At 39.3% G+C, this 284,143-nt stretch overlaps 5 protein-coding genes across 24 annotated transcripts; 2 read left to right on the top strand and 3 right to left on the bottom strand.

The window, feature by feature from the left end:
* Positions 1-40,029: 40,029 nt before the first annotated feature.
* On the bottom strand, positions 40,030-45,490 carry HHEX (hematopoietically expressed homeobox). Its single transcript, XM_071563478.1, has 4 exons — positions 44,939-45,490; positions 43,185-43,363; positions 42,882-42,932; positions 40,030-41,268 (listed from the first exon to the last, which is right to left on the bottom strand). Exons 1-4 carry the CDS (start codon positions 45,312-45,314, stop codon positions 41,035-41,037), a joined length of 840 nt encoding a protein of 279 aa, XP_071419579.1. The 5' UTR covers positions 45,315-45,490; the 3' UTR covers positions 40,030-41,034.
* Positions 45,491-57,441: 11,951 nt separating this feature from the next.
* Positions 57,442-90,784, bottom strand: KIF11 (kinesin family member 11). Of its 11 annotated transcripts, none has more exons than XM_071564305.1 (25): positions 90,591-90,784; positions 86,972-89,473; positions 85,830-85,995; positions 84,988-85,079; positions 79,138-79,270; positions 78,904-79,001; positions 78,744-78,822; positions 78,243-78,428; positions 78,035-78,159; positions 76,549-76,639; positions 76,048-76,290; positions 75,840-75,935; positions 75,056-75,144; positions 74,464-74,551; positions 73,670-73,858; positions 72,294-72,501; positions 71,836-72,008; positions 71,449-71,571; positions 70,309-70,467; positions 69,763-69,902; positions 68,884-69,163; positions 67,542-67,764; positions 67,133-67,287; positions 66,714-66,830; positions 61,590-66,086 (listed from the first exon to the last, which is right to left on the bottom strand). In XM_071564305.1, the coding sequence occupies exons 4-25, from the start codon at positions 85,050-85,052 to the stop codon at positions 65,964-65,966; spliced, it is 3,183 nt and encodes a 1,060-aa protein (XP_071420406.1). In that variant the 5' UTR covers positions 85,053-85,079; positions 85,830-85,995; positions 86,972-89,473; positions 90,591-90,784; the 3' UTR covers positions 61,590-65,963. The 11 variants fall into 11 exon arrangements, with proteins under 11 accessions (XP_071420414.1, XP_071420413.1, XP_071420412.1 ...); XM_071564308.1 differs by having other exon boundaries at positions 86,972-87,046; XM_071564306.1 differs by lacking the exon at positions 90,591-90,784 and having other exon boundaries at positions 86,972-87,046; positions 88,831-90,581.
* A 22-nt stretch (positions 90,785-90,806) lies between these two features.
* Positions 90,807-143,755, top strand: IDE (insulin degrading enzyme). 4 transcript variants are annotated; one of them, XM_071564318.1, is made up of 25 exons: positions 90,807-90,903; positions 100,813-100,997; positions 102,338-102,545; positions 103,360-103,529; positions 105,554-105,676; positions 107,081-107,193; positions 107,605-107,767; positions 108,382-108,474; positions 109,018-109,109; positions 110,680-110,760; positions 112,770-112,873; positions 118,452-118,554; positions 119,499-119,621; positions 119,809-119,891; positions 123,996-124,140; positions 126,776-126,886; positions 128,150-128,270; positions 129,768-129,859; positions 130,574-130,685; positions 131,768-131,935; positions 134,607-134,879; positions 136,779-136,840; positions 137,907-137,979; positions 139,919-139,986; positions 141,126-143,755. In XM_071564318.1, the coding sequence occupies exons 2-25, from the start codon at positions 100,838-100,840 to the stop codon at positions 141,219-141,221; spliced, it is 2,937 nt and encodes a 978-aa protein (XP_071420419.1). In that variant the 5' UTR covers positions 90,807-90,903; positions 100,813-100,837; the 3' UTR covers positions 141,222-143,755. The 4 variants fall into 4 exon arrangements, with proteins under 4 accessions (XP_071420419.1, XP_071420416.1, XP_071420418.1 ...); XM_071564315.1 differs by lacking the exon at positions 90,807-90,903 and adding an exon at positions 90,917-91,205; XM_071564317.1 differs by lacking the exon at positions 90,807-90,903 and adding an exon at positions 91,964-91,984.
* Positions 143,756-161,111: 17,356 nt separating this feature from the next.
* On the bottom strand, positions 161,112-186,163 carry MARCHF5 (membrane associated ring-CH-type finger 5). 2 transcript variants are annotated; one of them, XM_071564105.1, is made up of 6 exons: positions 186,029-186,163; positions 170,812-171,014; positions 168,017-168,147; positions 165,076-165,259; positions 164,481-164,647; positions 161,112-163,338 (listed from the first exon to the last, which is right to left on the bottom strand). In XM_071564105.1, exons 1-6 carry the CDS (start codon positions 186,070-186,072, stop codon positions 163,222-163,224), a joined length of 846 nt encoding a protein of 281 aa, XP_071420206.1. In that variant the 5' UTR covers positions 186,073-186,163; the 3' UTR covers positions 161,112-163,221. The 2 variants fall into 2 exon arrangements, with proteins under 2 accessions (XP_071420206.1, XP_071420207.1); XM_071564106.1 differs by lacking the exon at positions 186,029-186,163 and adding an exon at positions 185,824-186,018.
* Positions 186,164-191,716: 5,553 nt separating this feature from the next.
* CPEB3 (cytoplasmic polyadenylation element binding protein 3) lies at positions 191,717-267,419 on the top strand. Of its 6 annotated transcripts, none has more exons than XM_071564100.1 (11): positions 191,717-191,789; positions 194,527-195,431; positions 215,412-215,571; positions 223,912-223,968; positions 233,470-233,493; positions 238,283-238,450; positions 240,231-240,320; positions 254,495-254,613; positions 255,871-255,985; positions 258,670-258,851; positions 261,749-267,419. In XM_071564100.1, exons 2-11 carry the CDS (start codon positions 194,538-194,540, stop codon positions 261,974-261,976), a joined length of 2,037 nt encoding a protein of 678 aa, XP_071420201.1. In that variant the 5' UTR covers positions 191,717-191,789; positions 194,527-194,537; the 3' UTR covers positions 261,977-267,419. The 6 variants fall into 6 exon arrangements, with proteins under 6 accessions (XP_071420201.1, XP_071420199.1, XP_071420200.1 ...); XM_071564098.1 differs by lacking the exon at positions 191,717-191,789 and adding an exon at positions 194,118-194,185; XM_071564099.1 differs by lacking the exon at positions 191,717-191,789 and adding an exon at positions 194,154-194,300.
* Positions 267,420-284,143: the final 16,724 nt, after the last annotated feature.

Below are 284,143 nucleotides of genomic sequence, written 5' to 3'. Positions count from 1 at the left end.
TTCCCATGTCTTTAAATCAGACACTTAGTGATTTTTTTCTATGTAGGGTTTGAGTTTGAATAGTACTTTAAGCACTAAACTGTCTCCTTAATGTTTGGAGGGGATTAAGTTCAGAGTTCATTGTGTTGTCTGTCATTTTAAAAAGATTAGATAGTTCAGTTTGGCTCCTACTGGGTATGTAAAAGTCTCTGTATTTATTGACTGTCTGGAGTCATTATCAAAGCTTCTAAAACCAATCGACACCTTGTAAACAAAAGTCCCATTATTTTAGTGATCCTGATAAGATTTACATGATACCCACATTTTTGTTATGATCGATTGAACTGTTAGATATTCATACAGTAACAGGTTATGTGATAACTGATTTCAACTTCAATTAACAAATTAAGCTTTATATTGGTTTGGAAAATATTAATTAATGTAACCCATTCTAATCTGTGTCAGATATAATATGTAGTTTTGGGTTTGGATCAGGAAAATTCTGAAAGGTTTCAAATATTCTTCCAGGAAAAAAAATCCTTTGAAAGGGAGAAAATTATACTTTAAACTTGGGGACTTTCTGGTGACTATTAGTAAACAGAGAAACAATATCACATGGAGGAGTCTGACATACTAAAATAGTAGTAGGAAAGCTGTACACCACTAGAACACTCCTATATAATTGTAAATTGTATGAATTATTTATTTTTCAAATAACCACAAAAACCCCAAGTTGAATTAAAGCCCCAAACTTCAAAGAATCATTCTCAAGAAATGGCTGAAAGGGTTTGGCTGGTTTATAAAGTGGCAAAGCTAAATTACAGGGCTGTCAATTGAACAATCACATTGTAAATATCACTGACATAATCAGTCTCATTTCTGATGCCCCAGGACTTGCATTTGTATGTCAGATGCTATAAATACAGCAATGCATTGCAGTGTATTTCTGAAATAGAATTTTGTATTTCACTGTAATTATTTAGAAGATGGGTTATAAAATCATAAAGTATAACTGACAGACTAAGCAAGTTCAATTTGATTTAAAAACTTTGGCATGATTTTTCCAACTCTTCTTTCACGGCAATGTTTTTTTTCACCATGATCATGTAAGGAGGTAAGTTAAGGTACTCCAGGGAGGTAAGAGCTTTACTCAGACCTGATGGTATAGCTGGTAAAAAAATTTTTCTGAATACCCAACTTCTGCTGAGCATATCACATAGGGCTCTGACATAAACTGGTTTTACAGAAAGCCTGTTCCCACTGAACTTCAGCTCACATTGTGCAACAAGTCATTTTTTGTGGTGATCCTTCTGCTGAACTTTTGTTTGCTGACATTTGATAAATACTTGCTACTGCAGATGTTAATCAAATGGTGTTAATAAATCAAATCAGTTTGTTAAAACCTGGTATGTTGACAGTGCCAAGGTATCCTGTAATCTATGACAAAAGGATCAATAGAAGCTCATGAAAACATTACAACTGTGGAACAATATTGATTTTTGTCTTAGAAATACTTACTTAGCTCCTGATCCAAATCATTAAAATCAATGGAAAGTTCTCCATTGACTTCACTGGGCTTTGGGTCAGGTATTCAGGCTGACAATTTTTGATACAGGTACTGTTTTTAAGCCTGCAGGTAGAGCAGAATGGAGTCCTGATCCTTAATGGCAAGTTCCAGGCATGTGTGTGATGCAATAACAAGAAGTAGCTCCGGGAACATTTTCATTGCATGGTTTTTCAGGAAATACAAATTTAGAAGGTTTGCATGATAGGCAAAAATTTAATCTCCCTCCATAATTACTGCTTTGGTTAGCGTGACTTGGTTTTTCAAACTTAATTCATCCCCTTTTTTGTCATGTTTAAACACAATGTTTAAGTAATGCCCCTTCCCATTAGAATAATTTCTCAAAGAATTTATAGCCTTCAAGGTAAAGGTCTGTGTAATGGGATTGCAACCATAACAACTACACAATAGCATCATTAAAGGTACTTCAGTTGCATTTACTTTCCCAGTGCTTGAATTTATTGCTATACTGTAAAGTCTCTATTTAGAAAAAAGCATGTTTAGTTCCATTTATAGAGATGACTTAGCCTAGAGAGTCTGAGAGAGATTAGAAGTAAAATTATTTGAGATAGAATCAAAGAATTCCATCTTTTTAATTAGTCTGTTAAAGGCAGGACCACCTAAAACAAATATTTAACTCTGTTGTTGAACACTACTGCCAAAGTCATGAAGAGGAAATTTATAGGGAGCTCTAAAGTCACTTGACAATTATTTCCTTGGGTTATGACTCCTCAAATTGCTGTTTATTGCCAATAGCACTACATTTCAACAGAAATAGGATTCATAGGATTAGTGCACTGTCCCGGTAAAGATGTTTAATCTTCACTTTAAATGAAATATGGTAATTGAACCCCTGTCTTGTTGAGAAAGAAGTGCCTTTAAACAAGGTTGGCTATTTTTATACACACTAATGAATCTCTAGCTAAAATACCTTTTTGGTCAGAAGCCAGGCTTGCCTTGTTACCTGATGGTCTCCGTAAATATAAAGCATGACATGAAGAGAGGAAAGATGAAGGGAAATGTACTAATACAAAAGAATTAACCAATACTGCTTAAAATATTTCATCATCAATAGGATTAAAAATGAGAGAGAAAAAAAACCGTGACCACTAAAGAGTTAGTTGTTTAAAAAAAAAGTCCTATGAGCATTTTAGGGTTGGTTATGAGTTTTTTAATAGGCTTGGCAAACTCCTCCCCCCCCCCCCCCCTTTTCTATTTGTTTGTTTGTTTGTTTGTGGTTTTTTGGTGGCAGGACTGAAAGCACAGCATACTTTAGCAGAGAGCTATACTCTGCTACAGGATTACCACTCTGTTTTAGGATGAGCACTTTCAAGCAGAGGTAAACAATGCTTATTATTCACAAGGGGATTTGCTTTGTCAGAGAAAAAAAAATCCCAAAAGTCCAGAAAAATAAGGGACCCAGTCTTGTTACTTCATGATTTCTACAGGTTGCAAGATAGCAAGCATTTTAGGATCACTTTAAATAGCTGAGTACATCACTGAGCTGCTTAGTGTTGGAGTCTTTTAAAGTCCCCTGCCAAGTCAGTGTCTTTGAGAGAGTCTCAGAAGCACTTTTGACTGAGCCTTTCAATTCTCCTTCCTTAGCTACAGGGGTCATTGCAGCACCATTTGCAGGATGAACATACCATACCTAGCCATCCCCAGCACAAACTTTTCACCCAGGTAAGTAGGCACTTGGGGGGGTGGGAGGGAGGGACACATGGTGCTGTTTTAACATTTGCTGGGTTCAGCTAGTGAATTATGGAACCCTACTTTTGCATCTTTGGCTTCCCTCACTGTCAGGGTACAGTTGACTTGTATTTCTGTTAGTCATCAGAGGCTGCACATACTCTTGGAAACTAATGGGGTATCAATCACCTTTTCAGTGGCTCTCTGGGCAAATGGCATAACACAGCTCCAATTCACACATACAGACAATCTGCTGCTGTACTGGATAACCTCATTCTTTCTGACCACTGGGACCAAGCAGTGGCTTCTGCCATGTCCTGAGACATGCTCAGGCATTGCAGTGAGGAAGGCTGGTTGTTACAGGTGACAACTGCCAATAAAACAAAACAGACATTACAAGCCTGTGCCCTGTCCCGGTGCCCACCCCACAAGGATACACCCAGGCAGATCACCATGAGCTCTGCTCCCTGTATGCTCCTCTGTCAGAAGCCCAACTATATTAGGCTGTAGCTGTAATCTTCTCTGCCAAAATGATGTCGTGACATTTCTGAAAACTGGTAAATTATTGTTAAAATTCATCCAGGGCATTTTGAAAACATGGAAATACTTTCAGGATAAAATATTCAGATTGCAAGTAATATAACTGGTATCAAATACCATTCTTCATCTATTTTAACTGCTTTTAAAAAAAAATTAGAAATAGTTCTACCTAGTATTATGACACCTGAATCAGTGATGTCCTAGCAAAAATTAATTCAACAATGAAGTCTTGCCAACATATTCCATATTTTTCAGGATTCAGCAAATCATTCTTTCTGCACATGGAGCTTTCATCATTCTTGCTCCCGTATAAACCACAGTGTATGGAATCACTAGTCACAAACAAAAAATGCATAATTTCAAATGTATTAAAGCACCTGTCATTAAAATTAAGATGTTCAACTCTCTTCAGATTAGAAGGCAGTAGCATTTACCAAACAGGCTATGTACATAATAGGGCTGACATCTTTTAGACAAGATCAGAACTCTTCCCCTATGCTAAAATCCCTTACAGGTAGCATATGAGCATATTTTAATTAGATCGTTTTGATGTCATAGTTGAGCACAGTTGTTCAAGGGGACACTGATGGTATCTCATAGCTGGAGGGAAAAAAGAAAGCCCTACTCTTAATATAATGAAGTATAGCAAAAGGGGTCTGGGGGTCCTGGTCGATGGCAAGTTGAATCTGAGTCAGCAGTGCCCTGGCAGCCAGGAGGACCACCCATGTCCTGGGGGCATCAGGCACAGCATTGCCAGACAGTGGAGGGAGGGAATTGTCCCACTCTGCTCTGCACTGGGGAAGCCTCACCTGGAATACTGTGTGCAGTTTTGGGCACTGCAATATAAGAAATATATAAGTGTATTAGAGAGTGTCCAAAAGAGGGCAACAAAGATGGGGAAGGGCCTGGAGGGAAAACCATATGAGGAGTGGCTGAGGTCACTTTGTCTGTTGAGCCTAGAGGAGTCTGAGGGGAGACCTCATTGCAGTTAAAACTTCCTTGTGAGGGGAAGAGGAGGAGCAGGCACTGATCTCTTCTCTGTGGTGACCAGTGACAGGACCCGAGGGAATGGCCTGAAGTTGTGTCAGGGCAGGTTTAGGTTGGATATCACAAAAAGGTTCTCCCAAAGGTTGGTTGGGCACTGGAACAGGCTCCCCAGGAGGTGGCCACAGCACCAAGCCTGACAGAGTGCAAGAAGTGTTGGACAATGCTCTCAGGCACCTGGTGTGATTCTCGGGGTTGTCCTGTGCAGGGCCAGGAGCTGGACTTTGATGATCCATGTGGGTCCCTTCCAACTCAGGATATTCTGTGATTCTATGATGATTCTGACTGGTGGACTTGTTATTTACCTTTTCCTAATGGCACAGTACAGCAGACCGGTGAGATATTCCTCATTGCACTTGCTGCTTAATTTAAGAGTCGGTCATTCAGTGAGTGTACCAAGAATCCAGAGTTGAGGACTGTGAGTTGTCTCTTCATATGTGCAGTTAACCAAAGGCTATACCCACACACTCAGCCACCAGTTGTTAAAGTGCAAGACACTCCCAACTTCTAGAGGTCTAGACAGGCTGTAAAAAGGGGAGGGTTTAGCAGAGTCCTGGCTTTCATAGGCTCAGGAGCATCCTACTCACAAGCTGGAAGTAGAGAGATCTACTAGGTGAACCCTCAAAAACCAAACTAACCTCCCATCCCAGTACTTCAGAACAGCTTTACAAGAAGATTTTGGAACAATGATTTTGTGAAGAATGTTTGTATGCTACCCACAAAAACTCTTGTCTGGCATAAACCTCCACATTTTCCTAAATGAGATTGTACATAACCATACAGATACAGGCATTCTGTACCCATGTGAACTTACTCAGATAAGGACTACTGTCAAGCTCTTTAAAACTGTGGAACCAACTTTGAACTCCTTAATTTTGGTTTCTATTTAATATTGAATCCTATCTTAGGACCTCATCCACTAGTTCATTAATTCAACACAACTGTTCAGAGCCTGTGTCTGTGTAATATAACCAACCACAACTCAAACCAGCTTGCCTATGTCTTCAAAGGTCTTATATCGAGTATATACAATATCACAACACTGCAGTAACGAATAGCCATACCTGCCTTTGGCAAACATTCATTTAAGAGTGATAAATGTGCCAAGCACTGAAAGCTACATCATCTTATTCCAGGTTACTCAGCTTCTGGTTTTCTTGGTGCTTCTGCAGCAGCTAGCAACAATTCTAGTTTTCAGGGTTTCCATCTAAAACAAAAATACTTAATTTTAGATGTCAAACTGCCTTCAAGTTGTCCTAGTTCAGCTGGAGGGACCAGCTAACCCTGTGTGGTGGTGATCAAACCTGTGTATTCCACCCCCTCTATTCATTCCCCAAGGACAATGGGCCATTAGCAGCAGCTGCCCAGGGAGCCATTATCACCTTCACACCCAGCCTGAGGGGGGCGGAGCTGCTAATGGGCCATCAACAGCTCAACAACCCCTGGCTCCCAGAGTTAATCACCCATTGTGTGAGTCCCCGCCCAGGGGGAGGGACTGAGTGCTCCCTGAGGGTACATAAGTGGTGGGTAAGAAGACCTCAGCCCCTTCTCGTCGGATCCAGAGCAGCAGCAGGACCTCGACAGCAGGAGATCACCGCTCTCGCCCAGACCACAGCCCTCGCCTGCACCAACAGGTTTTTCTTTTCCTTTTGCTCTGGACTTGGGGGAGCCACAGGGGTCTCAGCACAAGGGCAAACAAACCCCCTTGGGTTTGTGCCCCAGGACACTGGGTTATACTGCTGGGGTATTGTGAGTTGAAAGCAATTTCCCTTGTGTATCAGTGTTGTTATTGTAATATTATTATTAAATTTTAGCTCTGACTTATAATCTCTCTCGTGGTGAGTTCATTTCCCCTGCTGGTTCACCTTCAAACCAGCACATCTTTTGGCGCCCAACGTGGGGCACGAGAGAGAAGTCAGAACTACAATTTCATTTTGTGTATTTGGGTACAGAAACTCCCTGACTACCATGTTGCTTGATGTATTCATGTGGATCGTGTATCTGGGCCTGTTCATATTTCGACACATGGGGAACCATGTGCCTGTTTTGATGCTCTCTTTAGTACCAGGGAGAAGAATCAAAATTGCTTTATTAATATACTATGTTTATGTTGTCATAACATCAGAAGCAATGAATTTCATTGTGAATGTATATTCAGTCTGGTCTGCCTGTCCTGGTTTGGGTTGTTACCTCTGGGGTCTCATTAAAAATAGCACCCAGACTGTGGGGAAAACAGGCGGAGATGGTTACTTCCACCTTTTCACCTCTGCTACAACAATCATTGAAAATATTGAGCTTCCTTTTGATGTTAGGGACAGCATAATCCTGCTGTTAGTGTTGCTTTGTCTCCTCTGTACTGTATACACCATGTTTAGGGTCAGAACTGGGCTCTCTAAGGAGACTTGCTGGAGGCCTGCCCTGGGAGCGGATGATGTTGAGTGGCACGGGAAGTGGGAAGATATGGGCCAGTATTTGGAGACCTTCTCTCCTCAAATGATCTGGAAATTCACCCCGGAACAACTGCAGGACCCTGCCAAAATGCTAAGCTATGTCAAAGGAAGATGCTCTGGTAGTCCCAGAGATATGCAGCTCACAGCAACCTGCTGGGCCCTGGCCACTGCCTACCGCACACTGCTTGGTGTGGTACAGCATCATCAGGAGGAGGAGAAAAGGAGCAAATCCACAGGCACCATGTCCACCCAGACCATGACTGAGCCAGAGAGGAGGAGAGATACATCAACTAGCGCCATGTCCACCCAGACCATGACTGAGCCAGAGAGGAAGAGAGATACATCAACTAGCGCCATGTCCACCCAGACCATGACTGAGCCAGAGAGGAAGAGAGATACATCAACTAGCGCCATGTCCACCCAGACCATGACTGAGCCAGAGAGGAAGAGAGATACATCAACCAGCGCCATGTCCACCCAGACCATGACTGAGCCAGAGAGGAAGAGAGATACATCAACCAGCGCCATGTCCACCCAGACCATGGAGGAGCCAGAGAGGAAGAGAGATACATCAACCAGCACCATGTCCACCCAGACCATGGAGGAGCCAGAAGGACAACAGAAACCGATAGCAGTTGCCCCTGTCCAGAAAAGAAAATCAAAGACCAAATCAGTTCGTATAGTGCATGACGAGGAAGAGTCAGGACCTTCATCTCAAGCAGAAGAAATGGAGCCAGAAATAATCACCCGGTCCCTATCCCTGGGAGAGCTGCGTGAGCTCCGGAGAGAGTTCACACGACAGGCAAATGAGTCCATCTTGACCTGGCTACTTCGAATCTGGGATGCTGCAGCCAATGATACAATTCTAGATGGGAGTGAGGCAAGGCAGCTGGGATCCCTGTCTCGAGATGTTGTCATTGATCAGGGCATTGGAAAGAGACAGGAAACTCTCAGCCTCTGGCGGCGACTGTTGTCAAGCGTGAGGGAGAGATAAAGTTCAAAGTAATCTTTCATTCATCCTTAGTGCATACGGCAATGAAAATGCCTTTGAGCTCAACTTCACCCTTTTTATCTAAACTCACACTGCATAAAAATGTTCTGATTGTAGACGGTTTATCAAAGATCACAATATAAAAGCAGACAATAATGTGAAAATTTAAAAATAGAATATTATAGTACCTGTATCATGGTAATATATTTGCACAGGTACATAGCTATGATTCAAAGCTTAGCCATTGTCTAATGGTGAAGACAAATGACTATCAGTGAGCACAGCAGCTACCTAATAAAGAGCTTAGCCATTTGCTTGAGAATAAATTTTAAAAGTCTGGGATCCTATTAAGCACAATGGAGAAGACGATATTTAAGCCATTCCTTAGCAATGTTGTAATAAACTTCGATACTTGTCTTTTTTGAACTGGCATCTGACAGCTGCTGAGGCAGCTGTGATGAAATTTTTTTCTGGGAATCTAATTACTTGCAAGGCTTTCTTTTGCAATGTGTTCTGCTGAGTAGCTTGCTGCAAATAGTTTTGTTTGTATGGTTTGCATCTCTAATTAAGGGCACATATGCCAAATCCAGGATTAAATATTTTAATTTTTGTACTTATTTAGTCCTTTCAAAAATTTGACTCATGAAATCTTGCAGCATGTTCAACGTGTCAAATTGTGAAAAGAGGTAATATGTAAATAATTGGCTGTTCATACCTACCAGCCATAATGATATGATAAGCTACATCATGCCTCCTAATATTTTTTGACTGAAGAAGGACCATGGAACTTGAAGTGGTCTTAATGTAATAGCTGAAGATTTCTGTAGTGCTGAAAAATCCTTTCCAACACCTGGCTCTGTGCTACACTTATTCTATTCATTTATAGAAACAGAGGTTCTAGAGAGCAAAAGTCCTTCATTAAAACTGGCAAGTGAATTGATTCACCACTCCCCAGCCTAACAAGCATAATCTTCAGATCATTAACTGCAGCCAAGGTTAGTTAGACCTGCAGCTACCCTTCAGACAGTCAGTTATGTCTCATCTTTCAAGTGCACCATTCTCTTGTGCATCTGGGAATACAGCCCTGTATGTGCAGAGTCACAGGGGGTCATCAGAAACTGGTTATGTGAAATGATAAGTTGATCTATGGAGCCAGGATCTCTAAGCTTAGGGTCATATCCTTCCTCCCCACCTCAGCTTGGAGCCAGACATACAGCATGCACATGCACTGCCCAGTAACTCACACTGCTGGATAAAAGCAATAGTATCCTTGTTGTTCAAGATTTGCAAACCTTAGGTCTTACAGAAAAAACCCAACCAAACAAACAACACTTTATGAATGTCTTACTGAAAACAATACATCTTCAGGGAATCCCTGTGTGAACCCCACTGAAGGTGGGCTGTCTGGCACATCCTGTCCCAGTTTAGCTGGCCAGGAGTGACACTGCCACAACACAGACACACACACACACACACAGAGCTGCTTAGGACTGAGATCCATCTCCAGAAACAAACACAACAGCTTGTTCTCCAGCAGGTTAAAACAAGATAAAGATAATAACTTGGGGAAACAAAACCAAATTCTATGCTTAAAAAGTGTTATCATTTTGGTTTCTTTCTTAAAGAGTCCCTCTGTGCTCACAAACAGCCCCAGTCACCACAGCGTTGGAGCACTGCAGAACCACAAATTAACTACTGGGAATCACAGAATATTCTGAGTTGGAAGAGATCCACAAGGATCATTGAGTCCAACTCTTTAGTGAATGGTCTATATGGGGATCAAACCTTGGCAGTATTAGCACCATGCTCTAACCAACTTACTGCTCCTTTGAGGTGTGGAGGCGCCAGCTGTTCCACAGATGGGAGCCTGAAGCAGAGGCTGATTTTACTAAATAAATTACCCAATATTAAATTGGAAATGAGAGGCAAAAAAGAAAATTGAACCCAGATTTCCCACGTCCCATCCCATGATTCACCGCTTGAGAAGACCCATGGCTTTGCAAAAGTAGGTGCCTCTGATTTATTTCTGGTACTCCCAGGTTCTGAGGACACTGGAAATATTCCAGCAAAAGAAGGAAGTGGACATGAGTGTAAAAAATGAAACAAATACAAATGTAACCAAACTTTTTTTGCAACCTCAAACTTGGTTTAAGTTAAGGACAAATCTTAGAAGGTTTTTTTTCCAAAGCAAATTAATCTCTAAATAAACGTCCATGACTTCTGAACTGAATTTCCTTTTTAAAGCAGGTTAATAACTGTACCTAAAAATAAGAAAGAGAATAAAGCAATATAGGAAGTCAGACATTCAAGGTTCAATCTTAAGTTACTGTTGAGCACAGTCTTACAGAGTACTGTTGCCCAAAATCTTGGACCAGCTGCCTAGGACACAAATCTCCTGATCTCTTCACAAACTGGATCAAGGGATGAGAAAGGCAAAAAATAATTTAGCTTTCTTGATAGAACTGTTTTTTTTCTTGTTTGTCTCTCAATTAACTGGTTGACTGCTTGGTCAGCCAACCATTGCTTCTGGTGCAAGAAAAGCGGCAGAAAACTGTGGCACAAGATTGAAGGGGGACTGTGCTTTGCCGCAACATGTAGCTGCCACAAGTAGTTAATCTAAAACCAAACCCCATTAAGTGAGGAAAATTTGGTCACAGATTAAGGTACCCATTTCTTTTGGACTGAGATGAAGAAGGGCTTGTCCCTTTGCGCTTACTCATCTGAAATATTTTTTCCAGACTGGTACCACCGAGACTGTGCAAATGTTGTTCTCTTCTGATCAGCTACTACTTCTGTGGGGTAGAGAAATCCATCTTTGACAGAGTCATTGACTCAAAACAGACTTAGACTGAGGTTGTAGATCCAACATTAGACTGTCTTGTAGGATAAGTTCAGACCTGACCAGGCATGAAAATCATGATCACATACATCTTGGCTAATCAGTTATGTTTAAACATTTTAAAAAATCAAATAAAAAAAACATTTACAGCAAGACTGTGTGCTGTGTTTTATGTCATGGAGCCCTACGTTTCTAATCAGGTACAAGGCTCCCTAAAACCAAATTTATTATCTATTAGAACCACAGACAAGAATTTACACACATTGTATAGAAGCTCCTCTGCATATTCCACTGTAATTGCTTCAGCTTCCGGAAGGCAACAAATTGCTAAAATAGGTGGCTTTTGGTTTAGCACCAGGCTCCCAACAAGATGAAAACAGCTTGTGGTAAATATAATAGCTAGCAGCCTGAACAATAGCAATTAGGACAACAGCCTAAATCCTGTGGTGTCTCTGGAAGACGTGTGAACAGTCTTGCTAGTGTAGTGATAAGTTTAAATTAACATGCATTAGCATCTCTGGGAGTCCTGCAGCAGCCCCAAGCCAAGAAATCATTAAGCTGATGCTTCTTCCTTCTGTTTGACCTTGGCTGGATGTAAGCAGAGCTTTAAAGTTGACATGCTTTTCCGAGCAGAGATGTGTGGCTTTGAATCAGGACCAAAAAAACCCCAAATCAGACCACACCACCGCCACTGCCCCTCAAAAAAGAAAGAAAAGGACAACCCTACTAAAAAAACACAAAACTACCTAATTAATTAATGAATGAAGCAAAAACCCACAAAAGGAATTCTATTTAAAGACATCTTAATTGGAAAGATTAATCTAGTAATGTCGTTGATTAGACTTTTCATTCTCACTTAAGTCAAGGAGTCCATAAGCCATAGACTGTCCAGAGGTGAACCCACTGGACATCCTCAGTGACACATAAAGTAACATCACCTACTTAAACATTTAAGACTTTATAAATAAAAAAAAATATTTAAAAGGGCACTTGAGTTGTAGAGTTCAGTTTTAGGGTAGTGTGAGGTTCCACAAAGCAGAACTACACAAAACTTCCAGTTTTCGCTGTGCAAATGTGTGCATGTGAGAAACTATATAGCTAATTAGTAGCTGCAAACTTTTTTTCACAGCACTGATTATCCATATTGACTAACAAAGGAGGATTCACCCTCCCTTCAGTGAAAATGGACATGTTCTTCATGAGGCATCAACTGCATTTGCTTCCTGCAAAGTACTGTTATTTTCAAAGTAAAACTTTTGGAGCAGCAGAACAGTCTTTGGGGTGGGCTCCTGACTTTCACTTTTGCTATATAATCAAACTGAAAGAAAACGGGAGGCAAGTTCAACTTCTTACAAAAAAATTCTTGGTTTTATGCGCTTTCCTGTTTTCCAGCCAACAGTGAGAATTCATTCCTCACAAAGGACTGACAGTGCTCAAAATTACAGGACACAGCACCATGTCCTACATTTTTCAACCATTTCCTTAGCTGAACTGAATGCCAGGCCCCACACCAGCCCTTCTGTGGAAAAAGCAGTGGGAGGCAACAACAGAAGGCAGGAAGACAAAGTGCCTCTCAGGGTTTCCTTGGCATAGCAAAGCAGAGTGGAAAACTGGATTATTTCCCAACTTGCACTCAAAGATTGTCAAGAGTCTGCCAAGGTGTGTCAGATGATTGAGTCATCCCTACAGGTCTGGGCTTCGGGGCCTGTTCCTTCAGGTGGGATGGCTCTGCTCAGGTCACTTGCTGACTGGTTCCCCCAGCAGTTGCTTGATGGGATTTGGAGTAATCTCTTGATCATGTTCATCAATTTATACAGCAGTCAAAATAATGGGGAAAAACCAGCTTCTGTGCCAATCTTCTAATAATATTTTTTTCTTTGCAAAGAAGAAAAGAGACATGAAGAAAAGAGATATTTTTGTCTTTTACTATTGAGTAATTTAAACATTTTCCCCCTTGTACAGTACTACCAGATTTTACTAATCAGAGCATGTTACTTCATGGATCTGAGAGTGGATACCAGCTTAACTTCATATTCTCAGTTTTGCATCTATCACGTGGTTCAAACACACACCAGAAGTGTGTGGGAAGGAGCAGAAATGGACCTGAAGCTGCAGCTCCACAGACTGGCAAGCGGGTATCAGGCTCTGCAACGCCCAAAACTTATCAGCCAACATGAAGCCAACTGGTGTTGAGCAAAAAAGCCAATACAGTTAAGTAAGATACTGCAAGGGGTGTGGGAGAGAGTAGTATTAAAGACCAGAGTCAGCGCAGAGGAGCTGTTGCTTAGAGCAGAAATATTGCTACACAGTTTGAATAGACTTCCTGTGGCTGCCTCAGAGACAACATCTGGCAGTGCAGCCTGGTGTACAGGAGAGGGAACTCCTCTGGCAAGGCCACAGAAAATAGAAACATAACCACAAAGGTGGGAGAGCAGGTTCACAACCTGCGCCCAACCTCCTGCAGTAACTGTTGTTATTTGTTACAGTCTCATTAAGCTTATTTGACACATAGTTGCCTAGATAACAATCTACCATTTCAGATTCGCAAGAACAATAGCCAGCTGGAAACACAGGGATTCAAAATTTTAGAGTGCCTTTTTGGAACGTAAGCAGGCACTACAGCAGTGTACACCAAGGGAATCCCATTTAGGTCTGGTGTTTTTCAGTGTTTTTGTAGAAGTAATATTTTTGGTTTTTTCATAGCTTATATAGTAAAAACAGGCAAACCATGTCACTTTTTAAAAAGTGATAAATTTAAAAACAAGAAGTGAAACAGTGCAGATACCTGAAACTACACCAATTCTGCTAGCTTTGCTACACTACCAACAGAAATAATCCTGTCCTGTTTAGATAGACTTTGTTTTGCTACATGACTGCATATGCAGTGAAGTGATATCAAGTCCTGAGGGTCTACTCCTTTGATGAGTTAAGCACACAAAGGCCCACATTTTGATGCAATCTGATATCATATATTTAAGTCCTAGACAAACTGCAACTGTGAGGAAGTGATAAACAGAACTTCCTGCACAAAGCTGCCTGAGATAACACTTTCCATGGACTGGAAAAAAAGAGACATGATTGCTACAGAACTAAAAGGGAACTGTTCTGCTCTTAATAAATAACCCTTTCTTTTTCACGTGGCTATTGCAAAAGCCAAAGAACAAGTGACTAAGATTTGTAAAGCTGCAAAGTACTTCTACTCACACATTTCTGAAATGATTCTTTTGAGGAACCACATTTAATTCTTAGTTACAGATTCACGATCTCCCACAGGCTCCTGTGCTGCAGCTCAAGCTCTGCAACTCAGAAACCTCCCAGCTAATGTTTTTACTTACATTTTAAAGAAAGTTTTAAGGAAAACTAAACAAAAAAGTTTAGTCAAATGGAGAAATAAGAAGGGATTGTTTAAAAAATAAGGGTAGATTTTCTTCAGCAAGAGAAAAATCCTGTAGGAAACATGATTAATTCCTTCTCATGGAATTTTGCATCAATGTCACCTCAAACTCCAAGACATTTATTATATTTATAATTACTTTGAGTTTACTTTGTGATTGTTTGAACCGCCAAGTTTTCCTCAAACTGAAAGTTGTGGGGGAAATGACCTTCAAATATGAGTACTTAATATACACCAGAAGGTGGAGTTTTTTTCATTAGAATTTAGAAAATGTTGGAATTAAGAAGGTATTTCTTCAGAAACAAATTACTAAAGCACAAAAGAAAAATCCATGGAAGTTAAAGGTCCAAAGCACATGCAATTTCTACAACAAATCATCAAGAATTCATAATAAACTGTTCACCAATTGTTAAGAGGAGAGGTGTGAAACAACACTTGCAAGATAGACTTTGCATCAAAAGCATAGACAAATCACTCAAGTTGCAGACATCTACTCTCACCTCTCATGGTGATATCCTAGAACCACCCTTGATGCCAAGGCCTCCTTCCGAGATACCAGAAGGCTCCAGACTCAGGACATTACAACCTGTACTGCATGAAGAAAGGATCTTTGTTAATATTTGCCACTTCTGTGCATTTCTTTTTGCACTTTATGTTTATGCTATTTTTTTGAGAAGCTCAGAACTGTCTTACAAGTCAGGAGAAAAGCAACTGTAGTATATTAAAAATCAATCAAGGACTACCCATTGTTGAAGAGTTCTAAAAAACTTCTGCTCCTCTTGCAAATTTGTGAAGGAATAAGGGAAGCATGATGATTGATTAAATTAAAGTGACAGCTCTGTAGTGATATTCTCAAAGATTTCCCCTGTACAGTGTTTCTTGACACATAAAGAGCTGTAATATCATCATTTCTTCTGGCCCCTTTTGTACCTCACACATTCGTGGTCAGAGCTAACCCTTACCACGGTCCATGCAGTGAGTACCATCAGAGCAGTGTTGAAGATGCCAATAGCACAACCCTGCTGAGCCCAGGCAAAGCAAGGCAAAGCAATGCGGAGCTTTCAGTCTGTGAAATACCAATTTAGTAATAGAAAACACCTTTCCAGTGGCCTTTTTACTTGGATCATTTCAGGAGGCTGGGTTAGAGCAGGGCCACACCAACAGGGCAGCAGCCCCAGCAGTAATCTGTGCATCAGGCAGGAAGAAGGAGAGCACAATCAGCTTGGACTCTTGAAGAAATGGTAACCGGAAGCACAGTCCAGTGGTCACTGATAACTCTGCTGTCAGAGTAAGTGGCTGCAGAGAATATCAGGCCTAACCATTATTTTTCTGACAGCATTTTAGCCATGCACTCAAAGAACCAAACATATGGATGACTATTGGCTTCCTATGATCTACGAGACAGTAACTGCCATGGCAGCAGCAACAGGTAAAATGTTTTAAAATAATGATAAAACACACAAGTGCTTGTCAATTAGGGCTTGTTTCCATGGTTTCTACAATATATTACGAATATGGAAACTCACTTATTTGCAATCTAATACAAAATTGATTGTTTTCCCTTTAATCTTACACACTTGCTAATTTTATTCTGAGTTCTTGTACATTCACTCCCCTAGAGGGATTTCTCTTGCAGATAAATTAATCTAATCAGTTAAATGATTTGTATTTTTCAGGTGCAAATTGTTTTTGAATAAAAAATAATTAAATTACTTTTCTTCATGAGGTCAAAGGCTGCTTGTTCACTTGGGAATTATAGTAAAAATTATTAAATAAACATTTTTATCATTGTCAAAACAAGTTTCATTTTCATTATACTAAGTTATCTTGAAACCAATATTTAGTATAACATTTGAGTGACTGGCTTATTGTTACTTAGATAGCCTAGTGATAGGCACCCTAGAAAAAACAAAAATAGCTAGTAGACCAAAGTATAAGTAGCAAACATTCTCAGTCTCCACCTCCTTTACTATGAATACAACTGAGAATCTCCACATTGTTGGTAAATCTCATAATGGGCTTGAGTTCTTTATCTTGACTATGAATTAATTATTGATTTTCAACTGCAAAAACAAGCCTGCCAAGCAGGCACTTGTGACTACAGAAAGAGTGCTCATCTGATGTGAATCAGTGGACAGAGAAATATTGTGCGTCAGCAACTGATCCTTAAAACAAATAAAATGTCACTTAAATATTGTAAAAACAGCAAACAAAAACCCATTTGATTTTTAGTGTTGCAAGTGGAACACTGTGCCAACTTTGCTCTGCATAACAAGTCTCAAAAAGCTCTCCTGGGAATGTTTATATTGCGTTTCTATCCAGGCCTCATATTTGCTTTGAAATGTGACAACAGTTTGACCGTTTTCATGTTAAAAGTTTCCTGCCTTTGTCATGAAATGAGCTTTTCATCAATATCTGTGACAATGGTCATAACAGAAATTCAGGAATACTGATGCAAACTTTATAAGCACCTACCTGGAAGTGCTTGAGCCCCAGTACCATCCCCACATCACCCCTCACTGCATGTCTTCAGCAAGTGCAGCTACCCTAAACCCTGCTGAGAGAAGGCAGAGGGCAGCTGGCCCCAAACTCAACTGCTGCTGCCAGTCTGAGAGGAGGCAAGAGCTGGGCAGGAGGTGCCAGGAGAGTCTGCAAGTGGAAGGACAAAGAGAGATGGGGAGGAGAGGAGAACATGGAGGGGGCATCTGGGTACAAGGACAGCAGGAGAAGAGCTCTGCTAAGATGCCTGTCTCACAACCCAGCCTGTCTTGGTCAGCACTTACAGTTATGAAGGTTCTTCTTTCAAACATAATCTGACAGAGGATTTCAGAATGGACTGTAAGATCTATCCTGCTAATCCTAATTGCACATTTCAGAGCCCCTGGGAATGCAGGAGAAATGCTGATAATATAAAGTCAGCTATGCTATCAGTTACAAACTATATGTATGCATTTAAAACTTTTGTGAAAATATTACTCATTTTCTGTTCCAGCATGATAGAATAAGAATTTTGACAAGCTTGCTCAGATCCTACTGCAGTGTGAAAAGCAACTAGTATGAAACATTATAAAGAGGTTTATGTTTTTATGTACCTACATACAAAAACACCTGTAAACATACACAGAAAAATTTGGATATGAAAAATTCACACACATATTCACATATCAGTTGGTGGTTTGATTTTTTTTATATTGAGCACTGTAGAGAAGCTTACTGTTTCCACTACCCCCAAGTCAAGTAAACTATTCACATCCCAGTACCTTGGAATATATTGACTTCCACTTACAGAAAATTCGACTCAAAAGACAAGACGATGCACAAGACTAAAATAATAACATTGATCAAGGAGAAGTCACAGTGACTTTGCCTAGAAGAATTAGTTAGCTCAAAACTTCATTGCAATAAACAGAAATTGCAAAGTATTATTTGCCTTTTAGGTTGTTTTAGTTGAGTAACAAATAAACTGAACCTCCTTTTTTTCAAAGTGTAGTCAAATAGTGATTATGCAAATTGTACAATACTAAACAGCTAATTAAGCAGCAATCTCAAATCTTTACAGCTGAATAAGCTGCTCAAAAAAAAAAAAAGCCAGAAAACTTATGCCTTGTATACATGTTAAGAAAAAGAAGTAAAAAATCAAACCCCATCAGTTACTTTAACAATTCATCTCCTCCCACATTTTTATCTGTGCAAAAAACTACCATCTACAGGATTCAGTGTATTTTTCTGTCAGAGCACTTTCTGTCTGAAGCTCCCATGGGAGACACTCCATTTCCTAATCAAGAAAGTAAACTGAATAACGTGAACTACTGTGATACAACACAGCTCTCCAGTATCTTCCTTCAGGACTAAAACCTATTTACTGAAGAAACAAGAGCACCTCAAAGTCTTCCAAAGATGGCCTTTGAGTTGTGTGTACTTTCTTCCCATCAGATATGTACAGAAAATGGAACAAAATATTATGGAAGTAATTTTGCCATGGGAGACATGGCAGGATCTCCTAATAACTACAAAGTAAAAGACAATTTTTGAACTTTTTCCTTGAAATAGGCTAGACATCTAGACCCATGTAATTCCAGTGGGTTTAGGGAACTATTCAGCACAGTGGAAAAGCATTCTCCAAAACTGATGTGTTTGCCTGAGCTTCCTAAGCAGTGAGTTTGACAATGTTACCACAGACTTACTCTGGTAAACCTGAATAGTGGCAGGGTTTGTTTCTAATGCCTACTTGAAAAGTTCCAGGATTCTCCAGACATTGATCAGTTAAGTGTAATTTCTTTAAACTTCAATGAAAAGCTACAAGCTGTCATCTTCTAGTACTTTTTTCATCTTTTTTGGAAACCTGAAGAGAACCTGAAGTAAATCAGTTCTTGGTCAAGCACTACATTAGTCCGTCACAGAAGGTTAGGCTCTCAACAATGTAATTGAATGCGTTTAGCTGTTCATTATACAGTAATGGACACACTTAACTATGAGAAAAACAGCCATCTCTACTCAGGACCTGTTTCAGCAGAAACAGCATCTGCAGCAATTTTTTTTAAATCAGAGATGGGACTGTTTCTTTCCAGCTCCCATTATTGTAGGTAGTTGTGTTCAGAGCTGCATGCTGAACAAAAGCTACTGAGCATCACACAAACAGGCACCTAAAGGGTACATGATTCTTCCAAATAAAAACCTCTTACCACTCTCTCTTGCTTTACAAGTGAACACTCATTAACCTCTTGTCTGGATTAGGACACTTAGTTATTAAACCCATTTTATTGATTTCACTTTCAGAAACCTCTTAGCATTTGTTTAAACCTTTTCTCTGCATTTATATGTGTTTAATGGTGCATTCCTTTATGATGCAGGTCATCCATTGCTATTGGGATATACACTATATAGACTTTTGAACAAACAAAAATAAATCAGAAAAAATGCTTCAGTAATAAAAAAGACAAATAATGCTTTCCCTATCTTTTATGATAGAAATATCACTTTGTATAAAGGACACTATTGCTAGACTTTTGCTTCAACAGCCAGGAATGCTGACTCAAATACTTAGCTTATATTATCCTGTTATCTGGGAGTGGGATCCTCAACAGTACAGAAAACTATGTGAGACATTCTTGATACTCTATTTAACTTACTTTACTATGTCTCCAAGGTGTTAAGTGAAGTCTGTCACTGCCCCAGAAAAGTTCCTTAAGTCTGTGGCTTTTACAAACTTATATAACCCATTTATCTTCCAATTCACCTGAGGATTACAGAGGACCTCAGCTGAGTCCGAGCTTTTAATGAGCTTACCCAGAGCACAGGACTGAGATACCAAGCTTGCTCCTCCTCTGGAAGGCCATGACTCAGGCAGGGATACTAAGACAACTGTGTCAGAGCTAAACGTGTTTCCCTTCTACCTCTAGTCAGACAGACAGCAAAAGGCTTACTATATGATTTCTGTAAATCATTGTTTCCTAAACATGGTGGGTCCGTGCTCAGATGAGTCTTCTTAAGGAGTGCCCCTTCTGAGCACGAGCAGTCATGAAACTATTTAGCCAGTTAGATCAGGGAACTTCTGCTGAAAAAAATACAGATAAAGTGGTTAGTTTTCACTAACGTGAGTGTTCACAAAGTGTGGGGGAACAATGACTGCCTAGAGAAGGGCCAGAAAGACTATTTTGGTTGCAAGTTCTGAAAGCGATCATGGTACCGTGGGGAGGAGACTGAGAGGTATGGCCAGACTAGAAGGAGACGTTTGCAATGACTTTAAACTAGGTTGTTTTGAAATAGTATGTTTGCCATATGTTTCTATGCTGCCTCCTGCTGAGGATGCTAAAGAGCTCAGCAAAGCTCACAAACAGCTCCTTGGCAAGTATTATCACTCCTGTTTTACAAGATTGAGGATGTGGACAAATCGTTTGCCTGAAGCAAAAAACAAGTTAGTGGAAGAGAGACAGAAAAACAAAGCCACTGATCCTTGATTCACACCCCTATGTTAATTAATGAATCAATTGTAACCAACATGCAGAACATTAAGAAATGCCCCCTGAGCATTTACTAGCAAGTTAGGCAAATGAGCAGCTGCGTAGCCACAGCAGTGCTTGGTCGGCTGCACAGGCAGAGAACAGCAGAGCACACGGGACAGCACCCGTGGGGTGCTGTACCCTGCAAGCCTGGTGAGAACAAACAGGGGTAGGCAGCCCCGGAAAGGCAAAGGTAGGATTTAGACATGGATACAAACCCAGCAGATTTTAACATCATGTTAACATCTTGAGGGTGAAGGGTGTCGACTGGTCTTGACCCTGTCCTGTCCATGGTGAGCCTCTCCACCCTGCACAGGATCTTGCTGGTCATGAGATACAGGAGGGATCCCCTGTTTGGTCACCTCTGCCAAGTCAAGAAGGGTGTGCATAGTCCCAATACACCTGTTGTTAAGTTATACCCAGCTGGGAAAAAAACTACTACTATTATGCTATTGAAGGAGGACGAAGTATTCTAATTTATTCTGGTTTACAAACATATAGTACATGAGGACACAAAAAACTTTGTCATGGCTTCAAAAAAATATAAATTGCAACCTCCAGTGTTCCTTTGGGCCTTGGAGAAAGCAATGTTTTACTGCTCTGTACAGAGTGGTAAATATCAGATTAACACTCACTTTAGCATAGTTTCTGACCCTATGCTTCTCACTTTCCTTCACACCACTTTGTATTGACATGAAGGGTGGCACACACTGTGGAGTAATGGATATTCAGATCTCACTGTTCAAAAGGCAGTTGATAGCTGGCTGTTAAGTAATTTTATCTTGTGGTTTTATGGCCTCCACTACAAACCAACAAGATGCTTCTGCCCCTGAAACCATGAAGATTGCATAGTTAACATGGGCCTTTGAGGTGGCATCAGAGAGGTCCCAAGAGCCGATGAGCACAAAGCAACTGTGTCCACCAAGTAAGCATTGGTGTACACTGATTCATTTTCACCTGTCTTAAGTGTCAGCAGTGCTGCTCATAAGAATTTTTTTCTTTTTGCAGAAGTCATCTTAACAACTTAATTTACTGAATTCTGTTTTCACCTCTCAAAAAAAAATCCAGCCAAGAACCCAGTTATTTATAACATATACTTAATTTAACATAAAAAGTACAAACTCTTCCTTCAGCAATCTTCAAATAAGCCAGTTTTTATTCATCCAGACTTTGGGCTATATCTACTGTTCATTTTTTAAAAAAATATCAAGTACAGAAAGATTTGGGCAGAACAGAGGCATTTAAACTTAAAAGTGTGTAATCGAGCTTCTTCCCCAACACTGGGGGCACATTTAATTTCCCTGGCAACGACCCTTTGCTGCATGTATGAGCAGCCAGGCCTTCCCCAATGTGACCACTCTTGCCTGCCTCAATGTATCTTAATTATCTGGTCCCACTATTTGTCTAGCTGATGCTATGCAAGGACTTACTTTTTTATTTTAGTCTCTATAAGCATTACTAAGCATTAATAGAAATGCTGTTTTATTGACCCAGAAACCTCACTCCTCAGAACGAGGTATTTCTGTGAGGGCAATACAGCAGAACAGCGACAGCAGCCGTGGAGGACAGGGACACCACCACACAACAAACCCGTGGGTGACTCACTGCATCAGGGTTTGTGTTCAGCTCATTCACAGGGGCTCACAGTGGACACATATCTCTGCAGTCGTTCTTGTTCTGCCTTGGCAGGAGCCCTGACATGGGAGCAGTGGCAAGGATGGGACAGAAGTTCCTCAGAGGAGAAGGGTTACCTGCAGCCTCACAGACATCAGTTCAGTTCTTCATCCCTTCCCAGATTCCAAGGGAATACCAGTCTGGACATCCTAATTGAGGAAGCATCTGGATGTCCAGTTTTAATACTAGACAACCTTTCCCCACCAGCTGCCACGCCAAATGCTTCCTCTCAGTTCCTATACCAGGACACGTGGGAAACTGACCTGTGACACTTAGACAAAATAAGGTCATAAAAGGGACCTGAGCAATGTTTGAAACCATTCACTGGCCATGGATTTCCAAGTGATGTATGTTAGGAGGGTTTTTTCCAGACAGGAACAGGAGCTGGAAATGTAGGCTCCAGCCTCTCAGTGCTACAGGATTTGGCAGCTCCTCCTTCTTTAAGCTTCCCGCTGCATACACCCCAGGCACAGGCACAGGCACGGGCACAAGCAAACATCATGACAGCAGTCACAATAACAAATAATCTATAATAATCATGGAACTTTATAAAGTAAAATATAAAATAAACACTGTAAGAGTAATAATTACCTATGTGATTTTCTCCTCTGAACTTTCTGGAGTTGATTGAACTGGTCTTTTTATAGATATTTGCTACAGCTTGATTTCAGATGCATCAGCACAAATTCAGAATAAACAATCTAGGAACAGTGGAGGAGGTTTGCACTTCCACTACCACAACAAGAGCAGAATAGAACCCCACTGAAGGACATCCTGAGGCCAGACTTGGGAAATGCTTAGAAGATCCAGCACAACCAAATTCTTTCAGGCAGGAGTACCTCCTCCATACCATAAACAATATATTAAAGGCAACTTCCTAAAACCTTTCCTGGAAAGAAATTTATGTCATAGTTACAGGCGTTTCCCCAACATTTTCATCTTTGTTCTTTCAATCTTTGATAGTGTGGGAAGGAAATCGGACAGCTTGTGGATATTGCTGCTGCCCTTCAATTCTACTGATAATAGTTGTGGAAACATACACATAAGAATAACTTCCTGAATGAAACAATATTTAGTGCATATAGATGCCTTTGTTCTTGCTGCCTAGAGAATATACAGTTATACACAAGTATAGTGACTTTCACACGAGCACTGGGATGTGTGAGTGCTTTCTGACAAAAGCAGACAAATCAGGTGGGTTTTTTGCAGACAGGACAAACAGATACATGCTAGCTCCATTTTTCTTAAACCAGGTGTATCATAACAGGACGTACTACTCATTTTAAATTTGATGCCAAATTATTTTACAAAAAAACTGGGATGAACAGTGGACAGAACTTGCCCCTTTAATGATAGCTTTTTCAGGAGAAGAAGCCAGTGTCACCAGCTGAAACACATTCAGTCAACAGCACTGAGGACATGGGGCTTTGATGTTCCTGCCCCCAAAATTGTAGAGAATCTACCTGATTTTGTTTGACTTGGGCATAAAAAGAGAAATTCATGAAGAATATATCTGTCACAGCAAGATGATGAAAAATACAAAGCAGTTGAATTTCCCCAAGTCTTCAGACTTTATAATTTTGTAGTACAGTAATAACCTGAGAATAGAAAAATGGCCATATTGGGTCAGACTAAAAGTCCACAAAAGCAAGTATCCTTCAGCAGTTACCATCTGGGTGGATAATTAAGAAAGAGAGCAAGAATAAAACAATGCTGGGGATGAGGAGAAACCAAAACAGAGTAAAGTGAAACAACCTCTTAGAACTGTAAACACTTACCTACTCATTTCATCAGAAAAGCTAAAAGACAAGAAAGACCTAACCACTGCTCCTCATAGAAAGTCTCCAGAAGGAATACAAGGGATCAAACTGGGCCAGAGGAAGTAAATTAAGAACAAAGAGACAACAGGTGTTTCTTATTTTTATTCATGGTAGGTGAGTACTAGGATTGTCATTTTGTGAGGTGGAATTCAGACTGTGATTTATATGAAATAGCTTTTCCCTCCTCTGTTCTGGAACATGAAGACATTATATTATGCTTGTATTTCACCTGTAGTGTACATTAAGTAATTTTATTTTCTAGGCTACATGATTTTGACCTTGCACATGTTAATGCACAGTGCTGTTGTCATGCCTCTCTAATTTCAAATCAATACAAAATTGGCAGTTCTAATGTTACATTGTCCAACACATATGAACAGGATTATTTGAGTCTGACATTGAATGGGAAAAAAACATGCTTTTGTTTATTATATGTTTTGTTTTATTTAAAATAAGCTGCCTTTTTTTAAACTTTACTAGAACATTTCTTTGCTTCAAATATCAATTTCCTTCACTTTATTTCTCCTCTGGCTGGGAACAGTAAGAGAAGTCTTTGGTTTCCTATATCAGACATGACAAATTTCAAGTATGGAGATTCTAATTCCCATCACTCTGCACACCTTGGATAGTTATTCACCCTAATCCTACATCTGAATAAGTAGCATCTTATATTTAAAAAAAGTTAAGTACAGTTGAAATTAGACCTGCAGATTTAAGTGTACAGTGTCTTGAGGTACGATATGCTGTATCAGAGAACCATATTAGAGTTCCCCACATAACAAAACCAACATGTTTTACTTCATGTATTTCGGCCTCAGATGGCAAGGACATAATAATACCTGTTTCTTCATCCTTCCAGGTGCCTGGGTAAACAGCAAGCATTTACAAGATTAAGGCATGTGGCGAACATTTTCTCTCAGTGTTTAATTAAAAAAGCAAAGTAAAAAATAACCCTTATGCATTGAACACATTGGCTTTAAAATCTGAATAAATCTGAATGTTTCTTTAAATTGAAATCTGTAAAACAGCTTGATGATTGATCCTTTACTCTTTCTTGGTATGCTTGAGATTATAACCATAATCTATGCTTATCATTTTGTTCTAAGTCATAGTCTAAATGTGTCTCTTCCTTTGATTTCCTGACCAAAAGACTGAATTGTGTTACAGCAGGAATGACACATCACTGACAGTCAAACCATCAGCAGTAGCCAGGATGACTTTGTCCACTACACAGGCAGGGAAGGGTTTTATTCTGCAATTCAGTGGATGCAGTTAGGCCAACACCAAATGCTTTTGAAAATTTCATCCTAGTCAGGGTATTTCATCTTCTGTTTTGCTCTATTAGGTGAGTACATGAAGGTTTGGGGTTTGATGCTGCACTTTCCCATCTAACTGGGGGCTACAAAGATAATACACTCTGTAGCCACCACACTTGCCCATCAGCTACTAAGTATGGCACCACTAGCAGGGATTGTGTGGGAAATGAAAGGGGACAAAAAGGTCAAAAAAGAAGCTGTGTAAGTTGAGTGCAGTTTCTTTTACCCCTCCAGTGATATATACATATATATATAAGAGTATCATGATGCTTGAGAGAACAGAAGACTAAATTTCTTGAGTTAGTAGAGCTCTTCCTGCCTTTGGTTTGTGTTTTTAAGTGTCTCCACCCACACCATTGTCCCATTAAAGCTGTGGCCAGGGCAACCCTGAGAACTGTGCATGCGAACAGGAGCATCTTCAGCATATTAGTGGACTTTAAAGCACAACACTCACTATTTCCATTAACAACTTTAAAACTGTGAGTTCCTCTGTCCCAGAAAAGTCAGAAAATTGACAAAAGTATATTTGTGTTACAAATCACATAGGTTCTTATTTGCATTCTGATTCTTTTAGCCCTTTAGCTGCACATTTTCTAATTTCTCTTTGATAATGTTAGAGGGGCTTTGATTTTTTTTTTAAAGAAAGACCAGATTATGACACAATCAAGAGCTGAGGCTGAAAACGAACTCTTAAAACTTGGTGCAATAAATAGTGCATTGCAAAGAGTTGGCGACACTTCTGTTGTGCGACCCTGGGCAAGTCTGTGCCTTTTTGTTCCCTTTCCACTGAGTAAATAGATGCCAGACAAGCAACTCTCTGTGTACCAATCTCACACGTGAAAGCTGCTGAGACAGTGAGATCACAGAGACCTTTGCTTTGGTGTCATCATCCTGGAAAGACAGAAGTACTGAATCAAAGGCATCAGGTCTTTCATGTGAATAAAGTGCTGATCCCACAAGCTCTGAGGCCTCTGCTGACTGGCACTGCTGAGCACAGAAGAGCTGCCTTTGCACCAGGTCAGCAAACAAAAGGTGCTGTTCCACTGGTCTCAGAGGCTGATGCCACCCATCTCTGCAGGTTCCCATGAGAATGCCAATCTCTACACTAGCACAAGTGTAGCACTTCAACCCACTATAAAGGTAATTTTGCCTTGATAATGACACAAAAATATGAGTTCTATTAGAGTATTTGTAGCTGCAATTGTTGGGCATGCAGCACAAGAGCAAGGCAGCTCCCGAAGCTTGTCAGACACGTACCACACAAGCTGGCACTGGTAGGAGGGAAACTCTTTCTATCACTTTGAGCTAAACAGACGACTCCATTTCCCAGCTGGAGGAGGACTGAAGGACTGCTCCCGGCCCACAGGGCATCTCTGCCCCTCCTCCTAGGCCATGCAGAGAGGACAGACTCTCTGATACCCCCAGTGCTGCCACAGCATCCAGCTAGGGCAGAGACTCTGTGCCCCTGGGGACAGTGCGGAGGGCGGAAGGGTAGGCCCAGGGAAGGAAGGAGTGGGTGGACTGCAACTATGCACAAATATGCATGACTCTCCTCCCACCTTCTAGTGGGTCTTTCTGGGCAAATTGTTTTAATTCCCCATCTTCTGCTTTTTTCAAAGTAAAGAGAGAAACTAAAGTGCTGAAACCACTGCTGGTCGCAGGGATGGATTATCTTACCCTTGGGCTGGTGGTGGCTGAACATTGTCAAAAAGGACAGGGCTGACACCTGAATTTCTTGAAACAGATTGTGTCCTCAGGTTCTGACATCTCCATAGAGTGTAAGATTTCAGAGCTGGAACCATTTTTCCTTCTGCTTTGGTGGAGGAAAAATTAACGTATGCCTGTAAATTGAAAAGCATTGTTTTCAACATCCTGAGCAGCTGATTTTCCACATACTTTCTCTACCAAAAGCCAGTCACCAAAGCTAAATGCTCATTTAGCTCATGCAGATGCTGACATCTGCGTTGATCAATGGGATCAACAGGAAGAAAAAGGAAAGAAAACAGGCAGGATGAGTTATCCACTTTACAAGTCAGTGACTTGATTGTCCTTGCACTTTTGGAGACAGGGCAAAGTTCAGGTTTGACCTGAAATTCTGCAATTCATTTTGTTTAGATAATTGTAAAAATGTGCCAGTCTTCCTAAACAGACACACAATTCATATTTCTAATGAAGTTACTACACTGAACACGGAGGCTGTTGTGCAACTAACTCACTAATTATCCAAGAGAGCTTCAGCCAGTCCTTCAGGAAGCCATTCAAACACTGCATGTTTGAATAGCTCCTCTTGCTGGTGTTGCATTTGTCTTTTCATTACCGTTTTTCTAATTTTGATAAAACTAGGAAAGCTCTCATTCTGTAAGCAGAAACTGATAAAATGGAAGGTACCATGGGAGAAATAGGACTCCCTGTTTCATTTTTAATTCCTCAGGCTGTCCCAGCTGTCCCAGCAGCGCTGTGGCCCAGCCAGCAGAACAGTGACAAAGTGTCTGCTTCTGAAACCAAAAAGAAGGATGGAGGTGCATTAGAAACTAATGGTAAATAGATAAATTGATAACAAGACATGACATAATTTGAACTTTACAAGAGAAGTGTAGTGTAGCATTTGTATAACTTGAGAATCTGCCCTGTGCTGGAGGAATGGTTGGAGCCATTTTGTACCTGGGCTTCCACCATCTCAGGCAATGTAGGTGGCTCTAATGCTCTGATCACCTCAAACACATCTATAGTTGGGCCTGTGAGTATATCAGCTGTTCCCAGTGCAAATGGCAAGTAATAAAACAGAAGTCAGTAGAAATAGTGACATTTCCAATGCAGATCATTTGAGCATGGGGTACTTGGCACTGGCACACCCACATTATATGTAAGAGATGGGGTGCAGGGTAAAATATTGCCCATTCTGACAACCCATCTGGGTAAAAGCACGTGTCTGGAGATGGTTTTAGAGCTAGAAAATCCTCTGGAATCATTTTATCTAGTCACCAAAGACCGTATATTTCAGTTTTGATGATTTTTGTGTAAAACCATTTTTCTTGTCTTGTGCACAAAAGGATTATTTTTTTAATGTTCCTATGAAGAAGAAACTCAAAATAAGGGAAGAGATAGAAGTCCAGTGGTAGTTTTAACTCCAGGTTCAGCTATCTTGACAGAAAGAATGTAGTACTTAGATAATTTTTGGCCACTCAGTCAATTTGAGCTATTTTTGTACCATCAAAACCTGATTTATAGCCTAAAACTTATCTACTTTAATACAGCCAAATAAACTTTAAAGATCAACCTGTTATAAAATGACCAACCTCAAAGGTTTTAAGGAAAAGACAGCTGACCCCTCTCCATAGCAGCACAAGTGCTACAAGAGGCAGCTGTAATGGCACAAATGGACAGTTTATCAGCTTTCTGCCGGGGAGTGACAAAATCATGTCAAATGAGGCATTAAAGCCCTAGTTTTGAAAACTGTGATAAATACCAGCTAATCTGCTGACATAATATACTGTGAGTCAAATATTTGGTTTTGCATTAAATCTAAATCCAACATTAGAGCATTTCCTCTTGATTAAAAAGGATAAAATGTAGATGTTATTTTATGCTCCAGTTCCCACATCTAATTAATGCTCAACATTTGGAGCTCTTTCTGACATTACAAATGTGTTAGTAAACATATCAAGGAAAGGGGGGAGGCACAAGGGAAACAAGTGCAAAATCTATATGCTTAATTCATATTCCTCCATTTGCAGTGGCTAATATGTTATTGCAGAGACTATTTGCAGACACTTGCCCTGCCAGTGAGCAGCTAACTTCCCTGATTGCTTGTATAAACAGTCTTCCAGATCAGGAGACAGACGCTGTAAGAGAGTGCATAGCTAATTTAATTTTAGTATCATTAGGAATTAAAAGCAGGGCATTAATAGAGTCACAGTAAATGTTAGCTAGGTAATATAAGCATAGGACAATATGATCATGAAAAGCCTTAATATTTGTGAGTGATCATATGAAAAGGTTTTTCACAAAGTTTATTATCTTGGGAATAAGATGTACCTAAGTAGAGAAAAGATTACTGCTGAGATAAAATAAAACACTTCATAGTTTTTGTATCATATATTACTGATCTTAGTGGACAAAAGGAAATTCTTCTTTTAAATGTATACATATTTATGGGTTAGTTAATGGCCTACTCATATCTAAAAACAGAATGAGAAAAATCTTCATGAACCACTGTAATATCTTCATTCATTATGCATTATATTCCCAGCATTATGTTTTAGCTGATTCTTGTAAGACAGAAGTTTGAGAAATTTGTTTTATTGTCAAATTCTATGACTTCAGATTCGTGTAGTTTCAAAATGCACTGCACTGTAATTGCTTCTTTTCTAGAGAACTTATTCTAGAAAACTTAAATGCAGTCCAGTGCGAATAAGATGGCATGAGCTCAACTCAACTGAAAAAGCAATTAAAGACACAAAATAAGTAACTGCCTGCAACCTTGATTTTAGGACATGTGTTGATTAATTTGTTAGGAAAAGAATCTCTCTAGTCTGACACTTCTAGCTAAGTCTGACACATAACTCAACATTAAGTGCAATCTTCAGGATTTGGTATAGCTGATGCTACCAGAAAAATAGTTCATACTCTGAAGAACATGAAAAATCACTGAAAATAAGCACAGAAGAAAAAACAAGAATAAACCCCACAACAACAAACAAAAATCCAAATAAAGAGACCTTAAAAAGGTGGACATCTGAATTAAATACTTATTATATTCAAGAAAAGTACACCCTGATTCTCCTATTTTGTTTTGAAAAGGATTCTATTAAATGGATAGCCACGTATATCTTCATGCTGCAGGTCACAAGTTATTTGGCATCTAAGAAGCTGCATGAACTTTAATGTCAGTCAGACACCTCAACAGTTGTTTACCAACAGCATGGAGACAACCTCTGCCAGTGCAGGGCCTGCAAGGGGGAGGAGGCAGCACACAGCTGTGGTATTCTTATACAACTCACTCTTTTGGTGGATCGTTGCTTTTACTCAGTTTCCTCATTTTCTTATCTCAAAACCACAAAGACCGTAAGCAGAGTGATAGTTCAGAACAGTTCTGCAAATATTTGGCCCTGGGCACTCTCCTGAGCTGGCTATTCCCAGAGCTTCCCTCTGCCGGACCTCCTGTCATACAGGGCTCTGATCAGAAGAGAGCCTCCCAGGCTCTCATTTCCACCAGGATGGGTCTTCTGGCCCACTTACCAAGTAGGAAGTCAACCCACTGTTGAGAGCAGCTATCACCAAGAAATGCCTTTGAATCAGTGTTTAAAATGGTTTCACTGTTCCTGTAAACAAATCACAGCTGAATTTGCTATCATTTCAGAAACTGCAATGGTAAGCCAGGTTACGTAGGCTCTACCCCTTCCAAAACTCGGTTTGTGCTGTTTAAGACATGGTTGCAGCACCATTTTAGACAGACAGTTGATCACAATGACACTGGCACAACAAACTTGCCTGGCTGGACAGTATGAGTGAGTTATGGGGTAGCTACACAGCTCTTACTCTTTCTGCCCAATTCCACAGTCCATATAGAACACTGCAGGGCCAAAATACACCCCTCCTCACATCCCTAAAGGACAACTGCCAGTCAAAAAAACCAAAACCAAACAAACCCAAATGCCAGACCCTGAGTAGTTGTGCAGTCTGAAAGACCTAAACCAATGTTGCCTTACTGAAGAGTGTTTTTCATCTTTTTCATTCCACTGTTTGTATTACAACATGAAACACCTTCTGACACTTACTGTAAGATTATGAAAGACTCTCTGCAAATGCCCTGCAGTTTGGGTTGATCTCACAATTTACATCAATGCCTTGTGCAGAATCCAGTTGCCAATTTACACAACATCAAAATGCAACACCAGCAGTTCCATTTGCTTTACACTTTGCACTTCAAGCAGGTACCTAAAAACCTAAGCAGCAAGCATACAGGTACTTTGGGAACTGCTGATGTATTGGAACTTCAAGTAATAGTAGATTAATTATTGGAAGATAAAAATTTTTCTGAGAAGTTTAAAGTCATGTACTCTAAGGCTGGGGATCTGGCATGTTTCTTTCTCAGTGTGATGTCTTTTTGTCCCTTCTTTGTATTTTGACAGTAATTTTTGACTCCAAAGGGATTGCAAGTGGCACATGGACTGGGGATTGGCACAGAACCAAAAAAAGACATCAGTGGAAATAAACTAAAAATAAACTGGGAACACTTGATGTTGCTGAATTTCTTCTAAATTATTTCTCAATTACTAATATCTATCACTAACCCTTTGTGAAGGGAAAAAAACAAACCAAAACAAAATAAAATAATCCTGTTCTTCCTTCATCTGTCATCCTGGAACTTGTTCATAACCTCTTGCTACATTTTTACAATGAGAGGAAAACACTTCTAGCTCCTTTTTGAGAGTTCATCAAGTTCCTGTGACTGAAGTCATATTGCTTGCAAGAATGAAGAAATTCACCCCAGACTCCTTCTTCTGCATGGAAAGCAGCTATCTTTGCACGAACTGATCTTAAAACCAAACAAAGCATGCAGGGAAGCAGAACTCTTGGAAAGGGCTTCTTACATTACTGTATAAATGCTGACTGATCACCTACCTTGGACAGTCATCCTGCAAAATGAAAATGGGTTAACCTGAAAGAATGTGTTCCTATGATGTTTGAAAATACATAAAATGCCACTGATTACTAGCAGTGCTTGTGTCAGTGCCACACACACTATGGCATATAGAATCCGGAAGCCATGCAAAGTCCTCTATAATCACCTTCCAAAGGAACAACATGAGGCACAGGACAAGCTGTCCTTGCTACTCTCGAGCCTTCAGAGCACCATTACCTTGTGCTGCTATGTTGGCTTCTTCAGCATCTTCACAGCATCGTACTTCTACCTCCACAGGGATGCCAAATGCTGTCTTAGTTCACATTTATCCTTAAAACAACCTCAGTTCTGTGCCAGGCACAGAATAACTTCTTATATTTATATTTGAAACAGCTTTAATGTCTAAAAGTAGTGATTTTCTTCCATTTTCCACTCTGTTGATAAGGTTTGAATATTTAGACAAAACCTTAAAATACTCAGAAGTTAGAGGTTAATTTAAGCAAACATAAAAACACATTTCATATCCATCTTTGCCTTTACATATCTGGTGCATGACAGTCATTCAAGATCTCTCACATGGAGAAAGCTTATTTGGATGCTAAATATATCACATGTTTACCCTTCTAAATCACCATTAGCAAATGATTTTCCTAATGCTTTAGACAATATAGTAGCAAAGTGCAGCTGCTTCAACCAGAATGGTATTTTAGTGATTTTTAAGAACTTAATGAGATCAGGTAATTGACTAGTGAAGCTAAAAATTTTACCTTCAATTAAACAATCAACAGCTCAGTACATCAACATAATCATCTTCGCCCCTCCACCTCTCTGTTATTAAATCAATATGTGGGTAGCAGTTGTCTAAGAAACCATTTCCTCTGTGCTACTAAACCAGTGTTCAGGACCCATTTTAAAGCATTTATTCAATCTGTCTGGTGTAATTTGCAAATAATGGAAAGTATGTAGTAATGCAGATTCCGTAAGCAACTAAGGAAAAATAAGGCTTTAATCCATTTGTTATTTAATGGCCTTATTTATCCTACATTTCTTCTGGTGCAACCAACAAATAACTTAATACTCTACATACATTTTAAAGTATCATTTTGTGTGTTTCAGTTGGCATTGCTAGATGCTGGATCCCTCTATATGTAGGAAATAAGATCGTACAGGTCATGTTAATGAATCATGCAATTGATGGATCAGGAGACAGTAATGAGGCAGAAATATCATCTTTGAACAAAACCACAAAATAACACACAATAATATTGTCAGGAAAACCCTTCCAAGCACTATATTATAAAACAGCCCTCTCATTTTTGAGTAGTTGATAACAGATCAATATAAACTACTCTCCCCAATCACAACTGTGAGTGTAAGATGTTTATTACCTGAAGTACGGGGAACTTCTGCTGTCTTGAAGAAATTCTGAAGCCAGACAGTTGCATCCCCACCACCTGCTACATTCAGAGGGGTTTTAGTGTTGTTTCATTCACAGGCATCTATAGCATAATTCTCTTTTCTAGAAAAAAAACCACTTGTTTCCATCTGCAGACAGTATATATTTTGTTACAGCAAAAATATCAGGCAACGGTTAAAAAGGGAGGAAAAACCATAGTGCAATGCAGAGATGTTAACAGGTAAATCAGTGACTTTCCAGTGTAAGTTTTTTTAATAAGGCAGAAATATATTCTTATATATGCTGATGTTCACCGCCTGCACTTTCTGCCAGTACACTCTCACTGCCCAAACACTCTCAAAGGTTGGGGGGTTGGGGTAGCTGGTGGAGCAAACCAGCATCAAGCATGAACAATATTCATTATGAGAGTAGCACTGGCAGAAAATGTGTGTCTTTGATCCAGCTATTGCAGCATCAGCATTCTCTTCTCATCCCACAGTATGGGAAACTGTGAACAACATGAACACTACCTGCATGTAGTGCTGACTGAGATTTTCAAAAGCAACTAGTGATCTGATGGATTCAACCCTTCCCAAAAAGAGTGACCATAAAGAGGTATGATTGTGGGGAAGTGCTGTACATCTCCTGCCTGCTCACAGAGGTGAGATCAGGTGGCAAAGTCTGCCAAGGGCTGCCATCTCTGCTGCCACCAATATCACTGCTACTCCACTAAATCAAATTAGGATGCTTCACTTGGGGTAAAATGCTCATAAAATTGAAGGGGTATTGTACCAAGGCGAAAATATTGTACCAGGCACATTACCAGTGCCCAAGCCAATGGTGTGTGTGAGCCTCCAGGGCTAAAGTCAGAAAAAACAGCTTAGCTCAGCAGCACAGACCTCATTCATCTCCTAGGGGGTGAGCCGGGCACTAGGTTATCCCAAAATCTTACTTGGGTGGAAAGCTTTAGTCTGGTCCCTGCCAAACAGCTGGAGCAATCTCTGCCCTTTACCCAAAACAATCATCTGCCAGATCTGTCTCTGTCATTTGACAAACTTCAGAAGAAATTCCTGGTTTGCCCCACTGCCTGCATGAGGATGCCATGGGGCTGCAGAGACACTGTCCCCTCTGAGCCCCTGAAGCCTCCTCTACTACAGCAGAGCTTCCTTGGCTGTTCTCACCCTGAGTTATAGAGCTCTGTTCTCAGCCAAAAGAGCAACTCATTCGCAGTTCCTGCCCACATTTAACTGGCACTGACATGCTCAGAGCCAAATTTAATCTGATGTCTTACTAGCCATGGAGCCCAGAACCAAACAAATAAATTTCCTTAATGAGTAAAACTTTCTCTGATGTCCTGGCAGAGCTTCAACGCCCACCAGCCAAAATAAACCAAATTAGTGCAGACCATTTCTTCAAAAGGTTACCATTACTAAACTGCTTACAGTAACTTGAATTATTTTCATTCGAGGTAGGTTTAGAAAGAGCTCCCCTGGCAGAACCAAAGGTGACAAGTGGGAGAACAAGTCCCTGGAAAGTAACCTCACTCAACCACTGGTCCACCCTTTTGCAGAACTGGGTCCTTCTATGTCTTAGGACTACAGCAGGCCTGAGCTGCTCTCTGATTGACTCTGTGTGCTAGATTAGGTTTTTGGCTGGCTAAGAGGGTTCCTTATTACTTAGAGCAGGAAGTGGAAGAACTGATGTGTATAAAACAAAGTTAATTCTTCCCCTTTTAACCTGTAATTTTTATCCTGATAGCTGCAGTAAGTCATTGAGATGCAATTGCGGGGCAGCAGACAGTCCTGACTCATTTTTAAACGGCTGTGCCCTCATGTGGGTGTATCCCAGGACAAGTACTCTATTTCAGTACATCCAGACTAAGCAAAAAGTTGTGATTTTAAAGATGCTAGCTGGCATGGTTTGACTAACGTGTCTTGAAACCTTGCATAGATAGAGCAACTCAAATGTTAAAAGGTGTTAGAAAGCGTTTGCTAAGTCATTCTAAAAATACAACTTTTATGCCCGTCTAGACAATGACAGAATACTTCGTCAAACGGCACATCATGCTCGTGGAAGTCCCACTGCAACAGCCAAAGAGAATAACATACGACAAGATCGATAAGAAGTTTCTCTACACAGGTCTTCAAAGCAATGGCACAGACTGACATGCAGGGAAATCCTGACAGCAAGAGAAACAATTATTCTTTTCAGCAGATTTAGTTCAGTCAGGCACTTTTTTCAAAAGCAAGACCTACTACGAGTCTACTGAGATAATCTGCTAAATTTTAGCAGATTATAGTCTGGACTCCTGGTTGACTGCAACTCACTCTGCTAAAATCATGTTAAAAGTGTTGAGGTCTATGTGTCTGTCAGACGGGATTTTTACTCCTTAAATAAGCTTGATTGAATTAGGTCTTCTGGAAATGGCGCCTTCCCTAAGGCTGATGAGATGGCACCTCATTTTCCATGCCCATTCAACCTTTTATCCCGAACCATTCACCTAAACTGCATCAACAAATTGAAAGTTCAATTTGTCTTTAGAATTAGTATTTCTAGCTGACTGTGAGAGTCGATCCATTTCCCACAGGCCACCACAGCAAATAGTTTTGACTTTGACTTCGTTTTCACTGAGATGTACCCAGACAGAACCCTTGATCTAATCTGCGCCTTTGAACAGCTACTTGAAAATGTCTAGCTCACATGGCATGCAAATATGCCCATTTTAACAACAGTCTTCTACAAAGTCAGCAGATATATTCTTACTCATTAATACATATCTGTATACTGGTTTGCTTCTACCAAGATGACGGGAGAGTGAACAGCTTAGAGTATCTGTTTCCCAGAATTGTACTAGCATCTTTGACATCTTAAACAACACTTTCAGGAAAGAAAAAAAAAAAGAAAGAAAGTAAAAGTCACTATCACAATTGTAGAACAAGCAGAAGCCCAGCCACTCTGACCATTTAATGTCAGTGTCTTTTTTAGTATGTGAAAAAAATGCAACAACAACCAACTAAACAGAAGCAAAAAAACCCACCAAACAACAACAACAACAAAAACCCAAATCCAAACAAAACTATTAGTTCTATTTATTATTAAGGCTTAATGAAATAGGTGGGTACCTAGTAGGAAAAAAATCTACATTAGAGTTTATATCTTTATGACATGGGCTGGTACCTAACATTCAAGGGAAAATTCACAAGTCACCAACTCAGTTGAAAACTCCACCACATAATAATTTGCTGGTGTGACTCCAAGTGACCAAAGTAGCACAGTCTGGATGTGGTTGGGACTCCCTGGGATTAGTTGTCAATTGTCAATAGCCCTCAAACAATGGAGTTGTGAAATGGAGCCACTTAAATTAACATGATGAGGCTTTTTCATGATTGTGTCAAGGGTTTTTTGGCCTTGGTGTGCACCACCCGAAATACTGAAGAGATACACACTGACTTCTTGTTTTGGAAAAATAGGAAGATAGCAAACCTCCTATGCTCAGGAGGCCTGCAGCCAATAAGTCCATGATTCAGAATAAGACAGAGACTCCACAGTCGACAAAGGCTCTTTGGTAAGCAGTTGTCACCCACAGACCTGGACAAAATCTTTCTGACCTTGCTGAGCACAAACCACCACTAGGCATTAATGGGAAAGTCAATCTGAACCAGATCAGCACGCTCTGACCTGCTGTTCATGCTTCTTTCAGGTTTTCAGCTGTCTTGAAACTTTATCATGTGTTAAAACAATGTCTTTAAAAGCTAACCTTTTATATGCATATACGTAGCTGAAATACAGTAATACCCATGCAGAGATTTTGTCTAATTTTTTTGTCCTGCGACAAGACTTCTAATAGCAGATTTCTTCGAGGCCTAATACCATTTCGTGTTGTCCACTAAACTGAGTGGGAAACACTTCATTTATCCGACATGACCTCAGGAAGGTCCTTTTCAGCGAAAGCAAACAATTAGGAGCCCTGAGTTATTATTTCCTATTATTGTGCAATAAAAGAGGCTCTGAACATTTCAATGGGAAGGATTAAAGTGACCTGCACCGCAAACATCGTGTATCCACTTTCCTCCTCCCCGCTCCCCCCCACTCTGCAGGAGCACTCGAGGCGAGCGCGGACACGCAGCCCCACGCGTGACTCGTCCCACACCGCGCGTGGGCGGCCTGCGCGGGCCGAGGCGGGTCCCGCCACTCTCACGGGTGGCCCTGACCGTCTCCTCGGGGGCGGGCCCCACCCGGCCGGGCATCCCGCGGGGCCGCCGGCTGTGCCCGCCGCGGGCCGGGACCGCGCTGCGCAAGGAGGCAAAGTACACGGCGGCTGGGTCGATAGCCTATTAGGCTAGAAACAGTTCTGCATATCAAAGGCCGACGAACCTAATGACTAAAAATATAAGTACCTGACCCGGTGGATTAATCACACACTGTCAAGCTGAAATTGGTGCAATTCTTCCAATCATTAACGTTTTGCTTACAAAAATGTGCTTTTCTGTTTGTTTTTCTGCTAAATGATAACCATTTTTAAGTTGAATCGGCTGATAAAAAACGTCGAAAACAAGACGCGAGTTGTGCTGGAAAGGTCATACGTGCCAGTTCGGCATGGAATAGCCAACGGGCAAACAAACAGCACAGAGCAGGGTGGCACGGAAGGGGCTCGAAAGTTTTCCGAACGGTGTAAAGTGCTTTGGCTGTTTTTCTCCTGCCGAGAAGCAGAGACTGCCCGTGGAGAGCCTCTCGTCCGCCCCGCCGTGGGCATCCCCACATCGGTCTCTTCCGCTGTGGAAACGGACTGAGGGAATTAGGGACAGCTCAGCCGGCCCCCGCAGATGTGTTTTGCCTCCTCGAGTTCCCCCTCCCCGGGTGGGGGATGAGTAAGGCATATCGACAGGGGTTACAGCGCTGTTTGTCACCTGTCGCGACACCCTGGAAATCCACATCCCTGGCCAGGCAGCTGCAGACGGCACATCTGCGCTCCCCACCTGCAGGGAGCCGCCAAACCCCTGCCACCGGGGCGACAGCGCCTGTGTTTGTCGAGCACGGCTTCCCTGGACCCCGTTACATCGCCAGGGCCACGACCACGCGCAGGGCTTCGGGCAGAGCCCCCTCCCCTGCCATCGTGTCGGGCAAGCCTTTGATCGCGGCTGGCTCCTGGCTTTTCCCGGCCGGGGAAAAGCATGGCCACGCATGGATTTGGGGTTTGCCGGAGCTCACCCCACTGCCCACTCTCACGGGCCGCCGCCGGCTGCATACCCGTCGAGGCGGCTGTGTCTCATCCTCACGCATGTTCCCATCCCCACGCGAAAGCACAGCCGTAACACGAAGTCACATTGAAGAGGTACGATCAATTTCGTGCTCCCTGATTTCCATCGGGACAGACAGACAGAACAAGATAAAAGGTACGGAGAGGGCCGAGACGCCCTTTCCCGAGCAGTCGCTGCTTCCGGCCCTCCCACCCCATCACCCTCCCATCCACAGCTCCCGGACTCACGCTGAGCTGTTCCCGTCTCCTTCGAGACCCGGGTTTAGACCCTTGATGGAAACCCTGAGCGAGAGAAACGCTGAAGGATGAAGAAGCGATCGCCTCCTCAGCGGAACCCTGCAGCGAGCTGTCTGTGCCTGACGACGATTTCCTCGCGTGGCGCGCACCTCGCTGGGGCTCCATCCCGGCGCAAGGGTGGAGAATTGCCCCAGGGAAGCCCTGGCGAGTGCCGAGGCTCCCTTTGCCACGCGTGGCGTTAAGGCAGAGGCCGGTGCCCAGGTTCCCGGGACCGCAGTGCGAGCGGCGGGCGCCCGGCCCTGGCGCGGCCGCGGCTGGAGCGGCCCGAGGGGGCGGCCAGAGCCTGCTCCTTTGCCCAGCGTGCACGGCACGGGGAACGAGCCCCACCAGCACTTCGTCTTTTCAGGCCCCGTTCATGAACACGGTTTTAAAATAAGTCAAAGCTAAAGCTAAAATAAGTCAATCACCAGCTGAGAAAACTCAGCTGATGTTTCTCGAAGTACTGACCTACTTCAGCTACAACAGCCCAGGTGCTCTAAGGGCCATCCCCTCTAACCAGTCACAATAGTCACCTGCTGCTCTCTAAAAGTCTGGTTTGGCACTAAAAGTCTCTATGGCACTTGGTCGGGTCCCTGTTCCCTGAGTGCTCGTTGTGATGCCTGGCAGGGAGCTGAATACCCGCGCGGGTGCATACCCGGGGTACCGCTCCTGGGAGCACTTCCCATACAGGGGTTCCGTGCTCCTCTGGGGGTCGGCATGATTTCGGAGAAAGGCCGGTGAATAACCATTGTTGACTCAGGTGGGTCAGCACCTGCCCTGGCTGGGGTCAGTACCCGGCCCCAGACAGACACGGCCAGCTCTGCTCCTTCTGCAGCCCGCGCCCCCCTGGCCCCCCAGGATTGGGGCGACTTGAGGGTAAACACCTACACTTCAGCCTGGGCTCACCAGCCAGGGTTCCTCCTCCCGCTGCGGAGCCTGTTCCCGTCTGGGCACGGGTACAGGCGAAACCGACAGGCAGGGTGGCAGGCTGAAAAACAGCAAAAAAAACCAACCAAACAAACAGTGGGCCTACATGAAATCCCCACAATCGAGGGCGCCCAGAAGGCTGTGGGGTAGCCAGCACTGTGCTGAGGGGCAGTGCTGACACCTGGGGCAGTACTGGCAGAGGGCAGGTTTGGGTTTTCTCCTGCCAGTAACTCGATAGCCAGTGTGGCAGGTGGTGCAGAGTTTAGGTTTATTTCAGGGACATGTCCATCAAAAATTAAATACCAGGTTTTGCCTTTTTTTTTAACATTGAACAAATATGTACAAAATATGAACAATGTGAGGTACAAAACCACAAGACTATTAAAGAAAAGTAGTATATACAGAAGCAAATATGTATATGATAGACATTATCTTCCCACTTAACCCCCACAGCTCATGCCAGTTTCTCTCCTGCAGCAGGGTCCTATCACTCCCTGCATTTTCTTCTCAAATATGAAATACATAAAAAACAGTGCTAAAGATTTTAAAGGAGAAAAATAGGTTTGTTTGGGTGGGGGTTTCTTCTGCAAATGAAACCATCCAAACTGTGAGGCAAAGTTCTCAAAAATCTGAGAAGGTACAGTTCTTCTCACATGTGAGGAAAAATGAATCTGTCCAAAGACTCTACCTGATGAATGGAGGGATGTCTCAGTAGAGAGCACCACAGCACATAAAAGGGTGTGAGCATAAGGCACTTCTTGGGATTGTCAAATCCCTCCCTATTTCACAGAACATGTTCCTCTGCTTGCAAAGGGCATTTAAATAAACCTATTTAAACGACATTTGATTACACACAAAAAGGGTTTAGTCCTGCAATCCATACTCACTTCCACACTAGTTAGAGAGTTTTGCCTGATCACCAACAGCAGCTGATTCAGACCCACCCCTGCCACTGTGAGTAAAGACAGGATGCGGGATTATGTTCCAGTTAGAATATCAATTATTGTACAAATATATCTTACAAATAATTAAATACAAACCATGTTCCTTTAACCAAACTAGAGATCTTCCAAAACTGGATTGTTTGCAGAAAATACTACCTTCTTTCTCTGCTTATTATAAAATGAGTCTATTTGGTGTTGCTTTTCTCCTTTCAGTGTAACAATGAAAGTTTCCTCCTGTAGCATAATATTCTTTCAAACCAGCCCCGGTAAAGTGCAAGCCAAGTTAGCGTCCACTCTCTGCATGGGGCTGTTAGTGGGTAGGCTTGTAATAGCCTTTATCGCCTTCAATGTCCACTTCTTGATCAGAGTTGTCGGAGACGTCTGACTCCAGGTCCTCCTGTGAGGCTGGTGAGGGGGTGTACTGAGAGCCATCCAGAGAGACCTCCTTACCCTTCTGCTCCGGGGTCTGGCAGCTCTCCGGCCTTGGGTCACCATGACTGTCAGCACCTTCCACTTCTTCTTTTTTGGTGGCCTGGGGGTTCTCCTGCAATGAAAGAAGCCTGCTTGATGCAGAAATATGGGGCACAGAGACAGAAGGCCTTGGGAATTCCAGCTGTGCTGTGTGGGAAAACGACCTTGGGTTTCTTGCAGGAAAAGGCAGGTGTCCCACCACCTCCCTGGGCCTTCTGCCTATGAACCTGCCTGAGCGAGACAGGGCCGGGACAGGGCTCTCATTGCAGTCCCCACAGCCACAGGGGCTACTGCCGTGAATAAGGTTCCTTGCCGATGGTTATCGCAGTCACTTCAAAAGAGTCAGGAGCTGCTGGAGCCCAGGAACCTCTGAACTTTTGTCTTTAGCAAAGCAAATGTTTATTATGAGTCTACAAACACCGACACAGAGCTTCCTCCTGCACTGATCTTTCTTTAATTACACCCAACAGCCAAAGAAAGGAGGTTGAATCCATCAGTGGCCCAAAACCAAACGGGAAAAAATTACTAATTAAGCTAAACCTCAACATTAAAACACTCACCACTAAAACCAAACCTAACCAAAACCTCATTTCTGAAGGCAAGAGTAGCCTTGTGTCGGCAGCCGTCTGGAGAGCCCAGTCCCCTAAGGGGGCATGAAATGATATTCTTAAGAGAAAGCAGGCAGAGACATGTACCCATGATATAACCGTGCACACTCAGAGAAATGGATGTGACTGAATGAAAAGGAGGAAATTACTTAAAATGGCTGAGATCCCAAGCAAGCTGTCCCGACACTGAGGCATGGGTCAGGCCCCACCAGGGACCCAGCCTGCCCCTTGCCAGTGTAATGTGACTTTATTAAAAAATCAACCAAAGAACAGGTTAAATTCAGGTGAAGGTCACAGAACAAAACCATCTAGAGCATGGTACTATGATTCATTTTCTTATTACTTTTATATTAAAGGCTGATTTGCCAGCCAAACTCGGCCATCCACATCACACTTACCTGAAGTCACATTCAGGCCACAATAATGGGTTTTTGCAAAAGTATTTAAGTGAAGGGACCTTGATTTTGCTGAGCCAGACAGGATTAGGCCCTATGTGCCATAAAAAAAATTAAGTAATTATCTGCTTGAGCACAGTTTCTAAGGGAAGGGAAACTCCTCTAACTTCTCAGTGCCATACACTGTAACTATTTGTGAATGAAAATAAAAGCTACTCAGTTTTCCGTGTGGCTCCTCAAAACAAACAAGGTGTTTGTACCTGCCTCTCCCAATGCATGCAAAATAAATCAACTTGTGTTTATTAAGAGAGGGAGATTTGAAACACTAGTAAATACTGTTCTCAAAAAAACCTGTCTAAGTAATTTACTGACAATTACTTATCTTCTCCTCGTAATTGGCTAAACAACATATGGGTTTACAAAATAATTAGTGTGGAGTTTCAATAGGCAGTGTGTGAAAGATGAGCATAATTGATATAGCAACTACATTAGAAGCTTTTAACATTAGTGCTGCCTGAACAAGCCCTCATGGATTTCAGCATGACTATTTGTCTTTTTAATCAAGGTGAAGAGGTTAAACAGCCTTTCAGATGACTTCTGCATACAACCTGGAATAGGCGAGCACGGCGTAAGATAAGACAATTAAAATACTTATTTCTATAGAAACAGAAACATCCACGTACCTGCTTTAGGCGCCTCCATTTGGCTCTGCGATTCTGAAACCACGTTTTGACCTGAGCAACGACAACGAGAGAAGGCGCAGGGTTGTCTTAGAGCCGCTAAGTGCCGGGAGCCCTACCCTAACCACGAGCAGAAAGCAAGAGTCTGCCACCCCCTCCTCCCCGCCGCCCCCGAGCCGGCCGTGTTCCCGGGAGCAGAGCGCCGACAGCAGCCACATGGTAGGGGCCAGAGTGGGGCCGGTGCCGCCGGTCCGGGGGCTGCCCGGGGATGGGGTTCTGTTCCTCAGGGCATGGGTGCAGCCTCACCTGCCTCTCGCTGAGCTGCAGCATTTTGGCCAGGCGCTTCCTCTCCGGCGGGGACAGGTATTTCTGTGTCTCGAACTTCTTCTCCAGCTCAATGGTCTGGTCGTTGGAGAAGCGGACCTGCCCCCCTTTCCTCTTGTGCAGCGGTCGCTGGATGAAGGGGCTCCATAGCAGTGGCTTCCCTACAAAGAGAGGCACAACGCCGAGGGTCACTGGCTGGCCGTGGACACGCGTGACTGCAGAACCCTGGCCCCTGCCCGAGCCCAGACCTGGAGGCGCGCCGGGTCCAGGGCTCGCTAATTTCCCTCGCCTGATTTTATTTCCCCCAGTTCCTACTCTGGTCTTTCCCCTCTCTGATTTTTCCCCTCCGCTGAGCAGTGAGACCAGTTAAAGTCACTCTACGGGCTTTGGCAACATTTCCGTCAATGTGTTTCCTGTTGGTCTATCTCGCAAAGAAAAGAGGAAAAAAAAAGACCTTTGCTTCCTTCTGCTCTTTTAGTGTAATGCCCCAAAGAAAACGTGTCCCTTCTCTAAGCCAGTGCCCCGTGGAGAGCGGGAACATCGCGGGGCTTGGGGGGGGAAGCGTCAACACGGGGACACAGCTTCTGGGAAGAAGTGTCCCCAGTTTCTCTACCCCCGGCTGGGGGATTTGCCCGCCCGAGGCCGTGCGGTGCCCGCCAGGCTCAGCCTCGGGCCCGAGGCAGCGGTGAGGGGCGAGCCGGGGCAGCCAGTCCCGCTGCGCAGCGGCGGCCGCGTCCCGGGGCAGGAGGCTCTGGCCAGTGCCACTGAGTCACACTGTTTGTCTTTCTGTCTTGCTGCCTGCACCCTTTGAAATTCGCTGCATTGTTTTTCAAGATTTTGCTTGCGTCAGGCTTTAGTAATTCTGGTGCAAAACAGACTCAAAAAATAGGAAGCAACTGGTTATTTTAGCTGTCATAAAGTCACATCCCACACAGAGGAAATGAACAATATCAGAAAAACGGATCCCGGCTATCAGAAGTCGAGTGTTTCCTGAATTTGTCTGTATTGAGGATGTCGATAAAGTAATCAGCAATGTGCACGACTCCCGGGGAAGAGCCTGCTTCAGGCAGGCAGGAAAACACTTAACAGCTTCTGAAACCAGATTTACTCCTATCGAGAGCTCAAGGTTTCCTGTATGAACGGAAAGGGTCAGCCTCTTTCACTGCACAAATGTGGTGAGTCAGGTCCAGTTTTGCAATCACTAAGAACAAGTGCTGCAGCCCTGGCGCAGGGCTCGGTCCCCGTTGCGGGGTCGCTTCCCTCGGCCATGGGCGAGAAGGGGCCGCCGTGGCCCCGACCCGACCCGGCCCGGCCCGCGCAGGAACCGCGGGGGCCCCAGCGAGCGGAGCCGGCCTCGCGGCTGTTTTTCAAGTCATCCGCAGGAAAAGGCTGAGATCTGCCATGCGATCTCCCAGCACAATTAAAACTCCCCACCAAAACCACACGCGACATTACTAAGGACACTCTCAGAGTCACTTGGTTGAAGGAAAACAAATCTGAGTCACCGCGGCCGCGCACTGTGGTCTCGCTGCCAGGCTCGGAGTGCGGCACGTCTTTAATTTACTGTAAATCTGACGGGAGCTGGAGGGGAGCGCAGAGAGGCGGTGGGGCGGGCGGAGAAGAGGGCAGCTTTCAGGTACTTCCCATTCACCCCCAGCCCCGACGGCGGGACGGGCACGGGATGGGAGCAGGGCGGTGGCAGCCAGGGAGGGCGGAGGGGAGGGCACATGTCTTACCCAGAGGGTCCTGCCGGATCAGGGCGTGCGCGTAGTCGCCGACGGCGCGGGGGAAAGAGTAGAGGGGCCCGGCGTAGGCGCCGGTGCCGTAGGTGGCGGCGAGGTGGTGGGAGAAGGCCGGGTGGACGGGGGTCGGCTCGTAGACGGGGGTCCGGTACGGGGACACCAGGCTGGTGAAGGAGGAATTGGGCGACGGCAGCGTCGGCGGCGGCGGGGCGGGCAGGGAGTGGGGGGCCGCTGCGGCGGGGCCGCGGCCCAGGATGTCCTCGATGTAGAAGGGCGTGGGGTGCGCGGGCTGGAGCAGCGGCGTGGGCGCGTACAGCGGGACGCCGACGCCCAGGGCCGCCGGCGCCGCGCCCGGCGGCTGGTACTGCATGGCGCGGTCGCCGCCCGCGCACCCCCGCGCCCCCGGCCGCCCCAGCGGAAAGCCGGCCCCGACCGCGGCTCTGGGTGTTGGCACCGCTGCCGCGGGTTTCTCTGGGCTCGGGTTACCCTTCGATAGGTTTCTATTGGCGCGGGGCGGAGCTCGCGTGGTCTCTGTCCCCTTCCTGCCACGGCGCCGTCTGGCCAATGAGCCCGGCCAGGGAAGGGGGAAACCACCCCCCGCCGGCAAACACTCCCTCCGCCTCCCCGAGCGAACTCCCCGCGGCGCCAATCAACCACGGCCGCAGTCCGGGGGATCCGGGGCACTGGGGCGCAATGAGACGCTCGTTCGAGCCCCGACGGCGCAGGGACGCTTCCCACATCGGCTCCCGTTCGTCTGCCTGCGCTTGGCGCAGCGCCACACGGTTTTCGGGCTTCCCTATGGGGGAGCGCGGTGACTCCCCGCAGCGTGACCCGGGCGCGGACCGAGGGAGGAGGCAGAGGAGGGGATGGGCACCCCACACTCGGCCCGCACCTCGGTTTTGGAAAGGTCCCCGCGGGCGCTCCGCCTCGCTGCGCGGACCGGGAAAGCGGGGGCGAGCGAGTGTGTGGGCGGCGGGGCTGGACCGGCTCTTGCCCCGTCCCCCAGGACAGGGGCGCGGTGCGAAGCAGGAAGTGGCTCCGCGCTGCTCCGCGCGCGGCCGGCACCGACGGCAGGCACCGGGCAGTAAACTGGGCGGCAGTGGGGGCGGACGGGCATGGAGACCCGCTCCCCGACAGCCCGGGGAGGCGAAGGCGGCGTGGCAGCCCGAGTAGCGCCACCTGGGCACCATCGATTTAATTTTTAAAATCCCGCGGGGTAATTGCTCCTGCCCCCTCCCTGCTCCCCCAGGGAGGTCCGTGCGCTCCGTCCGGGCTCCCGCTCCGAGGCTGCCCCTCGCCCAGCACCAGACTATCCGCCGGACTTGGGCGGGGTTCGGGACTGCGACCCCCGCTCTACCCACGCCCCGGCAATCACCTGGGGACTCGCTCCGACGGCAGCGGGTGACACCGCCTTCCCCTCCGGGGGGAGCGGAGCAGGCAGGTGCACCCTAAGTGTCCGCGGACGTCACCGGCTCCCCCGTCCCCCGTCTCCGTCACACGCCCCCCCGTACTGAAAGCGAGTGCGGAAAGCTGTTAAGGAATAGCAGGTGCTGGTTTAACTTTCCTTAAAAAAAAAAAAAAGAAAAAAAGAAAAGGAAAAGGAAAAAAAAAGAAAAAGAAAAAAAAAGGTCTCCGGTTCAAACCCACGAAGATCTTAATAACTAAGAGGCTCAGAGCAAGACGAAAGGGTGTTGGTGAAATGGAAATATACATATATTTAATAATATAGGGATGTTGGGTTTTCTTTTTCTTTACATTGTTAGCAAATGCCAAAACTCACCTTTAAAGCGTGATCTTGTGTCTTGTAAATATCAGGTACACGTAAAGCGAGCTGACAGTTTTGATTATTTTTTCTCTGTGTACTCAGTCTCCCAGGCATTGCTCTTTCCAAGGGTTTTAGTTAATGTTTTCATCTGGAAGTGTTGGATTTGCAGCTTGATTTACTTAATAAATGTACAGTAAACCGATGACCCGTTGCCCTCTGGAATAACGACGTGCGCGATACGAGGCAGCAGAATGGAAGGCCCCCACAATATTTTATAAGCTGTCGACTCAAAATCTTGAGAACAAGTTTATGCAAAAAGAAAAAAAGTTTTGCTGTATTATTGGAAAACAAATAAATAGAGGAAGAGATTATTCTTTTCTGACTTTTATACAAGCAATAGGCCTTGTTAAAAGGAAGTTTTAATGGCACGGTTATTACATTCCACTACCACTGCATAATCCCTAACAAGAAAAATGAAGCACTTAATTTTGCAGTTCTAGAGGACCGCCCCTTTCAAATTCAATTGTTAGACCTCAGCCTTCCTCTTTCCACGGGTTGGAGACTATTAAATCCGCATTCATGAAATGTCACATTTATTGAACTACATAATTTTTTAATATCACTAGTGCAGCTTTTATAGTTGATTTTATTGTTTTTATGGCCATTCGGGGCTCTAAAACCCGGATTTTTTCAATGTTGTCCTTATAATTTTTTTCACACAGTCAGAACTAATAAAATAGAACAGTTGTGACTTTTTAATGCAAGGGGTCTCGGAGTTTCAATATTTTCACTCTGCTGGATACTAAAACCAATAAAAATACATGAGATTTTAATTATTTTCTGGATTAAATAAAACCTTTTCCCTTTCGCTTGGAATATACGTTTTGTTTATAGTTTCGGTCGTGAGGAAGATAATGCAATTTCGAATAAAATACATTATTACCAATATTGTTGTGATGAATGTAGTTTTGACCGGATTTTACAGTATAATGGGCATTTAAAGCAAGGTGCTGTAGATCAGGACAACCAAGATAGTACTTTAATATTTCTGTTCTTTCTTCTCCGGGTTCCCTTTGAAAAGCTCTACAATTTATCTGAAAAACCTCGGGAGAGACAGAAAACACACTCTTTTCCCGAATAAACAAAAACGCCAAAAAAATCTTTGACATTAATTTTCTTGGTATGCATTTGAAACACCCCCAAGTTTTCCGGCTAATCTGGGGATTTCTGGAGCGCGGTGGGGCGGGATGTGAGCATCCCCACACTGGCACGGGCTCAGCCCAAAGGGATCGGCTGGAAAACTCATTATTTTGTGCAATAACTTCGGGGCCCTGTCTTCCCCTTCACTTTCCGTGAAATTCCCCGCCTTCGAGGAGTTCTGAGCTCAAGGAAAAAATAATAATAAAAATCAGGGCCCCCGCTCGCTCCAGGCGGCCCCGCTGCCAGCCCCGACGGCAGTGCCGAGGGAACGCTGAGCTCCCCCGCTGCCGCCCGGCCGCGCTCCCCGCGGGGTGGTCAGACAGCGCAGTCCGGGCTGGGGCAAATCAGTGCGAATACGCCGCTTCGTGCGGACCCCAAGCCGGGGCCTGGCGGGGACGGGGTCGAGACGGGCTCCCCGGGGGTAAGCAGCGGGGACTTGGCTGCCACCGGCCGCTGCTGCCCGCCCCATATGCGTGATGTTGCCACGGCGGCCTCGCAGGACGGTGCCCCGTGGCTGCCCAGCCACGCTCATAGGCTGCTTTGAACCTATTTCCCTCCGCTTCCAGCCCTTGTCCTGCGTGGAGCCGGGAGCAGTTTTCCCCAAGGCGCTCCACAGGTGCCTCGAAGGGCACTGGGGAAAGCCCTTCGCGGAGGACGCGACACCGCATGGGCTCCGGAACCTCCCGCCGGCCGGGGCTGCGGGGAGCGGCGGGACCCGGCCCCACTCCGCGGCCCGGCTGCGGGTGGTCGGGTCTTCATCTCCCTCAGCCCCGGGGCGGGGGCGCAGTGCCGCTTTAGTTTAGCGTTTGTGTGTCACTGTGTTCGTGATCGGTTTTTACAGGGCGGTGGTAACGCGAAACACCTGGACGGCGGCACCGTGGGCGCGCACGGCGGGGGGGGGCGGCTGGTGGCTCAAGGTGCTGGACTGCGATGACCTGTCCTCAGGCCCGTGCGATAAAATAAAATAAGAAAAAAAATCAAACACACACCCCCAATACCCACCCCCAGCGTCGGAAAACAATGAAATTAACGCTTCCAAAACCAGTGACACATGCCAGGCAGTATTTCCACCAAACCCCTGTTTACCTGTGGCAAATACCTCAAAAACCAGAAGATTCCTGATTGCTGGAATGGTGGTTATTTCAGGCAATACATAAACCAATCCACGATTTATTAGTGATACTTGTCTCGAAGCACAGAACACTTTGTCCCATGGCTTCTGTTATCACTGATGTGTACCTGCCCAGTTTTTGTTCTCCAAACTAGGAGTCTCACCCATAATAGCACATTTTCTGACACTGTGACTTCAGGAGAGTTGCCCAGAGGTGGATCATTCCTCGCTGCAATAACTGCGTTTGGCTGTACAGTCAGTGAGCAATCCAGCAATGTCCATCTTTTAACAGCTGGAGTGGGCTACCGGCAGCATCATTCCCTAACGCTACAGGGCACTTTCCAAGAGGATACAGCCCGCAGCCATTCCATCCCTTCCCATTACTGAAAATATTTCAAGACTCTTCCAAGAGAGGTGAGGCCACAGCCTTGAACACCTTCCAAGGAGGAAATAGGAGGGAATTTACCTCCCTGATTTTCCTAGCACTGTGAAAGCCAGACTGCTCCAGACAGAGGCACTGCACGTTGCCGGGTGATGTCAGTTGGTGCTGCCTTCTTCCAGATAACTCATCTGTTAGATATTTGCTTCTTTACATCCTCCTCCTCCTCCTCCTGCTTTGATTTAATAAATGAGTTACAACTGTAATAAATATTAAAGCAAGTCAGTCTTAAAGGCATTCATTAGATATAACAGAACAAGACAAATCTTGGTCTAAAAAGGAGTGGACAGCCTGCGAACTATTATTCTAGGGAAAGCTACATCTCTGTGATTTTGCCAAATTTAAATCACCCAGGCAAAAAAAAAATCTGTTTTAAGGGAATCTGCATCACGCTGAGTATGTTTGAAGTTTCAGCAAAACTCATTCAGCTGTTTCTGAGCAGTGGGTTAGAGGAAAGCAGATTTGTTTTTTTTTGCTGGCATTTAGACATCCTTGCTTTGCACTGAAAACCTGTGATGCCCCAACACAAGGAAAACTTCAGGAGATGAAAGCAACCATCAAAGAGTCAGCCAAGGGTTGCCTCTTCAGTTCTTCCTTTGGTCTTCTGCTCAAGGTTGTGGCTTACATTCGGGCAAAATAAGGATCCCAAACCTCTGCAGAGGTACACAGACACGTCAGGAATGTCTAAGTCACCTATAGGCTTGACTTAGCTCTCTGATAATTTGAAAAGCTCTTCTTTCCTGGCACTGAATATTTATGTGTATGAGATGTGTGCCGCCACCAACAAGTGCCCTTTTCCTATATGCTGTCACCAGAGCTCTGAGGGGTAAAAAACCCACACAAAACCCACAAAAACTACAGAGAAGCTTTAATGGTGCTTTTGAGTCTTGTCAAGGATTTTCAAGCCAGCACATGCCAGACCCTCAGGGGAACATATTGTTAAGGTGCTTCCATTTCCTGTAGCCCCCAATATCATGAATATCTCTTCTGGGATACCTTGACTTGCAACGCGGGATAGGCAATATTTATGGGTCTGTGGTAAAAGAAAGGAACACATGGCCCTGCATTATAAACATACTGTAATACCACTTTCTCTCTGGACTGAGCTGTCTCTGTGATTATTGTGATACCAGTATCTCTAACTCAGTTTAATTCAGCTGAAGTGTGACATAATTCACCAGAGTTTTCTTATGAATTGCAAAGAGGCATCCTATTAAACTACATAGACTGTAGTGTTTTTTTGGAATGAACTTTTCTAACCCTTCCTTGGTCTGAATACTTGCTTATCTGACCATTATGAGAATGTGGTGAACAATGCTATGAAAAACAAATCAGTGTGTTGCTCCTTACAGACTTCTGTTTTCTGTCTATCTGTCACCAAAGTGAGCTGCTGTGGATCCTGCCTAGAACTGTGACTGAAAGCTGCTTGGTTAATTATATTTGTTTGGGATGATGGTAACAGTAACATGTTAAAACTTCTCTATATTCTTACGTGTTGGCTACACACATAAAGATTACACCCAAAACCATATATAATTCCCAGGGGCTAGGTTGTCTCTCACATCTTGCACAATCATTTACGTAAGTGCAAACTCAATATAAAATGCTGCTAACACAGACTGCTGGCTACTGTACACCCACTCTGTGTTGATATAAATGACTGTAACAAGATACCAGACAATGGAGAATCTGCCTAAACTACAGTGATGACAAAACATCCTCTCTTTTTTACAGGGTAATCAGAATACAAAATATTGCTTGTTTTAAAGAACACTCTTGCAGCAAGATTTTTCACGGTAACAGTTCCACTGGGTCCAAAGTACACACAACTAAATTTGATGTCAGTAGGAATTAGGTATGAATAGGGAGTGTTACTTAGTTATTTTTGTTAATGTTTTCCAGAGCTTACACATTCACTCTACATTTTTTAGCAAACTTTATCATTTTGACATCATAAAATCAATCCCTGGATAGGTTTGTTTTATCCGGAGCAGATACACACATGCAGTTGCTGTTAATAGTCAAATATAGAAGCTTACAATAACCATCTAGCTAACTATTAGTGGTTGTTTAACAGTGGGGTTAGAAGGATGGATGTCCTCATCTGAAAAAAAAAAAGATTGCTAGACTCTCAGGTGCAGAAACTCTTCAAAGGCTTTATTTTCATGGGTAGAAGCCAAAGCACTTGGGTAGAATTGGCTCTAGAAGGTTAGAGGGGGAATTGCCTTGGAGACAAATTCAGAACTCATGTAATGGGTTTGGAGTCCATTGAAGCTGATGATTTCCATAGGCAAATCATGTAATTTTCTTAACAGAATGACAGAATATGCCTTGATGTTTGCACATGGAAATATCTCATAAAATACAGTATTACATGGCAGAAATGAAAGGAAGAATAGTTTTTCCCTAAGGCAGACATCTCCCCTTCTCACTCCTGCCCTTGAGCTAAGGGCTCCCTATAGTGGAAACTGTGTAGCCCAGAATCAATTGACAAAACAGCAGCATCAGTCACCAGTACCCAGCCTCGACTCTCTGACTCCAGAGGACTTCGTTGTTTCAATTACACTCTGTTAATTCACACCAGGCGTGTTGGGAGAGTTACTGCTGGGTCTGATTGCACTGCAGAGTTTCTTTATAGTGGTGGAATCTGTGTCCCAGAGCACTAGTGACACTTTCAACTGTGCAGAGAATATTTGTCACCTGCTGCTGAGGACTTCTGCTTTGTGTCAGGGACTCAGGAGAATGCTATATCCTCTGGAAGTGAAGCTAAACTGGCCTTTGCACAATGTGCCCTACTCCTGGGGCAGAATTGAGAAGGAATGACTTCTGAATTGTTCAGGTTTGTGCCCTGAAAATGCTATTATGGAGTGGAGAGGAAACATCTTATTTGGGAGGTAAGCAAACCAGGATACTTTCCCCAGTCTAAGTGAAGGATAAGGGCTTCCATTCAATTTGTGGGATATAGGAGCAATTACCATCCAACCTGGAAAGTTATTTTATTTGTACTGTTCTGAAAGCACTGTATTCACTGGTGGCTGTCTAAAATGATTTGAGCTCAAGCTGGCTCAGAGGAAGGTAGAGGTGAGCATTCTGAGTTAGCCTCTGCTGTATTTGGTTTCATTCACCCTCTCCAGCAATAATCGCCTGTCAGGCAAGTCACTATTCAAGTCCTTTCACAGTCTGGAAATAAGGGGAATGCTTTTGCAAAGCTTCAGGCTTTCTCATGCTCTATGAGATTACTCCATAACCTTTTGGGGCTTTTTATTTTTCTTCCCTGGAGTCTGGTTGGGAAATTTGTCTTGGTTGAGCTATTGTGTATGTAGCAAAGCTATATGCTTTGCTCCTCTGTGTCAGCAGTGCTGGTTGTGGAAACCTGTTAAAATGCTTGTGAGGCTGAGAGTATGGTTCTCTTGATGGGCATGAAGTCAGGCCCATAGCAAAGTGCCTTGTGCCAAATATAATTAGTCCTGAATAGAAACTGGGACTATATATGCTGGGATGGCAGTCGTGCTCATTATACTACTCCTGGTAAAAGCAAAACAAAAAATAAATCATGGCTGACATGAAATAAATATGCCGGTGTAAAATCTGTATGTATCTAAAATCTGTATTCAAAACACTGCAGTTTTTTCTTGTTTCAAGAACCAGGTTTGACTAACCTTTAGAATAGCTTTTTCTCAATCCTGCCTTGAGTTTGACCATCTCATAAACTCGTGTCATTCCAGTAATGGGGTCTGAAACTGTAGGCGTAGACATAGAAGTTTTAGTGTTGCAGAATCTAAACCATAGCCCAGATACTTCCTTCAAGTCAAACCATGGTATCAGAGCCCAAACTGATACAGATGCTAATCCAAATCTTGATCTCTAACCATACTTTGTTTATTTTAAAATGCTTACTCTAAAACATTACAGCAAAATTAATATAAAAAGATGTAAATAGGTGCCTGAATAGCATCCTCAGCAGACAAACAGGTGATATACAGCTGCTAAGAAGAGGCAGCTGGACTGCCACCTAGAGCTTAGTGCTGCATCCTTGTAGATGGACAGCTTGTATCTGTGCTTAGCTGCTGAATTAGCACAGTAATCCAGAGGGAGATCTACAGCCCACACTTCTGCACCTCCATCTGCTGGAGCAGACATATGCACAAAAAGCCTGGAGAAGGATCCTGCACCACACTGGGGCTCCCCTTCCCCAGCACTGTCGGTGAATCCCCACCATTCTAAAGTGTGCCTGCTTCCAAGGACCCCAAGGCAGCAACAGGCAGTGTAATTTGTGGAGGTCATTCATACAAAGAGCAATGAGAAATGTTATGCATATCAGTCACATGCCAATCCACATGGTTCTTCACATATCAAGGTACAGCCAAAGAGATAATCAGTATGTGAACAAAAATGGGCTTTTTAATATCTGTTCAGACTTGCTGGATATGTATAATACTTGGGAAGAAGATGCAGAAAGCAGACTGCTCACCAGCATAGACTTCAGAGATACTGTAGATAGTGGGATACCCATTAATTACAGAATCATAATTGACCAAAATTGTTCTTTGTATAATACTACCAACATGTACTGGAAATTAACTGGAGAAATACATTCCATTAGAAGAATGGATTCTATGCTGCTCTCTGTGTAGTTGTGTTTCAAATTTATGTAATCTGATTTTGGGAAATACATACATTTCCATTAGTTTTCTTAAAATGTAACACAAATTAAAGTTTTGGGATTAATATAATATGATCAATTCAAACTGAATCTCACATTTATCCTTTGAAGAACATCTGACAATCTGGGAGGAACTGTGTGAACCCTTCTTGACTTTTGCAATTACACAACTTTCTAGGAGATTTGTCCTTGAAGAAAGGAGGTCTCCTACAGTCTCAGATTCACTGAAAATCTGACCATGAGTAAAGGTAGGTTTACTTAGACTGTGATTACAGAGTCAAGTTAGAGCACTCTACTTTTGAAGATAAATAAGCAATTTAATACTAAGTTTTGCCTAAACTGAGCCCTCACAGCATCAGTTTCTGTGCTTCCCAAGCTGTTTTTCTGTTGGTTTTGTCTCTTTCACATTTTGTTGCATTTCCCCTCAGGACTGAATCTATTGGTAGACATGACATTGCTCTTTAAGCAGCCTTCATAGCACCCATTTGACACTTGTAAAATATTAAACTGTAAGAATGTGTGTTAAAGTCAGTTAGCCAGGATAAGTGTGTTCTATAGATAAATGGGTTTGTTTGGAAGAGGGCACCACAGCCTGCCAAAGCCTCTGTCTGTATCACTCAAGGGTAAATTCCTAAAGAGTCAGGATGCTGTAGATAACCATAAAATCACAGAAAGCTGCCAGGACTGCCACACAGTGCACACTCCTCAAACTCTGCTACAGTTGAGTCTGTTGCAATCCAATGCATTTTTAATGTTGCATTTTCTTCATATTTAGTTCACGTATGGGCTCTGAACATGACAGTTTCACTGTGGGTTTCATGACATGAATAGTTTCTTAGGAATACGCAAAGACTATGGATAAAGTCCAAACAGGATCAGTCTTTGCATATCTGCCTACACCTTCACTTAGGCCCAGGGATGTGCTTTCTTCAGAGAACGCTTGAATCAGAGTCCTGACAACATTGCCACAGACAGTAGTGCAAATGGGACATGAACAGTTCTGTTGCTTTTGGAACATACAAGCAATAACTTCAATGGCACTGACTGTGCCTTTTTCCTGTGCCATTAGTAGGTGGTTCAAGCCCCTCTTCACAGTGCAGGCAATAGCACTGACATTTTTGTGCCCACGTTTCTCTCTGCTGGGTGAGAACATCATAACTTGTGTGTGCCTGGCAAACATTATGTGTTGAGACCTGGAACGCCCAGGTCAAACCCAGACGTGGGGCAAAACTGGGTATGACAAAGTATTGTTATTACGTTTTCTTTCTGTTAAGCCTGTCATTACTTATGCTACTCTCTTGTCCCACAATAAGCTAGTTCCTCTCATTCCTGCAGTTTACACTTTAAATATTAGTTGTCTCTTATTATGTCATCTTACTCCCTAGGTATTGGTTAGTAAACTGTATGCTGTCAGCTCTTTGTACTTTTTCTCATTAGCCAGTTCTTCCAAGCATATACCTACAGTTGGCTCTTCTTCTCTGAACTTCCTCCAGCTTGAGTTCCTGGTAACGAGTTGCAGAGAACTGTGCTCACCTTTTCCAGATGCTATCGCACATCAGTTCCAAGAAGAGAGACTCACTTGCTCTTTCCCTGTGGTGTGTCTCCATGAGAGCCCCAAATCATATTGACATTTTTAACTGTCACACCACCTAGAAAATTCAAATTCAGAGGTCCTCCTTGCTCGGCAGAGCAGTCAGCACATGTTTTCCACCCTAAGAGAAAAGGAAGATGTTGGACCTGATCTTTCTGACAAACTGTCATTTCTGTAGGGAGCTCAAATTGTTTTCTAACTCTTTGCACTAATCAGGTAAATTGGCTTATTTATAACAGGGAGAAGAGCGATAGGAAGTACTAACTAACCCTGTACTGGTGGTCAGAGTAGAGCAAAAACAAAGCCAGTTTCCAGTTCTCTGCGCTGAAACTGATTTTCCATTGTTTCGCATTATCTTCCCATTTAAGTCTGCCCATGCAATTCTGTTGTGCATCCTGTAATTCTGTTCTAGTAAGTTTAAAACAAACAGAAGGAAGTACTTTTTCACACAGCGCATAATTAAATTGTGGAACTTGTGGCCATGGGAAGCTCTGGATGCCAAAAGTACAAATGGGTTCAGAAAAAGAAAAGACTAATGGAGGATAGGTACATTGATGACTATTAAACATAGTAGCTTGCTCCACAGCATTTGGCTCAGGAAGCCCTAACAGGGCTGTTTGATGAAGGCAGGAAAGGATTTCTCTCCCAGTGCCTGTTTCTCACACGGTTCCCCTCAGTAGCCTCTTCTGGTCACTGGCAGGAAGAAGACATTGGAGTTAATGGTCTGTCCTAGTAAAGTAGCTCTAATGCTCCTTTTATAATGAGATGCACAGATGTCAACAGGTGCCTTTAAGGTTAAAAAATATAATCTTTAAGCCAAAACTTGACTCCAACACTTCTGAATTCCTTTTTGGACATTTTTATCAGATCTGATCTAGCTGACATTTTTACATGTTGTTTACAGCAAAGTATACCACTAAACAGGGTATTTAAGGTTTCAGCATGGCTAGGTTTATTGGCCCAGCCAAAAGTTTGATTTTGCAGATATTACAGGTTGGATCAACTTTGTTGCGGACTGATGTCAAGAGGAAACCTGTTATCTGTGCTGTGAAAGTTGTATCTGTTCCTGGAGCTCTCACTGAACAAACGCTCCCACTGGCCAACATGGTGCCATCTCTTCTTGTTGACTTTGCTCTGTAATTGCTGGTTTATCAGTCTCTCCTCAGACCTCTCAATTTATCCTGAGTGACAAGCAAAATGAGCAGAGCCGTAGAGGTACACACAGAAGAGAAAGGATGGCAGGCTGGTGAGAAATGAGATGAGGGCAGGCTGGTGAGGAAGGAGAGGAGGGCAGGCTGGTGAGAAATGAGTGAGCCCTAGCCCTGTGGCTGCCACTGTTGTCTGGGCAGACAGCCTCACCCCACAGGCTGCACAAGTTGCTCCAGTTCATGAGGGAGGGAAAACTGGCCCGTAATTTTGATAGTATCATGAGTTGCTTTCATTTCTTGTTCTGTGTGTTTGGCGGCAAAACATGTAATCTGATTTCATCTGTATTGCTTTGTCATTGAGGTTTCTTTCTTTCATCGTTTAGATTGACAATATCTCATTTTGGTCACAGCTTTGTTTCCAAATGTCTCCTGCATTAGCTCAGACTGTGTGTAACTGCCTTAGTTACTGCAGAAAAATTCACTCAGGCATGGTAATGAATAGACTGAAGTGATTTATTTCTATTGTTGAGAAAGTTGTATATGTTTATCTACATTATAATATCAAAAGCCAGAAAACAGTCTGTTGGCTGAGGGCCTGCCTCACTTGGAAAGTAATGACAATGCAAGATCAAATTCAGTTCTCATTTTCTCTTTGTCACCAGAAGCCCCAAAGTACTGAACATTTTCTTGGAAGAATATTTCAGATACTTTGTTTTATAGAAAGGAGGTCAGACTGAACAATCTGACAAACTAGCCCCCTGCCATTCCAGCCCTATCACACAGTACTTCAACTTAAGCATCTCAATGTTACTGACTCAATTTTCATAAACTTTACTATAGTTCATAATCTTGTATGGCAGTAGAGTCTGTGGAAGGAAAGCTAACATTCAAGCAAAGTGTTAGGAGCAGCACTCGTTCTGTTTTTCTGGGTGCTACTGGGATGGAGAGCAAGCTCCCAGCGAGGGATGCAGCAGTGACTACAGTAGCACTGTGCTGCCAGATGGAAGGGCAAATATTGTGGTTCAGTACCTCTGGACTGGAAACTGGGGGGCCTGGACACCTACCTTTGCCACAGTGTGCTGCTGCTGCACTTCATGTAACACATCCATGCCTGTTTGTGCCTGTGCGCTTGCTCCATGACCAGTCTTTTAGATTAAATTTTTCTACAGGTATGATTCGCATACTGCCCTGTTCAGTATGTATTTATGGGGCACTCTTGGAATGTCCATAACCTAAGCATGAATTATAATGCAAAAGCAGAGGAACAGATAGTCAAGCCAGAGTCTTGAAAAGAGCTATAAAAGGCCACTTTTTTATTAACTCTGTTTTACTAACAAGTTAAGGTGTTCCCATGAAAAACTACGATCAAGCTTTTTTTCTGTCAATCAGTTATTAAAATACCACTTCTCAGTTTTTCCAGTGCTAATTATTCTGGTATCTGCCGACTGGGGTGCACTACCCAGGATGAATATTCCCTAGAAATAATAGGTTAAAATAAACAGCTAACCTAAGCCCAAAAGCAAAGAGGTAGTTCTGGACAACAGGCAAGATAATTAGGGAATAACTAACACAGATAATCAGCAAATCATTCAAATGAATTGATTTGGCTCTGGCTGGCGTCCCCATTTCTGCCTGAAAGCTTCAGCGAAATCCAAGTAAGTGGCAGTTATCTTACTGTCTCTTCCTGTTATCTGACTCTAATGACAGAAGAGGAGAGAGGGGAAATCACGTCTTTGAACAGGATCATGGCCTTTCATTTAAAGTAAATACTACATCAAAATGGAAACTGCCTGAAGAATGATTCTGCCTTGGCTTAGTCCTGAGCAGATTAAGTAATGTATTAAAACCAGGCATTATCAGGTTCTTGCAATGGCTTCAGCACCTCCACTAGAAATGCTCAAACAGAGAACCAGAAAGTGCTATTTATGATGACTTGAAGGTGGCTAACAGGACAGCGTGAGGTAGCTGTGAAGAATCAAAATTCAGCCAAGGCATCTGTATTTTATGTTTCAATAAATGTCTTTAATGTTAAAAAAAATCACAATAGGAAAATTTAAAGGGAGTGATGCTTATCCCAGATTCAGCTATGCGCTTGTAGCATCCAAGTTAAAATCACTGCCTCCTTAAGTTCTCATGTAGTGGATGGAGAGAAACACACAGGGCACCTAGCAACAAATCAGCCTATGAGGTTCCTGTCTGTCCCCCTAATGTTGGAGAGAGCAGGGTATGACAAGGTTCTGATTTAGGTACCTCCATATGGGTGCCTGAACAAACACAAGTAGGCTGAATTTGGGCCATGTGTTGCTTTGGGAGGAAAACTGGGGGCCAAGAGGTGGCTTGATAACAAGATGACAATGTCCACCAAAGCTTCACCTGGACTTCTGAGCTCCATCAAAATCAGCCATGGCTGTTGAAGAGGTGGTGAGGCTTAAACTCCATCTTGTGTCACACAGAACTATATATGGGTTTAAGACTGAGCCCCTTAGCACAGAAGTGGAATAACACAAGTGGAAATAATTGCAGCTCCAAACTGTGGTGGCATAGGAAGAGTGCCATAGGCTGTGCATTGACAGCAGCTTTTGTTGGCAGGCCAGGTAGGCAGCCATGAAAGCATGGCAGCGTGAATTGCCAGAACTCATGTGCTCACATCCTTCTTGCTTCCCCTCAGAGTGGGTACTCACTTTTGTCTGGATTTCTGTGGCAGTTACAAAAAAATTCAGTGTTTTTTGCTCTAGGCACTAAGCCAATTTGCAATGTTATAAACTGAAAATAACAGACACACTGGGTCAGCAGCTATGTTGCAGCCCAGCAACCAGCAGCCTGACATCTCTGGTAAACTGTACTTCTGGTGATGTGCTGTTCACTTCATCCATACTCTTGACATCTAGCTAATGCTTCTTTCCACAAGCTGCAAAGCCATCAAAGAACTAACCACAATTAGCTCTAATAATACAAAGATCCTACTGCCAACTGTATTTCGTTAAAAAACATTTCAACTCCTCAAAAACTCAGTCTCCACAGTTTAAAACATCTTCCTCAAGTACTCCATCTTTACTTTCATTACAGGTCCAAAACGCCACAGGAGCAATAACAAGTTACAAGCCTGTAACATTGTGGCCAATTAGAACTAGAAACCAAAGATTAATATCACATATACTGTGAGCATACTGATAGAACCACATTTGCAGTGCACAGTTCCCACATTGTCAAAGCTCAGGAATGTACTGTCACTAGGTTTAAAGATATTACTTCAGGTGCTTTTCCAAGGTCAGTAACATTTGCTGTATTCTTCCACATATTCAAAAGATTGCACCTAGATGGATAGAGGGTATTAAGGGATGGAGAGACACATATCATAAAAACAATACAATTAAAAAAGATTAAATATGTTCCAAGTGATCTCATTTTCTCAAGGTCCAAATTAACTTCCTTAATAATTACTCTTTTTAATTATTAAAACTCCCTAGGGGTCAGATTTTATTGTATATCCAACATCATCTTCAACATAGTCTGAATGAGAAATGACAGGACAAAACTCCATTGCATAATACATTTGCATTTAATGCATTACTTTGTTTTGTTTTTCTTCTACAGCATTAAAAATGTTTTGATCCTTTTTATTTTAAAGAAAATAAACTGAAAGTGAGGCTTCCACTCAAACAGTTTTCCACAGCAGTAGGTGTAAACTGTGGAAAATAAAATGAAGGCTTAAAATGTTCCAGGACTATTAACTGTAATAGAAAGAACATACCTATCACTTAACTGAATTTTTGCTGCTAAGGCAATTTTGTTTGCTATTCACAGGTACTAACATTTATTATAGTAACCTTTATAAAGTCAATTTAATTATCTTTATCTTTTTCCAAATAATAAATTTAGTTGTCCTATAATGAAAATCAATTGTCAACATAAGCTATGGTGAACATCTAATAAAACAGCCCTCTGTAAATCCATGATTAATAAGATTGGCTTCTATATTAACTAACAGACATCATAAAATTTCCTTCCTTGCATTAATCTGTATATTCAAGGTTCATCATGCTGGACTGAGTTTCCTAAAATAAACTGTTAGAGCGAATGAACAAAATTTTGGTGCCTATCATTATTGAATTATTACAACTTATATATGTATCTGCAGCTGAATGGTTTTGAAATTAATTAAGTCATAGAAGATGGTGGCCATAACAAATGATAAGTGATTCACTTCTGTGTTTCCTTTACCTTCTGAACACAATGACAACGCCACTTAGGTTTTAGTTTGAGTGTTAGGGGAATCTAACTGAAATGTGAAAAACCAAGTTCCCCAATCTATATATGACGGATTTTTTTTCTGTTGAAAAAAAAGAAGCCCAAACAAACAAAAACACCACAACAACTTCCCCCCCAACACCCAACCCCCCCAAACTGGAATTTACTCCATTAGAAACATGTTTACAAGTTTTACTTCCAAAGTGGGAGCAGTGGTGGTCAGATTCATCATGAAGTTATGTAGTAGAAGTCAGGGGATATCTGTGTCATCCACTGGTCTTCCCTCCTGTGATACACATTATGCCTGAGGACACTGGCACAATACAGGAGCCACTGCAATCAGTGCCAGCTTCAGCTGACATTGGGTCTAGCCTCTCAACAGCAAAACAGTAACATCTTACCTATTCTGAAAGAGCCCAAAGTCATTTTACAAGGCAGGGGAAGCAGGTATGCTGGACGTACCTGTGAAAGAACACACAGGACTGGGGATGAAAACAACTTTCAGGCTTGCCTAGACAAAGCCTCCCAAATACCGTGAAATCTTTAGGCCATAGAGACTGAATAGGGCCTTAAATTGGTTTTTTGGCTTTTAAGCATCATTATCAACTCAGTGTGTACTTTGAAAATGGAGATTCTGATCCTTCATCTTACTACTTTACTATAAATCAAGTGACTAGCAGAATTAGCAAGACTGGAACGGCTGAGAAGGAAGAGAATTGTCTTACCACATACTTGATTTGTTTTAAAAGTACTAAAAGAACATATTCTTTCCTGCTAATTGTTATTTTTCACTTTATACAACTTTAATGTTAATTAGGAAAAAAAAGAAATTAACTTATGATGAAAATACAATTTTTTATCACATAAAATATCTTCACATAGTAGCTTCAGTGCTCTGGACATTGTCAGAAAAAATTATAGTAAAACTATATATATGTTAACATGAATGGAAAACTCTGGAAAAATCTAATGTACTTTCATGCAATATTTCTGCTTATTTCATCCCTTTATTTGATAATTTTTAAGAAAGGAAATGCATTAGTCAAGTTCAAAGTTTTAGTCACTGTGCCTCATTCTTGGAATTACAATGTTTATGTTATGAACAGACCAAGAGTCATAAAAGCATTTCAATACAACTAAGGAAGTCAAAGGAATATTTATATGGGTTTACTATTTTGGAGAAAAAGAAAGCAATCCAGTTAATCTCCATATCTCCATTATTTGACAAAATTTAACTCTGTGCCACCGGAAAACTGAATCATGTCATAGTTTTAGAAAGCTGGAAATACAGAACCATTCTCAGACCTCATATAAAAATGGCAGCTTGATTCTAACTTCTTCCCTGGCAGGAGACTGCTAGACCAAGCACTTGCTCCTTTTATCTGTCCGAAGAGCACTTGGGTAACTATAACATGTTTGGTAGCTAGGCCCTCCCTTTTCTAGGGAGACAATGATTTTAGAAGTGTTCTAACATAGAGATTTAAATGTTCACTCTGCTGCACTCACTGTGCTTGTACTCTAATATTTTCAGGGCTGAGCTACATAGCAACGCTGCTGTGGATGAAGTTTGTGTTCAACCTACTAGAACAGCCTACTTTGCTAGGTGGTCTGTATCTCACCTATAGTACCTATATCACTTAAAGCCTACTAATGCAAGGCCTAGCATGATTTATTCCTCTTCAACTTTATAAAGTAACTGCATGGGTGGGCATGCAGTTTACAGAGTATTGCCTTCTGCCATAGTCATTAGCAACAGGGAAAGTTAAAAAAGACTGGTCAAATAGCTGTAAATACTTGCTTAAAATGTAAATATTTTAAAATACATAGTTAGTATGTATACTTATTTTTCTGTTTTTAATGCTTTCAAACATTAGAACTCTTCCTTTTTTCCCCCCTTCAATCTCTTTTTTATGGAAAAGGAATGTTAACCCTGACTTTTCCAGCTCTTCCTAGCTTTAATTTTTAATTTTATCACACTGAAGAGTTAAAGGTTTCCTCTTGTTTCCTCTGCCCATTTAAGAGCTAATTGCAACAGTGACTGCCACCTAACAGAAAAAAGAAAAGCAGTCTAGCAACTATGCCCTTCTCCTCACTCTTCTGTAGCCTCATGCAATTGTTTGATACCCAAAATAAAGGCAGCCATCAATAGCAGACAGTGAGCTTAGTTTTCTCTCTCTTCAAATAAACATTGCATTCCCCAAAAACTCTGATGCAGCAAGTGTTCCAGCTCCTCAGTTTCCATGAGGAAGCAGGAAGTTTCTTTCCTCCATTTCCTCCTGACTGCTCATTTTTCCACTTGAAAAGCAAGCTGGTGACTCTAATCTGTGCTTCTTGTGGCCCTCTTATTGCTCTCTCTGCATTTCCCTTTATACGCAGCTCAGCACATTTTTCCTTATTTCATTTCCCCACATTGCATTCATTCTAAGTGTTTGGTCAAATCAAAAGCTGTCTCACTTAGCTACTAATCTAATCCAAAAAACACTCATCAGGTTAATTAGAACATGGCCATAATGCTACAGCCTGTCACTACAACTCTTCTTCATGCTCAGCAAGATTAAGTTAGTCAGGATATGACCTTGCTAATTACTCTATGCCAATGGCTTCATACCCTACTTGTAAAGGATGCCTTATACCAGGATAAAGTCAAACTCCCGTGTAAACTAGCCTGGACCATGCCACTTTCTCCCCTCTGGATTAGACCCACAATTCCACTGACTGCATACAAGAAACAGTTCCTGCTTTATTTTTCCTACCCTCCTTTTCTCCTTGTATCATAATCATACAATATACCAAAATAAGTAAGCATTGCTTTCTGCTTTGGGCAATGACAAACGTGGTGGGAACCTGGAGAGCAGGCCAGGAGAAGAATTGGGCTACCAAGCGTCTATTGGCGCTGCCAAAGCTCAAGGCATACATTGGATCATCTTTTTCACAAGCACGGGTCTTCATAAAACCCTTTACCAAAGCTTGAATATGGATTTCTCTGTATGAAAGCATAAATTCGAGATTAGTCTTTGAAACATGTTCTTTCAACAGATGCTTGACAAAAAGCTTGGCAATAACCCATATTTTGAAGCCCTGGTTAGCAGTCAGTGCCTGAGCTCAGACCAACCTTTAGTATTAGGGCCATCTAGTGGGAGAGGAGGCACAGACAGAGGCCAGGACACAGTTCTGCATCTGGATTTTTCATCAAACTCAGCTTTCTGGTGTGACCTCTGGATTCCTGGGCCAAAGAAACAATGATCGGCAGATCGTTGCCAGTATTGCAAACAGAAGACAACAGGACTCTGGGGGCAGCTTTAGAAGAAGAGAAAGCAAGTAGGCAGCACCTGACAGACAGCTGTTAAGGAGAGCAGCCTGTGCCTGGACCCTGTGGAACCACACAGCCAAAGGAGACACATTCACGGAGCATAAAGACAGGAAGCACAGACTCTGGCATGAGTCTGTGTAAGGCAACCCTGCTTAGGTACTGGCTATGCCAGTTCACACCAATCCTGTGAACTCCACAGGAAAATGTGGTAGGTTGAAAGGCTTGCATAAGCCTCTCCCCTCTGGTTTAGGCCATTCCATCATGGCCAGTCTTCACAAACAAGGCAGACACAACTCAATACTAGTGTGACTCATGTTAAGTTCAGAGAATCAGTGGAAGGGCATACTTGAAATGATGTCTTTCTGTTTTTAACAGCAGGACTGCAGTGTGCTGTATGAATGGTGTCCAAGGTGTACTTGCTCACAGACAAATACATGGACCACCTGTTTGAAGTAACTTAAGCCTGCCATCAACTTCAGCCTGCAAGCTGGGTACAGAAAAGTGAACAATCTCTTAAATCGTGTGGATCATTATCTAAGAACTATGCTTCAATGTAAGTAACAGTTTCCTTCCAGCATCTCTCCCTACTCCCACCATAATCCTATTCATCTACTTCTTTAGCACATTGTAACTTGAAGTTTTCTTCAAATTTCCATGTAAGAAGCATGAAGAGAGCAGCTGGTCAAGTGCTACTGGCAATTACTAGAAATTCCCTATTATTATACAACATAGAAGCAGCATTTGTAACCAAGTTTGCATGTTTTAATGTTAAAGTATCTAGATCTCACAAATAAAAAAGCTGCCAGTTTATGATACATAAGCTCTGGTAGACATTGTATCCCAGCCACCATCTGATAGTGGCAGATTAAGAGAAGGATAAGAACAGCAGGGTTCAAACAAAAAAAAAACCAAACCCAAGACTCAGCAATGTAATTAGCTCTCATAGAGTGAAGAGGCACTGAAATAAAGGTATTGTCTACTATGAAACAAAGAAGAGAACAATCCTTTTCTGACAGGACAATATTTAAGATAGAGTTGCTAATGTTTTAGCTAAATTAAACCTGGCCATATAAGAAAGTCAGGTTTGTTTCACTGACTGAGGTGTTTATGTTTGTTTTCCACATATAAAAATTTATTTGAAGTATCACAGTTAAAAGAGGAACTGGATTAAAAAGCAGGTACAAAACCAGAACACTTACTTACAGTTAACTCCTGTATGAAATGGTAGTGGATAATGCTGACAAAGCATATTTCCACATCCCTTTTTGGTGTTTTAAATCTACTGAGAAAATGATATCTTACTTGACAACATAGAATTATATTTAACACAACAGCACCATAATCTGCAGGGTTTTTTCCTTAATACTTTGCAAGCTACAGCATATAAAAGTGGGACAAAGGTATGGCATCTAGCAGGCCAATCTTTTGATTCAATTTTGCATCAATAGACCACTACAGAGAGAGACAGAATAACCAAAAAGTTATGGGCTCAGTAAGACAATGAGACAGAAATATTTAAAAACAGGGATCTGCAGTAGATTATCTTAGTTCAGCAATCTTAAAGGATGCTTAGATTTGTAAAGAATCTCTTCAGTCGTATCCTCCATTTTGTTCTCCACTGTAGCTGCAGATTTGTTCTCTTTACCCTTTTTATGACTTCTTCTTTGCTGGGATTTAAAGAGAATATCCGGTGTTAAGAGAACACAAAGAAATTAAAGACTTCTTGCTCATGGACAATGCAGTACATAGTGTTCTGAGAAAAAAAAGAGTTGGTAGAACTCCTGAAGAAGATTCCTAACATACTGCATTAACTAAAGAGATTTACTGTAGATATGCAGCAGCTCAGCAGCTACTTTTATATGATCCACAAGAAAACACAATCCCTCCAGAAAGCAAACCCCTAAACAAATATATTAAGGAGTTTATACTGATACACTGATAGAACAAAAGGGTCAAAAGCAAGTAAAAAAAGCAAACACACACCCCCCTCGCTCCCACACTTCAACTTTTCCATTAACACACTTTTGTCTAGCAAGTTATGACAATTTTTTCATGTAGGAGTATTTACTGAGTTTTCACCTGTCTGTCCAGCTTGTCAGAATCTGCATTATTTTATCCACTATTAACTGTTATCAGAATCTTCTGTTTAGCAAAGCACAGTCTACAGGACTTAAAGAACCTGTGAGACTACACTAAATTACAAAGAAGTGACTTGAAACTACAGCACCATTATGGAACAATAATTTTTCTTCACTCTTAAATAGATAGCTGTTATGAGCATCTGTGGAAATTACCTGGAAAAAAGGAATGCCACCATTTGTGTGGCAGTATACATTTGTATCCACTAAGCAGTTGTCGCTAGCAAGGCTTTCACTGGATTCTTGCAACCCTTGTTCCTCTTCCAACAAGTCCTAAAACATAAGTTTTTCAGAAAAGTGTATTTAATGTTTGAATTTCCTTGCTGAATGTGCTAAGCATGATCAGATCTATAGAAGACATAGAACTTCCATTTTTTAAAAACTGAAATAAAAATCTAAATTAATATCATTGCTTATTTTTCAAGAGAATGTTTTTGTTGAAAGCTCAGCATACTTGACTCCAAGGACACTGTAAAACAAATGCTGAAACAGCTCTAGGGTTCTAGTCAACTTTCCACAATGGCATTAAAAACCTCAAAAGATGTGAAATCCTCATTTGGCATTCATATACATACCTGACCTGCATTGTTCTCTACCTCCTTTGTCACCCTGCTTAGCATTGCATCAAGCTTGGGTTGCTTCTGCCTTAATTGCTCCAGTAGAAGTTCCCGGGGCTCTGTTCTCACAAGTGTGACTGGATACAAGTAGTCTCTTCTCTCTGGAGTTGTGCCTTTAATGAAGATTGTACACTGATGAAAGGCACTATTAAACGCTTTCAGCATTTGTTTAAATTTCAGATCCTCAGTTTTACAGTAACTCAATACAGAAACCATGCTTTGTTCTGTCACCCTTTTTTACATGTATTTTTTTAAAAAAGGAGTAAGGTTGTTACTTCTATTATGTCCCCAGTTAACATTCACTTACAAATTCTGGAACTCAAATTGCTTTCTGCAAGACCTTCTGTCCCTGACCTACTTTAAATACCTGTTGGAATATCCACTTTCAGATCCTCTTGCAGGAAACCATTAACCTGTGTTAGTCCATACTGCACTTCCTCATTAAGTGCCAGCTTCTGCTCCAGAAGCATCTCCTTATCCATCTTGATCTGATCAAGAAGGTCATTTAGCACCTTCCCGTCAGCAGCCATTTGTCTACCAATACGGTCAGCAATTTCAGCAATTGCTTTATCGCAGTATTCTTCATTTTTCTGAAAACGAAACAAAAACCCAGCTAAAAACACCACGTTAACAGGAAAGGTAAGGTTATGGCTTCTTTTCTAAGATGTGGTGTGTGATTAGTGACATGACATGAAACGAAACAACTGAGAGACTTCTAATTGTGAAGTTTCAGTGCCAGTTTTACCCTCTCATTCTGAGAACTATCTTCAGAAGACAGTCAGTTTCTTAGAAAGTATGACCGTTTTAGAAAGCTACTCATAAAGATAATACTGACTAGTTCATCAGACTGCTCATCTCATGCTTCTATGCACAACCCTGCACAGAATTAGGATATTCAATTGAAAGGGAACATACTACAAGCACTAGAAGCTTTATGCATTTGTAGGAGGAAGAGGAAAACATGCATTTTTAGCCACTCCCATTGAAATGAAACTTCTGAAGTGTTCAGCAGGTACAACAGATAGAAAGTGTCTTGAGACTGCAGGAGTTGGACTCAATGATCCTTATGGGTCCCTCCCAACTCGGAATACTCTCTGCGATTCTGTGCAAGGAATTTCCAGTTCGGTTTTTGTTTATGAAAGTAAGCATAATGTTGGATTTGCCTGTTTCATTACCTATCACAACAATAAAACAAGAAGAGTGGGAAGTAAAGTTTGTGATGGAAATGAAAAAAACCCACCAAAAACAACAAACCCAAACCTAAACCTGAGACAGAAATTCTCAGATAAGAGGCCAGAACTTGTAGATTCCAAAAAGGAATACTTTCTCCCATGTTAATCCAATCTGACCAATACAGTCACTTGCATCCTCCAGAATACAGTCTGTGCAGATGTCCCAGGGACATTACTGGTAGATAAGGCTTTAGAATCAAAGATATATACTACCAAGATGATAAAAACTAAAAGTTAGCTGCATGGCATTAATCATGATACCATTTTTGATGCTATTTGCACTTTTAATCCAAAGTAGTCTTCTTAATTTAGGCTTTTCATTTCCTCTAACTGCATCTAAGTTCAGTAACGAGTCTGCTGTGATTGAATAAAACCATAATTTTGTTCTGACTATAACTGAGAACTTTACTCCATACAAATTCTACAGTAAAAGTTTGTCTCGGAACATTACATTAGACTACAAATTACTATATTTACCTTTTGTAAACACTGAAACTGCTGTTTCTCATCACTGAGCAACAATAGCTGCTGATCAGTAAAGCTGACCATCTGAGCAGTTGCAAATTCACCCCAGGTTTTGGTATCCTGAGGAATATCTCTGAGATTGCTGAAAAGATGTTGACAGTGGTCATGGGATTCTTCCAGCATAATCTTGCTTTCAGCATTTATGCTCCTGAGCTCTTGAGAGAAATTATCCAGAGATGCAATAAATTTGTTGTGATTGGAATTTGTACTGCTAACGAGGTCTGTAGTTTTCCTGCAACAACGTATTTGTAAGAGTTCAGAGACTTTGAAAGGTACATTTTTATCACAATCTACATTTAGAAATATTTGAGACTGGCGAGTGAAATAAAAATTCTATCAAAGCAGTTAATTATAATGTTGTCACTATTTAGTAAATTTTCAAATTGCAGTACTTGGATCAGTAGGCTTGTCAAGAAAACAAACACAAAACCCCCACCACAAACTAAAACCAACAACTGGCTAGCCCTTAGTCTACAACTGACTGAAGCATGCTGCCACAGATATGTTATTATACTTCAAGCCTTTATGATATGAAGTTCTGAAGTTGAGACACTGAAAAACGTTCATCAGCATATTACTCCCAAAATGACAGTCTCATCTGCAACACACTCGAGAGACAAGTTGGAGGAAAAGCCTTAAAGAACTACTGTTTACTCTTACTCTGGAAAGATGATCCCAGAGAAAACTATGATCTACACTCCATGGCAGAACTCAGCTCTAACATACAGAAGACCTCATAAGCATATAAATATGAAGAGCATCTAATGCTGAAATTCTCTTCATATAGTTCTATCTTGCATCTGTGTACAGCAAAAATAATCTGCTCCTTACAAGTGAACATTTTCTTGCATAGCAGTGATGGCAGTCTTCAAGCTTCCATTTTTTGTGAGTACATTAGTTAAGTTCTTCTGAGTCTCCTGAGCAAACAGGTCAAGCTGGCTTTGCAGTGAAGACATGAATTCGGCTGCACTCTATTAAGAAAAATGCCATAAATTTTACTGTTATTCTGCACTTTTAAACATTTTTTTACATTCTTAAAGGCTACTTGAATGCCTGTAGCAGATAAGAGTTGCGCAATTCTAAAGCAGAAGGTACAATTCCTGTGTAATGAAGAGTGACACTTGGCTTTAGCAGACATGTAAACACAAATAACCGGACATGCTCACAGCAAGGGCAAGGGTTTTTTTGTTACCTTCCTACATAAACTACTTAAAACAGCCTAATAAAAACTAAGAATAAGTTCCTGTTAGACAACATCAAGTTATTGTCCTAACATTTCTTCTGAGGCAAGTATAGTGGTTTACTACTACGGAGTTTAAATCAAAGCAAGCAATCACACTTGGTGTTAGGATTTCTTCTTACTCTAAAAGGATATACCTTTGTATGGGCCAACCTCATCATTTCCACTTCTTCTTTTAAATTATCACAATTATGCTGAAGCTGAGCAAAACCACTGGCTGTTTCTTCATGTATTTTTTTTAGAGTCAGAAAAAGATCTCCAAAGAAGGTATCCACTTCCTTTTTATGGTCCTCCATCTTGGAAAAAAATTATTTACAGTTAGATATTTATCCTTATTTAAGAAATAGATACTTCTCCCCAGAGTAATTTATATATAAACAAACTCAACCCCACAGAAGCTGTCAAAAGGCATTAATAAGGTATTGTGCATAAAAGGTGGAAAATGACACTTGGAGCAATCTAAAGTTTGAGATAGGAACTTGCTGTGGGCTATTTCAAACACAAAATCCGGCATGCAAGGTAGACAAAATAGAAAAGCAGACAAGGTACAGCAAGAGCTGCTAAGCCATAGACCATTTGCTGCCTAAGTCTGAAAACCAAAAACCTTCTAGACAAGGTGATTTGTTTTCAGATGAGCTGTAAGTGACAGAAGGAGAAAGTTTTTCAGTCAGAACAAGTCACCAGAAACAATGACTTGTTTTTGACAAAATATTAAAAAAAGAAATGAAAGATTAAAGCTGCAGTTCTACACAAACACCATGAAATAAACTAGAACTAAAATTGAAGCAAAGGACTTCAGTAAGTACAGTGTTGTTTGTACTTAGGGCTGTTAAGATAAAGCATCACATTCCTCAGGAACCAAAGTGATTACAAGCAAAGGTTGGTATGACAGCAGAAAAAATTTGGAGTGATGAGACTTGTCTGAGTTGTTCATGTTGGTTGTTTTGTTTTTTTTTAAAGATTGGTAAAATATAGTGGGGAGCATATTACATTACCAAATATTTGTTACATATAGATTGAAACATCCAGGTTTTACCACTCTTCTGAAGCATTAGGGAGAGCAGTTGTGCCAATATAGGTAACAAGCAGATTTACTACACTCAGAAATAGAAAAAGAAGTCTGAAAGATTCAAAAGGTAGAACTAATGGGATGACATAAAGAAGAAAAGGCCAAACCAAAAGTGGAAACACCATGACACACTGCAGAAATATAAAGAGCATGTTACCTGTAAATTAAATAAAATAGAATAATACAAGAGAGAAGTTATATGCTTTACCTGGTCAGCCACAGCAGAATATTTCTTCATATTACTCTGAAACTGACAGTTTAACCCCAAGACAAGTTCTACCATCGGTGTCAAGCTATTTATTGCTCTTCCTAATCCAGTTTCATGTTCCTTCTAAGAACAGCAGTTAAAAAAAAAAAAGGTAAGCTATCCATATATGTAATTATGCACTGTTATGACAGTATTTGCTATACAGCACATTACAGTTTGTGGTAGTAACATGGGAGGGAAAGTGGGGAGGGACATAATCATAGTCAGGTGTTCAAGCAGATACAGGTAAAGAGCATCAGAAAAAAGCTATATAATATTTACAAAACTCCTTTTGATCAAGAATAGTTTCATATATTTAAGTGAATAAGACTATATAAGTGTACTAACAATAATTCTTAGCAGCTCAGCTTTACAGTCAAGTGATAGATTCTCATGCTGTGTTATTTTTTCAGACACGTGAGAAACTTCAGTAAAGACCAACTCTTTAACAGAGGCAAACGATGCTGATGTAACTGACGCAAGAATATCAGCTGTCAAAGAACTCATAGACAGGAGGTCACCTAGGAAAAAAAACCACAAGAACAGTTACAAATTTATTCTAAAATTTTTCAAAGTTCCTCTGTAAGATAGGAGCTCTTTTCATTGCTCATCACCTTTTTGCCTCTTATAGCACAGGAAGGCTGTTGATCATCCCAGATACATTATTATTTGTGCAACTGTAATATTTACATTGCTTAAAATAAAGCCTCTTCCCCTTTCCTAAAACAGATACATTTTAGGAAGAGGTCTTTGAGACTACTACTGCAAAAATTTGGGATGACTACTCATGCAGGTATTACACTTACCTATAAAATTTGTGTAAGATGTCAACATCTGTTGCTGCTTCAAACTCTTTTCACTAACTGAATCCTGTATTTTGTTGAACAAAGCATTCATTTGTTCTGCAAATGTATTTTGGACAACAGCATTGTGCTGATCAACAGCTTTCTTACGGTCCAGTTTCGCATGGAGCCCAGAGACGTCTTTGGTAGTTTCTTCCACAGTACTAAGTAACTATAAATTTTTAAGTTATTTTAGTCAGTGTTTAAACAAGAAGTCAAGCATATATTATATAAGGAAAAGCAACAAAAGTTATGAGCTAAAGAAGTTCTCTCTCTAGAAAGATATTTCCCTTCATGTTATCAAATTACAACTGTTCTTAATCTTGGTGCTCTGTAATTTATAGTCTTAGACCATGGGAAAGTTACCTACTAGAGACCATTTGTTATGGCTTTGAAACCAAAGCATTAATAAATTACTTCATCAGTATTTAAGGAATTAAGGTATAATTTATCTCAAAATAGTAACTAAAAATTCCTGACCACTTCAACTTTTTCTGAACAATTTGACAGTAAATATATTCTTTAATATAGCAAGCAGTTTGTAGTACTAGTTCTGTGATAAATAATCTAGAATTCATAAAAATAGCAGTGTCTTGGCTTTGTAGTCAGCATAAATTATTTCTCCACCCATTTGTCTCACATAAACATTCCACAATCCACATGCAAAAACCAGGCATTCCCTTCCAAAATGACAGGAATCCAAGCAGAAAGAAATGTTCTTTCTGTCTTCATGTTGTCTAAAAATACCAATTTCATCACTTGGCAGTTTAAATAGCAGGACAGTCTCTCTCCCGCCATCAAGAGTGTTTTAATAATTATGACCAATCTACGAACACATCAAAGCCATACCCTAAAATATAGAGGTGACAGGGCAATGTTATTCAAAGCTTTTTGCTCTTTTTCTACTCCAGTTCACAGAATGATTAGGGGTGGAAGGGACCTTCAAAGATCATCTAGTTCCAAACCTTCTCCATGGGCAGGGACATCTTTCACTAGACCAGATTCCTCATTTATAATAACTTTTACTGTTTTGTAGAAGTAGTCCTAAGTTTCTAAATGAAAACTACTTATTCTGTAAAACAACTCATGACAATAGATAACTGCAGAGCACTGGTGCTCCCAGGACAAACTGGCCTGAAGGAAAGTTAACTCCAGACCAACCAGCATGTTTAGCAGTCAACTGTCAATATTAGCACAAAGAAAGGTCCTGCAATCCAATCCCAGTTTTCCCTCTTAAGTTCAGCTTGTCTCATTTGCATCACAACTGATTTCCTTGAACAGCCCATGAAATTCCTAAACACAAGAAACTGGTTTACAGTAGGTGCAAGAACTGCGACAACCTTGCTAGCTGTGCCATGAAGTTCTTGTTCATTGTTTTCCAAAACAGAAACCACATATTCCTCTTCAGCCAGATGAACCTTGGTTTCTTGCAGATCTTTTTGTATTTCTTCTAGCTCTTTCTCCTTGATTTGCAGATCTGTTTTACACTGTTCAAGTTCATTTTTACTAACGGTGAATAGTTCAGTGATCTAAAGAGGAAGATAAACATCAATAGGGCAACAGCACTTCTAAAAATTCAACAGTCTCGCTCAACAGCTCTCAAATTATTTTAAAATGTCAGAAGGCAAACTGCCACCTAGCAATGTAATTTCAGCTGTAATGTCTTAACCCTACACTACAGTTTTGTAAAGTCTTTGTATTCACTGACAATATCAACCCAACACCATTCTCATTGTGATAATCCCTTGCTTCCCCACTGAAAACACAAGAACAAACTACTGTTACAGGACAAGGAAAAAATCCCACTGAGCAAACATAAGCAGATAGACAGAGAGTCAGTAAAGCTGATTACATAGAGTAAGTTACACATTCCAGAAAGTTAATACCTAGACTTCTCTTAAGCAAGAAGCTCCTAACCAGATATTTGTCAACTGACATGATACCATTTTACAAGCAGATTTTTTGCTTAAAAACCAGCAAACAAATTCAAGTATCAGACATGAAAACTGCTTTAAAAATAAATATTGCACCCTGCACACTGTTCTTTGCTCCAACTTTTTTCCTCCTTTTGAAGAGGAAAAAATTTCTTCCATTTTTCAACAGATTTAAGCAACAGTTGAAAAGCATCACTTACTTTTTTCACTTCTTCCTCCATCACACCAATTTTTTCAATATATTCTGCAATTTGTTCTTCCTGAACAGTCAGCTTTCCATTAAGGGCTCTCAAGCAAGGATTCAAACAAACAATTAGTCAAGTAGGAGGCAATTTCAAGATTATCTACAGGTTTTTACACTATATTTTCAAGAATCTAAAAAAATAAGAATTGCTAACTTCTAGATGAAAAGCAGGTAATGCAGAAAAGATTTAAGACCATTTCCATTGTAAGCTTTCTGTGTAAATTGGCCCTCTTAAAAGTGAAGTAGACTTTACTGAGTTCACTTTCCTGTATGAACTTCCACTGAAAAAAAGGCTTCATGGTATAAATCTGCATCCTGCCTATGCTTATGGTAATTATTTCACATATAAATAAATTTCTCAGGGCAAGCCTATTAGGCTTTATCTGTGTAATAATAACTTCTAAAGAACAGGTTGACCAGTCAGTTAAGTTTTCCTGACTTGCCTTCAACTTTCTGGTGTGAAAATAGATCTGAAAGCACTTCTGCATGATAGGTACCAGTATCTGAGATTTGTTGCTTGTAATTTTATAGAAATTTTGAAGACATACTCATAATTTTCAAGAGAGATATAGACTCCACTTTTTTCTCGTGCAGCAACAAGGTCTCGTTTCAGACGCTCAATCTCTTCAGTGTATTCCTGTACAAAGAAACAATCATATGTAAACCTGAACATTTTTATTTCGGTTTTGATATTTAGCTTAAGGGATATTTCACAAAGGTAGTGCTCTACAGAAGTTTTGCACAAGCATGAGAGCAAAGCACTTCACTTCTAAGTTCAATACAGCACCATTTAAATTCATATAATTGGATGTATATTGGATATATGTAAAGCATTGGAAACTTCCATTTGAATCATACTTTGTTGCATCTAGCAGATTACAGTGGAAATCACACCTTCCTTAGTGGCAGGGAACTACTTTACATTGCCTCTTCACTTGTACTTACTGACAAGTACACTTTAATTCAGGCACTTTCTAGGGAACAAACCTGCAAATACGACTCCTCCAGAAAAAAAAAAAAGGCGTCATTTAGTGGTTCTCCACTAATATGTAAACATGTAATCCACACACAGAGCCACAGCTAGTAGGAACAGCCCTCTCTGTTCAACTTTAGTCTTAGGAACAGTTTCAGTATGTGCAAAGTGACTAATTCTGTGCCAGTAGAGCAGCTCTAGTTTAAAAGCATCAGTTCAGCAATTAAAATCAGTTCAGAAAAGCACTGCTACTAAGTTACAGCTTCTCCACACCCGCATAATTCCTGCATGGCAAAGACTTCATTAACAAAATCAAACCTAACCTGTAACTTCATTTGTTAAGATACATGCCTAATTACCTTAATAAGAGCTTTTCTTGTTAGCTTCTGATTAACTTCAGGCTTGTTCATTATGTTCTTTGCTCTGTGGGCATATTCCAGTGTACTCAGTGTTTCCTGCAAAAATCAGATGTAAGACTAGGTCAGGCTGAGGAATTGCCTCATCTTTTTCATCATTAGCAAAATAAACTATTTATTTTAGGAATAGATTTTCAGACTTAAAATTTACCTCCAGATTTATAGATGCAGGAGAAACTGTGGCAATTATTGATGTTTTTGTCCGTCCTCCAAGAGAGTCTTGAAGAATTCTTGTGAGCTTAGATTCCCGGTATGGAATATGTGGGGCTCTTTCTACCAGAGCAGTAATAACTCTTCCTAGTGTCAGGAGAGACTGGTTGATATTTCCAGCTTCACGAGCTCTTTTGTCAACTGCCCCAGATCGACCAATGTTTTCACTTCCTGCAAGATCAACCTGAAAAGAAGGTTATGCTTCTGTCTCAAAACACCTTGAAGAATGCTTGCCCTGTAGTGTTACAGAACACATAAAAAGGCTTAAGAGTTGCTCAAGAGACACAGTGATAACAGATGGGACTGTCATTCTTCAGAGTGACAGACACAGTTCGTATCACTTTATGAAAACCATTTCCCCCCCCTTATCAGAAAAAAAACTAACGAACTCTAGTTCATGACTTCAAGAGTGCTACCAACAACATTTATTTCAAACACTTACCAAGTTTAGCTTTCCAATTTTAACAAGTTCTTCTCCTTCTATTGTTGTTTCTTTCATATGGATGGTAATTGAAAACACAGAGTGGGAACGGCTGCAAAAGAAACCAGACATTTCAACAGTCAAATTATCTATTTGCTACATGACACTTCTGCAAGTTATGTATCCATGCTCTTTTTATGGAATACATTTAGCCCCTGAATAGCATATTTCACATTTTCAATGAAGTTATTCTACCAAGTATATCTTTATGAGTATACATAGAAATATGGTATTTTAAACCAGTGATGAAGCAACTTGATGACATTTGACTCATTCCATCTTGAAAAATTTTATCTCGTTTCAAGCAAAACCAAGAGAAAAGCTTTGGCTGTTTAGATTTGTGTATTCTCAACTCACAGGCATCTCGTAAAAACTGACTTACAGATTCATTTCTTTTTAGTCAATCTGCTGAGAAAAGTTTCACAAAATATGAGCTTACAGAAAAGTTTTCTTCATTCACCATAAGAAAACCATCAAGAAGCTGAACTCAATATTAAAAATGTAGAAGTTCAAATAATTTTAAAATTTAAAATAGTAATACAGTTTAAGAGCATACAATCATTGAATGGTTTCACCCAGCTTCAACACCCCTGTCGTGGGCAAGGACACCTTTCACTAGACCAGGCTGCTCAAAGCCCCATCCAACCTGGCTTCTGATACTTCTGGGGATGGGGCATGCACAACCTCTCTGGTAACCTGTTCCAGTGTTTCACCATCCTCACGGTAGAGATGATTTTAAATTGAGTTTATTCCTTTATTAAGGTTTTACAATAGGAATCTAACATATATAGAAAGCCAGCTATCAAATTACACCAGTCTGACCATACATAAAACAGTTCAGGCAGAAAGAATTCCCTGTAATTCATGGGAGGCTGGGAGGAGACACAGCCAGGACAAGTAACCCCAACTGACCAAAGGGATATTCCAAATAATTTGACATCATGCTCAGTATATACAATGGGAGGAAGGAGTAAGGGGGGATGTTTGGAGTGATGGCATTTGTGTTTTCAAATAAGCACTACACATGGTGGGCTCTGCGCTCCTGGAGATGGCTGAACACCTAGCTGCCCTGGGAAGGAGTGAATTCATTCCTTGTTTTGCTTGGGTGTGCAGCTTTTGTTTTCCCTCTTAAACTTTATCTCAACCCATCAGTTTGCCAACTTTTACCCTTGCGATTCTCTGTCCCATCCTGCAGGTGCAGACAGCTGCATGGTGCTTGGCTGCTGGCTGGGGTCAAACTATGACACTTCTTCATACATCATCCCACAGGACACCATAAGAGGAAGATTTAACACTGGCTTTCTAACCTACATTTGGCAGTCTGAACTGTGATACACAATCTCAAGATCATTCCAGGTTTGGACTAGCTTTAATCACCTTTTACTTCTTCAGTAAGATCCTCTTTAATAAAGAGCAAAACAGTTTCTGAAACAGGGAAGATCTGTACCTGGAATATGCATTCATGTAAGTTGCTGCGGTTGTTCTTTTTGCTGCACCCCTTTCCAGGATTTGGTAGACTTGATTTTTGTTGTGTACAGTTACTTCTTCCAAGCCTTTAATAATTACACCCCTCTGTCAGAAAGTAATACATGTTTATTATACATCTCTCAAGAATTCTTGAAAGCCTTAAGACAATGAATTTTGTAAGCACTAACCCTGTTTCGTGGGTCATCAAACATCTGCAGTCTTTCTCCAACATCAGGAGTAGGATTCAGAAGATCAAAAAGCTCCTCATTATAGATTTCCAAAAGAGAGACTTTCACTGAAAATTCAGTACCATTCTCTGTGAGTTTTTCAAATATTTGATGCAACGTACGAGGTATTATACCCGCTAGTGGATCCTAAAAATGAAAAAAGTATTTAATTTGTAAATGTACTTGGAGTTATGGGGTGGAGTTTCAGCCTCATTAGATATCAGCAAGAATACTTTGGACAAAGATGATCTATATAAAGACTCGAAGAGTTGTATGCAACACATTAAAGATGTGAAGTTTTGCTTTTCATTTGAATGAATGAGACCATGAGACCTACAAACTATTAAGGAAAGGCAGCTTCAGGATCTAAAAGACACAAACTTTCAGTTTTCTTTAGTCCTCTGCAGTTTCCAACTTTAAACTATAGTACAGACAGGAGAAATTTCAGGAGTGAAAATATACCTCTTCCCAAGTGTATGCCTCGTTGGGTGACCTCTCCCCTTCCATTGTGAAGGTCTTACCAGTACCAGTTTGGCCATAACTGTGAGGAAAAAAAAAGAAATGTAAACAAGAAACTTAAATTCAAATAAAATTCCCTAATAATCATTACTGGTTTACTTACGCAAACACTGTACAGTTGTAGCCCATAATGACTTCATCCAAAATGGGACACACAACACTCCGGTAGACATCAATCTGCTTTGCCTGAGCTCCAAAAACCTATGGACACAAAAAACCCACACCCCATTTATGTGCACAATAATGTACAGCATCACACTGTACAGGAATTAGACCATATTAGAGAAATGTATGAGCTTTTTTGTGGAAGTTCCCAGCTTGACAAGCAGTTACCAACCATATCAAATGTGTAAGTCTTCCTTGATGTCTTATCTGTCACTCCTCCAGTGCGAACACTAACTTCCTTTCTTGCTTGATCACAGTCTACAACAGGATGGGAGCTTGCTTTAAGTTCTGAGGCATTAAAAGGCCTAAAAAGACAGGAGTTAAGAATATCAGATTGATATAATTGCTAATGAGAACATAAACTGATGAAGCAGTCGTATCACTCAGGTTTGGATCCAGAATAGCCGAACAAGGTAAAAGGAAGAGTTTTTAACTTAGTTTGTTTCATAACTGTTTAAAAAGAAAATGCCACCATTTGGCAGTCTATAAAAATCTGGATTTCCTTCTATTGCCATGGGACAAATCAAGTGTCAATAGATTTTTGTTTGTTACATATTTTTTTTAAGACACCCATAACTACCTTTAAGATCACTGAGACACACACGTGGCTAATATGCATTAGAACATGTTGTTCAAATGCAGAGGTAGAAGATTTAACATACCCAATAGTTGTATAAATAAGAGCATTTAAAAAAGGAAAACACTTGTACATCCAAGTTAGTTTGATTCACTACCGCACTAACTTAAAAGATTGCCTTTTTTATTTTTCACTTACACAAGCAATAATGCCTACATCTCGGGCCGATGACACGGGGCTCTATATTACCAGAAACACCAACAGACCTTATTAATTGTAGAACAGTAAACAGCAATACCAGAACCTTTATAATGCTCATACATTTGAGTAGAATTTAATGAGACAGACAAAATACCAGATTTGTGGGGGGAAAGTCCTGATTAATTAAAACTCAATCATAGTAAACTGGTTTAATAGAGGTGCAATAAAATTCTGGGAACTTTATGGTGCACATTTTGTTTTACCACTAAGTTAATTCAAACCTGGTGGACACCATTTTCTTTGAAGGGACATTTGCAACAGTTTCTCCTACAAAGTAGGGAGATGAGCGTGGGCTGAAAACTAATAGCTTGGTTATTAGCACTGCTGCACTGAATGTCTATGCTACCTGTACAGATGATCTGAACAGTTAACTGGAAAATGTAACTTCTACAACCTTGTTAGTCTTTAAATGTTTACCTAAACCAGAGGAGTCCTCCTCAATAACCACATCACACCTCATCAAATTTAAGAAAAAAAGGAACTTTAATTAGAAAATGAATATAAGAAGGGTAACTGTTCTTGGCCTCTCTCTCCCTCTCTCTCTGTGTATATGTATATATAAATGTAGATATAGATATAACTATAAACAGACCAGAGCAAACTTCTTCCCCACCACAAAAAAAAAACACCTGTCCCTCCCCAGGTGCTGGGGTGCTGTTTCTCGTCTACATCCCACCATTCAGTTGGAATCTGAAAGTCATCAACTATCTTTTGTCCTCTGTCCGGGCACTCCAACGGCTCTTTGTGTTGGTAGAGTAAGAAAAATTATCTGAGGGACTCCTCCCAACACCACCTTCCTGTGTTTGAATCTTTAACACCCTATTAACACCTAGTATTTCTTGCTCAACATAGCACTGAGGCTGAAGTGTCAGATTCTAAACAGATCACGGGATGCTTTGGTGACAACAGATGATCACTAAAATCTTTTCCACAGAAGCAAGTTACAGCTTCAGTTTCGTGACTTTTAAAATAATAGAAGGCTGAGCAATATTTTGCTATGTAATAATATAACAGCGAACCAGTCCAACGCAGGAAGTACGACAGCCCATAACTGCGACCGGAGCCAACAATTTAGCAAGGCTGAAGCACAGGTACAGATCCTGCAGGTTGTCACCATGACCACTGGCCAAGCTGCAGCCTGGTATGCCTTGGTGACATGTGATCACAGGTTCATCCCCTTAGGTACAAGCACATTATCATACATATTAACAATGCTAATGAATGCATTTTGAGTTTCCAAATTCACGTTTTACCGAAGCACAGTAAATGTGGTGTTTGAAAAGGTTTTTGATATACTCAGATTGCTTTTGGGGAGCAAATGAGGAAACAAATGAACACAACTACCTATATATCTGTAAGATACGGAGAACTTGATGTAGAAGAGAAAGGAAAGGTGAAAAAAAATTTACTACTTCAAATAGACTGAAGCTATTTAAAAAAACAAAAGCTCTACAAGGAGCAAGAGCAAGGGTGGGCATGAAAGTTTTTAGGGGTTAGTAACTCAATCTTGACATAAGAATTAGACTATGAGTTGCAAGGAAAAGAGAACACCACACCATGGACAGCCCTGATGCTACTGTCAGTCTGAGCATTGTACTTAATTAAAAAATACACTGATACTTACTGAGGCTATTCCAGAACAATTAAGACTGATAAGATGAAACAGAAAATGATTGCTCTTGACTGTTTCAAACTCAATTGCTTCAATGAATTTATAGTTTTGCAACAGCCTTGACTCACACATCAACACTTGCACCAATTCAATGACATTTGTTTCAAAGCTTTTTAGTTGTCTCGCAAAAGTAAAGGAAAAGTGCTTTTAATCTGTTTTCATTAAGCATCTGTAAAAGTAGAACTCAAGCTTGAAAATATGGTCGCAAAAGGCATTAAAACATATGTAAGCTAACATTTGCAGCTTTGACTCAACCCCCCCAACTTCTAATGGTATTTCAAACATTACTCTTATCACATTACCAAGCAATGATTTAACACCCAATGATTTAAGATTATTTAAGATCTAATATCAGTGAGCAACTCTTTAAAGTTACCTCAAAATTACAACGAGAAACTAATTCTATGGTACGTGAACTTCATCACTTCATATAAAAAAAAATTTATATCAGAAAGGCAGTTGGTCACTATTACTTAAGCAGTTCACCCTTATCCCATAGTTTTTCCACTGGAGAGTCAGCATCGGTGAAATTATGTGAGAGATATGAGGAAGTGGTGCAGCAACACCGCCATGGGCTGTTAGAGCTTAGTGGCTTCCCCAGGAAGGTAAAAATCCAGGCTGGGGTTCTGTGCATCTTAAATGTCAGTCATACTAACTCTGATCTACCTCCTTTTAATCTTCCTATCCAGCTTTTCACTGGGTGTGCGAGGAATGCAGATAGGAAACTGCAACTTTTCTCCCTTTTCAGCTGCAAGAGATGGCTTAGAGCAGCGTTCCCGCGGGCACCCGGGGCCGCCTCCCGCGCTGACCAGCCCCGGGACGGGCAGGTCGGTGTCCACAGCCAGAGTGCGGCCCACCCGCCCCTGTCCCGGGCAGCGGCCTCGGCATAGCGCCGCTCCCGGCCCGGGCCCTCCCCCAGCGCCGGCCCCCAACGCTCACCCAGCGGAGCGGCCGCACCCACCTGCATCGCACCACCACCTGGATGTTCTTGCCCTTCTCCTCCCTCTTGGAGCCGCCGCCCTGGGTGCCGAAGGAAGCCATGCCGGGCCGGGAGCGGGAACAGAGGCGCTGCCGGAGCTCGGACCGCCGCGCGCGCCGCCACCGCTTTGAACCGCGCAGCGCCCGGGGCGGCCAATCAACGCCGGCCCCGCGGCACCACGGGACGGCCGTTCAAATCCCGCCGTGGCGCCGCCCCCGCGGGGCGGGCACGGGACACGGGGCGGGGCGGGGCACAGAGCGCGGGGCGGGCATTGGCAAACAGGGCGGGGCAGGACGCGCGCCGTGATGCTCTGCCTGGTGCTGAACTCACATCGGCCGTTCGCAGCTTCCGCGATGGGCCAGCAGGGCCGCAGCTGCCGCTAACACCCCTGGCCTTAGGTAAGCTGAACTCCTCGCCACAGACATCAGCGTTCAACAGCCACATCATACACGTAACCCTCCCGCCCAGGTCAGGCTCTCCAGCCATCCATTCTGCTGTCCCCACTAGCTCACTTCTTCCAACATCACAACGCTTCAGAAGCACACCTAGACAGTGTCCGGTGGACGGGAAGCATTACGTGGCTTGTTTAAAAAAATCACATTTCTATTTACATGGTGGAGTACAGCGTTCACTGCTCCCGGCAGGGCACCCGCTGTCCCCTCAGTCGGTGGTGCCCCGGTTTAGGCTGCCACGTGTTTGCAGCAAACCCAGCGGCCAGGCAGACCCCATGCCCAGCTAGGCACTGCCGGCCCCGCCTGCACAGCTCCACTCTGCTCCCTGGGCACGCCCCAACTTTCCCTGGTCTCCAGTACAACTCATCAGTTTTACTCCTAACTCTCTGCATGTTTACAGGCTGGCGTTGCCTGATCGATTCGTGGGAAAATTTTGTATCAGAAGGAAAATAAGTAGGTAAAGGCTTAGAAAAAAGCACTAAGGGTGCATCACATCCATCCTTTTGCTTTGAAACTAGATCACGTGAGCCACTCGGCATGTGCAAGGTTGTATCCTCTCACTAGCAGTTTATGTCACCCTGGCTTCCCTGCGACGGCTTCCTCTGAAGCAATAGTAAAAGCTTTGCTAGGTAGAGATCTATGACAGGACAACAGGTCTTCTGGGTAGAGGGGAAGAAAGCAGATGTTATAGAAGATTCAACTGGTCTGACACACCTTTCAGCAAATCTGTACTGGCTCCTACAGACTGCCATACTGTCATCTACCTGTTACGGCCTGTAGTGCTACAGTGTTTTACTGTTGTTCTAGGGCATTCCCAGTTCCTGAAATTCAGATCACCCATCTATAATTTTGCAAGTGCCCACAGTCTTTTTCCCCCCCTAAGTTGGCTGCTTTGAAACCTCATCTTCCTCCTCCATTAATTGTTAAAATTAATAACAAAACCTGTTAAGGCTTGCAGTAATTTTTCTAACAGAGACATGAAGCAGCATCACCTTACGCTTCTCTACCATTTATCTGAAGAGTTAGAACGATGTCAGAGCCAATCAACCTCATACTAGGCACCAAGAACAAGATCAGAGAAACATTACTTCCACAGAAAAGGACATGAAGCGTTGGATTCCTATTCAACAGAAACTGATCAGAAAGCACTAACATTCAAGAATGAAACACGGAAAAAGCTATGAAAATTTAATAACAGGATTAGTAACAATTTTCATTTCTAGCCTTTCCAAGCAAGGATTTTGTTTACTCCATAAAAGATTTTACTGCTTGCATGCCACTGACAGCAATTAAACCTGAAAGTGTATCTAATATGTAAATACATTACATGAAAACTAGTTTGCAAGGACAGACATTGTTGTAGTTTGGGATTATTATGTAAATTCTCTCCCCTGTCACTAACTGCCCATGCCAGCAGTTAACAAAAAGAAGTAGTTAACTGCGGATCACTTAGGTGGGGGCAGGTTGTCTCTTTTGTTTTTGGGGACATTTTTTCCATTCTTAGCTCGGTGGAACGCAGGGGCGGTGTGTGTGCTGCCGAGGAGGGAAGCTGCTCCAAAAATATGTCTTGGTTAGAGGGGAAAAACCAAAATGTTTACCCATAAGTGGGGGAAGGTTTAAGTCACCCACAAGAGGAAGAAAAGGAATAAAGGAAGAGAGATTAAGAGAATAAAGAGAAAAAGAAGGGAGAAAGGACGTTGTTACCACTCAGGTCACACGTTGAAAGCTTCACAGAAAACAGGCCATGGCCCACCACAAGGGAGACTTCCATGCCTTTATGCGCTCTGGTCTCTGTAGCCAAACCCTCCAGGCAGGGCCTTTGATCCACTGGTCACTCTGGGGTTCCAGGCCAGGGTGAGGCGCAGTGTTCCCACTGTCCCTGCCAATCTGAGCCTGGGTTAGGGGCTCCAGGTGTAGGTGGACCTTATTGACTGACAGGTGCCCCATGCCATGTGGCAGAGAATCTCAGCAGCCATCTTGGCTGACCATGTGGACACTGTGCTGGAGGCGTGGTCCCCTCTCCCCAACACACACACACACACACACACACACACTGTGGTTCTGACACAACAATAACTGACCTGGTGTGTAACAAGAGGTTTTGTTGTTGCTGAGCAGGGATTGCACAGAGCCAAGGCCTTTCCATGCTGCCACGCTGGTGAGGAGGCTGGGGCTGTGGGGGGGTTGGGAGGAGACACAGCTGGGACAGGTGGCCCCAGCTGACTAAAGGGATATTCCACACCCTATGGCATCATGCTCAGTACATAAAGTGGGAGGAAGAAGGAGCAAGGGGGGAATGTTTGGAGTGATGGTGTTTGTCTTCCGAAGTAACTGCTACACCTGAAGGGCCCTGCTCTCCTGGAGATGGCTGAACACCTGCCTGCTGGTGTGGTGAATTAATTCCACCTGCCCATGGGAAGTGGTGAATTAATTCCTTGCTTTGCTTGTGTGAGCAGCTTTTGCCTTCCTGATTAAACTCATATCTCAACCCAGGACTTTTCCAGCTTTTACCCTTCCGGTTCTCTCCCCTATCCTGCAGGTGGGGGAGTGAGTGAGGAGCTGTGTGGTGCTTGGCTGCTGGCTGTGGTTAAACCATGGCAACAAACAGTCTTCAAGCTTAACTTTCAAACCACAATGAGTTAGTGGGTTCGTATTTCGAAGACTTGCTGCTTTTTTCCCTGTAATGAAACACTAAAAATCTCAATAATACATTTTGCTTTGGCTAAGTAAAGATTTAACCAAGCAGGAAAATAAATATAAGAGCAATATCCATGGCAAATACAGTGAGACCACCTTTATTCTTACTTGCTTTTTTGTATTCCATCTACGCTAAGAGCAAACAATATTCAAGCAGACGATTGTGTAGTAGCTACTGCTAGACTGAAAATTCAAATGCAGGTGTGCTAATAATCTAAATTTTTACCTTTTGCTCTACACGTCTTCATATGGGTCACACAAAAGAAGGCAGCACTGGAACACAAGAAATCATTTCTTCCAACTTCTGCTTTTTTGTTCTTTTCTAGTATGAATGTCAGATTTTTTCCTCAAAATATAACATGTCTCTCACTAACAGACGAGATCATTCAAACCTGTATTTAAACAAGAAGAATCTAATTGTTGCGAGTTGGATTTGGTCTATTGCTACCTTTGCCATAGCTGTGGTTAAGTGGAAAACGTGTATTTCTGGTAATCAAGTTAGCTTCAAAAAAGCACACAGTTTAATAGCTGCAGGTCTGTTTTACAAGGTCAATTTATAGCACAGGTTGTACATATTCTTAGACTAGGTAGAGCCTAAAGATACTAAGACACTATAAAGAAACTGAGTAATAGCATTTCACAAGCAATAAATATGAGCAAAGGAAACAAAAATACTTTGACTTGTCCCAACAGTGGTTGGGAAAATGACCTTTAAAAAGGCACGTACATCATCTGTGATAAATCTGTGGGTTTTGGTTTTTAAGGAAGAGTAACAAAAACATTACAGAAAAGTAAATTAAGTAATAATACACACAAGAACCAATGTAGCAACTTCAGTAAAGGTTACAAATCTCCACATATGGATCAAAAAGGACAGATTTTAACTAAGGCTCACCAACAAAAAGCCCTTGAATTATGGTGATATTAACAGACAAAACAAGTTTTGTTTTCCTAAGATTTGTATCACATCACCTGGGTAATTATAGATACAGAGGCCTGACAAATAGTTAAACTGTTGACACAAAACATGATTAACTAAGAACGTATAATAATGGAGTGATATAATTAACAGAAATTATAAGGGTGGGTGAGACTTCTTCAAGGCTTAGTAACACCTGTTTTGATTACCAACACACTACACAGTGTATCAACTGCATTAAACACGTGGAGGGTTTAATAATGTTTAATGCTATCAGTGACATAGTAAAAATTTGCTGATAAATTGCATATTCACATTAAAGGGGAATTGACCTGCACTTCAGATAAAAATAAAGCAATTTCTAGTCTTTGAACAGCCTGTTCAGTTGGCCAGTTATACTCTAAACCCTCAATTGACCACATAAAGAAAATTAAACAATAAGGACTTACACACACACCATACTGGTATATTTTCAGCTGAGGACAGTGTTTTCCTTAAGTAGAAGTAACAGGATAATTATGTCACTGTTAAAAACAAAAGATACAAAGCAATAAAATAGCTACCTTATGGTTAAAATTAAGGACTCAATGCATACATAACATGATTAAAACCAGAACAGGTTTCAACTAACCAGGGAAAATAAACAGAATAAAAGATCTTCTTTTTTTTCAGGCATGTGGGCCAGATCACTGTCCGACACAGACACAGATGGAAGCCCTTTTACATCTTTCTATAGTTGCCATAATCAAAGTTTACCAGCATACGTAGGGGGAGGTCTGTACTTGTGTAATTAGCTCAGGGTAAAGCTTGTCATTTGCCATACACTTACTTATTTTCACTTAAGGTGTGCAGCTGGATGACACCCTTTATGCAACAACAAAAGAAACAATTAATAGGAAAATTGGAAACATACAGACTTGACAGAACTGTTGACAGAAATGTTTCCTAGGCCTCAATATGTTTGGACTTTAATATCTTAAAATTTCTATAATTTAGTATTTTTATACTGAGACCAGTCAATAGACTTTTTTCTAAATATATGCCTTGTTATGAAATTGCTATTTATTTTGGAGTGGAAATAACAATCATAAGCTATGGGTTTTTTTCAGCCTGAGGCCAGTTTGCTACAAAGCCCTATTATATACAATTACAATTTGAATTTAGTCCAGAATTTTATCTAGGTGGCAAAAACCATGGTTCCATTAGAAGCCTATCAAGACTGTACTTAAAGAGTTTTACACTTCCTCTTAGCTTTCAAGACAAGTATAAAATAATGGGTTTATTCTAAATTATTTGTAACCTGCCTACTTTGAAGATTACTTTCCCTGCACTTTACATTTATGTCATATATCCTGAGGCGGGATCTCCACACTGCTACTTTGTAAGGCTTCTTCATGGCAATATTTGAATAATTTGCATACTTACTCTAAATTATACTTAGGCTCATTTGGTCTTTTAGACAACTTGTTTTTTCCACCAGGGCAGAGATGAAGAAGGGAGAACCAAAAGCACCAACAGTCTGAGCAATTAGAGTTTTATGGGCAAGAAATCTTAAATGCTGGACTAGACTGAGAAAAGAATTTTACTGGAAGTCTTTACTTTTGCTGATGATGTCCTATTAAAAATATATTTAAAACATGGAAAGTATATCCAAAATAGTGGATAATAGTAATTTTGGCTAGTGTAAACTGAAATAGAAAGAGGTCAGATTATGAAAACCCAATCTACTCTGAATAAACATCAGTGTGTCCTGGTTTTAGCTGGAATAGAGTTAACTTTTTCTCAGCAGCTGGTGCAGTGCTGTGTTTTGGATTCAGTATGAGAATAATGTGGATAACACACTCATGTCTTCATTGTTGCTAAGTCATGTTTATCCTAAGACTTTCTTGTGTCTCATGCTCTGCCAGTGAGGAGGTGCACGAAAAGCTGTGAGGGAGCATATCCAGGACAGGTGATCTGAACTGGCTAAAGAGATATTACACAACACAGAACATCATGCCTAGTATATAAATTGAAGGAGTTAACCAGAAGGCACTGACGAGAGGTTGGGGACAGGGTTGGGCACTGGTCCGCAGGTAGTAAGCAATTGTATTGTGCATCACTAGTCTTTTTATTATCATTATAATTAAGTTTCAAATATTAAACTGTTTTTATCTCAACCTACAAGTCTTACTTTTGATTCTCCTCCCCTTTCCACTGGGTTTGGAGGTGGGGAGGGAGGAGAGCAAGCAGCTGTGTGGTGCTTGGCTGCCAGCTGGGTTAAACCATGACACACCAGTGCCATTGAATAGCCAGTAAATAAGCTTACACTGGATAAAACAGGTGCCCTGTGCCGTAGGTGTGACCTCTGTTGCAGATCTCTGCTGCAATAGTTATGTCAGAAGTGTGAGGAGGTGCAGTATTTCATCATCGCAACTACAGAAACGCTTGTTTTAGATCCAGCTATCCAGAGCACCAGGATTTTGCAGGTGCAGTCTTTGTTGCTTTCCCAGGATTGTCCCTGTGTACATACCAGGCAAGACTTAGAGGAGAAGGTAGGATTTATCAGAGCAGCTAAATATACACCAGGCCAGCATTAGCTAAATATATGCAGTTGGCTATGTTAGGTTAGCAAACTCTCTGTCAGGACTGGAAAAAAAGAATAAATTGCCTGAAACTGTCTACTTCTATAGTTTTCACCCCTACATGGAAACTGATACAACAAGGCTATAGCATGTGCTAACAACAAAGGCAGAAGCATTTCTACCATAATCCCCCAGTTGCTTCAGAAAGGGAGGAGACAGATCCTGAAGAGGCACTCACCTGGCAATGTGCCTTCTGCTGCACACCACGGGATGAGCCTTTCTGATGCGCTGGCAATGGCAATAGGGCAGAAGCCAGATTTAAGAGCTCACCCCTTATCCTGTCCTCTTTCCATCTGGCTTGGTCTTCACTTTTTTATATACTAGGAACTGGAAAAAAACCCCGACTGCCTCAAACTAGAATCCTACAAGGACATTTTCACAGTATTTAACATACTGTGTTAAAATTAGGCACCCACACAGTTCTAAATCCAACCACTTGATTTAGGTGAAAACTACCAAATGCCTTGCTCCAACCAGGATGAGTTGAGAGACAGTTCTCTGTCTAAACTGAGGCCATAAATGTGGGTGTACTTGATGTAGACAAGTATTTTCACTGGGTAGCTCAGGTATGGGTAAGAGCAACTCTATAGAAGCACAGACCTCTCTGGAAACCAGCAGAGGAGTGTCTGCCCAAATTCCCTGACAGATTTTGTTGACCATAAGTAGTGTGCTGCCACTTCTGAACAGCAAATTTAACCAAAGCTGACTAGTTAAAGCAACTTCTGCTGCATCTTCAATTCCATCTTTGGGTGCAGAAATACCCTTAGGTAACTCGTCTGGCCCTATCTTTCTACCTTTTTATGACAGGAAGGTTCTATCAATTTCCAGCTGAGATACCACCTTTAATAAAAGGGAAGCAGTGGGGAAGCTAAAGTCAGGCATTAAGAGTAGTGCATGTTTCTGTCTTTTTTTTTTGGTCCCCCTCAGCTTTAAAAAGTAAGACATAGTAAAACAAATACACCTGAAGAAAGCATATTACCAGAACTTCAAACAGGGGGGTTTGGGCGGGGGGGCAGGGTTTTTTTTGCTTGGATTTTGTGGGGGTCTTTTGGTTGGTTTGTATTTGGTTTTTGGTTGGGTGGGGTTTTTTTTCCTATAAAGGGATGAAAGCAACCAGCCCCATGCATGACTTTCCCACACGCAAACCTACCTCGCCGTCCTCTGCTCTAAAACACCCTCCCCATAAAATCAAATATATGGCGTTATAACAAAGTCCAACCTTACCCAGCATTTACACTCCGAGCCCAGGCTGCGAGGCGAGCGCTGTGCTCGGCGGGACCGCAGGAGAGAGAGCGGCGGCCCGCGGGGTCCGGGGGCTTCCGAGGGCTCGGAGATGCTGCAGGGTGAGCTGCGCCCGAGGGAGGGAGCATTCCGACACCCGAAATCTCTGCCGCTCAGGACGGCACTGCACCCGCTGTGCTCAAATTACGAGGCGCCTAATTACCTTTTGTCTTGGCTCTTGCCGGCAGGGCCGCGCAGCGCGGACCCGGTGAGCAGGCGGGCGGGCACAGCCCGGACCTCCCCGCTGCCCTTCTCGCCGCTCGGGGCACAGCCCGGGCCGCCCCGCTGCCCTTCCCGCCGCAGCCCGGTCCACCCCCGCCGGGCGCGGCCCCCCCGCCGCGGAGAGTATCGCCCCGGCTCCCCGCCCAGCCACCCACCCCCTCCGCCGCCTCCGCCTCCTCCCAGAGGCCCCCGGCCCCCTCCCAAGCCGCAGCCCTGGCCCTCCCGGCGGCAGAGGCAGCTCCCGGCACTTCCAGGTACGGGTCCCGCCAGGCCCGGGCGCGGAGGGCGGACGGGACCCCGCGGGCGCCGGGAGGGATTGGCCGTGCGGCGGGGGAGGCGGGCGGAGAAGATGGCGCCGGGGAGCGGCGCGTGCTGAGCCGGCGGGGCCGGGCTGTGCCGGGCGGTGGGGCCGGGCCGGTGCTGGCGGCGGGGCCGCCGGGGTTATGCGGCAGCTGCTGCTCCCTGTGCTCCGCCGGGCTCTGCCGGGCCGGGTGCGCCCCTGCGTCTCCCCAGCCCCGCGCTTCTTCCCTCCGTGCCGGCGGCGCAGCTCTTTCGGGTACGGTGCGAGTGCGGCGGGGCCGGGGCAGGGCCGCGGGGCCGCAGAGCACCCGCCGGGCTGTGTCAGAGGTGGCGGCCGGGCGGGGTCACCTGGTGCGGCCCCGGGCGGGGAGCCGGAGAGCCGGGGAGGCGAGCTGGGGCCGGACAAGCCGGCTGTGCTGCGGGGGCCGCGGCCCTGCCGGGGTCCTGCCCTGCCGCCCGGGAGAGCCCGGGCTCGCTGCTCCGCTGGTTGTGCGGCTGCACCGCCCTCGACAAAGCGCGCTTGGTCATCATCAGCCGCGCGGCTTTCGTTGCCCGGGGGCTTGTTTTGTTGGTTCTTCCCCCTCTCAAAAAACCGCCATGAATTTCCGTGTTACTTGCCACGATTTCATAAGCCTTGATTATGACAAAAAAAAGTTTACATTCTTTAAGAAGAAACTGCTTTCAGCTACCCAGAGTTGATGGGAGCGGCCTCCCCGGTTTCTGCCGCGCTATCTGTCAGGGTTATTATGGGGGGCTCTGTGTGTGTTTGTATGTGTGTGTGTGTGTTCTCTGCTCCGGGGTACAGCAGGAACCCCGATGGAGCAGGAGCGGGCGGGAGTCTGGGCATGTCTCGCCTTTAGGGGCAAATTAAACTGCGTAACCTCTCGGCAAAGTTTTTCCAGGAAGGGAGCTGAATAAGGGACAAAGGCTAAGTTGTTTTCTTTCTTTCATTAATACTTTACCTTAGTAGCCAATTCTATTTTTAACAGTGCACCAGTAAGAGACGTCAAAAGTACCATCTTGCCGGGGAAAAAAGTGAGTTATGATGACTCATAGTGTCGGTGCTGGTGTGTCAAAATTGGGATGCACCGTTATTGTTCATTATTGCTAGTTATGCTTCAGAATTGTAAAGGTAATCCACAGTGCATCTTCGGGGCCAATGCTTTTCTCAGATGGTAGTTTCTTCTGCTAGATTACTTCTTAAGCATGTGAATATATGCAGTCTTTGGACTTAACTTTATACACGTGAGTAGGCCTGTTATGTTTTCATACTGCCTACAAGCATGATTTAATCATCTGTTTAATTTTAATTGTGAATTAGGTTTTACGTAAATGATAATGAAATGAGAGCAAGCATAGTGCTTTTATGTGATGATTTTTTTAAGATGTGAAAAATAAGAATCTTTTTTCTTTCAATGACATGTTCCCTGTTTCCATTTCTGTATTTTGTTCATGCTTTCACCTTTTTTCTGCTTTAACGTCTCATAAAAATTTTAACCTTCATCTGCATGTCAAGTAGCAAGATAATTGCATAGAATTTCTTATCTCCTTTTTGTCTTATGTACAACATTGAAATTATCTATTCCAATTGGGAAGTTCCTAGAAGGATTCATATATCCATGTTCGCATGGTTTTTTGCTCTCTTTCTCCTTTCTGTCTTCAGTTGGTGTGTGTCTTAATCCCTTGGATGAAATGGTACTTTTGGGAATTGATCAAAGTGTCAAGCATGTAACTTATTTTGCACATGAATACAGAAGGATTCCCCTATCCTGTCAGGTCCAGAAGAAAGACGAAAGGGACAAGTTGTTCAATACCTCTGATGTTCCACTGAACTGGAAGGTATTAGGACCCCAGCTGGGTGTCATTGCAGGTTATTTTAGAAGTCATTTACTAAAATACTGTCAGACCTTTTGAGAGATTGCATATTGAGTTGATATTTTATATATTGTATTAAATGCTTTGATAATGATTTTGGTATATTGATCCTTTAACAAGATAGAAATCAAAAAGTTTGTAATAAAAATCTAGAGAAATTGGTTTAATCGGTTTTGTGTCTGGTTATGTAGTTACATGTGCAGGGTCTGTCAATGAGCATCTTTGTTTTCAGTTTTTCTGGTGTCCATAAGTTGATAAAATATGCTTATGAGGTAGCACTGTATGGATGTGTATTGAGGTGATTTTTGATGGAGCTTGTTTGAAAGTTGCTTTCTTTTAAGATCTGATCTTTTGCAACTTGTTTTTAGAATGAGTAGAACTACAGCTTGTCTGAACCATTGAGACAGAAGAAAAATGCTGTAGAGTCGAGAGTTTACTTACACGGTTTACAGTAGAACTAGAATTGAATTGTCCAAAATTGTAAAAACTAAACCACAAAATAGGTGAACAGCCCGGACTTCCTTTGTTAAAACACACCGCTGACTCCTGTAAACTGCCCGTTGTTACGGGTTTGTTGGTTATGTCAGAGCTCTAGGGTTAGATAAGGAGTTGCTTTTAATGATTCAGAATTCTGAAGTTCTCTGTTTTTGTTGCTAGATCATATTTTTTTGCCAGTTCTGTCATCTTTCTGTGTATTTCTTGTTATGCAGTATAACTAAAGTTTTAGTCTCATCTTGGTATTCAGACCTCACAAGTTTTTCTTTCTGAGGGTTTAAGACAGATGGTAGCATAAAGCATGAAGTGAGTTGGCTTTACAAAGAGTTTTGCACAATCTGATGTGCTACTTGCAGACAAAATCTATGAAATACACATGAAAATACTGTGTGAGTGACACACAGGGATCTCTCCTGCAGCGTTCCCATCGTGTGTGCTGGATCACAGACCAGACACCACCACGGGCCTGGGATGCAGACCGAGCCCTGCCACTGTAGGGGATGGAGGGAAAATGTCAGGCGGGGAGAGACTGAGAGCTCACTGCTTTGTAAGTGTTCAAGGCATAAAACAATTAACTGAATTAATGAGTACATTTCTGAAACAAATCTGTAATACACATTTTCAAGCAGCTGGTCATGTAGCAGGGAACTTGTCTGATCAGTCTTGTTTGTGACACTCAGTTTGAGACTGATGAAAATAATGATACGAGCCAAAATGAAAGTTCCAAATATCCTATATTATGATGATGTCTAAGAATTAAAACCAGATAGTTTTACTTACATTTAAAAAACCCTCCAGTCTTTCAAATAATCAAAGGCTTCTAAACCCTTTCAGAATTCCCCTAATTTTTAGCAATCTTGTAAAAAGTTGAAGGAAAGAATTGCTAGGAAAAGATTAATTTTAATGATTTTATTTCCAGTGAATGGGCTTGAAGCTTTTTTCCCTTAGAGGCTGTGTTTGGATGAGTTGTTTGGGGCAATTTTTCAGGAGATAGGAAAAGTAAGCTCAAGTGATTTAGAGATTTTTAAAAACTTATCTTTTATTGCTATGTGTAAAATCAGATTGTATAAAATCCTGCCTTTTTTGTTTGGCTCTTTCACCCAGTGCTTTGGAAACTGGAGCGGCCAAGTTAAGGAACATGGATTTAGGGCAATAAATTACCTTTGTAGTGCCCTTATTGTATATTGCATCTCATGTGACTAACACAAAATTGTTGAAAGCACACATCGTTCTTCTTCTTGGGCCAGTTGCCTCATCTTACATGTGAAGGCACCAGGGCCCTTGTTTTTGCCAGGCTCACACGTGGTATTGCCTCGTTAATGCTACTGGTAATTCCTGTCTGCACACCAGTGTTTCTGCTGTCACGTTGGAGATGAAGCCTGTGGCAGACCAAGTTTTACTGCTGTGATCTAGAAGTTGTAGAAGCTGAATTCTTTTGGGAACAAGAGCAAGCCAAGTGTCTGCCCTGTCCACCATCATTAGGAGGGAATTTTCTGAGTCAATTATAGACTTGGCAAAAAGCTGCAGACTGAGGTTCTGAAAATGCTTTCATTGTAGTGAGACTTCAGAATTTCTTCAAAATAAACGACATAACAAAACCTTATAAATATTCATCATCTTCCAACTTGCCTGATTTGGCATGATTAGTTGCTCTTAATGACTTGGTAGCACTGGTTAAATCATTGTGGGTCTTTGTAATTGGAGCTTTTGTGTATGAAGTGGTGTGCTGAACTCTTGATGAGTTTAAAAGTGATAAAACATGTTAACATTTTAAGCAGTTTATCTACTTATGCAGTCTGTCTGTGCATGCAATCAGAATTATTTAGATCAGTATCAGGAATGTGTTGGGATCTCATGCATTCTTCAGCTTCATGACAAGTAAATTCATAGAATATTGATGCTTCATGGGCATTGAATAGTGTGAAGTATTTTAATCTCTAAATGTGTGAAAGAAGGATCGCTGGGTTTGTCTGCTGAAGAACCTGTAACTTGAAAGAGTTATGGAGGGTCTCCTGTAGAATCCCTTTTGGTAATATTCTCCTGAATTGATTAAATTTGTTGATTTGGAGTTTGTTTTTCTGTTGGTAGTTTAGTGTTTGGGTTTTTTTCCCTAGGTTTTGTTTTGTTTTATTTAGGAGGGATGTTTTTGATGTTTTTTTTTTTTTTTGAGATTACCCTTTCTCTGGTTCATTTTTTATTACATTGTTGGTAACAGAACTTATAACATATGTGTGATTTTAGGAAAAAACCTTTACTGCCTACCATTTAGACTAAAAAAATACTTTTTTAATTATACAAGTGAATGGAGAAGTTACGAGAGGAGGTAGATTGCTGATGGTCTTACTGGCAACATTACTGTCACAAGGATATCACAATGCCATCAAATCCTGCTGCTGTCATGAGCACAAGTAGATGCACGAGACAGAGAGCAGGAGGGGTGAAGGCCTGTGCAAGAGTGCAGATTTGCTTGGTTGTCGCAGAGCCCTGAACACCTGCAGAAGTTGTTCCTGGACTCCTCCAGAGTGCTCAGTGCAGTGCTGAGGTGGGGAAACTCTTGGCTGGTGGTTCTGCAGCGCTGGGCCCCTGCCAAAGCACACAGCAGTGCTTTCACTCCACGCTTTGGCAGCTGGAGAAATCTTGTAACCAACATGGATTAGTAAATAACACAGAGAACATGTTACCAGTGGTAGCTCCCTTGCAGGACAGAATAGAGAGGTTCTCACTCAACCAAGGTTTCACTTCACTCTGGTAAATGGTAAGCAATTGAGTTATGTAAAAACTTCAAGTAAACCCAAATTTTAAGGCAACTGATATAAATGGAAAGCAAACATCAAAATCTGGTGAGTTGGTAACTGTTTGCTGCCATCCATCTGGTTCAGACCCAGGTACCAGCATTTGACTTCAGTATGTTCCAACTGTCACGTAAAAAAATTCTTGAAAAGCACTTTGGAAATTGTGCTTTGGGGGTCATATTTTTATTAGCTAGACAAATTCTTGCGTTGAAGCAACCCTGAGGAGTTTCTGTTAATTGGTTTTCAAATATGGTCCTTTAATTGTTCAAACATTGAACTTAGATTTGACTACACTGGCTAAATGTTAATTAAAGTAAGTTTACCAAAATAACTTGATAGTGAGGCAGAATCATGTATCACTTAATCCCACTCTGTAATGCTCTGTTTGCAGGTGAAACCTGGCATCCCTAGAGAGCCTTGCTGGTTCCGAGGGACTGCCTGCCTGGAAATGATGACAAAAATGAAACCTCAAAGAACAGAATATAATTTCACTTCCTAGTGCTATAATTGAAAATTCAGCATTGGTTTTAACTGATACTTTTCTTATACAAGTGAAGTGGTTTTGATGAGGAGAAAGAATATTTCCTATTAATTGACTAGGGGCACTGCTCTCAGTTCAGACATCCCTGTTCCTTTTTTCTTGCATTTGTCATTGTGTCAAATGTAATTTTTGAGCCAGTGGAAGAATTTCCAGGGCCACAGTAATGTTTTGTGTAAGTTCCTGCTATCTTTGCTTTATTGGGTCTTTTTCTGTCGCTTTTGTTTTGTGAAAGTAGTATGACAATATTTCATCTAACGTTTTTGTTAGGACATTATCTCTGCAATAGACGTGGCATCTCCTCTGTGGATGATTTGCTTTGCTACTGACCAGCAGCATCGGGTGCTCCCTGTAGTGACAGCAGAGCAAGTAATACAACACTTGTACTCTAGGACAGTGTCTGAACATGACCTTAGAACTTAGGCTACTCAAAAAATAACAACAAATACAGAATTCTTTCTGGTTTTATCACTTTTTTGCATGTTGTTAAAAGCAACTCTATTGTCAAAAACTGGTTAGTGGAGTTTCAGTATTCTGGTGTGAAGGAGTGGAATGTGGTGTTCTTATAAAAGCAATTTCACTTAGAAAACTTAAAAGCTGCACAGGAAAACAGTCATATGAGGGAATGTTTAGTATTAGGTATTACAGTTTACTCCCTAAGAAAAATTAATGGTACAAAATTCATGGTACAACTCTCTCTTAAGTGAACTTTTTTCACTTCTATATTGTAATGACAAAGCACCAGGAAGAATTAAGCAGGAAGGTGTTGGTCTTGTTGTTTTGACATGTTGCCTTCAGGAGTATTGCACAGTTGATCTGCTCTTGCTTTTATACACGTCGTCTGGTACAATTAATTCAGTTTGCAGCAAAATAATTGCAGGTTAATCATGCAAACTGATTTGAACTTAGAGAATGTTGTCTTCACAATGCACATCGAAATAACAATGAAGACGGAGATGGAAGTTTGTCTTTGGTTTGGAGGCTTAATTACTGATTTTGTCCTTTTGAAAATTGTAGTTTTTTCCTGTACTGAAATTTGACTACCAAGCTGGAGGTAGCCTATGAAGGAGGCAGGAGTAGGGAGTGATAATCAAATGAAGTGAAGGTGTCAGCTTCACACGACATCAATTGAAGTCTCAGAAGGTTTCATAGAAGCTGCGTAATTTGATGAATCACATTGGAAAGATGAGTCATCTGAACAAACAGTAAAGTTCTGTGACTTAATGATACGGTGTAGAAATAACAAGGAGATATCAGGTGACATGGACTTGTATAACATTAAAAAAAACCCCACAACTCAAACAGCTTGTAGTGTATATGCATCTTAAGATAAGTAACTAGTATCTTAATGAGACAGAATATTCTATTGGGAAACCAAATTATGGCTCTTCCTAAGTAGATGTGAAATCAGATTTAGAGACCTCCTTGTTCTCTAGATACTTTTATTTGTGAGTCCAACTTGTGTGCAAATCACTTGTATGTAAGTGAAAAACAATTAGAAACAGTTTAGGTACTGATTTTCATGTATGAAAAGTGGTATCTATTCTCACTTCATAAATTTTATACAATAACTTTAGTATTTTTACTGAAGTTTCTAGACTTGCAACACGGAGACATTTTTTAATCATTATCATGGTTTGTATCAGTGCTACTGATGCAGAGAGAGATGTGTCAGTATTAGGAGTAATCTTTGTATTTCAGTGTATCAGCATTGTTTCAGAGGAAGGAGGCCCATAGATGTTCCAAGCAGGATTAACCCAAGTATAGGGTTAAACTAATGGATAAATGATAGATTTAAATGAGAATGTAGACATAAATTCATCATTTCAGTTACTGTTTATTGATTACTTTTGGCTGCACCCTTTTTTTTTAAGTAATTCATAGTGTAAGAACAGTGTTTTACTAGTGGAACTGTTTCCTTCTAAAATGAATTGAACTGCCCATTTTAAAATGTTACTTCATATTCTTTATGTATTTTGCTTAGAAGCATTCAGATTCTTATTATTGATCGATGCTTTCTCTGCTCAGTGCTTTTATTTTTGGCTTGGATTATAATATCCTGTTTGTCATTTTGCTTTCTTTCATATAAGGACGTGTTATAACTTAAGCATACTTAAAAGTTCCAAAGTAATACTGTTACTTCTTTCAAAAGTATTCAGAGATCTAATGTTTACTGTTTGATTTGTTGTTCTTTTTTTACAATAACGTCTTCTGCATGTGTGTGTGTCTATATATATATGTACACATCTGTCCGTCCCTCCCTCCCTCCCTCCCTCCCTCCCTCCCTCCCTCCCTCCCTCCCTCCCTCCCTCCCTCCCTCCCTCCCTCCCTCCCTCCCTCCCTCCCTCCATCTCCTTCCACAAACATAGATCCAGTCTTAAGCAAAGTTTCACTCTGCTGCAGGTAAAAACTTGATTTTCTGTTTATGAGAAACCGGTCTTCATTGATTCTACTGTAGACATTATGTTCACAAACTTTCTATCCTTGAAATCATGCTAATAATGACCTCTTTATTAGCCTCATTGTAATATCTAACACCAACTCTTATGACTCTGCATCTGCTGGCTTCAAGTTGGCTTTTGTTTTTTTACCATAGAACCACATGAATAAATGTGAAGGAGATGATCCAGAGTGACAGTAGCTCTCAGAACTGTTTCCCCTTTTAAGAATGATAACAGTGTTTTAAGAAGGATATTTTATTAGCTGCATCCCTTTCATATGTAATTTTAAACTGTAAGTAAAATATATAATCAAAGTTTCATCTTCAGAGTTTTTTGTCATGTATCTGTAAACATTGAGGATGCAGCTGGTTTGCTGACTAGAGAGTTGGTTCAAGTGTCATGACTGAATACCTTTGAAAAAGAAGTATGTTGAGAACTTTGCAGTCCTTCACAGTACACATCCTCTGTGGTCCTAAAGCTTGTATGTAGTCTTAAAACTTGGAGGAAGTTCCTTGGATTGTACAACCTGAAAATGAAAAGTAAATACCATGAAACTCCTTGTTATCTCTGTGATATGAACACAACTGTACAGTTTCTCATGCCTATGTGTCTGTATTGTGGTGGGGAGCTGGACTTGGAGCTGCTTTTTTAACTGAAATGAATTGACTGACCATTAATGCAGCCCATGCAGTAAATTAGTCAGCAATGTGGCAAGCAGTGTTTGACCACAGGAAAAGATAAAGTTGTGTTTCTACTATATATTTGTAGCAGGCCGTATTCTAAAGCTCTTCCTGTGAAACAGAATTCAGTGGCTGTCACATTATGTACAGGAATCTGCCACACCATCATCTCAGAGCACAGTTTTCTGGTTCCCCATGTTTGGGGTCTGTCTGTGTGGTTGGTTTGTGGATTTAGTTTTGGTTTTGTGTTGCTGGTTTTTTTATTTGTGTGTCAGTTTTGTTTTGTTTTATTTTTAGCACACACTCAAGGGGTTCTTACTCTACCTCCACAAATACCCAAGTGTGAATGTCTCACCTTCTCACTTGGCATTTAAAAAAACGCATCACCACAGTTTATGATTTCAGAATCACACTTAGTTTCTTGGCATTTCAAAATTCTGCCATTAAAGAGGCATGTCTCGTAGCATCTGTTAAACTAATAGAAGTTGAAATGTGTGAGACAGTCTATTCCTGTTTATCATGACAGTTCTGCAGTGTGTTGGTATTTTTATGACACTATTGCAAACAGTGTTACCATTTCTTGAGTGTACAGATCCAGTGATCTGTTAGTAAAATTTTGTCTAACAATCACAAAGTTAAAGCATTCATACTATAACCACCAATTCAGACACATGAATTGCTTTCCTGAAGTTTTGAAAGTATATTTGAGCTAGCAGTGTGTGCTTCATTTAATTTTAATTTAATTTTATTGTAATCGTATAAGGGGATGCCATGTATTGTATGGATTTTTTAAAATTACCATTAGTATGATGCTTGAAGCATTCAGTTACAGAATCTACATTTTTATTGTGGGTTCAGGGTTTTTTTGTTTTAACAGCAATATCTCTCAGGATCTGAACTATACTTTTAGGCAAATTAGAAGAGTTTGTGCGAAATAGAACTTCTCACTGTCAGTATTGCCAAGTATTGTCTAACATAATACTAAATTAGTAGCAAGACTTAAGAAGAAATAATAAGTGAAATTTCTTTTGTTTTCTTCAAGGTTTCAGAAGGAGACAAACAACAAAATGAACAATCCAGCTATTAAGAGAATAACAAATGAAATTATCAAATCACCTGAGGATAAACGAGAATATCGTGGACTAGAACTGGCAAATGGCATTAAAGCACTTCTGATTAGTGACCCCACCACAGATAAGTCTTCAGCAGCTCTTGATGTGCACATAGGTATTTAATTCATGTTGTGTTCATTATGTCATTAATAAAAATGCTTAAAGTTTTGGTATCTTTATATAAACTGACAGGAGTGGTATGCAGTTGGCCACCCATTCTTTTATTGTAATTTAGAGTTTGTTTAATTCTTTGACGCATCAAGTTGAAAATTATTAGAGCTAACTGAGTGCTCTTACTGTGCCCTGTGTTTACTCAAGTGTAGCTCAGTCAGTGGAGAGACTGCTTTTAACCATTAAGTTTCATGTAAGGTCTTTTGTAAGCAGGAAAGGGGCAGGCGTGAGCCCAGTTATTTCAGACAGCTCCATCTGTCATGTCAGCCTTTTTTTTTCATGTTAAATTGTTGATGTGTAGAGTGAGAAAATGCTGGAGAAGTTGAAGAGGCATTCCCTAACTCCAGTGATGCTCAAGTGTGCAAACAGAATTACTGGAAATAGAAGAGGAAGGCAGTAACTTTGACTTTTTGGAATAAAGGAAGCCTTTTCTTATAATCTGAGACACTTCTCAAGTTTCTGTAGTTTTTCAGTTGCTTGGAAAGTATGATGTACCCACACATAACTTACTGCTCTTACTGCTGTTGGTATTAAGGCAGAAGTAACAGAGTCACTTAGAAAACTTCTGCCCTTTTTTGTTGTGGAGATGGCGGTCCCAAATCATCATTATCTAGTTCAGAGGATCCTGAATGTGGTCTTGTTTAGGTAAATGGCAGTGGTGGCCAATTGCAGCATCCAGTTCCCGTGTGTGTAGTGGAGGAGATGGATCTGCTACCTTCATCTCTAGTCTCCCATTGCACATCACAGCACTCTCCAAAACAGGACTGCCACACTCAAACTTCCATGTGTTTGGCTTCCATTCTTCCAAATCATTATTGTCTTTTAATCTGTTTGCCTTCACACCTCCTAGCTGGTCATCCACAGCTGCCTGTGTTCAGGCAATTGCAGGTTGGCCTATAAACACAGGGTAAATACCTCCTTAATTACGGTTGGCAATTGCTGCCTTTCAGCACAGTACAGTCAAGGTGTAGAATTCAGAACAAGGTGATCTGCCAGGTCTTTAAAGATTATGAGTCATGAACTCAGTTGAAAAATTGTCTGTATAAGGAAGTGCCAGTTGACTTGGAGAGGCAATTTGGGACGCTAATTGGTTGTTACTAATTCTAATTTTTTAACTGCTTTTTAAAGATTTAGTTGACCATAGTTGCACAGGTGTCTGCTTACAGCTACAAAACTGATACATAGTTGCCTAAAGCAACATACTGTAATATAGAGGACCTTACAAAGCTTAATGTTTCAGTATTAATTTTTATGAATGGTTACATGAAATTTTTCCTCTTGCAGGATCCTTGTCTGATCCCCCCAACATCGCTGGGCTTAGTCATTTTTGTGAGCATATGTTGTTCCTGGGAACCAAGAAATACCCAAAAGAGAATGAATATAGCCAGTTTCTAAGTGAGCATGCTGGGAGCTCCAATGCTTTCACCAGTGGTGAACATACCAACTATTACTTTGATGTATCACATGAACATCTAGAAGGTGCACTAGACAGGTAAGCACATCTTTTAATATTTGAATTTTTGTTCCATAGGTTCTACTTGAATTAGTGTAAATGTTTTTTACTAGTTCTATTGTTATGATATTAAAAAAAAAAAGGTTGAGAGCATAATCTTTTGTTAAAACTAATAACCAGATATTTTTCAGTTTAAAAGTCTTGCTCAGATTTGTTTTCAGCTAGCAGAGCTCTTCACTGAGGCAGAATTTTTGAAATTTAAACATTGTGTTTACACTGAGTATTTTTTGAAATTTGGGGCACAGAATATAATGATGGATTTGCATGTTGTGTAAAAACAGTGACTGTATAACAAATACTGTTCTTCCTATGGGATCCTTATTTCACTGATAGCAACAGAAGAGTGAAGTCTAGAAATCTGTTAGGATGCTTTTACTGAAGGGAACTTGTTGAAATCTCTGTGTTTTGGGAAAGGAAGAGAAACTGAAAAGTGTGTAGTCAGTGAGGTAGAGTGAGTTTTCTCTTGGGCTTCTCCCTGGATGTCTGACAAGACTCACTTGATTTGTGAGATTAAAAGCTTCTTGCAGCTAAACCTCAAAACAGTAGAAATTTTCAGTGAGGACTGTGATGCAGGGTCCTTGTTCTTGTAGTACCTTGTATCATGAATGTGTTGTCTGCATTTATACATAATTGAGAAATAAAGATACTGAATCAGTGTCAAAACTGTTTTAGAATGTGTAAGTTCTACATTAAAAATAATGTATCCAGCTGTTTCCAGGAGGTACCGAGATTCTTACTTTTCTTTACTATTTATGTACAGTACTCCTGATCAAATTAAGTTTTGTCTCTTTAGATTTGCCCAGTTTTTCCTGTGCCCTCTGTTTGATGAAAGCTGCAAAGACAGGGAAGTGAATGCTGTTGATTCTGAGCATGAGAAGAATCTGATGAATGATGCCTGGAGGTTGTTTCAATTGGAGAAGGCTACTGGAAACCCCAATCACCCCTTCAGTAAATTTGGAACAGGTTTGTGGGAATATAATTATCTTTCTGTTGGAGTTCTGTGTAACATACATAATATTATTGTTTATGTAAAATTGCTAAAGACAGACTGAAACAATTCCTTTTTTTCCTTCTCCATACATGTTTGTTATGGTGCTTTATCACATTTTCCAGGTCGCATACCAAACAGAGCTAAACAAAAGCAGAGGAAATAGAGTGATCCAAGACTTGGAGCACAGTGATGAAGGAACCTTTATGGTTCTGATAATTACTGTATGAATGCTGCTTTCCAATTACTGCATTTGTCATAATTTAGTACTGTTAAGTCTTTGTGCATAACAAAGTGAATGATTTGTGTTTAAGTTGTTGTTAGCCACATGCTGGTTTTGTTAACTAGTGTTGCATTTAGACTAAATGACAGTGACTAGGTCAAATCAGAAAGATCAGCAAAGTAAAGTGAAAATTACTGAGCAGGAATGTAGAAACAAAATCTTAACCATGGAGCACAACAGTAGGAGATGGATAGATAAAATGATCCTGGACAAATTTCAATCTTAGGGCTGTATTTTTTTTATTCAGACTTAATTATTCACAGAACACTTAGTAAGAATTTAAAATAAACACCCCAAAACCTCAATTTATAAAGCATTGAAGTGAGATACCATAGGTATGGTCAAAATCACAAATGTTTGATGCTTTGGTAGAAGTTTAGGTGTTATTTTCAACATGAATTTATTTTTGAAGCTGTCCACGTAGCAGGGCTGCACTGTTCAATCATGAGCATGAGGCGTTTTGGGGCTGGGTTAGTTGGCACTTAGAACACTTGACTGAAATACTGGGTACAGTTGAGATGACAGGGAGAGCAGATAATGAGCTTCAAGGGACTGGTTCCTTCCTCTGACTCCAGAAAGGCAGGTTACACCTGCAGATGGAGGGCACAGTTACGGGTCTGGTACCCACCTGCTACAGGAGCATGTATTGCTCTGTTGACCAGTAAAGAGAGACTGTCTGTAAAAGGGAAACTATAAATGTATTCTCCAAACAGATAGATTTGAAAAAAAGGTCTTGGGAACTACTCATTAATAAACAAGTGTTCAAAGTACATTCATTAATCTCTGCTGCTGAAGATATTATTAAATTTTTGTGTAGCACTCAGAAAACGTACATGGAATTTGCATAAATCCTTTTTTCCATTTTTAAGAAGGTTGTCTAGCTGACACAAAGGAAATGTTGTCATGGGGAGAATACCCAATATGTGCTGAAATTGAACTGGAGGAGTCATATTCACCTTTCCTTAGATTAGGCTCTGATTCCAAAATTAAATGATAGCACATAACCTTTGATGGTTTTTATTTACCCATAGAGGTGACATCTGTGATATGGTTTTCATGACAGTTGCATTTGGCATCCTTGTGGTTTCCCTTTGACCAGCTAAGATGTTGTCAGTGTAGCAGAGTACAGGAATGACTCCATTTGATGCTTTAGGTCATTCCTCATTGCTGTGCAGCTTATTTTGTCAGCAAATCTTCTATTTATCCACAGAAACAAATGCACCTTAGTCTTCCAGTGTTGTTCTTAGGGTGTGCATTTTGTCCCCAAATACCCATCACTGGTGTCCCTTAATTAATGCCTGTGATGGTAATTCTTTTGCATCAGACCCTCAACAGTATCAAGTAATTTCCCCAGCACTTCTGCACTGTCTGTGTCTGTTTTCCTACATCTACAAGGTGTCTTCACACTGTTGCTTCATAATGTGTTCCAATACTGCAACATCACAGTTACTGAGATGTTTTATTTTAACCTATATATTGATGCTGTGGGAATAAACACTGTAGGGTATCTAGAACTTCACCATTTAATTTGTCTGCAGGTATTTGGACAAAATATTTAAAATATAATGGTATACTGAACCAGTTTTCTTATTATGCATATAGATATGTTTAAAATTTATATCCATCCAAAGGAAAGCAGGGTAAGGAATTTATATATTTCTTTTTGATCTGTGTATTTGTAGACATCAAATATTGTTAACTGTTTTTATGTTACAGGGAACAAACTCACTCTGGAAACTAGACCAACCAAAGAAGGAATAGATGTAAGGCAAGAGCTATTGAAGTTCCATTCTACTTATTATTCATCAAATTTAATGGCTATTTGTGTCTTAGGAAGAGGTGAGTTTTGTTGGTTAACACTTGACATATGTATTTGAGGAAGGTGGAGATACCAACTGCTTAAAACCTTGTGCACAAGATGATATTTTGCATATATTTCTTAAGAGCTTAATAACAGTGTGTGAAAACCGTTTGCTTTTTTAAAATATGCTGGTATTTGTATGGTGTTTTACAGTAGTGCTTGGATGATGAGTGTGAGTGAAATAAAAGTAATTTTTTATCTAATCAAAAGCAAAATTCACCAAGGAATTTTAAATTCAACTTGCTCAGTAAGAATTACACTAGCAACTGGAAATCTGTACTAAAGAAAACCATCACTTAGAGTTTAAAAGCTCAGATGAGTGTGTATTTTGTTGATGTGAATAAAAAATAGTGGTTTGTAGTAGAATTCCATGCAGTTGACAAACTTTGTTACACAGTGAACCATCTTGGGTTTGCATTGTTTTGTAGTCTTTTTTTCCCCTGCAGAATTCTCTTAGTGTAAGAGCACATGTATGTTGGTCAAGAAAGATTCTACTTTCTCAATCTAACTGGATTTGTTTTGATAACCAGATGGCTGCTTTTTGAAATCTTTCAAGGATTAAGGCTAAGACATCCTTTGAGATTCTTTACTTTGAGAAATTCAAGAAACGCACGTTGTTTCTATTTCCAACGCCTACTCTTAAAAGGCTTGTGCTAAAAAATTGACAGATGAGTCTTTTTTATCTTATTCACAGTTTGAGAAGTGCTCCAAAATGCATTTCCTCAAGCAGATAGCAGTTTTTAAGACAGCATTTCAACAGAAATGGTATAGGTCAGTTTAGGTGAATTAATGCACAGCATCAAATTCTTTCTGTGAAAGGTCTGCTCAGGTTTGCAGAGTGCTGCAGTCACAGAGTGAAACTAGAATGGATGTAAAAGAGGTACTTACACAGGTCACAGAAGTGCGTGTTCTCGGTCCTGAGGACAGATGACCTGACTCAGTGTACCCAAAGTACTAGACATGAGCTAAAGCGGAAGAAAATTCAAGTTTTGGCAAAGATGTTTGTACTCTAGAAAAGTTGCAGCTGTAATTCCATGTCCCTTAAGCTTTTTGTGGAATGTTTATTTTTGTAAATGTTCAATATCTGATGTGTCTTTTCTTCAGTTCCATCTTAGATTCTTCAGTAAAATGTAAAGATTTATTTTTGGTTGCAGGATTTATTTTAATAATGATTGAAGCCCTCCTTTAATAAGCATGGTGGTTCTAGCATGTTATACTTCGAAATTCAAGTATGACTATAGATTTCCTTTTTGAAATTAAGTATCATAACACCATTAAAACGTCTGTATAATTCATGTCTCTCCCCCAAAACATTCAAACCCCAAGTTTGCCAGAGTCTTCAGATAATGACTGTGTTTTTCTCTAATGTTTCTTTATTCTAGAATCCTTGGATGAGCTGACTAGCTTAGTTGTAAAGTTATTTTCAGAAGTGGAGAATAAAAATGTCCCTATACCAGAGTTTCCTGAACATCCTTTCCAGGAAGAGCATCTCCGGGTATGTATGGAGATACATCTTTCACCAGGAGTGTGTACCTTAAATGATACTCTGTAATGTTTCTGTAAACATTATGGGCTTCACTGCTTTTTTATCTATGTCACTGTCAAGTTCCAGGTTTCTTGATTCATTTTCTACCTGCTTTTCCATTCTGACTGTAGTTTTGTGTAGTTTATAGAAAAGGTTGTACATTTGGTTGCAGCTGTAAGCAACTGAGAGATAATTAGTTTTCTTTTGGTTTGCATTATGAAGGGCTAAACATTGCCCAAAGTTTTAGATACTTTTACTTATGAGATTTTGAAGATATGTTCGTAATATGTGTATGAAGGGAACACAGTATGTGCTCCTGAGAGGAGTAAAATAAATGAGTTTCCCTTTGTTTATGGGTCTCCTTGTTTGTTTTCCCCTCAGCAACTTTACAAAGTGGTACCCATCAAGGACATTAGAAATCTTTATGTCACATTTCCTATACCAGATCTTCAGAAGTACTATAAATCAAACCCTGGCCATTACCTTGGTCATCTGATTGGACATGAAGGCCCTGGGAGTCTTTTATCAGAGCTTAAAGCCAAAGGTAAGTCCTTTGAAGTTAAAGAATTAAAAAAATATTTGATCACACAATTTTTAAAAGTTTAGTTATGTTTCACTTGGAATTGATCTCTGTATGTTAAAGCCTTCAACTACTTGAGTAATTCAAATTGTAATTGATTTTTCACTTTATTTCTGTGGCAGGTAAAAATAAATGGTTACCAGGCACTCAGACTGCTGGAGCTATGATTCCTTGCAGTACCCTTTATCTGCCCTGTTCAGAGAGTTATGTGAACTTTGACATAATGATCTTGTCTCTATTCTTTCACTGACTTTGAGAATACTGTCAAGGTCCCTTAATGTCTGTAAGACTTGGAAGTATCTTTTGCTATTTTTCTTTATATCACTCTGTTCCAAGCAGAAATTAATTGCCCAGTAATCGAATGGTCTTGAGTTTGTTATACCACTCAGGTACAAAATCACATAGACTTGTGTTTGTATTTAACTCTCACTGTTGCTGCAGGCATTAAGGAAGAGAGGAAGAACACGTCAGTGAATTAAAATATGTTAAAAAAAAGGTGATGTTGCTGAAGCATACAAAAAGTTGCATAAATTGCTGCTGATTTATTAATGTGATAAAGTTTCTTTTTTATGCCATAGGTTGGGTAAATACTCTTGTTGGAGGCCAGAAGGAAGGTGCTCGAGGTTTCATGTTCTTCATCATTAATGTGGACTTGACAGAGGAAGGACTTTGTAAGTGCAGCACTGTGCCTTCATTCTTGTTATTCCTGATGTGATGAGGTTGTGTTTGTATCTGAAGAGACTAATTGTGATTATAGCTTGAAAGCAAAGTTATTTTAACTGGTTATTCTTCTGTTTTGAGATCCTCTCACTATTCTTAACACAGTATTCTAACACAGGTCACCTGAGAAATCAACTTACTTGAGGTTATATGAAGTTAATTAAATACTCTATATAAATTTCTTTGAAAGAAAAGCTGTTAATGCCTTCGTGTGCTACTTATTCATACTAGTTAGACACATGTTAAATGGTATTGTAATCAATATCTTCAGTAAAGACATGTTCAGTGCAGTTCTCAGAATTAGCTGGAGACATAAACACCTTCAATTCATGTCTGAGCAAAGCAATTTTAACTTTGCCAGTGGGATTGTGGATGTCCTTAAATACCCTAATGTATCAGGGTGGAATGAAAAATAAACCATACATGTTTGTGTTCATCAGAATTTCTTCTTAATGAAGAACTGAGGGGATTTTTAAGCATTTTTTTCTTTCCAGTGCATGTTGAAGATATTATTTTGCACATGTTTCAATATATTCAAAAACTGCGTATAGAAGGACCTCAAGAATGGGTTTTCCAAGAGTGCAAGGTAAGTAATTGGGACTTAAAATATGCAGTTGGTTGTATTTTTACATTTTTTTTTATTATAAGTAGAAGCAGATTCCTTGGCTGTGTAACTAGCTTTTAATTATCACATGATAATTAGGTTTATTAATTTCGAAGGTGCAACATGACACAAAATGGCAAGTACACTCAGAGTATAATGTCTTAACATAGGTGTGAATTGGTTTTGTAGAGCTGGGAGTTAGAGTAGGATAATGGAGGTGAAGGAAGAAGTGTCTTGTTCTTAGTCCTTCCTTAGTCTTCACTGAAGAAGGAGGGAGGGGAGATTTTTCTATGAGGGGTGACACTGAATTGGAAATTGAAATGGCTGTTACTCTACCCCTCTCTTCTTACATGTGTCAAATTGTATAGATAAGATTGTAAAGGTAATAGGACATTTTAATCTGCTGTTTGTTCCCTCATCTTTTTGAAAAGTGAACTAAAGGCATGGAGTACTTTGGCTGTGCACTTCAGTCTTTGCTGAACTGTTCATGCTTCTTACAAGTCTGAATGGTTCTGTGTGCACAGGGCAAAAATGTGAAGTATCCTATTAGAATTAGGGAGCACTGCACTTCTCAGTGTCAGTGTGAAATAAACCCAGTTTTATTTATATAGTCTCGTTGGCTCAGCACATATGATTGGGTAAAGATTTCTTGTTTCATCTTAGCTTTATTTGATGAAAACTGTTGAGTCTCTTCTGAGAGCAGAAATTCTGCAGCTGGGTTAAGCTTTGTTTCTTAACACTTTGACACTGTATACCTGTAAAAGTAGTCTCAAGTCTCGTTATCCTCTGCTAAAAGTCCCAATGGATTTGTTTCACTTTACAGAGTAAGCAAATAGAAGATTTGAAAGAGTAGTTCCATCCTTCTATCTCATCCCTGTGTCTTTCCCTTGCTCCTCTTGTATCAGCCCCAGCACTCCTGAGACTGTGGGGTGAGTCAGAGAGCTGGCAAACTAGTATGAAAAGAATTTTTAGAGTTTATTTTCAGCTGAATTGTTGAATTAATCAGACTCTCTGCATGGTGTCATGGAAGGATGGACTGTCCTTTTCATTGGCTTAGATCTCTTTAATTCACCCTTGCCATTGTATCCTAAGAATTATGTATTCCGTTTCTGTGGCTAAGACAGCATAAAGAAACACACTCTGTCTCTAAACTTACCTATTGTCTGGCTGAACGAAAGGAGGAAAGAAGGAAGAGGGAAAGGCTTCAGTTTGTTAACATATGACAGACATTGCACTGGAACGCTGTGCACTGATTGTATCAGAGTCAGTGTGTTTTCAAGTTACTTATAGGAAATTGAAATATATGAGATGTGGGACAGATCTCTTACTATGAACAGTCTTGATATTGTGAAACTATCCCAAATTGCTTGTGAGTTTTATGCAACTTGAATATTACTGAAAACTTGTATTAGACACCTGTCTAACTGCTATAACGTGATACAACAAAAGTACTTCCTTTTCTTTCATTATAAAAAGGAATTCAGTAGCCAGTAATTATTCTTAAAATAGGCTTTAATTTATGCTCTTCAGTCATTCATACATTGTTTTCTAGGATCTAAATGCTGTGGCATTCAGATTTAAAGATAAAGAACGACCACGAGGTTATACATCGAAGCTTGGAGGAATGTTGCATGTAAGTGGAGGGGGGGCATTTTTGTTTGGTTGTTGGTTTTTTTTAATAATCATTTAGCGTGTGTTTGACTATACTGTCAGTAAATACAGGTATCTGCAAAGGCCCTCTGCACTTCTTGTGCTTAGGAGCCTGTATCCTGCTGCATATGTAGTAGTTTTGGCAGTCAATAACTTGCATTCTGTTCACTGTACCATTTCACATTTCTATACTTTGTAGAACTGATTATACAATAACTGGAGTTGCTATTTGATCTGTTTCAGTGTTTTTTTAAGACTTATGTACCTTGTCATTCTGTGTTTACCTGAAACTAAATGTTCTCTAGGAAAATATTAGAAAAATAATACCATTAATGCAAGCAATGTGTTTCATAGTTAACAATGTTGAAATACTGCAGTAAGCAAAAATATTTGTATTAAGATTGCTAATTACAAATGTTTAACTGTACTGATGGAATTACGTATTGGTACTGAAAAAAAATCATGCAGCTTTTTCTTGGTCTTTGTACTTTTTGCAAAATTCACTTCCCTCATTTTGCACTAATGGAACATTTAGGTGGGTTTTTGGGTTCTTTTGGTCTACTGAAATTATGTAACTTTTATACATTGCAGCCATTATTCATTGCATAGCTAATGTCTGCATCTGTTCAGAGAAACTTTTGGTTTCTTTTCAGGAACTCCTGTTAATGGTCCTAGACCTTTAATTTGTAAAGTCTTTAGTTTGTAACTTTAGAATTTTCTTTGTTTACTAAAAGCATTAGACTTAACTGAACGCACTTAAATGGATATTTCAAGAGCCCCTGTTTGGGATGCTGCCACTTGCTTTTGTTTTGTCAAATGCCTAAAATCTATCTAAAAAATGGACTTCTGACTTCTGGAGCAGTCTTTCAGTGGTTTGTGGTTGTTGGATCATTTCCAATTACAATTGCTGTCTTCAAAAACCAGGCCAGGAAGTTGCCAGCAGTGTTCCAAGGAGCAGGGTATTGATTCAGGAATTTTTTTTTCACTGCTTTTCTTTTGCTGTGCTTTGCAGTATGAATGGTAATTCTCATTCTGCTCTTAGTTAAATGAGCATCAAATTCTGCATCTTTAGCATTTATATTTGAAGTTTTTGTAGCACAGGTTTGGTTCGTTGTCCTTGGTCTCTACCCGCCAGCTCTTTTTCTTTTCCATCATTCTTTTTGTGACTTCCTTTGTGTTCTCGAAGTCATTCCACTGTAGTTTTTTGTATAATGTTTGTAATTCAGAAAGCCATTTTGTAATAATTCTGGTCAAAAAAAGTACACATGTATGCCAAACTGCAAGTGCTTGATGTCAGCTGGTATTCCTATCAACCACACTTACCATTTTCAGATGAGTTTTAACTTTGTTTTTTTTCTTAAATTTCTGTGTACCTTACGAGATTTTCAGCTTGTTTCTAGATAAAATATGTTAGAATTATAAAAGTGTTTAAATCTGTATTATGGTTTTAGGTATTGAAATATTCTTTCCTTTAAATTACTGTAAATAAGAATTGGATTGTTAGTGAATCCTAAAAAAACTTACTTGTTTTTTGTGGTTTTTTTCTGTTTGTTTTTTGCTTGGTTGGTTTTACTTGTTATGTTTTTTTTTCCCAAAGCACTCAAATATAAGAGTACTTGGTATTCTTTTATCTTTAAAAATATCCTGCAGGGGTCAGCATTTACCATGTTATTTTTTACTTTAGTCAAAATACTATTTAAAGGTGGGTGACTTTGTATATTGAGGTATAAAATATTTCAAGAGAAAAGAATGGTAACTGTGCAGTTATAGAATTGCCTAATACATGAGAAATATGATTGCATAGTTAGAATGCTACTCCCTCTTGTTAAGAGAAAGGTTTTAAAACATCTGCCCACTTCTAATTTGAAATTACAGAGGTAATACAGATTTAGTGACCAAAAGTATACGCTTTTGTTTTGTTTACTGAACTGTAGTTTTTTCATGCTTAATTTTGTTCAATTCATTTGCATATTTCTGGGCATTGTTTTTTAGTATTATCCAATAGAAGAAGTATTGGCTGCTGAATATTTGCTTGAAGAATTCAGGCCTGATTTAATAGAGATGGTACTGGATAAATTGCGACCAGAAAATGTTCGGTAAGTTAAACACAAACATTGTAAGAAAGCAGAGGGTCCTGGTGTTTCTAGGGTTATGTATGTAATCATAGAATAAATGGAGTTGCCTGTGTCAGTGACAGTAGTTGCCATAGCAATTAATGCCCTTTAAAGAAGGGCCTATATCTCTGTGTGTGGGTGTGCATCTGTGTGTAATGTGTGTGGGCTACTTCAACTGAAGCTTGACTATTTCAGATCATATTTTGAACAAACAATACTTGAATGAAAATTTCCAGGTTCTCTTTCCTATTGTATTTATTACACCTATTTTGAATGTATTTTCATGCTAATCTAAAACTTGATACTGTTAACATAAAGACTGTTTTTAGTAATTAAAAGAGAGGATGTGTAATTACTTGTTCTCTGAAGAAAGGTTCATCAAATTCCACACCAATGTGAACTTTCACCTTGTTTTAGAATTGCTTACAAGCAATAGGTAAACCTGAGTTACTACTGATTTACTAAAGAGGCTACAGGTGCTTAATCAGATCTGATGTTTATTAGAGCATGTAGCTTTAAAACGTGGCTCCTAACATTGCAAGAAAAGGGTCAGTGTTACCCTACTCACAGTGTAAATTGTGTCTTTGTTATTAGCCAGACAACTTCCAAAGCATCTTCTTAAACACTCAAAAATGGCTGGAGAAAATAATATATGTAGGATACATTTATAGACTCTTTAAGCTTGTCAGATGCTGCTGGACACTCCAGACTACTTGTGAGGTGTCTGTGTTACCCTTGTTGCTGACTGTGCCAGTCTCGTTTAACACCCTTTTCAGCTGATGGTACTTCAGCATAAAATAGCCAAAATGAACCTTGTTCACAAGTTGGTAGTGTGAGAAAGGAAAGTGTAGAGAATACTGTTAGATGGAGAAAATTCAAGTCTGTAGCTTGTTGCTATAAGCACATCAATAATGGTGACAGTTTTTAAAAGGATGTGGTGTGCTTTTTTCAAGGACATGGTAAACATCCATTTCACAATGCTTTGGGTAACATAAGCCCACCTGCACTTGCAGTTGCAATTCTGCATTCATTTTTGTCCACGATTAAAATAAAGGGAGGTGGGGCAAGAAAAGAGCAAGATGAGCAAGAATCTTACTAGAAAAAGAGGAAAAAGTAATTCTTAAAAAATAAAGGAATTAGCTGTAACACATTGGGTACTTTAGTAACCAAAGAAAACAATAGTTTACTGTCATACGTGTCTTTCTGTAGTAGTTTTGTAGGATTACATCATCTCCTTCCATTTGACAAAATGATATGCTGGAGGTGGGAATTGTGGGTTAATTTTTAATAAAAGCTAGGATTTTTCCGAGGTGGAACACATCTGGAAACAATAACAACTGGAATGATCAACTTTAGTGTATTAAACAGCTCAGAAGCGTTGACCCTTCAGAAGATGGTGATGAGTGTGTCAGACTTCAAATTCAGTCTGTGTGGAATGGTGTCTGTGTGACTCTGCAAGCAGCAAAGTGAAGTACATTTAGACTGGGAGGCACAGAGGTGGAGGTCTCTCAGCAGTGAAGGTGGACAGACTGGGTATATTTTTCTGTATAGGAAGGGTTCAAAGTTTTGCATAATGGCAGAGTGATGGTGGTGTGATGACTGACCCAAGAAAGGCTGTAATCACAGAGGGAATGGCCATTGGTAATTTCTGTGGGTCTCCATGTAATCTTGGGCTTTAAATGACCTGTGTGTCACCCTGCTTTCTTCTGGCTTGTGCTTTTTGGATGCTGGCAAAAATATGTTGCATTTAAGACTAATGATCTTGTCTCTTCACCTTACCTGCCTTAAGGAATAGATATAATTTAATAGATGAAGAAATGCGTAACTTTAAACATTCGGATAAAAGAAATACCAATAAAATGTTTGGAGAAAAAAAGATTTTTAGAACTGGAATATACCAGTTTTATGGCCTCTGCAGTTAATTGTTAAATAAATTACATATTCTCTTTGTTGCAGAGATTTTAGTAGGGTTTAAAGATAGTAAATACAAGTGGGTTAGTTTTCTGAAGCTTAAGTGCCCACAGTTATGACGACAGCTGTCCTGTTAGGGCTAAAATATAAATATGTGCAAACTAGAGAGTGACCAAGGACTGATTAAATGCAGTTCTAACAGCTAGATTCAGCTGTTATTCTAACATGGATCAAACAAGGCCTGCAGGAGGTCTGTAATGATGTAACAGCAGGCATGCTTTGAGTTTGAATGGTGTATGTTCAGAGTGATGATAATGCATGGCTTATTATGTGTAGACTGAAGTCATACTGGTGTTTGCAATTGCCACAGCAACTGTACACTCACATGTTTTTCTCCTTATGTTCAGACTATTTGTCTTCTCCAAAAGTGTAACTTATCAAAAGAAACTAAAAACAGCAAACCAAATTTAAGATTCCCGAGTGCCATATTGCTTTTTCCTGCTGCCCTAAATGATACATTATTTTCAGTGTAGACTCAAAAGTTACACTGCTTCCATTTTGCTTCTCTGATAATACAGGAAGCTGATTTTTCTCAGATTTAAAAGTATAAGTCAATTTTAGCAGGAATTAAATTTTTTATTTGGTGCATCAGGTGTTTTCAGATGTAGGCTAATCAGGCTTTCCTATTTTTATTTGACTGAAAAAATTTACATAGCACTTATGTAGTACTATATTCCTTTTAGATACTGTAAGGGCTTACTCTGAAAATAAAAGTAGAATGAAATGGACTGCAGGTTTTTCTAAATTATCATTTTAATGTATAGTATAAAGTAACAGAATACAATTTTATAGTATCTTTCATTTTAAATTACTGGCAAGATAAATTATCTTGGGAGGGGGAAGCTTACTTAAGTCTTACTAAAAGTGATTCCATGGTGCATTACAAAGACTCAAGAAAGCCACTGTGGATTTGTATTTTTAGTGAGCTCTCCTGAAAGAATGAGTAGAAGTTACAGGTGTTAATAAAAGGACCTCCTTCTGTTGTACTTTATTGCACCTGTATCTTTATTAATGCAGTGAATTACCATCAATCCAGTAACCTGTTTCCTTCTTTTGTCTTTTCTTGAGCAAATTTTATATACTAATAAAAAGAACCAGTGAACATGTGCTTTATATATATCTGGTTTGGTTATCCACCATTTACTGATATGCATGGTCATGTTTACCTTTTTATTTTCCCTTTTTATGCAGGAGTTAGTATGTGCTATATCCTAAATGTGCCTGTTGTTTTCCTGGTTCACATAATTTTTTTTTAAATTTTTATGCCTTGTATTCATTCAGTCTTGAGGTGCTTTAATTTCCCTTGATTTGAGTTTTTCCTTTGCATTGTGGTTTTACTTATAATTTCTTTTTCATAACTGTGTTGGAATTTGCCTACACTAAGGACTTTTCTTGGAATATCTGTATTGGAGTAACTGCATTCACAGTTTTAAACTACTGTCAGTGTCTTTTTTTAAAAAGTATAGATTTCTGACGCTTGTTTTCTTAACAAACTTTGTGTTTAAGAAGTATGAAAAAATCCATACAGATGGTAGCAAGTATCCATATGTGCTTCTGTTTGACTGAACCATAGCAGGAAGTTTTCATATTCTCCTCCTGCCCCCACACACTACTTGTTGCATTTAGTGCCTTAATTTCTCTTAGAGAGAAACATTTTAAAATGTAAGTATCATTTTTACTTCTTCAAACTGTATTGGGTTTTGCCAGCCATCTGTGAAGATAAGGGAATAGACTTGGCATGTGTTGCAATCTTAGCTGAAAATGTAATTTTCCTATCACTTCCAATACATTTTTTCCCCTCATCGTCTGCAGAATAAATGTTCATATTAAAATTTAAGAAGATAGTGACTCACCAGATTAAACAGCTAAAGAATATTTTCCCTTGGATAGTAAGTGAGCTTTTTTCCTCTTGTGATATCAGAAGTGCAAGATTAGTACTATCCTGGAGGGAAGAAAAATAATGCCTAAAATGTTGGTACAGAAACGTCTTAACTGCTGGAATTACAGACCCTGAGCATTTATCACTGGGCAGTTGGTGATGCTCATCCCTGATGATAAACACACAAGAAATACAGAATGTATGTGTTTACTTTTAGTTGCATTGTGTCTGAGTAACAATTTTGAAAAATACAATTTGTTCACTTACTTCCCCCCACAAATCATTGTGTCTGTAGCAACGTAGTTTTGCTGAACCCTAACAAATCACTTGTTAGCCATGTCTGTGCCTTTTGCAATGAATTGAAATAATGTGTCTTCTACAAATAAGTATTCTCATTCTGGTTTGGATATTGCGTAACTTCTGCAGAGGAGCAAAGGTTTTGTGTGTGCCTGTTCATGCTAATCATGCAGTTCTTAAAGCTGGGGAGTAAAAATTTCTCCCTTTCTCACCCCAGAGGAAATCTACATCCCTAAAATATTATGTAGTGTGTGTGATTTAAAATATTGTCTCAAAATTACAGCCTGTAGGGCAAGTTCTGCTTCAGTTTTTTAAGCTGTTGTTAGAGAGTGTGCCTTCACAGTTCCCTGTGACTCTGGCATGTACTTAAGTGTGTCTAATGCTGACTGTTTGCCTCAGTGTTCTGCTACTCATGCTGCAATGCACAGATTAAATCATTAATAATTTGAAAATCTTCATAGTAGGAGCATCTGCAACTAAATGCAGAGGAATCCTATTTTCTTCATCCTTCTTGGATCATTTAGTCATTTATATTTAACCATGGGGTGAAATAGCAGGGGTGAGGACAAGGCCATTTACAGTACATACTTAAACTTTCCATTGTATTGCAAAATTCATCCCAAGGGTATTGTCAAAAAGGGTATTATAAAATAAAAAACTATAGCTTGAGGCACATCCGCATTTGCTTGTTTTGGTTTGTGCCTCACTTTGCTGTGCCTTAGAAATAAACAAGAGAATGTTCCTGGTCTGAAGATACTGTGATAAAAAAAGAACACTTACATTGCATGAACTTTGGTGTCGTAATAGGCATTTTAGTCATCTGCACAAGACTTGACAAAGTTTGTTATGGTGCTATTCATCATTTAGGGATTGTTGAATATATGTAGGAGGTAATTGTGCTACCTTTTTTTGACCATTTCAAAATCCTTAGAAACATCTGTTTACTCTTGTAGCCAGCCAGTTATTTCCATTGACTGCTCTTTTGTGTTGTAGATTGTTCAAAAGAATTAAAGGAGTTTGCTTGCTGCCTGTCATGTAGACTACTGAAAAAACACTAAGTTTGTAATTTTCTTTATTCTGGATACTCCTCTTATTTACATGTGTTCTTTAGTTCAGGAAGCATCTGGATCATGCTTCTAGTCACATATTTTATTTTATGTAGTCCTGCAAGGAGGAGGGAGTTGAACCTCATCATCCTTATGGTAATATTAAATGATACTGATAACCTGATGAGGTTAACGTGTGTAGTTTAGTAACAGGCATTTGCTATCCAAGGTACCATGTGGTTGTCCAGGGACTCTTTGCTCCATCACCAGGATCCATTTATTTCTGCAAAAACAGCGCTCGGAGTAATTTTTCACGGTCTTTTCTCAGACACATTTGTGCCAAAGTGCTTTGTCTCTTTGTTTTCAGAGTTGCAATAGTTTCCAAGTCTTTTGAAGGAAAAACTGATCGAACGGAAGACTGGTATGGAACACAGTACAAGCAAGAAGCAATTTCTGATGAAGTTATTAAGGTATGTTAAAACTTTAATATATTCTAATACCTGCAAATGAAAGTCAGTGACAAATTCTTGTTCTTATTTTCCATTTAGTTGGAGGGGGAAGTTTAAATCTGCTGCTCTGCATACTATGAAAATCATGCAATGAGTGTGTTTAATGTTATGAAAAGTAAGGATCTTGCATTAGTCTTTACTTCTCAAGTATTTATTACATAGGACAGAAATATTTTAATGGTTTTAAACCATGTTAAGTACAGGCAATATTAAGATATTTTTGCTATAAAAGATCTGTAATATACAGTGGCTACTTAAAAACATAAGTATAAACTTTTAAACATGTAATAGTGTCTATTATATGTTAATGAACTAATCTGTACCTAAGAATCTTTTTACAACAGTGATATGTAACTATGTTTTTAAAATTCATTTTTGCAATGTAGAAAACAAGTATATATTGCCAGTTGAATGAGATTCTAAATATGAAAAGTCCAGTAAAGGAGGTGGGCAAATCCATATTGAAACTTGTTATTGTTCTAATCTTTTAAGAAGAGATGGCTGCAGAATATACCTTTGAGCTGAACTGGAGCTTCCAAGTGTGTCCTGAGCAGATACTACATAGAAGTGCCTCCTTTAGCTTGACCACACCTATGTTCTGGATGAGAATTCTTGTTGAAGTATTCAGTTTAATACCTTCACTCACAGCTCATGGTAGCAGAAAACATGAGACACAAACCCCCTTTTCTCTGTACCTCCTTCTCAGAGCTCTTCGTCCTGCTGATAGTCTACTCCAACTTGTTTTCCCAACTATTTCTCTCTTTCCTTGTTACCTTAATTGTATTTACACATAAGGTAGTGGAATACATTTTTAAATCTTTTGTTTCAGCATGAAGTAAATAAGTATATATCCATTAGTTAAGCAGAAACTCTGCTTAGATTCTTTGTTTCTCCTGTTTATCCAGAAATGGCAAAATGCTGACCTGAATGGGAAATTCAAGCTTCCAATGAAGAATGAGTTCATTCCTACAAACTTTGAGATTTTGCCATTGGAAAAAGATGCAACACAGTACCCTGCCCTTGTCAAGGTAAACTGTCTGTAATTGTCCTGTTTGCTGCCTAACCTTCTGGGAAGCTAAAGTTAAGTCCTCTGCATTTTTAAAATACAGATCTTGTCATATGCCAAAATATAATAAAAAAGTATAAAACTTCAAGATACTGCTAGAAAGGCAGTTAAAAATCAAGTGACTTAACAAAACTTTTTCTCTTGCACAGGACACTGCTATGAGCAAGCTATGGTTCAAGCAAGATGACAAATTTTTTTTGCCAAAAGCTTGTCTCAACTTTGAATTTTTCAGGTATGCAATGTTGAGTATATCACATAAATTGCTTTACAGACGTGAATCTTGTTTGTTGGGAGTCTGCAGCAAAAACTTTCTTGCATATATTGACATTTTGAAATGTTTGTCCTTACTTTGAATAGCAGTATGGTATAGATAGCAGGAAGGCTTATCTAAGTTATGCAGTAATTGAATAGCAAACAGTTTGAGTTGCTCCATCTATATTAACAGGAAAAGTTTATCTAAAAATATTCATAAACCTAATTTTCTTTGATGTTTTATTTGCTATACCTGAAATAGGCGTGCCTATAGGAGCTGCTACATGTTGCAATATACCCTTTAAAATATGTGTATTTTTACATTAATTACTAAATGGCAACTATTTTAAGATATGTATTTTCGTTGTGAGATGCTATTCTGATAATGACTTTAGGTTCAAATTGTAGTTTCATTTGTGTAATGCAAGCCAGTGTAAAAAGTGCTTAAAATGTTGGGATTTTACATAACTGGCACCCACAATTTTTTTTTTTTGAGAGCAGCATCATCTGTATTATCAATGAATGTGTAATTTTCACCCTAAGACTCATGATAAAAAACTGTAGTGTTAATTCTGCTCTTACATTATTTTCATCCCAGGAATGTTACCTTTCACTTTTAAGTAAGCATGGCAATGCTGGACCTTCTTAATGTTCCTTTCAAGTAATAAATTTCTAACTTTTGAATTTAAAAAAATGCTGGTGTGTTTAGAGTGCAGCTGTTTCTGTGTTGGGCTACTGAAAGGCAAAAAAACCCTCAGGGACTCTCCTTTTGCTTAATTAAATGATTCAGTGATTGGTGTAAAGGCTATTTATTATGAGGGCTCTCATAGATGCTTGTAGGTGTACTGTTTGAGTCCTAGTTTTGAGGGACCACTTAATATTTTTCTTGCAGAGTTTTATAGATAAGAGACTTTTTTCCAGTGTGTGTCATACCTTACTACTGGTGTTGGTGAATTACTTGGGGAAACTAGTTTCCTGGGAATTTCCTCTTTCTTTTTGCTTTTCAAAACCACAGGACAAATGTTACAACTGTTTCAACTTGGATGTGTCCAGAAATAGAGATTAAAATGGTAACTGCCCTTCTCTCATTCAAAGAACAACAACTGCAATTCTTTGCCTTTGTTCATACTTGGTGGCTTTTCTTGTACTATGTTTGACCAAAATCCAAAACAGGATTTTATCAATGGACACTGAGTTTGTTATACAGTTGTGGTGTTTTTTAAATCAAATTCAAATGAACTATGAGTAAACCAGGCTCTGTATCAGTTTGTGAAAGATTAAAAAATAATAATTGATTTTTTTGTGGAGCACACAGAAGTGCAGAAGTATGTGCAATGTTTACACAATATCATGGAATCATTTATGGTGGAAGGGACCTTTAAAAGTCATCTAGTTCAACTGTCCTGCACTGAGCAGGGGCATCTTCAGCTGGGTCAGTGGTGATGGGCTTTCCCAGTTAGATTTGTACTTCAGTGTCAGTGAGCCCTTTTAAAAACCAGGAGTATTTGAGCTTTGATGGCCTCTTTCCTCCTAGGAATGGTTACAAGTGGAAAGTTGGTTTTTCGTAGGGTTGGGAGTAAGGATTCCTTTCTTTATTGTAATTGCATGTGAACAGAAATGAGGAGATTTTGCCAATATTGGATATGTCATCTCCAAAAGAAGTTGTAAGCAGGTTTGTCTATTTTTGATACTTGGAGAGATTCCCCAAGAATCTTTTTTATCTCCCTTTGGTCATGCTGATGGTCATTGAAGGAAATGGTAAAATGTATAGTGTTTATGATGAGAGTCATTAAAATGACCTGTATCTCTTGTGGCCAAGTGAACTGGTGAATAAAGCCATCCTAAGGACATGGGTTTTCATAAAAAGTTTTAGCCTCAATTCTAGATCAGAATATGAAGGCTGTGCTGCCTTGTAGCAGATGACAAGTTTGTTCATACTACTGAATGCTTCAGTAAGATAGAAAAAAGTGGGATTTCTGCCTGCAGCTCTGATCATCATGAATTATAGAAAGAATTCCTGACCTGATGTTATAGCAGCAATTGCAATGTAGGTGAATTAAGAGGAAGTTGATGGTGGTGATTTCTCCTTCAGATACACAAATGCTGTAGGAACAATGAGTGTATGAATCTCTTGAAATCACGTTGTTCCAAAACTGAAAATCCTGACGGAGATTCTTGTCTTAAAGAAACACCACAGTAAAAAACATCTGACATGGGACTTATCACCCAGCCTAAAAGAAGATGATAAGCTTTTGGTTTTTTTATGAATTGCAGCTTAACAACTCAACAAGTATCCCTTTTTCAAAAGGAAGCAAAATAACCATGTAATGTGCTCATATCGCGAAAACTCTCTAAAGGTGGTTTCAACTCAGCACTGCAGTGTTGATTCCAGCTCTGTCACTTACAGCACGTACAGCTCTGTTTGAAAGGGGAAAAGACTGGACTGGACAATTTTTTTAATACACTATCACTGAGTGAGTTGTTCTGCTTGAGTCTGGGGGGGGGAAAAGCGAACTACAATAGAAGGCAACTCCAATAACAATGTTGTAATAATTGTTTTCTGTTATTTTTCACTTGAGCATCAGTGATACAGTAGTCATGATTATTTTCAAAACTCCCTGTTGACCTTTGCCAACGAAATGAGTATACAGAATCTGTAACTGATACAGACGTAGTAATCATGCAAACTGATTAAGTCTCTATTGTAGTATCAAAATGGAAAAAAATTGGAGTTTGGAGGAAGGCTCATGGTAACATAGGATTGACCTACATCTTGCTTTGAATTCAATCTTAATTAAAAAGTTCAGTAGTAATTGGACTTGTATCATTGGGCATATTGAAATTACTCAGTTTTGGGGAATTCTCAATGTAGGGAGAAATGCAAATAGTAGCCCTTTTGGTTTGTTTTTTTTTTTTACTGACCTGTTTGTTTAATCTGTGCTAAAATTTCAGACTATGGGAGGCCCTGCTTCTCTGATAGCTTTTTTAAATACTTTTTTTATTTTAAATCTCTTCCTCTGCTTCCTTTTCTTAATCTGAAAGGAAGAAGTCAAGGCCTTACTAAAAGGAACCAGGAACCTACCTTTGCAATGTATTTTAAGTTTATCAACTTGTGTATTGTGGTCATGTGATCTTTGTTTTACTATATTAAAGCTTGTATACACTGCAAAATACCATTCTGTATAGGTGTGACCATATGATGGCACGTCTGAATATCACCACTAGATTGCTCAGAGAAAATAAATGCAAATGGTGTGGGTTTCAGTTGTAAGCCATATCCTGACAGCAAATTGTTTCAGATACTGCTGATTGTTTCTGTGAAATTGATAATGAATTTACATGCAATCCAGAAGCTTTAGAAATCAGTACTCGGTCATAGTACAAATAACCTGACTTTGCAAATCTTTAAAGTACACAGGTATGTAACAATTAGCACAGTTGAAACATAGTTTGAGTCTTTGAGTTGCTTTTCTCTTTTAAAGAAATTTGTGGCAATATTGTATGTGATCAGATGCTTCTAGTGGAAGACAGTAGGTTTTGTACAGTTGTTGCCAGTGAAAAGATAACACAAAAAAAATTATAGTGCTGTGACAGTGGATATGCCAGACTTCTTTCCAGAGGAGAACTTGGCATGGGCTACATATTTTCATACCACAAATTGCTGATCTCTTAATTTTATAATAGAAACTACTTTGTTTTCTGATAATGTATGAGTATGTATTAAATTAATGTTCAGTATGTGGGATTTCATGTCACTCTCTTAAATTATATTGCTATATTTAGCTTATTGTACTCCTGGTGAATTCTGACTGTGCAGCCAAGTAAATATGTGTCTTGATTTATGAGCACAAATAGAGTATCTTTGGAATCTTCAATATATTTTGGCATTCCTCAAACCATAAGCAAGCTAAGTAACTATTTTCAGGTATGTTCATATTTGGCTTCAAAATAGGAATCCTTCATAATGGGATCCATCAGCATAAAATCTCAGAAAATATTGTTTCCTTCAGATCAAACTTCAAGGCCAAAAGAAACAGAGAAATAATTTTAAACTGCATATTTTACTTTCAACATTTTCTTCCAGCCCATTTGCTTACGTGGATCCCTTGCATTGTAACATGGCCTATTTGTACCTTGAACTACTCAAGGACTCCCTCAACGAGTATGCATATGCAGCAGAACTAGCTGGCTTGAACTATGATCTCCAAAATACCATCTATGGGATGTATGTAAGTACCCAAATCCACGAAGAGCTTAGAGCCTTAAAACTACTTCCACTCATCAACATTTTTATATTGATTTGATGGAAGGACTTTTAAATAAAAAATAAAGGCTGTTAGTCCTTTTGATCTTGGTCATTAACCATTCTTTCTTTGATTTGAATTTTAAGTTGAATTTTGTTCAAAGTCTTCAACAGTCTTTCAGTTCATGTTAAGCAAATTTTCTTCTTCATTTTTGTATCATTCATGAAATTAATTAGTTGTGAGATTTCTTCCTCCATTTAAAAATAAAAACAACCCTAATCCAAGCTTACATATTTATATGTTTGTCAGATATCTACTAAAACATTCTGACTGATGGGGTAAAAGACCCTTTTTCCATGCTATTAAATAAATGGTATACATCAACTATCCTGTTCAAGAACTATTGATCATGAGGCTGCATATACATACTCTTCAGTCATATTTCTTCATCCATTACTTTGTCACTGCTTGAGGTATCAAAGCATTTCTTTTGTTTTTCTTTTTGTTAGTCGCTACATTTATGCTGATCCTCTCCATTGCAACATGACATACCTGTTTATCAGGTTATTGAAGGATGATTTAAAAGAGTATACATATGCAGCACGCCTCTCAGGTTTGAGCTATGGCATTGCATCAGGAATGAATGCAATACTTGTAAGTAAGACAAAAACGCAGGAGGAAATGAAACAGCTTGGGAGTTGTTGAGCTTGGAGAAAACATTTGACTTCTGCATTTCTAAATGAGATGGTTAATGTTTTTTCCCTTGCATATATCTCATGTATTAAAGGCAATGCAAAGCTGTATTTTGTACTGAGTGACCTGTTCAGGATTGCAGTGTCTTGTGACCATGTGTGCAGTGCAATTTTTGCGTTCTGGTTCACATTTTTACTTGCTTGCATGGTAGTCTGGAAAGTACTATTGCTGGTTTCTGTATAAAAAGGTTTAAGTTTTCTGTTGAATGAGTCTCAGCCTTACAGGTTTTGTTATGATTCTCTTAATTCTGCTGTAGTGAGCTGTGGAAATGGATTGTGCATGTGTTCATTAGAATGCAATGCTGGATATTTATGGCTTTTCCTTAGTGTTTGTCTTTATTATGTGTTTTATAACCTCTTTTAAAGTGCTGACAATACTTGATAAATACTGCTATTATGATAAATGGTTATTTCTTACTAATATTCTCCTAAGAGACTTATGATGGGAGATTTTAGTAGTCTGTCTCAAAGTTCTACTAAAAGCTTTTCTTAGCCATCATTATATACAAGAATGTGTTTTAAAATTTTTCCTGTAGAAGTATTATTTTTTGGAGCAACCTTAGTAAAAGAATATGATCTTTACACTTTTGGTATGAGAGAGTGCTGCAATTTCTTTTTTTATCCAACACTAATCTCATTTCCTTGTATCTTTCACTTGACTTACTGCTAACATGGTTATCTATTCTCAGTTAAAAACTTGCTTCAGTGGTCAGGGTTAATTCCTTTGAAAAATAAGTGTGTGCAATTTTCTTTGGTTTTAGTCACAGTTTAAAAGTTTAGAGTTATTTTAAATATCTGAAAATGTGTAATCTTCTGGATTGTGAGAAATTTTATAATTAATAAGTGTACAGTGTTGGTGCTTTAAGCAAGGGCAGATGCTACACTGAAAACAGTCACCCATGGTGATTGTTGGACTCTTTGGGTTCCTATGGTAATTTAGAATGCCAGTCTTTGCCATAAATCCATTTATGATAGCCTTTTCTTCAAATTCGTGGTTCAACTATGTTTCAGGAACCATAGAAGAAAAAATCTTCCTACTGGAAAGCAGGAATTCACATATACGTTGATTTGTGTTCTAAAGTTTAGTTTTATTCTTAATGATTAAACTGCACAAATCCAATCAAATTCCTGCTTTGGGATACTAAATGCTGAAGATTTTCCCCACCAAAAAAGGGCCTTTTAATGTCTTTTTTTTGCAAGAGGAATTTTCTGTAGCTTGATGGAATGATAGTAATTTTTACCTTATTTTTTAAATGACCAAGTTTATTTCATGTATACTTTCAGGAAAAAAAAGTATGAGATCAATATCTCATTATGATTGTAGATTACTCTGGTGTTTCACCCAGCACCATCCTGGGTGTAAGTTGTGCTGCTGTTCATAGCACCCCTTTTCTTGTAGCACTGCTTATGTCCACTTAGGTAAAATATTTTTTGATCAACAACATAAACATGAAAAAAGGTTGAAAGTAATTTGGAGAGAACATTTTAGAAAGTTGTGAGTCCAGACTTTGTTACTAAAGTGAGAAACACAGAGTGACATCATTTCAGTACTCAAAATAAGTGATATACTGACTGGGCTCGATATTGTAATCATTTAAATTTTGTATTCTTAGTTCAATTTGATTAAATCTACATGACATTACATTCATTCATCTATAACTCCTGAGCAAATGTGCAGTATTATATTCATCAGTAAGTTACCTTTTGATGAGTAAAGGGATTTAATTTAAGAATAAGTTAATGTTCAGTAATGGTGAATTTAGAGTAAGTATTGAAAATTGTATTGCTCATTAAATTATACAAGACTTGATAATTGTTTTATTCTTTTATCTTCCATATTTAAAGCAAATTATGCACTTTTTCCATAGCTCTCTGTAAAAGGTTATAATGACAAGCAACATATCTTGCTCAAGAAGATCATTGAGAAAATGGCTACTTTTGAGATTGATGAAAAACGATTTGAAATTATCAAGGAAGCGGTAAGCTGTGTGAGAAATCTGAATTTTGGAGTAATTTAAGATTGAGTACATTGACTTTATAAGAAATCTGAGGGCTGGTTATCCATGGAAATAGAGAGTGACATTCTGCCTTAGTGGGGCTTCAAAAGCTTTTTTCTCATTTTTTTGTGGCCATGAGTTCTTCAGTGTTTATATTACATTCTTTGGTTGAAAACAACTGGCTCTGTAATCTTCTTTCAGTCAGTCTTTGTTAAGATGTGTCAAGGGATTGCAGCTTGCTTTGATAGGAGTGGAAATCTAAATTGGAGTGGTGGGGTACAAAACTTTTATATCCTGTTTTACAACTTGGGTGTTTTCAGTGGGACCCACCCATAAAAGAAGGGGGAAGTGGATAAAGGGGGAAAGGAGGTGTTGAAAAGATTTGCAGCGTTTCTTCTCCCCAGATGCATCTTGGCTCCTGGGCCAAGATCACTTGGTGCAAAGGTAACCAGCTGGTTAACACATGCTGACTTCCAGAACTCAGGTCTGATGGGGAGACTGCAGTTTTCTTCCCACCAAAGAGATAAGGGAGATACCAGCTTGTGGCTTCTGTTTGGAACAGACAGAAGATACCTCCTCAGCGACTTCAGGCTCACTGTTTGTCACTCATGGGCCCTGAAATTAATTATTTTGTCCTATACTGGCAACCCTTCCAACTTGCTGAAAGTATTAGTTTGCACTTCCCAGTTCTCTGGTGGAGGAAAGAGGTTTTCCTTACTCTGTAAAGGTGCAGCTGATGTAGAAAAGAGTATTTTTGGAGAAGCTCACTAATTTTTCTCTCATACCTCATTTTTCCATGCAAAGCCTTTTCCAGATGCTCTTGTTTTTGTCTAACCAAGTCAGCTGAAGGAAGCAATTGGGAGAAGAATACATTTTCTATTAGTAGTATTCCTCCACCCCTGGTCAGTCATCAGGGAATGTGTATTTCCTGGGCAGAGCAGCTTGATCTAAATATTTGTTTAGGTCTAACTGCAGTAATTAAATTTTCAGTCATTAATTTAATGGAAAAGTTTGACTTCATGCTCATTTCAACTGTCTTAATGGTTGCTGCTGAATGGGAAGGCTCAGAAGCCTGGATTGTTACTGAGGTCACTTAACGCAATTATTAACAAGGCTAATAAGCAATGTTCTCAATATCTGAAATGTACCTTTTTGATGGTACCCAGAGTTGAGAGTGCAATGTTAATATTTTATGTTTAGAACTCTATTTCTAAATTTATAATCTGCTTAATGGTTTTGTTTTAGTACATGAGATCACTTAACAACTTCAGGGCTGAACAGCCTCACCAGCATGCAATGTATTATCTCCGACTCCTGATGACAGAAGTTGCTTGGACCAAAGATGAATTGAAAGAAGCTCTAGATGGTAATGTTACGTCACTTTTAAACTTTATTATTTTTAATTCTTTTCTTATGGAAAATGTCTTACTAAACTAATGAAGGTACCTGTTCACCTATTGCAAGCTCTGCTCGCTGTTCAAGTGAAGCCCCTGCAGTGCCAGACCTGAACTTGCTGCAATTGTCCTCCAGTTTCAACAAAGTGTAGTTTACTTCAGACTAAAAGGCCTCAAATGGCAAAACTTGCAGGTCAAAGTTCAGACAAAAGTTGGAACAGCCTTGTGGGTATGAGCCTGCATTGTTGAATCCAGTGCTCAGTCAGCATTGATAAAATCATATTTCTCTAGCTGACATCTTGCAGACATGTTGGAGTGTATCTGCATTGTTCTTCCCAGTGCGCAAACTATTTTGTTTTTTCCATTAACAGGGAAACATAACTCATGTTCCTGTAAATAATGAAGAACAGTAGCTAATAAAAATATATAATTTCTGTAGATAATGATAATAAAGAATAAAGAAAATTGTGGATCTTATTGAACAGCAGGCACCCTAATGTGTTTGAATGGAGGAGAAATTTCAAATTAAGAGATTTAATTGATTTTAAAGGCCAGGTGGAGTAGGACTCTGAGCAACCAGGTCTAGTGGAAGATGTCGATTCCCATGGCAGGGAGCTTGGAACTAAATGATATTTAGGGTCTTTGTGATTGTAGTAATAGCTGAAGAACCGGTCCCCACCTGTATTTTACTGTGTTGTAACAAAAGGCTCTTACTGGGACAGCTTGCAAAAATACCTTGTAATACCTTCTTGAAATACACCAGGACCTTTTCAAGAAGAATATGTGGCTTTTGTATTCGTTTGAGGGGATGGATTCAGAATACATACCCATGAATGTCCCATCCATTCAACCATCCTTTGTGTTTTATTCCATTGATTCTGTATGTTAAACTATAGTTTGCATTATATATGAGAACTGCTTTCCAAGGACAGGCTACCACAGAATGTCTGTGTGTGATTTGTGCATGTGTGTGTGCTGGAATATATTGCAAGGATATTTTTCTGTGTATTGTTTGTTGCAAAGATACTATCAAAACACTATATTTGGAGTTAGGATCTTTTTTTAGTCTAGATGGTAAATGCGCAGGGTGTTGCTTGAGTGTTACAAACTGCATGCTGCTTGTTTAGTTAATAAGTAAGGCTTTTCCTTGAAGCACCACCTGAATGATTGCAGCTGTTTTCTCTGGAGAAAGGAATGTTTGTTCGGCATGATTGGAAAGAAGGGGTTTTTTTTCTTTTTTTGGAATCTGGGTCAGACAGCATGTGAATTCTAAGTGAAATAAACTATATGATGAGAGCTGCTATTTAGAGCTGCAAGTATTCCAGTGTTGCATTTTTAAGGAGAGATTCACTTTTTCACGATGATGGGTTTCTCCTCCTCTAAAAAATGCACTGTATCTAATGATGACTTAGATACTTGTTAATTTAAAATACATGTGAGTGATTTAACTGTCTAAATATCTATTCTAGATGTCACCCTTCCCCGTCTCAAAGCCTTTATAGCACAACTGTTGTCACGGTTACACATTGAAGCTCTTCTCCATGGCAATATAACAAAACAGGTTGGTGTGATTCTTTCTTTAATAAAGCAATTTTTATTGAAAAGCAGCATAAAAAATGGAAGACTAGTTTAATCTTCTCAGATCTTCAAAGAAGTTTTGCCAAATGTGATTCCATAATTCAACTTTGTACGTTTTTTATCTTTGTGGAGGTATCAAAGTGTCATTTTCTTTCCACTTATTTGGCTAAGTGCTGCCCTTATATTACTCTTGGAAACTGAATTAAAAACCAGCTTCAGATAAAAGTATTTGAAAGTCTGTGTTGCTTGTCATTACTGATCAAGCTGCAGAAGGAATGATGTGCTGCAGATTCGACTTGTTTCCATTTAAAACTTTCAGACTACTGGCACAGATTTAAGAATCCAGTATCCTTCCACATTCAGTACTTCACACATAACTAAACAGGAACGGTGGGAAAGGGAAAAATAAAAGCCAATCGAGCTCTTATTTCTGAAGCATTAGAAAGAAGTAAAAAGAGTTAAACATGTAGACAAGTTAAACTTAGAGAAAACACAAAAAAACCCTTTCCTCCCAAGCTGCCACTTTCATCTACTTAACTTCTGTTGTATTTGTATTAAATTACAATAGCTCTATTTTCTATTCTGGATGTTTTTTCTTTTCTCTCACAGCACCATCAACAATTGGAAAGTCTCGCACTGCTGTTAGGTACAGAATGACTAATGATCACTGAAATTCCTCTTACATTTTCTGTTCCAGGCTGCATTAGGAATTATGCAGATGGTTGAGGACACTCTTATTGAGCATGCTCATACAAAGCCACTCCTTCCCAGTCAGCTAGTGAGATACAGGGAAGTTCAACTTCCTGACAGTAAGTTAAATGATTTATTTATGACTTTTTAACACTCATTAAATTGAGATTCTCCTTGCTAATGACATTTTAAAATACATGTTACTCTGTCGCTAGGAGTGTGTTTTGAAATCAGACTTACTTCAGATTATTTTAAACTTACAATTCAAAAATTAACTAGGATGTGGTTTTGTTAATAAAATTACATACTAATACATGACCTTTCTGTTTTACTTGAAAATTAGTTTGATTTAATTTTTAATTTTTGTATGTAAATTTGGCTTCCTGGGAGCTGTACCTGGGCGATCTTTAAAGTCCCTTCCATCCAGGCCCTTCTGTGATTCAGTCCTGGTTCACTCATTATGATTTATGGAAATAAGAGCCCTGTCCCACTCTCTGCTTCACATCGTATACACATTTGAATAAACACCATTCTTAGAACATTTTTAGCATTGACCATTCAGTGAAGGACTGTTCTGAATGAGCCTTGCTATTTTGAGAAAACTAAAAGCTCTTACACAACTTTTTTTTTATACAAATTCTTTTGTTGTTGTAGTGTTTGTATGATCTTACTTCTATGGTTAAAAAAAAATCATATATATAAAAGAAAGGAGGTTCAAGGTGTTGCTGGGAGCAATGATATACGTAGCTGTACGGCCAAAGCAAGTTACCCATAGCTGGTCATCTGTCTGTGGAAACTATCATAACATTCTTTACAAGAAGTTATTGGTATTAAATGTGGAATTATTTTTAATGCTTATAATAGTTTCTGACAGATTGTCTTAGACACTGTTTACATAGTAAAGGCAATATAGAATTTCACCCCAATACCAAAAATATTTGCTTGAGGAGAAGCAGCCAGTTTCAGTTTAGTTGCTGGTATGCTCAAGCTGTGACATTTTAATGTATTAAAAATAATTCATTCTTTTCTTGTTTCATGAAAAGTATGCTGTTAGTGGAAAGTCTTTAACAATCCTAAACCATTTATTATAATCCTAAACAATCCTAAACCATTCCACAAGCAATAGACCATTATCATTTTAATTGTGGACAATGACAACATAGGTTTTTATGAACTTAAATATTTTAACTTTGTCTTTTAGGAGGTTGGTTTGTATATCAACAGAGAAATGAAGTTCATAACAATTGTGGCATTGAAATCTATTACCAAACAGACATGCAGAGCACTTCTGAGAATATGTTTCTGGAGCTCTTTTGTCAGATTATCTCAGAGCCATGTTTCAACACTCTGCGCACCAAGGAGCAGTTAGGTGAGTTCTCCTGGGGGACTGTGTGTGTATCACATGTGGATGCACTCACACACTCACACGCGAGATGTGATGAGGTGTTCCTTCCTTGCTTACTGAATGCCATTTAAAAGGCACTTGGTAAATGTAATTTATCTTAACTGCTGATGACTCAAAGAAATGTTACTGTGCATGGAGTCTAAAATGAGAACAAGCATGCATAATTTTTAAGATAAGTCTGAAATATCTGAAACCAACTCTGACTAAAAAACATTTGATCACTGCGCAGAAAACTTCGTATTAGAACTTTTACCAATAGGAGTTTATTGGATCAGTTTCCTAAATGTCTAGATCTTCTTAAAGAATGAGTAGCAGTTTGATCTTTTTTGCTTGTGATCCTACTTCCAGGTGCACTTGATGATTCACAGAATCATAGAATTGTTTAGGTTGTAAAAGACCTCTAAGATCTTCAAGTCCATCTGTTAAACCCTAAGCCCTGTCTTAGGAATATGAGTGTATGGTAATAGTGAGCCACCATGTTGGTGGAGATGTAAATACATTTCTGACCTTTTAAGAGTACAGCTGTTCACTGATAAGTACAGGTAGTTGTAACTTGAACCAGTAAGACAGAACTGATAAGATTGTTCCAGAGTAACAAGTTGAGAGAGAGACTTTACATGACAGTTCACATGATTGAAATACTGGTGAGGAGTAGAGGTTTTCCAGAAAGGTGAGAAGCAGGCAAGTGTCTCAGTGTGATGACTGTGAACCACCAGGGATGTCAGGGAAGATTAGACTTCTTGTGGGCAACGAGCAGAATCAGCCATAAAATATTCATCATAGGAGTTTTAACTGTCCATATATCTGCTGAAAATAGAATAGAATCCAGGTTATTTAACAGATTTTTGAAATTGTGCTGGTGACAGGTTTTGTAGAAAAGGTGGAAGGAGCACGTAAAGAGTAGTTGGGGGAAACAGGAAGAACTGTTTGTGTTCAGCACTGCATAACTGCAGAGGGAAAGACAGTAGAAGTACCGGCAAAATTCAGTAAACTTCATGGAATTTAATAAGATCTCTTGAGAAAGCTTAGGGAAAAAGGAGTTAGCAGTTTGCTAAACAGCAGAAGTAGTGACAATTCTTTCAATAAATGCTTTAGCAGTATGAGAAAGTAAAAGAGAAAAGTTGGCAATGGTGGAAAAAAATGAAAATGTTTTAGGCTGGCTTTGTTAGTTTTCATTTAAAATGTCGGCTGTGACCAGATGGTTTCCAAAATAAATACTGGTGATCAAAGTCCAAGGCTTACCTTTGAACAGGAAAATTATAGATGTATTGGGTAAATTAAATTTTAAAGAATTCAGCTCTGATGAACTCTACATTCTGTTATAAGGAACAAAATTACAAAACTCCTGGAATTAGAAGTCTTAAAATGATGATAGATGAGGTATTGGAAAAAATAAACGCAAGTAAATGCTGCATGTTTCCTTAAAGGAAAGATAAGAGTGGGGAAATGAGTCAGATTAGTCAGTTTAATTCTAATTGCTTGAAAATATGGAATAAGTTATCAAACTAGTTCTAAATTCATAGAAGGTAACTGAGAGACTGTTACTGGAGTGTGTGGGTGGAAGTGCTACACGTTTGGATGCAGCATTTTGGGAAGTCATGACTGGAAAATAAAGAAGAGTTGATTTGAAAAAGAGTTGTTCTACAGAGCTCTGTTGTGATCAAATTGTTATTTGGTATTTTCATCAAAACTAGATGATTGAAGAGTGAGTATACTTACTAAATCTTCAGATAATACTAAGTTGAGAGAAGCTGCAAGTGTATGGGAAGATAGAATTAGAATTTCAAATTAGTTTGACATTTTGGAAACATGACTGGTATGAAGCTAAGATGCAGTTTGTTAGGAAGAGTTTGGCAGGAACAGCCAGTGGCACAGATACAGGCTGGGAAGCAACTGGCTAGGGAGCAGTTATTTAGCAAACTGTACAGGGTAGAGGGGACCAGAGGTAGGACATAAATCAGCAGTGTTGTCCTGCTGTGTAAAATGCTGGGATATATAAATGGAAGCTTTCAAGATGCACTCACATCACAGTAATACTCCTAAATTGTTCAGGTAAGAACTTGGAAATACTGTATCTGGTTTGGATGTGAGCATTAGGGAATGATGAGAAAGCTATAAAACAACATTTAAAAGAAATGTGACAGATTTGTTATTAAAAGAGGAGAAGATTGAAGAAGAGATTAGTTGTTCAGATTAGCAAATGCTACAACAAAAAGGAAGGGATAATACTTTCTTTTTATCTAATTGATGAGAAGTAGTGGTCTTACATTGTGGCAAAGAGAATTCAGATTAGATGTTATGAAAAAATAGCAAGTTTCTAGTGTTGAGCCTAATGAAGCACTAGAGTACAGTTTAATTTCCAGAAACCTGATTCTGGTGGCAGTTGGTTTTGTTTTGTCTTGGTCTGCCTCATCTCCTCCTTACCCATCCCTTGAACTGACATTTACCTCGGTGAAATAAGAATGTGTTTTTAAAAAAGCGTATGTGGCATATTTTGTAAACATGCACTATTTTATTTATAATACAGAGTTAAATTAGCATAACATTCCGTTCTTGTCAAACATGCCGTGTTTGTCAAACTTTATGGTGCAGCAAGGGATTTCTTTTGATTTCTGGCTGTTCCTGTTTCGCCAAGGGTACATTGTGTTCAGTGGTCCACGGCGGGCAAATGGGATACAAGGACTGCGATTTATTATCCAATCTGAAAAGCCCCCACACTATTTAGAAAGCAGAGTCGAAGCATTCTTGAAAACCATGGAGAAATGCATAGAAGATATGACAGAGGAGGCCTTCCAAAAACATATCCAAGCTTTAGCAATTCGCCGTCTAGACAAACCAAAGAAGCTGTCTGCAGAATGTGCTAAATACTGGGGAGAAATCATTTCCCAGCAGTATAACTTTGACAGAGGTAAGACAAATGATAATTCCTTGGGAACTGGATGCTGTAATTTGACTACTCTTGTGACTGTTGAGTGTTACAGGCGTTTGGGAACAACTTAAACTTTGACATAGCCTGTACATAATTTAATATATACTTGACAGATGCATTCAAATACACTGTGACATTTCTGACAGTATACACATTCATGTTAACCCTATTCCTCTTCCCACTGTGCAGTTCTTTTGAAGGAGTGGTGGGAGAGGCACAGCAGTTATCTTAACTAACATGTCACCTGTCTCAGAGTAGATCTGAAGAAACATTAATTTTGGGTTTGTTTTTTAATTCACGATACTTTAAAGATGATAAACTTGTGGAAGACCAAATGAGATCCAACTTCTTGTGCTTTTACTGAAAATGGACTGACAGTTATCTACGATGTGATCCTACATAATATTTAAGTTCTGTCTTTCCTTTTTCATCATTGTTTGAAGGTTTGTAATCCATAATACTGAGATATGTTAGAAACTGCATTACTAGTGTAAAACAAAAAATCAGTTTAGATACAGTCAGCTTTTCCTCACATTTTCGTGTCTCAGCTCTTATTCACAACTGTAATTTTCTGTCTTCATGCACAATATGCTTCCTCCATAAAACTCAGCGCTGTATTCTGTGACTTGTCTTCTGCTCCACATGCACCACGTGGGCTTTCCGCAATAGCAAATACAGTTCTTTTTGCTTGTCAGTGACTCACTGAACTGTTTTAATAATGAATTTTGACTTGTCATCTAGCTTGGTCTGGAGAGAATGAGAGCTACTGACAAGGTTTCATGCCTGAACATAAGGAGTGGTGTGGAAACTTATCCCCTCAAGTACTTTTTTGTGTCTGATGAAATAGTTTGATTTTTCTCTGCCTTAAGGTTTCTGGGTTTACCATATTTGCGTTAATATTATCTCTGTGGAATTCTTCCTGCTAACTATAGCCATAGATTTCACGTCTAAATCCAACCAACCTTACTATTTCCCTTAACTTTTATATCTTTAATTTGCCTCTGCTCACTAGTGGTTTTATTTAATTAATGATTACTATATTAATAGAGCTGTCAAAATCAGCAATTCATATTCCAGCCTTAAGAAGTGGAAGGTTTTTTTTTCTTCACATTTTTATGGTTTTGTTTTTACTGCTTTTAATGTTGTCTCCCAAATGTTATCTGATTTTCCAGACTGTATTGTTGGTTTTTTAAATTTTCTTTATGTAGAATTTTCTATTAATTACAGCCTGCCTTAGAGAGTTGTTAACTGCCTGTTTGTTCTCGTGCACTCATTTCTTCCTTGCTCTTCCTGCTCATCTTAAGAAAAGCAAGCATGCCTGCAACAAAAACCATTTCTGCTTATGCAGCAATACTATTAGATGATTAATTCATGACAATTTAATTTATGTGAAGTAATGTAGCAACTAAGACACATTGTCCTCAGATCTCTTAAAGATGATTACTCTGTAACAGGTATGATGTGGGCACCATTCCTTACATTTATTTAAAAGTCCATCCTGCCCAAGGACATCCTTCCATCCTGTTTCCTACCTGTGAATAAAAGCCATTGGCATTAGAAATGTGTAACACTGATGTGAAGATAATATACAAAAGTAGGCATATCTCTTTTAGCTACTGAATATCCTACAGCGCAATCAATATTCTTCAAACATGCATTTTTTTCTAAGTCCAGTCAGACTTACTGAAGCATAATTTGTGCCAAGGTTCCAGTGACACTTTTAGTGAAGCAAGTATTAACTTGAAAGGTAACAATGAAAACCGTATCATTTGCAGTCAATTACAGCGTCTGCGTTTGAAAGAAATGTACTTCGAATAAAGTGTGCTAATAGCCAGCTGTGATCTGCAGACTTATTCTGATTTTACTGTTGTTGTGCAGATAACATTGAAGTGGCTTATCTAAAGACCCTGACCAAGGATGATATTATACAGTTCTACAAGGTAAATTAATCATATAGTTAAAATGTTACTTGAAAAGAGATGTATGTGCAACTGAATCTTACTTGTGCAAGCTGTGAAAGGATATACTGATGCCTGTTTTAGGTACATGATATAATTGATGCAGATACCGTAATTTTATTTCCTGACTATTACTTCGTTTAATGGGAACTATAAAAATTGTGGAGAAGGATTTGGTTTTGTTGTGGTTTTTATTTTTTTCTTGCCAGCTTTTATTTTCCTCTTGTTTCATTTATCCTTTCTTTATGGATATAAAATGTGCTACTCTGTGACCAAGCCTGGCCAGAACTGCACATTTGTTCTTTTATTTTGTTCTTCAACCATTAAATGATTTGTCTTTTGGACTCTGCATTATCGTTTTCTCTGTCCAAGGTATTTTTTACATTCCTATGAGAGTTAGTTCTTTATGCTTAGAACTGGTTATAATTTACGTGGCACAGTGAACACTGACATCTTTGGGTGGGTTTTTTGGTGTTAGGTTTTTTTAACAGTATGATGGCATGGGTGAAGATATGCAGCAAATACAAACGGACTAAGTGGAATTTCAGTACCTGTTGTTTCATAAATGATAACTTGAATGAGTATGCATGTCCTGGCTTTGTAGGAATCTATATTATTTTGCTTACACCAGTGCTCAGTACATGATTATGCAGCATTCCAGAGAAGAATTAACCAGCTGGATTGGTGAGCTAGTCCAGCTGAGTTTAATAATTGTGTTCAGGGTGATGTGCTTCCAGAAGGCTGCTAGGGATAGAAAATTCTGCAGAGAGTTTAGGTTGCATTCCTGATGCTATCATAGTTAATGGCTAAATTTCTATTATTTACACTTTTTCTGAGTTCCAAAGAGTATATGAATTTCTTAACTTGATTGTAAAACGATTCAGAGTATTATATGGATGGCTTTTAATAATATTTGAAGGGACATCACAGAATTCATCCCTCATTTTAAAGCTTAAATGAAAATTTAAGCATTCTCATTCTTTTTACTGTTTTATAATATCTCATGGATACTTTGCACACTTGAAGAAATTGATGTTTTATACTGCAGGTGCTGTTGGCAATAGATGCTCCCAGAAGACACAAGGTATCAGTACACGTCCTTGCAAGGGAAATGGATTCCTGTAAGTATTATGCTGGATACAGTATTTATTCTATTCCTGTTCAAGTAAGTTGTAGTTAGAGATAGCCATGTTATATGAAACAAATGCACTATAAGAAAAACTGGTTTAGAGGTTATATACTTTTCAGAGGCAAAAGTATTTCTTTTTATAGGTTTTTTTCACATGAGTGCTTCAGATTTTTCTGGCTGATATCTGTGACCAAGTTCTTCAGCTGTTCTGAACTATATTGATATTTAAACATTATGTCCTAAAATAGCACTTCTGTTTTCAACAGGATATTTTAAAATAGACACAAAACTCTGTAATACTCCTATAGGGAAAAGAAAACAACCCAAAATTAGAATTTGCAGTTTTCAATCTGGTGTGGGGGGTTTTTCTGACAGGCGGTGAATATCCACAATATTATTCAAACACCTGGATGGTCCCATGGTGTAAAGGAGAGCACTCTGGACTCTGGACCTGAGTTCGAGTCTCAGTGGGGACCGTCCCCTCGCAGTTAAAGCCTCCCTGCCATCTGATCCTGTCAGATCTCGAATGCTGATCTCGAGTCAGCCCTGGTTAGTACCAGGCAGCGCTGAGGATTCACTGTCCAAGCTCGCTCGGCTGTGGCAGATGGACCCTCAGGAGTTAAACGGTGGGGCCAGTTCTGCGCAGCGGTGCCTCACCTAAAACATCCAGTGCACGGGCTCAAAGGGCAGGTCCCCACCCAGAGCCCTTCCCAAACCTTTCTTTGGGAAGTCTGACCATACACACACATTCAAACACCCTCAAAGGGGAAAACAAACCCTGAAACAAACGAAAGGCAAAACCTCTGGGAGTATCAAACATTTTATTTAAACCTAAGAAGGTCAATGTTTATTTAGGTTTTATTTTGAAATAATACAGATTAGCTCTGCCTTGTAAACTGTATTGTTCCATTTTAGAATTCAGGAAGGAGAAGGTTAAAAGTGTTTCTGGTTAATATGAATAAACTGAAAGGAAGCACTTCCAAGTTGTTTTTTTGCAGACGTTTCACCAGTTTATACTGGACTTAAATTCCAACATGCATGTGGTTGCAAAATCAAGGATATTAAAGGCTTGTCTGTAGTACAGGGAGAGGCAGATAGCTGCATGCATGTCATGAAACTCCTTACAGCCTTAGAGGGATTGACTTTTATGGTCCTGTAGAAATTGTAACTCTACAGCTGAGTAAGGAAGACTTGCTTCAAGGATCTTTCCAGTTTTTATGACTAGTAATTGCTTAATATAAATAGCTCTAAAACTTTTCCTATCTAGAGAAAACACTTTAGAGTGTAGTAACTGTATTGGCAGAATGGTTTATTATTTGCTTGGAGTGGTAGTGGTTACTCTTACAGAGATTTTATTAAGTTTGTCTCTCAACATACTCCCCATTTAATATGACATTTGGACTCTGCCATGAAAGAAATTCACGATGGAAATACAGGAAGAACTTTTGGGGGAACTGGAGGAGAGCATGCATGGAGACAGGCAGGGAAGACTTCAGTTGCTATCCAGAATTTTGGTACCTGGAGTAACCTCTACATCTCCATAGCCATGTCCTTATCAAAAGATATACTGTTGTTGCACTGCTCTTGTATGTACCACTGGCATTTGCTACTTTTTTATAATTTGTACTGAGAAAGGGTTTAAGTATTCATTGATCCGTAGATTAGCAATTTTTATTTCTACATTCTTTTTATGTGTAAGCAAAATGAATAAAAGATTGTGTTCTCAACTCCAGTTATGAATTAATTTCTGTATTTCTAAAGACATCCATGGAGTATAAAAGCAAAATGTTTAGAAAATGTTAGTTAGCAATACTTTAAAATTAAAATACTGTGCTTTATATAGATACTTGTCTTGTAAGAGAAAACTGTTTATTATATAAAAGATACTGATTACATTATGGCCCTGAATTAATTTTGATGATATTAAATAGGCCCTGTTGTTGGAGAATTTCCATGCCAAAATGATGTGAACCTGGCACCAGCACCACCACTACCACAGGTAACAAGAAACAGCACACAAAGAAATCCCAGGCTGCATTTTTAATCTAGAGGTTTAGTATCATTAAGTATAAGTTTATAGGGAGAAACAAACTCATTGAAATTCATGCTGTTGTGGGGCTGACATTTCATCTCTTTTCTATGTGCACTGTCATCTTCCCTATCAACAGGGAATTTTCCTGATTTATTTTGTTTTTTAGCAATCTGTCCAGTTACCTTTGTTCCTTCTAGTCCACTGAAGTGCAAGGTAATAGTAGTAGTAAACCCTACTGAGTATCTGCACTGTGGAGTAAATACAGGTGATTAGTGTCTGAAAATATTGGTTGTATATGATCACATTTATCAAGTGTCAAGAGAAAGAGGCATATGCATGAAAAAAATTATCATATTTGTTTAAAAAAACCCAGACAACCAATCCCCCAGCCCCATAGCAACAGCCAACCATTTGGTCATTTTCTTAAAGCCTAAATATTAATGCACATTCCTGTCAATATGCAAGCTATGGTGGAAACAGTTTGACAAATTGTATTCATGCAGGTATTACAGGTATTAGATGTGACAGTGCTGGGTCCTCACTGGACTGTCAGTGAATTTTCTTGAAGGATGGCAGTGTTTGTCCCAGCAGATGACAAATGGTGACATAGGTCTCTGTTCTTTGTCAAACCTTAGAGGTGAAATCATTGCCATGGGTGGAAATCTGTGGATGACTTGTATGTGGATATATTAACCATTATGGCTGAAATATGAGCAAGTTACTTTGTTACTGCATCTAAAAATAGTGCATTGAATAGCTATTGTGGTTGTGGTCTTACCTGTGATACTCAAAGGACAGGTGGGTTGTTCTGAAGTAGAACTTATAAATGAAGAGGTAAGCCCTGCATTTATTTGAGATCCTGCATTATCATTAATGCAGTTACTCCATCATAGCTATTTTAGGTTACATAAATATGAAACCATTTATTTCATAATAAATAACATTATCTTTTGGGGGATCCTGTAATAACAAAATATGAATCACTAATACTGTAGAAAAGAGCAAGAAAGGTATGTTTATATGTAGCTGTAGCAACAGTTACAATGAAGAGCAAGGAATTTTTCCTTTTTCTGATTGAAGATATTGAGCAGCCTTTTTCTTTGCAGCCAAGTGTGATTGAAAATATGACAGAATTCAAGCGCAGTCTCCCGCTCTTCCCACTCGTGAAACCACATATCAATTTCATGGCTGCAAAACTGTGAAGAACCCCAGTGGATGAAGAATGCAAATGATCAGTACTGACATGGTTTTAGGGGACTTCGTGATGAACAAAATTATTAAAGATCGTTAGGATAAATGGTTCTGTTCTTTATGAAAGTCCCAAATTCCTTCTTGGTTCATTTGACATTAGCTGTGTGTTAGGGATAGAGAGTATATAAAAATCAGTTGTGGTCATGTGTCATTTATATTGCAGACAACCTGCTGAAAAACAAAATCAACTGAAACAATAAAAAACTTGTAGTGCAGTATATTTTTAAAATAGCATATCCGTTCAGATTTTCATTTTGACAAAATTACCCTCCAAAGCAAACAAAATTGCTTGCAATGTGCTTGTTACTCTTGAAAAACACCATTTAGTATCCCAATAATTATCTTATTGGGAGCTGGAGGGAGTGAGAAAAGTAAGTCCTTTTTGGGATGGAGTCAACAATTTTTCTTAAAAATAGAGACTTTCACATTTTTTTTAAGTGACGTGTTGAATGATACTTTTTTAATTGATCCTTAATGCAACCAACATATTTTCTATTTAAGTTTTATGAAGACCAGTGAGGGGAAGAAAAAAAAGGAAATTTGACAACACAGTAGTAAGTGAGAGAATTGTCTTAATGAGAATAACTGAAGATAAGGGCATGATTTTAATCTTTCTATACAAATTTGGGGACATTTTATATTAAAACTTGTAAAATGCTGGAAACACTTTAATAGTGCAACTTATTTTCATTCTCAAAATTGTTGTCCCAGTCTCTTCATACTGTCAACATCCTGTTCAGTCTTTCAGTATTACTGTGAATTGTGTCCATTTACTATATCAGATACTTTATTTGGTGTAATTTTTTGTTTTCAGTTGCACATGTACTGATGGAGAACTCAGTCTATTTTTCCTCTTTTGTTATGTTAGGCCTCAGCCCAGCAAAGCACGCCCTGGTGCAAGTAACTTCAAACACACACAAGTTCTTCATTCAAGAACAGGTGAATGTCAAATATGGGCCCTGTAATGAATCAGATGTATCATTATCCTGATTCATGTGTGGGTTCTTTGTGTCCTTCAGGAAGGCATTTGGGACAGTGCAGTGCTGGATTAGCAGTACTGCTGCAGCACAGTGTGTGCTCCAGGTCACATCACAAAAGGTTTGCTCCTCTCTCTTGTAACAAGGCTGCTCAAAACTCAGAAGGATCAAGAATTATCCTGAACACTCTGTGTGTGTGTGTGTATATATGTTCCATAGTTTAGTAAAATGACAAAACAATACATTTTGTCTAGTGTTCACCAGGTTTACTGACTTCTGCAGAATGGTTTTATGCCTGGGACATCCCCCAAAGAGAAAAAGATAAGGAGCATTAAGTCCTATCTGTGTATAACAATAGATAAAACAGATGGTAATTATTCAGACAGGAAAGAGTATGCAAAGCACTGAAGATGTAAAATCTGCTCATTGGGGGTGTTAAAAGAACCTGAAACTACCTTGATGTGACACTCATGTTTGTGACACATCATAATCCTGCTATAGTCACAGTACTGTTCCTGTCATTGCATCAATGTTCACTCTGGCTCTGAAGCCAAATTAAACAACAGGATAAGGGCCTTAAGTTGAGTCTCTTCTAACTGAATAAATATGGTGCTTTTAAAAGTTGTTTTAAGGGTTAACAGTACATGTTTCAACATCATTCTAATAAATTTGGTGATAATTTGTGATGTAACCTGTTGCCAAGGAAGGCCATTAGCAATTTTTTAGCCTGAGGAGAAAAAAAATTAAACATAGTCCAAGCCAAACCAGTAAAGATGTCTGTTCACCACATTTTTCATGGATCTTTCACATGAGATGGGCTTTTTGCCCTCTTGCATTTCACTTTTGTTTATAGTTTTCCTTTAGTAGAAGTATTTGTATTATATATATATTAAAAGTTTTGGCAACATATTATAAAAAAATATATATTTTGGAATTTAGTATTTAAACATACCACTCTTGTGCTGAATAAAATGAAATGGCTTCTATTGTGTGTAAAAATAAATAGATATATATATTCGTGGAAGTACTATCAACTCTAATTTTAACAAATTATATAAATAAATTGGAGTAGCAGTGTATTTAACACAATCTCACAAATCATGTTTCCAGAGTCAAAACCCTAGAACTTCAAAGTTCTGTGACTGGATGTGGAAACCCATATAGTTTCCCAACAACTCTTAATGGCTTTTAAGTGTTCTCCAGCATTTTACAGTTTCTGAGTTTGATATAGCAGTAAATTTTGATAAACTCAGGCATACTAATGGGTTCATTTTAATGGATCCAAAGCTGCAGTGTCTACAAGCAATAAAGAACTACCTAGAATACACTGTAATTCAATTTTAGTGCTTGTTAATTAGTTTATGTAAGAAACCATAAATTATTATTACATAACTGTAATTTTTGCAAGTGCTATTTTAAGCAGTTGATGTGGAATTGGGTGCATGTGACACAGCCAGTATGACAGAGTGCTAGAGTTATTCTGTTTACAATAAACAATCTGAATTTAATGTTTGGAGTTCTTAATTTGTTTCATTTTAATTTTTTGCATACTGGTCATGTTACATCTATCAGTCTGTGCATGTTTTCTATTACACGTTATCTGTGATTTTCTGCTGTCCAGTTGGACTAGTTAGGCTGAGTAGCTTTGCTGCCGAAGTGCTTCCAGACACTTCCAGGGAAGTTTCAGAGGACTTCCCCATGGGATATCCCACACCTTCTAGCTAGATCCACCTCTATTGCTCTCTCTCGCTGTAGGAAAACTTAATAATATAAAGGTAGAAATACTTGCACAAGACAGAATTTTAATTATCAAATCTGAAATTGTAAATTTTAAGGCATCACTGAGGCCAGACTGAATCGTGCCTAGTGCAGCTTCACGGTGTTTCTTTTGAGAAATTACTTTCCCTGGTCATTTTCTTTGTTCTGTGCACAACACAAGATTGTTTCAAAAGGTTATGAGTGTGTGGTTGTTAGAGTAGTAAAAAGTGTCAATTCTGGCAGCACAAAGAGACAAGTCAGCATGGTCTTCTGCTGTTCTGAGGGGGCTCCTTGAAATAATACATCACAGGTAGTTCTATTAAAAGAGATTTTGTCTGGCATTGGAAAGAGTGGTTGGTACTTGGCAGAGAAATAAAATGCCAACAACCCACCTGCAAAATTATTTGTCCCCACGATCAGGGCTCTCCACTCCCAGTCGTTAGGGGTTGGTATAAATCTTGACACATTGACTTTACTGTCTCTTGCAAAAAATCAGACTCTCCAAGTCTCCATCAAGTATTACTGTTAGCCATAAAAAATGCTTGAGCTTTTTCAGATTATTTAAGTACTTGGATGTGAGCAGTCCTTATTCATAATGTGTTCCACAGTGTAATCATTGCACACCTCTTTATCTTCATTTATTATTATCTAGCTCTTTAAAACAAGGTCAGGAGAATTTTGGTTTACCTTTTTTCTCCTACTGAACTGGTTAGTATGTTTTTGCTGTAGGTCTGCTGTAAAGTGAAAAATCATTATCTTCTACACCTTCATGTGTTTTTTCCATATTTTTTTCGTATGTAACCATTGAACTGATATGGCCATCCACAGTGACACCTGCAGCCTTCACTTGAGCTGATGCCTGATGTGATATTCAAATCCAGCTCTGCAGTACTTTGCCTTCAAGTCAGTTTTTAATATTGTTGCTAATACAAGGCACCTCTGGGCTGTTTTAAAGAAGAGATGACAAAGTCAGGCACCTTTCATATGCTTTGTGACGTTTCAGAAGAAGCCTGGCCTATGTAGGTTCTGCTGAAAGGCTTTTATCTGAAACATTTTTATTTACTGTTCAAAGAATATTCTTAAAAGTTACAGTTTGTGCTGTGGGGGGAATATAAAAGTGGTCGAAATCCTAATTGCAGTTCAAAGGAACAAAGTGTGTAAGGCCAAAGGCCCCGCAGAATGTCACAATTAAATCAACTTACTTGAACTCAAGCATCTAAACAGAATTTAATACTGGAAATATTTATGGCTTCTTAAATTAATATTTCTAAGCCACCCCAAGGCTATTAACTAAAAGTGCAGCACTAAAGGATGTAGGCAGCACACTGCTGAGCATTTGCCACTGTTAAGACTCTCTCTTTACTGGTACAGTGCAAAGTCCTGAACTAAATTCCTTGACCGTGCAATGGATGGGGGGAAGATGCACAGCTCCAAGTGCAAGGAAGTGACCAGGCGAAGCCAGTGGGAAACCCCAGTGAGAGCCACCCAAGTTTAAATCCTACATCTTCCTGAGGATTTCCCACTACTTTACTGTGTCTCAGATGTGTTTCCTTCTGCTTCAGATTTCTGTTATGGATTTTCACTGTCCCTTCAGCTTCCCTTTCAAGAAGGGGAGCAAGGAATTGTGGTACTTACCTAGTGACTGCCAAAGACATGTAAAATTTCACTGGAGTAGCAGCTGGAACTCAGGACCCCCTTCCAGTCCTCCCCTCCACAGAACTGCATGTCCTGTGGCAGGTGTGGGCTCAGACACGCACACACCCTGGTGGGGAACGCTTGCAAAATTAGAACAGTTCCACAGAAGGGAATGAGGAGATCCTCAGCCTACATTAGTAACCTCCTGGGAAGCAGGAAAAACAGGCTAGGGAAAATTCTAACAGAAGATGGAAATGAGGTTGATGTTTTGGTAACGTGAACTAAGCACTGTGTTGTGGCATAGAAGAGTTTGTTTTTTATATGAAGTCTGTTGTAAAGGATGGAATCCTGTAATGGGAGAGATAGAAGAAGAGCTGCTTGTGAATTCCAGGGAGATGTAGGAGACCAGTTGATGTGATGCATTTTACACTGTTAAGGCTGAGTCATTTCAAAGCATGTGCAAAAATGGTATTCTGGGCTACTGAACATAGAAAATGTGGGTATGTACAAACATCAGTGAAAACTGAGACTGGACTTTGGAGATGCAGATTTTGGATGTAATGCCTTTTAGTGGACAGAGGTTTTACAGATTTCCTGAATAGCATTAAAGTGGTGCACCTGGCAAGGCAATGTTGAAACTAGTTTAAAACACTAGAAATATGTAAACATTTCACAGTAATAGCACTCAAAAAATGGTTCACTTGATATTTTTCAAACTTTCCATCTGGCTTTGGCATGAAGTAAGTTTAGCAGGACAGGTTTCTACCCAAATGATTATTTGTGCATGTGTGTAAAAGCCAGAGAAGTTCACAAGACCAGTGCCCATCAGCTGTCAAACAGTTCAACATCTCACTTTGTCCTGTTGTCATTACAGTAAATTTGAGCCTACTAATACTTGTGCATTCTAAGCCTGCTGCTGTGCCAGGGGAGAAAGAGTTTCTTATGACCAGTTTCTTAAAACCACTTGGTGCAAGTGAAGTTGTTTGTTTTGACTGTGAGATACCAGTGCCATTCACTGGCACATGACTGTTACGGGTGAAGCTTCAGGAGCCTGAAAAAAAATCTATGCAGATAATTCAGTTGGCATATTTGATTAATACTGATTTACAACAAAGAGAAAGTAATTGTGGCAATTCTGCAGCATTAAATGTATTTTACGAACACAGGAATCTGTATATATAACTGGATCTGTCATCTCCACAAGTTGATTGTTTAGTCCTGGTACTCTTGTGTGTCACCTTCAAAGAGACACCACTGTTCACCTCACATTGTGTCATGTCTCTGACGTACGTGAGGTGACCAGATAGTCCCATTGCCACACCAGCCAAGTGTCACTGGTGTCCCTTTAGCACTGCCATGCACCATGTGTGGGCTGCATGCATGTGCTCTAGGATATTTTTTCTGTGTTTACAGCATATCTTCTAATCATAGCAAGCTGTAGTCATAAAATTATAAAAGATGGAACCTGCAGCATGTCCATGTCTGGAGAGCCACACTGGACTGCTGCTGGAGCTCAGCAAAGGGTGAGATGGAAGCAAGTAAAACCATTGCAGAAATAATTTGAAAATAGGTGCTACTCAACTGCAGCAGAACACTGATCTGCTGATGTATGCACAAAATTATTCTATTGATGTGAATAATTAATAAAAATGTACCTTATGCAAGCTTTTCCTGGAAGCAGGAAGAGTGGAATACTTCAGAGTGGAATAGCTTGTAAGCTCTGTGTAACTTGAAGAGTGCATATATAAAGAATGCTTGTAGTTTGGATTGTCCACTTGAATTTAAGTGTCAGTAATTGTTAAAGATGTTATGAATGTGAAAATGCAAAAGATTGTATTAAGCTCAATGTATACAGAATGTAAGTGTGAGTTTGGGGTGCTGGCCCACACTGAGCCATAAAGATAATGTTGAAATGAAAGATAATGCATATGAGTTGAAAGCAGCTGGTTGCATGCCATTTTGCACTTCTTGTCTAATAATTATGTCTGTCATGTCATTGTGTATAAATTACAAATTCCTGTGAAAAGGGTTGTGTTATGTGTGTGATGTACCAATGCACAACTGTGGCACTGTATAGCTAATAAATATGTATTAGGCTTTTTTAAATGTTGAGTAATTTAGAGTGAAGACCTCAATTTCAGGGCAGCTTGTAGTGTCTGAACAGCCTAAGTTTCTTTGAGCTTTGAAGGCAACAGAATTAAATTAGCAGAATCTCTCATTGACTTTATTAGCGCTACATTCTCTACCAAACAGATACTAAAAAAATAAAGGTACTTGAGATAATTGATAACTAAACACTTAAATTGGCCTGGCAACTGGAGTAAACGTGTTGCCTCATAGTATATTGATAGCCCTAGGTTATAAAATATGTATATCTTAACAATGGTTTTGGCATAAACTCTGACTAATCATTTAAAATATAAACTCAAAATACTCTTGGAATACCTTAATAGTCCTGGAAGTCTTGTGACAGTCATGTTTTTGCTTTAATTTGAGATCCACATATAGGGTCAGTCTTGGATAGAAATAACCAGAGTCCCATTGCTTGTTGAATTGAGCTTTAATTTGGCAGTGACAGAGATCTGTCACGAAGATGTCTGAGGAGTTGCCCTGCTAATCCCCAGGAGCTGCCATACACCATGCAAGCAAAAAGATAATGTGTACATTTGTGAAGTACTCATTTGTAGTGTAACTGATCTGTAACTTTGCTTAAGCTGAAGTAAATAATACACCTTCTCAAAACTGTGGAAAGATTAAATAAATTTTTGGTTTTCCAGCAGCTCAGAAGAGGTAATTGTTCAGGAAATGATCTGCAACTCAAAATCAAAACTGAATGTAGATACATGATAAGTAAAACTTATTTTACTTATGCTGGTGGTAATTTCTGCCTCACTGCACATGCTGAGGTGCCCTCATAAGCGATGCCAGGAATGTACTGGCAGCAACATGCCCAGTCCTGGTGAACTGGTATTACAGGAAAGAGAGTGCACAATGTGGAGAGGTGTAATGAGAATAGATAGCACTGCAGTATCCACAGGCTAACAGCTTGTTGATATTTGTTCCTTCCTGGTCCTGGAAGTACAAGTGGCTAAAGGTACCAGTAGAGGAGAGTGATCCTGCTTGTATTGGCCCCTTCTAATCTTGGATTCCTTGGGCAAACTATTACAGAGTTCTATTCTCAAGCAGCAACCACATCCAACCACATCTTCTTACTCAACTGGTCTTATCCTTTGTGTTGATTTAATATTAAATGTTAGTACCTTTTCCTTGACTAAAAGGAAGGTTAATTAATCTCCACTTTGCAGTATTTATAGTGCACTAATTAGTGCTCTTTCAACCCAGTTACCTGTGCCTGCAGGTGACAGCCCTGCATATGTGTTTGAAATTGCCTGGCACATCTAGTTCTTCATCTTTGAAATGAGCAACGGGTTGGGGTGTTTTATTTATGGTGATGGAAGAGTGAAAAATCCTGAAGTATGAATTTTTGGGTTGCTTGTTGAGTCTTTAGAACTGGCACATCAAAATATTTTCAGAAGTCAAGTAGAAGTGACTTGACAATAAATTTTGAACTCTTTAGTGCCATTTTTACAGTAGTAAATTAAGGAGCAGAACTGTATACTTAATTTTCAGAGGAATGTTCAATTTCATGATGTAGTCATGTTTATGGAAAAATTCCTGCTATTTGACCAGATTGAGCTAAGGGAAAGCCAGGAAAGGAAGAGTTAATTTTTTGCGGGGTTGTTTTTGGTGTGTGTTTGTATTTTTGTTTTGGGTTTTTTGGGGGGAGGGGGTTCATTGGTTCGTGTGTTTTGGGGGGGGGGGTTGTGACTTTTGTTTGTGGTTTGGGGGTTTTGTTAGGTTTTCTTGTTTCAAAGTTTAAAGAAAATTTGCTATGCAAGAAAACATGTAACATTTAATATCTTAATTTTTAGAAAGTGTAAAAGTTTTTGGACAGGTATATTTTAATTTTTAATGCAAAATTTAATTTTCATTTCTTGGAAAACAGCATATACTTCAGAGTAAAAACGTCACCTTAAACGATTCACCATGAAAGAAGCTTTCATGGTACCCTTCCTTCACACTGTAATTAAAATTCTTCTTGGTGCTATACGATAAAAGGTTTGGTGTTCTTCCCTGTAACAATGTGAAGAGTTGTGCATCTCACCTTTATGCATGAAAACTATTTTCTTCATTCCGCTGAGGGAAATCGTGTTTGTACGATTCTACAGACAAAAACATAAACAGAACTTTAAATGCTTAATCAGAGGAAATAAATCACTTTTAAATGGCAGAACAAGTCCTGGTGTGTATTTTACAAGAAGCGACTGCGTGACATCCTTATCTTCACCAGTGCAGCACCTCGTTCGCTACACCCCGGTGCTTTCCGAGGGATTTCCAGGCCGGCGCCGCCTGCAGGGTTGGCGCCGGGGCTCCCTCTGCCTTTCCACCGCCTTTCCTTCCCCTGGACCCGGGTCCCTCCGGCGGGAGCGCGGCCGGGCCGGCTCGGGGCGCTGCGGGGCCGCCGCTGCGCTTGTCACAGCCCTGCGCCGCATCCTGGGAACGGACAGGGTTCATGGGGATGGACACTCGGGACGGACGGGGTTCCTGGGGACGGACGCGGTTCCCAAGCGGCAGCAGCGCCGGCCGCGGCGCCGGCGGAACGCGCCTTTCTCTGGGGTGATGATCTAAATCCTGCCGCTTCCCCCCAGCCCCGGGCAGGCCTTGCTGGGCACTGCTCGGCCCTGGAGCAGCGGGCACCGCGGGCACACTCCCGGGAACAGCAGGACTGCGCCTTCGGGGCGGGTTTCAGAAGGTGCGGCGCGGGGGGAACAGTGAGGGCTCCGGTGTGTCCCAGTCTGCATAATGGGGCTTGATGGTAAAGCGCTCATAGCAGACGTGGAGGTGTAATTGCCAAGTGTTCAAGCAAAGAAAGGGAAAGCGAAGGGGTGGAGGCGGCACTGTCTTCGCTCAGTGTTACCCCCGTGACATGGACACGGTTCTCTCGGCAGGGACAGTCACGGGATCGGCACGGGCGGGATGTGCGCGGTGGGGACGCCTGTGCGGGTGCGATAAGCGCCAGCACTGCCATTGCCAGGTGCTGGGGAGCAGCAGGGACTCGGGCACGCACTCTGCTCCCGCCTCTGATGGTGACAGACATACGTGTCTTCTTCCTGACCATCCTCTCCCGGCTCTGGATCCATGTCCTCCTCTGGCCAGACTCGGTCCTTATCTCCCCACCCATGTGTCACCTGCCTCCTTCACCCACTCTGTGATCAACAGCCCTCTACACCCCAAGCCCTGCTGCAGCTCCAGGGCTCTGTCACAGATTAATGTCCACCACCTCCTACGCATTTTTCTTAATGACTGCTCAGTCCCCGACCTCTTTGTCCTTCATTCACTGCACCTGTTGCTGAAGCCACATTTTATCTTCTGCTTTGGAGTAGGATGGGCTGAACAGGGAAGTCACCGGGAGGACAGCCTTTCTGCTTTCAGATCCAGTTATACTGCACTGCAGATGGCGATAAGGTGCTAAGATCCATTTCTTCTCTTAATACGGCCCTTGCACAAATAGAAAATACAGTTCAGTTTTATCAAATCCCGAGCAGCTTCAACCTTCAAATTTTCAAGGTTTTTTGGAAGCTTCTTCGTACAAGTCACAAAAGCCACCACCTCAACTACTAATCTGAAGTCCTCCCCACCTCCTAAATTTCAATTCCCTGCTTTAAACTATGAGACTGTCAGAGATCCACCACCATTTCCCATTAAGTGTCCAAATCATCACAGATTTAACCTTCCATAGTTACTCACTGGGGCCACACAGCACAGTGTTTAAAGTTTGATAAGATCTTTAGCAACTGGAAACAGGGTCTTATTAAAGGAAGTACCAGGTGACCTGGTAGTGGGAGCAGCCTTTGTGTGCCAGGTGGAAGTGGAGGAGGAGGGAACATTTCCATGCAGAGCTTTGTAATTTAAAGGCTGACATATATTGGATGGGAGGGATCCTGCATATTAGCCTTTCAAACCCCTCCCCCTGGCTCTAGACTTAAAAGTGGGGGGGAACTGTGTGTCTGTGTAGGTATGTGCAGGCACCTGAGTGCTGTGGAAAGAGGAACAGTATGCGCCTTCGGTGCAGAGCCCAAGAGGAGAGATTGGCAGCAGCAGGTATCTCATTAACTGCATCCTTGGCACAGTGTACAAAGCACAGAGCCATACACACCTCTTTTCTGTGCTTTCCATGCAGCAGAACCATCAGGCTTTCTGCTGGGTGTGAGCATCCCTGGGCTGCACCTGCCTGTGGTGACTCGCTAACACAACTGCTTGGAAGAGATGCCTGGTTTGCACATTGAAAAGATAAACTGCTTATCCTGTTTTCTGTAATTCTGTCACAGAGAGCAAAGGCTCCTCTGGCTGGTTTAACTTTAGGGTAAATACAAGGCAATGTGGCTGAAGGAGATAGAAAATGGAGAAGGGACCTGAATCAGCTGATTTGTATTTAAAGCCTTTGCTCTGCTTGCTCTCTTTTTCTAAAAATATTTTTTCTGGTTTGGAGAAATAATACATAAATGATAGCCTGGCAAGGAGTGCATAAAATCTGACAGATGAATAAATTGCACTCTCCAGAGCTCTAAGCTTGAAAAGAACATTGCAGAGATAATGCATGTTCTTGGCTTGAGAGAAATCCTGTCCATTAGAAATATACTTCTCTGAAGATTGATCTGAACTTTTGAGCTTTCAATTGAAAAATTGCTCTATGAGATTTGAAAAAAAATTGAATTATTTAATTTCCCATTCACCAAAATTGAATAACATTGCAGTTGGTGATTTAAAATGTTGTTGAATTAATTATGACATTTTGTTAAATTCCCTTTTGTCTTTCCTTTGTCAGTTTATTTCAAAGGTCTCGTTAATGTGAAAAGTGTATCACCCCAGTAGAGGGGAGATGAGTCAGAGATTTGTCAGCTTTAATGGCCTCAGACCCACACTTATCCCTCCTGACCACCCTGATGCAAGTCTGGAGCGATGCTACTTGCATATTAAAGTGCAAGACTGGGAAAGCTAAAGTTCCTTGCTCGGCTCTGTTCTTCTGACCCCTCTGCTACAGCCTGTCATGGAGAACAGGCCAGATTCACACACTGAGAGCTGTAATAAATAACCAGCTCTGGCAGCAAAGAAAATGTGAGTTCATGTAGGCAAAGGGGGGTGCGTCTGAAGGCTGGTTTCATGAGATGACTGCACCAGTCTCATGGCTGTATCGGAAGGATCAGGTGGATATTTTCATCCTCCTTCACAGCCACCCACTTCACGTGCTGTTGGGCCACAGCCAGGAGTTGGGAATGGGTAAATGAAACAGCTCCTGCCAGGAAGGACAGGACAAGCCCTTACACTGGCTCACTGAAAACCATGCCCTTGCTGGCACAGGTTTATAGGAAGTCTAACATGATGTTACACACAGTATGAAAAGAATAGATGAATGTGTTGTGCCAGCATCTCTTCACTCACCTTCAAATTCAGCCTTGTAAATCTAAAGTCTCCTTAAATTTAACAGTAGCAGTTACATTGTTGCCTAAAATCAAGGAAAAAACTTTGAAGACAGTATTAGGTAGAGAGCAGCTCTTTAATGAAAGCTTTCAGGTGCACAGAGTATATAGGCACAGACCCAGTACAGGGTTCTTACAAATTTGTAACACTATTATGATCATATCTAGTGGGTACATCCAACCCAAAAACCATTGTGCCCTTGGTACTACCCTCAGAACTGCCCCACTGGAGCCCCTCCAAAGGTTCTGGGCCTCCAATTTTGTTTTGACTATATTTTGTTATTCTGGTTCACGTGCATGTGTCCCAAACAAGATGTCCTTGCTCAAATCTCTTCCCTTGAAAAGACCATTAAACAGAAATTCAGGAACGTGGCACAAACTGTGAGAAACTGTTAGAAACTGTCAGCTGCTGCAAGTGTGAGAAACTATAGAGCTATATAAAAATCTACAAATACATAAAAATCCCAAGGCATCAACATAAGTAACAGCATTAGCTGTGAACGTACACCCCTATTTGCAATCCTGAACACGTGATTACAGCACATATTTCTATGACTTAGAAACATACACAGCTGTTTTTGAGACTGGACTGCAAGGCTGCCCCAGTCAGGCCTTTGACAGCCATTGCTGCTCTCCCGCCCCACGACACACGCGTGCTCCAAGCTCAGGGTTGCTGGCAGCCCCTGACCCTTTCAGCACAATCCACTCCCGGGGCTCCAGTGCAGCATTTCTGGTCAAAGCTGGATCAAATATTGATGCTTCAGACCACAAGCATTGTTCAGACCACACTGACCATTGCATGTGATCTGCCTTACCTCCAAGCTGCAAACCAAACATGGTACCCATGTTAAAAGAACTGTGATTTAGAGTATATGTGGGAGGAAAGGAAATTACACCCTTACTGATGAGAGGCCTGTCAAAGCCTTTATGGATATGGCATGATGGTCTGTAACATTTCAAATTTCAGCTGAAGACAAATTTCTTCCTCATCTGTGTCATATAGCTTATTTTTGTGTCATCCCTCCAATTTTGCTTTTCTCTGGCATAATTTATAGCAAACTATTTATGGGACTAATATAACTGTCAGCCTGGAGAAGGACACAGTTCCTCTTATACATAATGTGGCTTAGAAGGCAGTTAGAAGGTTCTTGTCCCAAAATGGATAGCAATATGTCTTTACATGAAAGGTGAAAAGACTTGCATCTTACTCTGCTTTCTTGCCATCCCCTATTCTTGTAATGAATAGTCTAAGTTTAATTTCAGGATTCTGCATTCCCTTTCTGCTTTAAATATGCCTTGTTGCACACTAACATCATCAATACACCTAATATTAAATAAATAAATAAAGAAACCCCCAGGACATGCTCTTCACCTTGAGGCTTGCAGGCAGATTCAAAAAAACTCAGCTCAACAGCAGGTGCCCACATAAGGGCAAAAACCAATCTGCCCAAGGACAGTTCCCAGACTAACCACCACCTGCTGCTTTTTGAGAGAGGAGGTATCCCTGGAACACTGAATTTGCACTGTGTCTGCCAACATCAAGGCTTAGCACAGGACAAAACATAATGAATTTAGCAGAAGTACTAATTCAGATAAGTACAGGCTCAGTTGTTGTTAAATTGGCAATTATAACTAGGTAGTGTCTGCTCCCCTGCCATCATCATTGTCAGCGCTGGAGTTTTGTCTCAGTTCAGCAAGTATTCTGTTTTGTAAGCTCTCATTTGTCCTCTGCTTGACAGCTTACAGTGATTTTGTTTAGCTGTTCTGATGAACTGCTGTCAATGGAAAAAGCACCAACCACCAGAGGCATAGGAGGATTAGCCAAAATGTACAATTCCTACACAGTTGGAAAATGGGGAGATTAACTATAAAAGGACTGAACCAGAATATGAGATCAGATCATCTTCTCAGATAACACATGTGTTCAGAATTGCAAATCCTTGTCCAACTTTATCTCTGACCTTTAAAAGTAACTTTTCAGCACAACTGCAACTACTGACAGGAGCAGCAGAAACAGGAGAAAACAAAACAAAGTGCTGGCAAGTCCAGCATTTTACCTGCTGGGGAGCTAGATCTACTTTCACAGTGCGGAATTCCAGCATCTGCTCTAGGCTTACACTGCATCCACAGCTGTGATAAGGAGGGATAATCTTATTCTAGACATTATATGAAATCTGAATCTCTTTGCCAAGCAGTTGGTATGGTTCCAGAATCTTGCCACAACACTTGTTTCTATCTTTTGTTATTCTGCAGACTCTGAGGCCAACCTGCCTTCTGTCAATTTGCTATACTGTGGTCTGTCTGCATTTTGGTGTCAGAGCCTCATAATGCACCACTAGAGGATTCTTTAAATATTGTACCTGCTGGATAAAAAAAGGCATGAAGCTTGTACAGTAGAGCAGATTAGTCTCAACCTCATCCTTTCCTGAAGCAAGTAAAAGCCAGCTCAGCTGTTTGCGCTTAGTCTGTGCTCTCAGTAATGGCAGAGGGCACCCTGTGCCCTTTATGCCTTTGACTCGTGCCTTTCCTGTGTCCTAGGGGAACTGGACTTGGCTTCCCTCCCAGAGGAAGAGAGGCACAATTCTGCCAACTTGGCTCCAGTATAAAGTAATGACTTTTGGGTCTGCCCACAGCTCTGTAGTTGCCCTGTGCCCCAAGAACAGGCCCCTGGTGCGGGTTTGCAATGCACTGGCACCATCTCAGGTCTGCAGATCCCTTTCTAGTATCTATCAAATATGGGTAGGGGAAAGAGTGTCTCAGGCCAGCCCTGAGCTTTCCCCCTGCAGTGTGTACCTGTCCTGCTGCTTGAGCTGGGAGCACTTTCCCCTGCTGCCCTTGGAAACAAGCAGCCATCAGGGCCCAGGACAGGGCATTTCTCAGGACTGAAGGTGCCTCCTGGAGAGGCAGCTCACCCAAAAGACTCCCACTGGCATCCAGCAATCATGTGGAAAGCAGCAGTGGGCAAGGGGAAGTACAATTTGAAATATCAGATGTCATATCCATGGCTCATTCAGTCACAAAATTACTGTGTGCATCTGCTCATCAAGCAGAGACCACTTCTGAGCTGTGTAACTGCAACTTAAACCAGCTGCAATTTAATCTGCAACAGCATCCAGCTGTGACAGATTTGCCAAAGGTACTTGAGGAACCCAGTCCTCAGGTGCGTTGACAGTTTATGCTGACAAGTGGTTGCTTTGTTTCTATAGATGGAGATTTGTAGGACTTCTGGGACTGAAACATCAGATTGTGCAGATAAAAATGACCCTGCAGTCACTGCCTGAGCGCCCCATACACTGGAGGCACCTGCAGATTTTGTCTCACCAGGTGGTTCTTCACATGCTCTTCCTCTTCAGCACGTGCTGCTTTCTCCATCCAGGTGAGACCCCAGCAAGGTGAAGGGCAGGACGGCCATTGCAGTTGGTGGTCACTCTGGTATTTCACTTTTGTTTTGGTATCAGGGTTGAACAAAAAGGCAGGGTGTGTGTGTGGGTATGTGTGCCTTGGGCATGGCTGTGCTGGCTGATGATATGTTTCTTTTTTTCATACCAATAGATTTTAAAAGACAAAATTAATTATATGCACTACTTAAGACAGCACCAAGTTCACCTGTTAATAGTACTAGAATGTAACTTCATTGTACAGTCTCCCATCCATACCTACTGGACAAGGAAGTTTTATTACTGTATTTTGATGACAATCATGTTCAGTTCCTCCATAAGTAAATTAGTAAAAAAAAGACACACAACTTTCAAGAAAGGGTTGTTGCAGAAAAAACCCATCTTTTGAAGCTATCTAATTAAATTTAAAAATGCAATAAGGAAAAAAAAATGCTTTGGAAATACAGGAAATGTTACAATACAAAAGTACACCACTCACTTTTGGAGTCTGCTTGCCATGTGCCATATTTGATTTATCCTAATTACATTTCAGTGTATTTGCTTCTTTCTGACTGGAGCAGAACTGCCACATGCTGATCAATTCAGTTTACTTATGGCTTTTGTGCCTTCCCTGGGGTGTGCGATGACAAGCCTTGTTCTTTTAAAACCAGAATAAAACCACACCAGAACAAAACCCACCACGGAAGCTGCATATTGTGCCTGATGCAGAAATACTCAAGTTTCTCTTGGTCATGTCCAGATGTCTGCCACGTGTTTGAACATTGGCTCAGTGGCTGCCCTTCACTCTAGGTGCAAGTTGAGGATGATGTGACTTCCCACATGATGCTTGTGCAGCTGCCAAAAGGCCTGTATTCATCTTATGCACTACTTTTTAAAATGCTTTGTTAATTTGCTCCTGAGGAATATCGAGATGCAACTAATTACCCTGTAATGAGGTTCCTAAAACTGACAGTCCAACAGGCTTTTGAAGTTGTCCAGCTTATTTATTATACAGACTGGTTTTATTACTTTCTTTAAGCTCTTCATATGTGGGTGCCTCAATAATGAGACAGTGCAAGGGAGGTTTATGGGATTTAATTAATGTGGTAACAAGGAAAAATAGGAGACCTATGAAAGATGCCTTCTGTTTGTCAACTGCAGACTTGCAAGTGGTTACTTTTGTTGAGATATGAGTGCCAGCTACAATAAATAAGGACTTTGGCTACCACTTTGACAGTAAGAAGCCAGTAACATTGGCCAACACACGCATCTCACATACTTTTGGGAGGCATCAGCAGGACTGATTCCCATTCTAACAACATTCTACCGCAACTGCAGTTTTTCATGTAGGGATTTACCCCCATCTTGGTAGCTGGTTAAAAAGACTGAGGCACAGAGAGCTCAGTGCTATAAGCCATGTGACATTGACCTTGGCAGAGGATGTACTCAAGATTCTGCTTGGCCAAGGCAGGCCCTGTGCTGCTCAGATTGTTGAAGAGACGTGATGATCCCTGACATCTGGGGTAACTTCCATCATCTGTTGCTGGAATCATCTCTAAAATGTCTACACAGATGCCACTACTAAAGCTGATTTATGTTTTTCTTGGTCCTAATCTGCAGATTAGGACAAAACATTTCTGTGGGCTGCTAATGATTCTTCTCTTAAGTGTTATATAAAGGGATTTCAACACATAGTGTATGTGATTTAGCTCAGCAAGAACTGAAATGCTGAGAGGAATGTTATAGACTGTGATCACCTACTCCAACTCTATCCAAAATAGCTTATGGCCTGAAGGGTCAGGAAATATACATTTTCTGTCATTTGACATATAACTAGCTACATGTAAATGTTATAGCTGCACTGAAAAAAAACAAAATAATGGATGTAACCAGTCTCATCACTTTGGAGCCTCTTTAGAAAGGAAAACAGAAAAAACTGTTCATAAAGGATCTAGAGCTAAACAAAGAAATGGAACCACCCATACTTTTGAAATCCCTTGTGAATTTACTCCTTAGGTTAGTTTGCATTCTCATTCATCTTTGAAATGAGATGGGAAAAGAAGCTTAATTGCTGGTAAGGTGGTTTGCAACGTAAACCTGTAGGACAATTCTGTGTGCAGTAGGGGATGAAGCTTGTTACTGGGGGAAGGTCAGTTGCATTCCACAGTACAGAATTTATGCTAAGTGGAAAGCACTTTTGTTTTTATAGTACCTTGAAGTTTAACAACATGCTGGGCTGAGATCCCTGCTGTTTAAAAGATGCCATTTGCTTTTTCAAGAGAGACCGCAGACAACACAAAAAAATTGTTTTGCATTTAAAAGGCACCAAAAATATTTAAAAAACTGAAACCTTTATTCAGTGAAGTTCAGACTGAAATATTCTTACAGGTTAGCAGCAATTTTCTATGCTCCTCTCAGCAGTCAAAAGAATTGCTATTGTCTTGGTTATGAGAAATCCCACTAGCCCTTCATAGCTTGGTACTGAGGGAACTGGGCCCAAATCTCAGATCTGTATGTCAAAATGGCATTTTTTTCTACCTGTTTTTATTCCTCCAATCTCCTCCCTCCAAAACGCCTTTTATCAGGTAGCTTGTGTTCCATGAAGCTTGTGCAATGCAATACCCAGGGGGAGTTGTTATGTTATCTATACTTAACCAATATGTGTCTTGGCTTAAAAAAATAAAATACATACAACCCCATGAATCTGAAGGGCAAATACACTGGAGGACCAGGACTTTCCTCTGCACTGTGGTCTTGTCTGAAACAGAGTAATGCAAGAGAAATGCTGCAAACTATGACTAGTAATAAACTTTGAATTACCCATGGGATCTTAACCTAGAACTACACAAAAGAGTTCATGTGGTAGAGACTTTCTTCCATTGAGTCAGTCCAACAGTTCTGAACCAGCCACTGTTTTGCTGAAGAAAAAAAACCCAAACCCACTCTTGATTTTCATCAAACTAAAACATGTCTTTAACTCTATGCATATTCTATTTTTTGTGCATGAGAAGTATCTAGGAAATTGGTAGGGAGAAGCACTTTCAGAGGTAGCAAGTAAGGGTATCAGCTTGTTGTAATGATTCATGGCAGAGAAATGACAATTACTGACTAAACAGGCCTCAGACACACAGTGAACACTCAGAGCAGCGTGTTCCTTTGTCAGCTCCCCTGAGCTGCAGCCAAGCGTTGCTGAGCTGTAGTAAGAGCAGAGGAGCAACTGAAAAACCTGGAACACCCAAAACATCAAGCTGTGCACGCTCCATCACAGACTGGGCCAAAGCTAAGAGCTGCATAGTTTTTTTTTCTTTTTCTGTTTTTTAATAAGCACAGTACTTCCTATGGAGGGCCACTGCCTAGGCAATTGCTTTTCCACAGCTTAGTCATCCAGCATTAAATGAGGTGCCCGCACGATATGTTTTGACAGGTGCTGCTGAGCTGTTTAGTTGAGGCAGTTTCAAGCCATGTCTCCTGTTTGTCTTTAGTGATTCTGGAATGGAATTTTTCTACTGAACAACTTAGTACAGTACACCAGAAATAACTGCTTTATGCTCTCAACATTCAGAGGAGCAAAAGCAACTAAATATCCAGAATATGTGAATAACTAACTGGCAAGAATGGACAAAGTGGCCACAGATCTTCAAACCTTTGTCTGGTGGAGGGGCCATGGCCTAATGGGGACAGTTGATCCCTGTTTGCAGAACACATTTTTCACTCCCAGCACTATTCTCTTTGTGCACACGTCGTTGTCACAGTTGCCCTTCTGGAAAGTCAACTGTATTACTCGAGCACTAGAGTAAGGTTTGAAATGGATTAATAAAGCCTACCCTGGACTTCTATATATTAGGCGAGCAGAAAGAATGCTAACAAATTTTGGCACAAAAGTTACACAGGAAAGAACCACCAAGCAAGCAAAAACAAAACAAAACAAATAGTGAAAAGCAAAGTAGGGTTTCATCTAAACATAAGATTTTAAGGCAGGAAAGGAGAGAGAAGGGGAGAAGCAACTCCTATATATTTACATAATCACAGCTAGAATATTTGTGCCTTTATGTGAACATAATGAAACTCTAAAAGAAACCAAGCTACACATAAGAAAGTATACTCAGAAACTCTAGATAACATTTCATATTCCTTGTCCTGAAAGTAATGGGACATGAATTGGCTATTAGAAAAAAATGCACTTCCTACAGCCAGTATTATCGCTCTCAAGGTAAGAGGAAGGATAGGTGTATTGCACAAATAAATCAGCCAACCTAAAGAAATGTAGTAACTCCCAACCCCAGGTCTGTGTTACTGGCATTGTGTGTATTGCAATCCTTTAAACATTTGAGGAGTACATTCCCCTACATCATTTAATGATCACTACAGAGGAGGAAAAAAAAACCACAAACCAAAAGTCAATGTCAGCTTTAAGTTTTCAGCTAATTCTTCCTTCAGCACCAAGGTATTTCTTTAGGCTATTAACTTCATTATAAATCTTTACATATGCATTAAAACATATTTTTCATTCAAAAGTTTTACTACAGGCTTTTGTTCAAGTGACAAAACACACTAGAGAGTGTAAAAAATATTTATTCAACCTAATTGAACATAACTGTAATTTTCAATACTTAAAAACAAGATTTACAGAGTAATGACCTTCTACCACTCATGTAAAATCATCTTACAGTCCATACAGTATTTTTATAATTGTATTTTTACAATAGCCTTAACTTCCAGAGAAGACAATGAGCTTTCGCATGGAACAAGTTTCAAACCCACTAATCTGCATCATTCAATTCTTCATGAGACTTTTAAAAAACAGTAATAAATTGTTTGGGAATATATACAGTGAAAACCACTGAAAAGCTGTTTTCTTGAATCCAGGAATTCTGTAAGAAATACATATTATATTGTTTCAAGACTATCTTACAGAAAGCAGCAACTTTCAGCGGCTGCCACGCAACTGAAGAGTTCTATATAAAAGTGAGCCCACTAAGACAAATATAATCAGCAGACTTACAAGATTATAGTAATTCTTCCATTACTGCAAGAACCTCAAACAGTATTTGATAGAATGCATGTATAATTTTCATTACCTGTATAGTTTTTGAATACTAATTGGCCTTTATATACACTTTTGTACAATTCTAAAATATTACATCTTGATAATTCAGATAAACATACTATAGAAAAGGTACCTTGTTTTGAATTTCTCTTAACATACATTATTGCAGTCAAATATGAAGTCCATTCTGCATTTACTTAATTTCTGGTGAAAAGAAATATTTCTTTATGAATAATTCCACTAGAAGATTTTTTAAACCTTTTTCCATGCATTTGACATATAAACAAGGAAAAGAAAAAACATTGGAGAAAAACAAAGAAAATATTTATAAGAAAGAACTTCAAGTACTCAATCTAGATTAGGTCTGGTATGAGTATTAAATGGCTGTATAATGTTTGTCAAAATTTAACTTCACAAAACAGTCAATTTCTGGTGAAATTATGTTTATAAATACATGAAATAACTGAAGTGCTAATGTCTCCCTCAGCTGACTACCCCAGACATACTGGAACAGTAAAGCTTACTGTATAAATAAACTTTATTACACATTTAAGATTTATCCTTTAGTTCTTTACAAAATGGAGCCAAGTGCTCAGATCAGTAGCCAGTGTGTGCAGGGTCAGCCCCTCCACCTCCCTCTCCTCGAAGGCAGGAGAGCCTCATCCTGAGCAGAGCAGAGTGACATGCTCGGCTCTGCACATTTGGGATGCCCTACTCTGTCAGTTAAATTGAAGCTTTAGTGTTCAGTGTTGTTTCCTCCCACTTCTACTTGGTACTTGTATGGATATTTACACAATCAAAAGGAACATGGAAACTAAACAAGTGTTCTAATACCTAACTACAAACTAAGCAACTGAAATTTACTTCCCCAACATTATTATTTAACTGTGGAGGAAAAAAATGCTATCCAGCACCAGTTACAAGCCAGTAAAGCCATAAGAAAATGACACCAGGCACTGCAGAAGGTACAACAGGACACTGAAAATTATCAGTAATAAAAGTCACCTGAAAGCCATGCTAATTTTAACACCAAATTCTTAGGTGGTTAAAGCTGACATACAAGTCCTGTAGAGAGTGATCTATCTTCTTCTGCTTTCTCTGTCATTTGGGCATTTTACACTCCCAGTTCGATACCAGCAAAACCCAAGAAAATCTTTATTGACTGATGTTCCACAATTACTTCTCCTTGGCAATGACTCACATTTCCTTTCTAAAAGAATTTTCCTTCATTGCGTGAAATGCTGAACTGGATGACAGTGTGGGTATGAAAATACCTATAGAAAAGGCATTTGGATATAGCCTACATTAACAGCATTTAAAATATTCTGTATTTGATGCTTTTTTTTCCATTCAGTATATTGGCTCAAAGAAAATAATTCAGAAGCCTGTTGCCCAACAGAAATACCCAAAAATAATGAAAGCCAAGTCACATTCTCAGGTTCAGTGGTTGCTGAAAGGATTTACCCTGCCACAAGACAGTGCTTTATTGTATTTAAAGGAAAAAAACACCAGAGGAGCAGCAACTTATCACAATTTTCCACTACTGTGCAATAACAATGGAACCAATACAACATGAAAACCTGTTAGGTGAGACTGTATGACATCTGGAGGTCACAGCCTTACGCTCCTTCTTGCTCAGGGTAATTTAAAATTTTGCGGTGAGCTTGGCGCAAATATTGCTGCTGCTTGAAGTAAACCTTAAAAGCTCCTTTTATAGCAACAAAAGCAATTCCACCCTGAAATAAAAAGAGATTTTGAAAACCTGCACAGTTCAGTGTCATAGCATTGCAAAGGTTCTTCTTGAAAATCTCCAAAGAAGATTTGGTTTCAAACACACAGCATTTTCTTTTCAAGATTAACTAATTAGGACAATTTCAAATAATATCTCAAAGTTTTCTGTCACGATGCAATAATTTACAGAGGTTAATGTTACTTAGAGGGATTACCTACTGAATCTATAAAAGCTTTTATTTGCTTGGAAGTCTGACAAGTACTCTTTGAAAAAAAAATCAAAACACAAAGAAAATGCAATTATGTATCTGTTTTCCTCCCTTCTCTGAACATAAACTATACATAGCAAAAGGAATAGTAACTGTTCTATAACAAGACTGTGAAAAACACCACTTGCCAAAATGGAGTGAAATAAAATCTGTTTTTGCAAAACAAACCTCTTTTCCCCTCCAAAAAGCTTTATAATGTTTATCTCAAGCCTTCAAATGAGACACCAAAAAGTCTTTTGTCTGCATGAACATTTCTAATATCACTGTTTCTTCCATATGGAAGACAGGGGCATAAACAATTTGGAAACAGGGGCTGAGGTGACATTCAGATAACCATGTTACCAAATCAGTGTGCTTCCCCTGGAAAGGCTGCAACCAGAGAGGTTACTCACAAAAAGGAGATTGTCAACTCTCTTTGTTGTTCCCCCTCCACTCAACTTCTATGGAGAGTTAATTTTTCTCTCCTTATTAAAATAAGAAACAAAGCGTTTCTCTCAGAATTAGTAAACAAAAGTTAATATGCAAAGTTTACACTATAAACCTCCATCTTCCCTTGCTTGGTTCTTAGAGGTTGGGTCCCCCTTAATTACTGCTCAGGCTACTACAGCACCCGATACAAGTTTCAACCTTGTCTTGAACTGAGATTAGTTTCAGTCATAAGGACAAACTCTTTCACCCATGTGATGCTTCTCTGCTGCCAAGCTAGGCAACTTTAAAATAACCTCTTCCCTTAATCAAATGCCACTCTTAAAATTCTAGATCAATTCATGTTCCTTTTTTTACTTTTCCTGCCTCCCCCACAATACAACACTTCATACTCCCATATTAATATGAAATAAATTCCCATTTAATATGAAACAATCAATACTGAATCTTACCAAGATTGTCCTTTGTAAATTTGAGTTAACACTGCTGAACATCAGCTTGCCAACTATTGTGGCAATAGTAGGGAAAACTAGAGCTCCACAGAGAATGCGAGTAGCAGAGACGTGATCTGCCAAAGGGTTGGCCTCTGCTGGAATACGAGGGACAGGACAGCCAATGCCTGAAGGGTCAGAGTGGGGAAAGAGAAGTTTCCATAAGCCACTGCCTCAAGAAGAACACAGCACAGAAGTGCCCAGTCCCCACTCCATTACAATCTATAGCCCAATTACTTTTTGAGAACTACCCCTCTTCTCAGTGAATATCCTGTTTCCATTAAATGATTGTAGTGATGTTTACTTTCAAATAAGACACATGATTTTTAGTAGCTTGTTTTGTTACTAAGGCCTTAACTGAAGCCATGCTGCTGCTCCTCCTGCCCCACCTTTCTCCCCAGGTACCACACAAACACAACCTAAACAGAAGGAACAGAAAATAGAGGGATGGTGTTGATCACCTCTACTTAAGAATGGCAAAAACTACTTGCCTATCCCTATCCTCTAAAGGCAGAAATTCAGTCTTGGTATTTTCATTTAAATTTAATCACATTACCTGGAAATATGCTGTTCAAAATTTGTAGCTTATTGGAGTATTTGCGCCACAGTCTGAGCACATAGTCCTCCCAGCGGATCATCTTGCCCAATATTAGCATGACTGGGATAGTGGGAAGGCCAATCAGAAGAAATAAAGGATCAGCTCTCTCCATCACATCAAGACCTTCTTTGTGACCCACAACCTGGAAAATACACATATAGTTGACAGACATAACAAAGGTCACAACTTAACAAAAATGTAACTTAAAAAGTTGGTTTGGATCTGCTCACACATTTTAAGTTAAAGAAAAAATAATATTGTTTTATCTCATTTACACTGTTTTTTCTTTGCATCCTTGGTTGCTTATGAAATGCAATGCAGGTTAGTTACCAGCCCTAGTTTGCAAATCATTAATCTTGCTCAGAGCTGTAACACAATTCCTTACCATCTCAAGAGAAGTTTAATGTGTTTCTGTGTAGGTAAAACCCCTAAATGTCTGAAGCATTAATACAGCAGCTTTCCAAAATGCACTGAAGAAGTTCAGTTTTACAACAACTAATTCTACACTCAGAAATTGATTAGATACTACTGTTCGAAGGATAAATTGACACCAAGAATCAAAATTTTATGCTGTTTAGGAATACCTTATGCAATGGAGATCCCAGTATTAACTATTGCTTCTTTGGGCAGTGCACAAAGATGTACATTATTTTCAACTGTAGTGGAAATAGCCTATTTTCATGTGCACTTTATTTTCAAATGTAGTTAGTGGTATGATTTTAAAGGACAACTCTTCTGTATCTAAACATTTCTACTGGCATATAAAAAAAATTCATAAGCCTTTGCAGTTTTTAAAATGTATGTATGAAAACTGTAACAAAACAGTGCCTTATGTTTCTTAAAAAGTACATAGTTTATTTTAAATATATCTAAAAAGGCTGAGGACAAAAAAAACATTAGAGAGGTAGACATCCTCTAAAGTTTTCTCATTTTAAGAATTACTAAATGCTAACAAAGGCCTTGAGGTGCTTCTGGGAAGAACAGTCTCTTTCATGACTTTTTCCAGAAGAATCCAGGAAGACTAAAAACATTAAAATAATTATTGCTTGTCAGGCACAGGTTTGATCTCCTTATAGTCCTTGTCCATCTAAAAAAACCTCAGTATCTTGTTACTTCTGCTTTATGCTATTCTGTGTCTCTGTTTTCAGTAACCCTGTATGATGCGTTACTGACTTAGCTACTACTGGAGTCACAATGTCAATTCTGTATTTATTTTTCTTAACTTTTAAAAATAGCTTTTGTGCTTCTCTCTGGCCCTTTAACTGAAGGAGTCTGAGATGCATCAGGAGACTTGTTGCATTAAACCCAGCAAGGCTGGGGTGGCAAAAGGAGTGGAACAGTTTCCCTCTACTACCAGCTTCATCTTCTCCATCTTCTCCATTACAAGCAAAAATAAATTACTGTCTTGCCCAGTGTGCCGTCCATACAATGAAAACACTAAATCAGGAAAACAGCTAATTCTTCATACCTGGGATCTGACGAGCTGCCCAAGCTAATGTTTAGACAGATCCTCATTTCAAAAGCAAACAGCTAGAGAAAGAAGCATTTATCTTTCCATTTGGTTATGTAGTTCTAGGGCAGCTAAAAAGGTCATATAATTGCTGATAGAAAAGGACTCAGTGAAGCAGACAGCAAGAGGACTGGTGCATTTCAGAAGTCTGGCTGTAGTATTACAGACAGTTGTAACGTTCCTGTGGCAGCCACAGGAGCAAAACACCCAATGAGCAAATTCCTAAGTGCACCATTCTGCAATACTGAGACTCATGCACTGGAATGGAGGTGGTACGGAAAGTCATTAAACATCACTTATGCAGGGCTTGACCCTGGCCACACCGTTACCAGAGGGACTGCAACTACTCATGTGGGCTCTGCAGGTCTGCTGTGAGAACACATGGAAACTAAAGGACAGCAGCACAGCATCCTGAGATGGAGTCACCCACACAGCTGCAGGGCAGTACCACACAACTCAGGAACAACCAGTGCCACATGACTTACATGGAGAAGGACCAGGTTGTATATTTAAAATGAGAACTGTGTAGAGGAATACTTGCAAACATACAGATTTTGTTAATTCTATCTACAACTGAATTCGCATCAGAAGTACTTTTATGCTTTCAGGCAAAACAAGTTATGGACTTGATACAGGAATCAACAGCTAAAACAGAAACAAAGGTCCTTCTAGTTGTACAATCTATGGAAACTCCCATCTTGTGGCTGAACTAGGACAGTTGTGAACAAGTCTTTCCATAGTTAATAGTGTACCACCCACCAACATAATTTTTATATTTAAATAGCAAATTCACAAGAACAGAAAATATTTTCTCTCTTTTCAATTAACCATACAGTCTGATGTAATTAAAAGAGCATACTATTACGTTGCAGTGTTGTGCATTTCTTGTCTGAATGAATTGCATCATTCACAGCATGCATTTTCCTTTATACAGTGTAAAAAATCACATTATACAAAAAACTCAACCAAACAAAAACCCCAGGTTTCATTCTTTTGATTGTTACCAGCAAAGTTTTAATCTGGCTCAGAGAAAAGATCCATCTCATGTCCTTTCTGAAGAATTACGCATTAATAGTAGGTAGGTGGTACTGGTACTTCTTCTGTGAGAGCAGACTTGGGCTCAGCAGCCTGCCCTACAACAGGCAGCCAGCCAGGGCAGCAGTGAGCTTTGGTAGCTGCAGACTGAACCATGTTTGAACAAACATACTTGGCTTTATACAGTGTGATCAGTCAGAAGTGAAAAGCTTTCTATCCACACATCTGGAATTCACTTGTTACTACAATGAAAGCAACCAAAGCATGTTATAAGCCAAGGAAAGAGGAATCTTCATTGACTTTTTCTTTAGAAGACTTGCTTCCAAAGCTGATAAGAAGAGGGAATACTTGTACCTGCATCACCGTCACAGCTCCATACGTAACAGCTGTCCAGTATATGGAGCCCACCATTATTCCAGCGGCAGCAAACGGACATGCCTTTGAGATCAGTCGATCTGCAAGATCCAAAACGTAAACAACTGGACCTGTGATAAAGGAAAAGTAAGGTTTCAAGATAGATATACACGCAAAACCATACTGAAGAAAGGTCTTTGTGTCTATCACTGGTAAGAAGGAACCAACTTGGCAAAATACAAGTCTGACAATCCCATATGTGTGGCTTTAGTGAGGACACGTAATTAAAAAGCTACTAAGCTAAACCTGTAACTACCTACAATTTCATTTTCTGACATATTGATACACTGGTTAGAGCACTTACCTAACCCAATAAAGCTGACTAGCTTCCTTTGTGTTGAATGGTTCTGTTGTGGAAAACATTTTAGGCTTAGGGGCTTTTTTATTTGTTTGATACTTTAGTTTTCAAAAGGAAAAATACTATTAAGCAGTCATGTACTTATCTTTGACAGCTTCATCTGAAAATTATGTCATTGAACTATCCTGCTATACAGTAAGAACTAGCACAGTCAATAGGAAAGACTCCCCTGGAAGAGGCTGCATTCAGTGTTTTAGAAGACCATCTCAAACTCTGGAGGAAAAAAGTACTCCTATTCAGGAGTGTTGATAAGGTACAAAAAAGGTTTCTGAAGAAGGAACACTCTGCTTAAAATACAAGAAAACTGGAACAAGGAGTTCAAGTCTTAACAGTTGTGTTTAACTTTCCAGGACAGACTTAAAGTGGTGGAATGTCTACCACAGTGCTTGAAGTAGCAACAAGGTCACAAGTGCTAGCACTAAATGCACAGTAGTTTACACATGTTGAGTGTTTCCCACAGTCACTGAAAAAGTTTAGTTGTATCATTTTGAAAACTCCTATTTGAAGACAAGAAACTCAAGAAGCAGTGAAGTTTCCCTTACAAACTTCAAGTATTAACCTACTGACACTAATCATTAAGACAAGCTAGTTACAGAATTGGGTATAGACTATTAGAAAAATAATACTGACACAATCTTTTAACTAGCCCTTTAGAAAGGAAGTAATGAGAAAGGAAGACATCTGCTTCTTTTAAAATGGTATTAAGGAAGAAGTAGGAAAGTAAATATCGCTGATATAGAAATTAAAAAAAGAAATACAAACAAAAATATTTTTCATTTTGTAAAATCTATCATGCTCTGACAGAGTTTTTTCTGCAAAACAGTTTTCTATTTATTAAACTGAAATAATTATCTGAGATACCTCAATTACTTACAAAGTGGCAATAATATTTTTCTATTTAGTAAAAGTTCGCAGAAGAGAGGAGAACAGCCAGCAAGAATATAGTTACTACCAATTACCAAAACTGATAGGCACCATCACATTTGAATTTGAATTACTATGTAGAGACATGCCATCAGACGGGCTGTTTTGAATTGGTAAATACATAAAAAGACAACCACTGTTACATATAAAGATATTCACTGATGTCCTGCTCAAGTAATTTCAGATTCTTGTACAGCAGTACCAGTAATGAATTCAAAAGACACCTGTTGCAGGAGAAAGGGGCTACTAACAAGACTGCTGGAAAATGTCTTACTGTCCAACTCTGCCCATTGTGACCTCGATTGACTTCCAGTTGAACTATGAGATAACACTTTGGGTTACTACAAAGACCTACAAATGGGCAGGACTGTCTCGTGTTTAAGGCACTTCAAGCCCATGACTGATGTTCCACGGACCCAGATTCATCTCCCTGCTCTGCCATCCATTTCTTCTGTACTCTTACACAAGTCTGAATCTTTATGCCTGTATCTCTTAAAATGGAAAAAGATAGTAGTGTGAAGGAAAATACATCAAACACATGAAATTCTCTAAATGCCTGCACTCGCTACATCAGCCTTTCTTTGACAAGCAGTTTTACTTTTAAACAAAATTTAAGCTCCCATGGCAACATTTCATTTTCTTGCTGTACTTCATAAATCCCATCGACCACATGGGCAAATGAGGGCTGGAATAACAGCAACCACTGCTACTTTAATTGCATACAACATACTCTGCACTATCCTACTTGGCTACTCAGGTAAGTAGACTCTGGCAGACCGTGTCCAGCTTTTTTCTTTCACCTTGACAAACAGAACTAGAACAGTGCCCAGCAATCCTATCTATTCTTCCTCTTTACTGTAGGGCAATGTTGACTCAGAAATACTTCCCAAACAAAGTGAAAGTATGTTTTTTGGGTAATATCACATGCTGCTTAGTAAAGTTTTCCTCTTTATTTCCTTTGATAAGTTTCTCTGCAAACTGAGCAAAAAAAATGGATGTATTTATGTGCTGTGTGGTAATTGGTGAAAGAAGTAACACTTTGCTCAACAAGAAAATAATCCCATTAGCCACGAAATAATTACAGGTCAATCACAAGATTTATCAATATACCTAAGTAGAACACATCCAAAATTTTTAGAAGGTGTTTGACTAAGCCACCAAATAGGATGCAAGCAGTACATAAAATTCACAGAATCACAGACTATTCTGAGTTGGAAGGGACCCACAAGGATCATCGAGTCCAACTCTTAAGTCCATACAGGGGACTGAACCCCTGACCTTGGCATTATTACAGCCAAGTTTTAACTAACTGAGATAATCTCTTACTTCTTTCTGTCTGGAAAAAGGAATAGACAAATTTTCAAGAGAACTGATGCCCTGAGCAGAAGAAAGGAAAATTAAAAGAAAGAAAGAACAAATAAAGAAACAGCAATTCCAATGACATATATCTCACCTAGCTTTGGAAATACTATTAAATATTCTGCGTTGCACTGAGGACACGCCACTCTCGCAGTGCTGTTTCCCCTCTGCTTCTCGTCCACCCAGCGCTGCAGACAAGTCTGGTGCACCCACTTGGTGGAGCCCCTGCACCTGCAGGGCCGCACCCACTCGGCCGTGCGATCGTCCTCGTCGGTGGCAAAACAGACCCAGCAGCTCCTGCAATCACAGGAAGGAAAAGAAAAAAGAATTTTTTGGCTACTTTTGCATACATAAAATAAACATTCACATGTGAAGGCAGGTAGCTTTGAAAAATGTGCACGTAGAGGAGATGCTGCTTGTTAATTCATTCTTAATCACCAAAATGTACCACGGTTTTGCTACAAAAATCAACATAAAATGTAGTATTAGACAGCTAAAAAACCGCTTTTAATACACTTTGAATTATTAATTTAACTTTTAGGTAATTTATGATTAAAAAACATTGAGACTGTAGTCCAACATTTGAATAATTCAACATATGAAAAATCGATATATTTTTAGTGTATTATCACCTGCTACAGCATTTTGGTAAGTTTTTTTAATTTTAAAAATATAACATCAATACCGTACACTGTTACTTGGAAAACCAACTGCAATCCACTTAAATGATAAAACAAAACAAATTATATAATGGTCACAAAAAGTGTAAATAATTATAGTAAATTCACTCCCTCTCTTTGCAAAGAGAAAGTACTTTGTTGAAACAAATCAATTTTGCATAATATAGTTTAAGCTGAAAAGTACTTCAAGAACACTATTTTACCACTAAAGAAGAAAATTTCTGCATTGAAGAATTATGTGCACAAGTAAAATTCAAATATATTCATTCTCTAAGGAAAAAAACACAAGACTGACAGGGTGTACAACCTGACCTGAAGTGAGCACATAACCCAGTAACTCCTGATACCTGATCTTTTGATTGGGCCTGACCCTTGGACCCCTTGCAACTTGCAAGAGAAAAATAAAGTGTGGATCGAAACTAAGAAAATATCAGATATGTTGTCCAAATAACTTAGTTTTTAGTGAAGAAATTGAAGTTTACATAATAAACCAGAATCCATCAAAACAAGGACATTACTACACAAATACAAGTGTATGTGTATATATATACACATATAGATACATATATATCACACTGGTATCTCATTCGATATTTTTTAAAGTATTTTACACAAGCCATTGGAATCATAGTTAAACCTTTATAAAAGAGGCACAGCAACAGCATCCTATAATTTAACTATCAAGACTCCACCTAATTAGACACTGTGCACTATGTCAAGTTTTGCATCACTATTTTGATGAAGTTTTGTTCTCTTAACAACTTGAGCAACAATATTAAGATGAAGTCTGACTTGGCTTCCTTCTGTCCTTCCCCACGCTGGTTGGAAACCACACTGTGATGTTATGCACTCCTGCAGTCCCACCACTCTCATCACCCCCTGCTCCCAACATGCACCCACTGCAGTCCCAGAGGGAAGGACACAGTCACCTCCCTGAGCAGGAGGAGGAAAGGCAGCCAAGCCCCAAGTCAGTAAGAATCTTGATGCAAATGCCAACACCACAACAAAGATTTTTAAGTATTACAAAGCATGGCAGACATTTTGATCCACTGCACTCGATATCGAGGCGTTCTTAAGGGCCGCAAGTCCTTCCAATGCTCATTGATTTTCATTTACATCAAGAACCCCCCAAAACTTACTTTAAGAACAAATAATACAATACAACACTACCGATAACTGTTCCTCTTCAGCAGGTTTTTTTCTCCATTGATGGTAAATGTTCACTCCTTCATTGCACATCCTATTTAGGTCTACAACTGCTTTCATTTTGTAACTCACAGGTTTATTTATAAACAAAGGTTTCACCACAGAGCTAGTTAGGTCTGAGGATGCCAGCACAAAATGCAAGTCTAGTTTATTCAAATAATGACAGATTTAAGCAAGAACATAATCTGGCTACACTGCAATTTTAAGTGAATTTGTCCATGAATATTCTATGGATTAAATTCTGTTCTCAAGTTTTTTGCCAAAGGTTAGTAAGTCAAGAAAAATATGCATCTCTTCTTTAATTGCTTCATCCAATTTCTTGCCAGCCAATCATATCTGAAAACCTGAAAGACCTATGAAAAGAATAACAAATTCCTTTACAGACTTAAACCTTTAGCAAGTCATGAATAATGAACACTAAATTCCCTGTATTCTGTCATCAGCTTTATCTCGTTCCACTGACAGCAGCTGTAGCAGAAAGGGCTAAATAAAACCATTTCAAAACAAGTATCTTGGCTCTTGCCAGATTTTCCATTTTCTTGTACTGAATAAAATATGACCTTGATCCTTACCACTGAATCAGGTTGCTACTCAGATAACCTGAAACAAAAAGGGATGAAAAGGTGGAACAAAGCATTGTTTCTGATAGAAACTCAACCCCTTTTCCTTGATGACTTTCTACAGAGCCAAATCAAGAACACTAATACGTTTTTCCACACTTCCTTGGAAGTCCTAATCCTCAATCCTCAACCCCCTCCTCCCCAAAACCCACCACAACAACAAAAAAAACAACCATAAAACCCACAAAACCAACCAACTAACCAACAAAAAATACATAAGAATACACGAAAGCCAGGCCAGTATCACTACTTCAGCTTTGACTATAAGGTTACAAAAGCCTTTTAGATTCAACTGTCCAGCAGTTAAAGCTCTCCGGTCTCAAAGATTCTATTCTGACTCCAAGAATAATGCACTTATTGCATCTGTTTTTTTTCTCCAGCAAAGACAAACTCTTTTCAGGACACTTTGCTAAGAGCAAAGCAGATGGAGAGGAACTTGTATTGAAGAAATGTATGACTAATCTAAAAAGCAAAGGCCTGCCCAAAAACAGGTTTTTCCAAAGTACAAGTTTCTTAGCAGGTGAGGAGGCCACTCCCTCTGGTGCCTGTTTAGAGCTACAGCTCCAACACATCAGTAAGATCTTCCAGTATTAACAGACAAATTCAGAGGCAGACTGCTTTCCTTTTTATGGAGTTACTCTCCTCCTAAAGGTTAATTTTTTCCAAAACCAGTCTTAGATGGGAGGGAAAACAGAATCTAATTCATATAAATTTAAATCAAATCTGCCTCAATTTATGAGAGCTGAATTCATCACAAAACAGCTTTGTTTTCAAACAGTCATGCCTGTGTAAAGCAATACAAAAAATAGTTTAAAAGCAGTACTTTGGTTATATACACACACTAGTAAAAGAGTTGCAGAAACTTCTGAATCCCCACAAGCCCAGCAGGTATCCTTGTACCCACAACACTTAGTAGAAGATGACTTGTGAGACTGGGACAGCACAGCTGCTTTACAGGCTTGTTTCAAATATTCAGTACTGGAAGTGGGATGCAAAATGTTTCAGAACTTCTCCCCTGGTGTTCAGTGGCACACAAGTAGGAATGGTAAGCAAACCCAGAAAATGTTGCAGAAAAGAAAATTCTTGCAAGGCTTTTAGCATGTGAAATGCAAATTTGAACATGCAGGACATGCTCCTGAAACATTAAGCTAAAAAGCATTTTTCCTCTCATTAGTGGTCCTTCATAAAATAAGAATTTTTCTGCATTTCTCCCACATCATAAAGCACATTGTGGCAAGAATTTGCTGATATCTGGCTGTCAGAGTAAGGCATCCTTGTTCTGCTGAGCAGTGTCTGAGTAGCTTATTGCAATTGCATTTCACATCCAAAAAGAAGTGAAAAGGCTGACATGTTACTGATAGTAACAATAGCAGCCAACGCAGCGAGGGGGGAAAACTTGTCTTGTAGGAAGCACTCCAATAACTGGCCATAAAAAAGCACTCTGCTAAAGGATGAGCCACAGATCAGCTGTTTGGAATAGGAAATGTTTCATGATCTTCTACAACAACTTTTTATGCATAGTCTATACCAACAGATAAAATATCTTGATGACAGACACTGATAAGATTACACTAAACCTGCCAACTACACTCAAGTACTGTAGGATCACGTTTAAGTGGGAAGACTCAGATGTCAGACAAATGGAGCTGCCTAGCAGGGTTACACTCTGAAGTGGACTGGAATGCTGGTAGGGGTACAGCAAACTGCTCTCTCCAAAAGCACGAGAAACACTTCATTGCAAATGCTACTGTGACCATCTCCTTTTCTTGGTGTGAAGGAACCAGCAGCAGTGAGACTTCCATGGCAGAGGGCATTGCCTGCAGATCCCATAGAAAGGCTGCAAGGAGGGGAACACCACTGACCCCAGAAATGTTGGCTTATGTTGTGCTTCACAGAGCAGATGAAGAGCTGGAGGAGATGGACTCACTTGCAGGATTATAGATGGAACACTGCTCTTTCCCCAATATTTTCCTGGCCAACACAATCAGTGGAAAACACTTTTAACTTCAAGCCAAGATCTGCCCATCAAACTCAAAAACCCTTACACTATCCTAGGCTGAAAAACCCACACATAGAGTGAGGAACAGAGACACCAGTGCAGAAACAGGAGTCTTGGAGGCTCCACCAAGACTTTTGTGGATCCCTTTAAGGCAGCATGGCATAGTGGCCATATACCAGCCTGTGTCATTCAGCTAGAAATGATGCTGTCACCTTGAAACAGTCTAAAATCCTCAAAGGAAGTCCTGGAAGTCATCTGACCTAATACCCATCCTGCTCTGCCTACTCCTGAATGACACCATGTAATGCTGTGTAAAGGAGACATTAGTAAGAATCCAGACATAACAGTAACCAGACTTTATTACACAGGCAGTGCTTTCATTACAAGCAGCAGGAAAAGCTTAAATAGAGAATATCAAGCTAATGTTGGTGTGAACATATGGCCATACAAGTAGTACCCATATATAGGTTCTGATTTCCTCTAACCTCAGGATGGCATTGTTTAAACTAGATTTTAAAAAGCTTTTAATAAAAGCCTATGGATACTAAAATCCAATAAACAAACACATTAAAACAAACATAGAATAATAAACTAGAAAGTGCATCAGAAAGATTTAGTGATTATCAGAAGTTCAACTTGAACTCATTTATATATTCTCAATTATAGCTAAAATAAGGGAAAATAGTTGAATTAATTGCACTCTGTGAAGGCAGAGAAATGAGTAAATGACAGTTCACAAATCCTGCTTGCTGCTTTCTGGATTGTGGATAAAGTTAAACCTTTGACTGCCAGCCACCACCCATTGTGTTAAATTGGGCCTTACAAGGCTTTTATGTTCTTTGCATCTACCCAACTTATCTAATTGGGAGGAGAGGGGAGGGATTCCTTTTTCCGTCTTGTTGGGTTTTAGTCTCTATTTTTCCAAAGCCAAACTAGACTGTCAGTACAAAAATTACCTTTCATTATGGTCAAATTAAACTTTTACAACCAGTTATTTAGACACATCCCTTTTGCAAAGACTTCAAAATTCAGTTATCTTAAAGACTTTCTATTACCATACTCTCACTTTTTCCAAAGGAAAAGCTGAGAAGTCCCCAAGGCTCAGTGGCCTTGCTGTCAGCCTTTAAATACACAATGAACTTTGCTGTTACAAACTTTGGTTTTATTTCTTAAAGTAGGGAGGGAAAACTTCTAGAAGTAGGCAAAACCAAATCAGGTAAAACTATTACTCCTATAATAAGCACCTTATTAATAAAACATTATACATTTTGCTAATTAAACTGTTATATATTAGCAACTCAGCACACAACTCTAAGCTACTGAGTGCCTGCTGGGGGGAACACTTTTCTTACTATCACGACTAGGAAGAAAAATAAAACTGACTAAAGCCTAGTGGAAAACAAACAAACAAACCAACCCCAAACAAAGAACATCATACACACAAAACAATTTACTTCAAAAAACTGAAACATGCTTTGAACAACATGATTGGAACAGAAAAGCTGAACAAGGAGTCAAGTATTTACATACATAGCAAACACCAAAGAATTTTTATAGCATTAAGATAATGCCTTAAAAATGTCATGGATTTTTTTTATAATGCAGATATCTTACAGTATAGGGAAACATTTTTTCATGCATTGTTTGACAGGTCTGTCAATAATCACAAACATAGGAAGTAACAGATATCAGGCAAACAGTAAATTATGTTTTAGAGGCTATTTAAAGTTACTTCTTTGAATGTGACTTTAACTGTTTTAAGTATTTATTAACTGCTTCTAACATTCACAATATTGTACAGCAGTGTGTCTGAAAGCATCAGCTGATGAGGAAAACAAAAACCAAAAGAAATTCCTTTAAGTCTGAGCTTCTCTAACTGCAGAGCAGCAAAATGTCAATGTATAACTAAAGCAATAAGAGGTTTGATGGCCTACAAGTCATAAACTATTTGCACTGGCTGAAGAAAGAAAAGCTGTCAGCGTGTCCAAGAAGATCAGTCTCAAAAAGAGAACAAAAATACATAGTTTCTATTAAACAACATTAAACAATGTTCTTTGCACTGGGGGAAAGGGGAGGAGAGTTGCATCAGGAACACACCAATACTGGTATTGGCTGTGCATGCACAGAGTAAATGACAGATGTTACAAACATCGGGACTGACCCACATACAGAACAGACCAACTTTGACCTGCCTAGAACTGTAAACATCTTGACATTAAGCTGTTGTTGTGATGAGCAAAAGATAAGAAATGCAAAGTCATTTTCAACTCACAGAGTCTGTTACGTGAGCTCAACCTCCTGGAGCCATTTTCCAGTGTCACACCGGTATTGCAGAAGCACAAATTAATCTGTAGGCACAGTATCTTTATTTACAAAGTAAACACATTAGCACAGACCTTAGCCTTTAGAAACCAAACATGGCCACTTGCTTTACATTCCATTTTTAGGGAAGGGAACTGTGAAATAAAAGTTCCACTTTTTTTCATGCATTCCTAGAGTTTCATGGTTAAACTGACCATACGAGGTAAACAATTTTTCTGTTATGTTCTTCCAAAAAACAGAAGAAAAAAGGTGCAAAGAAGGTCCTAAAGCTGCAAAAAGTGACAGAAAGACTCTGAAACAAACAAATGGCTTTGAACTCAAATGTTTATATAAGACACTATTACTCAAGTTCTCAGTTTGTATTTTCTACTTTTTTTACCAGATAACTTACAGTGCAAGAGAACAAACCAAAAAGCTCTACTGAAGTCACTCATTTTATATCACCCTAATAAAACACATTTAAACAATTTCTGACATAAAAATTATCAAAAAGCTTTAAATGCCAAAAATATATATCCTTGTGATATTAATACTTCGAGAGCAATAAAAACCACCAATCAAATGTGGCAGAAAATTTGTCTTAACTCTGAACTGATATGAACAAAGCTCCCAGGTGTCTGCAGATAACACTGAGCAGCTCTCCCCAACCCTCTGTGGAACTGCCTGCATGACTCACCAGCAGGACAGTCACAAGCACTCGGCACATGGCCTTCACTAATTATATCCTTCACAGAAGGCTAATGTATGTTGGCTCATTTTAGTCCATTAAAAATATCCACTCCTAAACAAAAGTATTCAGGTGCCAGGAGGAGGCACTTGTAACAAGAAACAAATGAGGAAAGACCAAAAGGTACATAAAGACAACAATAGAGATTTTTAAAAAAGGATTTGGTCCTTTTTCTAGAAAGATTGTGAAGAAATAACTTATATTTTCATATATATTTATATATAGATATATACATATATAAAAATATAATTCTCACTGAATGCCAACTTCTCTTGTCCATAACAACTCTAATATTCACTATCTTCACATTGTATTCTTTTACTATGTACATCATGAAGAGCTGCACAGTCATAGGGAGATTCAGGCAGATACATAAACTGAGAATACCAAATATTTTGTAATTCTCAGCAGCAATCACCTGAAAACCTAGGAACACTAACAACACTCATCAAAAAAGTTTGTTTCTGTGACAGTTGTTTCCAAACACAGGAATATAGCAGGATTGAGGTTAGCCATTGAATCAATAGGTATTTAGTGACAGGGAAACTGCTACATAGCAGGCGAGTTTAATCTTTATATAGAAACAAGTGAACAGCTAGTCCCAGATTTAATACAACTGCAGCACAAAAAATTTTTTTTTTAACCATCATTTTAAAAAGTGGAGATTTTGATGGAAATTTTTCTTATCCTTTATTAGTGTTGGGCAGGAGCTGTATAATCCTTCCCCCAGAATCACTGACACAAAAATCCTGAGCATAAGCACTTTCACTGAACATTATTATTGACATTAAAGTAACAGCAGCAAAAAATCGTAGAGAAAAGACAGAAACAAGACCCCAGTCCAAGTAGACAAAAAGCCATAACTTTCAGGTACAGATTTCAGAGCAGGTGCTAAGAAAGGCTGAGTGCGGATTTGCTAGAAGGTGCTGGTGGGCTGTACCTGCCCTGTCGGCACCTCCAGCAGAGTGTGCTCAGGTCGGGCAATGCAAACAGCCCTAATACTGTCCTGTCTCCCTGTTTGAACTGAGGTTACATCTAGACCTGGTATCATAAAATTACTGATTGGAAGGGACCACAGGAGATCTCGTCAGACCTCCTGCCCAAGGCAGAAGCAACACTGAATTCAGACCAGATAGTCAGAGCTTTCTCCAGCTGGGTCTTGAAAAAGCCTCAGGGACAGAGATCCACATCTGCACTGGGCAATCTGTTCCCAGGCTCAAATGCATCAGCCAAACCTTCTCTGTTCACATTCACAGTTGTTCTTATCTCCACCAACAGACAGACTGTCTTCTGAACAACTCCTTGGTAGTATTAGAAGGTTATTAGGTCCCCCCCAAGCCTTCCCTCCAGCTTTTCCTATTGTCATGTGCTCCAGCCCCTTGATCATTGTACGGCAATCTCAACAGGTTCATTTACAAACATCGGCCAGAAGTGCTTTGCTTTAATCACTTCAGATGGTATCTTCTTATTCTTCGGCACTGAAGATAAATTTGCTACTTGTGATAAAATACGAATGCCAGTAAAAACACAAGCCAGTCATGCGCTCCTTTGATAAAGGTAGGTATGACATCCTGTAACAAGATAGTGCTTGACCCATCTTGTTGCTGAGAGCAAGAAAAGGCTGCATCGAAAAGCTCTTGTTTTCACACCAGCAACTTCTCACCCGCTCTGCAGCGCAGTGAGGCCATGAGGAGGTTGGGATGTCAGAAGATCCAAACAGCTGGGCATATCCATTACCACTTTAAGGATTACTTAAAAAGGTGTTTCAAAATTGAAACCTGAACCTTTTGGTATTTCTATATCTGATATTATACATATATTTATTTACATCATACACTTGCATTAATTGTTAAAAGTTTTACTTCAGTGAGCACTTTAGGACACCAAGCCAAAGGAAACCACCTGAGTTAAGCACCATGACAGAGGTCTGAGTCTTTTATATTGAAGAGATAAAATAGGGGGTTGTAGAGCTTTTCTAGATGAAGCAGATCCAACAACTGATAATATTAGCTGAATGCCTTGATAAAACAAGAAATAGCAAGGGTTTTAGTACAAAAAATTATAACTTGTCTCTCAGGAGTTTTCTCACACTTAAATAGGAGGAATAATTACTTACTGTCTATAGGTAGAAGTTAATTGTTAAGCAGCAATTAAAACATGTATGTTTGTTCCTAAGCATATCAGAGCAGACATCAAAGATGGAAATATAACACCCATAAGATGACAGTGAAAAGGTTAAGATAGTTTATAAATAACATGCTGACACCTTTATATTTCAGATGGGCAGAAGGCAGCCCACACGTCTGCATTCAGTCTTCACTGATCATCTTTACTCATAAGACTGATGCCTAAGGATGTGATTTAATGCAATTTTAGAAAGGTTTTAGAATCATAGAGTCTTTGCTGAGTTGCCCTGATCTTAAGTCTGAATATTAAAGTGCCTTTCCCACCAGCTAGCAGGCCTAGTCAAGGCCGAGCTGTTTTTCAGCAGACACCTGCAAGATAACAGAAGACAAACAACAGAAGAAGGCCTAACTGCCCCCCCATTATGAAGGGGGTAGATTGGCAGGACTTTTGGGTGGGCATTAGAGAGAAATGGGAACTTCTGATTGGATGTCCGTGAGGGGTATAACACCCTGTGACTTCCTGACCATAGGGTCAGACCTGGGGTCAAACCCCCTTGGGTTTTATCGTGGAAGGTCCTTCTAATAAACCCCTATATCTTTCTCCATTAACTTGTCTGCAGTGTGTCTCTGTTCACAGGGGTACGCAATCTACAGGCATCAAGACACAGGACACTCCATATACATAGAACCTTCAGCATAAAGAGAAGCAAATCCTAAGGGATGTACCCAGGATGAAGTAATAATGCAAAAGTCAAGCTATTACAAAGTTAGTATTGTTTCAAACTTTCATTCTTCAAACCCACCCTCCAAGACAGACATAATTTTGCTTTTCCATCCTGTATCAATATGAGCTTTCAATCAGTTGGGGTAAAGACAGGGAAAAACATCTTGTTTCCTCTCTGGCAGAGATTAACTCAGTCCACTCCTTATTCTCATACTGCCTTCCTTCTAAGCATGCACAAACTACTCCCAAGGAACAACAGAAAACCAGGTACTTCTAGATGCTGACAGGCTTTGACCAGAAGTCAGGGAAAATCCTCTCTCAAAAAGAGTTTAATTGTATTGTGTAGGAAGAAAACAATTCCTTCCGGTAGGACAAAAAAGGGACGCGCTTAATCAGCGTAAGCAGAACAAACAGACCCTCCAGAAATGACGTTTTTATGCACAGTAAAAATGCGACATAAATCCTGCATTGTGATTTATGTTCTTTATTACTCTGCATATCTTATCTGACTGAACTCTACTCCTGCAAAGAGTTACTCATGGGTCAACTTCAGTCAGTGAGACAACTCACAGTGCACAAACATCCAGTGCAAGTTTAAGAGTTTCACAATAAAGCTCTTCAATCAAGGACCACCCTGCACTAGTTACACTGTCTAGGCTGTATTAAGGTATTAATTGAGACCTGTGTATTGGGTTACTAAAGTATCAACAGTTAATTGTGACAATAAAACTATATCAGTGCCCCACTTTTAAACAGGGAAGAAAAAGATTCATACCAACACAAACACCACCACAAATGGTATCTGGAATGAAAGCAGCAATTGAAAATTACGTACAAAACCACTACATACGTTTTTTCCTTGTGGAAAAAGAAATTACCATTGAATCAAAGAACAGCTGAGAAAACAGAATGCAATAGAAAGTCCATGAATTTACTATTTTGCAACTTTTTAACTAGAATTCCTAGCATTTTTCCAATAAATCAGTGCTCTGGCAAAGAGAAAACTTAGTTCCAACGGTATTTCTCTCTTGATAGTTTAAGTAATTTCTTCAGCAAATCCTGCATTTAATTTAATTGCTTTTAAAGTCTACCTGCAATTTCAACTCAATATATTGTTGCCTTTCATTAAGAAATGGCAAGGATAGAGAACAAAAGTCATATCATGTTGCTGTAATTTTTATGCAGGAGACCATATTGACCAGAACTGAACCAACTAATACCCATTCCAAATACCCACTAATACCACCAAAAATTACCACTACACTGATTCTTCAGCATGTGCCTGCCCAAGCCTTCAGCAGATTAATTACCACATTCTGACTAACACCTTTGAGTACTCAAATAACAGAAGGTAGTGGTGACCGTGCTCGGACCAGCTGGCACAGGAAGAAGGAACAGTTGTCTTTAATTTAGATAATACAAGAAGTACTGCAAATCATCGCCACATAACATGCTTTAAAAAACAAATCCCCAGCATTCTGAAGCCTTAGTATAAGCAATTTCAAGAGCACTCCACACAATCCAACTCAAGTCAATAAAACTTAAATACACGAGTACATTTTAGCATTACAGCTCACACTAACAGCATATAAAAAACCATTGCCACATAATTTCAAGTTTTAATGAAAATTATTATAATCAGTAATTTATGCATTAAAGCAAGATGAATAAAGGAATTACAAATAATACTATTTAGAAAGTCTACTAACCTCTAGCTTCAAATGCACACATTAGTCCAGGAATATGGCCCTTTACCACAGACTGAAAAGAGTTCTGCTTGAACAAAGAACGGTGTTTTACAACTGTTGTCTGGATCAGTTATTTAAACACAAACAAGAAAAAAACAATTACAAGAGGGATGGAAATTCCAATTTTGAGGCTAGAAAAAGGCTAATCATGTGGATTAGTTTCCTAAATGCTGCAGATGAGACAATTCCACAATACAATGTTACTTCACCTTCATGCTTTTTGTATTTATGCTGTAGCCAATCCTTCAGGCAAGTATAAAATCTTTAACTAGAAACTTTGAGTAGCAAACTCCTCACATCTTAACAGCTATTTACCTGTTATAAAAGCATGGTTTGCTTCCAGACTGAAATTATGCAGGGAAAATAAAAGATGGAGCACAAAATACATGAAAGAAAGATGAATCCCAGGTAACAATGGTGAAATGCTATCAAGACAGTTTTTACACTGGAGAAATCCAAATTGGTTTAAGGAAAAACATCTGTAATCCTATAGGTGTAGAATCTCAGAGTCAAAATAAGAAGCCAACTGTTGTCTCTCACAAATACAGAACTAAAGAACTTGCTCTGAGATCTCTGCCCCTTCTATACAAAGCAGCACATACATTCAGGTCTACAGCAACACCTCACTCCTGATACAACAGCAAATCACCACTCTCAGGGGTGATCTGGGTACTGGAAACAGAAGAAAACACTCCTTTTTCCCCTCCTTAATTATGAGAAGCCAAATTAAAGTCATCTTCACTGGAACACTATTTTCTGCATCCTTCCCTAATACACTGGAATTTCATGTAAACATATGCATTTGTGTTAAGCTATAATGTATTAACAGTTACTCTTAAGCTTTTGCATGCAATTTTTTTTCCTCTTCCGCAGGAAAACAACTGTCTGCCATAAGCAGAAAAGGTAACAGGATAGAAGTTGTTTCAGAATTTCCATGCTTCAGAATCCCTACAGATAATTTATCCATGGGGTATGTCCCATAAGGTGAAATACTTAAGGTTTATCACTACAAACAACAGGAAAGCAGTTATCTATGACCTTCAGAAATAACAGATGAATGAAAATTGGTTTCTTTGAATGCAACTTCACTAACTTAACTCCATAAACCCAATAAAAACCATAAAAATTATTTACACTGACTTCATTTCGAGGTCTTGGTTACTCCAAAATCCTTCTATTGGTATTGTGCTACATTCTGAATTAAATTCAAATCCTAAATACTTGACTCCTTCTTACCGTTACATTCACCACTTCTCGCACTCCCGTTTCTAAAGTTGTCTATATTAAGCCCAATAAATGTTTATTTGAAAGCTGCAGCCTCTCTTCATACCTCCTTTTACTCTACCTGGGTTCTTCAAACCTTTCCCTGCTGCCCTTGTTACTGAGGAAGTCAGGGACACTTTCCAATTGCTTTAGACATCAAGTTATTTCTACTAGACTGAAATAAAAGCTTTAAAAAGGGCCAGAGACACCAATTACAATTTCACAAACTTGAAAGGATACAAGAATATTAAATGTACATCAAATCCCACATCTCTATTACAGGTAAAAACTGAAGAACAGTAAAGTGGTCACCAGTTAACTAATTTCTTTTTTTTTTAATTAACTGTTTAATAGTTGGTTACAACACAAATTATACACACATACAGCCGCTTCCCAACAGGGGGGACTAAGACTTCATGATATAACAGGCACAGACAGCAGGGTATCCATTCAGAATATCATGGGTTCTTAGAACTCACACCCACTAAATATTATATATTACTGGACTACAAATTTAGGGATGATGAAATTTTTAATTTTGTTTTTTTTTTTTTAGTTTAAGAGAAGTTGATTCTGCAGTACTCTTCTTGATCTTTTCCTCCCTCCCTTCTTTCTCCTAAAAAAATAGTTCTATCATTCTCCTCTCAAAGCTTTGTCTTCCTTAACTCTTCCCTTTCATTCCCTACATTCATAGGAAGTGCATCAAACTGAAATCTACCTCCTTGTTACCTCTTGGCAATGCACACGTGGTTCCTGCCTGCCAGCCTCCTTGACAGGAGTTATAACCTTGGTTATAACCTAAATCATACCGTTGTCACCTCTCACCTTCAATATCTCTAAAACACAAACAACTTTCCCTCCCTCCCTAGCTCACTTTTATCCTCTTTTTATATCAAACTGGAACTTCTCATCTTCACTTCCAGGCTGCAGTTCTACTCCTGCCCCACAAAGTTTGTATTTCCATCACCTGCCCGATGACAGCCTATATTTTGCTAAATACTTTTTCCTTAGAGATGACCTGGAATGGAGAAAACCACCAGGGTTCTTTTTGCTTCCTTATGATGAAAACTGAACAGGTTCATCAACAGAAGCCTGATTCCTTTAGGGTCCCCACCTTCTGAGATACCAGGCTATTACAACTCCTGCAATAACAGGCCATCAACGTGGTTTTATTGTTTGTAGGAACAGGTTGCAAGGGCTTCCTGGGTGACTCAATTATACACAAGGAGTCTTAAGTGGAACAGGGTGAAAGTGTTACCTATTCAAATAAAAGTACAAAGAGAAAACAAGTGTAATAAATAGAATTTAAGAGTCAGTAAGCATCTTTCTTCTCTTGTAACTAAGTCAAAATACTTTTACGGTTGTTCTTTTAAACAGCACTAGAAAAAGGAATTATTAAGCTTTTTTAGATCATAAAATCATCAACAAAACACACAAGGCCAGCTTAGCTTTGGTCGTCTTCTGGTCCTTCATTTTACGTGCACGTCAATGCGTTCCATACCCACAAGCCGTCCCCGGCCCGGGACACGCACAGCCCCCCGCAGCCCCGCAGGTCCCGCAGACACATCTCCTGCCCCCGGCTCGGGACACGGACAGCCCCCCGCAGCCCCGCAGCTCCCGCAGACACACCTCCTGCCCCCGGCTCGGGACACGGACAGCCCCCCACAGCCCCGCAGCTCCCGCAGACACACCTCCTGCCTCCGGCCATGCGGAGAGATCCGCCCCCGGCCCGCACCTCGCGCTGATTCACCGCTGCACTTGCACAACTCCTCCCGGACCACCAAAGATTACAGAAGACTAAAAGTGCAGCCGGTCCGGCGGCCCCGGCCCCAGACCCGGCGCGGGGGGCCCGCACGCCCACCCCAAGCGCTCCCTCCGGCCGGGCCCTGCCCGTACCTGTCCATGGTCTGCGGCAGCGCCAGGCCCGTCTGCTCGGCCATGGCCCCGGGCGGGGGAGCGGGCCCAGCCGACGGCCCGGAGCCTGACAAAGGCGTCACGCGTTTGGCGGCGGAGAAAGGGGAGCGAAGGAAGGCAGCAAATCCGCCCTTCCGCGGGGCGGCCCCTCCTCCGGCGGGCGGACCGCGGCGTGGGCCGGGGCTGGGGCTGGGGCGGACGGGCCGCGGCGGCAGAAGCAGCAAGCGCAGCCCGGCACCGGAGCGAGGAGCGCGCTTGCGCCTCGGGGAGACGGGCCCTCCTCCGGAGCGCCGGGAGCTGTAGTCCTGCCGCAGTCCTGCCGCCGGGAGCTGTAGTCCTGCCGCCGGGAGCTGTAGTCCTGCCGCAGTCCTGCCGCCGGGAGCTGTAGTCGCGCCGCTGGCGTGGATTTAAAGGTCCGGCGGAGAGCGCTTCCTCCTCTCCTGTCCTCCCCCTGCCCTGCCCTGCCCTGCCCTGCCCTGCCCATCCCTGCCCATCCCGTCCCGTCCCGTCCCGTCCCGTCCCGTCCCGTCCCGTCCCGTCTCTGGCCGTGGCGCAGCCGCCGCGCGCGGGGCAGGTGCGGGGCAGGTGAGCGCCCGGTGGGTGCCGCCGCTCCTGCTGCCGCTCCTGCCGCCGCTCCCACCGCGCCGGGACCCGTCACGGGCAGAGGCAGGGAGGGAGGCAGGGAGGGAGAAGCCGGGCCGCCTCCTCTGCCCGCTCCCGCAGGGCCCCCCGGCTGCAGGAGCATCCCCCCGCTCGGCGCCAGCCAACAGGTGCAGCGGCCCCGGGACCTGCCCCTGGCACGGAGGGGACCCGCCAGGTGCCAGCCCCGACCAGCCTGCCCGGGGGGCGGCGGCTGGAACGGCGAAAGGGAAGTTAATCCGTGCCCGTGGGCTTGTTGTCAGTGACAAGGACAAGCACCCGCTCCCTTGTAAGTGCTCGCTGGAGGCCCGGGGGCCACTCGGTGCGAGTGGCCGAGCCGGGCACAGCCGGTGGTGATGGCAACGCTCCTGGCTGCGCCTGCGGGCGTGGTGCTCCCACATGGGAAAAAGGCCTTCTAAGGTGCTTTTAAAATGTGTTGTACGTTCAGAAGTCAACATAGAGCATCACAGTCTGGCAAACTGGAAATCTAGAAGTTGAAAAGCCTTCATATAGAACAAAGAGGTGGATAGCACCTGGAGAGAAGTTGCCTTTCCATTTATCTCCACCGTGGGTGTCTCTCTCTGGCCCTTACGCCAAGCAAAGGGCAATGCCTTGTTTTTCAGAGGCTGTTGTGACATTACAGATTCTTGGAAAGGTTAGTTAGTGAAGATCAACTTTGAACTTTCAGGTTACGTTTTTAATGAACAGTAATGTTTTGTTATACGAAAACAGTCCCTCATACCTTGTGTAAATTGCAACTTTGTGACACTGCAGTTGTTGTACAAGGCAGTAATTTACAGAGCAAAGCCCGAGGTGCAGTTGTAAAGCTGCATCAACCTACATCTGTTCTCAGCTAAGACCATGTATTTGCATGGTGGATATATATGTCTGTAGAGATCAGGTAGTGAAAATATTGGATTCTTTGTGCTGCCTTAGCTAGGAACAAATCAGTCTGGTTTTGAGAGTCTTTGTTGAGAGAAAAGTGTTGTCAAAAAGTGTGTAAAACATCTAGGCTTGGACTTGTAAGCTGTCTTATGTGTATAATAGTAGGGATATACATAAAGGTACAGAGGGTGTTGTTTATTTTCTGATTGCTACAAATATTGTAAACCGGACTGCTGAAGTAGTTACAGTGATGAAACTTACAGGAAGCAGGAACAGAAGCAGGGAGGGAAAAGGCTTCGACATTCTGTCCCAGAAAATTTATTTTCTACTTATTCTTGGGACCATAAATTTTAGTGTTGCTTGCACTGCTGAGTAGTCTTGGATGTACAGTGGCCTGAGTAAACCATATGGGTATGACTTCCTGGAAGAGAACATAATACACTGTGTCCCAATTACATCTGTTTGTGACATGTAAGAGCAATATTACATACCAAGCATGTCTAGCTCCTATTCTCGGTCTTGACTAAGCACATTGTCTATTGTGCAGAACACTGATCAGCTAGGCTAGCCAAATGTTTAGAATTTTTTATATTTATTCTCAAGTGTTACAAATGGAAACAGGGAAGCTAATTTTATTTAAAAGATTATGTGGTTTGTGCAATTTCTGTATTTTTGCTTTGGAATTGGAAAGAGGTATTAGTTGCCTGCCATTTATGATAAAGGTAATGATGAGTAATAATGGCTGTGAAAAATATTTACCTGAAGAAGTGGAACCAGAGCCCAGGATCACTTGGCTACCATTTCAGGCTAAGGAACAGCTTGTGACAAAGGTGGCTGCTTTGCTCTACCACTGGCACAAGAAGGTATGAGAAGATTGGACAACTTGAGTGTCAGGTCAAATAGAGAACACTTGGTAGGTTTGGACATCTCTTTTTTTTAATTCTATTTTTTTCCATACATGAAAAATAAAAATACAATAGGATACATAAAAGCAAAATTGAATAAGCATTAGTGGTTTTAAGCTGAAAGAGGGTATATTTAGACTGAACATAAGGAAGGAATATTTTACAATGAGGGTGGGAAAACACTGTCACAGGTTTCCCAGAGATATGGTAGATGCCCCATCTCTGGAAACCTTCAAGGTCAGGTTGAATGGGGCTCTGAGCAACCTGGTCCAGTTGAAGGTGTCCTTGGCTCATTGCAAGGGGATTGGACTAGATGATCTTCAAAGGACCCTTCCAGCCCTAACCATTCTATTATGGCAGACCTCTTAACATCTCATAAATAGCTTAAAGATTTTGAAATCTAAAACCTGATTTGTGCCTTTTTATTGTTCAGGAGTTTGTTGGACAGCCTGGGGTATTTGTTCTCCATTTATCTGCTCTTCTCAGAATCAAAGTGTGATCCTAAAATACATATATAACCAACTGTTTACCAGTCTGAGAGAAAACCCCTCCTTATTCCCTGACAGAGGAAGAGTTGTCATTCCATCCTTATTTCTTCCCCTTAACAAGACTGGATAGGCAGCTACTCTATTCAAATGCTTGCTTATTTCTCCCCTTTATTCTCCTTCACTCTCCCTCATCCCCCTTTTTTTCTCTTCATTTTCCACTTTTTGTTCTTAATGCTTCCTTCTTTTCATTGGCAATTCCCACTATAAATCTCAGGTTGCCTCCTGCAATTTTTTCATTTTTCGAACGAGTGCTTCCCTTAATAGATCCCTTGTGTCTTCCTTCTGCTTCCATGAGGTGCATTGCACTGTCTCCCTCTGTTAACTTTTATCCTCACCTGGTAGTAGCTGCATTAGAGACCTGGGGAAAGACTCCATTCCACCAATGCAAAGTGAGGGAAAGTGGTTGCTACTAATGGAGATTTGTGACAGCTCAGCCTCCCTGACGCTGGCTGGAGGCACCAGTCACTTGGAGGCAAGTAAAGAACTTAGTGAAAATCACCAAAAGCAGTATAAGCTATTTAGAGCATAAAATTGAGCCTTAAATTTGGCTATGATTTACTACAAAATTATCAACTAAATTGACTGATAACAAATGTATACAGATTTAAGTTTAATAAAGAAGTTGACAAACAATTACTGCAAGAATGATGTGGAGGTAGATTAAATATTTATCTGATTATTTCAGCAAGGCCTGAAAAAGATGACAAATAATGAAGAAGCTGTACCTTAATACAGTCCTTTTGACTTGACAGCATTAACACTGTTGAAATTATTCACTGTTTTCAACAAAGCTAAGTAATCTGGCAATATAGGAGTATTCCACTTTGGCAAAACTACATTTTAACTATGATAGTAATATGTAAAATTCAGCAGCATAACACTTCATTTAAATTTTCAAGCTAATTGGAATAGTTGCTTTCTGTCAAAAAGATCAGTGTGGTTTGTTAGTCATAGTAGGCTTAAATTGCTACGTAATTAATTTCTTAGAATAAAAATACACTTCATGCAATGCTAAGTGAGTTAGATAGGTTTATTTTGGCCTTTCTTACCTTTGTGTCTTTGGAACCGTAGGTCAAGTAATTCAGATACCAGATTGAGTTAAGCTCTTGTGTTCTGATTCAGCCATTGTTATTATCTTTTAACTGCCAGTTATGAGAGAGCTGGTTGGTAGAAACAAAAAAAAATGGTTTTCTGATAGTGGCTAGTCAATCAAAAACTGTATTTATATCCTGATTTTCTTTGGTTCTGGAGTGCTTCTCCTTATCCTAATGTTTGATTTACAAAGTCTCCTGGGAAGAACTGACAGAATCAGTGCCTTCCACACAAATGCTCAAATCATCTGAAAAGCAATAGCCCAATAGTAAATGGGAACATGAGGGATATAGGATGCCTAGAGCCAGCCCTGTGATAGCTGGGATAGTTCATGAAAGTATCTTCAATTGCTGTAAGAAAGCAGTTTTCCTGCCTTTAATGATTCAGAGTAGCATAAACAGGTCAGAGCAAGGGTTGAGAAACTCTTAATTACAGCATTGATTTAGGGCGGGCAGACTATACAGTCCAACATAGACTGCAGAAAGCAGAGACATAAGAGCCACAACTCACTTTCAACTGCTCTAATTTATCTTTCTCAGCTTTAGTCATCTCTCTTTCACCTACAAAGCTATGCATATTTCATCCTTTGAAAATCACCCTGCACTTTTATTAAACAGTTATTTTCACACTTCTGATTTCAGCAATGTAATTTCCATCCAAGCATTATTATTTGGTCCTGAATAATTACGCAGAACAAATATACAGAATGGGCGAGTGCACAAGAGGGCAGAAGTGTCAAGGAATGAAATTCTGAAAACCTTACCCAACCAACATTAATCATCACAATGTTAGTATCTTATGAGAGGAACTCCTGTCAGGCTCTATATTGCTTGGAGCCTGGAGATATGTAGGTAGTGAAAAGGAAGGTAGTTGAAATGTGAAACCACAGTGTACACAGTAGATGAACTGTTAAATAGTAAAATTTGCACCTTGCTTTTTTCTGAGTAGCTTATCTTTTTTGGTAGAATTGTCAGTGTGGTAACAACTCAGTAATGAAAAATTCATAACTTGGAAATTGGAAACTATTCAAATAGTAGAACTTTTCACCTATGTGCTGATTTTGATTTGTTTTAAATTTTCATATTTGACCTATTTGTGCTTGAGTTTCACTATATTTTTAGAAATTATGACAGGTTATTATTTAATATTTTCTTCATCTAAGAAACATGACACAATCTCTTTTGTAATAGCTATAAATGTTATAGCTCGTATGAGCTTATATTTTATTTTTTATAGGAAGAATTTGGAAGAGAATTTTGGAAATACTTGAACTATTTCTTTGTCTAGGAATTGCTCTGGATAGGTAGCTGTTTGATCTGGGCTTATAAATCAAACTGCTAAAAGCACTTATTTAGTCCTCATTTTCAGCTCAGTCTGACAGATATTTTCTCGGAGATGGTGATTCAGATTGCAGCAGTTTCCCCTGTAAGGAGGGAGTGTGCATATATTTATTTTTCCTTTCGAGCTCTCTCCCTTTCAGAATAGGCAGCAGTGCAATGCAATCCCTAGATAAGACTTCAAACCCCAGGATTCCTCGGGAGAGCACAGGCTGACAGCTTCCACTTGTCAAAGTGCTCTTGCCCGACTGGTCGACTATTTGTCATATTCCAAACCCGAAAGAAGAAAATAAATATTCTGTCCTTTTATTGACCTTTAAATACAGAAAATCCAAAGGTAACTGATCCTTAAAAATTTCTGTGTTGACTGCGTGGGTTACTGCATGCAAACAGAGCTGGTTTTGCTGTGGGGATATAGATTTCCTGTACTAGATTGTAAATTTGTAAAAAATACTTACACCAGCAAATAATCAAGAGGTATGCATAGTAGTCCAACATTAGACATTGGCTGGCCTGTCTTTCAAAGTCATTTATTATCCAGTGTTTTTCCATTCAGACTGGCTTCATTCATTAAAGGTAGGTCTTGACCTTGACAAGAGGGTTGAACTGCACAGTGATTTTTACCTTTAAGAGGCAATATGAAAGGGAATGCTGATCACAGAGCTTAGGATAAAGTTCAAAACCAGCTAGTTAAGTCAAGGTACGTATTTGAAGCAACTGCTCTGCTAGCCACTGTAAATAACCTGGTGACTAACTGATTTAAATATACTTTGTTGACAACAGACTTTTAACATTTCAGCTGCTATGTTTTATCGCTAAATGTATTTTTATACTGATATCTCTGAACCAGGGGAGAGGGATACATGTAATCCTTTTCTCTCTCTGATCTGGAATCATCAGTGGGTTTATGTAGCCTTAGGAGTAGTAGTGAGTGATTTTGGTAGAAGTGAAGCTAATGGAAAGTTACACAGAGCTTGGTGTATTCTGTCTTACCGCAGTATTACTTTCAGCCGCCTCACAAGGTTTTCTGCACTCACAGCAGCAGCAGTAGCAGCAGCAGCAGCAGCACTAGCACTAGCACTAGCCCTGCCAAGTGGAGATACAATAGTTTAGTCCATCCCTCTTAGGAGCCTGCCTTAATGTTGTCTCACTGCTTAGTCCATTTGGGAACCTTTGCTGCTCAATTTACATATTGAACTGGTAGATAAGGGGGGGAAGCATAAGCAGAAACTTAATTGATAGCAGAAACTTCTCCTAACATTCAATTTTACTAAAACATGTGTGTATGGAAGAAAGAAAGAAAGAAAGAAAGAAAGAAAGAAAGAAAGAAAGAAAGAAAGAAAGAAAGAAAGAAAGAAAGAAAGAAAGAAAGAAAGAAAGAAAGAAAGAAAGAAAGAAAGAAAGAAAGAAAGAAAGAAAGAAAGAAAGAAAGAAAGAAAGAAAGAAAGAAAGAAAGAAAGAAAGAAAGAAAGAAAGAAAAATGTTAGATACACATAAACTGTCTAAAGATCACTGATGTCAGGAAGGACAGTGTCATCAATTTCACACTTTATCACCCTTCTTAAATAGTCAATCGATTTGGCTTTACTTGGTTACATTAAAGCAACAATCCTAAAAATGCAGTCTTGGGCATGTACATGTCATGTGATTAACTCAATAGAAATGCAGTTAGGTAGGTACTCAGCTATGGCCATCTTTGACATAGTTAATCAAACTAAGTGATTTGGGGCTCATTTAAAATAGTTTTGAGATTTAGAATGATCTCTTCAATTGACTAAAGCCTGCAAAATGTTGATGTTCCTGCTGTGATTTCATACAATTGCTGTTAATTGATGTCTGTATTGCATTAGTACTATTGTGTTTCAAAACAATAAAATTATGTGATCTGCCCTGTTTCTTATGAAGCACCTTTTCTACCAGATATAAAACTCAACCATTCCACATACATTTACTTTTTAAAGCTATACATTGATTTAGGAAATAATTTGCATCACTAATCATTGTCTTGTGTATATAGAGATGTTTTTAACACGCAGCATGTCTATATTTTAAGTATTTTTATTTTCCTTGGATTTATTTTTTGTTTGAAAGCATCAGAAAGATCATAGTCAGCAATACCTCTCAGATCTGCCAATTTTGACCTTATGTTTTTCTAATGAACAAATAATCTATCTATCTATCTATCTATCTATCTATCTATCTATCTATCTATCAATCATCTTTATATAAATAGAGCCAGCAGATATACCTTGAAGTAAAGTACTGCTTTGATGTAAAGCAGCATTTTATACGGAGAGCCCATAAGGTCACTGAAGGCAAATAGCGCTTTGTACGTGCGGTGTCTCCGCCCCGTCCCTCCCTGCCTCCCTGCCTCCCTCCCTCCCCCCCCGGCGCTGCCCTCGCCACTCCTGCCCCGAGCCGGCAGGGAAGGGGTAGGAAACCGTCGAGCAGCGAGCGAGAAGCCGCTCCCGTATCAGTGCGAGCTTTCGTGTGTGCTTTCTTTCTGATAAATCTGAATCACTGGAAGCTTGTTTGTTAGTTGAGGAAAATCGGTACCCGGCTCCTTTAAAGGTCCCCTAATAGAAAAGGGGGTGGAGAAGAGCGAAGACTGGTGTCTTTTTAACCTTGCTGAAGGACGCAGCAGTATTTATTGACGTATGCAAATAACCAGGGGGAGGAGGTGGAGGAGGGTGCTTGGAAAAACAGGAACCAGAATCAGTTTCTCATTGCAGGGTGAGAGCTCTGAGTTCCGGTGTAAGAGAAAAGAGACGTGGCGAAATTGCTGTATATCTCTGCCCTATAAGCACATCTCTCATTTAGACTGAAGGGAAACAAGGCATCAAAAAGGGTGAAGCATCTTAAAAAATATTTTAAAGGCAATGTAGCACGATCAAAGGTTACATATTCCATGGGGGAGGGGGAAGATTACGGGTTTGCTTTGCAATTTGCTGTAGCATAGTACTAGCAATAGGACGAGATTTTTGGCTGGCAAATGATTAAAACAGACTGGTTTTTGTGGTATGAATGACAATGTTAATAATCTGTCTTTGTGGTTTTTTCCCCTACTGTTTCAGCTGCGCAAACCATGCAGGATGATTTACTGATGGACAAAAGCAAAGCCCAGCCCCAGCAGCAGCGGCAGCAGCAGCAAGATCCAAACTCAGCAGAAGCCCCCTCTACACCCATCTCGTCGGAGACACCCAAACCAGAAGACAGCAGTTCAGTAACTAGTATCGGCACATCGGCTCCTTCCCAAAATAGCAAGGAGAAGATGCAGATGGAGTCTCCCATTTTGCCTGGCTTGAGCTTTCACCAGCCTCAACAAGAACCTGCAGCCGGCACCTCCTTGTCTCCCTCCTTTGGCAGCACCTGGTCTACAGGGACCACAAACACGGTGGATGATAGTTTTTTTCAAGGGATTACTCCAGTCAATGGGACAATGCTTTTCCAGAATTTTCCACACCATGTCAACCCTGTATTTGGTGGCACTTTCTCACCCCAGATTGGCCTAGCTCAGACTCAACACCACCAACATCAGCAGCAGCAGCAGCAAGCCCAGCAGCAGCAGCAGCAGCGGAGGTCACCTGTGAGCCCTAATCAGGCACCTTTCGCCCAGAGAAATGCTGCTTACAGCCATCAGCCCATCATGACCAGCAAACCGTCTTCCTCCTCTGCCTCTTCTTCCTCCTCCTCCAGCTGGAATAACCATCAAAACGCGGCTTGGAGTACACCTTCCAACCCTTGGGGTGGGCTGCAGGCTGGCAGGGACCCTCGAAGGGCAGTGGGAGTGGGGGTCGGCGTGGGAGTGGGGGTCGGCGTGCCCTCGCCCCTCAATCCCATCTCACCCCTTAAAAAACCATTCTCCAGCAATGTCATTGCCCCTCCGAAGTTCCCACGGGCTGCACCCTTAACCCCCAAATCCTGGATGGAAGACAACGCGTTCAGGACGGACAATGGCAACAATCTGTTGCCTTTTCAGGTAAATGACTTCGTGCACCTTCTGCATGGTGACAGCTGTCACGAATTTGTGGCTTTTGTAGAGGTGTTTTTCATGTTACTGTTCTGAGAGGCATCTCCGTAACTCTAATTTGCATCAAATAGTCACCTTATGTGAAAGAAATGGGGTTGAACCTGGGATCTGCATACACAAAGATTTCCAATTCTGGCTTAAGGTTTATAGTCTTATTTTTCTTGTAACTTATTGTTAAATGTGGCAGGGCTTTTGTTTTGTTGTTTTTTGCTCTTTTTTAGCATCTGAAAGGTAATAGCCTCCATGAAAAAATGTATTTGGCAGACTGGATTTTCTTAGTGCTGTGTTAAATTTTTTTTTCATATTCTCCCATATGTGACAAACTGGAAATGTTAAAGTCGCTGTCTTCGGTTTTCTAACTGGGCTGTTAATTTTTACCAAAGATGCTTCTTGACCAGAAATCCAGTTAATTATTTTATCATTGAAATAACTAATTGTCCTTATGTTGTGGTGGGATTTAACAGGGAGTCTGTTCGCATTAAGGTGTCCGTATGAAAAGCTGTGTACATCTCATATGTACACCCTGCTGGTATATTCACAGTGGACGTTTTGAATACGAAGCAGCGTGGGTGTGTATGGAAAGAGTGGCGTATCTGTCCTTTCCAGTAAGGAAATGCCTAATACAATTGACATGATTTAGAAATGGCAGGGAGGTATTGTATAAAATAAACCATTTTATGCTGTTCAAAATATTTGCAGAAAAAAGAGACAATAGGACACGACCTTCAGAGCCATATTGCAATGGAGTCTATTTACTAGCTACATAGCTCTGAAATATTTAAAGCTGCAGTGCCCTTCACTGTTTTTTTTATCTATGACGACAAAGCAGATCAATTGCAGCTGAAACTGGGCCACATAGAAGATTTGCAATTTTAATGCAGAATGAAACCTGTCATGGTGTGAAACCCATTTTAAGTTGAAAAAAAGCAGAGCGTGCACTTGCAGTTCTATCTGTGCAAGATGAAGTAAATCTCAATTTTTTTCTAAGTTAGCTTTTTTCATGTCAGTCAAGTCAAAATTTTCTGCTTTGAAATACATTTAAGTCATTCATATATTCTTGCTTTTTAGATAATTGTTTTCTCAACAAAGTATGAACTCTCAAACATTTTTAACTTACCAGTTTGGTAAGAATAGAATTTAGAATGACACTTAGTATTGGAAACACACAGTGCATAAGAACATAAAAGAAACACACCCCACCCCCATTATTTTAAGAAACTGTTGAAGTAAAATATATGCATTCCCGTGCACTTTCCAGTCCCATTCAAAGAGGGCACTTTATAGTCAGCCCTGAAATTTCATTTTGCTGCTTCATTCTGTTTAAAGGGAGAGTTGCAAATTTTTTATTGGCTGCCCTAAATGAAGGCGGAGTGGCTTCTGGTGGACTGCTGGTTAATGTCTGTGAAGGACTGAAGTGTGCAGAAAGATGACACTTTAGGCACAATATGCCTGGTGCAAATACTGTGTTGCACAGAGCACAGCCACACAAAAGCCAATGAATGTAGCTCCCAGACATTTTTTGGGAGTGGGGAATGTGTCTCAATTTGCAATTATTCTTAATTGTCTACATGTAAGACATGACAAATTTTTATATATTTTAATTAGGAGGGAAAACAGCAATAAATGGTCTTATTTTGTTGGTTTGGTTGCTGAGATACATCTTTAATGAATACACAAGTTTATACTTGTGACTGTAAATTGTCACAAATGAAACTGACAGACATTTAATCATCAATAGGAGAAAAAAAAAGGAGATAACTGCTTTTAAAGAAAAGTTCCTTTGATTTTAAAATTTTAAAATTTTAAAATTGATTTTGGAAAACTAAGGTATTAGTCAATGTGTAAATTTGGAAACTTGTTTTCTTCTCTGTGAATTTAACCTGGTATTTTCATGTTCGGCCGAAAGCAAATACTTAGACTACCCTCAGCACCAGCTGGTATAACAGTCTGATTTCAAAAACTCAGAAAACTTGTAATTTTTTTTCCTATTTGGCTCCTTTTTCTTAGTACTGCTGACTTTTGCTTACAAAATTGTGATCTGGGTTAATGTTAATTGCTCCTATACTTTACAAATTGCCAAAGACGTGTTGAAACCATGCCCTTGATAGGAGGCAATTGTTTAGTTACACTGATAAAAATGAAATTCAAATTAGACGAAGAGTTTTAATATTTGTTGCCAAGGTTCTGGTTGCCTTTCTTTTCTTCTTCCCTCCGCCCTGAAATTGGGCAATATGTTGACATAGTAAGTTCTGCTTGTCAGCACTATCGAGTAGTTCTGGCAGGTTTATCCATGTACATCTGCCACCCTTCATAACTGCACATTTTTGAGCTACTTCAGAAATACCTTCCACTAAACTCTCCAGCAACACACTTACGCACATTAGCAAGTTCTTTGTGTTAACCTGTTCTTTTACGTAAGGATTATGGGCTTCTTAAGTAAAAAGAAAAATATTATGTTCACTGTTTGAAATAACATCAAGGAGAGCTATTTTGTAATTCAGGTCTTTGCAGTGATCAAAAATTTTAAGCAGAAAACTTCTATAACCAAGATTTGTGTTCTAAGGCTGTAATTCTTGAAGCAAGTTGATACTCGTGTTGATACACTTTATTCTAGGGAAAAATGTTCAATTTGAAAGTGTTTCTAGATATTTTCATCCCTGAGTTTGAGTAATACTTTAGTGCATCTTGTATGTCAAACCCAACTGGCGTCTGTCCCAAGGAGTTGTACTGCAGAGCACATCAGAAGATTTAAAATACCATTTGGTAGGAATTCTGCTGGTGTCTGCTTTGTGCTTGGTGTTGAAAGATAACTAGAAATGCTTTGACAGAGACTGCTTCCATATACTTACTGGGAAAAATTAATTGCAATGTACAAAAAAAAAGGAGATACAAAGCTGATAGTTGAAAGAAAGAAGTGAAGTGATCAGTCTGGAGAGAAATGTAATGTAGCAGATAAGAGTTGGAGAGGAGGTCATGGAAACAGATGTGGAACTAGGCTAGATAGGAAATACAGAAACATGGTCATTTTTTTCTTCTGAGTATTCTTTGGCTTCTGAGTGGTTCAGGTGAAGGTCCTGTGGTTGTTTTGTGGTGAGCAGCAGTGCTGTGCCATTGTGCCAGGTGATCCTCAGCTCTGGCATTTGAGGCTGACGGTAGCTGGTTGTCCCTGGGACACAGGCAACAGTTCAGTGCCATTTTACAGCAGAGTGGTGGGGCTTGAAGAGAGCTAATGTCATCTTGTGCTTCTGAGCTGCTCCCACAGCTCTTTTCCTGCACTTCCCTCAGGCAAATAGTGTATTTCTTTTGGCTTTTGGCCATGTGAAGATATTGGGGCAGTCTCCTAACCAAGAGGGTTGATAGTGCCTGAAATAGACCCTTGGAAGCAAGGATAAAAAATTCTCTTTACAGTGAAGAACATAGAAAAGGAATTAAGTATTTGAAGACCAGTATTCTAATTAAGTATGTGTACCTTGTGGAGTTTAACTTATAACAGCACTGTAACAAATTTCCTGAAACTGCTGTTTTGCTGCTTTCCAAGTAACCTTCTTTAGAAACAATACAAAATGTATAGCAATTTGGTGCTCTGAAGATTCTGGCATGCACCAAGTAATTCTTGGCAGCTTTACTGATAAATATTTCTCTAGCAGAAATAAATAGGATGATGTTTAGTGTATGAAGATAGTTTTAACATACTGTCTTTTGCAGGGAGACTGAGAAAAGTCTTTCAGGAGGTGTTTTTGTATGGGATTTTTTTCATTGATTTCAATAGGAATTAGTCTGGATCAGATAAAATTATAAGCCAAATTTAGAAATTATATGTAACTTGAATATTTCTTGCTTAAATGCCAGCACTAACATGCAGTGAGTTTCTTTATAAATATAAATGTATATATGCATAAATACATTGAGCTTAAATACTGGGACATTTACAAGTGTAACAAACAGAGTTTTGTGTTCATGAGGAGAGGAGTTATACTGACTAATGCATTCTGGTGATCATTGTTTTAAAACCTTTGTTTCAATCTAGTAAATCTATTTGAAGATAGATTTTTAAAACACTGTATTTCTTTAGTTTAATTTGACATTCTGGGCTCAGGCTTCTTGACGCTTTAGTGGTAACCACGCTTAGGAGTGTTACCCATATCTTAAAATCTCTTTCTTAACTTGTAGTCCAATCTTATTTTTTCTTACATGATGGCACACAAATACCGACAGCCTGCAACTTTACGGACAAAAATTAAATAAAAAAAAAAAAAGAAAATTGCCGAGGTTTGCTTTTCTCCCCCTCCCCCACCTCCTTTCTTACATGCTTTTGTTGGCACTATTAAGTAGTGCAATAAGTAGCCCAACTCTGAATATTAAAATGTGAATACACAGGTCATGGTGTCTCAGTAGTCTTCCAATGTAACAGATACAAGGAATATATGACATTCTAGCCTTAGCAGTTGTGAAGTATTTTACAATTTTTTGTTAGATTTTAAATTTGGTTTCATTCTAAATGTCTGCATTTTCAAATCAACTGAAACATGGTAACAGTACAGAAGAAAAAACACATGATGATTTGAGCGCTAATTGCTTATTGATTAGTTTTAAGTAACCAATTGAATCATAGTTAGGCTGTCAAAGTCTGAGTTAAATATGCAGCTGATATTCTGATCCACTCCATATATACATAGGACTTCCTTAATAACATTTAAGGTATTAACATAGAGCAATGAATCAATAATTTTGTCCTAAAGATTTGATAAAGTATTTATCTGTCTTTTCTTTGGGAGGGAAGGTGAAGGGTGTGGCAGTTCATTTTGCTACTTCCCTTCTTGGATCCTCTTTCCCAGTTTTTGTCTTTCTGCTTAGACTGCTCTTGTGAACTGAATGTAAGAGGAGGAGAGACCTGAAAAAGTTGTGTTTTCAAGTTCCAGGTGGCTTTCAAGGAAAGAAACAAGTTTGCTGAGTGGATGATGAGCATTTCCATTTCTGAGCAGTTGGTAAAATAGCTCTCCTTTCATTATGGTCACTCGTGAGTGATTCCTGGCCGAAGTTTATTAGAGGGAAACTAAAATACAGCACTGTTTAGTTTAAAGGTATAAAGTGATCTTAAACTGTACACATCTGAGTTTGGCTTGGGCTGGGCAGACCAGTTTCCAGAACCTTTAAATTAGACTGAATAGAAAATGTATACCAAAACTATCCAGTGATGACCTTTGAGAGATGCTCTAAGATTTTCTGGTCTTTATTACTTTTAATTTGGTTCCTTTTTCCTTCTGGTCACTTGAGATAGTGTTAAAAGTTTGAAAATACTATTCATAAATAAAAGATGCTTGTCCTAGAAATTTAATCAAGATTTATTCCAAATTGTGGCATAAACTTTCACAGGAAATAAAGACTGTTTACAAACTTCACTGCTTTTTCCAAAATAAGTGTGTTGCTTGATTTTGCTTTTATCATCGTAACATGTGATATGTTATTTAAGGAAAAGGATCTTCTGTTCAAGACCTTTAGCACAGTGGAAGTTAGAAGCCCTAAAAAAAAAAAGTCTCTCTTTTCATTTTCCCTAGTTCATTTTCTCCCAAATACAATTGAAATGAGTTTTCATGAGTTGTGTTTTACTTTAGAACAACATTGACAGAGTAGGTTTTGCTATTATTGAGGTAATTTGCCTCTTACTCATACTAAGCTAAATCTGGTTTTTTGGTGACTGTGACACTTCACATGTAGTAGTTTTCCATTCTAATTTTTCTCACAAGTATGTCAGACTTTTCAGTTTTTAGGCTTTTGTGATATTTTATGCATTCTGTACCTAAATTTAAGGTGCCATTGCCATGTTTTGTTTCATTATTTCTTCTTTATTTAATTTTTCCTTGTTTCATTTAGTAGAAATCTGAGAAGTGCAAAAGGATTGCTCAGCAATTGTTAGAATATTGTACATACTGATAATAAGCAGGCGCCTCAGGAGTTAGATGAATGTACAATTCTTGTATATAGAATTATATCTTCATTTCTGTAATCTTTCTGTTATTGCTTGTAAATTTTAGAATTTTAAAAATACAAGTTGTGAAGTGTCACAGAAACTTTGCACGTGCATGTTTGGACTTGGTCAACATTTTCATTTTCTATTGATCTGCTTTGTCACAACGATGTTAAAGAGAAAGGGTGATGTGAGCTCCATTCTACAGATGTAAATAAGAGACACAGAGTTTGGGGAATTCATTTTCTTCTCAACGTTCAACCTGAGAATTCTGAAATGTTGTATTTTTTCCTGAAATATTTAGCATATAGGTCTTATTATATAGTTCTTTGAAAACAGCATACGCTGAAATCTCAAGTTTGATGTTTGTGTGAATCTCAAATTAAGCGTAAGTGAAGACAACACATTGTCACTTGTGAAAAGTGTTAGTTTATGTTACATGCCAATTACTCAGAAATTAAGAACTTTTCATCAGGGAAGATAAAGCAAAATACTTAAGTTCTTTAATAGATACCCACTTTTCCTTCATTTGTCTATGTCATTCTCTGTACATCTGGGGAAGTCTTAACTCCTGTACTTCCTAATTCTTTTTCCCGAATAGCTTTGCAAAATCTGCAATAATGGCAGTTTTCTTTTAAATTCCTAGAGTCTAACTGAAATACTTAAGCAAACCCACAAATTCTGTGTGGTGTTAGGATGATGACCTTCACATGATTCATCAGCCAAGTTAGAGTCTTTTGATCAACTCTACAGATTGCTCTTGTTTTAACAAAGTTAATGAAAGCTCTGTGTACAGAGCATGAACTGTCAATGGGTTTCAGTTTTGGGCAAAGCACAAATTTGTGAGCATGGCCCTCTTCTTTGTTTTATCCACCCTTGAACTGTTGAACTCCACTGCTTTCAAACATCCCTTCTACTTCTTCCTGTTCCTGATTTTTGGCCCCTTTTTTTCTGAGCCTTCTCAGCTGAGTTGGTCTCCCCTATTCTGCTTTCTATGTCAAAGCTTCAAGTTACAGGGGAAGACCCAATAAATCCCTGTAGACGTAAGAGGAATCATGTTCGCTTACTCTGTGGGAATTACTCCTGTGCAAACTTAATAGCATGAGGGGGTTTAAGTAGGTTTAATTAAACTCAGGGAGAATGGAATTTTCAGAAATATTAGCTAGAAGTTCTGTATTCTAAAAATCTAAAAATTCTAACCAAGTGATAATTTAGTCTGAATGTGCTGAACTGATTTTCTTTCCCCATCCCTACACTGGGCATCCACAATGTGTGACTTAGGATGGATTTTCACACGGATTGACAGAAAAACACTTCTGACAAAAATGAGGAAAGCATTATGTCTTTAACATGGACATTTTATATATCATTTTATTTTATGTCATAATTGTAAGTGGATATTCCTGTGAAATTCATCTTTCCTGCATGGAAGAATTATTTCCAAGGTGCTCATCTTAAAAAGATTCGTCCTAAAAAGTTATTTTTGGCAACACTATAAGCAAGTTAAAGCTGATCTTTTAATGGCAAATGTCAGGCCACTGTCATATGTAGTCATTTACAGTCACATAGATAGATAAATAAGTTATGTCTAGTGTATTATGTTTCTGAATAAATATCTTCTATATGTGAGAACGGCTCTTGAAAACAAAGAAAATCACCCACCAAAGCTCTCTTAGTTTTATTCTTAAAGTGGTAAAGGCTCTTCTTTTGCAATTAAGACTCACTATGGAATTGCTAAAATAAAACAGAACAAACATTCTGTTTTAAAACACTGTAATAGTTAAATATTGGTTTGGATTAAATGAAAATTCCTAATTCCTTGTTGGAAGTTGCTGCAGTGTTTTGCGTTATGAAGGAGATGTGTTAAAGCATTAATGAATCAGCATGTAGGGAGCTGGTGTTACTCCCATTTACTGCATGACCTTTACAGTGACTGTACATTTGTAAAGGGTTAACAAGTGATTAATGTATTAACTGATTGTCCAGCATGTTAACAGATGGCTTATAACCAAATATAATATCATCTATTGGTGTGCTTAGTAAGCATTAAGATTGTAATAACCACACACATGTAAAATGTTCACAGCACATTTTGTACGTTTGAAATTTTCTTTAAACTACTTATAAAGATACCTTTTAGTTTTATGTCATGATGTCCATAACAGTCTGACCCAATTATTTCATCTCTGAATAATTCTCTTGCTCATATATTCTTTCCAGGGTCATATTGGTTCTTCCTCTGACAATTGAAAAAAAAATTGAAAACGGTGAAACCTCTCACAGTAACTGAAAGGGCTTTTCTTAAAACTGACAAAGCCCAAAGTAGCAGCTGACTGTGCTACTGTGTGGGAAGAGTAAGGCGGAACAAGGGAGTCAGGAACAAGAAAAAGTAGGACTTTTATAGTACAGAATGAAAGGCAAGCTGTGGCATTTTCAGATGTGGCAATCCAAGATGACAATATACCTGTTCACTTGCTGTGGATGAGAATTTCTGCAAATAAAATCTTGTGCAGTTTGGACCAGATTCAGTGTCTCGTGGTAAAGGTTCTCATGCTGGTGGCTCCTGCTTCCTTGGCTGCTGCTAAGCCAGGCTGTACCCGTGAGTTCTGAGTAAAAAAACCAGGAGATTTTATAAGTGATGTTTTGATGCAAGTTTCTGCAGACAGTTCTACCTCCCTCATTTAAACAGGAACACACTCTTCTGACATGGTTTCATAAAGTAGAAATAGTAGACTACTTATATAACAGTTTTTTCTTGTTAGGCAAGGGAGAAGTAATGACATTGTGTGTGCCATTTAAAACTACTTGAAAATGGATTGTAGTGAATTTTACCCTTTTTTTTGAAAGGCTTCACTTTCTGGAGAAACTGGAAAGTTGTCTTGCTATTTCACTTACATAGTAGCCTTGTTTGAATATAAACTTGAGCTGGTGAATGTTTCAAAATATAGCTCAGTCCTTGGCTCCACTGGATATATAGAGAGGGGAATTAATTAAAAAGAACAAATACAATGAAAATAGGGTTTTTTATGGATGCAGGTGAGCATAGATGCAAAAAGGAACTCTACTAGATGGCTAGTTTTTCACACCTGCAATTTTGTTTACCTTTTCACACTGAACATTTATTTTTGTAGTTTATAATTGTCTACAAATTAACTAATAAACACTTGTGTTTCCCTTTTCCCAGTTTACAGAGAAAATTGAGTCTTTGAGGTCATGACCTTGTAGTTAGTGCTATTTTAATCTCAGCCTGCTTTGCTGCAGTTCTTTAGTTGTTTCTGTGTGATGAGCTGAGCTCCTCTGTGTTGATGATATCTTGTAAATATTATTATTGTGTTTCTAATTTATTAACCAACATTAGTGATAAAATTGATGTTAAGATTTTCCCTGAAGAAACTCTATTATTTATTTTCCTTTAGCAGATTCTGTTTAACACTAGCAGTTCTTTTCCATTTTGCCTTTTTCTTTCTTACCTCAATTGCACTAATTTTTTTTTTCCTGTTTGCATGGTTACTTTGCCTGTAGCACCAAATGAGACGTTATGTTGAAATCCTTGTTAGATCAGGCATATCATAATCTTTCAAGAACCAGAGATCGTATTTCCAGGGTATTGCTTCAGTAACGTGTAATGCTGTATTATTTCTGCATTGTATTTCTTAAGAAGTCCTTGAATTTCAGTCATAAAAACTAGAAACAGTGTTTGTCATGTATAGTTGCGTCTTCTGCTTCAGTTATTGCAGTTCTTCTGTTTTTATTTTGCTGGTCAGATATATACAGTGCTGGCATCCTTACTTGGACTGGTTTTAGTGGTTCCCCTGACTGTCCCTTCCCAACTCTGGCTCCCTTTGGTTCAAGTGTTCCTGCACCTCGTCTGTTACTGAACTGGATAGATGATATTGCTTTATGTCTTACTGTTTACGTGTATTTTCTGTTTACCCTTGTTCACTTGATTTTTCCTCTGTGAGCATGAGGGAGGCTGCCTTATTTTCTTCTGACTTCTGCTTTGTTTTACTTTTTTTATCCGTCCTGCTTGACTTTTTTCTTAAAGTAAACTAAGAATAAACGGCGGAGGAGCTGGACTTCACACCAATCTATGAGATTCACAGTGAAGACATTTTATTACACAAAGCACAGTTTATATACGGTTAGGACTACAGCTTATTGGCTAAAAGAGTTACACACCACCACGCTAGAAACTTCAGTTGGTTAAACCCTATCTCGCACAAGTCCCATGTTTATATTATTTCATCCTGGCTGTTTTTGTGCACCTGCAGAGTCCTGTGAATTCCTACTCTGTGAATTCTTAGGGAGTAAACCTCCTCCCTATCAGCCAGCAGCGGCTGAGCTCCTTGCTGCTTCTGGTTAAGTCTCACAGGGCTTTCTACAGATCTGAATTGCTCACTTATGATTTTACTGTAACATCATTTTCTAGACGTTTGTTGTCCAAGGTATTCATGCTGACCTTCTTACAGTTTCCCTGCATATATGGAACTGGCTGACCATCCTGGATCTTTCCTTCTGACAGCATTTCTTAAGGCGCCTGTCAGTCTTTATTACCTTGTACAAAAAAGCAGAATTTGGTTGCAAATCAGGCAGGCTTTTATCTCAAGACATTTTTCCTGTCTGGAGCATCAAATTTGCCATGTGCTAATCAGTTTAGCTCCTATAATGGAAAATGAAAGTGTTTTTCTTGCTCCTGTGAATATCCTTTTAAGAGTTGCTTCTAATGAAAACATTATTTTGGGCTGTATTTTTTTGTGTTCTGTTTTTGCCTTTCCTTCCTCTAAGAGGAGGTTGATGCCATAAATGGTCTTTAGATTGCTCCTGTCTGCTGTTTCCAACCTGTTCAGTTGCATATGTGCAACCTTTGGTAATTTTGCAGATGATCAAGTACTTAACAGCAAATATTCTTAATTTAAAATTTTTAATGTCATGACACTAAGGAAAAGGTTTGCCTCATATCTCAATGGCTATACAGGAGTCTCAGCTTATGTTTAGAAATAGGTGTACAGCTTGAGAGAGCCTGTAGTTCTGTTTCCCTTACGAGAAGGTGGCTGAGACAGTTTGGGATTCTATGATAGATTATGTCCTTGATAAAGTCCCAGGATGGAGAGCATTTGCTGCCTAACTCTTTTCAACCCCTGTTAGAAAGAAGGTGACTGAGTGGATTTTTGTGTGCCACAATTTGTCTTGTGTGTTAATCATGCTGTAATAACTCACATGAGTAATTTTAGTAATTAAAAATATATTGCAACTAATAGATGAAACATTTTCTTTAAATCCTGCTGAATGCAAAGTGACATCATGCTGAAAAGGTCACCTGCTTATCTTTTCTGGGAACTGGAACATTGTGATGTTTCTGGCCTCGTTTAGATGGTAGATGACCGCAGTTCCCCCCAGCCCTTACTGAACAACTATCCCCACTATTCTTAACATTTCATTGCTTTCCTTTTAGAAGGAAAGGCCTATATGTGCATTGAAATGGGAAATGACTGTCCTCTGTAAGGGTAGTTCTCCAAACCCGTAGGAAGATCTTGTCCTGTGTGAACAGATGAAATGTGTTACCTCTCTTTTGCTGGAATTGGTGTCTGGAGTTCTGACACCTACAGGATTTTTGTTCAGGAGGTGCTATTTTCTAAGCACAACAGAAATGGAACAGGAGCCTGAGCTGAAATGTGCCAGTTAGATATTATTTTGGCACATTTTTCTTAAAAGCATAATGAGTTTGGATGAGAGACAATGTTTTATTTGTCATCAGGCTTAAATATTTCATTGACACCTTTTTTAAAAATTACCAATGTATCCTGTGTTATGATAGGCAAAACCTCCGTTTCTGTGTCTGAGAAACCCTGGAGTCTCCTTTGCTGTGGTGGCCTTAGTAAATGAAGCTACTGGGCAATGATGCTCAGACATCTGTTTGACAATGATTACTTGTATTCTTTTCTGTCCCCCATTTTGTCTCATTTGCTCTCCTGCCATGAGACAGCCTGTAAATCTTTCTGAGACAAGGCTTCCTTATACAATGTGTCTCTACTGTCTTTTACATTATGTGGTCCAGACTGCCAAGTGCCATCATTCAGATCCTTTCACATGGTGGCACTTCCAGTGCTCCCTTCTCCTTTGCACCTTTGCTTTCATCTTGTGATTGAGGTTTGCACTGAACTTGTGCTGATTTATCTGGCAAGTAGTTCTTAGGTCAGTGTTAGTTCTTGCTTGCTCTGGGACACAGGCAACATTCTACTGAACAGAGTGGTAGAAGCCCAAAGGTAACTTATCAGTGCTGAACTCTCGCACAGTGGGCCAATGAACCAGTTGAATTATGTCATTTTAATGGCTCAAGAGTATAATGAATGGCCTTGTAAATTCTACTGCTGACAACTTTTTTTTCCACTTGCTTGTTTTTGTGAATTGATGGTCATCTTGGGTGTAACTACTCTAATCCTATATTTTACAAGTGTTAGAACCATTTGTTACTGGAATCAGTAACTATAATAGAAAGTGGGTACATCAGCTTTTTGAGATGCATTCAGCAGCAGGACTGATGAGCAGATTTTTATCTAAAGCATCACATTGGACAAAATATGACTAAACATAATTCCTGTCAGTGAGTGCTCAGTTAGTTGTGCTGTCTGCAGATCATTCCTTCCAGCAGGGTAATGGGTGTAAGAATAATAGATGTTTTGTAGATTCTTCTGATTTTTTTGTTATTCTGGGGTTTCTATTTGTTTGGGGTTTTTTAACACATTGTTTAATTGTTTTCATGGCAAAATTGTTACGTTTCTGTTTGCTGGTAAAAAACGGTGTTTCCCCATGGGAGCATTAGGTGAGGTGATGTAAACAGTTGAGTAGGTGCTTTCCTGTTGTTGAGTCTGGGGTGGAGAAATAACAGTAGTGATCATGTAAATGCTGTGCATGGCATATTATAAAAGTCTGTATTGGAAGAACAACTAAGAGTGCTTCAAAGAACACAATAGGTAGGCTGTGTTTTAGTAAGGCTCTAAGGAAAGAAACTATTATGCTATAGAGGTCATATATTTATATATGTGCGTGTATAGTTTGTATCCAAACTAGTAGGGCCATATTATGGTTTGTTCCTTGCAACACCAGAACATGAGTTGCCTAAACCAGGGGAACAGTTAATGTATTCCTCTCAGTCTGTTCTGTAGTTACCACCTCTATTAAGGAAAATGCAGGGTAATTTCAATTACTTTCTTCCCTGCATTTTGCAAACAAATACTGAGTATGCAGTAACTTGGCAGGATATGCTGTTTAAGTGATTATGATGCCAAGTCTTATGGCTATAATGACTGAAGTTTGGGTTTTTTTGAGCAGGTATTAAATGTGTACAAAAAGGGCATCTTGGTTGCAAAGTGAAAGGACATTTAAAATTAATAATACAATTTTTATTAGTTTTTCTATTTCTTTATAATGCTTATTTTATCTCTTCCTATTTCCGTGTTTTTTAGTTAATCTGAAAAGAAAAATTGCAAGCATTTCACTCAAAGATTTTAGTTTTCTTGTGACATTTTAGAACTTAGAATTTATAAGGGGGTAATATAACTTTACCTTTATGGAAAAATTGCTCGAGTAGGTCAAGTTTTCAAGGCTTTTGGCTTGAATCTGAGTTCTTGCATGTTAACTATAAAAGTTTATATAACACAGACAAGATGACTAAATATTGTTAACTACAGTTTTGAAATGTTATTCTTCAAATTACATGGAAATATTGTCATAATCTATATACAGTTAGATATTGTTTTATATTTGTATTAAACTTCCTCATTTTTCTTAAAAGCTTTTGAAACAAGCTTTAAAAATTCACCTTTTGCCCAGTGAACTTCCAAACACTGTGAAAATAAAATGTGCTACAGTTACTACTGCGAAAAGACAAATGTGTGAGAAGTTGATGTGTGTCTTCTGTGGACATTCCAAGAGCAACAATAACATAAGAAAACATACCCCATTTTGTTCCACTAAAGGAACACAGTAAATTCAGCTCAGTTTAACACTATCCAAAATTAACTGGAAAATCAAAAGAGAGTGGAATTAAAATAAAATTCTGTTACAACTTAGGACTAGTACCTGTGTTGTATAGTTCTCCATTATGGGCATAGACAAATTTACCATATTCTTCCATCCTGCCTATGTCTTATCTTGTTATTTGTTTTGCTTCTTTCATATTTTTATTAAATCCAGTATAAAGAAAAAATTACTGAAATTTCTGGTTTTTCTAGTTCTGCATGCATCTGTGTTGTCAGTCATGTTCTTATTGGCAGCATTCCAGTGCCAAGCTGCAAAGGAAGTAACACTTGCTATTTACAGTTTTTTGATTCTTTTTCAAAATGATCATATTACTTTATCATGTGAGCATATTCTTCAGATTTCCTATATTTTGAGAGGGGTTTTTTTAGACTTTATTGAGAGTGCAAGTGGGACTGCATCACAGCAGAAGCTGCGAGGAGCTAAAGAGTGCTCAGAGAGCATTTGGAGCGTGCTGTGTGTGATCATTCATGTGCACCATCATGGCATGGTGAGCATGGCCCAAGCCAAACTTCAGTAAGACTTTTTTTGCAGTTGTTTTTACTACTTTGGATTGGGATACTGGAGGGAAACAAACTTGTTTTCCTCGTGTTCTTAGTAATAACCCCTGTTGCAGGTGCTAGAACAGGGTGAGTGAGCCCAGTTTAAAACAGTGCTGGCATTTTATCCTGTATTTATTCAAAGCTCTGCTTCCATTGACTTCAGCTTTAGTTGGCAATGCGTAGCAATCCTGTGCAACCAAATCCAGGTTTATGTAGGGCACAGAAAGAAACACTGCAGTGACCACAGTGAAGAAGTTTGCATTGATAGGGAAGTTGTTTAAGCTGTAAGAGTTTCAGCTGTTCCCTGGGGTCTCATCTCATTCTTCTCATCAAAATACACGTGTAATAGCTAGTAAGAATCTAGTAAGTAAACGTGCTGAGACTTCTGTGAGCCTAACTGGAGTTTTGGCATTCTGGAACTCTCAATATTTCAGTGAGAGGAAGCCATCTTACTGCTCAGCAGAGTTGGGTTGTGTTGTGCCACAAACTGGTGCAGAAAGCCTAAAAATCTAGAGCAGCATGAAAATGTGAACCACTGAAATAAATTACCGAAACTGAAATATTGTTCAGAGGATAGGAAGCTTGGAAGCTTAATAGCAAGTCAGTTAACAGATGAACTGAAATAAGTAGACACAAGGAAATGTATCTTGAGAAGGGTCCAGGTAGCTGAGGTTTTGCTGCTTGCACACTAAAAAGTAGGCAGATCAGGGGTATCTCAGCTCAGTGTGTTTCATGCTATGGATGCAGATGACCATGCCATCAAGGATTTGACACATGCAGCCATGTTACATGTTAAGCATTTGACTATGGATGATAGCTAGGCAGGATAAAACTTTCCACCTTTTAACTGTACTTCAGTAATTAATGGTCAAGTGTCTTTGCTGCCATAAGAAGAAGACAGAAAAAGATGATACAGCTTCAGTTTTTGGAGCAAGATGTGTGTTCTCCATGTCTCTGCCATGAGATATGTCAGTAATTTCCTTTTTTAGTTCATTAGTTCCAATTACTTTGGCCTACCTATCCAAGCTGAAAGACTTAGTGAGGAGATCAGGCTGTATTAAGATCCACTTAGCACCTGTTGTCGTTGAAACTGCAAGCAATGGTCTTGGCATTGTCATCCATAGTGTAGTCATACATTTTTTTTCTCGTTCTTTATCTTTCCCTCTCACTGGTAAAGACACAGTTTGTGTATCTATTGGGAGGGAACTGAAGTAGTGCAGGGTATGCCCTGCCCTTACATGCCCGTGCTGTGAGGCTGAATGGGCAGAACAAACCTGCCACCTTACAGGGTACAACAGATGGGGAGAAGTTCTTTTCATTTCCAGCGTTGCTCGCACTTGGCAATGACATACTTCAGGTACTCCTGTGTAACCTTGTTCTCCTAATTAAGGTAACTTTCAGAATGTCTTTTCCCTTCCTGGAATTTGCTGATGCACTGATTGCAACTCAGCCACCTCCTGGAATAAGCAACACTGGTATCTGTCGTAGAGATAAACAGACCTCTTCAGAGCACTGTTTTGATTCATCCCTGGAGTTGGTTCATTATGTGTGTTGAATGGAGACAGGAGACCTTGGAATAATTATTGTGGTTGAGTAATTAAAGACTGGCATAATATAGATGGACAAAAGTGTAAAATTCAGCTAAAATGCACATTGTTGTGTTTTCTCATTTTATTTTAGTGTCTCGACTGCAGTTATTTTTGGCAGTTACTTTTGGTTTTAGTTTTTTTAATTAACAGATTATAGACACTGCATTTTGTGACATTTTTAATCCGATTTACAAGTAAGATATTTAGAGGCAGAAGGTTGAGACCCAGCTCCAACTACAGGTCCATTTCACTTTGTGATCCTTCAAACATCTGATCCTGCATATGCATTTTTAATTTTTCAGTGTGCTTAACATGTACACTTTGAGGAAGTCTATGTCATGGACGAATATACAGATAACAGCCAAGGGCTGGAATTCAAAGTTTTAGTACCCATATCTTCTCTAAAAGCTCTTATTACTAAACTGTTTTTCTTTCTTTCAAGGCTGGAATATTTTAAGACCTGAAATAGGCTGCTGTATACACTAGTAGCTAACAAGGAAGGAGCTGCTGTCTGTACCCAGCAAAAGTACAGTCCAACATGGGCAGGCTGGACTTAATCTTTTGCTGACTTAATGATTATGGTGTAGCCAAAGGCAGTGCCTTGTAGCTGGAGATTTCCCTTTTATCCGTAATGTAGTTTATCTAAGTAGGTGTTAGGAGCTTTGTCTTCTCTAGGAAGATATCCTGGCAGATTTTCCAGACTTGCTGGATTTTTGAACTTCTTTTCCAAGTTATTTATTATGCTTTGTCATTGTGTATTTTATATGTATATATATATATATATATAGAGAGAGAGAGAGAGAGAGAGAGAGATTTACATTCACAATCCTAATCCCAAAACTTCCTTGCAAAGTTCTCATGTGCTACTATGGGCCTTTATGAATTGTTTTTGTTGTTGAGATTGTTTGGCAGTAGGTTTGGCCTGTGGAAAGAATGCAAAAGGCAAATCCGGGAGATGGAACAGTGTCTGTTCACAAAAGCAGGAGAACCTGTTTGTGCTGAGAAATGAGGAAACACAATTGTGTGTGTTTGTGTGCAGAAGCACCAATCTTCTTAGAAGAAATGGCTGAATTTGGGAACAATCTTCAAATCTGCTGAGTACAAATGAGTTACTACTGAAATGAAAGCTACTAAGGAAAATGGTAGTAGCTCTTTTATTTAGGAGCTAGAATGTTAGCCCTGACTTGTTTGTTTTATCACCCACACTACAAAATCTGTAGTCAGCATGTGTTATACTTACTCACATGCCACAATATACTCGTAAAAGCTGTTGTGTGTAAAATTTCCTTTACTAGATTTATCTTGCTCAAGTACTATAATGGGAAGTGTTATAATTGCCTAGGTAAAGGGTTTTGATTAAATTGATCTTCCTGTGTCCAATATAGGTCTAATTTCATCTTGAAAATATATTGTAGGGGGGCATTCTAACAAATCTGCTGTGCAAGTGTTGCCTCGATGCTGCAATTTTTTTCTCCCTTTTTTCACATGTGTCCATGTGCCCAGCTCCTTGCGAAGTTTTAGAACAAAGTAGGACCTCCCAGAGATTTGCTGCTATAGTACCATAGTTAAAATATAACATTCATATGTTAATAAAGAACAACTGCATTCAGTTTGTAGGCTGTGTCCTCTTCTGAACTCATACCTTCTGACCTCTAAGACTGTAATCTCAGGAATGTTTAAAGCTGGAATAAATTATTATTGTGGCAAAAGCAGCAGTCCTGCCCTTTTGCTCTCCAGTGTTGGTTTTGCCAGCTCAGCTCTGCTAAAGTTGTGTAGTAAACCAGATCAGGGGACTGATCTGACTGAAAAGTACTTTCCTACTCCTACTTAGCATAAAAGCTGTATGTTTGCTTTGAAAGTTTCTCTTCAAAAAGATATCATAGTTGGGTGTTGAAAAATCTGACCTCCTTACATATACACAGTACATGTATTTAAAGGCAGCAAATACAAAAAGGCAAAAATTCTTGCAAGAAGGGCATTTTTTATGTCCATTTTAGACTTTTTCATTCTGGTATAGCCCTGCATTTTTTTAAAGGAAGTGAATATGAAATAAACTCTTCTCTCCTACTACTTCTTAATAAGAAGTGGATTGTATTAAACAAAGTTTTCTGTTAGGGAAAAAAAACCTCAAAAAAACCTGTTCTGGAGTTTTTTGTTTGGCTTGTGGTTATTTTCCCCCCCAGGATCTACTTTAGATTTCCTGAGCATACATTTTATTTTATATTGCAATGTATTTATCCACCTGGATAGGTGAACAAGTACCCTTTTAAATACTGTATATCCAAGTGTTGGCGTTTTAAACAGCTGTAAATACTTAAAAATCGTCAACAATGAAACTTGAAATCAGTGAGCTCATTTGAACTTTAGTGCTTAGTGTAGCTTCCAACAGAAATCAAGTATTATTCTTTGAACATCATGTTTGACTGCCAAAAAATGCTTAATAGAAATAAAATAAATGCGTGAAGAAGACAATGCCAGTTCACTTACAGAAAATACAACATTACCGTGTTGGAGAAAGGAAGTTGGTTCTTCAGTTTAGAGTGGGCACTGTGGAGGCATGAGATTTTTGGCAGTAAGATGATCTATATTTCAGAATTTTCTGTAAAAGCAAGCTTTTAATAATGTGTATTTATTTTAATTCCAGAACAGGAACAGTGAAAGCAAGCTTAATTTAAACCAGTGAACTCATTCTCTCCTTTTGTTTTCTTTAAAGACAACTTAAGAACAAGAGGGTTCAAGAGAAATAATACTTAGGAAAAAACTTTGATTACCTTCTCTATGGATACTTCTGCTGCTTCTCTGAGGATTTTAAATTTTATTCTTTCAAGCAAGAATGTCTTCTAGTAACCAGCATGTGAAAAACATTGTTCCTGGAGGAATACTCTTTATTAATTGCAGCATAATATAGTGTCCAAACACCCATTTTTTTTTTTAAATTACATTGGTGACAATAAGAAAACCAATTTTTTTTTAGAAACAGGCTAACCAGAAGGGGCCATTCTGTTATGTATGTCCTGTTGTGTACTGTACTCCAGATTCATGGACACTAGTAGACTGTTTCCTCTCTGGGATTGTTCCTGAACTTTGAAACTGGTTGTTCTAGTTGGCCTGCTAAAGATTGATTCTGTTTTTTTGTTTTATTTTCCCCTTTTAAAACAGAAGCAGAACTACAGCAAATTAAAAATGGGAGATTGAAGCAATACAAACCAACCCTTGCTTGGTCTTTTGAGTGCCCTGCTGTGGAAGTGTTGCATATTCTAGCTTGCTTTTTTTTTTTTTTTGTTCTTGCACCTAGTGTACTTTCCTAAAACCTGTGAGATTAATTTTAGACATTTGAAGAATTGCTTGGTGCTTTCTGGAACAAATTTGCCTGCTGGCATCTCGAGCACTGCTTGCTTCTGCTCTGGGATTAAGGTAGCAGTGACTGAAGGCAGAGGATGAAGCTGTAAACCAAAAATCTCACAATTTCACTTCTCCAATGTAAACCTTGATATTGCTTTATATCTAAGTTCTTATTTAAATGATAATATTTAGAAATAGCTACTGTTTGTATGTATATTTTTAGAAATATTAAAAGCCTCTACATAGCTATACTGGTGAAAGTAGCAATTGCAAAATAAAGGGGATGATTTTAACAACTGTAGGCTTGTATTTATCTTTTTTTTAATTATAAAAAGTTCTATCCAGAAGAAACTTGCATTGGATGCTGGAGTTTAGGTAACAGGAAATGAACCTGTATTAAAAAATGATCTTTTCAATAACACTTATTCTTTCCTTCTTTATTTTTTTCTTCTAGGACCGGAATAGGCCCTATGACACTTTTAACTTGCACTCTTTGGAAAATTCCTTAATGGATATGATAAGGACTGATCATGAGCCTCTGAAAGGTAAACACTACCCTCCCAGTGGCCCACCAATGAGTTTCGCTGATATAATGTGGAGGAATCATTTTACAGGTTAGGAATATTCATATGTCCATGCTTGCTTGGTGTTTAAACAAAAATCAGCTTTTCAGTATTGCTCTAAACTTTTTGCTAATGAATGAGTTTTCAGTTATGCAAAACTTCTGTTTTCCCATCTTAAGATAATCTTATCTGCTTTAGGAAGAAACAGTGGAATGTGTATACATTTATTACAAGTGTACAATCATAATATTATCTAAGTGGCATATCCAAAACATGAGTTTGTGTATCAGCAAATTGCACAGCTGGGTCTCTTGCTGCAGTCACTTCAAAAGATATGTAGTTCAACTGGAGTCCCACTGTTATGTTCAACATCTTACAGAAAGTTTATACTGCATCAGCTATTATACAGGATTCTAAAAGAGCCACTGTATCAAGGTTATGCTCTACAGTTGTTTCAGGTTTCTTTTAAACAAATGGGATTTCATATTGTTAGGGCGAGACAAAAGATGTTAGATCTTATTAAGTGCTGGAAAGTTTTGACTGTGAGATACACTGATGTGAAGACCAAAGTGAAATGGTTCTGGGGTATTTTCTTCTCATTTGGGGGTCTGTGTTCCTCATGCTCTGCGTTGTGCAGTAGTGGAGAAGCTTGGGGTGAGAAAGGAAGGGTCTGTCTTCCTGTTTTATGGTAGTTGAAGCTTCATACCCTTCTCTGAATTTGAGGTATGGTCCGACTTTGTCCTGCAGGTCATGGACATGGAGTTTATTTCAAGGTCACCAGAGCAGGTCACTTTTTTTAAAGCATGATCCACTTGACCTTGAGAGGGCGTGTGATCAAGTGACTCTTTTGGGAGGACGTTGCTTGCGAGTCTGGGACAGAGAAAGTCTGACAGGTTGTCAGTGCAGCAGAACCGAACTGGTCTTGCTCTGGGAGCACTGAATGACTCGCACTGAGGAGTGCTGGCCCAGGCTGATGGGCAGTGCTTGGTGCTCTCCAGCCAGGGGCACTCCCGTTCTTTTTTTGTGTTTCTTGCTGTAAGAGAGATTTGATATCTAGCTCTGAGCTTTTGGATTTAAGTAAATTACCAGCATATCCATCTATGTTGCATTTATTTTATCTTGAGCCCCATCTTGGGAGAAGGTGCTCGGTGTCAGCTCTTGTTTTGTTTCTGTCTGAAACTGGTTTCTTTTTCTCAGCTTTTCCAGCTAGTTAGGGGAACTCTGCTGTAGATTCTTGTCTCTCTGTCCTCACAGTCTGGGACTTGTTGAACTTTACAAATAATTTGTCATTTTCACGCCTTGAAGTTTAAGGAATGTGAATTAATTAAAAAGGAAGTCTCATTTTCTTTTGTCCCAGGACAGTCAGACTTCTCTACCTGTTTTCGCTACCATCAAGACCAACTCCAAATTTTTCTTCTCTTTCAAATGACAGTCATAAATACATTTCTTCTTTCAAAAAGGAGGGAAAAAAGAAAGGAAAAAAGTTTGCTAAAGGAACTGTTAAGCTTCTAATTAATGATGATTTGCTGTATATCACCTGGGATATCTGGCTGTCCCTCTGTCAGTCATAGCAAGGCTGTATGACAGAAATGTGCAGTATCTCCTGAGATGTTTTTCCTGAATAGTCTGTCTTACTTTCTGAGTTGCCAATAAAATATGTTACATGCTGAACAAATATGAGGGACAGTTTCTCCTTAATGAGGAAAGAATATATTTTCAGTATTTTATAACCTTTTTTATTTATGTACTACTTTGACCTAAGGGCAAAACTGAATTATCAGAATAACTAAGTAGATGCTACTTATTACTGATTAGAATGTTTCTTTCTTACATCAAAGTGTCTCCTGTCTATGGTGTAACATGTCACTGTTGCAATGTGTTTATCCGTGTCAAACTATTGCATTACAACACAAACAGGGGCATTCTGATCTAAAAAAATATTTTGATCAGTAGTAACTAGCAGCTGCCTTTGTTCTATTTTTAAATAATTAAATAAAATATTTCAGCTGTGTTAGATCATATGCTGTGCACATGTTCTACTGAGAGGTCATGAAACTGAATCAAAGTATAAAATTGAGGAAAGAAATCATGTCCCTTCAAAATACTTATTTTAAATTTACTGTTACACTAGATAACAGTAATATTTGGGTTTTATTCTAAATCAGAGTGAAAACAAACTTTGCAATTTGCAAATCTCCACTTAGCAAAAATTCTGATCTTTTAAAAATTATTATGTGGTACATCTTCAAATATGAGTATTTAGAGACAACATATGTACAAGGAGAATTTCAAGAGTAGGCTTTATTAAAGCTACTTTAATAAAAATAATTCTGTAGAAAGATACATAAAGTACGTGCTGCTTATGTCGTAGTGTTTCAGTAGAGGTTGAGTTGTTGAATACAAACATGCAACAGTTCAGAGGCAGAAATAGCATCTGTGGGGAAACTTTTTATCTTGATTTTCAGTCCTTAATGACACCCAGATATTTGTGCACTAGAAAGCTGAAGTTACTGGGTTACTTCTTTTTTAAGTTTGTAAAGACTGTGTCAGGTAATATGAAAACCAAGCAAAAGTTAAGATTTCCTATTTATGTTTAAATTAACTACATTGTTTGTGATCTTTGACAGCCAAGTCTTTAAAGATCATATGCAACCTAGACAGTGTTGTAGTAAATATAGAATGTACCTTTACCTTTCCACTTTGATTTTCATTAACTTCAATTCCTGCTACCTTATTTTGTGCAGCTGGAAGTGTTCCTAAGCTTTTTGTAAGCAGAGCAGTAAGTTTGCCACATGACCTGAGAAAAGTGAAGGTGAAGGGACCATGTTTGTGTTTGCAGTCTGCAGCTGAACACAAAGGTCATGCAAATAGAACAAATGTTGTCAGCTCAGTCCTCAAAATGGTGCTACCCTGTTAGAGCTTTTTGCAACACTTTCATAAGAAAAAGGTGCAGTGTACCTGCATTTCCCCAAATCCTGATGCTCATCAGCCCCCTTTCTGTAAATGCTCATGGAAAACAGAGTGAGCAGTCAGATGTGTTTGCACTAAAAAAACCCCTAATCCTTTTAAAGGAAGCAGACCCAGGATGCCATTTAAAACTCTGCTTATTTAAGAAAGTCCTCTGTAATATTTTTTTTAATACAGAATATGATCATTAAATGGTTTGTATTTCTTAAATCAGTGCTTTGTCCAATGATCCTGTAGTATGATCATGCTTCCTAATTTGCTGCTGGCATCCACCATTTCCTTGTATTTGACTTGCTGAATGTGTCTTGGGCAGGAGTGCTGGGGTTTTATTGTGTACTTTGTTCAGTTTAAGACGTAGTGGTACAGGTATCAAATTTTGCTTCTCTTTATTTCTATTTTTTCATTGTGCTATTGAAGACTGGCCTCACAAAGACCTAGAGCTGTTTTTCTTTTTTCTTTTCTCACTTCTCTACTGTTTTGAGGGTTTTGTGTATTTTAGCATAGGTTGCTAATGGAAAAGTCTGCTTTCATATTGTTTTATTTTATTCCCCCCAAACTCACCAATGAAAATACCAATATTGCTCTTTTGAATGCAGTTCTAGAACTTCATGTAGAATGGGTATGTGTGTACATATTATTTTGTACCGCTTACAAGCCAAATTTCTTTTCATCAAATCTTGATTTTAAAGTAATAGTATTTTGAAACTATAGCTGTTTCCAAGCTGAAAATGTTTGTAGTACTTAAATACATGCAAGACCCTTGTGTTTTATTGGAGCAATGTAATTTCCTTACGAAGACTGCATTTCATTTTAATGTATATGCTGGTTTATTTTATAGGTTGCTTTCCCTACTGATGGCATATATATGCTTAGTCAGTGATAGGAAGAAGTTAGTATCAGCAAGCTTTATTACTGATATTCATACCTGATAATTATGTACTTCTCTTCACATTGCCACAATATGTTTTTGCACAGTAAAATATACACACCTGAACACAGTAATAGTTCTTCATATTTCCCTTTTGGCAAACAATAGTACTTTTGTTCTGCTCAATATTTTAATTTTTTTTAAGATCTGTAAGTGTAGGTGTCTGAACTATGGGTGTGAATAAATGGCAGATAGACATAAAAAAAGGTGAGGGAATTAACCCAACAAACTTCCTTTATTTTTTATAATTCTTTATGCAGACCCTTGCTCACAACATTCTTCATGTTGAAATTGTCTTCAGTGTGTTTGTTGAGTTAGTCTGGCATCAGTTTCAGATGTCTAATCTGGGGGGGGAAAGGAGAGAGAATGGTCTGAGTTCTACTCCGGTAGAAATTATTGCAATTCTTATGTATGCACACACATGCTTCTTGCTTTGTGCCCATTTATGAATCGTGGAGTAAAGACTCATCATTGGGCTGGTGAGGGTCTGTGTGTGTGTGTGCAGTCACAGGTTGTGCTGCAAACTCGACTCCTGAATACATGTGAGTCAAAGGAATGAGTTTGTTTCAGATGTTTGAGGTGTTGTACTTGCATTGCTTTGATTTTTGCACTCTTCTGTACCTAAACTGCTCTATCCACTTGCTACCTGTCCATCCAAATAAATATTGCTGGTTGTCAGTGCCTTTTGCTGGCATCAACTTGGAAATCATTTGCCACAGAATGTAAGAATGATAAAGGAGGGATTATTACTAAGGAAATACAGCAGACCTATCCTGTTGCCAGTTTCATTTGACCTTGCCACTGGATTATGTAATCATAACTTGTACTTGGGATCAACAGTGGTCTTAAGAACTATGGGAGAGGAAGTTCTCAGTCCCAGAACATTCAGGGCAGGTCAAAAGCAGGCCAGCTTTGCTATTTTCTAGCAAATCTTCTGCCAAATACAAATTGCTGAATTGGTATCAATGGTCAGTCTTGATGAAAGTCATGAGTTATAATAGTGCAAGAAGTTTTACTCAATATATAATCAATGAGCATTGTTTCTTGGAATGTTGATTGTAATTTGAAAATTATGAGAAAGGAAACTGTAATCTTAAAAATCCTTCACTGAGTAAGTGTTCATGTCCAGGAGCTGATGAGAGTTTCACAGGTTCAAAAAGACATAAAGCTCTTAGGAAGAGAAAATGAATAAAAAGAAAATGAAGTCGTGGTAAAACTGAGTCTGATACCTGGGTTTGTTATTTCTGGAACAAAGTTACTTCTCAAAACTGGTCATGTAACTTGAAATTCATCTAGACAATTAAAAAAACTAGTTTACTTGTGAAAAATTTAATTAAGAGATTCATATGTGGAAAGGATATACTTCCTTTAATTGTTGTAAAGATTTCAGGATTGATTCAAGATAATTATGCTTTTCTACAAAGAACAAGGTAAAGTTGATTCCATTTAATGTCTCATTTCCAATATAATACAGAAGATAAGATGCGAAGAATATTTGTGCTCTAAAAAGGAATTGGGCTCTCATGACAAGCATGGTGGTGGACATGCAGCAGAGCACTCAGGCCGTCCAGCCAGAAAAGTCTCTCCAAATGTTGTTAGAAGAGATAATTTAAGAAATTTAACAACATAAAATAAGCAAAAGTACTACCTGGGCTATACCCGTATCATTAAACCTTCATTTATGCTCTGAAATGTTTAAAGAGCAAGCAGTATACAACTGTTTTTTTTTCTTTTTAAATTAGGAATTGAAAAGATGTATGAGTGATTATTTTTGCAGTCTAATTGCAGTACTGTAAGTGTATGTTATAAAAGCACATAATTGAAAATATACTCAGTAAATAGTTATGAAACCAAGATAGACAAACTGAAAATGGCAGATGTACACTGAGTACAAGTACTGGGGATGTTGCTACTGGAAGGGTTTCTATTTATGATTTCAGTGAACTGCTGGAATCCATAATTCTGTGCTCTAACTTCTCTGCATTTCTGCTTAATGTGCTTAATAGTCTTGAAAAGTAAAACTTTTGTCTATAGATTTGTTTTAAAACTGTAATTAGAAATATGTGCTTATATAGACTTCTTAAAGGTCCGGGTAACATACATATGTTTTTCTTAAAATTGATTGTTTTCCGATATTCAATTGTGTTTAACCCAAATATGCCCTTGAAAGTACCTATTTTTAATTACATTTCACAGTTCTACATGGCACCTTTAAATTTAAAAAAATTACAATTTCTTTTTTGTGCTCCCTTGTTGTTCTGAGCTTATTATGCAGTTTTATAATCTGCATATGGCCTCTTTTTCGATTGAATAATTTGCTTCAAGCAACAAGATATTCAAATGTTGCAGCTAATATAAAAGGCTGTATAATTATTTGTAATTAATTGTCTTATGATTAGTGTATTGCTAGTCTCTTTTGCATGCTTTTAATACAGGTGTGTTTTGAAAGGATTCCATGACTGTTTCTGTAGAGCTGTCCTGGGGGCTCTGAGGATGTTCAGAATTATCCCGCACGGTGCCTTAGCCCAGTGTGAGAACATGTCCTTCTGCTGGTGCTGCTCTGTCTTTCTGCTCCTCTTAAAAGATAGCTGACAAGAACTATTTAAAAATAGCAGGCCAAGGGCAGGTGACAAAATGTCACACAAGCAGCACCTGGTCCAGTGACAGCCTGGAGGGAGGGGAAAAAACAAACCCAGATGTCACAGACAGGATTCTATTTCTGAAGCTGGTCAAACAGCACAATTTCAGCTTCAGCAAAGGAACAGACAAGGGCCTGGCCAAGTGTTATGCATTCAAATTTGACTCATTTTTTTTCATAAGAGTTTCATTTTTTCTATTCCAAGTATGTGCTTAAAAGTAGAGATTAGTGTATACACCTTTTCTCTTTGCAAGTAATACCTGTAACCTCACACTCATTAATACACGGTTAAGGAAAAGAGAATTAATGTCCGTCTGGCAAGATTTCTAGAATATTTTAGCAAAGGTTATACTAACTGAAATAATAGGAGCTTTAATGTTTCTGTAGTGCCAGATTAATCTGAAAATATGTATAGGAGAATTATGTAATTAGAAAATGTGAAGTACTTAATGAAGATAATTTCTTTAAGAAGCTTTGCTCAAGAAGTTGGGAAGTAAAAATGGAAATTCTATTTACCTTCTGCCCCCACTTCCTTCTGCAGAGGCTGTTGGCTTCTCATAGCCTTACTGTGGCAACACTTTTTTCTAAAAGAAGAAAACTATAATGTGAAGAAAAGATTTATTTACTTTTCTTAAACTGCTTATGGCTTAGTTTCAGAAGTATACTGAAACTCCATGCTGCATCTGTTCAAAAAGAATATTTATTGCAGCACAGCAGTCTTTGTGACTGGAAATAGAAGGCTTTAACTATCAATAGGAACTAAAAATGTTGGAGAGGGTTGGCTTTAGTTCTGCTTTGCCAGAGTTTATTTGTTTAAGCTTGGGTTTGCAGAAGTACAGGAACATAACCATTATATTGGTTCTTCTGTACAGTGAGTGGGTCCTGAGCTCCCGTATTTCAGTGCCTGTGTAGTGAAGAAATGTAAAGTGCCTGTTTTCTTAGCTCCTAAACTTAACCACACACCTAGAGATATGAAAAAAAAACAACATATGGAATGGAGTTACATTATATACATGAAGTTAGTTATATTACTCAATTGAAATAAATTTTTATATGTCTATAAATATCCCTTGTATCTTTTTCCAAGTGAGGATTGATATCATTTACAGCTTTCAAATTATTTTAGATACTGTATTTAAGAAAGTCCGTTACAAGGTTTCTTCAGGGTAAGTTTTTAATACTTCAGCTCAGTAAAATGGTATCTAAACCTAACCTGAACAGCACTACTTCTGTTGGCTCTTTTCTTGCTTTAACAGTGTATTTGCTGGACAAAGTCTCCTTTGGGTCAAGAATATATAATTCTCAAAGTACATATGAATGTACTGCATAAGAATAATAGTCCCTCCAACCCAGTGTCTTATCTCAAGTAGTAGGTGTTAAAAGACTCTTAGGGAAGAACACAAACCCAGGGTAAGAACTCTCTCTCCAACTGTCTGTCAACTTGAGAGCTTCTGGTGCCACAGGTAGTATGAAAAATAGTGATTTATTTTTACCAGTTAAGTGAAGGTTTGTAATGCTGTGCTTGTTATTGGAAGCCAACTATAGATGTCATAACTGCAGGAAGGTTGAACTTGAGGCCTTACTTTGAAAGGGTAAGCATAATACTTAGTGCAAAGCAGAAGAATGTATTAAAATAATTCTTATTGTTTATTCTGTGATTGCCATCATTTTAAGTACATGCCAGTAAAAGTACTGTGGTATATTAAATATTGTCAGTGTGTATTCTTGAGAAGTTGTCTACAATAGATGAAAGATTCACCCACCCCAACTGTTCATCCCCTTTAGAAATTTTTCATATTAATTAATTAATTCAGTTTTTAAATAAAAACATTGAAAATAGCTTTTGCTTATGTTGCAGGGCGTATGGGAATAAATTTCCATCATCCAGGAACAGACAATATTATGGCTCTTAATAGTAAGTAGTTAATGTCTAGTGATTTATATTGTCATGTTAAATATTATTTCTTGCATTTGTTGTGTATGTGGCTGCATAGTCAAATGTAGATATATGTAATAATATTTGCATAGAAATTTATGTGCACATTCTGAAAATGCTTTTCATAGATCGGTCACCTCTGATTTTATTGGTAGAATTGGTGATTCCTTATATTTGCTTTTTAATGACTTTATGTTTGACTGGAAGCTTCATAATGCCTGCTATAGATAATATTACAAAACAATCTCTCTCATTCCCTCTTCTGTGGATGTATATGGATGTTAAATCTGTAACTTTAATTTCTGGTATCAATCCAGACATATTTCTTCCTGTTGGGATGAGCTGTTACAAGTTTTGCATACAATTACATTGATTGATGGGGTTTGCTCTGTTGGTTTCCATTATGCAGACAGGAATGGAGAGAATGTTTACACATCTAAATGATGAGGGAAAACTGCACTTCACCGAGGGATTATTGCTTTTGTTTGTGTCAGGAAATAAAAGTAAAAATGAAGAGTCCAGTCATGAGCACATGCATTCAGAAACCCTGCTGGAATGGATCTGGCAGACAGCTCCTGTGTGGGGAATGTGGGGCGGGGTGTTGGGCACCACCAGCGTGAGGGAGAACTGAACTATGCAAATACAAGCAGAGCGTTTGTCTGTCCAATCCTATGAAATGCTATTTTGGAATGTCCATTTTTCCTTACAATGGTGTATTAGACATGTTAGAAACTTCTCTTAAAATTGTTTGCCTTTGCATTGTCAATGTAAGTTACACTGAGTATAGTTGAAAACTGCATTTTTTTAGTGTGTAGTACCAAGCAAAGTGTAATTTATAAACTTGAAGAACTGAAAGTTTTAATAGGCAAGATGTAAGGTGTTTAACATTAGGCTTTCAAGGCCAGCTTTTGGAACCTGTAAGACTTTGCTTGTATTCTTAGTTTTACACTGTTAATCATGAGGTGCTATTTTGAAGAGTTTCAGGTGTCATAGTTAGCATATATACCCCATTTTCTTATAGGCACATGAAATTATGGGAAAGCAAGTAATTGACTAGGAGAAGCACTCGGTTTAATTAAAGACTTTATTAAAAGAGGAAGCTGTTCATATTGAGGTGTAACTAAGTTCTACACAGTTACAGTTGTTGGCTGTTGGACATGAATTCTGGTCTCGGAACGTATTTGTTGTTCTAATGTGGGCATTTCATTGAGCTGATGGCAAGTCATGTACTTGTGAGGATGGCATATTATGATTGAATTTTGAGTTACTTTTAAAAATTTACAGTTGCTATGAAATATATACTAGCATTTCTTACAAAGTCTTCCAGAGATTTTTGAAAGACAGGAATAAAAAACTGATACAAAATATTATACCATTTTGGGACAACTCACTTTTATCCTGAATGAATGATGTATTCTATTCTGATTTCTTTTTAATGGAAATGATATTTAAGAAATTATTTCTTTCTGTCTAATTTCTTTGAAATTTTTGCAGAATCTTTAAAATCTATTAGTTTGTAAAAAAAACCAATGATCCTTTGTAGCTGTAGTCCTGGTGTATGCTTAAAATATCAGTAGGGCTAATTGAGGGACCTAAACAAAATTTATTTGTGCATTTCCACTATTTAAAGTATTAGGGGTTTCTTGAAATATTGACTGTTTATAGACTTGCATAAGCTTGGAATCTATATAAATATGCAATTTATGCAAAACTAAATTCAGCACAATTCAAAAGTCTTGAGTAAGTTCCCATGTATTTCTCTTCCCTTTTTTTACTAGGCGAGGCCACACCACTTTTGATCATTACTGAGAGCCCAGAAGCTAGAATTATTGTGCTGTGAATCCTGTTGGGTTTTGCTCTTAAATCTTTGAAGAGCTGAGAATAAAAATGAATGTTCAAGTACATAACCTTAAAAATTGCTTTCTGTGATTGAAATCCGCAGCTAAAACTGAGTAATTTAGAAATACGTGATTTCCATGTCATCCATTGCCCTTGTGATGGGGAAATATACTGAGAAAAGTTAGTTCAAGAAGAAATTTTCTTTGTGCTGGACTGGTTGTGATTTGGGTTAAAAAATAAAATAAAAATTCCCAAAAGATATTTCATAACAGTAATTTTTGGAACAATTTTGAGAACTTACGTAACATCTTTAAATCACAATACTTGTCATAGCTATGTATAATTTTTGTGTAACCAAACACTGTGTGCTGAAACTGCAAATCCAACCTTCATATTCTATTTATAGGCATTGCTACATAAGCATTTTTCTCTTTTCCTATGAAGACACAGTAATAATCTTTGAGATTTATTACTCAAAGCCCAATTTCACACTGACAGGGTACACAAGCTTTTGAAGTTGGAAGGCAGCATATGCTCATGCCAAGAGCAATGCAAAACTTCACATCTTGTAGGGAGAGGGGAAGTTCTCTGAGGGATGTTCAGCTCCTTCTCACCCTCTGTGGCAGCACTTTAAACTGTCCTTCAGCTGTTACTCTTATTTACTGATTTCAGCCTTTTGAAATGGCATTTTCCTGACTGATTGTTGAGCCACTGTCTGCAAGTGGTGAAGGGGATTGTTTGGGTCGAGAGAAGGTGTTACTGCTTAGCTGGCAGCACAGTGTGGAGCACATGCCACCATTTTCTTCATCATTGTGCAAAGCTGTGAATCATCATCATCTCAAAGCACTAAGTTCTGAAATTAAGTAGTCAGTGGGATAGAAGAGATTACATTAAAATGAATAATTATTATTAATTTCTTGTTATCATTAATGACATTATGCTTGTGTTCATACACAGTTGCACATGTGTATAAGCGTGTTTGTATTATAAATGCTCTTGAAGTACAGAATTAGGCTTCTTGTCAGGAATGCAGTGTTCAAATATTCTCAGAGGTCTAAGCATAATCCTAAAGAGCATTTAAATAAAAGGAAGATGCAAATATTTAGATTTGGAACATTGTTCAAAGGGAAAAAGGTATTGCTTCTGTCTGTACCAGATCTAACTGAAATATCCCTAATTAAAATAGTGGTTTTAATCAGTTAGTGATATCAGCTAGTTAACTTTTTAATAGTATCATTCATACTAAATAGTAGAAAAAAATTTTTAAATTTTCATCTCCAGCAACTTAGGAAAACAATTGATATTTAATGTATAGGGGAAGTGTGGCATAAATTGAACTATTGATTTTATTTATGTAAATTCCTGCATGAACTTGAAGAGAAACCATCTATTAATGATGCTTTCAATAGGTGTTTGCAGTACCAGTTAAAAGCTATATAAAATACTAAGCAAAGCCTGAAAAGAAATTAATTTGCTTTGGCAAAGGTGTTCTCCATCCCTTCTCTTATTAGTATTCACTGCCATACGTTTCTGCAACCACTGCTTCTGTTTGGAAGCAATTGGACATTCTCTTGAGTGCTTCTCAAGGGAACGTGCTTTTTAATTAGCTGTATGAATAGGATCAGCAGGAATACACAGTCACCTGTGTGGAAGGTGGTGAACTGTCTTTAATGCTGCTTGGGAGCTCCAGAGAGCCCACAATGAACCTCAGCGGGAGGGAAGTATGGCAGGCGAAAAAGGCAGATGGGAATAAGCAAGGGTGTGGGATATTTCTCAGGAAGAACTGAACTGTTGTGCTTGGATCCCAAATGATAGTCCATAAAATAAGTTTAAAAGTAGTTAAATGAGCAAATGAAAAACTCTTTTGTGAAATGCTGGAGTTTTGTTTTTGTAAAGCTCCTCTGTGCAGTGATTTGCAGTGATGTTGGGCTTCAGATGTTCCATCTGCTTCTACTGCTCATTCTTGCCTCCTGTGAAAATGTGTCATCTATGAGGTCTGGTACTATTTGCTCTCCATCTGACTGTCATTTCTTCTTTTCATTAGCCTAGTTCAGTTCTGTTTATTGAGAGTAAAATAATTTGAAAAGTACATTAAGGTGAGGGTTTGGGGCACCTTTTTAGATGTCTGTGTTGAGATTTTGGGTTTACTTTATTAATACAGGTAATAATTATGTGGGGAAGTTGTCATGCCATGACAGGAACTGTAATGACAACAAAATTATTTCATTTTTTATTTTCATGTTTCTGTTGGTTTTAACATTGTCTTGTCTCCTTAAGAGCTACTGTACTTGGCTCTTACCATATTCTGATGTGTTGCTTTCAAACACATACAGTGTTTGGATATAAAAAAAGTTGCTGAAGTAGCATTTTCTATTTGAACTTTTTGCCAGTGCTACTGTTATAACTTGAAATGAGCTGCTCCAAATAGAAGGTTTGTTGAATTACTTTTGTCTTTCATGATGCTGTGTTGGCAGTGTAACAGCTAATAAAAGCTTGGGGGTTTTGTAGTGGTAGCATTCTGGGAGAATGTGTGACTAAATTTCAAGAGATGTCAATCCCTCCTAATAATTTGGTATTTGCCTATAGGAATTCACTGAACGCTTTTGCTCAATGTCAGGCTGGCTTATTAATGTGTTACCAGCTTATGAGCACCTATGGGATAATAGAAAGGAAGAAAGAACACTGAGAGACCCTATAAGGTTTGCAAAACTAAACCTAATTTAGTCGTGAAGAGACCAGCGTTGATAGAACTGGAGGGGAAGAGTGAGTGAAGTGAAGTGCGACACAGCAAAGGCAGCAGGGCTGATGGGAGTCCCAGAGTGGTGAGCTGTTACTCTATACATACCTTGTGAAGTTTTTCAGAACCAGCTGTGCAAACAGTATTGATGCTGCCTTGGAGGCTGTGAGATGAGCTTTTTGGTATCTCAACATCCCTTCTATACCAATTTAATTAAAAAAAAAAAAGAGGTGGGGAAGGAAGCCAAGGAGTAATACAACATGCTTTTTCTTCTCCCTTCCTTAAAATTTTCCGTGTTAGCACCTGCACTTGCAGAGGTCTGATTTGGCTGTTACTGAAGACGGTGTCTCTTACCAGTGACCACTAAGGGCTTTTTCTAGCAGAAAAGATTACTTAAATCATCTTCTTCTTAATCCAACTTTGTAGCTCTTTAATACCTTGTTTGTTTGTTTGTTTGTTTTACCCTCCAGTTTTCCTGCCTCACAGCCTCACCAGTGTGCTTTTCTTTCATCTTTGTGATTCTCTCTGTTGTGTGTTAGTGCCATCTGTTTCCTCAGAATTGTAAGATTTGCCAGGCTATTCCACAAGCATTATATGTGATGCTAGAAGAGATGAAGCAGCCTGGCTGTTGGAAATGCGAGTTTTATTGTTAACAGATTTTTTTAAACTAAAACAGATGAAAATAGGTAAGCCTTCCCTCCTGCACAATTGTTTGGCTGCTCAGGTACCTAAGGAAGGAACATCTAAGCTGGTTTTGAGTATCAAATGCAGTTCACCTGTTTGCTCAAGTGTTTCAGGTCCAGTGTGTGGAACTTAACAGCATTCAGCTTGCACAGACATTGTGTTTTCCTGATGATGGGATTCAGTTGTATATAAGCATCTGTTATAGGTGAGCATATGTTACCAGGGAGATTGTTGTAACACTTGCATTTGTTGGCATTGGAAAAAAAATCAACTAGAAGGGACTGTTGAGACCAATGCCACCAAATTATTGTAGCCCCCATCTGCACATCCAGCCCATCTATCAGTGGAAATTGAGAACCCCCTTTTGAACCTCTCATAGATGGATGTCAATCATCTTTACCATTCATTTATGTGACCCTTTGTGTTGGGCAAAACCACATTGCATTACACTTAATTCTATCACCTTCCCTCAGTTCATGAATACTTTTTCACTGGTATTTTAATTCACTTGTAAACTTCCAGATCTCTAAGAACTTCAGAGACCCAGTGTTCAAAAGAAAAAGCTTGACATATTTTCATTTCTGATCTTAGAAAATTATTGCATAACTCATAATGTCCTAAAGCAAGTATTGTTCTGAACTGCTGACTGCTTCAAGAATACAAATGAGTGTTCCAAGCTAGAAGTAAGATTCTGGTTCCTTATAAATCAAAATGGTTCCCAGTCTTGTCAAATAAACTGTCCTTTAGCCAGGCTAGCTCTGAAATTTCTAATCTGGAAATGTTAACTTTTTTGTTTTGTAAAGGTAATCCTACTTTAAGTTAATTTAAGACCTGTCTTTAAGATTTCCTTGAAGTGTGCATCTTTGATATTGTAGACATGTAAATGCAGGAACAAAATAAATACCAACAGTGAAGAAAGAATATTTTTTAAAATCTCAAAATACTTTCTATTAAGTCCTCCATAAAATGTGATAATCCAAATAAATGATGTTGCTTATTTGTCAACTTGAAATTACCTGAACAGGTTCACTTTTAGTCGAGATATGGAAAGAGTGTAGCTCTTGTCCTTTTGGGTTAATGTTCTATGGATTCAGAAATTTATTATTTCCTAGGACTATTTGATATGTATACCAGTGCAGTTCCAATCCCATATTATATCACCTGCTGGCCTTGGGGAGTTCCAGTATCATTAGCACTAAGTCTGCTTGATTGCATTGCAAGGTTTGGGGAGTTTGTTTGCTGGTTCGTTGAAAGCTTAGAGTTCTGTTCTTCATCATACAATTGCATGTTTATAAAAATACACTCATCTTCTGGGATGAGGTGAGTTAATAGTTTCAGGAGAGTTATCAGAGGGTAAAAAAGAATCTGTTGTTCCTTTGTATTTGAGGACATGCAGCTTGGGACACAGTGGTTATGCAACTTTCTACCTGGCAGTTCAAGAAAGCTGCTAAGGATAAGGATGGACAGACAGTGAGGCTGTTCTGATCCTCCTGGGAGCTGCACAACTCATCAGTGCCTGCAACAGTTCCACTTTTTACGTAGGAAAATGTACTCATCCCTTGTTAAAGCAGCTGTGTTTTCCTTGATACTGGAATGGTCTAGAAGGTACCTAGGAAGGAATCACTTGCGTTGAATTTAGAAACATTTCAGGAGAGAGTTTTGCGTGCAAAATGATGTTTCTGTTTAGCACCAAAACCAGTAACTGGGGAGCAGCTGCCCTGGTGGGGTGGGTAATTCTGGGAGCTCCCAGTCTCTTCTCTTTCTTCTTCTGCTGGAATTGCCCAAGAGAGAAAGTAACATTGTATACATAACTCTGGTAATTTCATTGTTTGTAATAATGTAATAATATTTTTATTGGCTCTTATATGTCTTAATTCCAGAATCATTTCTAAATTTTTTTCTAAAATATTTGCTCATACTGGAGGCATTATGAAATTTACCTGATGAACCATTCCTGCTGTTAAATCTGTTATGCTCTCAACTTTAACTTGTGAACGAGATGGATATTTTTTCTTAACTTGTTCAAATGACATATTCTTATTTCTCATCCTGTGTAAACAAAATAGTAAAGTGTACATTCACATTCTGAAGTTGTCATGCTGAATAACAATCAACTTGCGTAAAAAAGTAACATTTTAATATAAGTACTGGATAAAACTGAGAAAATTTTCAAATGATCTGTGTATATATATACAAAATATAAACAACAATGGTGAAAACACCTTCTTTGAGTGTTTAAATGTGATGCAACGTTTTTAAATCAAGAAAAGCTTATTTGCCTGTCTCCCTATTTAAGTGGATTGCAGTATTTTCCTTCAGTGAAACTTTTTAATGAACACAAAGTCTGTCTGTGAGTGCAAATATAGACTAAAAGTATAACTCTGCAGTGCAGTATAACATAAAAGTAAATAGCAATAGGGTATTCTAAACTTCGCAGAAGTCTGTGGTAGATTTCTGTCATCATATACTGTTATCTTGTTCAGACCCTAGAGGTTCACATTAAGCATATAAAGCTTTGTTTTCTTCAAAAGAAACACAGGAGTCTTTTTCATCTCATACTGAAAAAATATGTATTTAATTTTTAGATTTCTAGGGTTCTGTTGGAGAAACCTCTTTCAGATAAATTACTCTCCAAATGTGTTCATAGTTGTACCTTATACATGCTTTTTTGGGGTGTGTGGGCATTCTTCAAGACAAGAACTTGGTACAAGAGGTCTGGCAATGATTCTTTGCCATCATAATGAGTAAAATAATATGGCTTTAACAGTAACTAGAAAGCAGAAGGACTAATTCTATTCTTGCTGCAAAGCCAACTCTAGCATTAATTCTGACTGCTGCCTGCTATGCAAGAAGCAGAGTCTCTCTCAGGGCTTGCCAGCCACCTCACTGTGACTGAATAGTTGTTCACACAAACAGCTCCTACTGTCATGTTAAATATAAATTGCAAAACAGTTTGTCAGGGCCCTTGACATTTTTCAATCCCCCTAATGAGATACGTAGTTGCTTTTTTGTGGCCTCATTGTTAGTGGAAGAAAAAGATGCAGGTGTAGGTGTATTGTGTCTGAGGTGGTGTTTCTTCAGGGCTTGAGGAAGAAGCTGCTTGGGTGGAAGAGGGTTTAATGCCAGTGTCTGTGCTGGAGGAGAGAGAGCCTTACTCTGGGTAGCCCAGGGGCACTCAGAGGTGATGGCCAAGGGTGACCAGTCAGCAGGTGAATAGTTCTCAAATAGCCACAACTGATCTGTCATGTAATTGCTGGCCAAGGAAAATTAGACAGGGAATGCTGAGGGGTATGGTGGGAAACCTGGGTGTGTAGGGCAGGACTGGAACCCATTGTGTTAGTTTTGGAAATAAGAGTTGGGGCTGGGAAGGGGGAAGAACACTAAAGATATTACAGTGAAGAGAGAAAGAAACAAAACAAGGCTCTGTTACCTATTACCCAACTTCTGTTGAAAACGCTTACCTGATATTTAGCCTTCCACATCTGATTACCTTGGAAGGCCACTTGTCTTGTGGTGGATTGAAGACCCTGCGTAGAAGACACGTGTTTTCCAGATTATTTTCTGTCTTCTTAAAATGTCAGATCATAAAAATGCTGGGTTTCGCATTTCCCCATTATATCATGTAATTTGCTTCTGCACTTGTCCAGCACTGTGGATTTTGCCATTGATGAATGTCTATTGAAAGGCTGTGTTAATTCTGGTAGTTATAAAGGCATTTTGTCAATCTGGTTTTATTCATCTAAACATACTGACTATTGAGTTCATACTGTTTTGGTAGGATTTTAGATTTTACAGATGGTTAATTATTTATATGGAAATATAATTGGAAAATATGTTCCCCACAACTAATCAATAAAATGCGAAATGAATTCTTTTAGTTACAGTTACTGTTGATGATGCTTATTGCCTCTTAAAACCATAATCCTAAATTATTATTTTATAGTACTTTCTGATATGCCTGAATTTTTTTAAATATCTTTGCTATGTAGAAAACTTGCACAGCAGGTATGTTCCCCCTTACCCCCCCCCCAGCTGTATTATCATCAGCTTTTTTCTCTTGTCTTGGATTGTTTGAATTTCATCTTGCACTTTTTGAATGTCTTTTCCTTCATTATGGTGGGAGGGGAAAAAGAGAGGAGGTGGAAGCTACATTTTCATTGCTTTTGGAGCTAAATCTAATGACAGTTGTACCGACAATTTTCTTCTGTGTTTTCATGCAGCCAGGAGCTATGGGCGGAGAAGAGGTAAAAGTATTTACTAAATGTTTTGTTTGCTGAATAGTAGGACAAATACACATTTAGTTTTCTTATGATAAGATGTTACCGATTTTAACATTATTTTGTTGACAAATTGCTTCATATAAATCAATCTCATATTCTTCATTTGCAAAACATCTCCTATTTAATAGCATCTTAAAGCAATGATGATCTTGAGCTGGTAACTTCAGGTGTGTTGCTGTTACTGGTGAACTGGAGGATGACTGGATGTAAAGAGTCTTTTATGATATGTATTTGTGATGTGAAATGTGTAGCATTCAAAAAAAATTTGTGTTTGTTGGTTTTTTGTAGAAGTTAAATGTTTAACTAACATTCAAATTTAACCTAACATTTAAACTAACATTTAAAATTACTTTTTTTCGATGAAACAGCTTTCACTGAGTATTACACTTGACTATTACAGTGAATTGCCTGAGGTAGAACATGTGTGAATACCAATACTACAGTGAATGTTGAAAATAGCTAAAAAAAATACAGTATTTGAGCACATTTTAACTGTATTTCATAAAAGAAAACCCTTAAAAATAAAAGCATTTTACAGATGTACAGTGCTGCATATCAATTTATTCTGAGAAGTTAATGAACAAGGGCTATAACAAGTTTGCTGACTACCAAGAAAGCCCTAATGCAGCTTACATTCATGTACTGTCCTGCAGCTTACACAGACTGGTTTTTATGGAGGAAATAACAGTGAAAATCGCAGCTTTTAACAATTAGTTAGATAGTGCCTAAGGGCTACTTTAAGCATTAAACTTCATTTTATCTTCTTTCCATGATGTTCTCTGACAGCTGGGCAGGTGGCATTGCTTCCTCTCTAAAATGTAGAATTTGCATCGTTTGAGAGAAGCTTGGAGACAGACTTGGCCATCCCACAGGCCAGCAGTGGCCGAGGGAGCTTCTAATTTGCCTGTGTGTATGGATTGAGGTAGTAGGCTGTACAGGCTGTACTAACACAGTTTATAATAAAGTATTCAAGCTTATTTTACTCTAAGCTGAACTGGTTTTAGTGTTTATTTCATAGAATCATAGAATCGATTGGGTTGGAAAAGACCTCCAAGGTCATCAAGTCCAACCCTTGGTCCAACTCCAGTCCATTTACCAGATCATGGCACTCAGTGCCACGTCCAATCTCAGTTTAAAAACCTCCAGAGATGGTGAATCCACCACTTCTCTGGGCAGGCCATTCCAATGCCTGATTACGCTCTCTGTAAAAATTTTTTTTTTGATATCCAACTTAAATTTCCCCTGGCAGAGCTTAAGCCTGTGCCCCCTTGTCCTGTTGCTGACTGCCTGGGAGAAGAAGATTCCAGTTTTCCTCACAAACTTACCTTCCTGTTTTTCCCCACCTCCAGAGGTCAGGCTACTATTAACAGCTGTTGAAAGCATCCTAATCCTTTTCAAGGCTCTCACGGTACTGAAACAAATTGGGAAGCATGTGGAGTATATAATCCTGTATACTCTCTGAGCATGTGAACACTGTCTAATTTCATTCTAAGATTGTGGCAAAAGTTTCCAGATTGATCAATTAGCACCAAAGTAGGAGAGGAGGTAGGAATCAGTAGGACACCATAAACTACTTGCAACTCACGTTTACTTGTAGAAGCCAAATACAATAATGTGGCAGTAATTGTGATGAATACAGTGTAGGCTGTTTTATATGGATTGTACTGATGACAAAACAGGGCAAACAAGTTTTGAATGTGCTGGGCTTCCAGAAATTGTTCTCACTCTACCTAGAAGCATGTTTCACTCCAAAAGACTTGTTTCCTGTGTGAAATACGGGCTTTTCTATACTAACAAGTAGATTTGTGTGTGTGTCTTGTCATTAAATCTCATTCATGCAACATTAAAGTTTCTGATGTTCATGTTTTATCATTACCTTGACTTTTATGATGTTGTTTTTGAGCTTTCTTAACCTTAAGAAGGATGAAATTCTACAGTAATTGTTAAAAATGTGTTGGTTATCAACTATGCTCATATATCCCTGTCTATTATTGTTTTCACCATTTGCATTGGGATAATATGCAGAGTAACCAGAGGCAAGTTTGTGCAAGGACTCATTTCATGTTTGTTATACTTGGATATATTAATTAGTGTTTGATTCTGTCACTGTGACTAAGCATCTTCAGTGAGAAGAGGTTTTGTCAGACATTTCTTGGGGCTTGCCATAAACTATCAGTTCTCTACTTCATCCTTTGTTTTCTTTGAGTAAAGAGGTTAGCATTTCTTTGTAGGTATTACGTTTAGGGCTGTTGAGTCATGTTCATGGTGCCTTGTTTTTAACTTTTGCAACCAGTTTTTCAGGTACAGATGTAAGCACAGCTATGGGAAATCAGCCCAAACTGTTTTGCTACACTGACAACTCAGAGATGCCTGGGGAGGGGTACAGGAGTATATTAAAAAAACCAGTGCAGTTAGTGATACTTTCCCGTAATGTTCTCCCAGAAATTTTCCCCAGGGCATTTAGTGAGGTGATGTCTCAATATTTATTGCTTTAGAATGTGTTTTTCTCCTATTCTTATTCATTCCCTTTTCTGAGCCTACATAAACTTTTAAAGATCCCCAAAAGCCTGTGGCAAGGGGTTCCAAAGTTTGCCTTGTTTTCAGCCTTGCCATGGACTGACTGTGTTCAGTGCACTTTATTTTTTCCCTTACTGGATGAGACAGTGAACAGCCATTCCCTATTCCCTTGTCTGTACACTTTTCATAAATTTAACTCTATACTTGACTTAACTCTCAAGTTTTAGAACATCGTTTGTATTTATGTAAGGTGAGTACAGTGCTTGTAGACTGTCAAGCATCCAGCATAAGAGGTGATATCTTGATTTCTAAGCTGCTGTGAATTGTTATTATCTCCTTCAGAACTCAGCACTGTCTCCTCTGCAGACCTGTATTTTAGTTGAACAATTTGTTCTAGCATATATTAATTTGATGTCAGCTTCCACTAATGTTTGTTTAATTTTTTACAAGAAGGTGGGTTGGTGGGCAGAAATTAAATATTAATTAGCTCCTTAGTAGTGTCAGCCTCTCACAGATATTTTCAAATTTCCTGCTTTTCAATGGACTTTCTGATTTGATCCTTTTGCACAATTTTAGTATTCCTATGTTTTTTTCTCTCATGCACGTGTTCTGTTTTATGTTGAAACGCCTATGTTTATACATGTGCATGACCTGTTTGTCCATTAATGAAATATTTGTCAATAGTTTTTCCTGTTTAATGCTCTAAACCCACCACTTCTGACAAGAAGACTTTGAAGAGTCACATCTCTAAATCCTTCTCTATGGCATTTACCCTGTTTTTATGTTAACGTATAGAAGTACAGTAGGATTTTTTGCTTCAGTGGATTTTTTTGTCTGTGATCTCTGTCAGTGTTTAATATTCAATATATTTTTTCTAATCAAAACTCTTCTGGTGCCTGGTGTTCATAAAAAATTCAGGCCAGTGTTCTGTGTCAGTCAGAACATTTCCTGGTTTTTGGTTTTTAGCTTGTTTTCTGTATATGGGATTACTGCTTCTTTTTGTCATCTGTCCTTTACCACTGGAGACTATCACTGATATTTTCAGTATATATGTTTTTCTGACTAGTGTCCCTCTGTCTTGATTTTCCTCATTGCCTGTTTTCATTTCCTGCACTTCGCTGTGCTGTTACTACCAGTGTGGTATTAATCCTTAGGTCTTGCTGGAAGTCCAGTTTCATGTGATCCATTACCTTTGAATTTAATTGTGTGCCTTGTTATTTGCATTTGTAATCAACACCCTTAATAAACTGTCTGTATCAATTAATGACAATTCCATCCCTAGGAACAATCCTCCATAAAATGAGTGGACAATTAGCTTTTCAGAGTTGAGGTGGGGTTCCCATCTCTGTATTGCAGGACTTTATTTTCAACTCAGGTATAGGGAATTATCAAATTCTAAAGTTGGCATATTCTACAGTGTTGCTTCTATGCAGAATGATTTTTTTCTTTATTAATAAATCTATTCTTAAGATAATGTGTATATATTTTCTTAGTAATAGCAACACATTAAATGCATCAGATGATTATAAATAAAGTCTTTACTTTTCATTAACAGACTGATTAGCAGCCATTTATGTTCATTTTTCTCATTCATTTCTGAAAGGATGTTTTAATACTGATTAACAAACAGTCTGACAGTCTGTTCCAGCTATCAACTTTTTTCTTCAAATGAAGGTTCTTTGTGGCTTGTTTAACAAGATTTTTTTTCTTGTTAGCTAAATTTCTTCACTACATGTTTAATATCCACAGTCCAAAGGCTTTCCGTGTTTATTTTGTTGTTTGCCCCTCTGCTCAGTGTGGGCCTTGGTTCCCTCGAGGTGGATGTGCTGCAGCCTTTGTTAAGACCCTGTAAAGCACTCTGAGGTGTACAGTGGCTTGAGGGATCTGCCTTCAAGATCTGTTATAGAAGGTTTAAATCTCTAAGATTCAGTTTGAAATGTGAATGTTGTGAAGGTTCTTTCTATAGCCGTGACACACAATTTCATCAGATAACTTGTTGTTTTCCACTGCTAGCCATTTGCAAGGGTTTGTTTTAAAGCTAAATTAGGTTTATTGTCCTAGAAAAATAGAAGCAATACTAATGAGCATAATTTGGACAACCGGAACACTTAGTTGCGCCCTTTAATGCAAATTCTGTTACAGTAAAACAGTAAAAGGAAGAGCTAATGTTGTGTACTAAAATATTTAGTTCTCCAGGAAATAGTGTTAACCATAGCTACTACAAAATCTGTTACAGGTCGGTCTTCACTCTTTCCTTTTGAGGATGGCTTCCTAGATGACAGCCATGGGGATCAGTCCTTATCGTCAGGTCTCAGCTCTCCAACGCGCTGTCAGAATGGTGAAAGAGTGGAACGCTATTCTCGAAAGGTGTTTGTCGGAGGTCTTCCTCCTGACATTGATGAAGGTACTGTGAATAAGTTATGTTGTTGAGATGCGGAAATTTGCTTTCATATAATTGCTATAAAAAAGGTCAGGTTTTCTTAAACCCAAATGTATTTTCATCTGTAGTGCTGGTGGCATTGTTTAAAACAAACACACACTGTCATCACCTGAAACACCTGAGAATTTACTCAACGTTCTTCTGTACTTTAGATCAGAAGAGATGGAGAGAGAACTGGCTGCATAGCAGGTCTTCTGATCTGCCTGTCTTCCCACAGCTGTAATGTGGGAAAGCTAAAAAAAGGAACTTAATGGGTACTGTCTCTCCTACATAGTCCTTTCCTGTTCTTCAATGTGGTTGACTTTAAAGACTTTGTTAATACAGTCCTTGCCAAAATACATTGGGCTTTAATTAATCAGCTCTTATACTCAGCATATATGCAGAGTTCAGATGACAAATATAGGACAACAGTTTGGTTGCAAAATAATAACCAGCTTCGTAGAGGTGGTCAGGGTTTTCCTCAATGAATATCTGCTCTACCCCACAAACCCTTACTCCCAAACCGAAGTCTTGACAGTTTTAGGTGTATTTTTCATATTATAGCTGGAATCCATCACTATCTAGTTTCAATGGGCATACACAGGGAATTTGAGGATGCCTTATAATGAAAATAGAAGGATCTCTGAATGTGATCTACTAAACTGGAGCCTAAACCATGTACAGTTTTAATAAAGAAATACTATGAGTTGGACAGTGCATGGTTGCATACAGCTCAAATGTGGTTCCTGTGTCCCATGATGAGTTGCAGGGCTGTTGATACAGATTCTGCTGAGTAATCAATCTCCAGTAAGAAGAAACAGGCCAGCAGGTACGACTGATGTGAACTTTGCTGGGTCCCTTAGAATCTAAATATACCCCTAACCTGTCTTGTGAGGAAGTAACACAGCCACCTAGAAGCTCTCACCCTCTTTCATGAGAGCTCTCCTTCAGTAACCCTTTATTCCTTCAGCTCCTCAGGTATACAATATGTGTTTTGTGCCTCTAGTTGCTTGAGAAATCTGGTGTGCAACTCATGGTGTCAGAGAAACATGACACATCTCACACAGCAATCCAAAAATTAGAAACCCCTTTTCTCCAGATGGCTTGTTGTTCTGACTTACCCAGCATCACATTAGACACAATTTTAAACTAATTCTTTCTTTAAACGAAATTTTAAAAGACATTGGGAAAAAAAAATTTTTTTAAAAATTACTTTAAATGCTTTTCTCTGAAGTATTTACATGTAAAACAAAATTCTCCTGTAGGATAGTTAGTGATGTATGTTCCATGGTGTTTCTAAATTGATGCTTAAAAAGTGAAGAAATAACTTGGTAATTCAAGGCAGATTTCCTGAGGGGACTGAGGAAGATGAAATCCCCCCAGCCGCATGACCTGCTGCAGGCGCTTTCTAGGGCAGGCTAAAGGAGCTCCTCCGTCAGTCCCATGTGGCTGCATCTGACCCTGCTTTGTGACTATAATTAGAAGTAGAGCGCAGCTGAAGCATATTTACTTCTGATAGATCATGTTTGCATTTAATCCTGCTGCAAACTTCCATTAGTGGAATGTAAAATTACTTTTTTAAGCAGTCGTGTATAGCATAGAGATGAAAGAATATTTAAACCTCCTCTATGGATATTATTGCAGTTTCCACTGTTCTTAATAAGTGTAGAAAACAGTAAGTTTTGTTTTGTTTTAAGTAAGACTTTTTGGCTTGCAACTGTCAGTCTTCACATTCTCTCTAAGGTGCCTCATTTGTTTTTTGTAGATGAGATCACTGCCAGCTTTCGTAGATTTGGACCTCTTGTGGTGGACTGGCCTCACAAAGCTGAAAGCAAGTCATATTTTCCACCTAAAGGTAATTAGTTTAAAATACATTTATGCAGGCTGTTTGGTAAAAGGAACTCATGTCTGCAATGAAACAATCCATTACAAAGCAAAGATTTGACTCTTTATGGTGAATTTTCTGTCTTTTAAAAATGTATTTTCAGCTGTTTTCATGATGGGGAAAAAGATCATGATTTAGTTACTGAAATGTGCTCCTCTGTGTGTACTTCAGTATGCCTTGAGTCCTTGAATTAGGCCTTAATTTATACTAGGATTAGGTAGAAGACAAGTTGCAGAAATTTCCCAGTGCTGATTCTCCTGCAGTTTGCACTGCAGAACTGACAAGAGGAATAGGTGGAGTCACTGTGTATGTTGGGACCCAAAAAGCTGCTCAAAGCACAAGCTCTGCATCAGGGCACTGAACACAAGCTCTGCTGGAGAGGGCAGACTGGGATCAGTCATATGGACACGGATTTGAGGCTGGAGCTGGTTTGGTTCAGGGTTTACAGTGTGTGCAGGGAGAGTAGTCTTGTATCTGTCAGCAAAACGTAATGCAGACCTGTTTTGGTTGAGAAAGAACAGTTTATGGGAAAGCTCTTTGGGAGAGTTACTTGGCTAAATCAAGCTGCTCTTACTGTACCCTACTTTCTCCTCTGATTTTGTATTATATACATTCTATTCTTGTCACACATGTGCCTCTTGCATATAGTTTGCGAATTCACTCATGATCTGAAACAGGAGCAGGAAGTTATACACAAAATTTCTTACCTTCATGTTAAGATTTTCTGTTCTCACTGCCCCTGAAGGCTGTTAATTGCTCATTAAGGCCACTGATTATTTTGGCAGAACAATGGGCTGTTCAGTCAGTGAAATAGCTAATACTAAAGTGTTTTGATAGATACATTTTGACTGTTAGAACTCACAAATAAAAGCCAACTTAATTTATTTGGAAGCTTAATTGCTGGAGGCAAGATAACTGTGACAAATACTTGCCCTGTAAACAGTATTTGGGACGCTTAAAAACAGAACAGAAACCCATACATGCTTCCTCTTTCCTGTTCCATTCTCACCACTCAACCTTGCTGTCAGTAGTTATTATGCAACATCTGTTCTTGAATTTAAAAACAAAACAAACAATCCCTCAAAAATCAGCAACAAAAACCCCCAAACAACAATCCCCCCATCTATTCTTATGGACAGTTGGTAATATACATGGTTTTTCTTTTATTTATGTTATTTTTAAAGGTCTTTAGGGTTTTTTTGACTAACAAATTCTCATTGTACCATCACTTCTAAGTTAAAAAAACCCATACAGCAAAGCCAGCTTCTCCCTGTCCTCAGTATCTTAGCACTCTCCACTATTTCCCCTCTTTTTTTCCTTTTTTTTGCTCTTAATAGTTCAGTATCTAACTATTCATGGTAGATCAACATGGGACATGCAATTTTGATTTTGTTCTGTATCTGACTCTGGGCTAGTTATGCCTCATCAAACTTGTAAAAATGTTTTTGAGTAAGATCTATTTTAGCAGAAGACAAGGGAATGCAGCCTCACTTCTATTTTTGTCATGATTCTAATATAGGAAACAGCTTTCAAAGGCCCTGCCAGTTGCCCTGAACGTCTGTCTGAAAGTGCTAAACAACAGTCAATCCCAACTGTTCCAGATTTATTTATAACTGACTTCTTAGTTATCAATCAGGGCTGCAGCATCATAAGTCCTGCATTCCTGGCTATGGGATTCACTTACAGTCATGTTAAGCTTGGTAGCTCAAATGTACTTGATTTACTCTGATCTCATATAGGCAGCATCTGCGTAGAAAACAGAGTATTATTACCAGGAGTCAAAAGGTAAAGTCTGAATGTGTATTATACTTTTTTCACAGCTTTTTGATCTATTTTTTTTATGAAGAGCACTTATTTTTCCAAGTTATTACAGAATCATTGATATAAGTATCACAGTAAAATATCTCTGTTGCTGTTTTTAATTAGTATTTCCTTTAGGCCTTAAATATAAGTATCTTTTTTGAAACCATTTTATTTTAAGCTGTTTTGATGCATTAACAAACATTTCTTTAAAAATACAGTGAAATGAAAAGAGATATTTGAAATTATACTTAGTGTAAAATTCAGTGACATGATGTATTCAGCTGTCAAGTACTCATGAATTCAGATGTTTTCTCTCTTAATTTTTTAGGTGTCTTCTCTTCCATGTTGCATTGCTAGTCTGTAAATTCTCTGGCATTTTGAATATGAGTCTTTCAAATGGAAAATACGTCTGAAAAAAAGGACAAATGAAATTTTAGAGGAGAAAATGAGTTGGGTTTTGTGTGCTAGCAATCTCAAAAAGACGCAGGAGGAATGGATTTTTGGAATGCAGCTGGGATGATGCAGAGGCTGATCTCTGTTCACACATTAATAAAGCTTGGCCTTCAAGGCTTCTCCCGCCTACCTGAATATGCCCCACTGGCAGTAAAGTTGAGCCCTGCTCTTTCTAAACATGTGCCATCACCTCCAGACAGACTTCAGTTTCCTGTTGATGGATAGCCTTTTCCATTACTCCTCTGCAGGGTCAGACCATGGGGCAGTGCCTGAACTTACAACAAAGTTCGGGGTTTTTGTTTGCTTTGATAAGTGTTCACTTAGAGATTTGGAGCAGACAACATCAGTAGCTGATGCCATGGGTCAGCACAGTCAGTTAAGTTTTGTGCTGGAGCCATTTCATGTCATGGTTTTCTGTCTTCCTTGTTACAGCCAGATGATGCAACATTTTGAAAAGTCAATACAGACTTCCAGTATCTACTTATTGGTTTAATTTGTTGAATTTTGGAATGTTTATTGTGTTGATGCAATAGATGAATTCCCTGTAGTTGCCCTGTATTAGGAGCACTCTGATATTCTTAGGGCTAGGAAGAAGAGGCTGCAGGGACCATTAGCCATGGCTAATCTGATCAAGCATGAAATCTAAAAGATTAAATTGTTGCTTACAGTCTAGTGACCTCCACCACCACCCACCAGCCCCCCCGAGGGCTTTATCTGGTTAGTTTAGTCATCAAGTCAGGCCATACATGTGTAGTCAGTTCCAGCAAGCCTTATTAGCCAATTTATTAGTTGATACGGTTGATTAGCTTAGGTGCAGTGTCATGTAAGCTGTCATCAGGACTAGCTGGAGTTCAGAAACATTCCAGCAGCATTGAGCTTGAACAAAGAAGGTTTCCCTGGATTTGGCGTGCTGGCCAGGATGGTGTCACCACAGGTCTGCTTAGGCACATTACCCCGGATTTATTGTTGGACTTGGTGAACATGAATGTTTGTGTGTGAAATATGCTGACCTGTGGTGAGTTACACAAGGCTTATTTCAGTGCAGTGTCAACAGTGGCAATTTGGACCTTGGAGGATTGCAGATCAACATAGATGTGTCTGCAGCATATTTCTCAAGCACATCTGTTCTTTCTATATTAGCCAGGTTTTCCTGTTTTCTCAGGTATTCTAGGTTTTTGTTACCCTTACTGAATCTTGCCTGATACCACAGAATACACTGTGAGCACCTGTTTGTAAGAGTAGTCTGGCTTTGTCAGCGTTTCACTTTTGGTCATTTTAATTGAAAAGCCAAAATCATTTGATAGATCAAGCACACCTTGCAGGATGCATTGATTGCCAGTAAGTTCAATATTTAGGTTGCTGAGAGAAGAGAGACTGGTGGCACTCAGCTCTTTTGTCATTGGGAGTCTATATTGTGCACTTGGACAAGAGAGGCTGGTGACAGCTGACAAATGTGTATAAGGGGTTCTTATTTCTAGGTCTGAGCATCTGTATTGTTGCCTCAACATTTCTTTATACCCCTCCTATGCATTGTAAAGCTCAGCACTGTGTTTTTATGTTTGTGATTTTTAATGCTTTTTCTCTGAATAAGGCCAATTCATTCCTGTTGCCTGAGAAGTCTTTGGATTACTTCCTTTGGCATCTGTTTGGGTATGTTAGTAACGGAACTGGCAAAATTATAAATGCCATGTGTTGGTCTTGGGTAAGCAGATGCCCAGTTCGTAATGTGTTTACTTGGCTCTCACCACAGAGTTTGAGAATTAAATGTGGTTTGTGGCTAAGTGTTTTTTGAGTACCTATGAGACGCTGAGAAATAAAGAAATATGCATTAAAGAATGCTATCAAAAGTAATTGCACATTCCCATGTAGCAAAATCCAGGTAATTCATGTTTTATTTAAATAGAAATTGATGGGACTTTCACTTACTTGCTGGTCTGCTGAGTTAAGCAACCCTTATGCTAACTACAGTAAGTTTTTTTTCCTTTTTTATTAAACAGATGGTGCCAACTGTTTCAAAAACACTCTTTTAGGGGTTTTTAACAGATTGCTAGCTTTAGAACACTTTTAAAAAACTCTTTACTGGTTTTTCTTTGTGATAACTATGATTTTTCTAGCAATCACTAAAGACTGCAGAATGTGTTTTAAATTGCAGAAATTATGTAAAAGTTTCCCTCTGTTTTTTTCCATTTAGAAAGAGTAATGTTTGGATAAAGATGAGAAGTAGAGTGAGAAAATGAAGCATGGCAGAGCTTGGAGATAGGATGTGTTTGGAATGGGAGGAATGCTTTGGCTTTACAGTTGATTTAGATGTGTGATGCAGTAGTCTTTATGGTTGTGCTGTTCTTCAGTTTGTTATGCTGTTATTTGATAAAATTAAGCACATTTGTCCCCACTGCTCCATATGGTACACTAAGGGTGAGCAAGATCTCATGAAAAAGGAAAGACGCACTAAGTAACATGAAGTGATTCTCATGCTTTAATTTAAAACAACTGGTGGGACAGACAGTGAGAGCCCGTCTGATTATCTCTAAGGTACTGTTCAGATGGGAACACTGTTGTTGTCGTCTTTTGTCTTTTGATCTTGATTTTGTGGATGAGGACCATTTCCATGGTTAATTCCATTGCCACTGCAGTGGCAACAGGAGTTTCTGGCAGAGGAACAAGAATGAGTGATTGCAAGCAAAAATATAGAGTCCTAGTTCTAATTTCCTCAGTCATATTCCCCAAAACATATCTGGTTTGTCCAAATACAGCAATCTATTCTGCTGGCACTGACTGCTTTGGCTTAACTGATCAAACACAATACCACCACAACCCAGAGTGTAATGCCCAGACGCTTTTTGTATTTTAAAAACTGAACTCAGAGATCATAGTATTGGTCAGAATGGAAAATGACATTCCCTATCCATTAATACATTGTATTTCTGTAATCCAGTAATGTGATTCTGTGATGGTTTTTAGATTTTGTTTGCATATGATCCAACACACTCATGTGCAGCATCAGTCGTTCACCCATTGACATCTGAGGCCCTGTTTGAAATTAGCGTAATATGTAACCCTGTGTGTTCCCACAGCAGGGCAGCGAAATCCCAAATCAGTGCAATTCACAAAATGCGTGATAGCAAAACGCAGTACCTCCTAATCTGCTCCTCTGCAGCTCTGTGACTTAAGGTTGGTTTGTGGAGAATTTTCTTTGAGGTTTTTGGTGACTTTTGTTTAAGCCTCCCTTTGTAAAGCTCATCACTTTGTTTCCTGTCTTGTCCTGAGTGTTTGAGGATTTTTGGTGGGTGTACTGGTAATGATGATTTTTAAATGTCTGTCTTTGAGACTGCTGTGCCAGTTATCAAAGAGTAATCAAGGAGCTTGCTTCACATATGAGAATTTCTGTCTCTAAAATGATGCCATTTGCATCTTCTTTTTCTAAGGGTAAAGAAGAATCCCGATAAGGCAAAATACAAAACTATTTTTGAGCCGTCCAGGCCTAGGTAGAACAAACCTAGTTCTGAAGTAGTGTTGCAGGATTATTCTCTCCCAGCTTTCATGTTGCTTTCAACAAATACTATTTACTCTCAGAAGTGCTGGGTTGCTATAGAAATTTTTTTTTTATCCCTGAAAAAACCACAATTTTTAGCAAGCATTTATTGATTCTTTTTCAATAATTTGAACATATCTAAGTACAGCAAAAGCTTTCCATTGCTTTTCTATAGAAGGAACCAGACCACTTTTGTCAAATGGCTGTAGCTAAATGTTTGTCTTATTTTCATCAATCACTTCTAAAGCTAAGTAGATTCTACTGTGGGTTGCACATACACACACTTCTCCCCTCCCCCCCAATAATATTTTTTTAAAATATTGCTTTTTCTTCTGTTTTGTAAATGGAAATACATTAATTGATCTGTAAGTATTATGGGCTCCAGGAGAAAAGCTGTCCTTTAGTGTTATGGAGGACTTCATATTTTATGCTTTATTAGTAACTTGTGATATGTCTTGTTTGGCTAATAATTTATGAAACACCAAATTGTTCTTTCAAATCATTGAAGTATGTTCAAGGGATTGGTAGGGGCTGATGGTGAAGAGACAGATTCTGTACTAGCACTGCAGCACCTTCACTGTTTCTGATGGTCATCTAACAAGTAAGTTTTTCTTACTCCCACCCTCCAATCAGTTGCAACCATTTAATGCATTAGAAGCTTGTGCTCCCTTTATAAATTCCTACAAGCATTGTATTTATATGTATTCGGTTCCTAGGATCACTTCAGTGATGCACACAATTCTACCCTTAAAATAATGATACAGTAGTCTAAAATTAGTGCAAGAACATCAGAATATATACATGTTGTCAAAGGTAATAGTCAAAATTATACTTGTGTTCTCTCAAATCAGAGTTAGGACTGGCAAAGGAAATATTACACCAGGTGCTGGTTTTGCTGTGGATGCCTCTGCCCAAGGCAGCGTTTTATGCCTCTCTTTGATCTCAAAAGCTTGGAGTAGCTCAGGACTGGTGTCTTGCACAGCCGTCTCAGTACTGTGGGGGGCAGATTTTGTCTACTTGATACCATGCAAATTCTACCTGATTTTGGAACCTACGATGTATGTGACTACTGGATATGCTGAGGTAGTATAGCCAGTTTTCTGTTGTGTACCAGTGGAGGCTGTGCAGTTTCATATAATAAAGTGAAAGACATAATGTCTTACAGGATTTGGTAAGTCCAGTAATTATTTTTTAATGTACCATTCTTACCTCCCAGGAAAACACAGGCTCTACTCACCAGAAATTGTTTGGATGTTTTGGTTTGGGTTTTTTTTGTTTTTTGTTTGGGTTTTTTTTGTTTGTTTTTTTTTTGAGAGGAATTTGTTCTTCTATAAGTAATCCAGTTTTGGAAAAAATCCTTCTGTTATTAAGGCAGGTTTTTCAAGGTCTGTGTTTTCCATATAGTAAATGAAGACAAAAAACTTGCACAAACCAGAACCTGAAAACAATTCACATGTGAGTGAACATTCAAAACAGTTATTAACAGCACCCCTGCTGATTACTTGATGCAAAGAAGGAAAGTCAATGCCTAGTACTGAAGCTTTGCATTCTGCCTTAAGAAATCTTACACATCACAGGAGAGTTAGAATCATACAGATAAAATCAGAAAATGTGTTAGTGGCTTGTTCTATGGAAATGACAGGAGGTGTCTTATTTTTGATAGAAGTACTTTACTTTGAATGAAGCTCTTGACACAGTGCCAAGTATTTTGTATATCACAGCTCTAGTAAGTGCTGTTTTCTTTCTTATTTAAAAATAAAGTTTAAGAAAAACATATAATTTAAAGAGAAAACCATTTTTATTGTAAAACCCAATATCAAATTTAGTTTAAGATAACTGAATTCAGCTAAAATGCAGCCTGGATGTTTGGACCTGTGCTTTCTTCCTCTGAAAAATTATTTTACGTCATGCTGATACTGTGCTTGAAATAGAAGCTGAAGTCAAGCAGACCATTTGTATTTCTCTAGAATTTTTTGATGTTAATGTTACTTGGAGCAGAATTGGAAATTGATTATTTGCAAGGAAGAGTAACAGGTTTTGTTCAGGCTTGGAAACTGATCTCTCTTCAGCCATCTGTTCAGAGTAGAAGCAGCAGCAGCAGCCCTGACCCCCTCCAGATGATGGCCATGAGCTGCTCTGCCCAGAGCAGTCACCACTGCATATTGCCCTTGAAACAAAATTAAAAACATTCAATTCTGAATTTAGTAGAGCCTTTTATATTTATGAATGTAAATGCTTGTTTTTTTCATGCTGCTGACTCAGTAAACTTCACAAAGACAGCTTTTGACTCATCAAAAATTTAGTCTTTGTCAAAAGATTAATTTATGTGATTCTTATAACTACAGAAACCAAATTGTAGGGTATAGCCTTTCTTTTATGTTTTTATACCCTTTAATTCTGATTTATAGCTGCTGTAGATCATGTTGCAGTCTGAAGTCTGATGTTTGAAAATGGCCGTGACCTTTGAAAGAGGAGACAACCCTATAAATTTGCTGTTGCAGTGTTTTACACTAGTTTAGAAGTAAAATGCCAGATAGAGAGACTTTAGTATGCCTGTAGTTAAAAAAACCCCAAGTAATTTATTTCAGTCTTTTTCAGTAGAGGTTGGTGGGAGTATTTTTACTACAGGACAACTGGGATGGTATGTAAACTGTTTTGGGGCTTTTTTCCCCCAGAAGTGGTAAAAGTGAAGTAATGATGGCTAGAAAAGCCTTCTCATATCTTGACATGTTTTGGAACTGAAAGGACTTTATTAAATATTTAACTGTATTTATTTGCTACAGCACTATGGAAATGTCCTTTTCTATTGAGCACTGAAGTGCAGAGGAAACATTGGGGCACCTCTCCCACTTTCCTAAACTAATGTATGTCCAGCAAACAGAGGTTCTCTGGGTGGGTTGAGTTGTTTCTTCCATTTAAATTGAAGATGTGGAAGAAAAGCTCGTAATATTTATGACAAAATAGAAGGTTTCTGTTTTCTCTGTTGTTTGTGATATGTAAGATCATTAGTATTAAGGGTAAAATGTTATTTTTGATTCTTTTGGTGATCTCATGATGTGGGCCATTTAATGATAAAACTGGAATTATGAAGATAAGCAATTTATTTTACAGAAGGTTCTGATCCAGAGCCTCAGTTTTCATTCAGCTCTTCCATACGATCCACTTCCTTGCTGACTTTTCCTGTTATGTATCCTGTCTTCTGTTTGACATGTACACTTCATTTTATTGCTATTTAGATTCAGGATCCAATTATTTTTCAATGTAACTGAGGATGTGGAGTTCATACCTTTTAATTAAAAACAAACAAACCCTCCCCCAATACCTGTCTTTAATGTAGCACGTGGGGAATATCTTGCATAGGAGACCACTCAGTCTGAGTCTGGTATTCATGAAACATGTAAAATGGAAACGTGTAGACACAGGAGACTCACTGTAAGATCCTCAGTTGTTCATGTTTCTTATACACCATTTGTTTTTTAGAGAAAAGAATCAGCTGATGGGGTCAAACACTGCCATTTAAAATTAGACTGACTAAAAGAAATTAATCTTTGCAGCCTGACTAATACATAATTTCACTCTTCTGCAGTAGCTAAGTGAGATTACAGCCCTTTCTATTTTGAGGTTTCTTAAGTATTTAAAGCCTTTGAAGTTTTTTGAAAATGCAGTCATGTCACTGCAATGTTTAAATGAAAGTCTGCAGTTTTTTTAACACCTCAGATTTTTATTTTTCAGAAATGAGTTTCATTTTTAATAGTCGTTTCATCTTTGGATTTAGAAATGTGTTTTATTCATGTTCAAAGTATCTTCTAATAAGATTACTAAAGTGACTTTGAGCAATGACCCTTCTCATCACATTAACTGATTTAGAAATTTGGTTCACACTGTTTCCAAATGTTCCTTTACTGCAGGCTTTTAAAACAACTTTATTGTACAAATTCTAACAAATACAACCACAATTCAATTCCAAACAAAAGAAAAAAGAAAATAAAATTTATATTTAATGAAAAGATTGTCTCTGTAAATCTACCCTTTTTGAGGCAGCCATCTCAACCATCTAAAAATAAACCTAAAACCACAATACTAGAACATTTTTTTCTTTTGCCATTTTAAATCCATCTTATTTTTTACATAATAATATGAGGTGTATATATATATTGAAATACTTTTATATGAAATCTTAGGTCTGTGGTAGGTTTTATTGTAATCTTGAAGCCTGTAACAACAACAGAGAAGACACTGTCTAAATGAATGAAAGAAAATGTGCTTCAAAGGTAGTTTAACTTTTTTCAAGTGTAAGTGGCCCTTCCCTTTTGCATGTGGAATGAATACTTGTGACTACCCAAAGACTGTTCAAACTTGCTGTGCAGCATGTAAAGAAAAGTTCTCTTCATTCTAAGAACACCCAACCTCAGAGTTACAAAGTTCAAAACACCCTTAGAATACAATTTCTGTATCTGATTTTGTAAGCGGGCTGAGTTTTGGGAATTACGGATTTGAGGTCAGTTACATATGAAGTCAGTAGATGATACACACACATCTGTCATGGATATTCAAATAGTCTTTGACCTTATATATAATTCTTCATTTCAATTTTTTAGTTTATTTGAAAAGAGCCCAGATTCTAAGAGCCAGAAATAGGTTAAAGCTTCCCTGTTGGCTATATAACATTTGCCTGCCAAAATGCTGGCTTTGTACTGGAAGGTGCAGCTCATGGTTGAAGTATTTGAACAGCAATGTACATATTGCTGTTCTCAAAGGCAGGAACTTATTAATTACTTGAAGTATTCACAAATTGAGCATAAAATAATACCCTTCAGTTATTATAATGAAATTGCACTAATTCACAGTTAACTGAAATTTCTGAGAAATTGAAGAGTCTTGATTGAAGAGTCAACTTTGGACTTAATGAAGTGAGAGCTCTGAGCAGTTACTCCATTAGTGCCTTTCTGAAATATTGCTGTGTCACTGAGTAAGTAGAGACTGTTCAGACAACCTTCGCTCTCATAACATTAATAATTAATCACTTAAGCTGAAAGGAATGTAAAAATTCTGGTATACCAAACATCTCTTCTACCTTTTCCTATGGGTTGCAAAACACAGTCAGTGATTTCCTTTTACTCCACCAAACTGTTCCTAACAATGGAGCTGTACAAGGAAAGTCTTACCAAATTTAGAAGAATAAAAGACAGCCTTTTAAAAATTTTATTTTAACATGTTTTTTTCATGAATGCTCTGAAATGCAGTCAGTCTTTCTTGGTGAGCCACGACAGGTATGAAGTTGGATAATCTTTAGCTCTGAGAAATATTTTCCTTTAGACGAGATCAATAGTGTTTTCGGATAAACTCTACCAGCTATGGCTTGCTAAGTTGAACAGTGTCTACAGAGCCTGTAAGTTCGTTTTCTCTCACGTGCCTCATGAACATAACGCACATTCTGCCCTAATGAAGTAGTTCTTTTCAATTAATTGAGCAAGGATGGGCAGAACACGTGTGTGCTGCACTGCTAACTGCCTGTAATGTGTACCAACATGTCAGTTTTTAACGTAAAAGTATGGATATCAAGATCTGCTATTATAAGAAAGGCAGGGTAAGCACCTTAATAAGCTTTCCATCTAGTTGTTTGGAAGAGGTCACTGTGGCCTTATTACAACACATGCTTTCAGTAATACAGAAGGGTTCCTTCCCATCATTAGAGAAGATATGCTTATGTTGATATTAATTGAAGCAGATTTTTCCAGGCTGACTAGGCTAGCACAAATGCATTTGCCAGACTGTAACAGTTTGGGTTTTTTTTGCAAGTGTATCTTGCACTTCAGGTGACAACCTTGTTTCAGGGTTGTGGGACACAGCACCTACGGCAGATTTTCCAGTGTCTTCTCAGCAAGGTTAAGTGAAATTAGACCAACTGGACTAAATTATCCTTTCATATGGAAATTGTGTCACTATTTAGATGCCAGAATGGGGTGTGTACAAAGCAGCTTAATTCTTGTACTGCTTTCTATAAAATAATGAACCCTGGAGATCAAGGCTGAGGAGCTCCTAGGTTGTGCTTCAGAACCTAGGGAAATTAATTTTCTCCTCATCCTCCCTCTGCTGTACCCTTTGAAAAGTTGTAGTGACTTTTCTTACAGCAAAATATATTGTTGCCTTTTCCCAGAGAATTTCTCAGTGCAGTGTTATTGTCAGCACTACAGGGATGTATCGTACCAGCAGCAGAGGAGGAGCTGGGTTGTTTCTGCTCTCCCAAGAAGCCATGTATCCATGTATGTAGAATATTCCGCCACTGTCAGGTAGCTTGCTATTTTCTGAGGCCTCAAATATTTTGCCTGTTTTACTTTGGGGAATCTGAGTCAGGAGCAGTCCCTTGAGCCCTCTAACCTTTAGAATGTCTGGTCAGGTGTGAAAGGAGCACTGCTGGAGTTTGCCTGTGGGGGCCCACCACAGCATGCCACCAAAGTTCTGCTGTAGAACATTCGCATTTTGGGATTCATCAAATCTCTTACTTCTTGGGAAAAAAACATGTGCATTAATTGATATGGTATTATACATGAAGCACAGATAGGAGAATGTGCTGGAGCACACAATGCTGGGGAATTTGAAGCAACTTTCAGCATCTGCTAAATAATTCAAATTATTTGGATTAATACAGGGGAGCAGGTTACTCTGTTAATCCAGAAAAGCAAGCAGGCTGCACCAGCAGGGCATGATGTCCAGCATCTCTTCAAAACCTGATGATGGCACTGAAATGAAAAATAAAGAACAGAAAGAACAGAACTTCTGACAGTATTAGGATCATGTAGAAGCTGATATGGTCAAGAAAGATACCTGCCAGTGAGCATTTAGTTTTCTAACCTGAGGTCAGTGCCTGCTGTGAAGTCCAGGAGCCAGAACCTCATTTCCCTAGAGCTCTGCCATAAGAACACTCTGCTGCAGGCCATGGGCCCCAATTAACAAGTACCTGGTTAATTTTAACTGTTTGGGAAAATTGTGATCATACCATTTACTGTTCCCTCAGGTGGCATTCAGCTCCACCTACCACAGATGTAACTTCTTACAATGACCCAGAAAAACCTGAACAAGCTTCCTAACCTGTTGCCCAGATTTTTGTTAAGTAATTAAGTCCTAAGAAACATTTTCCAATTTTGACTTTATGCTAGAGAAATATCCAATATTTTGCTGGTTTAAGATTATGAAAATCCAAAATAGACAAAATTCTGGTTTTTAGAGTTCAAAATGTATGGTGTGACCAGAAGATAAGTCTTAAGTGTTTACATGTATTTAAATATGTTGTAAACCATTCTTTTAAAGTATGCATAGATGTACATGTATTCTTACTTAGTCTTTTCATAGTACTGGAATGAGCTGCACTGCATCTTCTGTGAATTGGTCTCATGAGGTGTTTATCTAAAATGTAAAGCAAGGATTGGGCTGAGGCTTAAATTGGCTTTGGAGGTGTAGTTGCTGTGATAGTCCTTTTCCAAGTATCTAAGTTTTTGACTGGATAATTTTATAAGGCTGAAAGAACTGCTAAACTAAACATAGTTTAATTTGTATGAAGTTAATTTTGTATGAAACTGTAATTATTACATGTAATCAGAAGGGATGGTAGAGAGTGAGTATAACAAGTGCATGAAGCTAAAAGTGATAGTGATTGCAAGATAATTATTTTCACATGCAGTCTAATTAGTTTTGTAAAATCTAAAACAAATGTTGAAGCATGTTTATGTCTTTAGGGAACTGTTTTAAGAGAAATACTTCTGGTAGAAAGGAAGCAGATGTTTTTACTCAAGAAGTATTTCACTTTTTGTTCGGACTGGTATCTTCAGTCTATTCCAGCTCCAGCTATGCAACTTCCTTGTGTGCTTGCAAGAGTGATGATCAAACTATTTTGTTTTCTTGGACAAGTCAGTGTTTTTAGATGTGTTCTGAGCCATAATGATGTTAGTGCAACCATTTTGCCACCTCTGAAAACAGCTGTGTAGAATTTAATATTCCTTGAGAAATCACACAGGATTACAGACAGTAGGTAATAATCACTGATACCAGCAGATGCCACTGAGAAGTAGCTCCAATGCAGTTGTTGGATAATAAAAAACCCTTATTGACCTGGCTATATTCTCTCTGCTCAAAATCAAATCACCATCTTCAGGTGCAGCAAACACTTGTCTCCATTCTGGAATCAATACTGTAGGAGGGTATGACCTATTCAATGAATTTAATTTATGAAAACAAGCTAACAGCCTTAACAAGTTATTTGTAATTTATGTATCTTATCTACTTCTTAGGTTTGTTTATTAAAAAGTATTTTATAAATTAATCTGTTATTTTTCTTTCTTGTGCCCTTACCCTTTCCAAGGTTATGCCTTTCTGCTGTTCCAGGAGGAAAGCTCTGTACAAGCTCTGATAGATGCCTGTCTGGAAGAAGATGGGAAACTTTACTTATGTGTGTCAAGTCCCACAATCAAGGATAAACCAGTGAGTAGCTTATGCCATGACACCTCTGCTGGTTGCTAAAATGTTTCCTCTTGCTCTTTTCAGTTAATAATAAATAAAAACATACTTACATTTAATTAGTTGTCACTTCCTGTTTCTGCCCTTGCTGTTACATTAAATTGTCTTTCTGTATCAGCATAGCACGGCTTGAACATTTGCTTTTTTCTGAAAAATGCCATGTTCAATTAATGTTTCTATTTGGTGGTACTGGTATCTCACAGGAGAATGCATCCCTTCAGAAAGTTAGCTGTAAAATAATGGAATTGTAAATTACTGTCTGTGTTGAGAGAAAAGAAAACCTTATGCAATGAAATGAAGAAACTTAACTCTGGCAAATTAAAATCCAGGTAGCATCAAATACCCCCCGTGCTTCACTGGGTTTCCTAATGATTAGTTTTTTATGATGCAATAGACCTAATTTACCTTATAGAAACTGCAGGGTAAAATCAAGTACTGCAGACAGCTACAGCAGAATAGGGGACATACAGTAACCTGTATGTATTGTTCACATCTCTGACATTCTTTAATGTTAGTCTTGTGCCTATGGATGTATGTAGATTAGATAAAATCTACAGACAGATAAGATCAGATCAGATAAAAACATGCTGCCTCTTAAAGCCAGTATTAAAAATCTTGCATAGATGAAAGAACACCCCAAAATTACAGCACAGTGAGTGGTGCATGATTTCTAGAATAAAAAAAAATGGATTGATGAACAGCTTTATCTAAATAACTGCTGAGAAGGTTTTTTTTTTGTGTTTAATCTGAAGATTTCTTATCAACTGCATTGCCCAATAGAAATAGGCATTCACACATTACACAAACTCCTAAGCACTGAAATGAATTTTTCCTCCACTTCTATCAGTGCTTTAAAATGTGTGGTTCACTGTATGTGATTTCAGGAGAGCCAGAAGACCAAACTGCAGCTGTAATTGCACATACCAGGTAAAATGTTCTGAAAGAGCTTTCATGGTGATTAGGGGCAGGGAATTAATGAGAGTAGGAGTTTGCAGTGATGAAATTTAACTCAAGCCTGGCCTCTAGAGGTGGCAAATGAATTGTCCACCTTCTTTTGGACACATATAAGCAATGTTCTCAAATTATTTTGGTGCTTATGCCACTGATTCACTGTTTTTGAAAAGTTACAATTTTTGTTTTAATGATAGAAAGATTTGGCCGTTTTTTCTTAATTTTAATCAAGTGGTCAAGTTCCTCTACTAAAAACAGTCCTTAATACAGGTGCAAATTCGACCTTGGAACCTAAGTGACAGTGACTTTGTGATGGATGGGTCTCAGCCTTTGGATCCAAGAAAAACAATCTTTGTTGGAGGAGTTCCACGGCCCCTCCGAGCTGGTGAGTAGAAGCAAAATGTAGGGCACGTAGTAGGAGTTCCAGATTCAGTAAAAAAGTGCATAGTGTGTAAAAGAACAGAAAATATACCATGTCTTTTCCACAGATCATGGCTCACTTTCTAAGTCATGGGGTGTCTTCCTGTCCACAGAGTACAAATTGTAAATGTTTTTTACCTGTTAAATAGGCTACTAGGGAGTAGTAACTGATGATTGTCAGTAGAAACAGTTTTCCCTAACTTTGCATAATATACTAGAATTTGGCTGATTTTTTTTTGTAACATAGACTATCTTAATCCCAACCCTGAATTCATTTGCTGAGATGCAGACAAGTTCCCATTTCCTTTGACTAGAAGACAAACTTCTCCCAGGCTCTTTCCAAACCAATTCCAACATCAACTCTGTGATTTCTTTTTCCCTTTTATTCAACCCTTACCCTAGCTACTGTCCAGAAAAAAAATTCTCCCAACCAGTCTCTTGGTGGCCCCACAATGAAGACCATTTTTCAGACTCGCTCCTAATATACCTTTTTTCCTCCTTTTTTTTCCACCCTTAACTCTTTTTCTTCACTTTTATTTGCAGAGCCATAGACAAGACACCTTAGCCTTTGGCCAGAGGAAAGATTTATCCCAGCCCAGATCTGCAGCCCCCATTTTGTTTTGAAGGCCCCCTTTCAGCACCACTCCCAACTATAGGTCAACACTCGTTTCTTTCTTCCTAACCCTTTACATTTCTGGTGAGCCAATGACAAGGTCATGAAGCAAGTTAAGACATTTCTCCTTTCTAGATCTTCTAGCAGCCCTCACTTCTGTTTAATAGTCCCTCTCCATCATCAGTCACTCCAAGGCAGCTGCATGGTTTCTCTTTTTCACCCTGTCAACCCTAATCCTAATTTTCTAGGTCTGTATTGGTCAATGTAGTCACTGTCTGGAAGAAAGACTTCTGAATCAGGTTTCCTGTAGCCCTCACTTTCCTTTGGCAGCCACTTTCCAGCCCATTAGAACTTCAGCTCCTCACTTTATCTTTTGCCTAATCCTAAGTGTTTTGGGGAGCTGTACACAAGGTCCCCCAGCCATTGCAGACAATAAGGTTTCTCCTAGTCCAGGTGTCTTGGCAGCGTTCACTTTCTGTCTTAAAATAAGGCACAATTTTAAGAAGGTAATTATGTAAACAGTAACAAATGCTATCTTATTTCTAATGATAGTCTTTATAAAACTATGTCATTTGGCCTGTCACAGATCACATTTGAAATGCATCACATTTGAAAACTAATGCCTTCTCCAAAGCAGACAGTTTTCAGTTTTTATTCTTTGCAGCTTTAAAGATCTGGTACAGAAGTTTTTCCTAAGAGACCTGTGCATGGCTTCCTTGCCCTGGAATCCTATATATTTTTTGTCTATTGGCAAGAATAACTTAGTGGAACTGCCGTTGCAAATGTTTTTAAGTGTTCCTGATGTTTCTTCTCTACAACTCACATTCTGATCACTACCCACATGATGATTCTAAACCATTAGAAATCAAAAGAATCTACTACTGACTGCATTATGCTGATAGTTTTTCCTTACTGTTTGGAGCAAGTGAGGTTTGATAGAATGAGTCAGACATTTGTTTGCTTGTTGCAAATGGACAAATTAGTATATGGTCTTCCCTTCACACTCAAATTTATACAAACACAGATACCTACTCAATTTAAAATTGTCTCTATTCTATGTATAATCTACTGGTGAGAATTTTGTGAGAACTTCAAGGCTTTAAATATTTAGGGTTTGGTCTTTTTTCATGTTATTTTTGGGTAGCTAAATTTGCTACAGAAAGTGTTTTCACACATTAGCACTAGAAAATGGCTGACTTGGCAGGGCCTGTGCAGGTCCCTGGATCTTGTGTTGTCCATCTGAAAAATTTGCTTGCCTGTGAGCTTTTACAGAGAACTTGGCTCAGTGACCATATGTACTTGCACAGTTCACATACCTCTTCTCTGCTTTCTTCAGTCTCTTTCTACTTCCTTCAGTTCTTTCCCTTAACTTTCCTTTGGTGTGTTTCCTCAGCCATGCACTCAACCTGTCTTATTTTATGAATGATATTTCTAACTTCTTTACAGTTATTCTTAGTATCAGAAATAGCAAAAAACCATTTTAAAAGATCCACAACCAAGATAATGTTCCACCAAAATACAACTTGAGGTTGCATCTAAAATATGGGCTTGCTTTAGCTGCAGTAAATTCTGATGTTTCACAAATATTTGTTTCAAATGTAAAACACCTCTTTAATGTCTTTTGAACCTTAGGACTTAGGGAAAAATACCATTCTAAATATAGGAATATCTCTAAGTGATCTTACATGCAAACTAGCGTTAAGAAGCCTGGCTGGAGGTACTTAATGCCAAATAGCAGAGTTTTAATTTACAATATTGAAAATTCTAGTTGATCTGATACCTACTTGAACAGTGTAACTCTGCATTTTCTTCACACTTCAGTCACACCAAGTTTCTTTTTATAGATTCTGGTTTTTTGCCTTACATTTTACTATAATTCATGTAGAGTTGATTCAATCTGTTAAAACCAGCATTTCAGTTTGCATTTTTAGAAGACAAGTATGCTAAAGCAAACTGCTTTTCTAATGTGCAGCAATCCCAATGCAACACCATTATTTATGTTAAATCTATTATATTTAACAATTGACTTCTTGCAGTTGAATTGGCAATGATTATGGACCGTTTATATGGAGGTGTCTGCTATGCTGGCATTGATACAGACCCAGAGCTGAAGTATCCCAAAGGTGCTGGCAGAGTGGCTTTCTCCAATCAGCAGAGCTACATTGCTGCTATCAGTGCTCGCTTTGTCCAGCTCCAACACAATGACATTGATAAACGGGTAAGTCAAATAGCATGGGGCAGAATGGTTGTGACAAAACTGTACAGAAATTAAAATCATTATTATTAACGTTGTGTTGGAGAACACTGTAAGTTCTGTTCTTCACATGACATATGTCCATTTTTTAAAAGCTTATTTAAGCATCTAAAGCAGAGTCAAAAATATTTCAAATGTCTTTAATAACTGTTGAGCACTAAAACGTGAAAATAGTTGGTTGTAAGCTCATTTGCTCTTGGTTTTGTTTTGAATTCTGTAATTCAATTTCCACAGCATTTCCCAGCTTTCTTTCTCTTCCTTTAGATTTTTGCTCCTTCTACATCAATGGCTTTTAGTCTGGTGGTAACTTTTGTAGCTTCTGACACTTTTGCTGTTATTTGGCACCATTTTCTGTCAGTAGTGCATGCCTAGACCTGAGGTCCCCAAAGCAGAGGTGTATTGGAAGTAAAATAGGTGATGCTGACCTCAAAAGTCTTCATTATTTAACTAAACCCATATTCCAGTAGATGCTTGATAGGCAGAAGGAGGGGAAATTACTTGGCTTTGTTTGGTCCGTATGAAATCCTGGTTTCTCGAGGGCTTTTCAAGTATAGAGTGGAGTTCAGTTAAATCTGAGATGGATACATTAAAAGAAAACATTACTTAATTGTCAAGATTTTTTTTTCCTTTAGACCTTTTGTCTTCACCTTTTGCTTACACATGTTTTTGAGGGCCCAACAATTTAGAATAACTCAAAAGAACATACAGCATGTGCTGCTGCTAAGTATTTTTCCTACAGGGATGGCTTCTTTTGTCCTTAATCTGATATAAATAGTTTCTTCAGAAGTCAACCTAACAGGTATTGGGTGTGTCTGTTATGTGCAGTATGCACAGAAATCCACACAGCTGGAAAGTTCAAACTCTTATCTCTTTAAAAATCTGAATTGAACTTTTTGTCATATTTGAGGAGGTCATGGAGTTGTAAATCCTCAAACAGTTTTTCTGTGGTGCTATACAGCATATTAACATTAACTAAGACAAGGCCATTCCTGAACATTTCTTGTCCATTTAATTCTGAAAAATCTTAGAGGGATTGAGAAGATTCCTTTTAGAGTCTTAACCACATATTAAGCACTTTGAGATTTATATATCAGCCATGCCTGTAAGGGGTTTGTTTCTAAGCTTTAGGGTAGAGCCACAAAAGATGCTAGCTAGTAATATTTTGCCAATCAGTTCTCTTTTCACTTAGTTGATTGATAATTTAAGTTTATTTAATTATATTTTATCTGTTTTTAAATAGGTTTATCTGTGAGTTTGAAGAAGTATGAAGTCTCTAAATAAGTCCTTAAATCCTAGTTTTTGAATCTAATAGATGAAAATCCGTGAGCTGTACAACTTACATTCTTACAATTACTTAATTAGTAACTAAAGCAGGAAAAGATGTGAGAGAGCACGGGAGAGACTCTATTTCAGACTTTCACAATTCATGCCTGGGAAATGTGAGTAGGTGGGATCTAGTGCTGTGCAGGACATTGGACCTGCTTTCTTCCAGTTTCATTTGAGACAGTCCTGTTTTATTTTACATGATGCTTCTAATTTTAGTGATATGGCATCTGATATGCAAAATGGCAGATATTCAGACTGGGTCCATGCATACCAGTAGCACGGGATGATTAAAAAAAATAGGCAGCCCAAGCTGTTAAATAGGCAAGAAATATATTTCACTATATAAGCTTTACTTCAAATGAGTGACATTTGTTTAAGTGTGATCAGGATAAGTTGAAGTAAAATACAGTATGAACGTTTTTTGTGGAATGTGTCTTGTCTCTCAGCTTAATATCTCATTCTATATTTCTTTAACTCTGTATGTATTTAAGTGCAGTTGCCAGAGTCAAGTTTTCCTTGCAGTATACAAATTGTGTCGGACTAGTACTTGTGCAGTTACAGCAAAATTATTTAAAATAAATGTATAAATCAATTTTTCTGTGTTTTCTAATGCAGTTGGCTGCATGTAAACTACTTTATAAACAGCATCATAGAGCTGTAAGAATTATACATGCATGAACTAATGATTTCCCAGGCATGAATGAACACTCAATTTAAATGTGTAGGTTTGAATCATAGGAACAGACACACAGGAGAGAACTTACATGTTGTCAACTTCTGTAATAGCATTATTGCAAGTGCCTAGTCAGGCATCAACCCTTCTGTGTTTGGCACAAGTGATTTAAAAACAAAAAGCATTCCAGCCCCAAGATATTTGCAACTGGGTATAGGACAAAAGTCAGCAGCTCTCCAGCCTATTTGTAACTGATGGCAAGGCCCTCCTTGGAACTTCTGTGAAATGTTATTGCACTTCAAGAGCTCAAAATATTTAGATAGTGATTTTTGCCAACAGAATGGAGAGCATTTAATACAAGTACATTTAATTTTGTTTAATTTGAATCTCTGATTACTCTCGTTCTGCATTTTTGAATTCACAAAAAGCCAAAGGGAAAAAAAATTCCTCACTGGAAAAAAACCCTCTGAAATTCACTGGACCTCTGAAGTCTAGAAATACATTTTTGTTCTTTCTAATTTTTCTTCCTGAATGCTGCTCATGGCTGGCCCCCATAACAGCTACATTCACATTCCTGGAGTTTTCTTGGGCAGTGGGAAAACCTTTGCAGATGCTGTTTACTGTACTTTCATCTTAGTGCTTTCCCACTCCTAACTTTTCCAATAAATAGTTACAAAAACTCACCCTTCTTTCTTGAGATTTTCTGACAGGTAAAGTGGTTGGTATGAAAATTTAAATACCAACCTCTTGGGTTTATCTGCATCAGTTGAAAACCTTCAATAGTGTTATTGGGGTTTTTTTTGTTCATCCTTAGCAAAACTGTGAAATCTCCTTACAGTTGTTTGTCTTCTTGCTGGTGCAGGTGGAAGTGAAGCCATACGTGCTGGATGATCAGATGTGTGATGAATGCCAGGGCACTCGCTGTGGTGGGAAGTTTGCCCCGTTCTTCTGTGCCAACGTTACCTGTTTGCAGTATTACTGTGAATACTGCTGGGCAAGCATACACTCTCGTGCTGGGAGGGAGTTCCACAAACCACTGGTGAAGGAGGGAGGCGACCGGCCGCGCCACGTCCCGTTCCGCTGGAGCTGAACCCGGGCCCGGCCCAGCGACAAGTACTGCAGTAAATAAAATTGAGTGGAAAGAGAGCGCTGCCTCAGGGCTTAGTGTTCTGGAAATCTGTGCATTCGTCCTCGACTTTAATGAAGATATGGGTCTTTTTATTACTATTATTATTATTTACAGTCACATTACTGAACTCAGTGTCCAGTATAATACAAACCGGCAGAGTGTAACTGTACTGATTTTGCACTTTGATTCACACAAACATCTGCTTGATACCTTAATTTCCTACACAAGACTTGTCACTAGTGACATTATGTAGACTGCCATTCTCATCAGCCTTCACTGGGCTGATGTGTATGTGATGAAGATTTTTTTATTATAATTAATTATAATTATTTTTATTTTTAAACTGGAGCATGCACTTATTTTCAGAAATTTAGACTTGCCCCTAGCAGATGACTTACCAAAGGTAATATTCACAAGTAGGTGGCAGATGTAGCAAAAACTTAAACAGATATTCAGCAATCATTAGTTTGGGTCATTTAGAGTAGTAATAACCCTTAAAGAAAATAAGCCTTTAGTTGCTCTCCATTTTGACTTGTAAGGATGATACCTCATAAGCTGGATCAGACTTTTTTTCTTTTGTTTTGCTGAGGGTTTTTTTCGTTTGTTTCGTTTTGTTGGGGTTTTTGTTTTGTTTTGTTAGGTCTTTTAGTGTTATGTAAATGTATGCTGCAATAGCTTTTGCTGCTATTAAAATGGTATTACTAATACCATAATACTCTATTCAGGCTAGGGTATCAATTAAAAATGAATATGTGATTAAAATAGTGATGGCTGCTGAAAGGAGATCAGTATAGCATACAGAAAAGCTTCCAAGGAAGGTCAATATTTTTTGACTGCATGTTTACTTAATCAGGTTGCTGCATGCAATAAATTTTATATATGTCTAATATAAAACCTGCCCACAATGCACAAATTATGAATCTACGTAGGCTACAAAATGCTCAGTAACAAAACAAAATTGATTACTGACTGGAGGAAGGCATGCCTCAGTAAATGTAATGCTTCTGAAATTAGGATCAGCCCATTACAGAATGACCTATATTACAACAAATATAAAAACTAGCTGTAGGATATTCTTAAAACAAATTTGTGGATGGTAGATGAAGTACTTTGCGGTGCTCTGTTATATATTGTGCAATTTATTTTATATAGTAAAGTGATTATGTCTAGTACTGTGATCAAACTTAACTGTTAAAGCCTCTGTATCCGACATTAACACATTTTTGACAGTTCATAACAGGTACATAAACAGAAATGAGCTCTTAGTTACAATCTCTCTCCTACTGCTTGCATCATTTCCGTAGCTGCAGACCTTGTCCAGGAAACCAAAGAGCTCATGCTGGCGTACATACACTACCCATTAGATAGTCTGTCAAACTAATAAACTAGGCACATTTAAGGAAGTTAGGAAAAAAGTGGTGCTAAAGAAATGTCTGCATATAAAAGTAACATGGGATGTCTGCTCTGTGGATGTGGCGTTATCTCTCTAATCCCTGGATGTATCCTGTGAAGCTTGAATACAATTAAGACCTGCTAACACAGTGGACATTTTTTTAGCATGAACTATGGGGCTGCAGATAGCATATAAATATAAACACACTTGGTATACTAATGATTGTGAGAATGTGTACACTATTTTTTTTTCTTTTTCCTCCTTTGTTTTTGCAGTTCTGGGGACAATCTGACTGGATATGACACCGCATAGTAGATTTAAATGTTCTGGGTTTTGTTTGTTGTGATGTCCTTATTTGTGTCTAATTTAGTAAGTTGTTTTTCCCAATGTTTAGTTGCAAGTATTGGCTTTGAAAGGATTTTTTTCTGTTTTTGGAGAAAAAAAAAGAAAAAATAGTTTTTTACTGGTTTAAAATGCTTATAATTATCCCTTTTGACGTTACTTCTGGGCGGTTTTGTGATATTGCTTTTCCCAGCCCAGGTGTCTTTTCTGTTTTTTTTCATCTGTACAAGACATTTTGTTATGCACTACTTTTTGTATCTAGACAGTTTTCAACAGTCGGCTGATGATTTTTTTTAAAGAAAAAGGCATGCTTTCTGACTGACATGATCTTTTGCAATACCTCAATTTTGAAATATAGGAAAGAAAATGATATTTTCTAAGTAAGTTTATTCAGAAAAATATATATTAATTTAATTCTGCAAGAAAAATGATTTAACAGATGGGTAACTTTATTTTTTTCATGCTTATTTGAGTTTTTTTGAAAATGAAGAAGTTAGAGCTTTATAACTGTAATATTAAAGATCATAGCTAACCTACAGAAATCTACCTAATTATGTGAAAGAAGTAAACCTTTTTGAAGAAATACCCCTCTTTCATGTAGAAAATACCCCCAGAGAGAAAGAGAGTGAGAGAAGCTGGAAAATGTACAATATAGCATAACGTTGGATTAAATCTGAAACAAAAATCATCATAAAGAACAGGTGTAAACACAAACTCCATTTGGTGCTGAAAGTTGTGAATAGAAGGTGAAAAAATATTTTCCCTTAATTTGTATATTTATAATCAAGTGTGATTATGCACGACTGACCAGAATTGTGAGAGTTCTTCTGTTTGTATTTTTTTAAAGAGAACTTTTTTTAGTTTATTAAATTATGACATGCTCCCTTTTGTTTTGTAAATGAATGTGCCCCTGAGTTGTTAATATGTTATATTAAAAGAGGGTCCTTCAAAAAAAAGTTATTTTTTAAAATATGGAATTCTGAACTGCAACTTGACTAAGAAGCCCCTGGGTACAACAGGTCCTATTGTGGCCTTTTCTGATGTGAGACTTGAACTAGTCGATTTTTTTGAAGGCTAACCTAACCTCGACTATTTGTTGTTATGTGCAATACTGTTTGTACTGTTTGTATAAAAAAAAGAAAAATGAAAAGAAAAAAGGCATAAATCTTTATTGCAGATTTATTTTCATTGCAGACTTTAGACATTGTGATTCACTAAAATCATTTTTCTACTGTCAAATATGTACCTTTTCTTCATGCTGGTATTTTTTCAATAGTAATGTAGCCTTTGTACTGAGACAAATTTTCATTGTTATTTTTAGAAAGATTTTTTGCTAAGAAAAAAATTAAACATATTTACATATTTTTCATTTTTATTTCGTATTTTCTTTAAGGAGTGCTTTCTCAACCATTAATATAGTTGTTTCTGGGAGAGACTTTCATATCTGGTCAATGTCATTAATATTATTTTGTATTTTTACTTGGAATAAATTAATTTTATGATGCTGATTCTTTAAAAGTTTATTTTTTTCATTTTCAGTTATTTTTGAAGCTAAAATCTTTGTAATATTGTTACTAAAGTGTCTAGTTTTTTGAAATGCAAAGCTTTATGTATTAACTTGCTGATGTGGTTTACAGTAGTGTGGCAATGATGAAAAATGGTTGGTTATGTAAAGTGATTGGAAAATTGTAACAAAGAATTGGGCAATAAAATGACAGAATGAAGCAGAAAAAACGTGATATTTTGAAAAGCCTTTTCCTTTATCAAAATGATTTAGGGAGATAATAGGGATGTCACAGTACCAGTTCGCTGTCTAGATTTATACACCACCAGTGTTGATGAGATACTATTGCCGTTATAAGGAACTAAATCTATTGAACAATGGGTTTTTGACCCTGCCCATTCAGCATAATTCATTACTTTTCTTGTCATGAACTTGATAAACTCTTTTCAGTAGCCTTAGATTGAATCTCCTAAAATATCTATTCTTCATTGTATTTTGCCACCGTGTTACTTATTTAATTAAATTGACCCTTTCCTGCACAACGTCCTCTCTGCGTGTGTTCCTCGGTGGCAGCTGGAGCAGTGTCAGTGCCCACTCCATTCTCTAACCCAGTGACCACGCGGCGTTGGTGGCTGCCCAGTTCATGCAAAATACTCTGTGTCCCTTTCCTGGTAGCAGTGCAGTGACCCCCTATTGCCACGACCTCGGAGCATCTGTTCAGCTTCTTTGTCTTTCTCCGTTCTTCTCTGCCTCTCTTGTGTCTTTGTCCTTTTCTCTTTTGCATTGGCAATACCAAGGGCCAGTATCCAACCACTCTCCACCTCCATTTACATCACTTTGTTTCCCCATGCAGCCAGGAGAAACCCCTTCCTGAAGCCAGTGACTCTCTGTTCTGGCACCTGAAACAATCCAGACTAAAACTGGTGTTGCGTAAACAGGGCATACAATGACTTTCTCTAGACAAAACTGTTGCTTCCACAAGCTACTGATGACCTTTTAGACTAACTTAAGCTTGAGTGTTAGAGTGGCTCGTCTGTAACTTGTGGGAAGAAATGTGCCCAGAGTTGGTCTATTGTGTATCCTCTGTGTGTTCAGTTCTGTAAGTAATGTATAGACTAGATCAAATAGTGAAGTAAAATTTAGACTCAAATTAGGTACTACTGGTTGGAATGTATGCAAATTGCAAACAAAGGAGATTAAGGAATGAAGAGGGAATAAAAATTCCTGCTAAGTGGTACAAAGTTTATGCTTATATTTCTGCCGACATGCTTGTATTTTATAGCCTGCTAGCAAGGCATGGGCTAAAACAAATTGTATTGCAAATATGCAGTTAGCAAATAACTTTGCTGATTTCACTATCTGTTAGAGTAGTAAAAAAAAATAAAAAGAAAAACAAAAAAAAAAGGCGCTTAACTGGGAAAAGCTCCCATGTTAATATTTCAGTATTGTGACATCTCTACTTGCAAGGTATGAGTGAAAGATTAGTCACAGATTTGTAGAAATGTCTCTTTTGTTTAATCTGGCTTGTATGTAGTTGCTTTTATGCTAGTTTGTATGATGTCAGCTAAACCCTTTTTCTTTTCCTTCCTTTCTTTCTTTTTTTTTTAAACAAACTTTTCAATCTCTGCTGCTATAGTGTTCTATCATACCACAGAGTATTTTATATTCATGTTAGTAACTACTCTATACCCCAAATGGGTAGCTGGTCAGAAATCACACTGGTCATGTAATTCTGACATGCTCAAATTTACATGAGAAAAAGTTCATCAGTAAGTGGAAAACCAGGGTGCTAATAAGAGATAACTTTTGCTCTTTTTTCTTTCCTGGATATAGTTCTGTTGGGGTATAAAGTATTAGATATTTGTAATTTTACTGTCAAACTAATGGACATAACTTTTAGAGCATTCACAGCTAAGATCTCTGTACTTGTTTTTCAACTAATTTTAAATGTACTGTATCTTTTATTACATGTTCTCTTAGATTGTTTTTGCTAGTAATTCTAACAAGGCTTCTTCCTTTTTGGCTTGGACTAATGCTTGTATGGAACTGCAGTACTGTGACTAAACATGGAGCTCAATGCTGCTATTGCTTACAACTGCTTAAACTTTGTAGTTTGGACTTTATTTTTTTCTGTAATAACTTATTAAATATAGTTGTATGAAGTACTGATATTTGTCATCCTTTGCACATGCTAAGGAAATCTTGGGGATATGCATTATGGGAATGTAAACTAGATACAGAACCCCCAAATTTTGTACTGGAAAACTGTTTACACTACATAAGGTTAAGCAAAGACACACCTTACGTGCACATCAACTGTCTCTTCTAGTTACTTCTTAATGTAATATATGGTCCACTTATGTTTTCTCTCTAAAATGGAAAAACCACCCTTGATGTATGTCTTATGCTAAGCTGACAGTAAATACAAAACCACATACGATGAAAATGTTTCCCCACCAAATGCAGTATTAAGTGCCTTGGGAATAGGAACAGTTGAATTATTTTCCCCGAGCTTAAGATAAATTGTTGTCTAACATATTGCACTCTTCTAGTAGCAGTTTAACAATGGTTGCAGGCTAGAGATTAGACTGATCAGTTAAAAAAGAAAAAAGCACTGTGACAGTCGTTTATGATGACTTATTTTTTAAGACTAGGAGACAGTGAAGGTTCAGTGACAGCTGTTTGGAACTGCACAGAATACTTCCTTGAAAAAGTACGAATTTTACTATGTCAGGGCAAGTGAAGACCACAAGAATGGTGCATGGTCTATGGCACTGCTTTCTTTCCATGTCTACATAAATGCAGCTCAAGAACCCTGCTGCCACTATCAGTACTAGAAATTACAGGCGGACTTCATGTATGTGTTCCACTTAAACAGGAACTGAGTAGGATTACACAAGAAATTAAATGACCTTTGGAAACTCTACGAAGAGCTGATTAGGTTACCTGTGCTTACTAAATATTGTGAGAGCTCTTTAGTGTACAGAGCCCTGGGGCTTGTGTTACTCTATTTTATCCTAATATTACCAGGTGCAATATTTCATATACATGAGAAAAGAAAACCTGGTGTCAGAAAACAAATGGAATGCTCGGGCATGACCCTGTTTTCGAACTATAACTTTCAGGAGAATGGTCTACTGACTGCTCTTCCAGGAGAAGTGCTTTTACAAGACATTGATCTGTAATATGTGAATGAAAGTATGAGAAGTTGAAGGCTTTTCATTACTTCAGACTTAAATTTGAGAACGGAGGTCTTAGAAACACCTTCCAATTAATGAGTGTTAAATTGCTTATTGTAGCCTTTTGGTGTACAATGTTCCAAGTCCATATGGACAAAAATCAGTCTGGGTCTACTTCCTCTTCAGTTACAGAGAAAAATTGTTCAGCACAGCCCCTCTGGACCTTCTAGTCCCCAGTCCTTCCCTTACTGATAAAGAAAGCCATGCCTCTTGCAAGGTACTCTGATAATGAGAGTCTCCCTTCTCCAGCTGATAACAGCATTTTACTCAGACTTCGCTTGCATTAAAAAAAGGTTGCAGTAATTTAAACTAATGCACTTAAGTACAAAAGGCTGCATGGCCCCTTTTCCTTCTGGTTTTTCTATGTGTTATATTGGCAGACTTAAACTGAACTAAAATAGGTACCTATATGACTATTGAAGCTTGTGTATTAAGCCTATTTAGACATGCTTCTAAACTAAGCATTTTTGCATTCAAGGCACCAAAGCAACATGTCCCTCCTCACACAGACCTGCAGAAAAGCAAAAGCTTAGCTCTTAAAAGCTATAATCTACTTTCCTCTGTTTAGCAGAAGATAAACAGCAGGAGCCCACGAGGAGAATTGCTGCATTCTCTCCTAGGGATGAAGTGTGTAACCTGTTCACACAAAAATGTTACGAGCTCTTTGCAGAACGCTTATGCCACACAATTCTGTTACGGACACAGGACAAAGGTGCATATTCCAGCTGCACACACATGATGAGTGTTCAAACATCTCTCTCCCCTGGGGCAAGCAAGTTTTTGCAGTTTATTTTGTGGTGACAAACTGCGCCTACAGCAATTAGAGAAGAAAACTCAAGAAAGGTCCAGAAATCTCCCCCTTTCCTGTTTTTGAAGGACAAATAAACCATAAGCAAGTATGAAGTCATATGGCAGCCCCGTGGCAATAGTTAGGACAGTATTTATGCTGTTTTCCCTGGAGCACGGGAACTTCCCACGGTGCCCATGCCTACAATTACTTGAGTGCCATGGTAGGCACTTGGGGGCTAAATCAATAAAATTAGGTATCCATTTGCTACTTTTAGGAGCTTCAGTGATATTTATTTGCTACCAGCTTCCTAAAAAAAACCCTTGAGCTGCTGCCTGGCATTGCTTGGGCCTGTGTTTTTGCAAACAGGAATATATAAACCTGCTTGTGTCTTAATACTTCTCCATTGTTCAATAACCTGAGATCTGCTTCGATTCTCGGGTATTCCCCTGTAGTTTTTTTCACCTGCAGATGAAATCACCGAAAATGATTGCAAACATATCTATCAGCCAATGTTTCACATACAGGGGAACAGAGTATTTATTTCTCCTTCTCTGTCCAATACCTTGAGCAGTCAAAACACCTGAGGATATTTTTATTTTTTACTATTTTTTTCTTCAGTGGAGGAGGAATTAAACCTTTTGCTCATGGTTGTAGCAACTACTCAACTACTTTTTGACATACACTTTGATCACTACCAAGTGAAGAAAAATGGTCTCTGAACAGCATAAGCATCACCACTATGGTAAATAATCAACATGGTTGTTAATAAAATTACATGTAATTAGATCATGCCCTCTGATACACCTTCTTGGCTTCCTTACCAGCTTCAACATGTACCCATTGAAATAAAAGTCTGAAAGAGAGAGAGTTGATACAATTCATATGCAAACTAATTCTGCAAAATACTGCCAAAAATCATGGCAAAGATACAACTCATGATCTCATCTCATCTGTCCTCCAAGATCTTTGCCTTTTAAAGTTATAAAAATGCCTCTAATCTCATTGTCAGACTACAGAGCATGGTCAGCATCAAGTAACAAATGTGAAATTCTAAGAGATGGGCAAAATCTTGTTCATAATGTACCTAATTCCTCCACAGCTGTGCCTGGTGCATATGGTTGCAGTGAGAGCCCACAACAGAGAATCACAGCATACACCTTTGCCAGAAATGTCCTGCTGAGGATTCTACCTCTACGTTTCTTACTGTGGACTAGACCTGCACACTATCTCTTGTAAAATGTCACCAGTTTATGAATTAATGACAAGCAATGGTAATATTTCTTTGCTCCTGTCACAGAGCTCCAAAATAATACTGTGATATTAGTCAGATGATGTTGCACAATGGAAGGATTCTGCCTAAAGTGACTATTTATTGGGAGTAAAGTTCAGTGTAGTCACAACTTAGTCCAGAAGGCAACTAGACTCTCAGTTAAGAGCCGTGACACATGGTTATTGTGGGTGACTGGCTGCTTTCTTTTCCCTGTTATCACCTGTTGTAGAATTTGTCACAGCTCAGACTGCACAATGTTACTGCTGAACACTTATCTTCACATCCCTTTATCCGCAGCCGAAACAAAAGTATTTGCCCCTCATAAGAATTGCTACAAATACTAAGGAATGTAAATACATTTTGACACCAACCAACACATTACCTCTGTATAACAAGCTCCTTATATGCTAAACATATTTATGTGGAATCACATCCTACCAAAAATGGAATGCATTATCAAAGCCCAAACGAATGCATAAAGTATAAGGGAATAGAATATTGTTCTCACCAATTTGAAGACAGAACTCTGTCTTACAGATGTCAGTAGGACACTACTTCACCAGACAATGCTTCAGCTTCTGTGTAGTTCTCATCCACTCCACCCTTAGACAAAACAGTAATTTACTCTGATTACTTTAGAGGTATCTAAATAGATTCTAGCCTAGGAAATGACTGATCATTGCTTTTTACCCAATGATTAACTTAATTGGCCCTAATGACCTGCAAGTGCAAGCTAGTTAAGGTGAAGTGAGTAGGAATGGGGAAAGCTTAAAGAGTTCATTTTATCTCCGTTTTAATTAAAGTTTTAACTAAAAAAATTTTGGTCACTCTGAAATAAGCAGGAACATTGGATGGCCACTGTAACATAAGCTCAGAAATAGGGAGGAACCAGAACCAAGAGCTCCTCACTCCCAAGTGGGTGTCCAGGCCTTTTAATTAGTATGTAATTCCTGTGCTCCCACCCTCTTTGACCAAAGAATTCATTTTTTATAGAAGTGAAGTAAGAGAAAGGAAAAGCTCTCCTCCACTCTCAGGCAACATAACCCAAGCGAATGCTACTGTCACAAGCGTGAAATGCTCTGTGTGATAACACACCCTGAAAAGCAACTGAATTAGCCAATGCTAAAGCACCTTGAGTATCTCTGCATCACATTTACTTACAGGTGCCTTACTCAAGGACATGGATTGTGCTGTGGCCACCACAAACTAAACAACCAGACAGTGATGCTCTAATTCAACAACACTAACATAAATTTTTTGATTTACCTTTGTGACTTTGACTTGTTTTTCTTTTTCTCAGCTGATATTTTTTACTATGCTGAAATGTTTACATTAGGTAAGTTGCTCTATTCAAAGATGCTAAATATTGATGCTAGACCACAGCAGAAAACATATTCTCCAGCAAGCACTGAAAAAAAAGACCTGCCGCGCAGAGGAAAATAACATTAGTCCTGAAGTGCTGGAGAGCCTTCATTCTATGAGGGAAAATATAAAACAGGGGATAATGCAAGCACCCCACCCCAATCCTAAGAAAGCAAAAAAGCAAATCCAGAGATAGAATGTTTTAGCATTTTTCTGTCAAGAGAGTTTTGATGCAGAGAAGGACCATGTAAAGTAAGCACAACCCTCAGAGCACATAGGATATAAATACGGCAAACTATAATGATCTCTTGCTACTGTTTTGTTCTGGAAAAATCCATAAGATACTAGAAACTTCAATGCTAGAATTCCTTCAATAATACTGCTTCAATCACTGCCCTCAAAAAAGCTGAGTATAGGCAATATAGCCAGAAGGCCAGAAAAAAAACTGGTCACGAGGAGACATGACTTAGTGAGTCTGAAAATCTCCACACTGTTATATAACCCACTAACTCCTGTAGTTAACTCACTGCTGTGTAATGGTTGCTGACAGCTAATCCTCAGTGAAGCTTAGGGTTGGATGAGACAAAGGGAAACAAATGCTAAGATGTGTGATATCCTCTGCATTTGTCATACTATTCACACACAATATACAAAAACCCCACTAAATCTTAAATTTACACCCATCCTACAAGTCTGGGCACCACTGAACAGAGCTTACAGAGAACAGAGCAAGTGTATAATGTAAGAAGAAAAGCAGCAAAAGTGTGAGGAGGATGAATTGCTCCTGCAGTTTAGGCTTTTATTAACCCAGTATCTCAGACATACAAAAGGACTGTTCACACAAAACATAATTCAGTATGCCTTTGACAGAGCAACTGCAGCCCTGAAGATGCCTGCCACTGCTTTAAAGTAGGACTACAGCTTCTGTTTGGAAAATGATGTTAAGGAACATTATTTCTGTCCTTTGTTTTGATTTCTTGTTTCTGAATGACATATGAGGCCACATAGGTGACAATGGCCTTTCCAGTGAGGGGTGATGCCCAAATAGGGCATTCTCCTCTTGGTCTTTCAAGTACTATTGAAATTTATGCTCTCCTAACCTAGTTTGAGTAGAACTTAGAACTATATTTATAGCAGTTTTTCCACTCTGGAAACTGCCTTCACTTGCAGAAAGGATGTTCTCCAGTGAAGTTGTGTATAAGCAGCATTATTGCCTCCGAGCAAAACAGTTTGGGCTAAGCCTGCCTGCTTTTGATCTCAATTTCCTAATTATTATGAATCAACCCCTTCACTTGTGTTTCCATCAAGTGTGAAGAGTTCATGGGGATTGGTTGTATCAGTTCTTTTCACAGAGGAATGAAACTGCATTCAAAATGCTGCAGGAGGTAAGTGGAGTCAGCAAGTAGCCCTGCCCTTCTATCAGACAGTCCTCTTAAATCATGCTCTGAAGGAGGGATGTAACAGAAATAGCATTAGCCTGAAGTGAACACTTCATACCAAATACTCACACTGAATCTTTGCCCAATTCCCAAGCAATTCCAAATGCACTATCAGATTAGAAAGTTGGGGGGTTGTCATCTGTTTTGTGATTCTTGCAGAAATAGGACTGTGAGAACAACTTGGCCCCAGGAAATGGAGTCAGTGTGCTGTGCAGTCACTCAGCTGCAATATGCAAGTTCTGAAAATTTAGTTCTCTCAGCTTCCTAAAGCTCAGGCTGCACAGCTGAGCTAGAACCCATGTGACTGTGAGTCTGCCCAGCTCCTGCTAAAATGAGTTCTCCCTGGCTATCTCCAGCACACATACTGTTCCCACAGACTGAGCCTGTCATCACCAGCTGTACCACCTGCTTGGACTCCTGGGGCCCTTCTGCAACTCCTGTTACCGAGCCATTTACTTGTAACAGCCTCATCTTGGCAGTGGGACAAGGCAATCAGCAAAGATGCTGCTTGTCACTGGATCTGAAGAACATGATATGCTTTCTGAGGCTTTAGAAGGTGCTGATACCAACTCTCTGTCAGTTCTCCCTCTCCCCATGAGCACAGTCCCAGACATGCTCCAGACCCTTACACATACCTCTCCTTAGATCATCCTCACTCTTAAGTATGAACAGAAGGCTGAACTGCACAGCTGAGGAAAGGAGAGAGCAATTCCACACTGTGCTGTCTGATGCAACCCACAGAAATATATGCTCCCATTTATTCTATAGAAGCCAGGAAAACCTGTCATACACTGAACCCCACTTCTTGCTGTTTTGCTTGGATATATTTGGGCAGCTCCTGGGAACAGCTGTGGATTTTCTGACAGAAAAGACACTAACTACAGCTGAAGAAACTCCCCAGCTACGCGTGACTTGTCCAGCTGCCTGGAGGAAGAGCTGAAGTTATGGTGGGAGGGTGGTGTCCAGGGTGCTTATTTAGCCTGACCACCTTTGATGTGAAGTTCCCTGCTGTAGTTACAGACAACTGAAAGGCACAGGAAGCACTGCAGAAGTTTAGGAGTTTCCTGTACTAATCAGCCAATGATCCTTGTATTTCCATGTCCCATCTCAGAGAGCTGCCAGTCTCAAATGCTTAGGCAAGAGGCATAAGAAATCCTATTTTGGCAACTGTGGAACAACTTTCCCCATAGGAGAATGGTGCTGGAATATGTCTGAAATCCCAGGAGATGAGAAAGGGTTTGATGTGTGTGTACAGCAGTGGTCCACGGTTTGGAAAACCTAACACTGAACAAGACTTCTTGTAAAAAGAGCTTGTGTCCCAAAACCTTAATGGAATAGGCAATGACAGTTTTGAAGACAGGAAAAGTATGTATTTAATGAAAAAACAGGTAGGTTTACAAGATACACTTGGCTGTAAAAAGCACAGCTTCACAGGAAAAGCTTCTTTTGCCATTCTCCCATTTTGACCTGGGCCAGGCTGGCCAGTCTGCTCTTCAAAGGAAAGATGTGGTTATAAAGGAAGAGAAAGGTCTGCACTGCAAGGCAGTACTGTCTCCCTGTTAGAAGCTGATTCTTCTACAGCCAAGTTGGAAGTGGCAGATGGCCTGCAGACATTTCCTAGTACAAGCGAATATGAAAAATAAAAGATACAACACATCACTGCCCACAGGAAAGAAGAAATTCCCTCACCCATCTAGGTTATGGTGCGTTAAAGGGTAGGATCCATTTTTTAAAAAAATTCAGAACAAGCAATAGCAGTAAAGGTTTAAATGTTTCCCTTACCTACAAATGTCCCAAACAGTCCTTCCCTTCCCTCAAGATTAATCTGCTTTATCTTCACAGAGCCCTGAACAATATTTATCTCAAGTACAGCATGGAGCGGATGTAACTTCATGTTCTAGTTCAAATGAGCTTACACATTTATTTCCCAATCCTGGTGCAAAAGCAATTCCATTTCTAATATGTCTCTTGGTCTTATTCTCTACTGCCCTATTTAGACTTGGCAAAACTTCTGGGCTTAGTGGAACAAGCACCCAACTTTGTAAAAGCTCATGCAAAATTTTTGCCAGTTGGCCAGGTTGTGCTAGATAATAAGTCTCAGCTTTAGCAATACACTTGCTTGGCCTCTCAGAGTAAACCACGACATGTTTATTCCCATCAAGTTATCTGTCCAATGCATAAATGATAGATCCTCTCAGGATGGCAGTTAAAGCAGATTTGCAGTCTGTGCTGACGGAGTAAAGCAGCTTACCACTTTTGTACCACATGAGAGTAAAGCAGAAACGTTGTTAAATTTGGAGGAAGACTCCTGGGAGCCAAGATCTGAACAGCTATAGAAGCCAGAAATTCCCCAGTCAGCAATGCACTTTTAAACACAAGCCTGACTGACTGGAATTACTTATGTGCTTAAAATTACATGCACACTGAAGTAATTGCCAAATGGGGCCAATGGTTATATCTGACACAGTGAGCCGAAACATTCCCTACCCCAGTACTTACCAGTGCTCCTGCTGATGAACCTACACAAAGATCTGTGCCATTAATATGTAACTGAAGCCCTTGACTGAAAGGCTGTGAAAGACCTATTGCTAAACATTAAACTAGACATTTGTCCACCTGGACAAAGATCATATGGGTGCATTTGCAGCACATCAAAGCCAGATGTAACCTGTAAAGACAAATGAGCCGGCCAGCAATCCTTTCAGATTTTCTGGACAGCTGTGTGCATGCTTTCAGAACATACTCTGCTGATATCCAGGACAAGCAGATTCCAAATCCAACTCCTGAATGAGGACATGAACCTGAGACTGAAGGGAATTCCTCTGGTTGGTTATCTGTTGAGCCCTTCATCTGCATTTGCTCCCAGCTGATGTAACTACACCTCATCATGATGATTTCTAAGAATATCATATGCATTGCTCAGAGTAACTGCCACATAATTCAGGGCAAAGCACAGGGAATTAGCCCCTCATTTCCATTTGTGGCCCTTAGACGAAAGAGTTGTTAATTTAGCAGTTCATTTCAGAATAAGATCTATTATCTGCCCATTTTCGAATCGGGTGGGTAGCTGAAAATTCAGGGATGGCAAATCAAGCACACAGACTGCAAGCAGAGATTGCACACAGTCAGGATGTTCCCTGGCATGATCCCATTTATGAACAGCGAACATGAATTCCTCCTTCTGTCAGTAGAAACAGAGACAATGTCTGAGGTCACAGCTGCAAATGGTCACAGGTGAAATTGTTGGTGTGGAAAACCTTTAGTACTACCTTAATCAAACTTCACTATAGGGACAAACTGAAAAAATAAAAAAGGTTGTAATTAAAAATTAAAGTCCAAAAACTGTTCCTGATAACTCCTAGTCAGCTCCTGCATAACCTTGAAGCTGTCTGAACTAAGTTGCCTAAAGCGGCCGCTGCACAAACCCAGAACTGCCTGTCTTGAGAAAGCAGAGTAGGTCACTGGAATAGTATCTCCCTGAAGAGTACTGAAATCCAAAGAGCAAGTGCTTTTGAGGACCTGTGTTGCACACTTTCATTTCACACCACCAAGCGTCCACTATTTCTCATGGTTTATAACAACTTCAGTGACACTGACATGTTAAGGAATAAAGCAAAAATAATTAGATCACTGCAAGGACACTCAGGTGTGAATTCCAAGTAACATACCCACATAATAGAGGAGGACAAGATCTCAAGTGTGCTGCTGTCCACACCACTTCCTCCCAGCTACATGTGGTGAAGTTGCATTGCCAGGTTTGAAAGCATTAACTGCCCTTGACACTGGGCAGGTTCAGAATTCCCCAGCAACATAACAGGTATGCAACAGCCTGTAAAGATGCACCTGACTACTGGATTTATGTGATGTTACCTGCACTAACTTGTACTGTAGCCAAGTGAATGATGAGCCAGCTTTGAGGATGAGGAGGTCCAGTGACCTAGTGATCTTTCTCAAAAAAATTGCAATTGCTAGGAATGAATAAGTGGATAAGTAAACTAGAAGGCTAATTAGAGCAGTCCACCATGGTGAGACCAACAGACTACCTAAACCTGGACCACTACCATGACAGAAATATTTTCTCTGATTACAAAGGACAGTCACAAATATTCTGAGGGAAAACACACAGACCACAACTTTTGTGTTGCATCTGTGGAACAATTAGTGACACTACCTCTGTTAAAACCTCCTTGTACAGGAGAAATGGGGGAAGCAAACTGTATAGACTCTACCTGTATTCAAATGTGCCCTTCTATGACTATATCAGTTACTCCATTTATTAAAATAATTTTATTTGGACTTCCTTTAGCTTGGAAAACAAAAAACTTAAAGGGCAGAGTAGTAGCAACAGTGACTGTCTTTGCAGGTGCTTTTCATCAGAGCCTGGCACCAAATCAGTGACAAGGAGTTTCTTACTGGACTTTTTTTCCACACTTGTGCCATCAGAGCTGACAATATAATCAGTGCATGTTCCCTTCTGTGTCTTCTGCTGCTGATCATGGTTAAGAGGCTTTTACTTCCTGGATGCTTAATCCTATGTCTCTGCCAGAGTTCAACCCATCTCAGCTCTTTATCTAATTATTACAGAATGAAGTCTGACTCCATTAAAAAACCCAAACGAGTTTGGGAAAAAAATAATAAACTAGATCATCTAGTAGAACTGACAAGACAAGAACTCCTGGAGAAAAAACGATTATAAAATGTAGTCAGATCAAGCTTCTCTTCAGCAACTTAATCTGCCCCTCTCACTGTGCACCAAGAGCAACTGCTCTGCAGAGAAACGAAGCCTTTTTGTGGCAGGGTTTGTATGTTGCTTTGCTTTTATGCTGACCAGACTCTCAGGTGCTGTTGTGAAAAAAATAATAAAAAATAAAATAAAAGAAGGAATGGAAAATTTATGTAATTCTTCAAAGTAAAGCCCATTTTGATTTGTTTTACAGCCTGAATATTGCCACACTGTCAAGCTGGTCTCCCTCAGGGCATTAAATGGTTACATTTTGCAACTAATCACTAGTGTCTGCTTAGGATAGGGAGTTCGTTAATAAACTGCTCCTGGGCTTTAGGTGCTATTGAGGCAAACAGGTGTCAATAACATTAATTTGATTTTCAGCCAAATGCATTTTAACCACTCACAATCCAGCTCCCTCAGAGTCTGCCATAACCATGCAAACATCTTGAACATTTATAATGTTTGCAAAAATTTCCAGTCTTCTCCTTTCCTAGAGAATACTGATAAGCAGATAGGAAAAAGCAGTAGAAATTCCTCCTTCTCAGGCCAGGCTATGACTTCGCATTCAAAGCCACTGCCACTAATTGCTTTGAAAGTATTTATATTTCATCACTCTCTGAAGGCCTCAAAGCAAAGCAGAGCTTTGTTAGGCCTGGTATTACATAAGGCAGAGAGAGAGAATGAGGGAACTTCTGTCCTGAAGTGCTTTCAGTCTGAGTAGGAAAAACAAAAAGAGCATATAAAAGGAACAAAAAATAAATGACTTGTCTGAGATCACACAGCCAGTCAGGAACACACTGGTCTCACTTGTAATACTTAATAAAGTCAGTCCTTTTTTCAAAAGAAGAAACTAATTAATATGCTGATCTGTTTCTGCCTCTGTCTCCACTGTAGAAAACATATATTGGTGTCATATAATTTTGACACTTCAGAACTACAACAATTTAAGGAGCTTTAATTGCTTGTTCTTTCCCACTGTGTAAAAATCAAAAGTCGGATCTCTGTTTGGAGGAACTGTGTTGGGTAGAGGTTATGATCATTTCCCATTTAACTGACTCCCTATCTCCAGCACTGGATTATTAGGTCAGTGTTTCAGACATGGGTATGATGCCCAATAAGGACTATGGCAGCATTCAAAGAAACTTTGTACTCAGAAGAGCACAATATAGGAGGCTTCTTCTCAGAAATATCCCATTACATACATGCTCATTTTCAGCTGAGACTGAATTTAGTCAAAACCTATTCAAAGTACTTATATTAGCACTGCAAACCCCTTTGGACTGCAAATCATTTTGGCAGAAGCAGAAAGAAAAGGTTTGCTCAGACATTAGGAACAATTCAAGCACCCAAGCTCACAACAGTTATGACTCAATCTGGCTCAGCTTCTGGCAGTCAGATTAAAATGCAATGTTTGTACCAAAAAAAGCATTAAATAAAGCAGCCTTTGTCAGTCTTTTTCACCCCCTCCTGCTGCTGAAGCCATAGGAGACAATCCCCCCCACCCCCGACACTCACAGAGACTTCACCTTCAGCTTCCTGCTTGTAGGAGGTTTTCTGGTGGGGCAAGGCTGGGCTCAGAGATGCAGAAGACTCTTCAGGCAGTTCCCAGCTTCTCTTTATCTTGCCAAGTCCTAGGATCAGCATGGTGAGATTGTTTCTATGCATCAAGTTGTTCTGATCCAGCCACTCTTTTTCAGAAATGATAACAAAGTGATGTTTTCATTAATGCATTTGATGAATTACATTCTAAAGGGTGCACCCCTGACCCTTGCAATAACCTTTTAGTTTTGCTTTATTCTTGGAAGATATGCTAACAAGGATGATTTCCTCATGCTCCAAGAATGCATTATCATTCCTTTGGGCCATTGGGCAGGTTTCTATCATCTTGTTGAAACACCAGGGATATTCTTACTTTACAGTGGTTGATAGAAATTTGTGTGATGTGATGTAATTTGAGGGAAACAAACCCCCTTCTCTTTGTTTTGTTTCTGTATCCACTACGCAGTCAAGTCAAGGTTTTTCAAGTAACAATTACATTATCATGATTGCTTTAATGTGCATAAAATGAATGATGCAGAGACACAACTACAGTCCCTTCCACTGAGAAGCATGTAAAGTGCCACACTGCAGTGAGCAGCCTGATAGCTTTACACATTGACTCTCACATTCTTTGCCCTCTGTGATACTTCAATTTGTGTTGCATTGTGGCAGAATTTCAGGGTAAAAGAATCCCACACAGATCCAATCATAGCCTGGTGGGTTGCAGGGTTTACACTAACACCTCTGAACAAGCACTCTAGCCCACAAAAATGAAAATAGAAGGACTGGCACTGCCATTTCCCCCTGGTGTTCCAGCGGTGCTCTAAAAGAAAAGCACAGCTGTTACCAGGTATTCATGTCCTGTTATGCAACCAAGAAGAGGAGAACTTATTTCCGAATCCAGCTTTGGTTTAGGGACGACAAAAATACCAAACTGCTCAGAAAGCAAAAGTTACAGGCATATGAAAAAGCTGAAATTAGATACCTAGAAACAGCAAACTTGGTGGAATGAGGGACCTCTGCTAGCATTTCCTCACTGAGATTAGCTCAGAGGTTTGGACCTTTGCCCTCATCTCTAACCAAAGGGCAAGATACAGACTGTGAGTCGTGAATGCTGCTGTTCCTGACCATGTGACTCATCATGACACTTTGTCTAGATGTACCTTGAATTAGAACTGAGTTACTTTAACTCCCAGTGAATTCAAGTTTTTTTAGTGTGGTTCCTTTCATTTCAACAAGCTGTGGACTACACATACCAAGGTGCTACTGCATGGTGGGATGTGTGTGACTGCCTGTGCAATTGTTCCTGGGAATGAAGCAGCCACTGAACTGTTGCTGTGCTCACCACAGTGGAAACCCGTCCTCCCCTCCCCAGCAATACAGCAAACTGACTCTTGTACCATCTACATTGCTGCACCACAACTTCTTCAGGGACATAAAGCCTTAGACTTTGCAACATCTAAAGTTTTACTTTAACAGTATCCACCTACTTCATCTTTTTTCCCCCACTTACTTTTCAGAAAATCAGGCAGCAAGAACACACCATTTACGCAATGCAGAACGTCTCCAGCAGCAACACAGCACAAATGGACTACTTTGGAAAACATAATTACTGGGTTGGAGTTTTCAACATCTCTGAAAACATAATCTCTTATAATTTGAATCCTGACTATGCTACCACCTACTAACACATAGAAAGCCTCACAGTAGTGGAACTGCTCTTTAGTCTCACCATGATTAACACCTGACACAAGAGACGTAAATTCCTGGCAGCTGTGAGCTAGGATTGAGGAGGAGGTGGAGGCTTTTGAGGTTTTGAGTTGGATTTTTTCTTCTGGTGTAAGCAAAAATAAAAAGCTGTAAGAAACATGGGAGGAAACATGTTTTTACACTTTACTCTTTCTCTCTTCCTATTTCTCAAACATAAATAATTTTTTTTTTCCTTTCAGAATTTGCTTTGGAAATTTTAAGTGCTGATGGGGAAATTTGTTGCAATAATTTTTTGAGAAACCTCCCTTCCTGTACTTCATGTGCTGCACCAAATTTATAGTACCTTAACTACCTGCATCACTAGGTAATTCCTAAAGTACAATTCACAGTTCATTAAACGTTGGCTGTAGGTCCGGTGGATTATGTGATCCCAACACCTTTTAGCAACTTAGTAACTAACCTGAATAAATATATGAAAATACCTTCTTTCTTGACATTACATTTATGAGCAGGCAGTGGCAATTCCACAGGAGTTTTTATCAATCACTCAAGGGAAACAAAGAGGTAGGACACAGCATTACCAATGCCCAAATATTTACAGGAATGTTTCTTGCTTCCCACACCTCCCAGTAATGTAGAATCAGCAACTTTACACAAGGTCATTCCAGCTATAATTTTAATCCTCATATGGCCAGATAAAAGTCTGAAATCATGATGCCTAACACTTCTGTAGTTTTGTGAACTGCTTTGTTTAAAACTAATGTTTTATTCAGGTGAAGGTATGGGTTATGATATGTGGAAATAACAAAGTTTTGTGTCTGTGCAATAAAAAACTAGTATCCAGACTACATAACATTATTTTAGAGGAACTCCTAAGGTATAGAGTTGTTATAGACACATAGAGATGCTCTTCAGTTGCTTTGAATTTCTGTGAGTGTTGAAAAGTTAATGAAATATACAAATCAAGTATGCATCTGAAGTCCTTCACTATGCAGATCTACTTCTGCCAATCTGTCCTCAGCTTCAAAAGCCCTAATTAACAGCTGGACCAATCTTTTAATGAGTCTGTAACATCGTTTAACTCTGAAGCCACATGCTGTTCAGATTGCCATTCCTTTTTTAATTTGAGTTAAATTAGGGTTTAACTTTTACTCATCTCCCAACTTTCTCAGCTGTGAATAATCCTCACAGCGCAGTGATTTGGCTGCTATTTGTTACCTGGGATGTGCTGCTACATTGCTACTACCTGTCCTAACAGGGCCTCTGACTGGGCCAGCTGACAAACACCTAAAAACAACATGAAAGGGGAAACCAGCAACAAATTCTCCTAAGCTTAATTGGGTGGTGTGAAAAATGGGTTACCTCATCAGCCTTAGTAATTTTCAGGGATTAATTAAAGGATAATGTTTGCTGCAGAGGAGTTTATGAGGCAATAAATAGCTTTTGCAGCTGATTAAATGGCAAAGCAAAGCTGATAAAGGCATCTAATAATTGCAAAAGTCATTTCGTGCTTTGAATACATCTCTGCCACGGATGCAAGGCTTACTCTGTGACAGATCAGCAGCAGACCAGCAAAATGAAGTGGAACCCCCCTTACCTCCAGGGACCCTGAGTGGGTAAATAGATAAACCCAAGGGCGTGCAATACAGCCCCAATTCCAGGCTGAACCTTACAGGGCAGGAATCCGACAGGGTGCGGATAGAGCTGGTGCTGTTGCTGCTCTGCAAACACTGCAGCAGCCAAAGCCGCCTACCTGGGCCGGGCATCCTCGTCTACCAGCATGGCTGCACAGCCCAGATCCTGCCCCGCGGGGTCCCACATGTGGGCTGGTTTGGGGGGCTCACAGCGGCAAACCCGGGAGACAAAACAGGGACAGGGGAATCTCAATGCCGGGTGCATGGGGTGGTGGTGACCAGCAGTGGGACCCCAGAGGGCGGATCCTGCTCCACGCCCATCCCTGGAATCCAGCACCGCTGTGGACTCAGCCTCACAGGCATTCAGGGTCCGTCGGTCCCTCCGTGAGCGCAACGCAGGGGGAGTGGATGTCAGCGCCCTGTCCCGAGGAGCAGGGAGGGGCTCACGGTTCTGGGATGGGGAGGGCTTGAAGGCAGGTAAGGTTTGGGCTGGATATTTGGAAAAGGTTCTTCGTGTGGAGGGTGGTTGGGCACTGGAACAGGCTCCCCAGGGCAGCGGTCACAGAACAAAGCCTGACAAGAGTTCAAGAAATGTTTGGACAATGCTCTCAGGCATATGGTGTGCTTCCTGGGGCTATCCTGTCCAGGAGCTGGACTTTGATGTTCCATGTGAGTCCCTGCCACTTCAGGATTTTCTATGGTTTTATGATTCTCTGAAGGCAGTGCTGGCTGCTGCATCCTCACAGCCAGTGTTGGGCCTTGGAGCTCATGGGTGAGGGTTGCAGTTTCTCTCTCAGCCTCTGTGCAGGTGCAAGAAGCTGTGGGGTGTTCTTAGCCATCTGCCACTTAAGCTTATTTGGTCTTGGAGACTGGCTGGATTGTTTTCTCCTTTGGGGTGACACAGCGGACTCCTGTGCTGGTGGTTGGAGCTACTTTTCCTGCCCAAGTGGGAAGAGGAGCAGCACACACAAAAAAACTGTGCACAGTGGGAAACTGGGAGAAAGAAACCAAACTAAGCTAGGGAAAATGGGCTGATGGCAAGTGCATCCCATGTTCCTTCCCACTCCTTCATTTTTCCTGACTCTAGACAGCCCAGGCAAACTGTCAGGGGGTTTTAGTGTTTTTTCACTCTTGTTTGCTGCCTTGCTCTTCAGCTGATAAATAATAAGCACAGCCAAAG

Source organism: Pithys albifrons, chromosome 9 (genome assembly GCF_047495875.1).
Source record: "Pithys albifrons albifrons isolate INPA30051 chromosome 9, PitAlb_v1, whole genome shotgun sequence".
Lineage (NCBI taxonomy): Eukaryota > Metazoa > Chordata > Aves > Passeriformes > Thamnophilidae > Pithys > Pithys albifrons.
This window is presented reverse-complemented; position numbering and strand designations above follow the sequence as displayed.

Coding starts and splice junctions, on each gene's coding strand:
- HHEX (XM_071563478.1), bottom strand. CDS start 45,314: ATGCAGTACCAGCCGCCGGGCGCGGCGCCGGCGGCCCTGGGCGTCGGC. Junction 43,364..44,938: donor GATCCGGCAGGACCCTCTGG/GTAAGACATGTG, acceptor CTCTCTTTGTAG/GGAAGCCACTGCTATGGAGC. Junction 42,933..43,184: donor TGCAGCTCAGCGAGAGGCAG/GTGAGGCTGCAC, acceptor GTCGTTGCTCAG/GTCAAAACGTGGTTTCAGAA.
- KIF11 (XM_071564303.1), bottom strand. CDS start 82,516: ATGGCTTCCTTCGGCACCCAGGGCGGCGGCTCCAAGAGGGAGGAGAAG. Junction 74,552..75,055: donor ATCTCTCTTGAAAATTATGA/GTATGTCTTCAA, acceptor TCCTTGCTTGAG/AGCCCTTAATGGAAAGCTGA. Junction 69,903..70,308: donor TGAGGTTGGCCCATACAAAG/GTATATCCTTTT, acceptor TTTTCTTAATAG/AGTGCAGCCGAATTCATGTC.
- IDE (XM_071564315.1), top strand. CDS start 91,093: ATGCGGCAGCTGCTGCTCCCTGTGCTCCGCCGGGCTCTGCCGGGCCGG. Junction 108,475..109,017: donor CTTGACAGAGGAAGGACTTT/GTAAGTGCAGCA, acceptor TTTTCTTTCCAG/TGCATGTTGAAGATATTATT. Junction 137,980..139,918: donor TGCAAGGGAAATGGATTCCT/GTAAGTATTATG, acceptor GATATTAAATAG/GCCCTGTTGTTGGAGAATTT.
- MARCHF5 (XM_071564105.1), bottom strand. CDS start 186,072: ATGGCCGAGCAGACGGGCCTGGCGCTGCCGCAGACCATGGACAG. Junction 168,148..170,811: donor AATAGTATTTCCAAAGCTAG/GTGAGATATATG, acceptor CCTTTATCACAG/GTCCAGTTGTTTACGTTTTG. Junction 163,339..164,480: donor ATTTACAAAGGACAATCTTG/GTAAGATTCAGT, acceptor TTTTTATTTCAG/GGTGGAATTGCTTTTGTTGC.
- CPEB3 (XM_071564100.1), top strand. CDS start 194,538: ATGCAGGATGATTTACTGATGGACAAAAGCAAAGCCCAGCCCCAGCAG. Junction 215,572..223,911: donor GTGGAGGAATCATTTTACAG/GTTAGGAATATT, acceptor CTTATGTTGCAG/GGCGTATGGGAATAAATTTC. Junction 254,614..255,870: donor CCACAATCAAGGATAAACCA/GTGAGTAGCTTA, acceptor TCCTTAATACAG/GTGCAAATTCGACCTTGGAA.